This window comes from Molossus molossus, unplaced genomic scaffold, assembly GCF_014108415.1.
Source record: "Molossus molossus isolate mMolMol1 unplaced genomic scaffold, mMolMol1.p scaffold_m16_p_9, whole genome shotgun sequence".
Classification (NCBI taxonomy): Eukaryota; Metazoa; Chordata; class Mammalia; order Chiroptera; family Molossidae; genus Molossus; species Molossus molossus.
In genome coordinates, this window is record NW_023425403.1 from 29,874,161 (window position 1) to 30,137,559 (window position 263,399).

General features: G+C 39.8%; 3 protein-coding genes and 1 long non-coding RNA gene across 10 annotated transcripts; 2 read left to right on the forward strand and 2 right to left on the reverse strand.

Moving 5' to 3' along the window:
- Positions 1–29,512: 29,512 nt before the first annotated feature.
- On the reverse strand, positions 29,513–146,912 carry KAT6A (lysine acetyltransferase 6A). Of its 6 annotated transcripts, none has more exons than XM_036250222.1 (17): positions 146,821–146,912; positions 143,376–144,289; positions 82,114–82,222; positions 77,880–77,995; positions 76,628–76,709; positions 72,652–72,766; positions 70,790–71,106; positions 67,461–67,579; positions 57,237–57,352; positions 48,875–49,016; positions 47,158–47,319; positions 45,825–45,918; positions 43,589–43,820; positions 42,680–42,887; positions 40,905–41,507; positions 37,330–37,642; positions 29,513–34,875 (listed from the first exon to the last, which is right to left on the reverse strand). In XM_036250222.1, exons 2-17 carry the CDS (start codon positions 143,973–143,975, stop codon positions 32,207–32,209), a joined length of 5,997 nt encoding a protein of 1,998 aa, XP_036106115.1. In that variant the 5' UTR covers positions 143,976–144,289; positions 146,821–146,912; the 3' UTR covers positions 29,513–32,206. The 6 variants fall into 6 exon arrangements, with proteins under 6 accessions (XP_036106115.1, XP_036106116.1, XP_036106113.1 ...); XM_036250223.1 differs by having other exon boundaries at positions 43,589–43,757; positions 72,631–72,766; XM_036250220.1 differs by having other exon boundaries at positions 72,631–72,766.
- Positions 33,802–41,449, forward strand: LOC118622748. Its single transcript, XR_004958123.1, has 3 exons — positions 33,802–33,898; positions 40,833–40,939; positions 41,341–41,449. It is a non-coding gene; the product is annotated as an uncharacterized LOC118622748 (long non-coding RNA).
- A 50,480-nt stretch (positions 146,913–197,392) lies between the features above and the next one.
- Positions 197,393–220,915, forward strand: AP3M2 (adaptor related protein complex 3 subunit mu 2). Of its 2 annotated transcripts, none has more exons than XM_036250096.1 (9): positions 197,393–197,409; positions 199,084–199,428; positions 205,132–205,303; positions 209,882–210,019; positions 215,821–215,906; positions 216,159–216,292; positions 218,217–218,424; positions 218,695–218,839; positions 220,432–220,915. In XM_036250096.1, the coding sequence occupies exons 2-9, from the start codon at positions 199,156–199,158 to the stop codon at positions 220,530–220,532; spliced, it is 1,257 nt and encodes a 418-aa protein (XP_036105989.1). In that variant the 5' UTR covers positions 197,393–197,409; positions 199,084–199,155; the 3' UTR covers positions 220,533–220,915. The 2 variants fall into 2 exon arrangements, with proteins under 2 accessions (XP_036105989.1, XP_036105990.1); XM_036250097.1 differs by lacking the exon at positions 197,393–197,409 and adding an exon at positions 198,036–198,078.
- Positions 220,916–227,886: 6,971 nt separating this feature from the next.
- Positions 227,887–250,068, reverse strand: PLAT (plasminogen activator, tissue type). The gene is made up of 14 exons (XM_036249935.1): positions 249,964–250,068; positions 239,353–239,448; positions 238,411–238,453; positions 236,828–236,965; positions 236,330–236,440; positions 235,821–235,995; positions 234,768–234,859; positions 233,218–233,392; positions 232,631–232,716; positions 231,667–231,862; positions 231,419–231,555; positions 231,107–231,247; positions 230,081–230,247; positions 227,887–228,545 (listed from the first exon to the last, which is right to left on the reverse strand). Exons 2-14 carry the CDS (start codon positions 239,425–239,427, stop codon positions 228,387–228,389), a joined length of 1,695 nt encoding a protein of 564 aa, XP_036105828.1. The 5' UTR covers positions 239,428–239,448; positions 249,964–250,068; the 3' UTR covers positions 227,887–228,386.
- Between the last annotated feature and the right edge of the window lie 13,331 nt (positions 250,069–263,399).

The following is a 263,399-nucleotide window of genomic DNA, read 5'->3' on the forward strand; positions in this document are numbered from 1 at the left end:
AGGATGTAGTTGCTTGCACTCCTAAGGTGCAAAGATCCTCCCTGGAGGCGCATGACTGCCCTCCGTGTGTTCTGTTACCTGTGATAGTCCACACCCCAGATTTGTCGGCCATGGCCCTCATAGTGATGGTGTTCTCAGAAAACTTAGGAACCGTTATTTATTTTTTATTTTTTTATTGATTTTGAGAGAGAGAGACTGATTTGTTGTTTCACTTATTTATGCACTCGTTGGCTGCTGCTTCTATATGTCCTGAATGGAGATCAAACCCACAACCTTAGCATATGGGGATGACACTCTAACCCACTGAACTAACTAACCAGGGCTAGGAACCACTTTTATGTCCCCTTTTGATATGCAGTACAATTGACAGGCAGGACTTTAATAAAGCCCATCTCAAAGTTATAGACTGGCCCCATGTAGATAACTAAGTCTACGATAATAAATCTTATCAAAATAGAAATTCATTCCTTTCCTGAAAATAAAATGAAGGTGTGATTTAAAGTACACTATTCTCATTTACCAGCACTGCAATAATAATGTGCTGGCCTTCCCAGGCAAATACCAAGATCTCACGCTACCACTGGAAGGCTAGGCATGAGCTTTGGCACTACATTTATTAGGAAGAATAGTAAATTCATAATCGTGTTATTACTATAAGCTTTAAATATATGGGAGTTTAAAATTTGCCCTGGCCAGTTTGGCTCAGCAGTTAGAGCAATGGTCCGAGGACCGAAGGGTCTCGGGGTCGATTCTGGTCAAGGACATGTACCCGGGTTGCAGGTTTGAGCTCCAACCCTGTTCAGGGTTGCTCGGAAGGCAACCAATCAATATCTCTCTCTCTCTCTCTCTCTCTCTCTCTCTCTCTCTCCTTCCCTAATATCCTTGGGTGAGGATTAACAAAAGAAAAAATATTTTTACAAAGCATACCATCATTTGATCTTCATCCCTATTTTACAGATGAGAAAACTGAGGCTCAGAAAAATTCAGAGGCTTGTTCACTACATGCAGCTGATAAATGCAAGAGCTGAAACTGAAATCCAGGCATCTGATTCCTAGCCTAACACTCTGTAAGAAGTAGAATTTTGAGCTGCTTTTCTTTACTTTTTTTTTTTAAAGTTTGTGTGTTTTTTTTAAGGGAGAGGGAGGAGAAACATTGATGCGGGATCGAAACATCAATCAGCTGCCTCCTGCACGCCCCCTACTGGGGATAGAGCAGGCAACCAGGGTATGTGCCCTGACTGGGAATGGAACCAGCAATCTCAGTGCACAGGGCGAGGCCCAACCAAGGGAGCCACACCAGCCAGGGCTGAGCTGCTTTTCAAGAACCAAAATGGAGGTATGGAGCCAAGCAAAGCTTATTTGCCTTTTTACAAAAACTTAACATTGATGACAACAGACTGCTTTGGTCAGAATAATTCTGGGGGTGAGGGGAGACTACGCTCTGGGGGGTGTTGCCCAGTGGTTAGAGTGTCGAACCTCGAACCAAAGGGTCTCGGGTTCAATTTCTGGTCAAGGGCACGTGCCTGGGTTGCAGGTTCAATCCCCAGCCCCGGTCAGGGCACGTGCAGAAGGCAATCAATTGATGTATCTCTCTCACATCGGTTTCTCTTTTTTTCTCTCCCCCTCCCTCCCTTCCACCTTTTCTGAAAATCAATGGAAAAAATATCTTTGGGTGAAGATTACCAAAGAAAAAAAAGAAAGAAAGAAACTTACTTGGTTCCAATTCTGTAGAGCTAAGTCTTCCAAAATCAAATAGAAAGACCAAGAAAAAAGTCTGAACCTATTAAATGTAGCTGCTGAATCAATTCAAGCCATAAATATTTACTTAGTGGTTCTGCACAAAGACTTAGACTTTGGCTTCTGGGAGCTTACAATCTAGTAGACGGGATGAAACAAGAACGAGTGTGACACACACACACGCACACACACTCGCCCTGGAAAATGACAGGTCTACACAAATCAGAGTGTAGAGTAAGATGGTGGGGTGGACGTGAGGAGGGGCATTCAGGAAGGGTTTCTTGAAGAAGAGAGTGCTGGGCTTTGACACTGATGGAGGAAGAAATGGATAGCAGACCAGCCTGACAAAGGCATGATGAAGGCAAAGCATGGGAATGAGTTAATATACATGAAAAGTGCCTGGCACACAACAGCCATTCCCCAATGCTTGCTCATTTTTATTGGAAGAAGGGGGAAGGAGGCCTGAGGCTGAGTTTAAAAAAAAAAAAAGCACTGCTATACTGAGAGGACACAGGGAGAACTGGTGAGCAAGCAGTTTGCTAGTTCGCTGGGGTGAGCAGGAGAAGAGAGAGGTCCCGGAGGCTGGCTCGAGGTCCCCTTCACAGGGAGGTCACTTGCTTCCGACTGAATTTCAGCTGCTGCCCCACTTTAAACAGTGGCTATGGGAAGCAAATGATGTGCAAACCACATAGTTCTGGACATAATTAGGGGCATAACATCTCTGCCCTCAAAAATCTGCGCTCCTCATCTGGTAGATGGTTGCGGGGGTGACAGGAGCACCCTGGGAATGGCACCCCCCTCAACTGTCCCTGCAGCAGGGAGGGAGGTGCTGGGCTGGAAGATGGACATAGAGCAGGCTCAGAATATTCCCACATCTTCAGCCACTGCAAGCACCTCCCAGAGCTCAAGAAGGGCAGGGCCACTTCCTTTTGTTTTGTTTTGTTTTGTTTTGTTTTGTTTTGTTTTGTTTTGTTTTGTTTTTGTTTTTGGATAGAGTGGAAGATTAGGAGAGAGAAGGAGAGAGAGACATCAATGTGAAAGAGACACATTGATTGGTTGCCTCCCTCTCAGCCCTAGTCAGAGTCCAGGGACTGAACCCGCAACCCCAGTCCACAGGCCAGAGCTTTAACCCTGAGCCAAACCGGCCAGGGCACCACTTTCATTTTTTGAGGCTCCCAAGGTACTAAAATAAGAAAAGAAGCCAAAGCAGGGTTACCAAAGTTGTGGTTTATTTTTAAAGCTTGCAACTAATAAATTAACACGTTTAGTAATGAAAACCCAATGCAACAGAATTATAGTATTCAAAAGCCAAATAGAGACTTTATATACGAACATCAATTCATATTGCAACATATACTAGCGATGTCATTTAGCCACAGCACCTGGGTTTAAAGATGTGTGATGAACGTCACTCTCTTTTGATCTTGTCAGTTATCTCTTGGATTAAATGTATAAATGCATTTGGTGCTAACAGCAGAAGTGTAAATGTGAGGCCCTTTACAAGTGGGCAACATGGGCCCACATGACCCTCCATCTACCGTCCTGGTGATAAGTGATAAGCCTGGCCCATCCATTCCAGTTTCATGCAGGTACCCCCTTATCTCCTCTGTGGTTCCAATCACTGGATCAACCAGACATCTCTGCAGTCCAGGAGCAGAGGCTGATCCAGCTGTGCAAGGAGGCGGAAGGCCCTTCTGGAAGGGCTGCACAGAAAGGAAAGACTGCCGGTGCTGCCTGCACAGCACGGTGGTGATGGTCACTCTCCACTCCTGGGCTTGCTTTTTTCTTTCTCTGTCCTCCTGGGCTTGGCTCCCTGGGCCCTGTGCAAACACTGCTGTTGTTCCAAATGGCTAAAATCATTTGACATTTAACGCAGCAGAGACCCTGCAAGTAACTAACTACATGCTCAGTGGTAGAATTCACTGCACCAAAAAATTAGACAGTTCTACTGCCTGCCTACAAATTTCTATTGCATTGCAAATGATGAGAAAAGAAGGCAATATCAGGCTTTCTTTGGTTGCCCCCCAAATACAGCCAATCGTAGAGTGTATTGTTCACCTGAACACATGTCTATGATGAAGACAGCATTCAGGCAGAGACAAATATATGGATCCACTCATTCAACCACTCATTCCACACATGTTTATTTATTGCATGCCTACTGTTTGTCAGGTACTGAGCTAGGTATTGGGTACACAGCTATGAATAGGACATGCTCTTTTCCTTCACCAACATCAGAAGATGAAGTACGTGGAGAGAGTGAGAGACAAACAGAGAGCCCAGTAAAAACTATCCCAGGGTACTTGACAGGTACCGCAAGGAGCAGGTTTATTATAACCCCTTAATGTGGAGCTGAGCCCTGGCTGGTGTGGCTCAGTTGGTTGGGCGTTGTCCTGTGCACCAAAAGGTTGCTGGTTCAATTCCCAGTCAGGGCACATACCCAGGTCGTGGGTTCCATCCCCGGTCAGGGCCTGTGTGGGCAACCAATCAATGTTTCTCTCCCCCTCTCCCACTCTCTCTAAAAAAATAAATAAAAAACATATTTTTAAATATTTAAAAATATAATAAAGTAGTGCTGAGAGGTCAGCCCCCTTCCTTCCCTCTCTGTCTCTCTGACTTCTTCATCCTCTCTTCTTTTCTTTAATTCTGCCCCTCTTTCTCCCATCTACTTTCTCCCCCGCCTCCCTGTCCTCCTCTCCTAACCTCAAGCTCTGGGTAAACATAAAAAGCTCACACTTTCTTATGCCCAAGGCTTCCTCAGCCCTAGAAAGCTGTAGTTCTTAATGCAAATGCCTGCTTTCTTCATGTTTCCCAATTTATTTATTTCCATCCAAACCTTCAGAAGCAGGGGACTTATCAGTAAATGTCATAAATACTGGATTTTATTCCTTTTTTTTTTTTTTTAGCTGCAGCTCCCCCAGCAAGCATCGGATGAGGAGGTGTCCTGTACAAACAGAAAACTGAATGAAGCCCCAGAAGAATGCAGGCGTTTTTAGAGCTCCAGAGTTTTAGCTCAGCTCCTGTGTCAAGGTGGTTTCTATCTGTGTCAGTCAGTGCGTCACAACATCAGCCTCCATCCCCTGTTGCACAGCACCCCTTAGCAAGCACCTTCCTACACAATATCATCAACTGTAAAACTGCAACCATCGTTGAAGTTACAACCGTGATTATTTCTACAAACGAGAAGGGATGTGGTTCTGCTCAGTCAGTCCCCATTAAGCAGGCTACTCATGGGACAAACACCTTTCCTTTTAGCAAATTCAGAATGCTCATTGCTTAGCTATGTATTCATATGAATTACTAATTCACTGAAACAAAATGTTTATTTGCATGTATCAAGTTTTTTTCTTCATGCTGATGTAAGGATAGTTCCACAGCATCCCCGTAGTCTGTGACCAACTGTAAAGTCCTCAGCTGCTTGATTTTAATATACTTTGCCTTGAAAAATTATTTCATTTGTGAAAAATGGGTCTTAGACTTCACCTTATATGAACCTTCAATTTTGCCCCCCCCCATCTGCTTAACCAGCCCCTATATGCATCTTCCACCTGCTCTAAATATTCTTCTCTGCATTTCTCTGCCTCCCTCACCTTTCTCTCTAGGGCCTTCCACCTTCTTGTGATTTTGTATTTTGCTAAAAATTTTAACTCTATTCTCTGAGGTGGCTCTCAAGGCCATGCCAATGGCTAAAATAACTCACATTCATCATGAAATACAAATGTACCTTATCCCCCCCTTACCCAAAGAATAAGCTTTAAGAGTTTACGACATCACTATTACTTTGAATTAAGATTTCCTTATTATTGTTGTATCAATCATAGCACCCAGGATACTGCATAAAATAATGAAAATCTGTATGGAAGATTTTTGAATGCTCACTGACGCAATATGCTGTGACCAGCTAGTAAAACAACATAGCACAACTCAGGGGAAGAGGAATATGTCATAATGTAGCACTGAAAATGGAAATAAAGTTGACTAACAATGTAAAGATTAAGACCAAAGGAGGAAAGAGAATATTGAAATTGCTCTTTCACATGCGTGTATTATATGCAGTCAGGATTTGGAGTTACATTCAAGGGTGTTCCATAGAATGAAAAGAAATCAAAGCAGAGAAGAAAGGTGAGGTTTTTCTTTGTTGTTGTTGTTTGTTTTGATTTTTACTAATGCTCAAAAAAATATTTATGGTACCAGGAGCATCAGGGAAGAAGCCTGAGAGCAAGAAGCGAGATAAAAACACTGAGTGAGCAGTTTGGTAGAGAGGATCGGCTTAGCTTCTAAAGCGACAGGCAGGAATGGAAATAGAGAGCATGCCTTCCCAGCAAGAAATTTACATTCATGCCAAGAAAGTGGGTGATCACCATCAGATAGAACCAGACTTCCCCCTGCCTGACTCACAGGATGGGCTCTGGTATTTCAGACCCCAGCAGCAGGACTTGATGAGATTCTCTCTCTAAGTGGCACCAACCCAAACTCTGATTCACCATCGGTTTGCGGAAGGCCTCTTTTTTTGGTCCTGCTAAAGGGGTGGTACTTCTGTGAAACTACTATTTACACACATGATGGCAATCCCTTGAGGGAGGAGGGGCTGTCTTTTGAAGGGGTACAAAAAAGTCTAGAGCCCGTTGGTTACTTCGGTTACAATCAGAGAATATCTCTGCCCCTGTGTCTCATCTCTAGGAAAAGGCTGGATGTTGGTCCTGCTGACCAACTGGTGAGTGGTGTGTGGGACCCACAGGCAGCCTGTTCCCCACACTCTGCTGTCAATCACAGGCTCCCAACTTCTTTCTCAGGGTGAGACAATTTCAGAAAAAAAGTATTTTCTTCTCAACAAAGACCAATGCCTCTGCCCTGAAATCCTGAGAGGCCCTAGTCCTGGCAAGGAGGTTCGCAGGCCATGATCCACATCGACTTCTTCGTGTTAAAATGGCTCTCCTGAAGCTGAAGTTCACCCCATCTCCAATTCTCAGAACCGCATCCACATATTCCTGGCCTCCTCCATAGGGTGGGGGTGGGGGGGTGTTTAAAACACCTCTTGTCTGGAGCCCTCTGCCCAGTTAACTGCCCATTCCATTCAAAATCAAAGGTGTTTCTAACCAAAGAGTTTTTCTCACCAAAAGTGTTTCTAAAGGTGCTTTGAGTTACGGGTAGGAAGGCCTCAGATTCAAAAAATAAGTGCTGAACACAACAGTTATGCTAAGAGGTCTGGGTCATTGCTGGGGCATAGCTGGTCTCGGTACTCCACTAAAAGGCAGACCTGTTCTCTGACCAGGCCTTGGGCCAGGCCGGACAGCACCCGTGTCTGGCTTCCAAAGGAATTTCCCCTCCAGGCCATAGGTTACTCATCTTAAGTGACCCGAACAGAATACATTGCCAAATGCCTTTCTGCTGCTATCCCGGAGGGTTAGGAAAGGCGCTTCCTGGGCTCGAGAAGGGACAGAGAAGGGCAGGAGCCCCACTTGTTCAGAGACCTGGGAACGACTGTCTCCACACCGGGAGAGTGGGTCACCGAGGGAGGCGCCAGGTAGAGAAGCCCGCGGAGCCTAGAGCCGCGTTTACCCAAATAGCTTCCTTGGAAAGCCAGAGAGGCGAGGAGCCTGAGCGGCGCAAGCCCACCATACCCCACCGCCTCCCGGAAAAGTTCCTCCCACACAACGTGGGCCTGCCGGCGTCTGTCCAAGGTGCTGAAAGGTCTCCGCGGGCCACAAGCGGGCCAGCTTCTGCGCGCCTTCAGCCTCCTGGCCGCCCGCTCTGCCCTTCCAGCCTCCTGCCCTGTCCTCTTCCCCGCCGCACCTAAGCCTTTTCCTCTTCCCTCCCTTCCTCCCGCCCCGCGCCCTCCACTCTTAGGCGGGATCAACTCCGCCGGCGTCCGGGCCGCGCGCCCCACCTCGCTCCCGGGTCTGAGGAGCCCCTTCCCCCAGCAGCCACCTCCAGAGCGCCTCTGACGCTGGACTGTCGCCGCCGCCCCCTCTCACCTTCTTCTTTCGGTCACGGGAGCGGTTCCTCCGTTTCCTGTTGGATTCCTCCCTCTCCTTCTGCTCCTGGAGGGCCTGCGCCTCGATGTCTTTGATTTTCTTCAGCTGTTTGGCCGCTTGAGCCATGGCGGGTCACTGTGCTCCGGTCCCCGCCTCCTGGACCCCTCACACTCGGCAATCCAGGTGGCGACACCCTCCCCAGGAGGAAAAAAAGAGGAGTCTCCGCTCCGCGAGGGGGGAGCGTCTTTCCCCGCCGCGGAAAGGATGCGGCCGGGTCGGCGGGGGAGGCGGCTGCTAGCCGCGCGGAGGGCTAGGTGCGCCGCGGCTGCCGGCGATCCCCGGATGGCGCCTCCCGCCGCGGCCGGAGCTCGCTCGCCAGCGCCCGGGACGGGCTCTGGGCTCGGCCCCGCCACCTCCCTCTCTCCGTCCCTCCCTCCCTCCCTCTCTCTCCTGCGGCGACGGCGGCGGCGCGGGGGGCGGGGGCGGGGGCGGGGAGGCGGCTCGTACTGCGGCGAGCGGCGAGCGGGCTGGGGAGGAGACGGACTCCAGCAGTTAACGCAGGAGGGCGCGGGGACAGCCCGCGGCCCGGGGGCCCGGGCGGCCCGACGAGGCTCGGCGCGCTCGGCGCCCGCGCTGGTGCATTGCGAGCGCCAGGCTGCAGGCGGGCGGGCCAGCGGGCTTCCACCACTGCAGAGCCGCCGCCGCCGCCGCCAGACGCACGGGCTCTGCGCCGTCGGGTCGCGGGGAACAAAGCCGGCCGCTCTACCCGGAGCCACTGGGGCGCCGCGGAGGACCCTGACGCGGGCGGCCTCGCCGCGCGGGGGGCGAGGGGAGGATGCGGCGGGCCCCTTGCCGAGGCTACCCGGCGGACCAGCGCGCCTGGAGGCGGCGGCGGAAGCAACAGCAACGCGGGGCGCAGAGGCCGGGCCCGCATGGCTCGGGTGGGGGCGGGGGCCAGCCTGGGGCTCCCCTGGGCGGCGGCCGCTGTGGGGCAGAGACAAGCCAAACCTGAGTCTCCGCTGCCTTCCCGCCAAGGGCGCTCGCGGGGAGGCGCGAAGGGTGCCAGGGCTCCCCGGGGAAGAGCCAGGTCCCTGTCGTTCGCCTAGAGCTTGATTTGCCCCTTTCAGACCATGTGGGCCTTTGATTTGCATATTTACCAATTATAGATAGAAAACGTGTCCAACATGAAGTGAGCAGTTTCCTTTAGATTCTCTGACTGTAGGTTTCTGCACCGCGGAACGCCCACCTCCCATTCCCAACAGTCTCACACCCTCACTCGACAACGCCGCCTGCACCCGTGTTCAGCTGTAAAGAGCTAGCGCACACCTGACTGTTCGGGTCGCGCAGGGGCAAATCCAAGCCGCCTGACCGGAACCGGGCTCTAAGGTCATCTAACCACCTTCTCGCGTAACAGGAGGGAAAACTGAGGCCGGGACTTGGGAACCACAGCCCCTTCAGTCTGGTGCCGCTCCCAACCCACTCCTTACCAACCCGACGGGACGGAGCTCTTCGACCACGTAGGGCTAGAGAGGGGTTTGTGGGAAATAACATTTAAGAATCGGTGAAACTTTAAGAAACAGCCCTCTTCCTTCTGCCCTCCTAAGTTAAGGGCCCAATGCATATATTAAACCTGCCACAGGCTGGAGCCTAAAAACATCTCCACTATACTATGGGGAACTAATTCTCCAAGGTCTCTGAGCTGGGCAACCCCTCCCATACAGTACAAACTTGGGGAGTAGTTGAATCACCCACCTCCTCTCTTTCCTGCTTTACTCTTCCTGGAACCGTCCCTCTGCCCCCGTGTCCCTATCCTGTACAATCCTCTCCACCTAGATGCTTGCCAGTAATTAAGATGCTGGCTGAAACCTTGCCTTGAACAGTCTCCTTTCCCAGGGCTGGGTCTCCACCCTCTCCTCTTCCCATTCTAGATCAGCATTGTCCCACTGCAACAATGAGAGCCACAAATGCTAATTCAACTTTCAAGTAGCCACATTTTTTAAAATTAAAAGAAATTGGTAAAATTAATGTTAATAATTTTTTATTTAATTCAACATATTCAAAATATTTCAGCATGTAATATGATAAAAAATTACTAGTGAGAGCCTTCAGTTGCTTAAGAGCCACGTGTGACTTGTGGTTACTACATTGGACAGCACAGTTCTAGACTCTCCCAGGTCAGCTCAGCATGACCCTGGCTGTCATCAGCCTGCGCACACACAAGACACACATTTTATTTCAGCACAGACCCCTCCTCTGAGCTCCAGGCCCTTTCACCTGTGCTCCTCAGCCTCCTACCCCTCATGTCTGAATCCCTTTGCCACTCACCAATCTATTCCAGACACTGCAGTCACACTAGTCTTTTCCAAACACAGATCTAATCATGTCACTTCTCAGTTCACCATCCGTTTTGCTTCTGGATGAAGATCAAACTCTGTTATGACCGTGAATGATCAAGCTCTTCCTACCACCATTGGTCTTGCTCACCCTGTGTCTTCAGTAACTTGTATTGTGCCTAGCACATAGTTGGGGCTCCATACATATGTGTTGAAGAAATCAACAAGTCTACTGTGCTCTAGCTGAAGGAATAACAATAAAACTAGCTGACACTTATTCAGCGCTTCCATTGCCCCAGGCATTGCTAACCTTTTACAAATAGGGGAGTGGGGCACAAGGGGGTGAAGTAACTTGCTCAAGATCACACAGCTAGTCAATAGTGAGCCAGAATTTGAACCCTAGCAGTCTGTCTCCAAAGTGTTTACTCTTAACCATCACACTGCACTAAATTAGTCAATTTCCATACCTCCCTTAAAGGACTATCAGGAAGACCAGGGGAGCGTAAATGTAGAATAATTCAGTAAAACAAAGAGCTTCAGTTTCTTGATCTAAAGAGTGAAGAGGTTAGACAAGTTGGTGTTTAAGACTTCTTTCAGCTTCAGAATCCTGATTTCTTATCCTTCTAGGAGCCTTTTGAAGATAAACAAAATCTCGTAAACGCGAAGGGGAAACATTACCATTAATGAACAGTTGAGCAGTGGGTGCAGAGGTCCTGCCTTGTTCTTACCAAATCATATCTAATTAATGGTGGCAACTCTAGCCCTGGATTTCCCAAAGCTCAATAGAGGACAAATGGAAAGTTCTGTCCATGTCCAGGGTTCACTTGTAAGGTAGTTCTTTTGGATTCTATCATATGTCAGGAAGATTGCAAGTTGAGAAAGAGGAAATGGAATTGTGCTGTCTGAAGGCATTTGCTCCAACAGGCTGATCTGGACACAGGAGCGGGTGATGAAGGATGGCGGCTAGCTGCGTTCCTATGCAGATGACCAGCCAGCAGGAAACAGACACCAGTCATCATAGCAGCTAGAGGGGCTTCCTCCCTCTCCAGTAAAGGACAGACAATGCTGGGCATCTATGGGGTTCAGAAGATAATGCTTCTAGACACTGTTCATGTCAACAGACAATAATAATAATCACCATTTATAGTATTGACAGTTTGCTATGCCCCAGGCACTGCTAATCGTTTAGGTAACATTTATTTCTCACAACAAAAGCCTTGTTATCCTTGTTTGCACATGAGGAAGCTGAGTGTGTTTACCTGACTTCCCTGAGGTTACATATGTAATGGGATGGAGTCAGAATTCAGATCTAAACTGCCTAACTCCAAGCCTAGCCTAAAGGAAACCATCAGGTGACCGGTTCTGCCCATGACTCAGAGGGATCTCCTGCAGTGCAGAAGTAATAGTAATTACTTGAGTTAAATGTGTAAAATAACACCCCCAGGCAGGCAACAAAAGGGCCCATTTATTTCTCTGAAATTGTATAAACAGAACTCAAAGTGCTCTGCAGCACCAAGGTTGAAGAGGCTGCCCCTCAGTGGTCACCAGGGGCCACCTCTGCCCCTGCCACAGCCACTTGACCAGGTGGAGGTGTCAGGGCTGTGATCTCTCTTCAGAAAAAGGCTTTTCTTGCCTTTTTTATTTTTTTATTTGTGTGTGTGTGTGAGAGAGAGAGAGAGAGAGAGAGAGAGAGAGAGAGAGAGAGAAACATCCACCTTTGTTCCACTTACTTATGCATTCACTGGTTGCTTCTTGCATGTGCCCTGACTAAAGATCAAATCCACAACCCTAGCACATCAGGACAACACTCCAACCAACTGAATTACCTGGCCAGGGCTTGCCTTTCATTCTTGCACCCCAAAGTCCTGTGTGCACCCATGATGAGGATGAGCTGCCCACTCAGGCATACAGGAAGTGGCCGTGAGATGCAAGCTAAAACTCCTCCACCCCCACCCCGACAGGAGACATTCCTTAGAAGCCCCTCCACTTTCTTTCTACCCATGGAGTGATTCTTACTCAAGTAAATTCTGTATTTCAGTGGAGTCGCTTTTATTTAGCTGTTAAATAAAGGGAAGGGGATTCATTTTTATATTTTTGCTTTCTTCCCTAAAATTTCCAACTGATTACCCCAACCTCATTCTGTTATCACGTGTTTATGCAACTAGACCAATTTGTGTTCTTAACAGAAACATGATTAATTATTAATAAAGCTTCCCAAGATAAGAGCTGCTTCCTGCACTAAATAATATAAATAGCTAAAATACATTGAATGTATCAGACATTCTTCTAAACATATTTAACCCTAATAACAGCTCCATGAGGTAGGTGCCATTATCATTATCATCATTTTACAGATGAGGAAACTGAAGCACAGAGAGAATGGATAACTTGGCCAGGTCAGTGGCTAGTAAGTCATGGGATATACAATTTCAAACAAGAAGTCATTGTTTAGAATCTGTGCTTTCATTACAATCCTAGAGCTAATGCCCTAAATTGAGGTTGGGCTGCCCCTGCACCCTTGATCTCTTTTAGAAAAGAAATGACCAATGACTAGTTACCAAGACCTAAGCTCTATGAGAACAGAAGGGATCCCACTCACCTGTGGCTCCCAACCAACCAGCCCAGTGCTACACCCTGCAGGTATTCAGTTCACATCTGAGCCAGGAAAGGTCATTACAAGGCATGAATGTGGAGGGTGGAACAGGAAAGCAAATGGAAAAGCAGAGAATCTCAGAATCCAAACAAAGTGCCTTTCTATTTCCAAGCCAATGGAAGACAGATTCCTCTGCTAACTCTCACATTCCCAGGTCAATCACATCCCAGACAGCCTGCCCAAGAGGGTGGATGCTCTGCTCCACATGGAGTCCACACCACCTCCCGGGAGTGTGCACACATCAGCCCCTGCTCCGCCCTGTGGTGAGACTCATAAATTATTCAAACTCTTTCTGGTGAAATATTTTCAAATATTTGAGGACAGCTTTCACTTCTCCCCTATATTTGTCCAAAATAATGTCAGGAGTTCATAGCAAAGTAGAATATTGAATTCAAGAATTCCTCATTTCCTGTTCAAGGTTTACAAAGGAAAGCAATGTGTCATTTTAATCATTGCGGGGTTAGGGTTAGGGTTAGGGTTAGGGTTAGGGTTAGGGTTAGGGTGGAATTTGAAGAGGTAAAACAGTACATATGCCAAAGTGTTCAGAGGAAACAGAAAAACAAGAAGATGCTTTATTTTTACATTAATTGTTGTGTATTCATACCATGGAATGTTACACAGCAATGGGAAGGAACAACCTGCTAATAAATGCAACAGACATAATGTTGAGTGAAAGAAGTCCTGTACAAAGGGTTACATATTGTATGATTCATCTACATGAAGTTTAAACCTAGGCAAAATTAATCTGAGGTGATCGGTCAGAAGAGTGCTGAACTTTGGGGAGGGGCACTGGTAGGGAGGAGGCAAGAAGGAGCATGCTGCTGTACTAAAAACCTTCCCTATGTGATCCGTGGTGTTACACATGGTGTACATATTTAAATCATTGTGTATCGGGAGGGGTGGAGAATAGAGGTCATTGTCGCAATCCATCCATATCTACTGAATCAGATCTATGTTTTTAATAAGATCCCTAGGTGATTTGAATGCACATTCAAATTTGAGAGCTAGCTTTGAAGAAAGACTCTGGAATCTAGTGGGACTGGGGGTGTAAAAGAGGAAGTGGGAAGCTTCCTGGACACGAGGTTTCTGGCTCTGGTGAACGGGTGAACGGTAGTGCCATTGAGTGGGGAAGTGAGATGCCAGGAGAGGCGATGATGCCCGTGACTTCTGATGGTGCTGTCCAGGAGGCCTTGGGTTCACCACTTGTCTCGGTCTTAGGAGAGAAGTCCAAGCTGCAGTTACAGGTTTAGTGCCATTGGCATATGGGTGCTAGTTGTAGCCAAGGCTCAGATCATGGAGGGAGAAGAGATAAACTGAGAAAGAGCCAGGGCAAACGTTTTTATTTATTAACCCCAAAAAGAACCTTCAGGAGATAGGAAGACAAGGAGAGAGTGAGGTATCAAACACTAGGACAATATGCAACCAGGTAAAATGCCCCAGAGAGTCAAATTCAAAATGCAAATGTAACTATGGGTTGTGTGGGGTGGGGACATTCAGGGTGAGAAATGGGGTTGCTGAGAAAGCATTGACCACTCTTTCTGGAAGCTTGGCTGTGGAGGGGAGAGGGGCTCATTGCACAGTCATTGCTTGTGGAGAGTCTAGGCTGAGTAGAAGGAGCTGGCGGAGGGCCATGCCGTGGAGATCTGGGAGGGAGAGAGAATGACGTAGACAAGACTGAATGGTGAGGCTGAGGAGGAAGTTGAGGACATTTGACCTGGTGGCCTCCATTTCTCCTATGAAGTGAAAGAAAATGCGCCTGTTGACAATGACAAAGGAGAGAGGGGAGGGGAGGGGAGGGCTTAAGGTTTCCAAGAACAGATAGGAGAGCAGCAGATGGAGTTACTGGGGGGCTCTGAGGGCCCAGTCAGGTATGGATACACAACAATTAATGTTTCCAGTCTCATGTTGATGGACATAGGTTGTTTCCAGTTTGGGGCTGCTCTGAATAAAGCTGCTATGGACATAGTGTTCATGTACACTTCTTTTGGTAGGGGCTTCTAACATGCCCAAAGCTGAGTTCCTGATGTTTCCCCCCACACGCCGCTCCTCCCACAGTTTTAGCCATCCTGCATAATGTTAACTCCACTTCCCCAGTCACTCAGAAAACATTGGCGTTCTCTTGACTCTTTTCTTTCTAGCACATTCCACATGCCAATCCTACTGGCTCTGCCTTCAAAATATATCCAGAATTCAACCACATCTTACCAACCCTTCTGCCTCACCCTTGTCTGAGACACCATCATCTGTGTTCCAGCCACATGGAGCATATCTGTCTCAGGGCCTCTGCGCCTGCCATACACCTCACCCCCTTAACACCCATCAGCTTGGCTCATCCCTTCACTTTCTTCTCATCTCTACTCAAAAATTACTTTCTTAAGTGAGGTGTTTGCATTAGTTTGCTAGGCTGTCATAACCAGATACCTCAGACTGAGTGGCTTACACAACAGAGATATATCGTCTCACAGTTCCGGAGGTTCGAAGTCCAGGATCAAGGTGCTGGCAATGCTGGTTTCTTCTGAGACCTGTCTCCTGGCCTTGCAGATGGACGACCTTTTTCGGGGCCCTCACACAACCTCCCCTCTGCCTGTGTCCTAATCTCTCCTTGTCAAGTTACAGAGTCATAGTGGATTAGAACCCACTCAAATCATCTCATTTTAACTTAATTACCTCTTTAAAGACTCTGTCTCCGATTACAGTCTCTTTTCTGAGGTACTAGGGGAGAGGACTTTAATATATGAATGGGGGGGGGCACACAATTCAGCCCAGAACAGTCTCCCTTAACACTTTATATAAAATAGCATCTCCCTCCACCCCAAAGACCTCATGTCTACCTTTCCTGCTGCATTTAGCTCCTTAGCACTTCTCATTATCTGTCACACTCTGTGTTGTAGAAATGTATTTCTCCCTGTCTCCCTCACCAGAATGCAAGCCCTGTGAGAGCAGCGATTTTTGTCTGTTGTGTTCACTGTACTATCCCCAGTGCATCTAACCAAGCCTGGAACAGAGCAGGCACTATGCTGATATAATTAACATAGATAATTAATATATTTAACTAATTAAGTAAAGCCACAACTGTTTTTGCAAGGAATCCAGAGCATTCTGGTGCTCATATTTTTTTCTTTCATTATTTTTATTAAAGATTTTTAAACAAGCTTTGAAAACGGACTCACCATTTAAAACATTTGCCATCATTATTAATGGCAGGCTTCTGCTCATTTATTAGTTTTCTCCCTGGTACCTTTTCTCTGAATCCAACTGTAAAAAGCCTTTTTGTTTCTTGACCTCTTTTTTTGGCACCAGAAGGCATGTAATTTTTTTCCCTCCCGCCCTTCTGTTTGGTATTTAAAAACACACCCTGCAGAGCATAAATGCAGCTTTTCCCCCACCCTCTGGCGAATTTTCTGTAATTGTGGACTTTGCTTTAAGAAGATTCAATATGTAAAATATTTAAAACGCCAAAAACTTTAATGAAGGAAGGGGGCAAAAGGGAAGGGTAATTGCTTTGCTAAAAGATCCTTTTTAAAAATATTTTATTTTTAAGGATTCAGTGTGCCTTTCCTTTATAGTGGTTTTCCTCTGGTGCTCCAATTTTTTAATTTTTTAGAAAAATTTATTTTATAGATTTTGAGAGAGAGAGGATCAGGAATGGAACCGAAGACCTTTCGGTGCACAGGGTAACACCCGACCAACTGAGCCACACCAGCCAGGCCCTTCAGTGTTTTTAAAACGTGGGTAGACTTACACATTTTCATTCATAGAATAGTAGTTAGAGCACTTGTATTGCATCGAGTTAGACAGAGCTGTTCTGGCATTTCTTTGGTGAAAGAGCTTTTCCTGATATTTTCATCCCCCCCCCCCCCCCCCCCCCCCCCAGAATTTCTAAATGCTGCTCTGGACTCCAATTTTGGAATCAAGAGCGTACATGAGAGCGGGGTGGTGATTTGAGATAAAGTGGAGGAGTTAGGGGAGGGAGGCCTGTCCACGCACATACCTCTGCTCCCTAGCACAGAATATGCCTTAAAAGATTGCAGACAGTCTCCCTCATTCCTCAGGATTTTGTTCAAGTCGTGAAGGCGGGCTGCCACCAGAACCCCAGGCTGGCTGATGGAATCTCTGGATGTCAGAGCCAAAAGTCACATTCAAGATGCTCCCATCCCCATTTTGCGAAGGAGAAAACTAAGGTGCAGGGAGGGGATGTGACCTCCCTGAGGCCACCAGGGTTGCCTGAAGGGGCCAGTAGAGAGGGCCAGGTTTTCCTAGAAATCATGGAAGGGTGGCTCCAGGGAATGTGGAGCTGAAGGGAAGAGACAGAATTCTGCAGGGCAGTGGAGGGAGGGGGGTGTTTGAGGGCCAACAGGCACTTTTAGCTCATCCAAGATGCACATTGCCAAGTGTAGTGACAACTCAAGGTCTCACCTCAGAGAGAACAATGCAGGTTGCAAGAGGGGCTAGTAGAAGGCACCGTCAGCACTCCACAGGTGGCTGGGAGATGGCCCTGACACAGGGGTGGGTACACACTACTTAGTGAACAGGCAGGTGTGGCCATGCCCAAGCTGTCCAGAGCAGAGTCTGCAGCAGGAGAAGGCAGTGTGGTCTCTCCCTATCAGTGACAGCCCAGGGATCTACACTGTGACTTGGACAAGTGACTCACTGAGCCTCAACCAGTGGAGATGCTGCTCCTCTGGTCTCTCTTGTCCCCTCGCTGCTGTATCATCAGCCTAGACCAGTGTTTGGCATAGTAAACTCAGTAAATGTCTGCTGACTGACTGAATGAATGAAACATATTTCTATATATGCAATCGTGGGCAGCCTCAAAGTGACAATCCAGACCATAGGCAAGCCACCTAAACTCCCTGGGCTCCAGCTCCCTCATCACTAAAACGAGCTGCTCTGTAAGGTCCCTTCCACTTAGAACATTCTATGAAGTTCTCCAAATTAAAAGTCAACTTCTCATCTACTAAGATGAAACATAATCACCCAATACTTTTTTTTTTCTTTTACTTTTTTTTATCCTCACCTGAGAACATTTTTGCATTTATCTTGAGATAGCGTGGGAAGGACAGAGGGAGGAAGAGAGAGAGAGAAACATCGATGTGAGAGAGACACATCAAGTGGTTGCCTCCCACACGACCCCAACCAGGGCTGGGGACAAACTTCAACGGAGGTACGTGCCCTTAGTGGGAACCGAACCTGGGTCTCTCTGGTCCACAGGCCAACACTCTAACTGCTGAGCCAAACCGGCCAGGGCCATTGCCCAATACTTTAAATGAAGACATCTATAGGAATGTATCAACATGAAGACTTTAAAAGGCATCTAAAAGTAAGCTGTTTAACTAAGTACTGTGTTGAACTTTAAATGTGGGTTGGGTTTGATTTCTAAAAAAGCAGAAGGAAAAAGGCCCTCGGGGTGAACAGGCAGCCCCAGTGAGAAAAGATGTCAAGGCCAGTGAAGGTGTGAGGAGTCAGCCATCACCTTGAAGTCATTTCAGAGGAAAGGAAGTAGAAAGCTGAATAGAGTGGAAGAAAGAGAAAATGAACAAGAAGAAAAAGTAGGGAAAAAGCAGAATGAAAGCAAACGTGAAGGGAAGGGAGATTTAGGGCCAGAGGATTCAGATTTCACAGGTAGAGGTCACTTCATTCCTTCAAGTGCTGACTGAGCATGTCTGTTGCATAGCCCCACACAGAGGACATATTGTGGCATTTAGCACCTGTCCTCCAGCTAGCAACAGAGCAGGAAAAAAACCTAGTGGACACAGAAGAAAGTAAAAAAGGGTCTGAGTTAGCCAATAAGCATAATGGACACATGCCCATTTAATGTAAAACTGTGCAGCCTTTAAAAAGAAATAAAATAAAGTAAAATAAAAAGAACAAGGCAATCCCCATATCTATACATGGAACTGATAGCCAACCCAGGTTCTGCTGCCTGCTACTCAAAAGCCAGTAATGGAAAGACAGGGGCCAGTGGAAAGAAAGTAGGTTTATTCCAGAGCCAGCAGCTAGAGAAGATGGCTGACTCACAACACAAAGACCATCTTAACAACTGGACATGGGCGGGGGTTTTTGTTAAGGAAGGAGATGGAAGGAAGGAAAAAAAACAAAACAAAAACAGAACAGATGAATCAAGAGGAGGGGTTGAGAGCTCTCCGTTGAGGGACTATGTGCAAGCCAACACACTTTGCTCAGAAAAGTGGCTGAAGGTCAGCAAATCTCCTGGAGCTGGAATGTCTGAAGATCGGGATCTGCTTCTTTTGAAGTTAGTTCCTAGAATTAAGCAAATGGGCTGTTTATCTGCAGTCACATATTAGCTAACAGGTCATCATTTACAGAAATAATGTAAAAAGAATGGTGGGGTGGGTTACAGAACCCCGCCATGATGAAATAAATCAATGATAAAAAAGGATGAAGAACAGTATTGATGGTAGGCTTGCAACAGGCTAATAAAGCAAAAGAGCAGAACTAGATGAGAACACGTTTGTAGACAAAAGTTATCTATCTATGCCTAGCTATACACAGAGAATGTCCAGAAAGATACAAGGAAAATTCTTTTTTTTTTTTTAATCCTCACCCAAGGATATTTTTCCATTTATCTTCAGATAGCGTGGGAGGGAAAGAGGGAGAAAAAGAAACATCAGTGTGAGAGGGACACATCGACTGGTTGACTCCTGCAAGACCCTGACCAGGCCAGGGACAAACCGCAATTGAGGTATGTGCCCTTGGCCAGAATCAAACCCGAGACTCACTGGTCCTCGGGCCGATGCTCTACCGCTGAGCCAAACCACCGGCCAGAGCCAAAGAAAATTCTTAACCAGGTTACCCTCGGAAAAGGGAAGGGAGGAGGAGAAGAAAATAAAAATTTAACTTTTTATTGCATTCACACCCTTCTACAAAGTTTTCTTTCTTTCATGTGTGGATGTCTTACTTTACTTACTATTAATTACTAGTTAAAAAATTACTACTAAAAAACACTGTAAGACTCTTTGGTTGCTCTGGGTTTTTCCAGCATCTCTCTCCTGGAGGGTCTCCGTTAAAACAAGTGATCTAGTGAAGACGGTTCTATTTCTTTCCTGTTGCTCCATATGTACCTTCACGTGAGCGCTGTCAGCAGCCTGCAGGCTCTTCTCGCACCAGCCAGTGCCCCTGCTGCCAGGCCGCCCCACCTTCCTGTGGGCACATGGGCCTTGAGCCCTCCCAGACCTGTAATCACCGTGATCTCTCAGAAGACTTATGAAGAAAAAAATTGGTCCTTAGCTCTCTTGTGTTGTCTTTCCCATCTCTCTCTCTTTTTAATTACAGAACATATAAATTGTACCATTTTAAGTATTTTCAAGTGTACAGGGGAATTAAGTACAGTCACATTGTTGTGAAATCATCACCACCATCCATCTCCAAAACTTTTTCATCTTCCCAAACTGAAACTCTGCATCCATTAAACATTAACTCCCCCTTCGCCCCTCCACCCAGCCCCTGGTAATCATCACTCTACTTTCTGTCTCAATGAATTTGATGACTCTAGGTACCTCATATAAGTAGTATCATACAGTTTTTGTCCTTTTGTGTCTGGCTTATTTCTTTTAGCCTAATATCCTCAAGTTTCATCTGTATGGGTACAGCATGCCACAATTTCCTTTCTTTTTAGTGCTGGCTGAGTAATATTCCATTAAATGTATATAACATACATCGTTTGTCCATTCCTCCATCAAGATATTTGGGTTGCTTCCACTCTCTGGCTCTTGTAAATAATATTGCTATGAATATGGGTATACTACTATCTCATTTGGTTTTTAAATCAAATTTAGTGAGGTATAATTTACATACAACAAAATGTACCCATCTTATGTGTGCAGATTGATTAGTGTTAATCAGATATATTGAACATTCCCATCACCTCAAGTCCCTTGTACCTCTTTGCAGTCAATCCCTCCCCCAACCCCTAGGCAACCACTGATCTGCTTTTTGGTCTCTATAGCTTAGTTTTGCCTTTTCTAGAATTTTATACAAACAGAATAATAGAGAAAGTACCCTTTTGAACGTGGTTTCTTTTGCTCAGCATAGTATTTCTGAGATTCATCTACATTGTCGTATATCAGTAGTTTTTCCTTTATTGCAAAGTACCCTAAGTACCCCATTGTATGGCTAAACTACATTTGTTCTTCCATTCAACAGCTGAACATTGGTTTCTTTCCAGTGTTGGGCAATTGTGAATCAAGCTGCTATGAATATTTGTGTGTAACTCTTTAGATAGACAAATGCTTTCATTTCTCTTGGGTAAATACCTAGGAGTGGACTTGCAGAGAAGTGTCTGGTAAGTTTGTTTAACTTTCTAAGAAACTGCCAAACTGTTTTTCAAAGTGGTTGTATCATTTTACATTCCCACTAGCACTATGTAAGAGTTCAAACTGCTCCACATCCTTATCAACATACAATAAGTTCAATCTTTTTCATTCTGTCATGTGAAGTGGTATCCTATTGTGGTTTTAATTCATGTCTCCTTGATGGCTAATGATATTGAATATATTCTCATATACTTATTGGTCATCTCTTATATCTTCTTTGGTGAAGTGTCTGCTCAAGACTCTTGTCTATGATTTAAAAATTGTGTTGTCTGTCTTATTTTTGAGTTGTAAGGGCTCTCCATATATTCTGATTACAAGCCCTTTGTCAGATATATCTATTGCAAATATGTGTATCTCCCAGCCTGTGGGAAAACTTTTCATTTTTAATGGTGTTTTTTTGTTTGTTTGTTTTATCTTCACCCAAGGACATTTTTGCATTTATCTTCAGATACAGCGGGAGGGAGGGAGAGAGGAAGAGAGAAACATCGACGTGAGAGAGACACATCGAGTGGTCGCGACCCACACGACCCCAACCGGGGCAGGGGCAAACTGCAACCGAGGTACGTGCCCCTAGTGGGAACCAAACCCAGGACTCTTGGGTCCGCATGTTGACACTCTAACCACTGAGCCAAACCGGCCAGGGCTTTAATGGTGTTTTTTGAAGAAAAGATTTTATTTTAATAAAATCCAAATGATCATTTTATGGTTCATGTATTTAGTGTCCTATATATTCTTTTATACTTGCCTTCTTTTGCTCATCATTCCTAAAATTCATTCACTGCATGTAACTGTAGTTCTTTCATTTTCATTGGTGTAAACTATTTATCCATTTTATTGATGACATGTAGGTTGTTTGGGGCCATTACAGATTTTACTGCTATGAGCATTCTCGTACATGTTTCCTTGGGCATAGGTGCATGCATTTTTCTAGGTTTGTAACAGAGTGGACTTGCTGGGTGATAGGATATATGTAAATAACTGCAACTGTACTAGATAACACCCAGAAGTTTCCAAATGCAGTTGAGCTAATTTATACTCTACCAGAAGTTTATAGGAGTTCCAATTGCTTCACATTCTCATCTACGGTTTGTATTTTTTACCCTTTTCATTTTTACTAATCTGTGGTTCATAGTGGCCATTAATTTTTCAGCTCTTCTTTTCAAATATATGTATTTTAATTAAGGGCATGAATATAATGATATAATATAGTGATATAATCTGTATTAAATATAATTTCATTGACCAATGATTTTTTTAAATATTCTTATCATGAAAAAGTTTAAATGTGAAGAGAATAGTATAATTAACTCCCATGTACTCACTAGCCAGTTCCAATAATTATCAGCTCATTGCTAGTATTATTCCATTTACACCCGTGCTGGATTATTTGAAGCAAATCTCAGACAGCATATCCTTTTACCTATACACACGTTTATTTAATGCTAAAAGAGAAAGATCTTTTAAAAAAGAAACACAAGCCCAGCCCATGTGGCTCACTGGTTGAGCATTGACCCATGCCCCAAGAGGTCACCGGCTCCATTCCCAGTCAGGGCACATGCCCAGGTTGTGGGCCCGATCCCTAGAGGGAGGCATGCAAGAGGCACCCAATTGATGTTCTCTCTCATCGATATTTCTCTCTCTCCCTAACATCAATGAAGAAAAAATATTTTTAAAAAAACACAATATCATTATATCAAAGTACAAAATAACACAAATAATAACAAATCCCTGATATCAAATATGCAGTCTTCAAATTTCCCTATATCATAAACATTTCTAAGTTAATTTCTTAGAATCAGGATTAAACAAGGTTCATAGTTGCATTTCATTTACATGCCTCTTAAATCTCTTAATATGTAAAAATCTCACCACATTGCTGTTCTTCCTCTGCCTCCTATCATTTAATATTCCTTGTAAATTATCTGTTGAGGAAATTGGGTCATTTATCCTGTAAAGTTTCTCATATCCTTGACTTCATTGATTGCATCCCTGTGGCGGTGTTTAACACATTCTTTTGTCTCTTGTATTTGCTTTAAACTGATAGATTGAGGTTTATTCAAAATCAGGTTGATTTTCTTGCAAGAATGTTTTCATAGGTACTGTGAAAAGCATGTTGTCTCTCTTTTTGTGATGCTGGCTGTATTTGATGATCTTCATTTAGATTCACTGTTTCATATGAGTTGCAAATAATTCAACTCAAAATTTTATTCTTCTTTGACCCATGAATTATATAAAAGCATATATTTCTTGGTTTCTAAACACATGGGGATTTTCTAGTTATCTCTGTTACAAAATTCTAGCATAATCACATAGTACTCAGGAGATTTGCTCTGTGTGATTTCAGTCCTTTGTTTGGTAATTGTTGAAACGTGCTTTCCTGCTTAGTATATGACCAATTTTAAGGAGAATGCATAGTTTGCTATTCTTGCATGCTGTGTTTTATATGTGTCCATTAGGGCAATTTTGATAATCATGTTCAATTATCGTATATCATGACTGATTTCTGTCTGCTAGTTCTATATTTACTTAGAAAAGTCTTCCAAAATCTTCTACTCTGCGTTTTCCTATATACTGGCAACAAATAAGTGAAATTTGAAATTAAAAACACATTACCATATCTCTGGCCAGCATGGCTCAGTGGTTAGACAGAGTGTCAGCCCAAGCACTGAAGGGTTTGGAGTTTGAGCCCTGGTCAAGGGCATGTACTTGGGTTGCAGGTTTGATCCCCAGCCCCAGCTGGGGTGTGTGGAAGAGGCAACCAATCAATGTGTCACTCTCACATTGATGTTTCCCTCTCTCTCCCTCCCTCCCTCTCTTCCACTCTCTTTAAATGTCAATGGTGTGGGGATGGGGGGGTTTGTGGATGAAAGATTTGTAACCTTGTGATATGCATTCTCAAAAGTGTGTGTGTGAACAGACAGGTTTGACTGATAGGCAGGAAGACTGTCTTGGGTGCAAATTAATGCTTCGTTTGCATGTGAATAAGATAAGGTTTGCATGACAAAGGATTGGAAGATCACTCGGCAAGGATAATGGGCCATAGGCCCAGACTTGTCTGGGTTTGTTGTTTTTTAGCTTTAAAGTCTCTTTCTGCCATAAAAAAGTGAGAGACAAGGCTAGGCTGTATGGTTTGCAGAAATGCCATCTCAAGGAAATAATTTACATAAATCCACTTGTAACCTGGGGGAACCAATGTGCAAATAAATGGAACTGCATCCAAAGATCTATAGCATTTGCTCCCTTGCAAAGCTCCCTCTCACTCCAACCAGCATGTGCTTGTAGTTCATTGCATTGCACCGATCCTGACAGACCAAGACAATGGAAAAAAATATCTTTAGGTGAGGATTAATAAAAAAACAAACAAAAAACCATATTACCATTTATATTAGCACCCAACAAATTAAATAATTAGGTGTAAATCCAGCAAAATATGCACAAGATCTATATGAGGAAAACTATAAAACTCTGATGAATAATGTCAAAGAAGAATGAAATAAATGAAGAGATATTCCAGGTTTATAAATAGGAATTCTGGAAAAGGCAAAACTATACAGACATAAAAAACCCCAAAACACTCTGCTTGGCTGGTGTGGCTCAGTGGTTGAGCATCGACCCATGCACCAAGAGGGCACCAGTTCGATTCCAGGTCGGGACACATGCCCAGGTTGTGACTGATCTCAGTAGGGAGCATGCAGGAGGCAGCCAATTGATGTTCTCTCTCATCAATGTCATCTCTGTCTCTCTCTCCCTCTCCTTTCCTCTCTCTCTCTAAAATCAATTTAAAACTTATTTAAAAAAATTTTAACTATGTAGCAAAATAACAAAGCTGTTACAAATTACTCTTACAGAGAATCCTATTATTATCTCAGGGTAGAAAAATATTTCTTAATCTGGGCAGAAAAAGAACAACCCATAAGGAAATTATTGAACTGGATTACATTAAGAATTCTGTTCACCAAGACACCATTAAGAGAGTGAAAGAGCAAGTTACAGAATGGGAGAAGACATGTGTGACATATAACTCACAGAAAACTCCTCCAAAGTGTATAAAATATTCCTGCAAATCAAATAGAAAAAAGACAACTTAATAGTAATACAGGCAAAAGATTTGGACACTTTATAAAAGAATAATTTTAAATAGCCAATAAACATATGAAAAGGGGCTCAAACGTATTAGTAATCAGGAAAACACAAAACATAACCACAAGGAGTTTCTACTACACATCCACAGGATTGACTAAAATTAAAATGATTGAAAATATCAATTATTGAAGAGAATGACAAGAGCAAAAAAAAAGTGGTATGGTTACTTCTGAAGCTCTTTGACATTATCTAGTACAGTTGAAGTTACACCTACCCTATCACCCAGCAAATCCCCTTCTAGGAATATGCTAAGAGAAATGTCTGCAAATGTGCACAGGAGACCCAGACAGGATTAAATATAGTATCATTGTAACAGACCAAACTGGAAACAGCCTTAATCTATGTCAACTTTAGAATGTATAAATACATTTTAGTATAGTCCTATAACAGAGTATTATACAGCATGAAAATAAATGAACTATAGCAAAGACAACATCATGAACAAATCTCACCATCAAGTTGAAGGAAGTCAAAGGCAAAATGAACTATTCCATTTCTGTAAATTTCAAAACCAGGCAAAATGAAACTATGGTGTTTAAGTACACACACCTAGGGAGTAAAACATTTTTTTAAAAACTAAAGAAAGTATTTACTACATAAGTCTATCTGTTAATCTTCAGTTGGGAGAAAAAATTGTGATCATGGTACAGGATTTCTGGACTGCTGTCCTGTTTTTTTTTAACTGATTTATTTCTACAGAGATATTAACTTTATACAGATTTCATTAAGCTGTACATGTTTTGTGTACTCTGTATGTAGTCTATTTTTACAATAAAAATGAACATAAAAAAGATGTTGGGGAATAAAGTCCCTCTTCTCCGGGCATATTCACATCTTCTTACGATGCCTGAACCTGCTGAGAAAGGCAGCTTGGGCAGGAGTCTGCTACAGACAAAGTCGATACATCAAGAAGGGTGGAGCAGGTTGATGAGAGATGTTCATAGCCTGGGAGCCCCAGTGAAATAACTCAACAAGGATGCTGTAGTGGCTGATCTGGGTCTGTTTTGCTTTGTAAAAAATTACAAAGCAATTAGAATTAGAATTATTTCCTTGGCTCTCTAAAGTTGTTCTTGCAGCATTGCAAGTTACTCAGTTTTCAGATTACAACTTTCAATCAAGAAAACTTTGGAGATGTCAAGTTAGGAGTTCGAGTCAATTCTAGTTATCCTCCTTAAACAGGAGTTAAACAGACTTTAAAAAAAAAAAAAGGGTGTAGCCCTGGCCGGTTTGGCTCAGCGGTTAGAGCGTTGGCCTGCGGTCCAGAGACCCAGGTTCAGTTCCCGCTAAGGGCACGTACCTCGGTTGCAGTATGTCCCTGGCCCTGGTTGGGTCGTGCAGGTGGCAGTCACTCAATGTGTCCCTTTCACGTTGATGTCTCTCTCTCCCTCCCACTGTAGCTGAACAAAAAATGGAAAATGTCCTCGGGTGAGGATAAAAAAAAAATCGTGTAGCCCTGGTTCAGTGGCTGGAGAATCATCCCATAGACCAAAGAGTCACGGGTTCGATTCCAGTCAAGGGTACAAACCTCAGTTACAGTTCAGTCCCTGGCCCTGGTCGGGGTCATTTGAGAGGCAAACCAGTCAATGCATCTCTCTCACATCAATGTTTCTCTTTCTCACTGCCTGAAGATAAATGGAAAAATATCCTTGGGTGAGGATTTTGTAAAAAATCGTGTAATTCTTCTATTTTGCAAGAGGTCCTTCCCTTTAGTAAAGCAGTCATTGTCTCCTAGTCAATCTATAACTGTTTTCATTTTCTTTGGAAAACTATGATCAAAAACAATCATTTTTGACATAACTGACAACTGCTTTTTAAAGCCTTCTTTTAAAAAGAAATTTAAATCAACCATTTTTTAAAAATGTAATACATCAATTAAACAGTAGACCTTGTTTGTACATGGGGCAGAGCCTCAGTTCTAGCAAAGAAGCTTTATGTATGAATATTTTTCTTTACTTTGTTCACAAGAGACTTTAAACTTAGGACTTCAATTAAAATGTTTTAAAATGAACATTCAAAAATAAAAGATTCTAGGGCCCCAAAATGCTCATTTAAGGTCAATTATAAAATAACTTGATAGGCCATCTGAATGGCTTGTCTCCTAACATTAACAAAATATCAATTTTTCAATGCATATTTATAGAAATCTCAGTGAGTTATACCAGCACTATAGTTCTATCCGTTAAGCACAGGCAATTAGCTTATCTCTCAGTTCATCTGCTTGTCTTTGCTTGCTCATTTTGTGCACGTATTAACTAAAAATGGTTAAAAATGAACACATCATCCCAGAGAACGTTTAATATTTTTCTTAAATGTTGCTTAAATGTGGCTTTCAGAAATATCTATTTAGTACAGAGTTAAATGTTAGAACTTTTTTTTTCTTGCTAATAATAATGTATACCTCACACTCAAGTTTATTCACAAGTTGCAGGAAAACAATTCCCTATTACTGTCTAGTGTTTTAAACGCTCTCAAAAAAACCAAAGTCCATCATATCCCAGGGCTTTCCTTATTTCAGGCAAAAATTATACATGCCACATTTTTTTAGGTTTTATGTAATCTGTATACCAATATTTAGGCTCCTATTGATATAGCAAGGAATGTCAATTAAGCCCAAATTGTAGCTGTCACTCCGGAAAGAAAATCCATGGCTCTGTGCTGCATTATGTAACCACACCAACTTACATAACAAACCCATCCTGTCCCTTAACAGGGATTTATTAAGAAATGATTTGGATTTTGTTCTGGGGATTGTTAGCCTTTAATTAGACGCCAAGCTCAAGAATTCCAGAGATTAGCCAACACTGGGTGGGGTCAGTTACTCTACATGATCTTGTGAGTTCAATTACAGAAACGTGTCACTTGAATTTTTAGATTTCTTGAAAGTCACATCGAGGATATGGGGCTTTCCTCCCACACACACTTGTCACAATAACCCTGCTTACTCTATTCTGCCAACAAGGGCAGTTATCTTTTGTTTCTCTTTTTATGATGCCTTTCCATTTTCATCACTGACCCACATCTTGTACATTGTGAAAAGACAAGAGGAAGGACAAAAACCACCACACACTGCCCAGGCTGTACCTGAAACATTAATTCTCACCTAAAGAGCTAGAATTGTTGACCTGACAGACACTGGCTTTCAATGAATACATACTTGTCATCATACTACAAAGAAAGCCATGCTCAGGGAGGCCTTGTAGGAATATAATTCCTGGAACCGCAGTTACTAAATGCATGGCAAGAGAGTCCCAGCAATATACACATTCATCAAGTGCATTGCCACTTTCCTCCCACACCTACACCTGAGGCAGAGTGAAAAGGCCAGAGTATACAACAAAGAAATGAGAGCTCCTTCTCTACTCACATCATTCATGAGGTGGCTATAAATGGAATTATATTCTTCAAATTATATTTTAAATGTAATATAAATATAGTGGGGGTGTTAACACTTAAAAGAAACCTATAATATATTCTTTGTCACATTATCTCCTTTGTAGAAAAATAAAAATTGCTCTATGTTGAATTCACTTAAAGCAGGTAGTTTACAGTAGCAAAGGCAAGAAGTATGTTTTCAAAACAATCTACTAATAATTGCATCATTCCACAACAGAGTCTTGGGTCCAAATCATGATTACTTAAGCAAGCAAAGAAATCAAGGGAAACAAACTTTTACTCAGTGATAACTTTGTGGTCTAAAACTTCAATGGCATGAGGTTTAGAATAAATGTCTGCTATAGGTACTATTCACGTACACTTCTGAAAGAGCAGCAGGTCAAGTTTGGAGGGGCCACACAAACTTGCAGCTGCTTCACCTCTCGACCCCAGGGTTGTTAGCTTTCCAAAGTTAAATCTACTTTTCTGGAACCTGCCTTATATCCCAAATTCTAAATGATGAGAGAGGTAAGTACAATAACTCAGAAAACAAACCAAAAATATATGCAGTGTTTAGAACCTTGATATGTGGCCAATCTTCCTAGATTACATAATCAGGTAAAATGAAATGAGAAAAAAACCACTTTGTTTCAAGTCTAAGAGGTACCTGTCACTGCGACTGTATTTCTTTTCTATGGTTGGGTGAATCACAACCCCTTTACAAGGTTTTCAAATGGACTTCCCTAAAAAATCCAAAATGAAGTTATAATACAATTTTCTTTGGAAAAAAAAAAAATCTGTATTATTGGCATTTAAACACATATATATTTGAAAACTGGATTCCAAAGCAAAGATCATGAACTGATACTTGCTATATAGAGAGGTACATGAACAGGCTCTGTGTGTGGAAAAAGAATGAGTTTGAAATACTTGGAAGAGACAAAAATCCCACATGCAAGACAGACATCCAAAATGGCTCAACATAATTTATTTTTTTTTTATGTTAAAATGTACAGAGTTCTTTTGAAAGTACTTGCTAGAAAGGGGAAAAAAAAGTGATATTACATACAAGGAGAGGAAGGGAGACCAACTGGCCCAGGAGCGCATGACATGGAGAAATACAAAGGCATCTAGGCATCCCTTCCCCTTAGCTTACAAGTCACCATGAACAAAGTACAAAGAGGTTACAAAACAGGAAAAGCAAATATAAACAGACAGGAATAGACTTAGTTAGCTTCATTTGTACATGCGGCTTTTAGAGGCATCTGGAGCTCTATTCACACACTCTAGAGATCTCTTTAAAGAGAATTTTTATCTTTCTTAAAATACTTTTTAATATTCTACAACAAAGATAAAAAATTTTAAAGATGGAATGAAATGAAAAAGCTCTTATTTTAAAAGGCATCAAAGTCACTAACAGTGAGTTTTTAAATTTCTTTTTTAGAAGATTACCCAAGTTATTTTGCTAAAAATACATTTTTTTTTTAAAACAGAAGTGAAAAAATGACAGGTACCAATATCACTGTGTTGGATAATTTCTTTTATAATATAGAAAAGAACATTTTCTCTACAATAGTTCTAGTCACAAAAAGGCTTGTGGAAAAAGGGAGCTGCCTGATTGAATTTTTTTTTTTAAAGAAACAAAACCAAACACAATTGCAAACCAACGGAAACTGAATTCACGGCCCTCATTTCAACAGCTTCTCCTTCTGCCTTGACCCACCCTCCTCCCAATATACTTCCCTCCCAACCCACCCCACCCCCACCCCAATCAGGAAGCAATGACATAGCTGAAGATGTAGGGAGAGGGCAGCACAGTGCACTTTCTACATAGATGATTGAGAACTGGAATAGTATATACAGAGAAACTGGGTCCTACACAGCCTTGCACATGCTTAGAATTGATAGCAGTTAAAATGTGGAATTCTGCTTTTTTTCTACCTAACACATTTAATTGAGAAAGTCAATTAAAGTGTATTAAAAAAACCAACAAACCCTGTGCATTTGAAAAATTTAATGCCTAATTAGTACTTCAAAAATTTATCTATATAAAATGTACAAATAAAGGAGAGAATTTAATGCTTACAGGTAATTCTTAAGCAGTACTTCCCCCTTTTGGATATCTGACTGCACATACCAAGTGGTATAATAGTTTCCATCTTCTAATGATGGTATATATATATATATAGGTTTTTTCTTTTTCTTTTTACCTATCCCTGGAGCAAGTAACAGGAAGAGAATGGGCAAACTGGCTGCACAAGAGAAAAGAGAATGGAATTGGGAACAACATAGGAGCCTGCCAAAACCCTGCTGTCTAGATTTGCCCTACTTTGCTGGTGGTTGGTTGATCCCTCTTCTCTTTAGCCACTCACAGGTGAGCAGCCAGTGCACTCTGATTCACAGGGGATGAACTCAGGATCTCAAAAGACAAATGAAGACTAGAGGTATGTATCATTAAAGTAGCTATAAAATTCACACCATGATCTCGCTTACGAGGGGACACATTCTGTGTCATCTCTTCCAACATAAACAGTGTCAAAGGTTTGTCAGATATTTTCAAATCACTGAAACAGTCATCCACCAACATTGTAAGAATGTAAGAGGCTAATCACTGGGGACTATTTATTGAGTTTAATCAGAGTCAAAGGCTCAAGAATCAAGACCCTTAGCATCTCAAAGTACATACTAAAAACAAGAGGCTGTGTGGAGTATGGGCATTATGGCTGATTCACCAGGTGGTAAAAAACAAGAGGTTAATTTCCTCTTTTTGATTGTTAACTGACCAATCTCTATTCCTCCAAGGCTAAATCAGGATTGCAAACAGCTTTCCTCTGAGATTCTGCTGTTTAATTGAGACTTACAGTATTTGTGTGTCTCTGAGTGCTGAGTGGGAATAGTAGAAAAAATTATATTACACTTGATTTAAGAAAGACAAACATTTCAATAAAGTCCATTTATAAAGAAACATTTTGGGGGAGAGGTTTCAAGAGGGGTGTGTGTGTGTGTGTGTGTGTTTGTGTAGGGAGTGGAGGGGATTTTAAAAGGAGAAGCATTTTCCTGCCTCATTTTATTAATAATAATAATAATAATATTAACAATAATAATAAGTTTAAGGAGCTTGGGTTGTTCTCCATGTCCCCATCCGAGTCTCCCATAAGTGCCTCCTGCTGGAATGAAGTAGGAAATGAAAGGTTGGGTTTGGAGGAGAGGGTCTGGTTAACCCTCGAGATGTATATATAACATTTAAAAATGACAACACTGGGAGCTGCAAACAGTGAGGGGAAACATACATCTTCAAATAAAATAAGGATATTTCACTTTTACACAAATTCTGTCCATGTGGTGTGTAAAGAAAGTAAGGCTCTTTTTAATTATGAAAAGATTTTTGTGCATGTTTCCCCCATCCCCAAATCCATTTTTTAGATGAGTTCTATTGTAAAATGTTCAAGATTATGAAGAAAACCAAAACCCAGAACAAAATGAACCCCCAAAAAAGAGAAGACCAGGTTTTCTAAAAAATAAAATAAACCAAAGAAAAATTCCTCTAAATCTACAGCAATATTTTAACTGGAAAAAAAGGTCCATTTTTCTCTGGTTTGTCAGTATAAAAGGTTCCTTTATTTATATATATTTAAGTTTTTAACTGCAAGTTCATCTTGCTCATCTTCTCATATAAGGTCCATTGAGTGACTGCTTGGGCACACCAGCAGCATTCATGTAGCTATGATGGGAGGGGCCAGTGTACATCATGTTTCCATGAGGGTTTGGCTGCATAGGCTGCTGGGTATAGGCCTGGCTCCCCATCATTCCCATCTGCATCTGCATAGGATACTGTGCTGTCTGGTTCATGTAGGCAGGGTTACTATGGTAACTGCTGTTCATCATGGGTTGTGTCATTCGATAGCTGTTCATGGCATTCAAGGTGTTCATATTCATGGAATTGACATTATAGGTAGGGGTTGGCATTAAATTAACCCCCATGTTCATGCCACGTTGAACAGCCAATGCACGAGGGCCAGCCTGCATGGCAACCGCTGGTGGGCTGCGGCCATACAGCTGCTGCTGGTGAGCAGCTGCAGAGGGCAATGGTGCAGATTTAGAGCGGATAGAAATGTGCCCCTTGACTGGCATTTGCCCTTGCAACCTCTGAGTGTGAGGAATGCCAATGTTGGTAGCAGACATGTTGCACTGTAGCAGAGGTGACGTGAGGTTCATAGTGGTAGATGCCAAGTTTGGGGGCGGTGTCATGGTGGCTTGTGCTTGAGGGGTCCCAGCTAATGGATGAGATGGAGCTAGCTGAGCCAGTCCTGTATTAGACAAAGAAACACTGGTTGCATAGGAAGTCACAGCAGGAGAATGGCTATAAGGCATGGCATGAGGGTCCATAATGGTGTTAGTCAGCTGCTGCAACTTGGCTAAACTGAAGGTGGCTGACGGTTGAGAGTAGCTGCCGGCACCAAAATCCCCTGGAATCCTCTCATAGATACTGATGTTCCCAGTGCTTCCAGATTCTGGTATCTCCATGATCATAGGTGCTGGAGTGAAACTGTTATTCATACTACACTGTGACAGGGGTGGTTGCTGTTGAGGTGGGGGTGGGGGTTGAGGTTGCTGGGGCTGAGGTGGTGGTGGCTGCTGCTGTTGCTGCTGCTGCTGGGGTGGTGGAGGCTGAGGTGCTGGTTGTTGCTGCTGCTGCTGCTGCTGCTGCTGTTGCTGCGGTTGTGGTGGCGGCGGCTGCTGCTGGTTACTGGGAGGCCGCTCCACCACACAACTCTGAGGTGACTTGATGTTGCAATTGGCAGCAGGCTGGACATTGTTCTGCTGCATCATGCTGCAGCTGTTGCCCATGTTTGCCATTTGCTGAGTGACAACACAACTGTTCTGGGTGAGGCTGCTGGAGGATGATAACCCACCATAGGAGCAGCTGCTCTGGGAAGAGTTATTCCCACAAATGCTGCTGCCCATTGTGGAATCATAACTGCTAGGGTTCTCATAGTTTTCTGTGGTGCTCTCAATGCTTCCCAGATCACTGAAGCCACTGTCCACCACCTGCTGAGAGTGGTCGGATACGGAAGGCACATCCATCATGGGGCTGGTCTCCATGTTCTGCATAGAAGGTGCGGACAGGGATCCTTGTTCTGGGCTGATCTGGGTGTAACCACTTTCAAGGGCAGGCACATTGGGACTGCTGACTGAACGGACTGACTGGCTGGGATGAGACTGAACAGAAGATATTGGACTGTTATGTTCAGAAGCATGACAGTCTTCAACCATCGACATCTGAGGGTCTTCATCAGCCTGGGTGTAACTCTGCAGGGTCTGACAAGCAGCAAGCGTCTCTTCACAGTCCTGGTAGGCGCCCTCATGCTCATTGCTTTCTTCTTGAGTCAAAGACTGCACTGCTTGCACAGTTTCCAGATCCAGTTCACTATGGGGAATCTCATCTTCCTCTTTTAACTCAATTAGTTCTTCTTTAGAGTTTGAATCTTCTTCATGATCATCCTCAGACCCTGGCATATGCTCTGATACCACGGATGTTTCATGGGAAGTCTGTTCCTCTTCAGAATCTGGTTCTGTTTCATCTTTATCCTTTATATTCTCCCTACTGTTCTGCATATTCGTATCTAAAAAAGACTCCTGACCTCCAGGATCCTCCTTGACATCTTCTCTAACAGGCTGCTCCTCTAGCTCTTTTTTCTTTGTAGATTCTAGATGACCGTCATCTTCATCATCTGCATCATGGTCTTCATTCTGGTTTGTCTCTACAGCTATTTCATCCTCTTCCTCTTGCTCCTGCTCTTCCAGTTCTTGTTGCTCTTCCTCAGATTGCCTCTGCTCGTCTGAGACACAAGGTTTCTCTTCTTCCTCCTCTATCTCAGGTTCTTTCATTTCCATCTCGGGACTGTTGCTGCTATCCACTGGAGAAGCTGCTCTAACTTCACTGCTGGTTGTATCTTCTTCTTCTCCCTCTTCAACCTCTTCTGCTTCCACATGCATCTCCTCTTCTTCCTTCCTTTCTTCGGGTAAAGGCAAGTCTTCTTTTGATTCAACAGTTTCTTCATTCTCTTGAATTTTGAGTTTACGTCCAGGTTTAGGAATGGGGATAATGGGCTCAACAATGTGATCTTGAGTAGAAACGGGTATGATTTCCCGATTCAACTTAAATCCTGGTTTGCGGCCAGGTCTTTTCTTCCAGTGGATTGGTTTGCGGCTCTTGCCTTTGGGCCATCCCTTTTTCTTTTTCATAGGTGTGGATGTATCTGGCTCATGTGAAGAATTCTTCACATCACATTTTCTCAAGACAGGTACTGGCTTTAGGATAGGAGTGTCTGTAAAGGAGGGATAAAAGATAAAAATAAAAATAGGTATAAGATCTTGTATTTTCTAAATGCCTTTTTCTGAGACCAGCATGTACAACAGAAATAATTTCATTAATTACCACAAACTCTTGATTATCTTCATTTTCAAGTTATTAATCTAAAGAAGAAACCTAATTAGTGACATCGTCTGAAGTCAAAGGTAAAATGGCAAAACAGTGAAAGAATGCTGGTCAACATTCTGTTACTATCATTAGTTAAAACCAGTTCAAGTTTATCACTGCCAACTGTATAGCTTTGAAAATGTCCTCTAATATTCAGTTTTATCACCTATAAAATGGAGATGAGCTTTATAAAGATGTAAACACTAAGCAGTCATCACTACTTTAGTCAAGCTGTCTTTATTGTATAAGTTATAAATCAGCTCGTATCTTCTTCTTTTTAAAATCCTCACCCAAGGACATGTTTTCCTTGATTTTAGGGCTGGGGAGGGAAGAGAAACATGGATCGTTGCCTCCTGCACGTGCCCCGACCCACAACCTAGGTATGTGTCCTGAACAGAAATCAGACCCAAAACCCTTTGGTGTACAGGAAGATGCTCCAACCAACTGACCCATCCAGCCAGGGCTATTTTTCTGATTGCAATTTATATTATCTCTCTGGTTTTCTTATTTTCCACAAAATCATTACTTCAGGTAATTTCAAGAGCCAATTACTTCAGACCATGATTGACCAATCCTTTAAAATAAATGTCAATGTTGTGTTTATACGGTAATAGCTGCAAGGCATTTAGTGCTAGACAAATACTGACCTGAAGAATAAGCTGAAGCACCAATGACAATGGTTTATCAGATATGCATTTTATTTTAGCATTATTTTCTCCCAATTAATTTTTTTCTTTTTAAAAATTATAGTAAAAGCCCTAGTCAGTGTATCTCAGTGGTTAGAGCATCCACCCATGCACCAAAGGGTTGCAGGTTCAATTCCTGGTCAAGGGCACATATCTGAGTTACAGGTGGCCTCCTGCATGTGCCCCAGTTTCTCTCTCACATTGATGTTTCTCTTTCTCTCTCTCGCCCCCTTTCCACTATCTCTAAAAATCAATGGAAAAATATCCTTGGGTGAAGATTAACAAACAAACAAACAAAATGTAGTAAAATATACATAGCATAAAAGTCATCACTGTAACACTTTTGGTGTGGCATTAAGTAAATTCACATTTCTCATTAATTTTTAAAGGAAAGAAAACCAAAGCAAGAACAAGATTTTGGGTGGTAGAGCTAAAAAGGTATAGTTAGTAATAATAATTTGAGACTAAACAGAGAAAATGTGTCCAACTCAACAGAAACTTAGAAGATAATATTTTAGTTTATAATGACACAAGTCAGAATTTTACTAGTGTGCCAAATTTAAAGGATAAAATTTTAGTTTCCTACTTATTATATATCTCAAAATAGAACTCTGAAAATCATTCCCAATAACCAAAGAATTCAGTCACTTATCACTTTATTAAAATTATTTATTATGTAAATATGAAAGAATGAAGAAAATGAAAGTTATATACTAGATATAAAACTGGATTTATTTTTAAAAGAATAAAAAGTTCAACTAGTTAATACATAAAATCTATATGTTTATACATATATACAACTAGATTCCTTCAAATTCAAAGAGCTCAGTTTGACCCCATGCAAGGTAAACACTACAGATGTAGGCAGAATACACTAGCAAAAACTGAGGCAAGGATGCAAATGACTAGTGTGTGACCCAACTCATATATGAGCCCCCATTTCTTCATTTCTAAAGAGGAAGTGACAATAAGGGTATCTGAAAAGTAAATCACTGAATGTTTAGGTAAGCTATAAAGTTTAACCTATTTTAAAATATTGTTACTATTTTTATTAGAAATTTACTACTAATTGAGTAAGAAATACACGTAGAGATATGATTCAAGTAGGATTCCTGAACAGATCTGAAACAAGTCAATTTACATGAATCTGATCTTATTTAAGAATCATCTTAACATCTATTCATTTCACTATTTATTGAGTACCTGTATTAAGTACTAGTATACTACAATAAGCAAAACAGACTAAATCTATAGAATGTACATTCTGGTAAAGTTTATTATCACTTAAATATCTTCCTGGTGCTAAGTGTAGTATATCTATTAACTAAAGTTTCATATAATGAACAAAAAAGGCATTAGGCAGAAAAAGAATTGTCTGCAAAACAAAAATAGGTCCTGGGTTGAAGGGGAAACTAGAAAAAAGCACTTTAAAAGGACAGAGGACTAAATCAGGGTGAATACACTTGACACAACTTTTTTAGAGATTACCAAGTCATCCTTTGTTTAGTAGGCTATGTTAATTTTTCAGCCTTTTTATTGAAGTGTTTATGGTTACCACTGCTGTATCTTTAAAGACAATAAAACTACAATAAGCAAAAGTTCTCTGTAAAACATACCATCAGCATCATCTGACTCTTCGTCATCATCGTCATCTTCATCTTTAGACTTCCTCTGAGAAGAAGATCGACACCTGAGAACATCCTGTGAGGACAACCGATGGAAGTATCCTCTAGAGAAGAGTTCATCTTCTTCCTCTTCTTCTTCATCAATCTCAAACGTGGGCTCTAATCTTGGCATTGGCCTCTCAGAGTCAGAGTCTTCAAAAGGTTCATCTAAGACTTCTGTAGTCTCAGAAATAGTTTCTGTGACCACACTGCTATTGTGGTGTTTGCGCTTTCGGACTCTCCTTCTTCGGTGGAGAATTGGTTTCTATTTAAAAGAGAAAGAATTTTATTAACAGTAATGAACACTATCATTTCTACTAATAATATGATTAATAGTTTTTAAACCTAATATAATTAGCACAAATAAAATGAGGATGTTGTTTACCAAAATACATTAAAAAAATTTTTTTTTAAATATTTTTACTAAGTTTTAAAGAGAGAGGAAGGGGTAAGGAGATAATAGAAAAAAACATCAATGTGAGAGGGAAACATTGATCGGCTGTCTTCTGCACATCCCCTACTGGGGATGGAGCCCAGAACCTGGGCATGTGCCCTGACTGGGAATTGAACCAGCAAACTTTTGGTGCATAAGACATCACCCAACCAACTGAGCCCCACTGGCCAGGGCCCAAAACACATTCTAAATATTACCTTAAAATACTATAGTAAGATACATACATGTTGGATAACAAAATACAACTTTATAAAAGAATAGGCAGGCATGCGCAAAAAGCAGATATTATAATTAACTTATTAACAGTTCAGTTAAATTAAACATCCTAGGGAGTTGTCTATTTCAATACTAAAATGACAAATAGGCTAGTTCCTTAACTTCTCTTTTCCTCAAAAGAAAAAAAAGGATTAAAACACGTTGTTTGTCTCATTGCTCTACTATGCAGGTAAGCAGAACTATCAGTGAAGCTGTATGCCATTTTCATGGGTTATCCGTAGTTATATTGGAATGCAGAAACATGGAGCTGACAGGTGTTTACTTGATGTTAGTGAAGCATTTCAAAAGTCATAAAATAAATCTGTTATTGGAATTTGGCATATTAGGCACAATTTTGTACTAGGGTTGATTTATTACCTTAAATCACACAAAAGCACAAAACAAAGATGATGCACCAGAAATTATCTTAGCCAATTCCCTCATTCTATAGAGGCCAGAAAGGTTACAGAACTTGTTTAAGGTCACACATTCAGTCAGTATAGGAATGGTTGTAAAAAATAGTCTCACTCCAGTCAAATGAATTTCTTTAAGAACTTCACAAGCACTTTGTACATGATCTCACTGCCTATTATAATACTCCTTTAAAAAAAAACAAAACACAAATAGCATAATTTTATTTTATAAACAGGCAATACAAGCCTAGGATAGCAAAGATATATTCTTTACGGTCACATAATGAATAGCTGAGTTAGTCAAGAATTCACTTTTTCTCCACTTCAAATTTACTAATCCTTCTAGTTAAGAATATAATTTTCAGCCCTGGGTGGTTTGGCTCAGCAGTTATCGAGCGTTGGCCTGCAGACTGAATGAAGGGTCTCAGGTTCGATTCCCAGTCAAGGGCACATATCTAGGTTGCAGGTTCGATCCTGGGCCCTGGTCGGGGAGGCAACTAATCAATGTGTCTCTTTCACATTAATGTTTCTTTTTCTCTCTCTCCCTCCCTCCCTCTCCCTTATAATACTCTTATGTTTTGTTTTGTTTTTTTCCACTCTATGTTAAAAAAAAAAATCAATGGAGCCCTGGCCAGTTTGGCTCAGCAGTTAGAGCGTCAGCCCGCAGACCGAAGAATTGCAGGTTCAATTCTGGTCAAGGGCACGTGGTTGTGGTTTGGTCCCCAGTCCTGGTCGAGGTCGTGTGGGAGGCAACCAGTTGATGTCTCTCTCTCTCACATCGATGTTTCTCTCTCTCCCCTTCCTATTCTATCTGAAAAAATAAAAATGGAAAAATATCCTCGGATGAGGATTAAAAAAAATCAGTGGAAAAATATCCTCACCTGAGGATCCCCCTCCCCCTGCCCCCACCCCCACCAAATAATACAATTTCCTAATTAGGTTAAACATGGCCTTACTCTTTAGAAAAATAATAAATTCTAGGATTGGGGCATGAAATGTACAAGTTAAACCTAGAACATCCTGTAGTACCAGGAATTATGAAGTGTTCAAACCAAAACAAACAAAAACTTCGCAATGATGAGGGCATGTATGTTAAAGGGACACAGGAGCAAAACTGAAAGAGGTCCTATATATCCAAAGCAAGAAGAATTTGAGCAACAAATTAAATAAAGTGGTACTGGATTATAACTTAAAGTATAAAGTAAATATCTATGAGTTCACAGCAATATAAATAAAAGCTTAAATAAATTAATAAATGGCAGAGAATGGATAAATATCCCAGGCAGATTTCTAAATAAACATAGGTATTCAGCTCTTATGGAGTAGTGTATTACTCCCCATACCTTAAACATGGATAGTGGACAGAGACTTCCTTCCAAAGAGTACAGTATGAAAAAGGCAGGGGAAGGGGGGAATACCTTTATAGTGGAGAAACTGACAAACACAACCTCAAGCCAGGTGATGGAGATTAACAACAGTGAAAAGTCATATTGATAGTAAATACCCTTGTATATATACTGATAGTAGATACCCTTTATATGATGTGATGAGAATGACACTTTATCTCTGTGGTGTTCTTAAAAACACATTACCTCATTCTAATACCATGAGGAGCATTCTCAAAACTTTCAAGGTCACCAAAAACAAGGAGTCTGAGAAACCATTATAACCAAACTTTGCTCAATGACGAAATATATAGCTTAGAAAATATTTTTACTTATTTTAAAGATACGTTTTTACTGAGTTTAGAGGGAGAGGGAGACAGAGATAGGAACATCCATCGGCTGCCTCCTGCACACCCCCTGCTGGGGATTGAGCCCGCAACCAGAGCATGTACCCTGATCGGAATCGAACCAGTGACCTCATGCATGGGTCGATGCTCAACCACTGAGCCACACCAGCCTGGCTTAGAAAATACTTTTAAAACAAGGTTAAGAAAAATAACTGGAGGAGTGTAGGGGAGAGGGAGAAGGGAGGTGAGAGAACAGGGAAAATAGTACTGCTCAAGGTAAGATAAATGACTTCATTCTAAGCACCCCAATATACATCCACTTTCTATGAAACTGCATAATACTACTTTCCTTTTCTAATATAATCATTTCTAATCCATGCACACTTTTAAAATATTTTAAAAATCCCTATAAGTCACGATTTAAACATCAAAACAGCAAGCTGAAAAACAGTCTGTCAGCCCTTAAATAAGCTATGACTTCTAAGTTAATTACCATGAACCATAGAAGTCATACATACATTTCAAATAGTCACAGGGAACAGTATACTGAGGCTTAAAGGTTATAAAATAATACTAAGAATTTCTATCTTTACTCTTTCAGAACTCTAGGAAAGAACACTGTACACAATAAGCTACAACTGGAGGAAGAAAAGACGTCAAAGAAATGCCTTACCTTTCGCTTCAATGTGGGCTTTGTAAGAATTGGTGGTGAGTTGGACCGAGGACTTTCTGGCTCCTCTTCCTCCTCACTACTCTCACTGAAGCCCCTGAGGAGAGCCCTGTCACCATCACTATAGCGACGGGACAGTCTATCATTGCCTTCTGGTAACCTACACTTCAGAGCCTCAGGGCTTTTCTTTAGGTGTCCTCGCCACAGCTCAATCCCCTCACTTAGTCTTCTTCTGGGAATGTCTGGCTTCCCATCCTGGCTTGGCTGCTCCTGAGAGGCTGCCAACTGTTCCTCACTTTCAGTATATTGTTCTTGGGAGGTTTCTGATTTTTCCTCACATTCTCCATATTGTTCCTGAGGAGTTGTTGACTCTTCCAAGAGCAGTTTAGAATCTTTATTGCCAAATCGTTCCTGGGTTTTTTTGTTCTTCCTCCCACAGCGGCCTTTCCGAGATGGCTGATTATTTGCAGGAAGACTATCACGAGAAAGGACTTGTTTGTTCAAACGTGCAGAACTGGCGGGTGCCATAACTTCTGGTTTCTTTTCACCTTCTATTGAAGAATAAGAATCTTGTTCTTTGTTCTCCCGAGATGCAGACTTTCCCACCTGATTTTAGAAAATAAAACCGTGCTGGTTAATTTTCCAGTCTTATCTGGTTATATCTCCTATTATAATCTTTCAGATACTAAGATAACAAAACAGAGTTTTAAAAAATAAAATTATTATTTAATAGCTAAAATTAATATTTCTTGTGTGTCAGACACTGTCTTAAATGCTTTAAAGGTATTAATATAACCTTCATAACAACTGTATAAAGCATAATTATATGCCTATTTTACAAAAGTAGGTAACTGAGGCACAGAAAGTTTAAGCAACTTGTCCCAGGTCATTCATGCAACAGCAAGTGAAGAAGTTGGGACATAAACCCAGGCAGTCTGACGCAAGAGCTTGTGCTCTCAGACACTATACAATATTGTCTTCAATAAACAAAGTGGATATTATTGTTCTTATAAATGTTACATAAAATAGTTTATGAAACTTCTCAGAAATAAAAATTTATAAAGAGAGAGGAGATGGGCTCTGGGGTATTTGAGCAAGAAAAAAGGGGTGTTTGAAGAAAAATGAAAGAAAATTTCTGTAATTATTTTGATCTCGTTTTATTCTGAATATTTGATTTCATTTTTTAAAAATACATTAAACAGGGGCATGAATTTGTTTACGTTTATCAAAGACATAGATTTTTAAAGGATGAAAGAACTGTGTTTTTTTTAAAAAAAAAGAGGTACGCATCACATGAAGAAAAATATTGAAAACTATACCGCCTCTCCCTTTAATGGCTTTAACCCTTTAATGGCTAAAGACATCTGTATACCTACTGAACTACTGAGTGCTGTCTTAGAAAACATACACATTTATATTATTCCATAATGTTTTAAGAAAAATGGATCTTCATTTCATTTTTAACAAGTCAGATTTATATTCAATTAAGATCCCTTAATTACTATATAGCTTAAAATTTAGTTGCTTAAAAAAATTAGCTGCTTATTGGACTCTGGTAAGAAATAGTCATAAGTAGCACATAACAAATTTGAAGGTCTCCTAATGATCCAAGGCATAAAACCCAGTTTTCCTGACATTATCATTAAAATAAACTCTGAAATTTTAATGTGAATTTATTGTATTGGTTTATTTTATGTATTTATATAAATCACAGGTATTCATGAAAACCCAAAATATATCCTTCTGTCATCAAAAACAGAGACTGCTCATGTCCTTACACTTGTCTCTAATTCTCTTTCCGGGCATTGCGGCTCTTCATTTTCCCCCTCCTCAGCCTCCTCTTCTTCCTCCTCTGAGACAACAGAATTGGAAACTATGACAGGAGTCCAGCGCAAGCATTCTGGATCTACATCTACGGGTCGCAAATTTAGCTGAAGCTTTGTCATGTGATCCTGAATAAGTTTTTCCCGGCGGATAATCACAAATCTGGAACCAAAGAAAAGTTTATAGCAATCAACAATGTACAAAAAGTACCTAACACTGAATATGGAGCTATAATGCCCAGAAAACCCTGGAAATGATGATAAATGCTTCAATAATAGCAAGCCTGGGAAGCTGAAATACAGAAACATTGCTATCACATGAGATAGCTAAAAACTATGAAATTAGATAAATACTTCACACTCAACTACAGCAATGGATGAAGTTATGTTAACCATTTATTGTCTCATACTTTCCACCTCTGAATTTATGATACTTTCCTGAATTCTATCCCCTATTCTCCATATTTCTAGCTCAAATGCCTCCTCTCTTTGTGACCTTTCCCCAGGCACTCTAGATAGGGTGAGCTCTTCTCTTTGACCTATATTTCATTTTGTACCATGTTATGTGGAAATAAATTATGGGTATAAACTTATTTGACATCGCTTCTAGGGTTGAAGGAACTCCCAATTCTAGAAAATAAGATTCAGGAGCCTTGGTTCAAAAGTTAGAGGAAGGCCAAAAAAACAAGTTCAGAAAAATATAGTCAATAGTATCAAATATCATAGAAAGGAAAATGATGTCTGAGGATCACCAAGTATATCATTTATATCAGTTTATGTTCTTCCATTAATAATTTGGCTGCCTGATCCAAAAGCTTCCACCTAATTATTCTTCAAAGGTACACAAAGGGATGTAATACTCACTGGTCACTACGAAAGTCCAGCATTCTTAGGTGGTGGAGTGTGGAAGTAATGTCTTGAGGACAGATTCCAGTCAACTTACTTAACTTCTTAATGCTGATTTGCTTGTCATTTTGGTGATAAAGGCACTCCAATATTACACTTTTCCAATAAGCCATGTAGGAAAGACGACCTAGATCAGATAATGGTTTCTCTGGAGACCCTGCTTGGCCTTCGCGCTTTGATAGCAAATAACCTAAAGAAACCCCAAATCACAAATATGACAGAGAGCCTAAATAAGCTAATTCACCAAAATAACAATCCCCTCTTGCACAATCAATCAAATTATTGTAGGTAATAATAATTACAAAAGTAAATTCCTCCAAGAAAAGAATAAAATTGCAAAATTACTTGAAAAACCAATTTGTAGGATGACTACATAATTTGTATACAATTAACATTAGTATACAAAATTGGTATCACTTTGTCTACACTTAATATAAATTGTTAAAATATTCAAACTTAAAAATCAGGACTTCAAATTGATAGTCTGCATTAGTAAGTTTAAGGCAATAATGTTTTTTTATTTAATGTATTATAGTAGAAAACTACCCTTGCATGTTTTACTTGGACCACTAGATGGCAACAGCTATATCTTAACTGAACAATACTGTATAAAAGAATGCCACAGTGTTTATGTAACCCTATCTATTAAGCTTGTGGTTCTTGGAGAGTGAATTAGATGACAATTTCTCACTTCAACCAAAGCTCTCCTCACAATTACCTATCACCCTAATTCTTGGTAAGCAAGAATGTCAGCATGAGGGTGTCACTGTATTACTTCTTCCTCTTGATTAGTGTGTGACTCAAGAATAGGAAAAAGGAGGCATAAATTCTAAGGGAAAGCAATGAAAATGGAGATAGCAGAAGAAATGCTTTTAGTCATTAAAGAAAACATAAAATCAGTCTAAGGATAATAATGCGGGGAACTATATTACATTACAAAAAATAACTGAAGACAAATATTGTAATCATACAGCCTGTTGTTTGTATATCTAAAAAATGCCAAATCAGCATAATCAAGTATTTTCCCTTAACTATGTCACTTAATAGCATAACGTGTTCAGTCATGAGTCCTATTTCAAAACAATATATTAATATTAAAGGAATAATCTGAGTTCTACCCTCTACTATTAATCCAAGAAGACCAAGGAAATGTACAAAATAATCAATTTTATTTCCAATAAAATACAGTCAGGTGTACAGTCTAAGGCCAAGGAGAATAAGCTTTACTGGTCTATAGAAGAATTAACTTCTTAATGCTGACCATATAATCATCTGATATTTAGAAGGACTGCCTGTTACAAAATCCTTAGTTTAAACCAATGTTTCTGAATATATTTTTAAAATACTATTTTTAGCAGTATCTGAGAAAATATTCCCTCAAATATCACTATTTTATAATCAATTTAAAATTTACTGCAGACATACATTTACTTTCTCAGCAAGATTATCAATGTGTGAAAAAAAATTCATGTTCCACAATGACCTTTGTAGAGCCATTAGCTTTCAATAGTTAACTCAGATTTAGTTATTTACTATATCATTTAATTTTAAGATTTTAAAAGGTACATCACATATTTTTAACCACTGGGTAGAGAGCCTATAACTAGAAAAATGCTGCACACATTTTGGATAACAAAAATTGGGCAGGTACTATACTTCTTTTTTTTTAATCCTCACCCGAGGAAATTTTCCCATTTTTTTGTTCAGATACATCGATGTGAAAGGGACACATCGAGTGGCTGCCACCCGCACGACCGACCAGGGCCGGGGACAAACTGCAACCGAGGTACGCGCCCTTAGCGGAAACCGAACCCGGGTCTCTCGGGACCACAGGTCGACGCTCTAACCGCTGAGCCAAACCGGCCAGGGCTACTTCTTTATTAATTTAAGTAGTTATACAATATTTTAGTATTGTTGTGACTTAGAATTACTACATAAAACTAAGTTCCATTGTAATTTAACAGTTGCAAATTCAAGATATTTGTTATCACAGAAAAGTTGGTATTCAATATTAGCTATTTAAAAATATTTAATGTTCAATCAACAGAAAAAAATCATGACTTTAAGTTTTCAAGTTCTATACAGCAAGCAGTATGACAACCAATAAATCATCTGCAAATCTTTGAAATATCACACACACACACACACAGAGTCCATAGGAAGAGATAATAAGAAATTATGTTATAATACTTACTGAAATCAATGAGAAACCTGCCATAGCCCTTACGCTGGTATTGGGGAAGAATCATTATACAGGAAACATTGTATTTCTGTTGGCAGTGCTTTTCCTGGTAGAGAAAATAGAAGCCAAGTTTTAAAACAACAGACTGATAAGACTGAATGGTGAGGCTAATTATTAAGAAACAAACACTAAAAGTCAAAACCACAGCCTTGGTCCTTTGGGAATAACAATACACACCAAAAAAGAAAAAAAAAAAAAAGACCCCACTGGGAGGAGACAGGACAATGTTAAGTCATTGCCATTACCCACAGAGCAACTATCCTAGGAGAATAAAATAATAAAATAAAATGATGCCATCCAGCAACATCTGCAACTCAAAAACAGCATGTCAATGCCTAAGATGAGCAGAGGAATCTAAGTTCCAATCACTTTGCAAAGCTACAAATTATAAATCAATGTGGCTCTCTAGAAGTGGGAAGATTCACCATCAACTATTTCAAAGTTTCTTTTATTTCCTCATCTGGTGCTACACAGTGGAGTCTCCCCTCCCTATAGGCTGTACCTAACTTCACAAAAAATAGTCCCAAAGTGTTCGGTACAAATATATTTTTACAAACCAGGCAATCTATCTTAAGTTATATTTAACTACTGAAATAGCCTATTAACAAAATGCTTATAAAGCTAGCTGTCCTAGTACTTATTTTATACCCTTAGATTTTACCTTGGGCTTGCTCAAATAAAAGGACATCTTTCATGTTGCTTAACCACAAAAGAACATTTTTTCCTCTGAACAGAATGCAAGATTAAAGGAAGAAGAAAAATGTACTGTATTAAAAATCGCCTCTCACTATTATTTCTATGCCAAAAATTCAAATTAGGAAGAGAAGATTTAAACTGTGAAAGAACTTAAACAGGTAATGACTGTGTTTATTTTACAAGTTCTATCTATTATCACCATGGGAATAGAAGTCACTTAAACACTTTTCCTCTTGAGTATAACCAATAGTTCATGTTCCTAGGAGAGTATATACAGTCTGTTGAATGTTACTAGGCACTTTCTAGCACTTGGTATGTTTCTAAATGTTCCTTCTAAGTTTCTTTTCTAAAAAGCTAGATGGCCCTGGCCAGTCTGGCTCAGCGGTTGGAACATCGGCCTGTGGACCAGAGAGTCCCGGTTCGGTTCCCGCTAAGGGCATGTACCAAAATAAATAAATAAAATGAATAAAAAGCTAGATGGCACACAGAAGGACCTGCATGTACCTCGTAGTGTCTCCTAATGAGAACCAGTAAAGATTGTTTCAGATTTACATATGAATTCAAACAAATTTTAAGCCAATATACTTACTTTAGAAAAGTAGCCCACAAGGTGGCAGCCCTTGACATCATTCTGTGTTAGTACATAAAAAAGAAATGGCTCCACATCATAATAAAGTGTTTTGTGATCGAGAAACAACTTTGCCAAGAGACAGAGGTTCTGACAATAAATGGTACTCACATTCCCATCAACCTAGAGGAAAATAATAGAACAAAATGATCAGCAGAGTGTCTCTTTAGTTCCAGAATAATACAAGACAGTTACAAGCACCTCTGAGTATCCATAGTCCAGCCTCAGAGAAGCTGTCAGTGATCAGAGCACACTGGAACCTGGAAGCTATCCCTTGAAACAGCAGGATTACAGTACCTGCTGTTTTAAGACAATTGAGTATGTATATAAAATACTGTATTCAACAAAGCACAAATAGCTAGATAAGAAGGTGATGGCCATTTTTAAAATAGTACTTCTTGCTTTTATAACAAGATTGACTGCAGGAACTATTCAGATGGCAAGCTAATCTGTTTCCTTTAGAAAAAGTATTTAATATAACAGATCTAAACACAACCGCTTCTAAAATACATATGTAAATAAAACACAGTATATCTATAATCTAATCTGTGCTAGCAGTCAGAAGTAATGTTGTCTGACAGCCATGATCAGATTTATCCCCAAATAAAGCTATTGAGGGAGATTTAACTAAGCAGGTTCCCTGGCAACCTGACAAATGAGATATTTCTTGGACTCGGGTTGGTCAAGATCAGGAGCACTAGGCTACGTCACTTCTGACACCCTGTGTTCTTGGAGTTGCTAGAGCTTGCTCTTGTATGAAAGTGCCAACTGATGCCCACATTAAACCGCTAAACCATTGGCATTTAAAGACTAAAACCTCTTCAACAATTTTAGTAATTTAATATTACTTCTTTTAAAAAACACACCAATATATGCTTAAATTCAGAAACAATCTGCTCTTAGGTATTCTGAAACAATACTGTATACCACAGCCTTTCCCCTTCCCCTCTTCCCCCAGAGTGAAGTGCTTCTCTATTCCTCAACTAAAATAAAGGCTTAGGAAAGATCAACAAAGTAAGAGACTAAGTAGATCCTAACAATCTGAAATTTTATCATCTAGAATTCTAGTAATGTAAATTCTAGTAATTAACAGAACTGAGCATATGGCAGATAATACTTGTCAATCAAACCACAAAAGTGAGGATCAAGAAATTAAATACCACTAACAACACAGAATAATAATAAACATAGCATAAGTCATATCATCATGATTAAGTCAGGAAAATATATTAAAATTTACTACTGCTATTTAAATATACCTCTACAAAATACTCCTTTATTTAGAACAAGAGAAATCTTTTAAATACCACAGTTCATAGATTCTGAGACAAAATTTAATCACCTCTAAACATACGTAAAACCAGTTGGCATTCTATAATTAAATGGAGTCTCATAAATCATTAACAGTACTTTTTCCTTCTTAATGGTACATAAAATAGTAAGATTTATAATTGATCATTAATTTAATAAAATACAGAATCATTTATTCTGAGATCAAGCTTGTGAACTTGGTACCATTTGTATTGGCCTAATTCTGTTTCTCATATAGAATTATCAGAATAGTGAGTGAACAACAGTAAAATAACATTTCCCAAAAAAATCAAGTTGCACGATTAGATACGGTACAGGTGGCACTATATTTGAAATAGATAGGACAACTACTAAACATCTACTTTACCTCAAAGACAGATATGTTATTCTTTCTGTAAATCTCATTGGCAGGAGGATGGAACCAACCACATTTCTTCATGTGCTGCTGTAGAATAGTTCTACTTTTCATATATTTTAGACAGAATTCACAAAGATACAACTTAGGTAGCCTATAAACAATAATTAAACAAACAAAAAGAGCTTTATTTTTTATAAGACTTTGAACTTTCACAACAATTCTTTTTTGACTCTCATTACTACACAAGTAAAAAGGTAAAGATTGTATCATTAACCCCATTAATCAAATGAAAAAAAAGATAAAACTAATCTGGGTGACAGTATCCAACCAATTAATAGCAGGGTAGCAAGCATAAGAAATCAAGTCATCAAATTCCATGTTCTTCCTATTACTAAATACTTTTCAGTCTTTTAAAAAGTTACCCCTTTAACAGATACAAAAATATCTCACATTCTCTCCTCCTTGATAATCTCCAATTAGTAGAAAATAAAGTCTATATTCAGAACACACCAATAAGTGAAGATTTTGTCAAGCTATACATTCGCTCCTCCTTCATTTGATCATTCATTCATACACTAATATCAGAAAATAAACATTTGTTGAAATATTTACTGTGTCAGGCCCTGTGCTAAGTACACTAGGTATACAGTGCTGAGTGAAATGGACATACAGTGGATATTACAAAAACAGATTTTATATTTATTTTTAAGTATAAAATTATAATACAGAATATGTTTTTTCAAGTTAGGACACACTACAGTACCTCTTTCTTGCACCCTTGAAATCCTGGCTTTCCCATTGGTTACATATCACATTCAATTCTGTAACTCAAAAGTCTATTACGCAACAAGTGAAATAAAAGTTCAAATTATTCTTCCAGATGTTCTTTGTTATTTCAAATTTATTCAACAGTCTTGCTATTTTAGCAGTAATTTAACAGGACTTCCTTATAATGTCCCTTTAATGAGGAGCTAGGCAATCAAGTTAAGTGATCAGATTGGTTCTTAAAGAAATGGGAGGAACATAACCTAAATTAAAAACCAGCAGTTTTTATACCTATTTTAGTCTGAATCCAGAAGGCCACATGGCTCTTTTATTATAAAATACACAATTCTTGTAACCCCTGCATCCTGAACTGGTCATGCCCTGGTAATCTGAGATCTGATACTATCATTAAAACTGTATATGAAAAATACTGAATGATATGACGACAAAAAATATAATCCAAATAAATTACTGTATCTTCTCTCATATAAATTAGTATTGAGGCTAAAGGAAATTTTAAAAACTCATTAATTTAGTTGCTATCAGTTTGGATAGCTAGCTTTAAAAAGATTATCCTGGAATTAAAGAAAAAGTAGATTAACACACACAAATGTTTGATTTGTTAAAGTGCGAAGGCCATAACTATTTTTTTCAAGTTCTACTTCAGAAGTAGCTTTCAAAGCATAATTATTTTTTTAAAAAACATTTAACATTCAACTAAACCCTCTCCAAAGGTGTATTTATAGAACACCAGTCCTGTATGCACTAAGTGTTTCATGCTAAAATAAGGGTGGGAAAGGGCATGTAATTTTTTTCCTTCTCTTTTGGGGATTCACATTAATTCTTCCTATATAATCTCACATCTTATTTTTAAACTGCCATTCAGCACACTAAAAGCTTCCAAAGAACTGTTGAAGGATAATATTTCCAAATGTCTATAATATGTAATACTGTTTTCCAAAATCTCTAATATTAGCCAAACCAAAACAACATAAAATTATACATTAGTACAAAACTTATTCTAAAATAAAATACTGCGTAAAACAAATGACGGACATTATAAATTAAAGTCAAGAAGCAAGAGCCAAGAACATGGAAAAGAAAGGTTCTCTAGGCTACTTTGTTTAGTTCTTTGCAGGTGGTCTCAAACCCCACTGCTCATAAAGGAATGGCAGCAGGATAAATAGCTTTTTCCTTCTTTACCATCAGAACTAAAAAAAATCTCAAAATGAAATGGCCCCAACTGTAAACAGCATCATCTAATCTGAGCACTAGATGTATTAACTGAGTCTCAAAGGTGGCCCCCAACTGCCATACTGTCTTCCTGAATATCTGGATTTTGAATAATGTCTTCTTAAAAGGAAGGTAGAAGAATGAAGTTCTCCCTACCCAAATGTAATTCATGCCATCCCACCCCACCCCTGCCACTATTCTACTTACCGTTATTTACCTGTGCTAAATTCTCCATGAGCAATTGTTTTAACTTGTTGCAACATGAAGATACAGAAGAATCTTTGGGTACAGTTTTACTTTGAGAGGTAAACATTACAACTAAATATTACCCACAATGTGAATCTGAAAAACCTAAACAAAATTCTGTGCTTTATGAAGGGGGGGGGGGGGGGAGAAATGAAAGGGAAGGAAGGAAATGCTGAAGGAAAGAAAGGAAGAAAAAACCAGTGACAGGCCACTAAACTTTCTCTAGATTATGGTAAAGATAAATGTCAACTTTAAAAGCATCGAATTAAACTTTTAGGTCTCAGTATAGGGGCATGAAAATAAAATAGAATTTATTTCCTAAGGTCTATGGGAGAAGGCATAATTTTTTTAAAAGCTATATTAAGTAAGTACGTTGTTCAAGACAACATCAGAAAAAATGAAATCTCTGAGAAAATTAGTGCCAAGTCTTATCAGGTAAATTATGGTTTCATGTTATTTCTTTGGAATAACAAGATGTAAGCCTTTTATTGATGAGTAAAAACAAAACAAAACTAGCAAATCTTATAATATGAAAAATAATAAAGTAAAAGCAAGCAGCAGCATCTACTTCATTCCAATTCATTCTTGCTGAAAACATTTTAAAAGCCTTTTACTTTATTATAATCAAGCCCAGGGGAATGACCTTGCTAGTATAAAGGGAATCATCTGATAAAACTCTCAAAAAAAAAACCAAAGTGTTTTTCTAGTAATAGTACAAATGGTTATAGTTCTGTCATTGAAAAAAATACATCACCTAGAATGAACCTTAGATCACAGGAAATAAAGTGTAGTTATGGAGACTATGAATACTCCTAGACCTAGAAAATATTGCTGGATGCTGCTTTTTGTCATCTTCCTGGCAGCACCTGGTACTTTATTATCAAATAAGGTTATGGTTCCACTAATCAACTTCATTATGGGGTATAGCCTCCACACTTGAAATTTAATCTAAAGTCAGCCACTATGTTGAAATGACCTCCCCAGCCTGTGAAGTGAAGACTGAGCTGTAGCTGTGCGTTTTGGAAGCACTGCTTCCCTTACTTCTACAATGATGCAAATATTCTCCCCAGAAATTCCTACTTACCCAAGATAATAGCAGTTTATATGGCTTTCATAATAGGTCAACTTAAAGTAAAATTTTAGTACCATAATAAAAATTATAACAAATATCACCTGAGTCAAAGGTAATGGTACAAGCTACATAAGATCAATCTAGAAAGAGATGCTATATGGAATAGTGCAAGAACAGTGGTTAAAGGTTATCGCTATGTGGAAGAGAAAAGTGGTTCTGCCACTTTAAACTGTATGGTCTTAAATAAGTTTGCTGGGCCTTGGTCCATAAAACAAAGATGGCAATATCCACCTCACAGAATTATTCCAGAGATGTTTAGTCCAGTACCCACCTCAACAAATGGTAACTAGAGCTATTATTTATAATTAATACTATGAATACTTTTATTCTCCTTTCATCCATTTTACTCCATCATTTAGTGGTCATCCAAAGACTTTAAGAATGCTGTTCTTCAAAATATGCTGACAGACAAAACAGACCCAGAGACATGGAAGTAGGGAACAGACTGACAAATCTCAGAAGGAAGGGGAGTGGGAGGTGGGAAGAGATAAACCAAAGAACTTACATACATATATGCATAACCAATGGACATAGACAACAGTGCTATGAAAGCATGGGAGTAGGGAGGAGGGTGTCAATGGGGAAACAAGGAGGAACATCTGTAATACTTTCAACAATAAAGATTTAAAAAAGAAAGAAACAAAACAAAAAGAATGCTGTTCTTCAGTAATGGGGCTGTACATAATCTATGCAACGAATCAAGTCAGGAACAGGATAAAAAAGATTGAATAAACTTCCTAAAAGCTACTCAATTATGTGACAATCTGCCTACTTAGGATCTCAATATGATCTGTAGCGAAGATGTTATTATGAAGCTAAGCTCAGGAGCAGAGGATATCCCATGATTACTGTTACTCCTGCCTACAGCCCACCTCCATCATGTTTTTAATGGGAGAGTGAAGCTCACTATAAACCTACCAAATGTGAGCATTTCATGGCCCTGTTATAGATAATTCAGGGTTCAAACTCTGATTTATACTCTTCAATGTCAGATACATATCTCAGTGACAAAAAACAAACAACAAAACAGGAGAAAGCAAAACTAGATGCAAGATTACTTAATATACAATGCACATACAAATGTTTGATATTATGGGAGATAATGCATAATCCCACTTTCCAAAAAAATTTTCCTTTTTTCTTCTTGTGATCTTTTTGTTTGCACCAACTGTCCTCTTTTTACATGCTTTGAGATTTACAAATTTTAAAAAAGTGTTTAAAACTGCCCTGGCCAGTTTGGCTCAGCAGTTCGAGTGTCAGCCTGTAGACCAATGAGTCTCGGGTTCAATTCTGGTCAAGGACATGCACCTCAGTTGTGGTTCTTCCCTGGCCCTGGTTGGGATCCTGCGGGAGGCAGCCAGTCGATGTCTCTGTCTCTGTCTTGGTCTCTCACGTCCCCACCCCCAAGTCTATCTGGAGATAAATAGAAAAATATCCTTGGGTGAGGATTTAAAAATAAATAAATAAATGCCTGGCCAGTGTGGCTCAGTGGTTGAGCATCGACTCATGCACCAAGAGGTCACCAGTTCGATTCTTGGTGAGGGCACATGCGCAGGTTGTGGGCCCAATCCCCAGTGGGGGGCATGCAGGAGGCGGCCAATCAATGTCCTCTCTCATCGATGTTTTTCTCTGCCTCCTTCTCCCTTTCTCTCTCTCTAAAATCAATAAAGGGAAAAAAAAGTGTTTAAAACCTTTAATAAAAAATAATTTGGCACAGAATAATAAAGTCATTAATAAAGTAAGGATACAGAATTATTATTTGGAAAACACAGTATCTCTAAACATTTCAGTCAACTCAAGTTTAAAAGAACTCAAATAATACAAGCCAAAACTCTTTTAAATAGCTATATAATTTTTTTTTTAAATGTAACCAAGAGAATTATGAATACCTAGAAAAAAGTCACAATTACTAAATAACCTATTAAACTGCAGACTATTTTCTGATAAAAATTTCAGGGAAACCTCCACAATAGATAAGAAAATGTATAGAAATGTCTAAAATTCTATTTATAGTTGATGAATTTTTACAGCTCCTGTCCTATTGCTGCTTTCTATTATTCCTATTATATTTTTTTTGTTATTTATATATTCCTTCGCTGATAACCAATTCCCTATCTGATTAGGAAATCAGGTTCAATCAGGCTTTAGCAATAATCTCATCAAAACAAAATGTAACACTCTTTTTTGTTTTTTTAAATCTTCACCCAAGGATATTTTTCCATTTATCTTCAGATATAGTGGGAAGGAGGGAGGAAGAAAAGGGAAAGAAGCATTGATGTGAGACAGACACATTGACTGGTTTGCCTCCTGCATGACCCCGACCAGGGCCGGGGACTGAACCGCAACCAAGGTACCCTTGACCAGAATTGAACCTGAGACTCTGCTCCGCAGGCCAACACTCTAAGCACCGAGCCAAACTGGCAAGGGCAAAATGCAACATTCTTAATGAAGATTTTTAATATCCTAGAAGACAAAGCTTCATGGTTCAATGCTTGTCAATTCTCTTGATAAGGAAATGCTGAGGCTGACTTTATTTCCATTACTGAGTCAAATGATTTCCTCTCTTCCCCTTGACTAGAAGAGACAAGGTGACTATGGCATCAATCTATCTGTACCACAATCCCTGAAACAGTTGATACACACGTCGAACAAGCTTTCTTTTCTAAGTTGAGCACTCTTGTAATGTGCATAGTTTTTGCAAAGAGCTCACTAAAAAATGGTGATATTTGATTTTAAACCTGATGAAGAAATTAATACATTCAGCATATTTCTTGACCATACAGCATCTTGACTTCAGAACTCCCGAGGAGTAAATAAATTGTCTTGAATACCTGAATTCTGTAGGTAGTTAAGAAATGCCCCACCCTCTTCTAACATATATATATATTTAATCTTCTTTTAAAATATATAATCTTCTTTTAACAAACTCAGACTGTTATTATTCCATAATATAAATAGAATGCTGTTTTAAAGGTTTACCACAGTGTTTAGGGCTAACAGACCCTGTAATAAATGGCTCTCAATTGCTATTTTAATGATCTTGTGTGTTAGTTTCCTGGAATTCTGCTTTCTCTTCTGTTTTACGTCTGTTTGTTGTCACTGAGGTCTGTGTCGGTAATAACAACATTCTTACTCCTATTTTTCTACTTCTACTAGACTTGGAAACTAGAGAGCAATTTATATGAAAAGAAAATGTAAAAAAAAAAAAAAAAAAATACTGAGTTTTAGTTTTTTAGCAAATATACTAGCCTATTCCCAGCTTCCTGGAAATAACCCATGTTAAAGCACTCTGTATAATATAAGGCACTAAATGAATAAATGTTGTTATAATTATTTTTGCTAATATTGTGGACAAGCAATGTTACTAGATAGGCAAAAAGTCATACAATAAATACTTTGAATATGTGTTTAACCCACAGAACATCATAAGTTATTATTCCTTACAACAACCTGCTAAAAAGGAAACTGTAATTTACAGATTAAAGAGACCATTAATGTAACTGCTACACTTCAAATGATAAATGTCTTTAGTTTTTTTTTACCAAATCTTATTTTCAACTCTTTTAATTTAAACCATAAAGAAAAAAAATAATAATTATTGAGCACTTACCATTTTCCAAGTGATTTACATGTTTTAACCCTTGCAATGTTCACAACAAACCCTGTTAAGTCAGTACTATTATCCCCATTTTAAAGATTAGGAAACTGAGGTACAAAATTGTTCGGTAACTTCCAAGGGCAGTTTATAAATGTCAGAGTTGAGTTATGAAAAAATTTGGCTTTACTAAGCATATTGCCTCATCCCAAAAAGCTGGAGACTGATCAATTTTTATATCTAGAAACCTAAGCTATTTATATATAATTTAATACCACCTGTCCAATTATTTCTGGGAAAACAAAACATTATGTTTGTTAAATTATAAAAATGTAGATAAAAGGTTCCTCACTGAAACTTTATTTATACATAAGTATAAGCATATTTCTCTTTTAATTCTTCTTTTTCTTTTTTTAAAATCTGCCTTGCCAAAGCAAGGCCACCAAAAATTTGGTTGCCTCCCACACAAAAAAAAATGGGAGAGAGAGAACATAATTCTTAATATAAAGGCAAATTTGTCTTAAAAAAAAAAATGTTCCCCTTTCGTTCAGACCATGTGTCAGGTTTCCAATTTTATCTTACTTTTTTAAATATGTTTTTTTTTTTAAAAAAAAGATAGAAACATTGATGTGAGAAACACTGAATGGCTGCCTTCTGCACGACCCCTATTTGGGAACGAGCCACAACCAGGGCATGTGCCCTGACCTGGAATCAAACCAGGACAAATCTAAAGCCAACTGGGATTAAGTGGCTGCCAAAGTATGCTGCTATTAAGGACATTTAAAAGTCACCAGTTTCGCCTGACCAGTGTGACTCAGTGGTTGAAAGCAGACCCATGCACCAAGAGGTCACTGGTTCAATTCCCTGTCAGGACCATGCCCAGGTTGCGGACTTAATCCCCAATAGGGAGCATGCAGAAAGCAACCAATCGATGGTTCTCTCTCATATCAATGTTTCTATCTCCCCCTCTCTCTAAAAATCAATAAAAATATATTTTTTTAAAAAGCCACCAGTTGCCCTGGCCAGTTTGACTCAGCAGTTAGAGCATCGGCCTGCACTCCAGAGAGATCCTGGTTCGGTTCCTGCTAAGGGCATGTATTTCGGTTGCAGTTTGTCCCAGCCCTAGTTGGGTTGTGCGGGTGGCAGCCACTCGATGTGTCCCTTTCACGTTGATGTTTCTCTCTCTCTCTCTCTCTCTCTCTCTCTCTCTCTCTCTCTCTCCCTGTCCTGCTCTATCTGAATAAAAAATGGAAAAATGTCCTTGGGTGAGAATAAAAAAAAAAGCCACCAGTTTCCCCAAATGTAAAAGATGAAATAGACTAACATGTCCCCAGGATCCCTTCTAGTGCTGAAGTTCTATGAATTTAAAAACAGAAGGTAAACGGTGTCTCAAAACATACCTTGAGTATTCTTGAGGATATGGGGAAGAGTACCAGGTGTGAATTTCATACTTCCCAAACTCAATGACAGAGGGACAGCGGACTTGTGGATCAGGGGGACCAGTCACTCCAACTTTCTGTGCAGGCAAAAAATATATTACAAAATTTAGACAAATTAAGTACAGTGAGATAGATAACAAAACAAATAAAACCTAACCAAAAAAAACCCATTCTGAATCTAAATGTTGTCTTCTTAGAATTCCACAGGTGAACAAACAAAGCCAAGAACAAGCTAACAAGAGTTTTGAAATAAGTTGCATTATTTCTTAAATAGAGCACCCAAATAAAGGGAAAAAAATGCTAATAAACCTTAGAACCTAATACAGTTGGTGTCACTGGATTTCCATGTTGAATAATACTGTGAATACTTGCCTCAACTAAACTTATGCCCTTAATGACTTAGTCGTTAAGAGAAACTGCTGGCATTTGGGGATATAAGATAAAGAATCATTTGTAACAAGTGGGGAGGAGGTGCCCTGGCCGGTTTGGCTGAGTAGTAGCATGTCAGCTCACAGACCAATGAGTCACAGGTTTGATTCCAGCCAAGAGCACGTACCTCAGTTGCAATTTGTTCCTGGCCCTGATTGGGGTCCTGCAGGAGGCAACCAGTCGATGTGTTCCTCTCACATCAATGTTTCTCTCTCTCCCTCTCTTTCCCTTCCACGCTATCTGAAGAAAAATAGAAAAATTTCCTCAGGTGAAGATTAAGAAAAAACAAAAAACAAGTGGGGAGGAGGAATGCTGCACACCTGCCAAGGTCATATAGTGTGTCAACTGACAATAGAAACAACCTACTGAACATAGACACACATACAGACCAAACTGATTTTTGGATTTGGGAAAGTAGATACTTAAGAACCATAGAAAAAGATATGGCAAAACAAGTATCAAAAGGATCTTCAATTCATTTTACACTGTACCTAAAACTCCCTTCATTAGTAACTCTTTACAGATTTGACCAAAGACAAAAAATACTCTGCTATACACATAATGTTATCCATTTTATCTACCTTGTATTTATAATAAAATCAATGTCTATGCTCGCATCCATGCAATAATGTGAATAACTCCACTTTCTAAAAAGAATAACTTGTAAAGCCGTTATGACTTCCACATCAGCAATTCCAATATAAGCCATTGTTAAGAACTACAAAGATCAGGTTTTAAAACCTTAAATTCCAGGTTATTTGCTCTATACCCAATACAGCAACATATTCATATATGCATACAGCCCAAGTGTGTGTATATTATATATATAATACATGTGTATGTATATACATATTTATCATGGACATTCTATAAACATTAACTAACTTAAGAAAAAGACAGGCCCCAGCAAGGTGGCTCAGTTGTTCGGAGCATCAGCCCAGGCACCAAAATGGCTACAGATTCGATTCCCAGTTGAGGCATGTATCTATGTCGCAGGGTGCATACAGAAGGCAACTGATCAATATTTCTCTCTCACACCCCTCTCTCCGCTCCCCCCTCGTCCTCTGTCTCGAAAATCGATAAACAGATCCTCGAGTGAAGATTAAAAATGTAAATAAAAAAAAGAAAAAGACTGTATAAGTCCCTTGTTAGAGCCCATAGACAGACACCCAGATAGACAGGCACGTATACACACAAACACACACACACACACACACACCCCTCTACAAAACTGAAAAGATCAGAGATTTTTTAATTCACTTTTTTAATAGAAATTCACTTATGGAAGATGCCTCTTCACCACAACTCATTTGAACACTCTCCCTGGTCTTTCTAACAGTTTTCTTCTTTTATAAAAAACCAAGGGACTTATCTCAGGTTTCATACTGGAATACAGCCAGGTGAAACCTCAACCTCTTCCTTAGTCACCTCAAAACAAAAGACAAACATCTATTAAGTTGGATGAATTGTGTTATGGTGCAAAGGCATACTGGGGATCTTCCAAAGGCAAAAATTAAATAAAGAAATAGACAAGACAGGGTTAAAATAAGATTTTTTCATTTCTCAAAACCAAAACAGAACTTTGTAGGTTTTAAAAACATTGTTCTTTAAACTACATCACAGAATCAAGTATACTAATTCATAAAGTAGTATCTTTTAACCTATCTTCACAGCTCAAAATAACAAGAACAGTAGTATAAAAAATATCATAATAAACAAAAACTGGAAACTAGATCTAATTTCCTGAGCCAAGGATCATACAGGAAGCACAAAAATAGAAAACATGCACCTGCTGTAGCACTGCCTGTTGTTTGCGATCTTTCCCATCAGCAGCCCATCGCTCTTCCAGGTAGATGCCTGATGTGAAATTGGGTATCCAGTTCCAGTATAATTGCTTGCACATCACCGCAAATAAGAGAGTCTGTGTAAAACTAGACTCACAGCAGATTTCCCCACTCTCTCACCTACCCTCACCTTTGTGCACTGTAAAATGTTCTGGCGCATGCGCTCATCCACCTCTGTCCTTCACCACCTCCAATTCCCTGGTGAAAGTTTCCTGAGCCAGTGTGTTTCCATTTACTAAGGTTTAGAAGTTAACAAAGGCTCTATGCTGTAAGGAAGCAACAGCTGCATCTAAACCAGTCATTAACTCAGTCCTTGCCAAAGTCAAATTGTTAATCTGAATTACAAGGTCACATTTGCTAGGCTATTTTAGTTTTAAATTTCAGCCAAAATACTCTTTCATTAAACATGCAACTTTTTAAAGCAACAGGTATCTGATATAATAGAGAGCACAAAATATTTTTTAAAACTATGATTTTGAGTTCTGCTACTTTGTACCCTCCTCATTTGAATATGCCAAAATCTTTAAAAGACAACACATATTCCAGGCCAGAATGGAATTTTTAAACTAAGAAAGTTAAGGGGGGTACTAAATGCACTAGTAATTGGGCAAAACCAAAAGATAACTTTAAATATGCCTATTCTATATAATGGAACTTTTATTACTAGCAGTTTATAAGAAAAGATTATTATTCTTCTACAAAAACTCCACTTCCAACCTGGCCAGTTTGGCTCAGGGGTTAGAGCATTGGCCCTTGGACCAGAGAGTCCTGGGTTTAGTTCCCACTAAGGGCACGTACCTTAGTTGCAGTTTGTCCCCGGCCCCGGTGAGGGTCGTGTGGGTGGCAGCCACTCAATGTGTACTATCTCACATCGATGTTTCTCTCTCTCTCTCTCTCCCACTCTATCTGAAGATAAATGCAAAAATGTCCTTGGGTAAGGATTAAAAACAAAAACAAAAACCTCCACTTCTATTAAATGACTTATCTAATTCCAATTTGCAATATATAGAGGTCACTCTTGCAGTACCCTCAAATCCAGATCTGGTACAAACATGAAAATTACAATGCATGTAGATACATACAGCCCTGCTACCTTCCCTTCACCCTCCATTAGATAACTCCCCCTTAACCTTCCTTTTCTATCTTCCCTGGGGAAATGACATTTTGAAGTGGGAGTGAAATGCAGGGAGAAAAGGTGTCTTTCTGGTATTTGAACATTCCCATAGAAACACTATAATAAAAAATATAATTCCATTTCTAAAAGTTGAAATATCCCAGGACTCCTCAAAGCTCTTCTTTTCTCTTTTGGTAATCTCATCTAGTCTTTTCTTTTTTTAAAAATAATATTTTTCTTTATTGATTTTAGAGAAAAGGAGAATGAGAGAGAGAAAGAAAAATCAATGACAGAGAACATCAATTGACTGCCTCCTGCACACCACCATTGGGGATCAGCCACAACCTGGACATGTGCCCTGACCAGGAATAGAACTGGTGGTCTCTTGGTACATGGGACAACGTTCAACCACTGAGCAACACTGGCCAGGCAAGTCTCATTCCTTTAAATACCACCAACTTGACGACAAGTTCTAAATTTAAATTTTAAGTCCAGACCTATGCTTTGAATTCCAGACACATACGTCTCACTGTCTACTTGATAGCTCCTCGCTTTAAAAAAAAATTTTTTTAATTCCCACCCAAAGACATTTTTGCATTTATCTTCAGATAGAGTGGGAGGGAGGAGGGAGGAAAAAAGAGAGAAACACTGATGTGAGAGAGACACATCGACCGGTTGCCACCCACACGACCTCAACCGGGGCCGGAGACAAACTGCAACTGAGGTATGTGCCCTTAGTGGGAAATGAACCTGGGACTCTCTGGTCTATGGGCTGACGCTCCAACCACTGAGCCAAACCGGCCAGGGCGATAGCTCCTCTCTTGAATGTGTTACAAGAATCTCAAGTTCAACAGTCCAAAATGAAACTCCAGATGTTCTTTTCCCCAAACTTCTTCCTGTGTTCTCCTCCATCTTAGTAAATGGCGACTCTCTCCTACTGTGCTCTGGCATTACCCTTTTACCCTTGACTCGTTTTCATAACCATCCAATCCAACAGCACATCCTAATGGGCTTACCTTCAAAACGTAATCAATAATTCCAATTGATCACTACCACAATTATCCATATCTCTTACTTAGATAATGCTAATAGCCTCCTAAGTTCTCCCTGCTTTTGTATTTTCTCCCTTCAATCGACACAGAAGCCAGAGTAATTCTGTTATAAACTACATCAGATTGTATTGCTCTTCTGCTCAAAATCCTCCAAGGGTTCCTATCTCACTCAAGAGTAAAAAGCATAGTCTTTATAATGGTCTAGAAGACCCTACAAAATCTGGCCTCCCATTACCTTTCTGTCTTTATCATCTAATTTTCTTCTCAGCTCTAACTATACTGGTCTCCTTGTATTTCCTTGACCAGGCTAAGCACAAAGCATGATTTAGGGCCTTTGCATTTCTGCTCCCCTGCCTGGAATGCTGTTCCCCCTGATAGCCACATGGTTCATTCTCACCTCCTTCAGGTTTCTACTAAATGTCAGGTAGTCCCTAACACAACAATTTAAAACTACACAAATCCATTCTTTTCCTCTGAATTTTCTCTCTCTCTCCCATGACTTTTCTCCATAACAATACCATATGGCATATCATTTACCATCCCCCACCCAAACTATAAGTTCCACAGAATAAGATTTTATTTTATTTTTTTAATCTATTTTGCCAGGCCAGAGGCTCAGTGGTTGAGCATCGACCCATACACCAAGAGGTCACCAGTTCGGTTCCCAGTGAGGGCACATGCCCAGGTTGTGGGCCTAGTCCCCAGTGAGGGGCATGCAGGAGGCGGCCAATCAATGTTCTCTCTCCTCAATGTTTCTATCTCTCTCCCCCCTCCCTTCTTCTCTCTCTAATATCAATAAAGAAAAAAAATCTGTTTTGTTCACCCCTGTATATTCAGTGTCTGGTACATGGTAACGCAGTACTCAGTAATATTTATTGTTAACTGAATGTTATCTATGATAAATTCAGCTATTACCTATGTAGTTTCACTTATCACCTGTTGCTAATAACCTGGCAAAGCTCCTACCCAAAGCCTTCCTGACCTCTATATATAAGTCTACAAAAGTTCTCCATTTTAGATTTTACACAAATCCTCAATCTATGTAAGTATGGTCTCTTCCTCCATCCAAAAAAAGCTCCTCTTACTACTTTTAGTATCATCACGTACACAAAATAGAAGAACACTGGGAGACCTATTTGGTTCCACTTCTCCTTCAACTCTAACTCCCAACCCAAGACTGTATCTTTTCCATTCTATCCTAAATCTTTCTCAAAATATCTGTCTACTACTGTACCTCCTATGCCTTCATTTAGACCCTAGTAACTTCTCATTCTAACTACTGTAATCACTGGACTGATAGATGTCCTTGTGAAAGTACCATTCAATCCATTACACAATGTATCATCAGAAACGAGTTTCTAAATGCAAATAAAAATCAAGTTACCCTCATGATTGTATTTGAAAATTTTTAAATTCTTCAGTAGCCCTTCAAGAGCTATTTGACTACTTTAAAAAGCTACTGCGACTAAAAAATAAAGTACAAACTCAACATGTACCATAGGATCTTTGTAATTTGCTCTATACTTACCTTTCAACCTCATCTCTTACTTGAACACCAGCCAAATTAACTACATCCAGCTTCGGGGGTTCAATAAGCTTTCTTACATCCAAACTGTTCTTTTTGACATGCCTTCCTCTTCTTATTCAATAGTACATTGTTACTCATTCCTTCAACACCCTGCTCAAATATAACCTTTTCTATGAAGACTCCACTAACATCTCTAGACAGATGCCTTCCTGTTCACCCTCACTGCATCATATGCAAATCTCTATGGTAACATTGTAACATTATACCATAAACTAGCAGTTAAGAGTAAAAGATCTGGGATCAGACAGCCTGGGTTCAAATACTAATTCTAAAACTTAACTACAGCCTGGCTGATGTGGCTCAGTGGATTGGGCGTTGTCCCATGGACTGAAAGGTCCTGGTTCAATTCCCGGTCAGGGCACATGCCTGGGTTGCAAGCTCAATCCCCAGTAGGGGGTATGCAGGAGGCCACCGATCAATGTTTCTCTCTCACACTAATATTTCTCTCTCTCTCTCCCTTCCATTCTCTCTAAAAAAAATAAATAAATAAAACTTAACTAGATAAGATAATCCTTCTAAGATTTCAATTTCTTCATCTGCAAATGGGAGCAAGTAATAACAAGGTTGTATTAAAAGCAACGAACTGATATATAATGCTGAATGCAGTATCTGGAATACAGTAAGAGTACCTATTACTAATTACATGGCTTTAATTGTTTGTTTATAAACGTCTCCACAACTGGAAGAAGAGACATACTTTCTACTTATCTATATATTTCTAGCACCTGCCCCTAAGATAGCTAACAGAAGCTCACATTTATCTAGCACTCAAAACACAAATGACACACTAAGCATTTTACAAATATCAACTCATTTAATCCTCTTAACAAACATATTAAGTAACTTGTTCAACCAAGATCACACAGCAGAGATAGTATTTGAACAGTCTATTTCTAGTAGCTAGGCCTTTAACTACTATTAAAATTCTCAATAAAATTGTGCTAAATTGTTAAATAAATGAACTCAAAATACATCTAAATGGCCTTTACTATATCTTATAATTAATGAGTGAATGCCTAAGATATTAAAACAGTCCCTCACTCCCCATCACTAATTTCATCAATACTGAGGAGAAATCACTCCAACAACAAAAAGGCAGTCATGGAGATACCTTAAATTCCTGGTATGCCAAGACTAATGTCCTCTTACTAACATTCAAAACCTGCTAATATCCAGTTCTATGCTAGTAATTCAACATATTTTTTACCATTTCCTAACAAATGTTCTACTGTTTTATCTCACACTGCACTGCAGACAGTCCTAGCTTTGCGTGGTACCATGTTAACTGAAACTTACGCATACCAGAACTGAGATCAAATCTCAGTCACCACAAAAAATGTATAAAGCATGGACACCATTATGATGTGCAGGTTTCCATTAACACAGTGCCATGCAAAGTAAGGACTGCCTGTGTTATAACACTTTTGTGTTTTCTACATCTCCACAGTGTGACTTGCACAAGGTAGGCCCTCAGATATTTGTTGATCTGATGGACCAATAATTGCAATGTCTCTTGTATTTATAGTAGTTATTTATTCCCTAAAGCTGAAGTTGAAGTTTACTCCACCTGGTAAGCCCTCTTTCTATTTACCTAAATCTTAATCATCGTATGAGCCTGCTTCTTCTGTGAACATCTCAGATTGTTAGCATAGGTAGTTAGCAAGATCACACCAATTCTTACTTACTCTTAGTATGCTGTGAACATGTGGAATAATCTGTATCATTTAATACAGCAACAAATTACATAAATTGGTACTCTATGCCACTTTTTGCTTGTTATCTTCTATGTACCTTTTCCTACTTGCATTCAGTACATGCCTTATGATTTTGGTTCCTCCGTAAAAAAAATTTTACAGGTTAATGAAGGATGTTATTGTGATTAAAGGCAAAGGATTTGAAGTCACACATGCCTGAGTTCTAATTCCACCAGAAAAGTCATGCAACAAAAAGTTGCAGTTTCCCCAGAGGGTTAAGAAAGTTATTGAAACTAGCTTACTTCATTTCTAATAACTGTTCAATTCTTTATGCAAAAAAGAAAATTATTTTAATATTCCAGATTTTAAAAATGCTGTAACAGCCCTGGCCGGTTTGGCTCAGCGGTTGGAGCATCGGCCTGCGGTCCGGAGAGACCCGGGTTCGGTTTCCGCTAAGGGCATGTACCTCGGTTGCAGTTTGTCCCCGGCCCTGGTTGGTCGTGCGGGTGGCAGCCACTCGATGTGTCCCTTTCACGTCGATGTTTCTCTCTCTCTCTTCCTCTCTCTCCTTCCCACTCTATCTGTACAAAGAATGGAAAAATGTCCTCGGGTGAGAATAAAAAATAAAATATGCTGTAACAGTCAAATCCTACAAAATTAAAATTAAGTATGGAACTATAATGTGCTATTTGGTAATATTTTATGTAAAAATCATTCCATATATTTCAAAAAGGCTGTTATGTTCCAATGGAATGAGCTGAATATAAATGCTTCTTTCTGGTGATGAATCTTTTAAGAAACACCATTTCCTCCAAGCTCATAAGATGATAGCTGAAATAAAATTCCAGAACAGAAGCCTACACAAGTAATTTTTTATGCTTTTATTTTTCTTTTCAGATGTGGTTCTTTTTTTATAAAAGTGTTCCTTATATAGTTAATGATGGAACTAGTACCAGGAAAACTGTATCCTTATTTCTCCAGAAATTTAAAAAAAAAAAAAATCAATTACTGAATGACCCTTTTTGATAAAAATCTTGCTGCCCTGGATGGTTTGGCTCAGCGATTAGAGCATCGATCCTCAGACCAGAGTCACGGGTTTGATTCTGGTCAAGGGCACGTACCTCGGTTATGGTTCAGTCCCTGGTCTGGTCACGGTCGTGCAGGACGCAACCAGTCAATGTGTCTCTTTTGCATCATGTTTCTTTCTTTCTTTCTCTCCCTACCCTCCCTCTTTCCTTCCCACTCTGTCTGAAATTAAATGGAAAAATATCCTTGGGTGAGGATTAAAAAAAAAAAAGTCTTGCTAAGCATTTCAATAACTCTTGAATTAGAAATACACCACAGCCCGGCCGGTGTGGCTCAGTGGTTGAGCGTCGACCCATGCACCAAGAGGTCACTGGTTCGATTTCCGGTCAGGGCATGTGCCCGGGTTGTGGGCCCAATCTCCAGTGGGGGGCATGCAGGAGGTGGTCAATTGATGTTTCTATCTCTGTCTCTCCCTTCCTCTCTCTCTAAAATCAATAAAGAAAAAAAAAGAAATAAATGAAATTTAATTACTCAAGATAATCACTATGCACAAATACTAGATTTGCTTTTTTGAGTTTCCTACTAAATTGTAAACTCTATGTCTTTCTCATATAGCCCCTATACCTAGCATAGTTTCTTGGACAAAGTAGGCACTCAATAAATGATGAGTTATTGGCTGGATGGGTTCCAATATTAACTCCTTTATCATTTATCTCTTAATGATACAACTGTACAACTACCTAGGGCTCTGTAATACATTTTCCCTGAAAAATTTTTGAAAGAAAGGTTAAAGCAGTTTCTACTAAGCCATATCTAGGCTCTTAAAAATGACTTCTGTTCATTATCTTTATGAATGCTTCATTATTCAAAACATCCTCTAATCTAATCAGCAGTGACTTTCCAATTGGCTTCAATTCACTTTATTACAATAAAGTCAGGGAACCTGGGAGTCATCCTTGATGACTCTTGTTCCTTCAAATTATAGACTCTATCACCGAGTTACCCTGATCCCATCTCTAAAATATATTCTAAATCCATCTACCTCACTCCTATGTCCACTGCAACCTCTCTAGTTTAAGCTGCCAGCTTCTTTCATCTGGATATTGAAAACGCCTCAAAATTAGTTTCCCTGCTTCCATTCTTACCTAATTCTAATCCATTCTTAATATGGTGACCAAGAAAAAAAAATTTTTAAACCAAATCTGATCCTGCTATTTCCTTGCTAAAAAATCTTTCAGTGGTTTCCTACCAAAATTACAATAAACACCAAGTCCTAACTTACAGAAGGAAAATTCTTTTACAGAGAAGAAACAAAGAAGAATATTCCCAGATCAGATGAATAAATTGCTGTTATTGTTTAATCCACAATATAATTAATCCTCTGTTTCTCATCCATGAACAAATTATTTGATTATTCAATCTGAATTTCCAACTTTACCTGCAGTGCTTGTTCTTGGATATCACGAAATAACTCCATATCTTTCTCAGTCATGATTTCCTGGCTCCCAAAAAGCCGTTCCTCACTTTCTTGTTTGCCATCCCAGCCATCTTGATTGTCTGTACATAAAGAAAGTGTGCACACATTATCAATATACTACCCGTAGTTTAATACATTATCTAGAAAAAAATTTCAGAAGTCTTTATTTCAGTTTGAAGACCTCAATATTATTTATTATTTTATAACAAAGAAGAGGATAGCATTAAACTGACTCCTAGAAAGATATTAGTCAATAAAGAATATATATATATCTGCTTTATAATAAAAACCTTGAATTGACTTCTTAAAAATACTACATAATTGAATTTAAATATCATTAAAAGAGATTACATTTTAATGTATTATATAACACATACAAAAGCAGAATAGGAAAAAGGGCTAAGGTGTACAAAATTTATTTTGAAAGAGTATGAATATAACACTTTTAGTGTAAGTTTAACGTAACATTCAAACACTGTTTTTTCATTCCTTAGTAGTATGGAAGAAGTTTGTTATATTAAGACAACTTTCATCACCTGGGAGGAAAACAGGGAGACTTTGCTCTTTCCAAACTTCCCAATGATCCTGTAATCATCATAAAGCCAATACATTCTTATCTTAGCAAAAAGATAACTTTCGAAATAGCTACCTTAACTGATGTCAAGAAGTACCAACTCCCTTCACATTCTGGGTGCCCCCCCCCAATGCTTTTTAATTAATTAATTTATCTTTGTTACACATGTTTCTCACTTTTCCCCAATGATACCCTCCCTCCCCGCTCCCGCCCCCCCCTTCATAGTATTGTTGAATATGTCCATTGGCTATGCATATATGCATATACATTCTTTGGTTTCTCTCTCTCCACCCTCCTTCACTCCCTTTCCTCTGAGGTTTGTCAGTCTGATCTCTACTTTCATGTCTGACTCTATTTTGTTCATCAGCTTATTTTGTTCATTGATATTCCACAAATAAGTGAGATCATATTTGTCTTTCTCTGATTGGCTTATTTTGCTTAGCATAATACTCTCCAGGGTGCGCTTTTAGAGTAAGAACTCCACAAACCTGAGGATTATATATGATAATCCTCTGAATAAGTATGATAAATCATAATAATCCACTAAACAGCCTATTTTCCTCAAATGAACAAAGAAATTCGTGAAGGAGTAATTGGGGGATTACGTGGATCATTTTCCTTTGCATTTGAAAATGACAGTGTTGATATTGTGTCATCAGCATTTCCTCTCTGTATGAGTCTGAAAAGACCAATTAGTGAGGTAGTTCTTTTCATACCAACTGCACATATGTCTGTTATTCATTTAGTATAAGAAAAAAGACAAGGACTCAATGTTCACAGTACAGTCGTCCTTCGTCACTTCACGCTTCGATTTCCGCGGCTTCATTCTATCTCAGTTTTTCCAAATATCAAATATCAAAGTTGATCGAAACAGTGAAAATGATACAGTGCACGCTCGGTTGTCTGAGTCAATTATACACCCCTGTATTACAATTAAAATTAAAATTACTGTACGTATGGACTGTAGGCCTACGTATTCGAGCACCCCAGGAATCCTTCAATGCCCGGTGCAACTGCTAAAGTCTGGAGTGGATTAACAGCAATACACCAGGGACTACTGTATTCCCAAACTGAAAAATACATATATACACTCTAAAGATACTATGTGATTTGAATGCCCCCTAGTGCATGACACAGATAGATGCAGGCACAGAACTAGAATAGCATCAGTAACATTGTTATCAGATGGTGCAAGATTATTCCTTAAACTCTAAAACTCATAAAAGGAAATGACAGAGACAATTAAAACAAAGGCTCACACCAGTGCCTAAAGCTCAATATTGATTCTCCATATACTTTATACATTTGCTCTAATAAATTTCTATTTCTAAAACTTTCCAGTAGATTCTTCTAATAATCCATTTACAGTGAAATGGTTAATTCAAAAATGCCTTTCATTAAGATCTGCTTTATGTGATTCTTTCTAAGTCCAAATTAAATGGCTTACATATCTTCGTAGATAAATATGCACAAAGAAAAGCACTTAAATACTTAAAGAGTAAGTAGTTGACTGCCACTCAGGTGAAATCTGATCAACTGGGGAACCTGACAATGATGAGAATTTTCTCTTTTGCAGTGGACCAATCAACCATTTATATAAGCAAGAATGAGGAAGCAGTAAATACAATCATCAATGGGACATGCAGGGGAAGGAAATCAAAGACGAAATTCTCTTACAGTATATGAGACAAAAGAGACTTTTGATCCAAAAAAGCCCATTCTCATTCTTCTCCTTTCCTCAGAGCCCTTTCAACTTCCTTCTCAGGGTTAGGTTCTCAAAACTCAAAAGACTCAAGCAATAAGGCTAGTTTAAGCTTTAATTATTTGAGCAGTTAATTAAAATTTTATCCTGACTTGACTCTCCTGCTACAATATAAGTATTCTCCACAGGTGTTTTCTACTTTGAGCAGTAGAGAACATGGCCAAATACATAAGCAAATGGTCTGAAGCTACGGTTCTCTCTTTTTTTTTAAGTGTAATCCATGAAAAATTACAACTATATTTGCCAAGATCTGAAGTAGAAAAATCAATGACCTTATATTTGCATATATTTTATCATTTTCCTTATGCTTAAATCAACAGCATTTTATCCACACTTACTCTTTCCAATTTCCTTCCGGGAATAATGTAAGCCTCACAATGCTCATTACATGATTTATTTTGTAATTTATGAAATGTAAAGTTATCCTTGTTTCAAGATTATAGCCCAGCCCAACCGATGTGGCTCAGTGGTTGAGCACTGACCCATGTACCAAGAGGTCACCAGTTCGATTCCCAGTCAGGGCACATGCTCAGGTTGTGGGCTTGATCCCCCGTGGGGGGCATGCAGGAGGCGGCCAATCAATGTTCTCTCTCATTGATGTTTCCCTCTCTCTTCTCCCTCTCCCTTTCTCTCTCTCTAAACTCAATTAAGAAAGAAAGAGAAAAAAAAAAAGATTATAGCACAAATTTCTGTAGGCAGATTCTTGGTGGTTCTACCAAAAGAAGCACCTTCTTTTGTCTAAGAGCTCCTATTTGTCCCTTCTGCAACTTCATGTCTAGCCTCTAAACTCTTGCTGTAGTTATCACCTTATTATCATTAACTATGCATCTTTAATACATTGTTATATTCCATAACTAATTTTTAATAATTAAACATAAGTCTACTCCAGAGAGCTAGTTATTCCAAATAAACACTTTTAGAATACTTTTTGTTTCTAAGTGAACAAACTTTTACCTGTGGGCCAATCTGAAGTGCTTGATTTTCTGTTGCCCTTTTTCCTGATTCTATATTGCTCAGAGTAGTCTACCACTTCCCCTCGTGGTTTCCGCCCATCAGGGGAAGGGGTGAAGAATTTGGTAAGGCCATCAATGAGCCCTTTGGTTTTCTTGTTGAATTTCAAGGAGACACTGCTATCTCTGCAGAAGTCCAAGCCATCTATTCGCTCTAAATATCCTTCTTCTGAAGATGATGCTGATTGGCTAGAGAGAGTGATTTTCCGTTTCCGACCCCTTCCAGGACCAGTTCGAACTTTGCTGAAGGGACCTTTTGATCTAAAGAATCAAATAGGGAAAAGGATAACTATTAAAAAGAATCTGCATAAGATTTCTATTTAATATATAACATAATTAGTAAATAACCTACTGATTTATTTAAAAACCTTTATTATTAAGAATATTTCACAAACTGTAAATATTATATAAATGAGAAGTAATATTTTTTAAAACTCTGTTTCCGAGAAGCCCTAGTTATTTTATAGCGAAACAAATCCTAGGTCAGAAGTTATAAGGCATGTTTGAGTCATTAATTCTGCCACTTACTAGCTGTACATCTTGGACAAATCACTTTCTCTCTAAACATCAGTTTGCTTCTGTAAAATGAGAGTTGGACAAGAAAACAAGTAAGATCCTTCCAGGTATCAAGTCCTATGATCTCTGTATCAACTCAGACTTACTACTTTTACCTTTAAACACAAGAGTTACTCTCTGAAAGTGAGGAATCAAAATATCAATTTATAGGAAAATTACAGCTTGATTTAAGATTTAAAATGTGAACTACAGGCCCTGGCTGGGTAGTTCAGTTGGTTGGAGCTTCATCCCCATATGCTGAGATTTCGGGTTCAATCCCCAGACAAGGCACATAAAATAATCAACCAATGAATGCATAAATAAGTGGAACAACAAATCAATGTTTCTTTCTACCGCCCCCTTCTCTCTCTCTAAAAATAAATCGACTAATAAAAAATATTTCATCTACAATGATGGTTCTGTATATTTCAATCTGCTATTGCCCACCATTTCAAATGTATCACCTTCAAGATACTCTTAAATGTAGAAAAAGTGGATCTAATTTTTGAGAATAAAGAGAGACTTATAGGCTTAGTTATTTTACATATCAAAAGTAAATTACCTTAGAGATACTTAAAAAAAACAAAACACAGAATTAGCTATGAAATCTTGCCCCACCTCCTCCAGACATAACCCAGTTTTCCTAGTCCACAAGGGATAACTATATCCGATTTCTGTTAATAGAGCAAAAACTTGCATTATTTTACCCCAGGACATAAAAATGACACTTAGCTATGACCTTAATAGAAGCTATCCAGTGATTTGTACATCTAATAGACATAAACTACTGAAACTAATTAATATCAGAAGAGAAATCTGTGAAATGCTACAGTAACATTATTTTTTCTTTCTTTTTAGTATAAGGCAATATTTAAGAGCCAGGCATTGTGCCAGGCTACTTGAGTTTTAATCCCAACTCAACATTTACTATAAACTTGGGCAAGTTAATCTCTCTATGCTGTAGTTTCCATCTTTGAAAAATAAGAGAAACAACAGTACCTACTTCATTGGGTTGTTGGGAGTATTCTATGATTTAAAACACATAAAGCACTTAGAAAGTGCTCTGGCACTTTATTAAAAGCTCAATAAATGTTACATTAAAGTGCCAGTTATAACCATTAAAATTGTTTTAATAAGGCAAACAAGGGAATCCTACACTATAGAGAAGGCTCTGTCAATAGAGAAGGCCCTATCCTTTTCTCCCCTCACCTTGCCACAAGTACAACTTACACCGTGTTTTGTTTCTTTAACCTGTTTTTTGGACGTCCTATTGGATTAGCATAGCGCCGTTTTATCTGTGCCGCCTTCTTCTGTAGAAGTTTTCGTCCTTTTTTCCTAGGTCGACATATTTGACATATCCACATGCCTATAGAGAAAGAACATTCCACATAAAAACACAATAGATATAAAAACACTGAAAGAGTTCAGATACTCTAAGTCAGGAGTTCTTAATCTCTTTTAGATCAAGGAAAATCTGATGAAAGCTATCTAGAAAAATAAACATGAAAACATACACACAAAATTCTACAAACAATTGAAAGAGATTTACAAATATCTGAAGCCCACACATGGCTCAAGTCCACTAATCCTCAGTTAAAAATATCTGCTCTATACCTAGCACCCAGATACTGGTTTCTAATTACCATTCTACAAGAAAAGAAGCCAGGATTCCACAGAGTAATGGATAATTCTAGGACTGTCACAGGGAAAATACAAGATAACCTAGACTATCTTGTGGTGCCATATCAAAAGGACAAAGGAACCAACTTGAAGGCGCTCCCAATAGTCAAATCTGGATCAAACTGAGCACAATAAGAAATAACTCCAACAATGAGTTATAACCCATAGAGTAAAATAAATATGGTGAGTTCATAATGACATAAATTAATTAAATAGAAGAATCCCAATTAATAAATGTAAAAGGAATGATGAAAATAGAAAAATCATTATCAAATACCACAGTAAAAATTGGTGCAAGCAAGAATCACTAATGATTGCTAAAGTTAGTGGGCAAAGCAGAAAAAGAATAACTTTAAGGTATCTGTCAAGTTTCTCCACTGTAATCAACTGATCAATGTTAACATTATTAGTAATAAGACATATCGGTATAATATTCCCCTGTTATGATGATAAGGGCACATCATCACTTTTGTGGTACTCATGTCAAACTTCATAACCTCAATCTAATCTAAAGCAAGAGACAAACCCAAATTGAAGGACTTTCTACAAAATAACTAACCAGAACATCCTCTTCAAAGGTCAAGGTCAGAAAAGACAAAGTCTGAGGAATTAACACGGACTGAAAGACACTAAGGAAATATGACAACTAAATGTGAAAGATCCTGGATTGGATTCCAGACCAGAAATTCAAATAAGGTCTGCAGATTAGTTAATCGTATCATAACAATGTTAGTTTCCTGGTTTCAATAACTGTACTATGGTTTTGTACGATGTTAACATTAGGAGAAGCTAGCTAAAGGGTACAATAAGAACTCTGTGCACTATTTTTACCACTTTTCTGTAAGTCTGAAATTATTTCAAAATAAAATGTTTCCTCCTTTAAGCTGCTGTAAAACTTCTTTTGTAGACATTATATACACAGGAATGAAGTCCTAAGAAATCTTTCTTGTCCTGAAGGATTCTCAGAAGGCCTTCTGCCCAGATTTCAAGTAAATTAAAAAGGTCAAAAGGGAGCATTTATTCTTCCAATACATATAAATGTAAGACTTTTCAAAAGGTAACAATCAACAGAGTGGCATTACAGGGACTCAAGTAAGACCCTAAGGTGGAATAACTTGGCTATACCTACGGTTGAGTCCTTTTCCATCAAAAGAAAAACTTTCCCAAACAGATGTTATAAAAATCCTATAAGCATTTTACTAAACCTATAAATCACAAAATCAAAGTTGAAAATGAAATCTGGTAAGACAAAGCAGGGAACACTAACTGGATTTTTAAAAAGAAACTATAAGCATATGATAAGATGGAAGTCTAACCAACAGGCAACTATCCCAACAGCAGTCAAAGAAAGAAAAACATTAAGCTGTGATTTGGGCACTTCTTTGTTTACAAATTATTTTTCAGTTCTGAATAAACAAGAGACTCTAATAACTCTAGGTCCCTCAAAAGTAATGAGCAGTGCCCTGGTCGGTTTGGTTCAGTGGTTTGAGCATCAGTCCGAGGAAAAGGCTTGCAGGTTTGAGCCAGGGTCCCAGTCCAGGTCGTATTGGAGGCAAACAATCGATGTGTCTCTCTCACATCGATGTTCTCATTCTCTCTCTCTGTCTTTCTCTCTCCCTCCCTCCCTCCTTTCCACTCTATCTTTGAAAAAAAAAAAAAAAAAAAAAAAATCAGAGGAGAAATATGGTTGGGTGCGGATTCACAACAGCAAAAAGTGATGAGCAGACTTAAATGTGACTCATGAATCCATAAAAATCCTAGAAGGAAATGTAGGCAACAAAATTTCAGACATCATATGCAGCAGAATTTTCACTGATACATTACCTAAGGCAAGAGAAACAGGAAAAAATGAACACATGGGACTACATCAAGCTACTCAGCTTCTGCACAGCAAAAGTAACAACCATCAGAATGAAAAAGGAACCCACTGTATGGGAAAGTATAATTGCCGATGATACATCAGATAAGGGGTTAATTTCCAAAATATATAGAATGCTCATACAATTCAACAAAAGGAAGACAAAGAACCCAATTAAAAAATGGGCAGAGGACCTAAATAGACACCTCTCAAAAAGGACATACAAATGGCCAAGAAACATGAGGAAATGCTCAACGTCACTAATCATCAGAGAGATGTGACTTCAAACAACTATGAGGTATCACCTCACACCTGCCAGAATAACTACCATCAACAAATCATCAAACAACAAGTGCTGGTGAGGGTATGGAGAAAAGGGGACTCTAGTACACTGCTGGTGGGAATGCAGACTGGTGCAGCCACTATGGGAAACAGTATGGTGTTTCCTCAAAAAATTAAAAATTGATCTGCCATTTGACCCAGTGATCCCACTTCTAGGAATATATCCTAAGAAGCATAAAATACCAATCTGAAAGAATATATGTACCTCTATGTTCATAGCAGCACTATTTACAATTGCTAAGATCTGGAAACAGCCCCAGTGCCCATCAATAGATGAGTAGATAAAAAAGCTGTGGTACACATATACAACAAAATATTGTGCAGCTGTAAGAAAGATCTCTTATCCTTTGAGACGACATGGAGGGACCTCGAGTATTATGCTAAGCGAAATAAGCCAATCAGAGAAAGACAAATACCACATGATCTCACTTATTTGTAGACTATAATGAACAAGGTGGGCTGATGAACGAAATAGACCCAGACACATAGAAAGGAGTATGGTTCAGACTGACAAACCTCAGAGGAGCAGGGTGGGGGGATGGATGAGATGAACCAAAGAACATATATGCATATAACCAATGGACATAGACAACAATGCTGGGGGGTTTAGGGGGTGGGATGGAGAGGAGGGTATCTAGGGGGTAAAAAGGAGAAACATCTGTAACAAAAATAAATAAAAATTGGAAAGAAAAAAAGTGATGAGTAGTGATACAATCAATATCACCTATTAATACAATTTCATTTCTTCCTTTAAAGAAAGAGATATTTCAAAATATTACATAAGGCAAGTATTTTGTCCTCTAGCTACAGGACTGGCAAATATTTATAAATTAACCATTTCATCCTCTATGGATGCGTAAATATTGAAAAGAGAGGAAAATAATAATAAATCCATATCACATAAGAATGTCAGGATTCCTAAACAGAAAGATTTTCCCTCCCGTTCAGGTGATGATTTTCTTCCTACTGTAAACCCCAAATAAAAAGTTACGAATTAGTCCTGGCCGGTTTGGTTCAGAGGTTAGAGCTTCGACCTGTGGTCCAGAGAGACCTGGGTTCGGTTTCCGCTAAGGGCATGTACCTCGGTTGCAGTTTGTCCCCAGCCCTGGTTGGGTCATGCGGGTGACAGCCACTCGATGTGTCCCTTTCACATCGATGTTTCTCTCTTTCTTCCTCTCTCTCCCTCCCACTCTATCAGAATAAAAAATAAAAAAATGTCCTCAGGTGAGGATAAAAAAAATTAAAAAAAGATACAAATTAATTTTTCATTTTAACAAAACAGATAATGGTGCTTTCACTAATATGACCCTTTATATTGCCAGTTTGATTTCAGAAAGTATTTCTCACCTTTTGGCATCCGGGTGAGTGGCGGATCACAGCACTCCATGTGAAAACCTCGGTCACAGGAATCACAAAAGAGCATGTTATCCTAAAAAAGAAAAAAGACAGTTCTCTTTAACCTTATGAAACAGAAACATATCAGGATCGTGACTTCATAAAACTTAGGAAACTTCAATGATCTCAGAAAGGAGATGTGTTATTGAAACAGTAAAAGTTTCCTGCCTAGCCAGTGTGGCTCAGTGGATTGAGTGTCAGTCCCATGGACTGAGAGGTCCTGGTTCGATTCCCAGTCAGGGCATATAGCCGGTTTCAGGTTCAATCCCCACTAGGGGGCGTGAAGGAGGCAGTCAATTGATGTTTCTCTCTCTCCCTTCCTCTCTAAAAAAAACAAAAAACAATTAAAACATATTTTTAAAAAAATCTAGGTCTAGAGATCTTTGGGATGGAGTTTTTAAAAAATGTTTCCCTTATTTGTATTAACTGAGTAAATGGACAGTCTGGGTTAGCAAACAGTTTTGAGTTTTGCTTCACCTGATCTTCAATAAAAACTAGTTTCATTACTTTCAAATGTATCTAGTAATCAGATACAAGCTAACTTTAGTCTATTTTAATAATAAAAAATGGTCAAACTGTAACTAATACACTAACTGACTAGTCCTAAATGAAAGCCTCCATACTATTAAAACAATTTTGAGGTACTATTTTAAAATAGCTTGGCCTCATCCTGGCTGGTTTTGCTCAGCGGTTAGAGCATCTCAGCCCGTGAACCAAAGAGTCGTGGGTTCAACTGCAATCAAGGGCACATACTTCAATCCTTAGCCCTGGTCGGAGTTGTGCGGGAGACAACAAATCAATGTGTCTCTCTCACGTCATTCTCTCTCTCTCTTCTCCCTCCCTCCCTCCCTCCTTCCCACTCAATCTGACAATAAATGGAAAAATATCCTTGAGTGAGGATTAAAAAAAAAAAAAAGACAATACCTGTTGGCTTTCAAAAAAGTTTAAAAAAAGAAAATAAAAAAGGTTGGCCTCTCTACAAATGTATAATTAACGGGCTTTAGAAACTACCTAGAAATCATCCAAGTCTCAATGAGCAAGTATACTAAACTAATACTATGTAATTTAAAGAGGCTACTGTTCTAAATTCTGTTGGACCAAGTGACTAAAAACTAACCAACCTTACATAGAATGTACAACAGAATGCCACTTGTACATTTTATTTCTAAATGAAATATTCACATTGGAAGGTGAAGATACTCACTGCATTTTTGCCTTGATCTCGACAGGAGCTGCAGGTTTTACACTCAATACACTGCCACCGTAAGGCCTTCACTCTAACCGTTAGTTCGGGGGAAAATTTTAAACAGGATGGATGACCTAACAAGAGGAGAAAATTCACAAATGAAACCATCAACTGTTTTGTAATTGTATTAAAGGAATAATGTAAAAAAGTCAGTTATCTTAAATCAAAATACGTATCAAAGGAAACAGGATGGTCCTGGAAGCCTGCCATACCCATCTCATTAGAACTTACATTCCAATTCAGTTTTATTAATGCTAAATAGAATTTAGTACACACCCCACAAATTTGATTATAAAAAACTTGACAAACTCCAAGTTTTTATTAAGCCTGCATTTAAAGCATTATGTATGTACACATGCTGTATGTATACAAATACATAACATGCCTAGGCCATTTCTGGAAGAATATGCAAAAACTTTACAAGTGCAACATACTAGAATATGGAGCTACAAACATTTTGAAGAAGGATATTACACTTCATTTTATAACCTTTTGTGCTCTCAACTTTCTTAACAATGACATGTTACTTTTATAATTAAAAAATATATAATAAAGCCCTGGCCGGTTTGGTTCAGCAGGTAGAGAGTCGGCCTGCGGACCAGAGAGTCCTGGGTTCGGTTCCCACTAGGGACACATACAAAAAAAAAAAAAAAAAGTCTATATATATGTGTATATATATATGGGAATATATAATAAATGGGATATATAATAAAAATCCCACAATTTAAAGTGAGTTATTTGTTCATGATTTAAGGCACTCAAGCTAAAACTAAAATGCAAGCAATATTTCTACTGTGATAAAAAATAACAGTAACAGAAAAACATGTTTCCTCTTCCAAGAATTAGCATCAGTTTGAGTCTCAAAAATTCAGAGTAGCTAATTTACCCTTGACTCTGAAAAGATTTGTCACTTTCCTCTAAAATTTGGTTATTATTGTTACTATTATTATTATTGGTGAGAGAAAGTACTGGCTAAATTACTTTCTCTCCCCCCTTTTCTATTCCTAAATAATAGTCTCTTCTATGAAGTGGTAAGAAGTTTATCATCAAAATATCACTAACATGAAAGGAAAATGGAAGAAGAGGTGTAAAAATTTCATTCATAATCTCAACATCCTAAAATAGCCATTTTCATGTTCTACTTTTCCTTTTAAACTGGCTAAAGGCACTTTCATGTTTTAATTATAGGGTATATACAGCTTTGTTTTTCTTCATTATTTTATTCAAGTAAATTTTATATTTATATTCCTAAAACTGATTATGTTCCACTAAGTTGACACATTATAACCTACCCAACCATGTCCTTATTGTTAAATACTTAGACTATTACCCATAATAGTTAAAACACTAAAATAAATTATTTCATGTCTATAGATTCTTTCCTTTTTTTTAATGAATACCTTACACTAAATTCCTGAAAGTGAGGTTGGTGAGTGAAATGAAATAAACATTTTTAACAGATTGAGAGATAAAAATGCACTGCCAAAACATGTTTCAAACCCTATGATCTATCCAGTGCCACCCGCAAAGTACGAGTGTTTTACCATAATTTCATCAGCTCTGTCTTTCAGATTTTATTATTATAACAGCTATGAATCATTTCTCTGGTGCTTTGGTGCACATTCCTATTATTATGGGTGAAACATTTTTTTATATGCTCAACTATTAAATTTCATATAAACTGCCTGTTCATAGACTCTGTCCCTTGTATTTTATGCTTAGAAATGTAAACATACTCTTTATATTTTATATAGCTTTTGAGCCTTTGTCATATTTAATGCAATTATTTTCCCCAAACAATTCTTGCTTTTTAAAAAAATTTTGGGTAGTTCAGTTCTCGATTTGGAAAATATCAAATTCCATATATTTGACTATGTCCATACTTTTCTTCCTTGGTTAGTGTGATAGCAGCCAGGCTCCAAGCTGCCCTCCAATCATTCTTGCCTCCTGGCAAGAACGTCAATTCACATCCTTTTCTAGTTCACTCTCACAATGAATATGGCTGGTCTGTGTAACCAATAAGATACTGCTGAAATGACAGAGTGTGAGTTCTAGGGCTAGGTTATAAAAGATATTGCAGATTCCACCTTGCTCTCTCTATTAGATACCTGCTAGGGGGAATCCAGTTGCCATGTTGTAGACATACATGCAGTTCTATAAAGAGGTCCACACAACAAAGAACTAAGACCTCCTGTTAACTGGCAACATTAACTTGACAGCCAGTTAAATGATTTATCATGGAAGCCTTCAGATGACTGAAGCACCAGGTGAAATCCTGATTGCCACCTCATGAAAGATCCCAGGTCAAAACCACCCAGGTAAGCCACTCCCAAATTCCTGACCCACAAAAACAACAGGAAAATTTAAAAAAATGTTTATTACTGCTTTTAGCTTCTATGTTTTAAAGTAATTTTTTCTACAGCAATAGATGTTATTTATTCTACTAGTTCTTTAAAAGTTCCCTCTTCGGTGAGTTTTTTAATTAAATTCTTCCCTAACTTTCAGAAAGTTAGAGATCACCTCAAATATAATGCTTCTTAGAAGGCAAGTCTATAACACAACCTTCCCCCGGGGTTCTACTTCATTCCCACCTCACTTACAGTACATTTTCATGTTTCAATATTTAGTTCCCATAAGATGTCTGAAGGGTTCCATTATTAAAATAGTTGGGCAATCACTGCACTGTGTAACATGTCATTATATTTTAACCTTACGTTTTATGGTTTATATTTAACTGTGAAATCCATCCAGACTACACTATGCTGGATATGGTCACCCTACTATGCAAGATTTCTTCCCAATTTCTTCTAATGCCTTCTAGCCATAAAAACTGAAAAGCTAAAAACCAAACTTCCTAGACTCCTTTGCAGCTAGGCTTTAGATACGAGCCATATTCTACCAACTGGCCTTTATGGCTACATAGAGGCAGTTGTGATGATGGCCAAATTCAGCACGTCAGTATCCAACTACAGAACTTAATAGTTCCGCAGTAGCCTCCCACTTAGACCTCTTTCAGATGGAGGCAGATATAGTAATTCCCTTGGTAGGTCAGTTCTGCAATGTCCCAGGAATCAGTCCTTAAAGCCCAGCCTAGAGCTTGCCTCTTATTGTACCATTAAATTCTTTTCTTCTTGAAGTGTCTAGTGTGTTTTCTGATTTCTGAAACAAACATAAAACACTGAAAATTAAGCCAATGATAAAAGATAAAACTGACTGGCTCAGGACTTTCTGCTAAGCCTTGTAAGTTCCTTCTTCCTCCTTAATTGTTATTTTTAGCAAGAGAAAGACAGACAGACATTGATTTGTTATTCCATTTATTTATGCATTCATTGGTTGATTCTTGTATGTGCCCTGACCAGGAATGGAAACTGCAACCGTGACATATCAGGATGATGCTCTAACCAACTGAGCTATCCAGGTAGGGCTAGCCTTGTAAGTTCTTAAAATGTAGATCAAAAATATCTCTGGAATTGAAAAACTAAGAGACTCTTCGCAAAATCCCTTTTTAAAGCCTAAAATTTCACACAGCTCACTAAAATGCAGTATCAACACTTTATTTCCCAATTTGACATATGTAACTTTCTATCAGGAAAAATAAATCTATTACCATCCTGGTTCTATTCGTGAAGCCTGAGGCATAAGTCAAGAATGATTAGCAGTGATTTTTTTTTTAAAGCAATAACTTCCTATTGATTACTATAATTTGAACAGATTCTTGATAGTGAAATATAAACAGGAAAAAATAAGTCTATGGAAAACTTTTTGCAAAACAAAACAACAACAAAACTAAGACCTGATTTAAATTAATTAAAGGAAATATTTCAATCATACATTTAAATCCTTCCCTTGTTTAGAAGCTCATCTAAGTTACTTAAAACCAGAATCAAATTAAAATATTACTTTTGTAAGGATCAAGAATACCAACTCAGCAAAATATACTCCCCTCTTGCCTGATAGCATGTGTCAGAAAAAATATAAAGGGGTCCTGGCCCTTGTGGTTCAGTGGTTGAGCATCGTCCCATGCACAGAAAGGTTGCTGGTTCGATTCCTCATCAGGGCACATGCCTGGGTTTCAGGCTCAATCCCTGGTAGTGAGTGTGCAGGAGGCAGCTAATTGATGTTTCTCTCTCCCTCTCTAAAAATCAATAAACTATTATTAAAAAAAAAAAAAAAATCAAGTGGATCTACATACCACTGTTGCCACAGTCAGCACAGGAGATGAGTTCTTCTGGCTTCTTTTCTCGGTTTTGCTCTTTTGTACCAAGACAGAAACTACAGATGGGGATTGGTTCAGCAACTGGCTGTAAAGAAAAGCACAATCATTCAGGCAATAGTACTTTTGCTTAGTATTAAAGACATTAAAATTATACTTCTAAATTCTTACAAGAGTTACATGTAACTTTAGGACAAAAACATCACTCTCTTAAATTTCCAATTAAGTAGGTGAGTTTTTACTAACTGGTCCTTGTAGTGACAACCTTGATCCAAAAAATCATATCCCAACCAGGCTGGTCATTTAGAAACTAAATGACATGGTTATGGATTAAACAAAGCAAACCCTTTACCTAATGTTGAAAAATTAGACTAAATTAAGTGCAAAAAATCACAATATTAATTCTTTAAAAGACATGTGATATAGGAGAAGAGTGATAAGATATATACAAATAAGCATTACATAAGGCAGAAGACATCAAGTGCTATAAGAGAGAAACTAGTGCTCTGTACAAATGAGAAAGATAAATTCTAAACGTGGTTTGGAGAAGGGTTGAAAGAGGAAGACAACATGTATCAAGTACAAATACTATGTTACCGGATCTTAAGAAGCTTGTCCAAGGACATTACATAACAATTGTTAAAAGCAGGTTTAAACCTAAGTTTCCACATTCCTCTGTCTACAGCACTATCTCCCCATCCCAAGGATGGAGAGAAAGGCAATACAGGTAGCATAAACAAGATGAACTCAGGTGTGCAGTCTGCTAAGGTCAGCGCTTGAAAGATATGGTTTCTATGATAAGCTTGGGGGTTTTGGGGTGGGGAACTAGATCAGTTTGTGAAGACTGCCAATGAATGTTACATAAAGAAGCTGGACTATATCCTGCAGGAAAAGAACATTAAAAGGTTACTGAACCACCTGGCAGGTGTGGCTCAGTGGTTGAGCATCGACCCCTGCATCAAGAGGTTGCCAGTTCGATTCCCAGTCAGGGCACATGCCCAGGTTGTGGGCCCAATCCCCAGTGGGGGGCATGCAGGAAGTGGCCAATCAATATTCTCTCTCATGGGTTTTTCTCTCTCTCACTCCCTCTCTCTCTCTAAAAACCAATAAAGAGTAAATAAGAAAAAAAAAAGGTATTGAACCAAGAGATTATTGTTCACCTGTATTTGAGAAAAATATCATTCTGGTTCTAGTCATGAAGGCTGAGGTACAAATCAAAAAAAATAATTCCAGTAGCAATATCAAAGACATATGGAGGAAGAGCTAAAGATAGGTAGAACATTTACATAGTGATTATAATAGTCTGGTGAAGACAAGACAAAATGAAATAGAAAAAATAGCTATTTACTTAGAAATTAACTACTTGTGGAAGTGACAGAAAAATAAATGAGTTAAACATCACTAACTTAACTAAAAAGATGGTAATACCATCAACTGTGAAAGGTAAGTCATCTTAAAGAAGATAATTAATTAGGCCCTGGCCGGTTTGGCTCAGCAGTTAGAGGGTTAGAGTGTCAGCCTGCAGACCGAAAGAGTTCAATCCCCAGCCCTGGTAGACAAGGGAGGTAACCAATCGATGTGTCTCTCTCACATCAATGTTTCTCTGCCTTTCTCTCCCTTCTTCCCTTTGACACTACCTAACAACAACAACAACAAAATCAATGGAAAAATATCCTCGAGTGAGGATTAACAACAACAACAACAACAAAAAATGAAGACAATTAGGAGGAAAGCAAAGAGATGAGTTTGATTTCAGGTATGTTTAGTTTGGAGGCACCCTCAGGCACAATTTATGCTAGGCATTGTGCAAGACAGCAATATAAAGCCTTCAAAATGTTTTTAGTTGACTGGGGGGAGGGGGGAGATAAAATGTTTGACAGAAGTATTTCATGGTAAACAAAGAAGTGATTGAGTAGAAAAGGGGTGTCAGGGAAAGGCTTTACAGACCTAAGTTGTTCTGGAGGTATTAGGCAGGCCCCACCTGATAGTAGTGTTTAAAAAAATACAGGATTGGGTCTGGGGGTAAAAGCTTGTTTTGGGACTTATTGAGCTTAAAAGGCCTATTAAACATCCATGTAGCAATACCCATGGACATTACAATATAGGGATCTGGAGTCTAAGTGAAAGATTGGTTTGGAAATAAAAATCTAGAAGTCATCAGAGTTGATGAGATCTCCTATGGAGAACAAATGGAAAGAATAGAGTTAAGGTCAGAACACCAATATATAAGTGACCGTCAGAGGGAAAAACCTGAAAAAGAAATAGATCCATGAGATAAATGAATGATACATCAATATAGGAATGTCCAACACATGCAAACTAATAGTACTACTCAGCCAAGAGATTAGAGATAAAGAGTTGGAAGTTGTCTCAGTAATTTTGGCTATGGCCTGGACGGTGTGGCTCAGTAAATTGAGCATTTGTCCCATGGACCGAGAGAAGTCCAGGTTCGATTCCTGGTCAGGGCACATGCCCAGGTTGCAGGCTCAATCCCTAATAGTGGAAGCACAGGAGGCAGCCAATCAATGTTTCTCTCTCATGTCGATGTTTCTCTCTCTCTCTAAAAAAATCAATAAAAACATATTTAAAAATAATAATTATGGCTATGGTAAAAATTACCACATTTCTTTCTTTTAAAAAGAACATGAGCCCTGCCGGTTTGGCTCAGCGGGTAAAGCATCAGCCTGTGGACCAAGGAATTAAGGGTTCAATTTCAGTCAAGGGCATGTACCTTGGTTGCAGTTCCGTCCCTGGCCCTGGTTGGGGTCATGTGGGAGGCAATCAATCAATGTGTCTCTCTCACATTGATATTTCTCTCTTTCTCTCTCTCTCTCTCTCTGTCTCACCCTCCCACTCTATCTGAAGATACATGGAAAAATATCCTCTAGTGAGGATTTAAAAATAAATAAATACAATATGAAAAAGAATCAGAAAATAAAGTCGGGAAAGACTTCATCCAGGAGTAGAAATTTGAAATAAACTCTAAAGAAGGCCTAGAAAGAAGGCAGAAGCAAACTCATGAGGTTTGACCTTTATGCTACAATCTCTAAGTAGCATGAAAAGATTTTAAGCAAAGGAATATGACCAAGATTTAAATTTTATAAAAGCCACTCTATAAAGCAGTTGAAAATGGATTAAAAGAAATATGACCTATAATCCAGGCCATGAATAATGAGGGCTTACATTAAAGCATTGGCCCTAGCCAGTCTGTCTCAGCGGTTAGAACGTCGGTCTGCAGTGTGGAGAGACCCAGGTTTGGTTCCCGCTAAGGGCATGTACCTTGGTTGCAGTTTGTCCCCGGTCCTGGTTGGGTTGTGTGGGTGGCAACCACTCGATGTGTTCTTTTCACGTCGATGTCTCTCCCCCCACCCAATCTGAACAAAAAAAGGAAAAATGTCCTTGGGTGAGGATAAAAAAATAAAATAAAATAAAATAAAATAAAGCATTGACAAAAGGAATGGAGAAGAGAGATAAGCAATATTTAAAAAGAACTGGCAGGATCTGATGGCTAATTGATTTAGGGTGAGATGCACAGTAAGGAAGATGGAAGACTTAGCAAGACATCATTAAAAACGTGAAAAGGCAAGCCACAGAATGAAAAATATTAACAATATATTTAACAAATGTTTGGCATCCAGAACATTTAAAGAACTCTTACAATCAGCAAGGAAAAGACAGACTACAATAGAAAAGTAGGCAAAACACTTAAATTGGTAATTCACAACAGAATAGATGAATAATATATAAATGGCCAATAAACACAAGACAAGATGCTCTGCCTTACTAGCCATTGAGGAAGGAGATCTTCAAGAATGGCTAAACTTGTGAAGATTGGCAATAGTTAAGTATTGATAAGAAAGTGGAACAATAGAAACTCTCTTACAATGTTAACTAGAATATAAATTGAAAAACACCACTCTGAAAACCATTTGACATTATCTACTAGAATTAAACATAGGCATACCATATGATCCAGCACTTCCTCCTAGCTATCAACCCAAATGAAGTGCATATACACATAAACAACAGAACATACATAAAAATTATCAGAGCAGCATTATTCATAACAAAATTTACTGAAAACTTACCAAGTAACTAGCAATGGCTGCACACATAAATAAACTGTGCTATATCCATACAGTAGAATATAACAGTAATAAAAATAAATTAGTCAATAACATGTATGTATATCACAAACAATAGTGAATGGAAGAACAGACAAAAAGAATACACATACTGTATCATCTTAAAGTTCAAAAAACAGTTCTATATTGTTTTAAGTCAGGACAGTGGTTACCTTTATGGAGAAAGCAAGAGGTAGAGTATTACAAAAAGACTTATGAAGTGCTAGTAATGTTCTTTTTCTTGACCTGGATGTTGTTTCATATATGTAATAATTAAGGTACAGGCTTACAATCTGTGTACTTTTCTGTTTGTATATTTTAGTTAGAAAATTAAATTTAAATTAATGAACATCTATAGTGTTGGACTGTGGTACCTTTGGAATATTCTACAAGAAATATCAATGATGATTTAGACATTGGAGTTTGGAACTTAGGATAGAGAATAGGCTAGAGACAGATTTAAAAGACATCAACATGCCCTGGCCAGTATGGCTCAGCGGTTAGAGCATCGGCTGTAGACCAGAGAGTCCCGGGTTTGGTTCCCACTAAGGGCACGTACCTCAGTTGCAGTTTGTCCCCGGCACTGGTGGTGTTGTGTGGGTGGCAACCACTCGATGTGTCTCTCTCACATGGATGTTTCTCACTCTCTCTCTCTTCCTCCCTCTCTCCCTCCCGCTCTATCTAAAGATAAATGCAAAAATGTCCTCGGGTGAGGATAAAAAAATATAAATAAATAAATAACATCAACAATACACAATGGAATACTATGCAGCTGTAAGAAATAAAGATCTCTTATCCTTTGAGACGACATGAAGGGACCTGGAGAATATTATCCCAAGTGAAACAAGCCAAGCAGAGAAAGACAAATATCACATGATCTCATTTACTTGTGTAATATAATTAACAAAACAAACTGATGAACAAAATAGACCCAGAGACATAGAAGTAGGGTACAGACTGACAAACCTCAAAGCAGGGCGGGGAGGGGGGGACGACACCACAGAACTTATATGTATAACCAATGGACATAGACCACAAAGCTGAGGATAGGGTAGGGGGGGATGGGGAGGAGGGTGTCAATGGGGGAAAAAGGAGAAACGTGTAACAAAAATAATTGTAAAAAAAAACAAAGTAACTATCTATTCCTAAGAGGGAAAAAAAAAAGACATCAACATGCAGGTGATAACTGATAAGCACCCAGTGAGAAGGTGCAGTGTGTAGAACATGGTAGACAGTAAGGGGAGGGGAGTGGAGAAGTGAGATGAAGCCTGAGATAGAGGAATATCAACATTTAAAACATCAGAAAGTCCGGCTGGTGTGGCTCGGTGGTTGAGCATTGACCCATGAACCAAGGGCACAACCCAGGTTATGGGCCAAATTCCCAGTGGGGGGCATGCAGAAGACAGCCAATAGATGTTCTCTCTCATCGATGTTTCTATCTCTCTCCCTTTTCCTTCCTCTCTCTCTAAAATCAATAAAGAAAAAAATAATAATTTTAAACATCAGAGAAAAAGAAAAAGTGACCAGAAAGGACCAATGTGAAAGAAAACAGAACTAAGAGAAGTGATAACACAAGAATTTAAAGAAGCAGAGAGCAACCAACAATGTTGGAAAGATAAAGTATCCAATGGATTCTACGACTGAGAAATAGTTGGAGACTTCACTAAGAGAGTACCCTTTGCTGTGACAGAATAAGAACTAAAGTCATAGGAACCAATAAACTGTCATAAAGGAGCAGAGACCAAACAGAAGATAGGGAAAAAAAAATGGCAAAGAGTTTTAATGTGTTTGAGGTATTTAAGATGAGAAAGACTAAACCTATTTAAAATATGGAAGAGAAGACACACAGTCAGATATTCAAGAAACAAGAAATAACAGGAACATATTACGTAGTAAGGTTTAGAACTGCACTGTTCAATACCGTAGGCACTACGACATGTGACCAAATAAACTGAAAATAAAATTAAGTTAAATTAATTCCTCAATCACACTAGCTACATTTCAAGTGCTCGGTAGTCATGTGGCTAGTGGCTAAGGTATTGGACACATAAATACAGAACAATTCCACCATTACAGAAAGATCTATTGGGTAACACTGGTTTAAAGAGGATGAACTTGTTTTTTCCTTTTTCTTTTTTTTAGGGATGATTTTTAAATTAAAGTTTCTGGGGTGACATTGGTTAATAAGAACTATACAGTTTCAAGTATACATCTCTATGATACACAATCTTCACATTGTATTGTGTGCCCACCACTCAAAGTTAAATCATCTTCCCTTACCACATATTTGACCCCCTGTACCTTTTACTATACCCTATCCCCCCTCCCAAAATAGGATAAATTTTAAAGCACAGGTAAAGGAACTGTGGCCTTAGTAGTATAGTGATATAGATACATATTATTTATAAATGGGATAGTGGAAATAGGAAAAAGTTGAGGATGCTAATTTTTGATTTCTGGAAACAAGGAAGTAAAATCACCTGCTAAAAGTGAGGCAGGGCTTGGTTAGATAGAGCATGAGAAAGTGATAGCTGAGAAAATTGTGAGGTGAGATTGGCTGGGTCCAAGAACAGAATTAACAAAAACTACCCTCCTATAAAAATGGAAAATGGATACATATTCCTCAAGCAAGAAAGAATCAGAAAAGTACGTATTAACATAGGGAATACATTCAAAACACAAAAGAGAAAAGTTGATGGAGTCCCTGCAAAATGGCCTCTATCTTTTCACTAAAATAGAAAGTAATGTCTCTACTTAAAGAGAAGTAGATAGGTATGGGTTTGGGCATTTACAGAAAACAGAAAAGGTCTGGAAGCCTCTATATGGAAGGTTATAGGGAATCAATTAGTGACAGAAAATAAAACTAACAATCAACCCTAATAACAAAACCAAGATCAGAAAGAATCAATTTGTAGCATTTCCAATCAAAATGGTTATACAAGTTTCCTTAACACCTCTGAAGCCTTGGACTGACAAAAATCAGAAAACTGTAGACTGCCAAGATAAACCATAGGGTGAGGGTTCACTAGAATGCAAATGCAAATATTTCTAAAATGGCTGGCCACAAAGTTGAGGACATCATAAACAGAAGGGGCTGACAAACTTAAATTATAAGGAGTTAAGATACCATAGAAATCCCGATGAATTGGAAATAAAGGTCCAGCAAGAAATAAAACAAATGAAAAAGTAGAAGGAATGAGGATTGCAATCAGCAAAGGAACTTTTGAGTTCATGATTTTCTTAAGTACAAAGTTTTAGCTGATTTGGGGAAAAAAAACAACACCCAAATGGCAAATGTGCATGAATTCTTCAATATTTAGTAAGCACTATTCTAGATCCTTGAGGGTACACTGGTGAAATAACAGACCAAGCCTCACTTTCATAGTTTACATTCTAGATGAATGCAGAAGAAAGTAAAATTGAAGACAATATAGTTAGGAAGTCAAGAAGCTGGGAAAACATAATTGTTTACAAGAATCATATAAATGTGTTCAAGTGCGCAAAAATAATGATTGTGCCAAAGATGAGAAAGGAAAGTTTTGCAAAAATTTGTCTGAAGTTTTAGAGAAAAGAATATTGGTAAATGACAGCCCCCTACCCGCCCCCCCAAATAGAGCAAAGATTGTGGTTTTAATAAATGAGAAAAACGTATCAGAAGAATTTGCTTAATAAAGGAACGACAATCATCTTAGAGGCTATAAAGATCAAAGAATGCATCAGCTGTTCTTTTTTAGTCTAGGAGTAAGGTCCTGGCCGGTTTGGCTCAGTGGTTAGAGTGTCGGCCTGCAGTCCAGGGATCCGGGTTCAGTTACCGCTAAGGGCATGTACCTCGGTTGCAGTTTGTCCCCGTCCCTGGTTGGGTTGTGCGGGTGGCAACCACTCAATGTGTCCCTTTTACATCAATGTTTCTTTTTCTTTCTCTCTCTCTCCCTCTCTCTCTCTCTCTTTCTCTGTCTCTCTCCCCCCTCCCCTTCCCACTCTATCTGAACAACAACAACAACAAAAATAGGGGTAAGGCCCTAGCCTGTGTGCTCAGTGATTTAAAGCGTTGGCTGCACACAGAAGGGTCAGGCATTTGATTCCTGGTCAAGAGCACATGCCTGGGTTGCAGGTTCAATCTCCGACAGCCAGGTGTGTATGGGAACCAACCAATCAACGTGTCTCTCTCATAGATTTCTCTCTCTCTCTCTCTCTCTCTCTCTCTCTCTCTCTGGGAGGCAACCAATCTATGTATCTCTCTCTCTCCCCCCCTACCCTCTCTAAAAAATAATGGAAAAAATATCCTCGGGTGAAGATTAACAACAACAAAACAAAGGATGGTAGTGGTAAGAGTATAGAAAAGTAGCTCTATTGAGGAGGATATGGACACAATTCAATGTAATGACCTATTAGTGGTAGACTAGTGGTACCACTTTCACAGATAAAGTACATGTTACTTCACTCTGATTGAAAAGGAACAAAGTTAGGTTCGAACAAAAAGGACTATATGTAACCTGCAATCACTGGTTAAATGGAGAAGCCCATGTTATAATAAAGAGCTATAGGGCAGAGGAGAAACAGTATCATAATTCAAACTAAATTACCATAATTAACATACATTAGGTATAGTAAAGTACTTGGTTAATCTCCTACTAATTCGGAGGGATAGATTAGATCATATTTAAGGGAGCAAACATACAAAGATGAAGAAAAGAGAAAGTCTGAAAAAAATTGTTATTGTTCAGCATAGGAAATGTCTTAAGTTAAAACTGTAGTTACCTGTCTTTAAACATGTGCCTTTTTCATCTAGAACTAGACAATAAAATTCCTAATGACAGAAAATCTTAATTAACTTCATACCTAAGAAATCTTTAGCAAAACTGTCCCTGTATGTTCCTGTATGTTTCCTGGACTACTGCTGCTGTTAATATTCTTTATAAATGATCAAGACTTTATTTTGCTTGATACTATCTATCCCAAATCAAAACAACTGAGGTCATTCAAATCTACTCATGAAAGAGGAGGTAGAGATGTAGTGATTTAGACAGACTGGCTGCCTAGTTACTTGGGAATATATAGCCAGTCAGTTTAACTCAATTATTCTGGTACTTATCAATGACCATAGTCTTAGTTAGACTTTGCCTACTCATTACGCAAGCCAACTTGTTGATTATTCCAAGTAACAACAACTTTAAGTTTAAACACTATTGACATTTAAAATGTGAAAATAAAATAGGCGGAAACACAATTTGTTAAGTCAAATACAGACACTGGTCTAAACAGACTCAAATTATATAGAAACAGATAGTTTTCAGTAACACATTGCAGTGAATCCATATTTCCTTAACCTAAACACTTCATAATGAAGATGTTTATTCTTTGATATCACAGGACCAAGCATAAAAATTATCAATTTTTCAGCTACCAAAACAAAATTGAATCCATAAATACTATTCCTGACAATGATCATGATTTTTTTTTTAACTAATTGATAATTTCAGGGTTTGTTTTTTTAAGTGCAATTTGGGAAAGAGTAATGGTCCTTTAAGGATCAGTCATTTTAGCTGATGAGCTACAAGCAAAAAAAAAAGGGGGGGGGGTAGTTTATTTACTTTTTTAATCCTCACCTGAGGACACTTTGCTATTTATATTCAGATGGAGTAGAAGGGAGGGAGGGAGGGAGGGAGGGAGGGAGGGAGAGAGAGAGAGAGAGAGAGAGAGAGAGAGAGAGAGAGAGGGAGAGAGGGAGAGAAACATCAGTGTAAGAAAGACACAATGACTGGTTGCCTCCCACACAACCATGACCAGGGCCGGGGAAAAACCGCAACCAAGGTACATGCTTTTGGTCCATGGGCTTATGCTCTAACTGCTAAGCCAAATCGTCCAGGGCAAAAATAAGTGGTTTAAATAAATCATCTAGGTTACAACATAATCTGTGAAGTTTCCTTTGTTGACCAAATAGCACTGCTAATCAGTAATTATGTAATTTTAATATATGGCTAACTATACTGTTAAGAGCATAAAAAATTACAACTCCAGATCTTTCTCATTCCCAAAATATTAATGAGCATGAAAATCAGAGAGAAAGAGCTAAAACTATATTGGTTCACTGAAAGATGTGAACCTGAAATGTACTGGGATGGTTTTAGGACAGTGAAGAGATCCTTATAAAACTGTCCAAGTAAAACTCTACAAGCTGGTTTCAATTATCTTGTATCACAAAGATAAAATAAGAACAATTGTTAATACAATTTTTAAAAATCTGTGTAGAGATAGGCAATATGCCATATAATCACTGTTTCTATACCTGTCCAAGCTTAGCTCTTATCTTATTGTTCTCATATCTGTATAAAGTAAATCTGTTCCCACAGCTAATAAAACAAAAAGTTTATAGCAAATGACTTTACACACTGTTAAACACAGAAGCCAGAGTTAACCTGTTAAAAGGTCAATCAGAGTATGTCACAGAACTAGCTGCCCTAAACACTCCATCCAGTCCAATGACTTCCATCTCAGATTAAATGCCGAATAACCGACAAGGCCCTATGTGATCTGCACCCCTCTCACATATACATGCAATGACCTCTCTGACCTCATCTCTTATTGCTCTCTCCTTCTTACATTCTACTCCAGCTTCCTTGCCTGCTTTTTCTTTACAAGTCAGATGTTCCAGTCACAGGGCCTTTGCAGCATTTGCTTTCCTTCTATCTGAAGTTCTCTTCCCTAAATCCTTCAGATCTCTACTCAAAAGTCATCTTCTCAGTAAGGCTTTCTTTGACCACTCCATCTAACATTTCAAGACAACTCACCAACCACAATAATTCATATCCGCCCCCTTCCTTGCTTTATCTTTTCCCCTAATCATTTTGATGTAATTAACATATTGTGTGTATATGTATCTTACTATCTGTCCCCCATTAAATGTAGACTCTATAAAGGTTCTGATTTCTATCTGTGTGTTCAGGATTGTATTCCTAGTATTAAGAACAGTGCCTAGTATACAGTATACATTGAGTGTTGTTCAATACATTAAATTATCTTGTAGAATTAGAAATAATAAGAAAAATGGTATCTTAGAAAGATCAATGAGTTGTTATGAGCCTGATGAAGCTATGAGAATCTTAATAATATATAAATGCTGTTTACAAAATAATCTCACAAAATAATTTCACAGCCTCAATAACTAAGACTTCTGCCACAGTAACCCACTTCCATTCCATTTCTCAAAAGTAGGGGGAAATTTGTGGCAGGAGGCACTTAGATTGCACCTTGTGAGATCTGTTGCTCTAGGCTGCCTAAAACATCATGTTGAGATCTCCATTATAATCACCAGATGGCAGCATTGAGGCAAATATATAGTAGATGCTCTGGTAACAAGTAGACAGTTGAGTGCATTCTTAGTTGAACTTTTGGAAATAACTTTTAAAAACAAGAATAGTAAGAATTTTGCCCAGGGATCTCTACTATGTGAAGTTTACACCATAAAAGAAAATACTTTTTAGACACAATCATTTAGAACAAATATAATGACATTTTCTAATTATCTAAATACATCATCTAAAACAGCCCCATCTCAAAGTCCAATTTTCATTTTCCCCCAAGACCTGCCTTGAATTTTTAAAAAATCCATTATACACTTATCACTGCCTCTACTTTCTAGTATCTTCTGAGGAACTCAGATCCACCTTTATATTGTTTGTTCTTAAACGCTGACATAAAAAACAGGCGTAAGAATCAATTTTGCTTATGTAATTATTTCTAGTTATTTCCAGACTAAATTGAATGACAAATTCTAGAATTTGTGACCACCAGAACTTTCAAGGAAAAAAAACTGTATTCGTAAGCTTAGACTTTAGAAACCTTTAGATCATTTCACAGGCTATCTGGCAATAAAGATGTGATTTCTTAAAAGCTACAAATTTCTCAAGTTTTATTGAAGTGAAAATAATTTAGACAAGTTAGTACAGCCAATATTAAGAGTATGAAAGAAGTACATAACTCATATAAGACTACCTGAGATACTCAAACATGCACTAAGCAATAATAAATAGTCACATCAGGCCCTGGCCAGTGTAGCTCAGTGGTTGGAGCATCGGCCTGAGCACAGAAGGTTCACGGGTTCGATTCCCCATCAAAGGCACATACGTGGGTTGCAGGTTTGATCCCTGGCCCCAGTTGGGAGGCAACCAATTGATGTGTCTCTCTCATATCAGTGTCTCTCTCTCTCTCCCCCTTTCCCTTTCTCTCTGATATCAGTAAAAACAAAACATAAAAATGGTCATATCATTCTTCCTTAAGGTTAAATACAAAATATCTATAAAGCATTATAAAAACATTATTTAAAACCAGGTTCAGCCCTGGCCAGTGTGGCTCAGTGGGTTGAATGGCATCCCAGTCAGTGCACATGCAGGGGTTGTGGGTTTGATCACTGGTAGGGGGCAATCAGGAGGGAGCTAGTTGATGTTTCTCTCTCTCCTTCTTCTTTCCTCTCTCTCTTAAAAAAAAAAACAAAAAACCTTAGGTTCAACTATAATTACTGAAACATTTTTTTTAAATCAAGTGTTATATACCACAAAAAGACAAATATTATATGATTTCACTTATATGAGGTACCTAAAGTAGTTAAAATCATATAGACAGAAGTAGATTAGAGGTCACCAGAAGCTGGGAGGAATGGGAGAATGGGGAGTTATTGTTTAAAGAGTACAGACTTTGAATATTGGCAATGGTTTCAAAACACTGTGAAGGTACTTAATGTCACTGAACTGTACACTAAAAAATGTTAAAATGGTAAATTGTATGTTTTGTAAATTTTATCACAATAAAAAAATGAAGAAAAAATTACTAAGAAAGAATTAAAATCTATCAATCGAGCACTACTCACTCTTAAACTAAAACCACTGACTGCTGTGTATCTGATCGAGCCAGGTTTACTCTGCACAAACGAACCACCATCAGCTCCTTTCAAATCTACTCACCTAACTTCATTTCCTCACTTTCAACTTTTCAAGTTATAGCCTTGCCTACTTCTTTGAATTTTTCTAGCGATTCCAAGGTTTTGTTATCTGGCCCCTTTTTTCTGCAAGTATAATCAAGTAAACTTAACTTCAAATTAACTTTCTTCAATGAATATTTATTTCACACAACTTGAAATAAATAATTTTCAGCTGAGATGTCATTTATTAGTTGATAATGCCTACTGCTGAAGTACTATCATATATATAATAAAGTGAAAAGAATGGTTCTATTAGCCCTGGCCTGTTTGGCTCAGCGGTTAGAGCATCGGCCTGTGGACCAGAGAGTCCCGGGTTCGGTTTCCGCTAAGGGCACATACCTCGGTTGCAGTTTGTCCCCAGCCCCAGTTGGGGTGGTGTTGGTGGCAACCACTCGATGTGTCTCTCTCACATTGATGTTTCTCTCTCTCTTCCTCCCTCTATCCCTCCCGCTCTATTTGAAGGTAAATGCAAAAATGTCCTCATGTGAGGATTAAAAATCAACAACAATTCCTTAAAAAAAAAAAAGAAGAATGGTTCTATTATATAGAATAAATAACCAAAGGATAAATAGGAGGTAAGTCTTAGCTTAGAAAAGTGGAAACCTGAACTATGCTTAGTCATGGTATAGTAAAGGAAACCAAAATGGTGCTCAGTGTCTGAGAATGAGGAAAACAAATATTGTTAGGTTTTCAAAATACTACCCAAAGTATATAAGAAGTCTGGCAAATATTACTGTTTGGTAAGCACTATAATATAACAAAAATGTGAGAAGATAAAAAAAAGTACTCATATTTCAAAGCACTTATAAATGTCAGTAAATACAACAAAATCGACACAAACTAATTAGAAAACAAACACTATTCCCCATTATCCACTTACCAAAAAACTAAAAAATAAGTCTTTGGAGAGAATATTTGCATAGTTAGGTTATTTCCAATATAATAAGAGAAACAAACTGGCACATAGAGTTCACTTTAGGAAACTAATACTTTGTTGTGAAAGCCAACAAAATATATCACTCTCTTCCAGTCAGGCAAGCCCTCCTCTGTTTTACCCAGTTCTTCATTCCCTCACTATTAATGATTGCCTTGGGTGAACTCATGCTCCTCTTAAATCCTTTACGACAGTTTAGATTTCAACTTTCTTCATCTTTTCAAGAAAGACAGTGCTAGATAAGCAGAAATCACCCTAGACCTCTTAATTCACCTCTTATGTGTCTTGCATATAGTATGTACTAAATAAGCATATATTGGAATTAATATACAACAAAATCATGCATAGCTTCAAATAGGTTTATTAGTAACTGGCTCAAAGCCTCTCCTCCAAGGTTCAATAATCTCCAGGGGAAGCATACTTGGGTAGGATTTAATCTCTTTAAATTCTTCAGTACCCTATCTGCTATCAAGCAACCTATGGCTCCTTATTAAACCTATTTTTAGGATAATCTTTTTCTCAAAAGTATACCATTACAGCCCTGACATTTTGGCTCAGCAGTTAGAGCATCCGCCTGTGGTCCAGAGAGACCCAGGTTCGCTTCCCACTAAGGGCACGTACTTCAGTTGTGGTTTGTCTCTGGCCCTGGTTGGGTCATGCGGGAGGCAGCCACTCAATGTGTCCCTTTCACGTCGATGTTTCTCTTTCTCTCTCTCTTCCTCTCTCTCCCTCCCACTCTATCTGAACAAAAAAATGGAAAAATGTCCTCAGGTAAGTATTAAAAAAAAATTTTCTTTTAAATAAAAGTAATTAAGCCCTGGCCAGTTTGGCTCAGCGGTTAGAGCGTCGGCCTGCAGTCCAGCAAGACCCAGGTTCAGTTCCCGCTAAGGGCACGTACCTCGGTTGCAGTTTGTCCCCAGCCCTGGTTGGTCATGCGGGTGGCAGCCATTCAATGTGTCCCTTTCGTGTTGATGTTTCTCTCTCTCTCTCTCTCTCTCTCTCTCTCTCTCTTTCTCTCTCCCTCCCACTCTGTCTGAACAAAAAATGGAAAAATGTCCTTGGGTGAGGATTAAATAAATAAATAAATAAAGTAATTTTTAAAAGTATACAATTACAAAATACATAATAAAACAAGAACTGCCTGGAAAATATTCCATTTCCATTATTTATAGTCTACAATAAGGTAACCTTGATAACTGTAACCCGTTCCTACACAACCCATTAGCCATTACAAAGCCTTAATAGGAGTACTAAACTGAATTCAATTTTATTATGATGAGTTCATTCAATGACTTCTACAATTAGATACAATAACAAGATTATTGGTGAAAGAAAGTTAATGGTATAATTAGATCAGTAATGATCAATTTCAATTTACATTTTTACTATGCATATAGATTACTATAATTTAGATGAGAAAGCAATTATCTGTCAAGATACTATAACAATTTTATATTTCCTAATCAGAGGTGACATCAAAAATGATAGTATGCATATTTGCCGAATTTAAATTCTGTGCGAGGAAATTGCAGAGTTAACTTTCACAATATTCATTAGTTATTTGAAAGCTCCACTTTGTTTGTCAGTGATGATCATTTTCTTCATTCATCCAAATATGATACTGACAAGTTATTAGTTTTTCCTTTCCTTTGTGGTCCTCTCCTTTCTATTTTAGTTTCTTTTATATACTTATGGCTCTCCCCTAATTCGGAGTCCTATCACCATATGCAATCTTCTGTATGGACTGACACCCTTTAGTCTTTGTGTTTGTTTTTTTTCTACACATTGCTATCCGATTAATATCCCTTAAATACTATATTTATTATCCAGTTACTTGCCTGGTTCAAAACTTACACAACATATACCAACTGCCAATTCCTATAGGCTATTATTCAATTCCCTCCACCATATACCAAACTACTTTTCTCAGACCATCTACCTCTCTCTACTCCCAATCTATTCATCTTCAGAGATACACTTCATGCTCCTTCTCTAAGTTATTTTACCCCATCCCTCAAAGAGTCCTTTGTATCCCTGTCTCTAAGAATAAGCTCAGCAGAGCTTAGAGACAGGCTGGATTCTGCCACTTATGGCAGCACTTTGGCCAAGTTACTGAATCTCTTTGGTGTGAAATAGTACAACATACCTACTTCTCAAGTTCTCACGAAAATTAGATGGAGTAAAGTTATGGGACTGTAACTCAAAAGAGGCACTTATAAATGCTAATTTCCTGTATCACTTTTCAAAACTATCTTTCAAAGTTTATGTTTGTTAAGTGACCTACTGTCACTTTTAAAGTCAGGGAAAACTTTTGTTTTGTTTTAACATCCAAAATAAAAAGCAATGTGATTAAAATTTTCTGTGAACTATAGATTTTTTCTATATATGTTATTTACACGATTGCATTAAGATTTTTAAAGTATTTTTGTACATGCATATTTACCACACTGCACATTATCCACTTAAAAAAATTATTTAGTGGTACTTGAGTACAAGAGCATTAGCAAAAGAATCTTTTCTGTGCTAAAAATACAGGGTAGAAAATAATACAATAATTAATAAAAATAATACAAGAACAAATTGTTTTGTGTTAAATTTTTCTTTTAAATTTGTTCATAGTGTTAGAGGTACGTCTTCCTCTCCAAGGGTAAGATATAACTTCCCATATACTAAAATCTTTGATGATCCTCAGTATAATATTAAAGTTATATTCATGTAGATCCTATACATTTTTTATGTTTATTTCTGTGAATCTTACCTTTTAAGAAAATTATCACAATTGTGAACAAAATTTTTTTTCCACTAAAATGTTTACCTAGCTTTTAAAAAAAAGAGAATAAACTGTTTTGTGTACTCACAACTGTAAACCTACTTTTGCCCCACCCTGTATATAAGTGATAGTTTAGAAGGAGCAAGATCTTTGAAATGACTTTCAATTCATTACTTTTTTAAGAGAGTGCAATTGTGGGTGTTATTCTGGACACAATCTAAAGTAACACTTGATGGCAAATAACATCATTTTCCTCAAGACCTACCAAAATAATAACTAATATATATATGACAGAGAGTATATTTTTCTGTTATTATCAGAATTATGATGTTTGGAGCTGGAAAGGATCTTTAAAAACCATTATATGGCCCTGGCCGGTTGGGCTCAGCAGTTAGAGTGTTGGCCTGGGTTCGGTTTCCACTAAGGGCACGTACCTAGGTTGCAGTTTGTCCCTGGTCCTGGTTGGGTCGTGGGGGTGGCAGCCACTCGATATGCCCCTTTCACGTCGATGTTTCTCTCTCTCTCTCTCTCCCTCACACTCTATCTGAACAAAACATGGAAAAATGTCCTCGGGTGAGGATAAAAACAAACAAAAATCCATTATATGGCCCTGTCCGGTTTGGCTCAGTGGTTGGAGAGTCACCCTGCGGACCAGAGAGCCCTGGGTTCGGTTCCCACTAGGGGCACATACCAAAATAAAAAATAAATAAATAAATACCATTATATGTTCATTTTACCAAAGATAAAAATGACTGTCGAACGCTATATATGACTAACAAAGTAATTAAAGTTATTCAAAGTCAGGTAGATATTCTGACTGCAAGTCTAATACTCTAAACAGCTTCAATTCAATCATTCAATGAAACAAATTCTAGAATAAAAAAAAATTTTTTTTACGACTTACACATACTTTATTTACTTGATTTTTTTTTTTTTTTTTTTAAATCCTCACCCGAGGACATTTTTCCATTTTTTGTTCAGGTAGAGTGGGAGAAAGAGAGAGAGAAACATCGATGTGAAGGGACACATCGAGTGGCTGCCACCCGCACAACCGACCAGGGCCGGGGACAAACTGCAACCGAGGCACGTGCCCCTAGCGGGAACCGAACCCGGGTCTCTCAGGACCGCAGGCCAACGCTCTAACCGCTGAGCCAAACCGGCCAGGGCTTTTTTTTTTTTTATCCTCATCCGAGGACATTTTTCCATTTTTTGTACAGACAGAGTGGGAAGGAGAGAGAGGAAGACAGGGAAACATCGATGTGAAAGGGACACATCGAGTGGCTGCCACCCGCACGACCAACCAGGGCTGGGGACAAAATGCAACCGAGGTACATGCCCTTGGCGGGAACCGAACCCGGGTCTCTCCGGACCGTAGGTGGACGCTCTAACCGCTGAGCCAAACCGGCCAGGGCTATTTACTTGATTAAAAGCCTCCTTATGGTACATACAATGTTTTACACAGCTGATCTCAACTTTGCTCACACTGGCTTCAGTAAGTTGTATTTGGGTTGCTATACTTGAGACTCTGCTCAATTGCTGCTCAACTGTTGCCATTGGTTTGTTTTCTTTCAGGATCAAGGTGGGTACTTTCATATAAAATCTTCTATTTAATTCCTTCTCTGGCGATTCTTTCCTAGATTCTTAGCTTTGCATAATTATACCTACAATGGAACCAGCATCCTAAAGTCACCAAGATAAATCCTCCTACTCCAACATCACATGATTTTCTAATCCTACTAGTTAACAATAAATATCCAAGGCCAGCCACAACAGATCCTAATGAATCATGTAATACCAAGTCCCATGCACAGGAAATGTTCTTGACATCTAAATTCCTACGAGCTTAAAGGGCTTCCCATTCTTGGGCTTGCTGGACTCCTGAATGACAGCCATGGGGACAAGCCTGACAAAATAATTTTTTGAAAGAAAAAAAAGACTTTACAGATGGAAAATGTTGTAACTATTTACTAACAAAATGGTGTGACTGGATTTAAACTTATACTTACATATTTAAAACTAAAACTGCTCTAGCTGGGTGGCTCAACTGGTTAGAACATTGTCCTGTACACCAAATGGTTGCAGGTTCGATCCCCAGTTGGGGCACATATGGGAGGTAACACATCGATGTTTCTCTCTCACATCGATGTCTCTCTCTCTCAAATCAATATACATATCCTTGGGTAAGGATTTAAAAAAAAAACACTAAAACTGACAAAAGGTTCTCCTGCCTTCGATCACTCACCTCTCTCTCAAATCAATAAACATATCTTCAGGTGAAGATTAAAAAACAACAATAACTAAAACAGACCAGAGGTTCTCCTGCCTACTTCAAAGACTAGCATTACTCATAGCAATAAGAAATCAATTTTGGTGGAAGAGGGTACAGGGGGAATAATTGGTGATGGGGGGAAAAAAGACTAAAATAAAGAAAAATAAAGAAATCAATCTTTTATTAATTTTTCCCCACTATCAAAGAATGATTAGAGGTGAGCGGGAGAAAAAAACAAAAATGCAGAAGCCACAGCAGGTTCCTAAATGTAACTAAAGGGGTAATAAGATCTTTGTTTTAACACATTCTAGTGGCGTCTTTGTAAATGAGTAAAGCCAAACTGTCCTGCCCAAGAAACAGAGAGAGTACTGAGAGAGGGTCAAGAAATGTGAAGAGCCCTGGCCAGTTTGGCTCAGCGGTTGTAGCGTAGGCCTGTGGACCAGAGTCCCAGGTTCAGTTCCCGCTAAAGGCACGTACCAAAAAAAAAAAAAGAAAGAAAGAAAGAAAGAAATGTGGAGAGACCCTGGCCAGTGTTGCTCAGTGGCTGAACATCGTCCCATGCACCAAGACGTCATGGTTCGATTCCCAGTCAGTGCACATGCCTGGATTGCTGACACGAACCCCAGTAGGGGGTGTACAGGAGGCAGCCCATGGATGTTTCGCTCTCATCGACGTTTCAATCTCTCTCTTCCTCTCCCCTCCTCTTTCTCTAAAATCAATAGAGATTTGGCTGGTTTGGCTCAGCGGTTAGAGTGTTGGCCTGTGGTCTGGAGAGACCCGGGTTCAGTTCCCACTAAGGGCACGTACCTCGATTGCAGTTTGTCCCCGGCCCTGGTTGGGTCGTGTAGGTGGCAACCACTCGATGTATCCCTTTCACGTCGATGTTTCTCTCTCTCTCTCTCTCCCTCCCACTCTATCTGAACAAAATATCAAAAAATGTCCTGGGGTAAGGATTAAAAAAAAAACAACAATATATATATATATATTGTTTAAAGCTAGGAGGGAGAGGAGGGGAGGGGAGGGGAGGGGAGGGGAGGGGAGGGGAGGGGAGGGGAGGGGAGGGGAGGGGAGGGGAGGGAGGGGAGGGGAGGGGAGGGGAGGGGCGACAAATTCCTAGAGGCAGGGTGGTTAATACAAAACTTGAAATTTGTAGTCCACATGAAAAACAGAGGTGAGTAATTTTTCAGTAATTAAAAAAAAAAAAGTAAGAGGGCTTAAGTTTGGTTCTATGCAGAGCAGAGTGAAGAGAACCCACCCAGGAAGCTAAGGAAAAAGTAAGATGGAGGCCTCAGGGACCTAGTAAGAAGCACCATAATAATCAAGTCCCTGAGCATTTCCAGAAATCTTGAAAAAGAATGAAATTTCCCCACAAGGAATAAGGAGCGTGTTAAAAAGAGATGCCTCAGTTGTCAGCTGCACCTAGACTATAGTAGGAAATGCTTTTCTACCTACAAAACACCCTGGGAGTTCTAGGACTTTCAGAAGTAAGCAAAGAATATTTTTACATCTTTGTCAGCTTCACCATTTTTAGTTTCAACAAAAAAGCTCTATTATTTATCCTAATTAAAAAATCATGACATTCTCACTTTAAAAATCATATAATAAAGGGAGAAACTATAGTAAAATTCTCTCCCAATCTTTCTCTTCCTACCCTACAATATCTAACATTGACTAAACATTCTAAGGACTGTTAAATATGCTTTACAGGTATTAACACTTCTAGACCTACCAATGACCCTAGGTACTATTAATGCCATTTACCAGAAAGATTAATTTACCCAAGATCAAAAAAAGTGGCAGAATCACCCTGGCCCGTTTTGCTCAGTGGTTAGAGCATCATTATTGGCTCACAGACCAAAGAGTTGCAAATTCGATTACCAAGCAAGGGCGTGTACCTCAGTTGCAGATTTGATCCCTGGTCGGGGTTGCCCAAGAGGCAACCAATCAATGTCTCTCTCATATTGATGTTTCTCTCCCCAACCCCCTAATCTATCTTTAAAAAAAAAAAAAAAAGTCAATGGAAAAATATCCTTGGGTGAAGATTAAAAAAAAAAAGTAGCAGAACCCCAGAACCTATACTCTTCAACATGCCATTGTGCTATCTCTTTTCATGTACCCTGTACTCAGCTTTTCCTAAATATACTTTCTTTAAAAACAAAACACTTGTCTATACTATATATGGTGTATAATCTGTTTTTGTTTAATTTATTTCCACATCAATAATCCAAATCCACATAATCTTTCCAATGACTATGTAACATTTCACTGCATACCATAAGATAATTTACCCAATTTCACATTAATGACATTTAATACTACTAATTTTTTATTATATCAAGATTTTAATCAAACATTCTTATACAAACAACTTTGCTCATTTTTTTGTATTATTTCCTTGGGACTTATTTCTGGACCTGGAATTGCTGGATCAAAAAGTGTGCACATTTCTAAGATTTTTGATACACACTGCCAAACTGAATTTTAGGGAGGCTGTACTTCTGCCAATGATAAGTGCCAGGTATGAAGTTGTTGTCTCACCCTTTGTGATGCTGGGCTCAAAATGCACACTTCATTTCTCCTGTCAGCTGCCTTCATTAGGCTCCACCAATACGGAACACTAAGAGGGAGACTAGAAAGGAAAGGATGACAAACGAATGGACTTGATCCTTCTAATCTGTTTCCTATTCCTGCAAATGTCATCCTAGCATTGATCCTTTTCCCCAGCAGCAGCAATTGTTTGTCAGCTTCTCCCAGCTCTCTCAGAATCAGTCCTCATCATGCTCCCTAAGAAATACCCGCAGCAGCTGGGTTATATATCCTCTTGGGAAGTCTGCATCCCAACTTTGTGGGGCCTCTCTCCAAGCTTTTAAAAACAACCAGGCAGTGAGCCCTCCTCATAGTATTCTAAGCCCCAGCTCTGTGGGATCCCTCTCCACTCTTCGAGGTTCTAATCATCTAAATTTCTTTTGTTCCTGAGCCCTAGGGATGGTAGCTGCTTAAGGAATTTATTACCTCTGTGTCACTTGTGTTCACATTTTGCTTCTCAGTTCTCCAACATCTGCTCTATCAATTCCCTATACATAATTCTCCTGGTTTAACTGTATCCTGACTGATATGTTATCTAATAGCTTAATAAGTTGGCATATCTGTCTATCCTCAGGTCAGTGTTGTGGACTGAAAAGTGATCCCCCCCGCCTGCCCCTAAGAATTTGTATGTTGAAGTCCTAACCCTCTGTGACTGTATTTGGAGAAATGGCTTTTAAGGAGTAAAGTTAAATGAAGTCACAGGATGGGGCCCTAATCATATAGGACTGGTCTGTTATAAAAGGAAGAAGAGATACACCAGCGGGGTGGGTATCCAAAGAAAAAAAAGCATGTGAGACACAGCAAGAAAGCAGCCATCTACAAGACAGGAGAGAGGCCTTTGGAGGAACAAACCTCACTGGCACCTTAATCTTGGCATTCCAGCCTCCAGAACTGTGAGAAAAAATATTTCTTCTTCTAATTCTACCCAGTCTATGATATTCTGTTATGGGAGACCTAGCTGACTAAGACAGTCAGCTTCTGAAATCACCTCACTCTATTCTCATCTTCAGTGTTATCTGCACATACTACTATCCACACTACCTATCATATATAAAGGCATTGAGTAAAATGCTAGAGAAACATGATGTTAAATTAGTTCCCTGCAGCTGGGTCTTAAAATTTAGTTGTAAAAATAGTACACATGTATTAAAAATACATTAAAATACAGAGTAGCATGTGATTTAAAAAAAAAAAATGCAATGAAAATACTATAGCTAATGGTGCCCAAATGAATCTATTCAAAATAATGCTTTCCTAAACTATAAAAAGCCTAAAAGGATTATAAAGAAAAAAGTAGAAGCTCATCTTATTTTTACAGAAAGCTTCAATTAATAGCCAAAATCATGAATTTAAGCAGTCTCACCAAACTGTGGAAAGAATATAAAGCTTTTTTTCCCTCTAAAAATCACTGACACATTTTACAGTCTAGATACTCAACTTTACTAGCAATCTTGAAAATACAAACCCCAAATTTCAAGCTCTCATATTATTTTCTTTAATTCAACAGATAGTAAATCAATGAAATCGCTTCTGTTCTAGAAATGTCTATTTGCAATGCTGATCAACAGTTAAAAATTAGTACTTCTCTAAGCTGTCTTCAAAGTCCTCTGAGAAAATGTCCCCCTTCCTGAAGAATAGAAAGATTTTTTTTAAAAAACAATGTAATAATTTCAGGTAGTTACCAGTGTGTTATCTTCTCTACACTACCCTCATACTGCCCAGAAACACACGAGTGCACCTGTATGCACATAGACCTTAAGTGGATATTGCATTAAAATTTCTGTCCTAGCCAGTGTGGCTCAATGGTTGGAGCATCATCCTGTGCACCGGAGGGTTGTGAGTTTGATTTCTGGTCAGGGCACATACCCAGGTTTTAGGTTTGATCTCAGGCTGGGGCGTGTGTGGGAGGCAACCAAATGATGTTTCTTTTTCACATCAATGTGTGTGTCTGTCTCTCTCCCTCTCTCTCTCTCTCTCTTTCTCTCTCTCTCTCTCTGCCCCCTTCTCTCTTCCTCTGTCTCTAGAATCAATGAAAAACATATCCTTAGGTGAGGGTTTTTAAAAAATGTTTTCAGACTTAAATAAATTTCATCTTCAATATTATCTCCACAACAGTATAAATAAAGCCCTAAGTGTTTAACAAATTTAAAGCTTGAAGACAGAAGCTCTTCTAAAGAAAAGATAGTGTAATGAGAGTGGAGAACATAGTGACGTAATGCTCAAGAAGGAAAGCCCTGACAAGTGCAGACTGCACACACACAATGAGAGATCAGGAAAGCTAGGCTGAAGCACCCAGCCTGGTTTCAATTTACAAATTTTTGGCAGATATTCAATTCCTTCTGATGTTTTTCTAGCTACACGTATCTATGTAATGGCACCAGATTTAGAGACAGAGTGAGGTTGAAAGGAGGGGGAAGAGGAGAAAAACTGTTTTACAGGCTGCCAGCCCCTCCGCACATGCTGTTACTATACAAAGGATGTCTAGAAAGCCAATGTGCTGCACAGATCCAAATGCTGCAAGCAACCACACACACACGCACACGAGTACACACAAGAAGTACAGAAATGGGATGTGCCTTTGGAAAGAAAAAAGCCTATAATTAAAGTCTTGATTCACAAGCAAAGAATCCCTTCTGAAATCTATTTCAATTTTTGGGCGAGGGGGAGGAAAGAGGGGAGTGTATTCTAATCTCATGGGGAAACAACTAGTATTCCACAAAAAAAACCTGAGCCAGTCTGGTCCATGCCAACTACAAGCATATGCTACCACAGAAATCAACCAATAAGATTTCTGAAAAGCAAAGTAGCCTATACTTTCACCTTATAAATAACAATCACCTTATAAAATACCTAGTGTACACTTTGCCAATAACTATAGGGAATAAAAAGAAATTTTAAGGAACAGTTCACGTACCCTAGAAATATCAAGTCTTGTTTGTGCATAGGATGGTTTACTATTCTTAGCACTCCTATGAGTGTCTGTGTACACAGTAGTAATACTGAAACCAAAACTGTAACTAGAATATAAAAGCAGAGATCAAAAATAGCTCATAAAAACAGGACTATTAGGTTTTATAAATGGACACTCTAATCTCATAACACATGACATAATTTATTACTACATAAAAATACCTGGGCAATTATTTAACCTGAGAAACCAGTCAATCTATATTCGTCTAAAACCAAAGATACTTTTTCAAGATAAAAATGCTGTATCTCCAAAACAGCACATAATCTACCCCTAAAAATGTGTCATAAAAAACAAACAGGAAGTATCAAAAGTTCTAAATAACTTTGTTCTACACTGACATAGTTTATACATACAAAATATAGTAGCTTCAACCAAAAGTAGTGCTTAGGACTTTCTTCAGATTAAATTTAACAATCTACTAGTCAAGGGGATAGCTTGATAGAAGGCTATCCAAGTTCTCTAGTCTTGTTTCTCCAAGTATGGGCAAGTAAGTAACTTCACCAGTCATGGTTCTTGTAAAATAAAAAATTTGACATGATTATCTCTAAAGTCTCTTTCAGTTTTTAATTTCTAAAATTATAGGTATTTTAAATACAAAACAGGATTTCCTACTTTCAAGGAGTTCATAATCTAGTTAAGGGTAATCATAAGTGAATTAGAAGAAAATGGTAAGACAGTGACTGCTCCAGAGTAGTTACTTAAATGTGTAAGCTGTTTTTAATGAGACACTAAACTTTAAGGGCTTAGAAACTAAAGAAGGAGAAATAAAGTTAATAAAATAACTTCAAAACAGAGCAGATTTCTGCTGGGACTAGGAGGTTCACTGGGATCTGAATTTCTAACTGCATAACCCCAATCAATTAATTCAAATTCCATGTAGTCATTATCTCATTATCCTCATTCTATGGATAAGGAAAAAGATATTAAGCACTAAGACTTAAAAGATATTAAGCATTAATGACATAAAACACACATTTGCAATTTTTTTATTATTTAGCCCAAAATACCCCTCAGCCTAGTATGACTGATTTACACAGTGCCAGCAAGACTTAATAAAAGATTAGGCTAAGTGTGAACATGACAAGCTTGGTCGATAGATAATAAGTCACAAAGCTCCTCTCATTAGGATAATCTAAAGTTAACATTTTTAACTTCATAAATCCTAAAACCTAATAAACAAAAACAAAACCTGTCCTCAAGTGATATTTTTTCTAATACTGTTCTTTAAAACAATACTGCTTAATAGACCTTTAAGTGATTATGAAAATTTTCTGCATCTGTGCTGTCTAATACAGTTACCACTAACCTGAGGTTACTGGGTACTTGAAATGTGGCTATCATTATTTTAAGCTTTAATTTAAATTTAAATAGCTACCTATGGCTAATAGCAAATGCACTGGTACAGTTCTAGAAAGTCTGTATAGAGTGAAGACATTTTAAAACTGATAAATAGTTTTAACGTTGATGAATAAAGCAATATAAAAAGTGAATACAGCAATGTCTACGTAGCAATTTTTTACCTTGAAAAACAATTTTTAATATAAACTCTACAGCATATGACTGTATGTACATCGCCCTGTGCAAAGATAGCTTTTTTAACAAGTGCCTCACATCCTTCATCTTTAGTACAATTCTCTCAGGGTTGAGTTTAATCAGTTGCTAAAAATACAGCTAGTTAGTTACTGGTTCTCTTTTTTCCTCCACAAAATGGAGATTAACAGTAACTAGATTTGTCTGACGTGATTAAATGAAATAAAATGGAAACCATAAAGTACTCTGAATTAAAACATAAAAAGGTGCTGCTAGTGACCCTGGACGTGTTGCTCAGTTGGTTAGTGTTGTCCCAATACACCAAGGATGTGGGTTTGATCCCCAGTCAGGGCACATATAAGAATCAACCAATGAAATGCATTAATGTTCAGTCCACTAAATAAATAAATAAATAAATAAATAAATAAATAAATGAATGAATGAATGAATGAATGAATGAATGAATAAATAAATAAATGCTGCGCTCTACCTGGCTTCTTCCTATCACTTTCAGGTAAGTCTCCTCCCAATTCAAAGCCCTCAGGCTCAGAGTACCCCATCCTACAAGTGGATTGTCACCTACCTCCCCAGCACTGGATTCATAAGACAGTACAGGTTTATACCCATTTTCCTGGCACTCCCTTTCATCTAAAAAAATAAACTGGTTTGAATGACAAATTATATACTCACCCTAACCTTTACTAACTCAGCAGTCATTCCCAGCCAGGTTTATAAACTCTGTGCTATAATACATGTTCAAACATTCTTTTTTTTTTTTTTTTTAATCCTCACCGGAGGGCATTTTTCCATTTTCTGTTCAGGTAGAGTGGGAGGGAGAGAGAGGAACAGAGAGAGAGAGAAAGACATCGATGTGAAAGGGACACATCGAGTGGCTGCCACCCGCACAACCAACCAGGGCCGGGGACAAACTGCAACCGAGGTACGCACCCTTAGCGGGAACCGAACCTGGGTCTCTCAGGACCGCAGGCCGACGCTCTAACCGCTGAGCCAAACCGGCCAGGGCGTTCAAACATTCTTTATTCCAGACTCCTGTCCTGAATCTCCCACTGCTGGTTAAGAGAGCAACAAATACATGGACAGTCAAAAGGCAAGTATTAGAAAGGGGCAATACAAGAAGCTAAACAGGAGCTCCCAAGGATAAGCATAACAGAGCAATGTGAAGATTAATGTTCTTACTGATGCTTTAAAACATCTAGTTGGCCATGTCACTCAGTCTACTGCACTAAGTAGTTAGAGAAAAGAGTGCTAATCAGACTCTCGTGGCTATTTTTTAAAATATGTTTTTATTGATTTCAGAAAGAGAGACAAGGAGAAAGCGAGAGAAACATCAATGTGAGAAAGAAATGTCAATCAGCTGCATCCTGCACAGCCCCTACTGGGGATTGAGCCTGCAAACCAGGCATGTGCCCTGACCAGGAATCGAACCTGCAACCTTCTAATGCATGGGATGAATGTCATCCAACTGAGCCACATCAGCCAGGACTAGTGGCTATTGTTTTAAATAAAGATTTTAAATTTAGTTTATACCTATGCCTATAGATAATTCTTAGAGATTTATATTCAAATAAAAATATTAATAACCAGAATTAATTACTATTATTTTCAAAATACTAAAAAAAGCACTAAGTGTGGCATCTTAAGGTAGGTTCACTTGGAGCCTTATTGCAGTGGCTATAGCGTTTTTATCCACCAACCACCATCTCACAAGGCACTATACCCAGTTTGGGCCAAATGTAAAAATGCACTCTGATTCATTTTTTCAAAAACCTTTACATGGTTAACGAATGCCCCATACTAGAACTGGACAAAGGTAAATTACGAAAGTAAATAAGATAATGTCCCTAAATTCAAGCAATTTATAGTCTAGTGGTAAAACAGACAAAACCCAAATAAAGAGATGGTTATATGACTCTCAGTTGTAATAAGTGGTACTGTGAAGCAAATAAAGACCTTGAAAAGAGATGGGAGTAAAGGGGGAACTGCATGCTTTAGAAAGAGAATTTCTCTAAGGCAGTGACATTTAAGCAGAGATCTAATGGGAGAGAAGAAGCTTTAACCCTAGAGGGGTAAATCACTGCATGCAGAATAGCTGTGCAAAGAAGAGTAAAAGCTTGGTGTATGAAGAAACTAAAAGATGCCCTGGCCAATGTGGCTCAGTTGGCTGAACATCATCCCATGCATCAAGAGGTCACCAGTTGATTCCTGGTCAAGGCACATGCTCAAGTTGCAGGCTGGATCCCCAGTAGAGAGTGTGCAGGATGCAGCCAATGGGTATTTTCCTTCCTTCCTTCCTTCCTTCCTTCCTTCCTTCCTTCCTTCCTTCCTTCCTTCCTTCCTTCCTTCCTTCCTTCCTTCCTTCTCTCTCTCTCTCTCTCCCCCCTCTCCCTCTCCCCTACCTTTCTCTCTCTAAAATCAATAAGAACACATTTTTAAAAAGAAAAAAGAAACGATGAGAAGAAGAGCAGTGTGGTTACAAAATAGTAAGCAAGGTTGATGGTTTGGACATGAAAGAAAGGGCTATTCCTGAAAGGAAATCAAGGGAGGATCAAGGAGGACTCCTGGTTTTCTAGCTATAAGGGTTGGATTTATTAATATTAAGAAAACCATGAGGGAAAAATAGGGAAGAGGAATCAAGAGTTTGTTTTGTTCACATTATTTGAGTTAAGATGTTCAAGTAGGTCAGACTGAAAACCCCAGAGGTTTTCTGAACAACGTTTGAGAAGATGATTCCTTTTTTCTTCTAAACTCAAAAAGGAAACAAGTTTGCAGCAAGGAAATGTAAGAAGGTGTACTAAAACACCTGCAATGATGTTCCCAACCATTTGAAGAAATGTCTGAGACAAGAGACAATGATACCAACTGAAAGAAACAGAGATGAAAACAGAGAAACCAGGCAATAATCTAAACCATGGGTAAACTGTCCCTAAAGCCAACTCCATCCCTACCCTTCCTTGAAGTTTGATCACATGCACTAATAAATCACTCTTTTCATTCAAGCGTTTCAGTCACTTCCAACACCAGACCTAACACACCCACTACATTATGATTTAGATTCTATTTCCTTTACTGAGTAAATCTATTAGGAGACAGAAATGAACTAATTTATTTAGTTCTAGAAACTCAAAAAGTTTGCAGCAAGGAAATGTAAGAAGCTTCAAGGAGCACAAAAGCACCAACATCTTCCTAATCCCCTGGGGTCCAGGACTAACTTTGAGGAGAACAAGTGTTTAAAAAAAAAGAAGAAACAACGGAAAAGAGAAAATACCTCAATTTTTAAAATGATAAAATAAATGAAGAGACATTTCACCAAAGAAGATATAAATAAGAACATGAAAAGATGCTCAACATGACTAATCATTAAAGAAATACCAATTAATTCACAATGAAATGCCACTATAGACCTATTAGAATAACTTTTTTAAATGACAATTCCAAATGCTAGTAAGGATGCAGAGCAAATGAAACTCTCATATACTGCTGGTAAGAATGCAAAACAGTACAGCTTCTATGGAAACAGTCTGGTAGTTTCTCATAAAGTTAAACATACCCTTACCATACCACCAAGCAATCCCCCTCCTAGGTGTTTACTCAAGTGAAATAAAAACCTGTTCTAGTAGGCTGAAAATAATGGTTTGAAAGACATCAAGTCCTAATCCTTAGAACCTGTAAATGTTAACTTAATTTGGAAAGGAATCTTTGCAGATGTGATTAAATTAAGGACCCTGAGATTGGATATTATCCTGATTACCAAATGGGCCCTAAATACTATCACAAATATCCTTATAAGAGAGAGACAGAGGGAAATTTGAAACACACAGAGAAGGCAGGATGTAAATATGGAGGTAGATATTGGAGTGATACAGCAACAAGCCAAGAAATCCCAGGAGCCACCTGAAGCTGAAGGAGGCTGTAAAGGGAGTGTGCCCCTGTCAACACCTTGATTTTGGCCCCATGATACTGATTTCAGACCTCTGACCTCCAAACGTGTAAGAGAATAAATTTCTGTCTTAAGGCACCCAGTATGGCAACTTGTTACACAGAAAACTAAGATATGTTCACACAAAAACCTATATAGGAATGTTTATAGCAACCTATTCATAATTGCCAAAAATGAAACCAACTCAAATATCTTTCAATAGAGAAATAAACTATGTGGTGCATCCATACAATGGAATACCACTCAGCAATTAAAAGGAACAAAATATTGATACACACAACAATATGAATGAATCTCAAATGCATTATGTTAAATGAAATAAACCAGACTCAAAAGGTTATATGTCATTTTATTTATATGACAGTCTGGAAAACGAAAGACTATAGGGAAAAAGACAGACAGCTGAGTAGTTGCCATTTCAGGGGGGAGCCAGGTTTAACTAAAAAAGGATAGCATCAGGGAAGTTTATTAGAGGGGATACTGGAATTTTTCTGTATACTGGTTGTGGTGGTATTTATACAGCCCTTTGCATTGTCAAAACTCATAAAACTATAAACCAAAAAGAATCCATTGTTGTATATAAATTTATAAATAAATGCAGTATTACAAAGGAGAATAGCTCTGCCATTTATTGTTGGGTTTTTTTTTTCTTTTTATGAATGCTCAAATGCATGCATATACAATCACTGCTTTATTCAGTAAACACTCAAACATCAGATATGTGATTCCTTGATCCTATCTTAACCAAGGCTGCTAGTCCTTCTGTCAAAACTGTCCTAGATATTAATTTATTAACCTATTTCATCTAAGGAGAGGAGACAGTTGAACAGTGTGATGGCCTTCTCATTCTCATAATATACTTACCCCTCACAGACTACAAAATTTTGAAGCAGCACTAATACATGCATAAACGACATTTTGAGCAAGTAAACCTCCCAGCATTTTTGTCAACATGCACTAGAAACAAGACTGGTCTGTAATATTATACTGAATTCCCATAGCTACTCCATTTACTTCTCTCCCTTCCCTCAATCTTTCCCTTTCAGCTCCACACGCCACCCCCCCCCCCCAAAAAAAAACCTTGGTCACTAAAAATGCATAGAACAAAATGACCCGAAATCTCTTTTGCCTAACTTTTTTAGAAAAGTAATCTCAAATCTGCAATCCAATTTTATTCAAGTCTGTTTGTAAATCAATTGTTTACAACTTATAACACAATATTCCATTTAACAACATTCTAAAAGTTGGTTAAGCCCAAACAAATCAATAAAGTACAATGTTACTGAAATAGTTAGATCCCTAACTACTTTTCAAGACGCAAAATTGGTCTGATTAAAACTCTAAAGACAGAAACACATTCCCTCCATGACCCTATCACCTAAAAAATGTGTGTGTGAGGGGAACAGGAGTGATTCCTAGGCACCAGAAATCTATTAACTGTAGTTATAAATAATTCCACCATGACAAAATAAAGTAATTATGATCTGTTAAGCATTTTAAACTATATACTAGTACCTTATGTGCATTACTTCATTTAATCATTACAAAAACCCTGTGCTATCAATTTCTCAGTTTTACAGATAATAAAAAGGCTTAGAGAAGATAGTTTGCCTAAGATATTACAGAAGAGGGGATGCCACTCCTCACTGCTGGGGGGAAAAAGGTACTTAAAAAGTAATGGGCTAGAGACTCAGGGTTTATACCTATAAAGTTGTGTGACACCTCCCACCCTGAATTAATGTAAATTTCTAGATCTCAATACAACCTATAAGTGAGATCGATTACATGTTCCAATTCTAAGTTTCTATTATTTATGAAGAACGCCATAGAGGAGTATCTTTCTGCCCTGGAAGCAATCAAGAAGGTTAACTCAGAGGCTGGCAAACTGTTTCTGCAGAGGGTCAGAAAATAAATATTTTAGGTTTTGCAGACCACATAAGGTCCATACCATCTACAGCATATTATCTGTTCGCTTAACTCTTAACATAAAACTGGCTGAAGGTCCATGTAAAAATAGGTCTTAGGATCTTGCCCACAAGCTGGGGCTAGTTTGCTGACCCTTGCTCTAAACAAATTGTTTTGAGTATATTTTGAATTGGGAAAGAGAAGAGTGATGAACATTTAGGCAGACTCCCTTCTGGGCATTCTTATTTAGAAGCTAGATATATGTGTCACTAATTATTTAAATGTATCACTGAGTACAGCCTATGTTTTTTTCTCTCCCATTCAATCACTTTCCAACATCACTTTTTCTTAATGGCGATCTTCCTAACAACAGACAAATACCTATTTGGTTGGAATAGAACAAAATCATCTTGAAGAGTACTAAATGGTGCTGGTGCTAAACTTCTTCCCTTACTTCCAAACTTATTACCCAATACCCATTTCTCGGTAAGAGGCAATAAATACACGTAATGATAAAGCATGCTATAAATAACATTGGTAAAGAGTAAGTCAAGGGCCCTGGCCAGTTTGCCCAGTGGTTAGAGCGTCGGCCTGCGGTCCAGAGAGACCCGGGGTTAGTTCCCACTAAGGGCACGTACCTCAGTTGCAGTTTGTCCCCCGCCCTAGTTGGGTCATGCAGGTAGCGACAATTAGATGTGTCCCTTTCACATCGTGTTTCTCTCTCTCTCTCCCTCCCACTCTATCTGAACAAAATATGGAAAAATGTCCTGGGCTGAGGATTAAAAAAAAAAAAAGAGTACATCTAGGGATTATCAATTCACTGAGACTGAGTCATTTCATACAATCTGAACACCCTCTTTGTGCCAGAAACTAAAGAAAAAAGTAGGCATCAAAAGAAAGCCCTCTTCGAGCTTATATTCATTCTAGTAGGAGACAAACAGAAATAAATAAAATATAGAGTATGTCAGATGGCAATAAGTGTTACATACAAAAATAACACAAGAAATGGCAATAAGAAGTTCCAGGTGTGGTAGAGACACTGAAATTTTATACAGGGAAAGAGGTGAGGTAAAAAAGCCATGCAAATATTTACTTTGGAAACACCACCACAACCACCACCCCAGCTCTCTGTATAAATGTCATTTTATCCATGAGGCCTCTCTTAGCATGCTCTATTTTTTCCAATACACATATTTTATCCTATGTTTTACTTTTTAATGTTTGCTAATTTTTTTTTACTGTCTACACACATACACAAAGGAATATGAGCTATATATAGTGTGGAAGAGTTGAAGACAGTACCTGGTACATAACAGATACTCAACAGACACTATCTAGGGGGAAAATGTTCCAATAAGGAGAACAGTAAATTCAAAACGCCCTGAGGCAAGATGTACCTAGGAACAATATGAAAGTCAATGTGGCTGTTGGACAGTAAGGAGGGGGAGAATAATAGGAAGTAAAACCAGGAAGTGTGTGTATGTGGGAAAGAAAGGACAAGAGAAAGGAGATAAATAGGAGGTACTAGCAATGGTCTAGTCAAAGAGTTTGAACCAGATGGTAGCAGTACAGGAAGTAAAGAGTAGATGGATTCTGCATTTACTCTAAAGCAGGGTTTGGCAAACTTTTACTGTAAAGGGTCAGGTAGTAAATATTTTAGGTTTGCAGGTCATAAGGCCTCTGTTACAACTACTCAACTCTACCATAAAGCATGAAAGCCACAGAAAGGGTAGCTGTGTTCCAATAAAATTTTATATGGACACTAAAATTTGAAATACATATAATTTCACATGTATGCAATACTATTCTTCTTCTGATTTATTTTTTTCAACCATTTAAAAATGTAAAGAGCACCTGGCCGCTGTGGCTCACTGGTTGCGCGTTGACCCATGCACCAGGAGGCCATTGGTTCGATTCCCGGTCAGGGCACATGCCCAGGCTGTGGGCCCAATCCCCAGTGGAGGGCATGAAGGAGATAGCCAATCGATGTTCTCTCTCATCAATGTTTCTATCTCTCTCCACTCTCCCTTCCTCTCTCTCTAAAATCAATTCTTTTTTTTAATGTAAAGAGCATTCTTAGCTCATCAGCTATACAAAAAGAGGTAGAGTCTAGATTTGGCTAGGAACTGTAAACTGTCAATCCCTGCTCTCAGGGCATAGCCATAAGGATTTGTTAGTGGGTTGCAGGTGATGTGTGAAGAAAAGAGATGTCAGATATGCTATTATAGTCTCTTTTCTCTAAGTACTTTCCCTACCAAACTGTCCCATATACAATACAAAGCAAAACAATTTCTGGGCCATAATTCTGTAATTGACTGTTATAGACCATTCACAATCACCTACACCCATGATACAGCTATCCAAGGCTAAAACCCATAGAAAAAAAATCAATTGAAGGCAATATACCAGTAACTAGAATCACAATTTTGGCTTGATATTTAAGGGCTGTGGTCTTTCTTAAAACATACATAGAGAAATGTCCCAAGTTACTATTTTTTAATATATAAAATTAAATCAATAAATATACCTGCAATCCAGAACATGATCCATTTTTCTTTTGGATTTTTTTTGGGGGGGGGGGGGAGTGGGGTAGAAATCACAGCAATAAGACAAGGACAGATGTAAAGCAAAAGAGAAGCAAAGGAAGTAAAAAAAAAAAAGATAAAGTGGGGCCGGAAGAATAGCAAATTAGCAAATCTATACATACAAATTTTTTAAAAAATCTAGAGATGTCACTCAATTAGGATGAGCAACTTCATATACAATGACGATAGAAACTGAAGCAGAAGTTGGAACAGTGTGTCATCCAACAACATACTTTGGTACATGCAGTGATTAACTTTAGTTACAGTTTCAGAATTAGGTTAGGTTAAATTAGGCTAGATTATAGGTTCAGGTCTCTTTAATTAGTTGAGGAATCACTAACTCTTCAACACTCTTCATCCTTAAGCCTCAAGAGACTATTTCAAATGGTTTAATAGTGTATGAGGGGAGAGATTAAGACAACGAGGAGAATCCTATAATAGAGTAGGCTAGAAAATGTCAAATCAAAGTTACAGGTGCTCCACCAATGTCATCCCCAAAGACATAACAAAGTCTGTTGATACATCACTGGCATATCAAAACCCACAAATAATTTATCCATAGAGACCAGGGTCTTGGCTTTGTGTCCCTTCTGTACTAAGAGTATTCTGACTCAAGCTAACAGCCCCATTCTATGGTAAACAGGACTGCAATCCATAGCCAGGTCCCTTCAGCCCCTGTGAGCTCAGTAAAAAGAAAGCAGTCCTGGGAAGCAAGGAGGCAACTATAACAAACAACTTTGTAGATATCACAATAACATTTAATGGCCAATCCCAGGTGATTAACAATGTCAGACACATAGCAGGCACTTTGTAACTAAATCTAAATTCTTCTTGCCTTAAATTCAAACACAAATAACTGTCATTCATAAAACAATATTTTCCTGTGAGCAATATAAATATGAACACTGTATCTTCAAGATGGTTACAAATTAGTCTATCTAGAAAGCCTTCCATGCCGATCCACAACTTCCTGTAAGTTTCATAGATGCATTTCAACTCCAGGAATATATATTGTCCTTTCCTCTCAGCAGAGAAACAGGTAATAAAAAAGGCTGAGCTAAACATGTATGTTCAAGGGTACTTACCTTTATTTAAGTTTTTCTTTAAAAGAGTATTTTGATTTAATTTGATTTCATTTTAAACATCTTTTTTTGCCCCTTCCAATGCCATGAACAACTGAGTCAAACATCAATCGATCTATTTCTACTTCAATAATTCAAACAGCCAACAAGTCTGATATTCAAATAGAAATCCAAGACAGGAAAGAAGTTTACTCAGAGATATACACAAACCCCGGAGATAAGATTTTCCAACTGAAATAGACTGGCAATTTTTTTCCCCCTTTAAGTAATTCCCACAGATATTTTACTGCAAATGCAGACAATCAAAAGACTTTAAATGTCATTATCAACTAAAAGGCTAACTTCTAAAACATTAGAGCCCCAGAAAAAGCATGATGGCAGTACTTTCTAAACAGGTCTTAAGGGTCGTAAGAGATGGGAGTAGGGGGTTGTTTTCCCTTATAAAATAAGTTCAGTTAGCCCTGGCCGGTTTGGCTCAGCGGTTAGAGGATCAGCCGGTGGTCCAGAGAGACCTGGGTTCAGTTCCCGCTAAGGGCGCATGCCTTGGTTGCAGTTTGTCCCTGGCCCTGGTTGGTTGTGCGGGTGGCAGCCACTCGATGTGTCCCTTTCACGTCGATGTTTCTCTCTCTCTCTCTCTCTCTCTCTCTCTCTCTCTCTCTCTCTGTTCCTCTCTCTACCTCCCACTCTACCTGAACAAAAAATGGAAAAATGTCCTCGGGTGAGGATAAAAAAAAAAATTAAAAAAAAAAAAATTAAATTAAATAAGTTCAGCTAGCAAAATTAAAGAATGTAGAGGTGGGGGTTCTACAATTCCCTTAATATGCTTATGTGAACTACAAATATGCACTGTGTCCTAAACTTATTATGACACAGATTTCTCTGTTTTCTAAACACATATTCAGGAACTGGTATACCAAGGAAGCAATTTGGGAAACATAACTCTCCTACTTACTGTTTTTAAATTACTATTAAAGGTGAGCAATAAAATTGGCCCTGACCTGGTGCTCAATTGGTTAAAGCATCAACCCATTACAACCAAGGTTGTGTGTTAGGGCACATACAAGAATCAACCAATGAATGCATAAATAAGTGGAACAACAAAACAATGTACTACCCCTCACCCCTGCCCCCAGCCCTCTCTAAAATCAATAAATAAAAGTGTGAGCAATAAAAATTAACATAAAGGCTCTGGCCGGTGTGGCTCAGTTGATTGTCATCCCATGCACCAAGAGGTCTCTGGTTCGGTTTGGTCAGGGCACAGCCCTGGTTTTGGGCTTGATCCCCAGTGGAAGACATGCAGGAGGCAGTTAGTCGATGTTTCTATCTCCCCCTCTCCCTTCCTCTCTCTAAAAAATCAATAAAAACATATTTTTCAAAAATTAACATCAAGGCCCTGACCAGTTTGGCTCAAACATGGGCCCATGGATCAAAGAGTCATTAGTTCAATTCCGGTCAAGGGCACATACCTCAGTTGCAGTTCATCCCCAGCCCTGGTCAGGTCGTGCAGAAGGCAACCAGTCAATGTGTCCCTCTCACATCAATGTTTCTCTCTCTCTCCCCCTCTCTCCCTCCCTTCCACTCTATCTGAAGATAAACAGAAAAATATCCTTGGGTGAAGATTTAAAATAAATTATTTAATTAATTAACATCAAGGCTCATTATTCAAAGATTAACTAAAACTTTTCCTTATAACTAACACACACACCATTCAGGATAGGGTAAAAGTAGGTTTATAGTTGTTTGAATGAAAAATACAATAATTAATAACAATACAAGAATAAACTGTTTAGTGTACTCACAACTGTAAACCTACTTTTGCCTCACCCTGTATATTTTAACAATCCTTTTCAAACAGATTTACATATGTGTATCCTTGAATTACAAACACCAGTATAAGCACACAAAACACAACATTTTTTAAACATCTCTATAACCATAAAACAACAACTGAGAGATTAATGGTTACAAATAGAAATGTCAAAGTTTAATACCCATAAAATAAGAGTCAAAGAAAACTACAATATGAAAATGACTAATATACTTTAAAACAGAAGGGTGTTGGTGAAATACAAGTACATAGCTCTACTATAAAGGTAGGGGACAAAGAGAACAAGACATTTTTTTCCAAAGGTAGCATTTAAAGGTCAAAACTTTATTCTTAACTGGAGTGCGGGGGGCGGGGGGGGGGGGAGGACATTTCCAAGCCTTCCTATTTTTAAAGGTAGTAAATACAACAATTTAATTGTTTAAAATATATTTTATATATTACTAACTTATCCAAATGACTTTGGATCTCTGGAGTGTGCAAAAAATATTAGCATTGCATATACTTCCATTTTCCCCCAATATAATTTTGCCAAACTTTTGTTAAATTTTTATTATAAATTTACTGAAAATGCTCTTATTTCAAGATATTTTTATCATATATCAATACAAAAATGTAAGCAAAATTAAGTATCCTTAAACCTTTTTGAATTCAGAATTCATCTCTGAATCACTTTTCTACTCAGTTGCAAGTGCTCATTTTTTGTTGTTGTTGTTGTTGCTTGCTTTTAGGGCATCATTCTTTGAACCACCCAGGGTGCCAGTGATGCAGTAATTCTTAAAAACATTTACTCTGGTCTCCAGAATTTTCTTCCAAGCTATTGACCCCATTCTGCAAGTTTGGATGCTAACATTTTCTTGATCTTACCAGAAGGTGTCCACAGAAAGTTTCTGGGGACAAAGCAGAACTCATATAATCCCAAAATGGTTTGTGGATCCCCACATGTTTAACAGTCTTTCTTCAATAGTTTAAAACACTGCTTCACTAAAAAGATACCATCAGCACTGCTTGGATACTTGATAGAGACTATGAGAGGATATTTACAGAGAGAGAGAGAGAGAGAGAGAATGGATAGTCTGTTGTGAAAATAAGAAAGATGTCAGCCGTACTGTTGACTCATCTAATAGCAATTCTTCTCTATTATCTAGCACATAATAAACATTCCATACATTAAAACCCCAAACATTCTCCAGTCAGCTAGATAGAGCTGAGATAGAAGTTCAGGCACTTCCTTCATTTGTTCAATGAATATTTCAAACTATGAGCCAAGCCCCTTGACAGACACTGAGAAATGAAGTAAAAAGCAGCCCTTGCCTTTAATTCCAGTAGGAGAGGCAGATGAATAGACTATTTTAATACAGGGAGAAAAACATCATAGCATCAGCATGCCTAACACACAATGAGAATGTTATGTTCACACAGAAAGTCATCTCACCAAGTAATGAAAGTGGATAAGGTCAAGGAAGCTTGAAAGATGAGTATTAGCTATCTTTGTTTTTCCCTGGATTAGCGTCTAAAAGAATAACATTCCAAGGAGAGATACAAATAAAAACTGAAAGGCAAGAGAGAGTGGGTAACTACAAGGAACTTCAATATGTTCCTTGGGTTAAAAAGAGTGTGGCAACAAATGAAGTTGCATAAAGGGCGAAAGAGCCAGAACTTGATCCAGAAGGAACAGAAATCCACTAGACTTGAGGATTTTCAACAAGGGGAGGATATGATATTTTAGGGAGGCTGTAATCAGACAAAAGTATACAGATGAGCTCCAAACGTCCAGACTGGAGTCAGCTAAATAGTATAAGCTCCATGAGGGCAGAAAAGTTTATCCATTTGGTTTACTGTTCAATCCCTTTAACTTAGAACAGTATCTACCACATGTCAAATACTATTTTTATTTACTGAATGAATGAAGGGAAACCAGCTGAAAGACAAGTGCAGTAACCCAAGAAAGAAAAGAAATGAAAGAAGCAATGCAAGACAGATATAGGAGGCATGACTAATGCTGCTAAATAGCAATTTATTTTTTCTTGTTACATGTAAAAAAGACAAGTACCATATGATTTCACTCATATGTAGAATCAAATGAACAAAATGAACTAACAAGCAAAATAGAGACAGACTTATAGAGAACAGGCTGACAGCTGGCGGGAGAGCGGTGGGGCCTTGGTGAGAAGAGTAGAGGGATAGAACAAAAAAGGGGAAAAAAAGAGAAAAACTCATGGGCACAGACAACAATGTGGTGATTGGGGGAGAGGGGAACAGAAAAGTATACAAGGGGGAGAAATGGTGATGGATGGAGACTTGGTTTGAGGTGGTGAACACACAATACAGTGTACAGATAATATGTTGTAGAACTGTGCATCTGAAACTTGTATAATTTGTTAATCAGCATTACCCGATAAATTCAATTTAAAAATAAATAAATAATATTTTTTAAAAAATACAAAGAACAAGCTGTTAGGTGCTTAAACTGAAACAAGATGAATTTAGCTTAGAAATAAATTCCTAACCAAAAACCAGTAACACCTGGTTAATCCATAAATGATAGTCTCCTCTGGCCCAGCCGCTGTGGCTTAGTGGAATGAAGCATTGTCCAATCGACTGAGAGGTCCTGGTAAGATTCCTGCTCAGGGCACATGCCAGGGTTGCGGGCTTGATCCCCAGTAGGGGATGTGCAGGAGAGAACCAATCGGTGTTTCTCTCTCTCATCAATGTTTCTATCTCTCTCTCCCTTCCTCTCTCTCTAAAACTAATAAAGAAAAAATATTTTAAAAAAAAGAGTAGACATTTTTTTAAAAAGTTTCTTCTGCATATCTATAAAGACAACATATAGACATTTAGGGCAAGTCATTTAATGTTTTCTCATATGTGAAAATAAGGGTTTGAACTGAAAGAATTCCTAAGACTTTTAGTTCTATAATAAAAAAATATATATATTACTCACCTATTTGAGATAGCCTCTTCATTGAGAGGCCTTACATTTGTTTGCATATTACTTTGAAAGTGCTCCTCTTTTTACCTCCAAGAAAATTTTAAGATTCTTATGTGCAAGGAACATTTTTTTCTTAATTTCCCTCAGTATATAATAAACTGCTTTAGGCAGGTCAGAAGGGAGGGAAAGTAACATCTACCAAGGGTTTACTATTTACCAGTGCTATACTAGGTACTATCATATACAATGTTTCTTATCATCTCCAAAATTGTATGCAGTATTATGACCCCATGAAGAAACTAAGGGACCAAGAGGTTAAATACTTTGACCAAGACTACACAACTAGTTACGTGGTGAAAACAGAAAGCAAAGTCCAGAGCCCACAATGCTAGCCTAAATGATGGTAACTGATCTGAACGCCCAAGGATGCCCATATTGTTTAGAGCAGAGCTGGGCAAACTATGACCTTCAGATCAAAACTAGCCCACCAGCTGTTTTGTAAATAAAATATTATTGGAACTCACACCTGTTTATACATTGCCTATGGCTGCTTTGCACAGAGTTAAGTAGTTAAGTCAGAGACTATATGGCCACAAAGCCTAAAGCATTTACTATCTGGCCCTTTACAGAAAAAGTTTGCCAACATCTGTTTTAGACTAGCAATTCAATTAAAGCTCCACTGCACACCTAATAAGGAACATAGATGTCAACATATCAGACAAATTACTTTCAATATCTTCATAAACATGTTTAAAAAGCAGTTTTTATATTTAGATTCTCAGAGCTCCCTTGACTTACCTATCACCACTTCATATACTTTCTTATTATTTCTGTGACTTCGCCACTTGTCAGAGAGTACTATCTATCTAGCATTCTTTTATAATCCCAATACCTAGCATAGTGACTGGACATAGACACAAGTGGAAATCTGAATGAATGAAAATAGGCACATGATTTAAAACGATCAGTCAAGAGTAAAGAAGAGATTCAGTACTATGGGAACTTGCCAGTCAATGTGTGTTCTGTGCAGCAGCGGAATACTTGGGAGCTTGTTAGAAATGCAGAATCTCAGGCCCCACCAAAGACCTATAACTACATTTTAACAAGATCCTCAGATGAAAATCTGAAAAGCAGTGCTATACAAAATGGCACTTAATTATATTAAAGTCATTAGTTTGACTGCCAATATGGGACAGGTCACTATGCATGGGGGAAAAACAACTAACAAGACTTCATCCTTACCGTAACTTTGAGCTTCAATATACAAAATAAAGACCTATACTGATAACTTTAACATGTTCTTTTATTGAGGGTAGAGAGAGATACTGTCACTAAAACATAGGTCTAAACAGGGGAACTGTTCAAATATTTTGCCTATTCCAAAGAATATGACCAGAGAACAACTATCCTAATTTAAATGGATTATAGAATATGTGAAAAACTATCTAGATGACTGGTTCTATGTCCTGTTAGAACTGATATGTATTCATGAAAACTTCAAGTAGTCATCAAAATATGATGACAATATCTTGTGGGTTAATAAATTGATTTTGGTTTTGTTGTTTTAATGGGAAAAAAAGAGGGAAGTCAGCACTGCTTCCTGCTGTTTATTTTTTAAAACAAAGGTTAAAAAAAAAACATTGGAGCTATGACCTACTCAGACTAAAAACAATCTTTTCAAAGGTAGTTGGCTTGATTAATTTGGTGATTTAGGTATGATTACTATTACTCTTTTACAGAAAAGGAAAGTGAAGCTCATGGAGGATAAAGTAACTTAAAGGTCAAACAACAAGTAAGTGATGAGGCTAAGATCATACTCTTCTACAAACTCTAAACTAGTCAGAATTAGTGTTGTATTAATTCAGGGAGTACTTTAAATTACTGCACCAATTCACCAGGAATTCAGTTTATCTCAACTATGAATTCATAGTATTGTTGTTTTTTTCTTTTGAGCACTCCACTAGCCTCTATATTCTAGCTCATATACTTCAGCTGTATTTACCTTGGGCAAATCACTTGACCTCTATGAGCCTTTGTTTCATCTATAAAATATACAGCCTCTTTAAAGCATTGTTGTGACCTAAATATATTATGTAGCATATATTTATTTAAAATTATATAGGTTTTCAAATACAAATATTACATCACATGCACTTAAAAAGACTAACATACAAGAACATACTAAATCATCTATTAAATAGGGTCTCCCTGCCATCAGTAGAAAAGCAATAGGCTAAGATTTTTATTTGGGATGGGGGGCTGGGGGGCCGGGGGGCCGGGGGACATCCTTCTACAGGACAGAAACCTACTAGTATAGGCCACTGCTTACAAGAGAGACTCAGTAAAAAGACCCAGATATTTTTTTTATTTTTTAATCCTCACCCGAGGACATTTTTGCATTTATCTTCAGATAGAGCGGGAGGGAGAAAGGGAGGAAGAAAGAGAGAAACATCAATGTGAGACAGACACACTGACTGGTTGCCACCCACATAACCCCAACGGGGCCAGGGACGAACCGCAACTGAGGCACATGCCCTTAGCGGGAACCGAACTGAAAACTCTCTGTTTTCGGGCCAATGCTCTAACCACTGAGCAAACTGGCAAGGGCAAGACCTAGATATTTCTTAAAGTAAAATAATAACAATTAAAATAAAATAGCCCTGGCCAGTTTGGCTCAGCGGTTGGTTAGAGCATCCGCCTGCGGTCCGGAGAGACCCGGGTTCGGTGTCCGCTAAGGGCATGTACCTCGGTTGCAGTTTGTCCCCGGCCCTGGTTGGTCATGCGGGTGGCAGCCACTCGATGTGTCCCCTTCACATCGATGTTTCCCTCTCTCTCTCTTCCTCTCTCTCCCTCCCACTCTGTCTGTACAAAAAAATAAAATAAAATAAAATAAAAAAACTAAACAATATTCTGATTACCTCTAAGAACTGCATGCTTTTAAGTAATTGGTTTAAAACAGCCTATCTGTAGAGGTTGTTGCTTGCCACTAAGTTGGAAGAACAAACTCGAATGAGAGTGAAAGAATGAAGTCAAAAATAGATAATGATTCTTCATTTATCAGACTGCCAAAGATCAAAAAATTTGATACCACTACGTTTCCATGGGTGTAGGGAAACAAGTATTCTCATATACTTTCTCTATGGAGAAAAATTTAGAAATACAAAATTAAAAAGACATACATTCTTTGACCCAATTATTCCACTTCTAGGAACTTAAAAGTAGAACAACGTACAAAGGAGGGTATTCAATTGACTATTATTTGTAATCACAGAAAATTAGAAATAAATATCCATCAGCAAGGGACTGGTTTTATAAATTATAGTACACTCATACAGTGGAATATCACCAAGCCTTATGTACTGATATGGAGTACACTTTAAGATATTGTCCTAGCCCGGCAGGTGTGGCTCAGTGGTTGAACATTGAGCCATGCACCAAGAGGTCACCGGTGCCATTCCCAGTCAGGGAATATGCCCAGATTGTGGGCCAAATCCCCAGTGGGGGGCATGCAGGAGGCAGCCAATCGATGTTTCTCTCTCTCTCTCTCTCTCTCTCCCCCCCTCTCCCTTCCTCTCTGTCTAAAAATCAATAAGGAACAAAAAAAGATACTGTCCTACATGGGGAGAAACAATGAAATGCAGAACAATGTATTAAGGTATGTGGGGGGGAAATGAATATATAAAGTGATTGTTTTTATACACACAGAATCTATTTATTTAATTAATTATTTATTTATTTATTTATTCTTACCCAAGGACATTTTTCCATTTTTTGTTCAGATAGAGTGGGAGGGAGAGAGAGAGAGAGAGAGAGAGAGATACATCAACATGAAAGGGACACAATGAATGGTTGCCACCCACACGACCCATCCAGGGCTGGGGACAAACTGTAACTGAGATAGATATGTGCCCTTAGCAGGAACCAAACCCAGGTCTCTCTAGACCGCAGGCTGACGCTCTAACTGCTCAGCCAAACTGGCCAGGGCCACACAGAATCTCTTTAGAAGGTAGAAAAGAAACAAAACTCACTGGCTGCCTCCAAGGAGGGGAACTGGTTAGCAAGGAAATAGGATTTATACTTTTCATGGAATAGTCTCTTGTACTTTTTAATTTTTATGTACTAATAAATACATTATCTATTGGGAAACATATTTCATTAAACTTTTAAAAAATACTATATGATTAACAGAGAACAAATATTACCTTGAAAGAGGTAGCAAATGGTACTTTTCAGCGGAGTAATCAAACATTTGCAGAAAACATCTGAAACTCTCTCCTTTTAATCTGCAGAGGCTATAAATTTTGAGAGGATAAATGGTTCAGCTTCTAAGTTTAAGAGAGTTAATACTTTTTCATTTATTTTTTATTTTTATTTTTTGTTAATCCTCACCCAATGATATTTTTCCATTGATTTTTAGAGAGTGGAAGGAAGGGAGTGGGGGAAGGAGAGGAGAGAGGGGGAGAGAGAGAGAGAAGGAAACATGGATGTGAGAGAGACACACAGATTGGTTACCTCCTGAGGCTGGGGATCGAACCTGCAATCCAGGTGCATGCCCTTGACTGGGAATCGAACTCACAACCCTTCAGTGCACAGGCTGACACTCTAACCATAAGCCGGCGCCTCTAACCACTGAGAACACTGGTCAGGGCAAGAATGTTAATACTTTGGGGGGGGGGGGACATGCCCCTAGCAGGAATCGAACCCAGGACTCTCTGGTCCACAGGCCAACACTCCAACCACTGAGCCAAACTGGCCAGGGCAAAAGTTAATACTTTTTAAAGATCAACCTAATTTCTATCATTCCACCCTCTAGTTTAAACCTGACAGTTTTAATTCAACATTTTCTGAGCATCTTACAAGTGTCAGGTCCTGGATACAAAGATTAATAACACACATGGTTTGATAAATGCTTTAACAGATGTATGTAATAAATGCTCAAGGCGCACCTACTTTTTTTAATACTTGTCATTTACATGAACAAGAGGCAGTCTGATATGGCTAAAGGAGTACTGGACTTGAAAGAGACCTGAGCTCTAGTTCCATTTATTCCCTTAACTAACCATATAATTCTGCATAAATAAAGCTGGCTATCACAGCACCTGGATTGCCTTCCTTACTATAAATATGTTATATAAAATAAATGTGAAAGCTAAATCCTTTATAATCTGTGAGACACTTCAGAAACATGTTATTATCACCCACACGGAGTTTTGGAGAAAAAGACTTTATTTCCCCTTGACATTTTCTGGCTTTCCTGGCTGAAGTTAAGAGTTCTCTGCTTAGCTGAAGTTATCAGAAATAAAATTATTTTTATCATTCTTTCAAAGATAGTAGATGATGGAGCCAACCCACTAGTAAAGCATTCAAAGACAGTGAAAGATAAGTTTTTACTGAAAATTACATATATAAAATCCCAAGCAGACAAAAGCATGTATTCCAGAGCAACTAGAAGTTGGAGCTTACATACAGCACATTTACCAAGGCTTTGATGCTCTTACAAATGAGGGTTAATGAGAGCAACAGGCAGCCTAGGATGGTAGCAAAAAGGGCCAATACAGACTGGGGCTACAAAAGTGACAACAGTTGTGGTTGTCATGCTAGCCACCTTGCAACCTTCTTAATATATGCTTTATTAGTGATCTAAATTTCACTAGTTGTTGTTTCAGAAGTTGTTTATTTAAAATCTTGGCCTCTTCTTATGCAATGAGAAGAATGTGTTTACCTCTGCCACCACTGATGTTACTTACCCGGTAGAATAATTCTTCAGACAAAACACATCCTTTCTTCTACCATTAAAGGAGAAAAAAAGATAAATGTATCCTGATGGCTTAAGAGGTTACTCTTTCACAAACCTTAACCACATAAAATGCTAACCAATGTTTGCTAGGGAGAGTCGTGACTTCAAAACCAAGATCTAAAAGTTAAACAAGTGATTTGGTGTTTTATTCATATTCAATTAAACATGTATTATGAGCCTGCAATGTTTTGCTTCTAGGCCTTTGTACATGCTGTTCCCTTTGCAGGAACCACTCTCTTTCCCACCCCACCCATGTGCTTCCCCACCTCACTAACCCCTCACATGTGACTTCCTCTGAGAAGATGTCCCTTAACTTCCCCCACCCCTGTGCTTCCACTACACTGTTTTATCCCATCAGAGTATTTATCACTGTGTGTGTTAATTACAGATACTGTATCTCCTTACTTATGACCTCATCACTGTGCTGGCACCTGGAAGATGTTCCATAAATACCTATGAAGTATACCAGACATTGTGCTAGATAAATGAATATACAAGATGAAAAGCAAGATCCTAAATTCACTGTCTAGTAGGAGAGAGAGGCTAAAGCAATACAATGTAAAACAAGCTATGATGGAGTTATGTATAGGATATCAGGGGCATAAAGAGAGCTAAGTCAGTCTGGAAGCAGGATAGGTAGAAGGAAGGGAAGAAAGAAGCAGAAAGAGTATATGCCTAAACTAAGTCTGCAAGGTTAAATTAGAGTTAACTGGTGAAGAAGAAGGAAAGAATGAATACAGGAACAAGAGAAAATAAGCTGAATCTGAGGAACTGCAAGTAGTTTGAAATACTCAGTGGTTCCCAAACCTTAGCAAGCATCTGCTTCTCACAGAGGGCTTATTAACATACAAGTTGTGGGACCTTACCCCCAGTTTGTGATTCAGTAGACCAGGAATATGGCCCAAGAATCTGCATTTCAAACAAGTTTTCAGGTGACACTACTACCACTTCTATTCCCAGGAACACACTTGGAGAACCACTGGTATAGTGGAACACAGAGAACATGTGAAAAAGTAGCAGTAGACAAGTTTGGAGCAATACAAGGGTTAAAGAGGCAAGTTAAAAATCACATATACTATGCCATGGAATTTGTTAATGATTTTAAGAAAAGGAGTTAAGTTTAACTTTAGAAAAATGGTAATAATAGCAAACATTTATAGAGCATTGGACTTCATATATCTTGTACTATCCAGTAGCTACTAGCTATATGTGGCTATTTCAATTAAAAAAAATTTAAAATTCAGTTCTTCAGTCAACCAGCTACATTTCAAGAGCTGGCTACTGTATCGAGCACAGAAAAGGACATTCTACTATTGCACAAAGCTCTATTAGACAACACTGATGTGTACTGACTCATTAAATCTTCACAACTTCATTATGAGATAGGCACTACATTATCCCCATTTTACAGAAGAAGATTTTTTCTGCCTTTATTGATTTTAGAGAGAGAGGAGGGGAGAGGTAGAAACATCAATAAGAGAGAACATCGATTGGCCACCTCCTGCATGCCCCACACTGAGGATAGGGCCCACAACCTGGGCATGTGTCCTGACCGGGAATTGAACCCTGCTACCTCTTGGTGCGTGGGTCGACGCTCAACCACTGAGCTACACCGGCTGGATGAGAAGAGGTTAATTAAAAGAGATATTAAAGAAGTAGAAAAAACTGGGATGAACCCTGGCCAGTGTGGCTCGGTGGTTGAGCGTCATCCCATACACCAAAAGGTGGCAGGTTCAATTCCTGGTCAGGACACATACCCAGGTTGCAGATTCAATCCTGGTCAGGGTACACATGGAGGGCAATGGATTGATATTTCTCTCTCACAAAGATGTTTATGTTTCTCTTTCTCTCTCTCCCTCCCTCCATCCCCTCCTCTCCCTAAAATCAATAGAAAACAAACAAATATATCCTCAGGTGAGGATTAAAAAAAAAAAAAAAAAAAAAAGATGGGAATGAACTAGAACTAAATCCAAAACAGGTGCAAATGAGGTGTAGGAGATAGCACCAAAGTTTGTTTCAGTGATCAGAGTCAATGGCAATGCCTCCCACCACAGTAAGAAATCAGAAGAGCAAAATGGAGGAGGGTGATAAATTCCATCTGGGTCATCATGAATTTGAAGTGACTGAGATAAGACACTACCATAGTAGGATTACAAGTCCAGAGTGAAAAAGAGGTTTTGATTCAGATATGAATTTAGTATAGAGTAGATAAGCCTAGATAACTCAGGAAGGTTGAAACAATAATAAGTGGACAAGGAATAGAACCTTAGGGAATCTAACAAGTAAGATTTTTTTAAAAAGCAAAAGATGAAACCCAGCTGGTATGGCTCAGTGGTTGAGCTTCGACCTATGCACCAAGAGGTCACCAGTTCGATTCCTGGTCAGGGCACATGCCCAGGTTGTGGGCCTGATCCCCAGTGGGGAGAGGCATACAGGAGGCAGCCAATCGATGTTCTCTGTCATCGATGTTTCCATCTCCCTGTCCTTCTCCCTTCTTCCCTCTCTCACATCAATAAAGAAAAAAAAATTAAAAAGGGCAAAAGATAAAAAGCCAGTAAACTGAAAATGAATTACCAGAAAGATGGAAGGAGCAGGGGAAGACATCTAGAAAGAAAGACTTATCCCAGAGGTCAAGTGAGTTGAGAATATGGTCAACAAGTACTAAATGCTGCTGATAAATCAGGTAAAATAGAGAATGAAACTGTCCACAAGAGCTCTAAATGGTGCTCTAGGGCCAACAGCCAGATTGCAACAGATTTGGAATAAATATAGACTTTTTTTTTAAAAGAAGCTTCAAAATGAAGGGAAGGAGACAGAAAAGGTATAGATGGAGAGAAGAATCTCACATTTTTTTTGTTCATTTTTATTCTAATTTTATGGGAGAGACTTCCCCATGCTAAGGTGCAAACAGTGATGGAACAAGTTCCCTAAGACAGGAGAGAACAGGATACTGCACATAGAGAAATTAGCTCTTGACAAGACACTTCTTTCACATCCTCTGAAAAAGTAGCAAAAGGGGTAACAATAAGTACAAATGTATTTAGGTTAGTGTGGGAGAGGTATAAGTTGAATGAGCTTATATAGCAAGAAATATTCTACTCAAAGCAGGACATGGCAATGCCTGTTAAAAATGAGAAAGGTTGTCAGCCGTGTGGTTCAGTGGATTGAATATCATCCCATGGACTAAGAGGTGTCCTGATTCTATTCCCAGTCAGGGCACATGCCCAGGTTGTAGGCTTGGTCCCCAGTTGGTGGCATGCTGGAGGCAGCTGATTGATGTTTCTCTCGTGTCAATGTTTCTCTCTCAACCTTCCTCTCTCTCTAAAAAATTAATAAAAACATATTTTTTTAAAAAATGAGTAGGGTAAAAGGGTTGGAGGAACTGCTGCATGAGAATAAGACTACAGACACAGAAATACATCCCCAAGCAGAGAGTAGAACTAAGATTAGAGGTCACAAATTCCTAAGTGGCATCCCCCAATGGTTTGTGCAATTTTTTTCAAAATGATAAACAGCCCTATATAAGGGCAGAGAGAGAAAATGATTGGCTTAATTTCAATGTCTGGGTTTGTGAATTAGACGCAAGAGTAAAGTGATCAACCAGAACACCAAGTAATTCGAAGAAAAGGCAAGCATTGAGTGGTGGGCAGGGGGCACCCAGTGGAATCACATAAGGAATCTTCTCCAAACTATCTACATACTGTCTGAGACCTTGATAAGATAAAAGAGCAAGTGTAGTTGGAGTTAGGAGAGAAAGGTAAAAGTTCAAGGCAGTTATGGTCATGAAGTAGGATAAAACAACATTTAGTTTTCCAGAAATACATGTCCTGGGTTCAAAGTGTGCTCATGAGAGCAGGTGTGATGTTGTTTCCTGTATTTGTCTGAGTTTCAATTATTAGATAAAAAGTAGCTATTCCTTCTGTCCCCTGACTTCCTCAGCCACTTCCTACTACAGAGATGTTGGTTCTGAGAATTATAGTAGTGGTTCTCAAGTCTGACTGTACATTAGAGGCACAGGAAGACATAAAACAAAACTGAAATCTAGGCCCCCCTGACTGCTAGAGTCTAATATAATTGGTTTGGTATTTACTATTTTAAGGCTCCTCTGGCAATTCTAAATGAATTTCGTGTCAAGGCCACTGCTTTAGAAAGAACAGGGCTTTAGATTGATGTTATAAAATTAAAGAAAAACTGACTGGCATGAGAAGAAATGTAATAACTAAAGCATGAAAATGGTGGATAAGGATCTAAACTGTTTACTAAGATATTTAAAGATGTCCTGAACAGAAAAGTTGGGAAACCATCAAAAGCACAGCATCACACTCAACACACAGAAAATATATGTTTCCATGAGTTCTGTTACAGGTTCAAGAAAATTAAGGAGTTAAATGCTTCACTGTAGGTCAATGACTAAGAAAAAAACACCTGCACTCTAAGCAGAAAGAACTGAAAACCAACATGTGGGGGAAAAAGGGGGAACATCTGTAATACTTTCAACAGTAAAGATAAAAAGTAATAATAGAGAGAAAGAAAACCAACACATAACACCAACTCTTCCAGGTCAAGGACAGTTCACAAATCCCTGGAGAACAAAACAGCCCATAGTAAAAGCATAATAACATCCCATATACATGGAATCCAACCTCTTCTGCACAAAAGGTAAACAGCAAAAACTGTCTTTCACACATAGAAAGGTTTTCAGTTTTTAAGCGCCCAGATTTTCTTTCTATGTCATTTCTCCTTAACGAGTTTTACCAATAATCTTAAAACCACCAGTTATTTTATAAATAACTGTCCCCAATCTAACCTTTATTTGCCACTAATCTACTTGCTAAGTTTTATGACAAAGTAATGCAGAGATAAACTGTTACCAAACATGATGTCTGCTGCCTTCCCTATAAAGTTTGTGTACTGGCATTACAAATCACCCAGAATCAAGATATTATATATACATAACAACAGGTGATAGACTGTATATTCTTTTTATAATTTGTATTTATTGATTTGAGAGAGAGAAAAAGAGAGAGAGAGAGATCTGTTGTTTCACTTTTTTATGAATTTATTGGTTGAGTCTTGTATGTGCCCTGACCGGGGATCGAACCCACAACCTTGGTGTATTGGAACAACATTCTAACCAACTGAGCTACCTGGCCAGGGCCTAAAATGTATACTCTGAATCTACCTATACTTAATGCATTTAATAAAAATTACTTTAGCCCTGACCAATTTGGCTCAGTGGGTAGAGCATTAGCCTGAAGACTGGAAGGTCTCAGGTTCAATTCCCAGTCAAGGGCACGTACCTGGGTTGTAGGTTTGATCCCCGGCCCCAGTAGGGGTCATGCAGGAGGCAACCCAATGTGTCTCTCTCACATCGATGTTTGTTTGTCTCTGTCTCTCTCTCTCCCCGTCCTCCCTCCCTTCCACTCTATCTAAAAATGAAGAGCCCTGGCCGGTTTGGCTCAGCAGTTAAGAGCGTCAGCCGGAAGAGCAGAGTAAATGGGTTCAGCTCTGGTCGGGAAGGGGGAGGGGGGTGTGTGCGGGAAACAGCCAATTGATGTGTCTCCCTCACACTAATGTTTCTCTCTCTCTCTCCCCACCCCCCCACCTCTATCTAAAGATATTTGGAAAAATATCCTTAAGTGAGGATTAAAAAAGTAAAAATCAATGAAAAACTATCTTTGGGTGAGGATTAACAAAATAAATAATACATAATTTCATCGATAAACAGAAAGTCTTGTACCTTCTTATCTCAGTCATAAAATTCTTAAGTTCTAACCAATTATCCAAATCACTCAGAGGTTATCTGTGTTGTAGACTTTCTGAAAATCAGACTTAACTGTAAATGGACTTTTTTTTTCAAAACTCAAGGAGTACTTTTTCCTCCGGCATTAAAGTCACTCAACATGTTCTTCTAATATTTAGCTAGGTGTACCCTCCTTGGGACATGACCACTCAAATCTCCTTTTCAGGTGCCCTAAGACTTGCAACCAGGGGAGTAATGGGTAGTGGCTGCTCATCCTGGGCTAAAACCCCATGAACCTGTCACCAAGGACCCATTTCCTCTGACCTTCCAGTGAGCTGACAACAACCCTGCTTTGTTTCACTTCTTTCCCATAACATTTTTAGACAGCCAAAGCAGTCCTGCCTAGGTTCTCCTGTTGCTTCTTCTATCCTAGGCCCTTTCTTGTTTCACTGTCCCTAGCTTTCATAAATGTACTCTCAAAATAAAAATTTTTAATTTAATAATAATATTTCACTAAACACATAAGAAGACTTTCTAATTCTGCTAATTTGGGCAATAAGAAATCAGTCTTTCCCTCCCCTAGCCCCCCAAGAAAAACTTGACTTTTAAAGTATGTAACTATCTTCAAACACTGAAACAACCAGATTTACATATTTGTGGTTTACAAAAACCATCAAAATCCTCTAGACCAGGCCTTTATTTTATGGTTTCCATGAAAGGAAGAGTGTTCTAACTACATTAGCTTATACTCATTGCTATCAAATACTATAAAGAGAGTTCTACAGTCTAATGAAAAAAGCACAAAACCGAGAAGGGCCTGTCCACTTCTCTCAGATGTGATTAACTTGCTGTGTGGCATGCAATAAGACACTTAAATCTCCTTGGCCTTCAGTTTCTCTGTTTGTGAAATAAAATTAGAATCATTGTTATCCAAGATTGCTGTAAAATTCTAGAAAATGCAGGACTCAGTTCTTCTCTTTCTTAATTTACCTATACTTTGTAAACATAATATAATCCAACTATAAATAAACCTTAATCAACACTACACCCTGACTTACTTTTTCTTAGCAAGTCTTTTTTTTTTCATTGTTGGCAGTTAAAAACTATTTTGACTCAGAATGGCATTCTGCAAATCTAAATGCTACACTATTATAAACTCTATGCTTGACCAAGTAGTACCATGCTATGAAGTGTTTCTTCACCTGTTCCCTAATGAAGTTAAAAGTAATTCTTTGAACTTGAATTTAGAGTTATGTTCAGTACTGATGAAAGCCATCTGTTGGGAACTATGACTTTCCTGTCAAAGTAAAAAACAGAAACAGCCTAAATATTCCCGGGAACCAGCTGCAGCTGAAATGAGTCCTAATCCTGCTCCAACTGGGAAAAGCAGGAGAGTGAAGTTGCTACTGGTCTAATTTATTTGTTGCAGATCCTTTGTGAACTAACTCCACCCTGAGCAGCCAATTGGTAAACTACTGTACCAGAAAGAGGCTCTTAATTATTCCTAAACATAACATTTATTTGTTTCTTTAAAAAATTTTAAATCAGAGTATGAAAAGTATTCATTATTGTAATTTTAAGAAACACTTCCCAGTTCACTAGAAAAGACATTTTTAATTTACTTTAACCAACAAACTTAGCACGTAGATTCATTCACTCCTCTCATGTGCTAAGAACCTAGTCAGTGTAAAAAGTATACTATCTCCAATATTCTAAACAGAAAGGGAAAAAAAACCTGTCAAGGAGATTCTTATAACCTCAAGATGCCTGAAATGATGTATCCTCCCGATCCCCCATACGTCAAACAGGTGCTGTTACCTATGCACTTTCATAATATTAAAAGTAAATATTGCACCTGGCTGGCTTGGCTCAGTGGTTGAGCATTGACCCATACACCAAGAGGTCGCTGGTTTGATTCCCAGTCAGGGCACATTCCCAGATTGTGCGTCAAATTCCCAGTGGGGGCCATGCAGAGGTGGCCAATCAATTTTCTCTCTCATTGATGTTTCTCTCTCTCTCTCTCTCTACCTCTCCCTTCCTCCTCTAAAAATCAATAAAGAAAATAAATAAATAAATAAAAAGTAAATGTAGTTCTGGCCAGTTTAGCTCAGCGGTTACAGCATCGGCCTACAGACCAATGAGTCACGGGTTCGATTCCAGTCTAGGGCATGTACCTCAGGTGCAGTTCACCCCCAGCTCTGGTAGGGGTTGTGTGGGAGGCAACCAGTCAATGTGTCTCTTTCACATCGATGTTTCTCTCTCTCTCTCTCTCTCTCTCTCTCCCCTCTAATCCTTCAGCTCTATCTGAAAAAAAAAAAAGTAAATATAATATAAAACAGTGCTGCCCCCTGTGTCAAGATGAACTAAATAAAACAGGTAGCAAGGATGAAGAGAAAGATAATGTATTCTGCATACATTAATTTTCCATTTGGTGGTTTATGAAAAGCAATAATGGAAATTTGTATTATTAAACGCTATTAAAGAGCTATTATATAAATATATTATGCGTATAAAACTTAACCATGTAAAGTTCTTTTGAGACTTCAATAAGAAGTACATGTTAAAGCACTCAGAACAGGGCCCAACACATTACAAGCCTTTAACAAATGTTAGCTATTAATAGGTGTCTATAAGCAACTGCTTACATTCTCTTAACCTACTGATACAGGTCAAAGAAAGAGGTGAAGATGCTTAGATCCTCTAGATCTCTATTCCTAAAGCAATTTGTAATATACAGTATTTTTATTAATTTCTTTTTATTTCATCAATTTATTATTAGAAGTTACTCCACAAAAAAGTGCTAGTAACTCTAAGTATAAGAAACTGTTTAAGTATGTGCATAGATGTTTTGAGTATAGCAATTTGGATTAACAATGACTAAATCAAAGGTTGTTCAGTGGCTCAAGTTTTATTTCAGGGTGTGTTACAGTCTGAATATTACCAAATCACACAGAGGTCACAGGCTAGCTAACAAGGCTAACTAGAAGACCAAAATATATCTGCATAGTTGATCGTATTTACACATATGTTGCAGCCCGGCCGGTATGGCTCAGTGGTTGAGCGTCGACCCATGCACCAAGAGGTCACTGGTTTGATTCCCGGTCAAGACACATGCCCAGGTTGTGGGCCAAATCCCCAGTGGGGGACATGCAGGAGGTGGCCAATCATATGATCTCTCTCATCGATGTTTCTATCTCTCTCTCCCTCTTCCTTCCTCTCTCTCTAAAATCAATAAAGAAAAAATATTTTTAAAAAAATTAAACATATGTTGCATTACAAACATCTCTGAAAGTGTTATTTTTACATGTCTGTATTTGTCTTTTTATATGAACAAGTCTGCTAAGACAGTCAATTCCTAACCATATTTATACTTAACCTACCTCCATTACTTGTTTGTAACAAATTTTTATTTCTAGCTAGTTTCTCATCAGGGCACAGAACATTTCGAGTTACCAAAAAATGGTGTAAGCAATAATTTATAAAAATTGTAATTACTAAAATCAATCAGTTGCAAACTCAATAACATTACAAAAATCTACATTATCTAAGTCACTATGTCCTTGCCATGATGCAAAAAATAAGGCCCACTACATATAATTAGGATAATTTTCCCTAAAATAATCCTTCTTTACTTAAAGACTGAAATGTACTATCATCCTCCTTTCCCTCCTCCATAATGTGAGAATTAAAACTTGTGGCCCTGACCCGTAGGTAGCTCAATTGGTTAAAGTGTCATCCCAATACGCCAAAGTTATGGGTTCAATCCCTGATTAGGGCACATACAAGAAGCAACCAATGAATACATAAATAAGTAGAGCAACAAATTTATGTTTCTCTCTCTTTAAAAATCAATACATTTTTAAAAAGAATTAAAATTTGTAATTTAAAAAGTCTCCTCCAAAAATAGTTTCCCAATAATACAAAATACACTTGCTTACATGCTTTCATTAAAAAAAATCTTAATATAGCCCTGGCCAGTTTGGCTCATCGGTTGAGCTTCGGCCTGCGGACCAGCGAGTCCCGGGTTCAGTTCCCACTAGGGGCACATACCACAAAAAAAAAAAAAAAATCTTAATATATAGCCCTGGCCAGTTTGGCTCAGAGGTTAAAGCATTGGCCTGCGGACCCAAGGGTCATGGGTTCAATTCCCAGTCAAGGGCACATACCTGGGCTGCATGTTTACTCTCCAGCCCTGGTCGGTAGAGATCATGTGGGAGGCAACCAGTTGATGTGTCTCTCTCACATCAACGTTTTCCGCCCACTCCACTTTCACTCCATCAAAAAAAAACCAACAAAAAAAAAACAATGGAAAAATATCCTCAGATGAGGATTAACAACAACAATAACAAATCTTAATATAGCCCAGCCAGTATGGCTCAGTTGGTTAAGCATGCTCCTAACACACCAAGAGGTTGCCAGTGATTCCTGGTCAGGGCACATGCCCAGGTTGCTGGCTCAATCCCCAGTAGGGGGCAGGCAGGAGGCAGCTGACTGTCCTCTCCCTTCCTCTCTCTCTAAAATCAATAAAAACAGCCCAGTTTGGCTCAGTGGTTAGAGCTTCAGCTGGCGGACCAAAGAGTCAAGGGCACATACCTCAGTTTCGGTTTAGACCCTGGCCCTGGTCTGGGTCATGTGGGAGGCAGCCAGTCAATGTGTCTATCGGTCGGTCGGTCTGTCTGTCTCTCTCTCTCTCACCCTCCCTTCCTCCCACTCTATCTGAAGATAAATGGAAAAATATCCTCGGGTGAGGATTTAAAAAATAATAAAGTAAAATCAATAAAAACATATATCTATTTTCTAATCTTAATATATACTTTAAAATTTTTTCCACTTATTTACTACTGAGTTATCTCTTCTCAACATTTTTGTAGCATCTTTTGTTTTCAGATGGTTTGGAGTTTTTGTTTTGTTTTGGTTTGTTTTTTAAGTGAACGATCATTCTGTCAAGCAGTCAACACATCCCTGAATTTAACAGCATGAACAATTACTAAAAAGTATCATAGCAAAAGGATATTTGAATATAAAGTTTATAAATATAAACAATTTTATAATACCACTATTCTAACATATAAAATGTGAAACTTTACTATAAATTATAGGCCATTTCCAAATAGTTGAATCAAAACTGTATCATATTTAACTCTCAATAACTTGAAAAGATATTTCCATTCTAACCAGCACCTCTACACCAAAAATCTAGGTTTCCACTTATTCCATGAATTTAAAAGGTCAAATTCCAGTAACAAAATAATTTAGACTCTATGCTGTCTGCCTTGATCCCCAACAGGACCTAAATCCTAAAGGCACTATTCATGGTAGGCATCTAAATGTTTGCTGAATAAATTATGAATAAATGAAGTAAATGAGCAAATTAACTTATAATGATATCTGTACTTCAAAAAGAAAGAAATTTAGAGGGACATCTGTAATACTTTAAACAACAAAGATAAATTTTTTAAAAAGAAATTTACAAGGAGAAAGATGTCATTTAAGCCAGTTACACACTATCACTCTCACCTAAATCCCTTTTTAAGGGAAAGCTACATTCTGTCCCAAATGAAAGCACTCTATTATATCCATGCATCCAATCCCAAACAGCAAATGATAAAACTTCAGTGACAACTGAAATGAAAATTAATAAGCTTTGAAACTATATTTTAAGAATAAAACAAAATGTTATGTAGACAAACTATTTTTTAATGAATCTCAGGTAAACAAATTTAGACTATTCATAATCTTTGGTTTCTGATACATTCTTACCACTGTTTCAAAGTCAGTTTTAGAATTCATTCTATGACAGAGAAAAAAGGAACACAAACAGTGAATGGGGTGAGGGAGGAATGTGTCCTGTCGCCATTAGAGTATGTGCTATTAAGCTATACCAAGAACATTCAAAATTATGCATATGAGTGCATTGATAGGCATTATACATAACAATTCCCAAGAGGCAGTAGGTATACAGCTATTACAGTAAATCTGGAGCCAGACTGCCCAAGTTCAAATTCTAGTTCTATCACCTACTATATCTCACTTGGACAAGGTACTGACTCTTTTTTTTTTTTTTTAATCCTCACCCGAGGACATTTTTTGATATTTTGTTCAGATAGAGTGGGAGGGAGAGAGAGAGAGAGAGAAACATCGACGTGAAAGGGACACATCGAGTAGTTGCCACCCGCACAACCCAACCAGGGCCGGGGACAAACTACAACTGAGATATGTGCCCTTAGAGGGAACCGAACCTGGGTCTCTCAGGACCGCAGGCTGATGCTCTAACTGCTGAGCCAAACCGGCCAGGGCCTGACTCTCTTTTATGCCTCAGTTTCTTCATCTGTAAAATAATAGTACCTACCCTCATTGAGTTGTATGAGGATTAAATGAGTTAATAAACTTAGCTTTAAAGTAATGCCTGGCACACAGTAAACACATGACTAAGTTAAGGAAATAAATAAACTCACCATTAACTCCTACAACCTAAAGCTAGCTCAGATATTTCTCTTAGAACATGGATAAAACTTCTAAATCACAGTATGCCACAGGGTCTCTCCACTATCTATCAATGTGAAAACTTATTTAAGTCCAAAAGTCTGCACAAAAACTCTTAAAAATATTTCTACACAGCTGATCTCATTGAAAAGAGAAAAAAACCACTCAGCTGCTGAAAATCTAATATACAGGTCTAGAGTTCCTTCCAAAGGTTAAGATCAAAATAAATAAATAAATATTAGAATTAATATAGAAAAAAAGTAAAGAGGAACTTGCTCAAGTAACTCCACAAAGTACCTGAATTTCATCTCTCACCCCATAGCTGACCAGGCCAATAGATATATTTGCATTCCACTGAAGATAACACCCATTTTAGTTCCAAGCCATTTCAGTGCTAAGCAGAGTGCCTGGCCCACAGTTGTTTAATATCTATTAGATGTTTAATATCTATTTGCTGAATTAATGCCTAGATGTGAAGCTATTTCTGGCCTATATTTTCCTTTCTCCGTCACTGTAAAAAATATACTCTGTATAAATTTTTTGAAAATATCTAGGTTCATAACAGCAAGCCAATCAATTCCACATAGGAATCCATTGGCTAGTTTAACAAAGAGGAAGGAAAGTAGTTAGAATAAAATAAAAGAAGATATACACTGTTATCTGTTTAGAGGAGGAATAATTCCTCACCCTAGAGTTCACTGTATTATGATTCTGAATGTGAGTTTTTCATATCTTTGGGGAAAAGTCACTCAGGAAATTCACTACTGAAAATAAGGCTACATTGAAAAATATAAACAGATCCTATGAACTCTAATTTTGTAGATATTATCATGCAACTAGTTTTCCAAGACCAGTACCACATACAAAGTAGTCTACTCAATGAAACTCAACTTTCCCAAATGTATACTCCAAATTTAGTTACTTCGGTTAGTAGCACTATATATTAAAATTATGTAACCAAAAACACATTTCTAACCAAAGCACACCAGCAGATCTCAGCTCAAGCTGCAAACTAAGGTTGGATTACATAGTTCTCAAGATCCCTTTCAAAAGTAAAATCCCAGGGTAACAGGACTCAGATTTGTCCTACACTAACTGCACTGCACTAAACTATCTTTTTAAAATATGCACAACTGACACTTTATGTATGGCTAATATTTTTAAAAATTAAAATGTCTAACTCAAGCAAGGTAAATTATAATACAAGCAAGCATCCAGGTGTTCTAACAAGAATTTATGATACCCAATTCACAGATATGACACTGAATTCATCCTAAACTATAAATTATTCCCTGCTTCCATGCTGTTAACCTGTAGACCATTTAAAAACAGTTGTAGGACTCAGTTGTTATATTTCAATTCATTTCAGCCATACACGATTAAGAAACAGTCCTCACAGATAAGAGTTCTTATAGCACTGAACAGAATAAAGCATTTTAGTTACTTGTCCACCTTAAATATTCAATAACACACTCTTAATAAATGCTTAAATAATACAAAATCATTTAAGGGTAATAATAAGAAGATAATGTTTCTATTTCAAAATTCACAGAGAAAATTTAACCCTAAAATAGATCTCTAAAAATTTCAAAGAAAAATACTGTTAATTTTCCATTATTATTTAAACAAAAACCTATAGATGGGTTATTAACTGCATTACATTTAGATCAGATTGCAAATATTTTTATACAGGATGGGACAAAAGTAGGTTTACATTTGTTCATATGGAAAATAATACAACAATTAATAAATAATATAATAAACTCTGTGTTTCTCATACTCACAACTGTAAAACTACTTTTGGCTCCACCCTGTACTCAATGTTAACTTTACAATCTTCTTATCCTAGAAGGGAACTCCATGATCTTAAGCAAATGAAGATTATTTTACTACTGATCACAAAGTGTACAACTTAAATTACTACCACATTCCACAGAACTACAATTCAGAGCAATTGAAATAAATATACAACTAGGACACTAGGACAATGTAAAAAAACAGCTATTAACAAAATTATCCTCACCCACAAATGTCTACTTAAGGACCAAAAGATAGTATTAAGAAAATATTCTTTTAACTGCACAAAATAAGAGCATAAAACATAGCACAGGAAGGTATATCATCTGTGCATCAAAATACCCAACTGCCCAGACCTTTACTAATATATATAGGATAATGTATTCCTGACCCATGTAGTACACCTGTCAGAAATAACAACATTTAGAACTCATCATATGCAAAGAAATAATATATGACAGATAATTAGAATATAAACAGGAGAAATAAGAATTGCTAAATTTGCTTAGCTATTAGTATAGGTCAGGAGAATCAGTCTCATTCCTGTCTAGTGATCATCTGCAACAAAAAATAGAAAAAGGAAAAGAATACAGGTTCTTAGAGCTACCTGCTGGTATCAAATTCATGTCTCCAGCATTTGGCTGCTCATTAACTTCCAGCAGTACAGTATTATAAAAACTTTTATGCAACAATTTTAAAGTTGCATACTACTTTTTAATTCTAAACTAAACATTTTTTTTCTAGTAGATCAATAGCCTACACTTTGAATCTTAGGCATCAAATATTTCAAAATATCAGAACATTTAGCATCTATTGAGTTCTTACACCTAGAACTCACCAGTAAAAAAACCAGAGCTAATCATTTCACAAGTCTCTAAACACAAAACTTGTGTACCTTCTATATTACTTCCTAGGAACATGACTTTATAGCATGCTACATTAGCTCTGTGAACACTGGTGCATATACCATTCTCACCTTATCCTTTTCATGTGGAAGGAGTGACACTGGAGGTAAAGAGGAAAGAGACTCACAACTCTCTTTCCCATCCACATTGGTTGCTTTAGTGTTGAGCCGATAAAGAGGTCCATCTTTAAGGAGTCTGCCATGGCCAACGGCACGTTTAATAGCCAATCGTAACTGCTGGTGAAAACCAGAGGCAGCACTGCCTCCAAATAATGCAGACACATCCTTCTGACCTTTCAAAAAACGTTCAATGCTTTTCAAAGTTGAGCCACCGGCCTCTGCCAAGCCATCAACCGCCCGCTTGATCAGTTTATTCCAATCTACATTTTGTTTATTGTCCAATTTTCCATGGTTTCGAGGTTTAGGAAGTGCTATTCGCCCAGGGTTATCAGGATCTTTATAGGAATTGAGACCTTTATTTGACACTTTTAAAATTGTTCCATCTTTAACACTCAACTCCAATTGTTCTAAAACAGTTTTACGATCCAAGCCATGGGATGAAGACACTGCATTGCATATCCTTTCTTCCGAAGGACGCTGTTTCTGCTTCTTCACTTTTTTGATGGCTTCCAAAATCCATTCCGTATACAGCGGGTTAGCGAGTTTTACCATGGTGAAGGATTCGTATATCCATAGAGTCGTTATCCCTTATCCTGATGCTGAGTAAGTTTTACACCATGGAAAACAACATTCTCGGAGGCGGGGAACCAGTTAACCATAGCATACAAGTTTTTTGGCCCAAGTCCTTCCTCCTTTGATAAAATAGAATGCCTCCCCACTTTACTTTAGAAACCTAAACATGTTATTTGAAATGTCTTCAAACTTCCCAATAAATTTCTCAATAGCACCACACACGTGGGTCTCTTCATAAAGTTGTAAAAACTCAAGAACATCTCATTCCCAGCAGAAAAATGTGCATCTTATGCCTGAAAAAAATTAAAACAAAGTCAGTTTTCTATCAAGGCCCATTTTGTGAATAAGCTATAGAAACATCCTTGTCTTTAAAAGCAATCAAATAGCAAGTGTATATTCAGCACCTGTAGGAATTTTAACCTGTTTCTATCAACATTTCAAAATAATGTATGTAAACCACTGAGATAAAAAAGAAAAGAGAAAGCTGAATAATTAGGATACAATGACGAAGTAAGATGCACTATGAATGACCTTAGGCTACAAGTAAACAGAGGGTGGGTGGCTATTCTGTACTCCATAATCTCTGCTCACCAGTCTATGAACTGAAACTCTTCCTTGACATCTTTCTCCAAGAAACTATTCAGCATTTCAACAAGTATCTGGACTAGCAGAAAGAATCCTGTAATGAAAGAAAGAGTGAATCTTTCATCCTTTAAAATTCCAGACATTCAGACTGGATAAAAACAGTCAATAAGACAGACAGAAAACCAATTAGAACATTTTAACTATTTCATGTATTAAAGAAATAACTAATACAATTTACACAGGCCAAGTTCATATTTTAAGTACAATATTACCTTAAACATTCCAAATGGAAACAAAACTAATACTGAAAATCATCAAATGTGAAAAGTACTTAAGGAATTTTTAAATAATCCAATATCATTCAAATTTTAAGAATTACATGTCAATACCTTCTCATAGCCAAATATATATTCAATATACTTGGAGGGAGTAACAACTGTCAAAATGTTCATAACCAATCTACAGATAAACTAGAAATGAGAAAGTCCAGAATCACTGTGTTCAAATGCACACCCTACATATGCAATGTACGGTATAGAAAAAACACATGCCCTGTTTGCGGGTTTAAAGAGATCTCACACAGATTCAAGAATGCTGTCCTGAAATAAACATTAATGAACAAAACACAAACATAAATATACTGCCTCTCCAGGATCAAAGTCGATATTATTCTTTCAAACGAAAGAATCTGGCAGATAGAAATCTTTCTTGAAGCACACAAATAATGAATCTAAATAACTCCTTTGCTTCCAAAAATAAATTAACTAACTTAAAGTGTTTTTTAGACCTCTGCTCTGAGCACTTACATTACAACATCAACAATGCTAGAAAAATGGCTCCCACAGCAATTATTCTTAAGACTGACATTAAAATCCAAAGGAAAGCCAACAGATATTAGGAAAGGAATAGTACTATTAACGCTGATAGGAAAGAAATGGCTTAATTAAGCAAACATTCAAACCTGAGCCAAGATTTATTTTTAAAGTATCTGACTAAAAAGAAGCCCCTGAGAGAGTTATGCTTCACTTTGGTGAGTCTTAAGAGACTTGAAATCATAGTATTGTTACTCCACGAAAGTTTATTATGTACTTAACGCTAAACTAAATGAGAAGCTACAACCTGAGTTTCAGCTAAGAACGTTCTAAATGATTAAGCTCGCAGGTAGAAGAATGAATGACAGTTACTCATTGTCTTTGCGGCGGGGATGTTCACCACTCTCCAGGTCTTCCCAAAGTAAAGCGCCTGCAGACTTGAACTTTTAACTCTGAAAGTGCACCAGCCGCTTGAGAGAAAGCACAACTTGCTTCCGACGATCCTTCCCGGTCTCCATTCCCCACCCCCAAACACATCTTCGCGCTCTCTTTTTTAAAAGAGCAAGTAACTTTAAAAACTTCAAACAGCACAACTTGAAGCTTGCCAACGGGTACGCTGTTCCCATTAAATGGAAACAGAACCCGAGTACTAAATTAACAATGAAATCACGTGAAAGAGTTAAGAGCAATGTATCTCCCATTCCCAGCTCCTTCAAATCCTAAACTCCGCAGAGGCCGCTTCCAAGGAGGCTTTGGGGCACGCAGGCTGCCCGGGAAGCCTGACAGGTCAGGCAGCTCCTGTCCAAACCGGCCGACGGTTGACAGGCAGCCCGCCGCCACCCCTCCCGGCTCCCGGGCTGACAGCCCGACAGACACAACACCACACGTGCTGCCTCCTCCGCACCACAACACCCGCCAGCCTGTCACCCCCACTTGCCGCCACAGCCCCGCTGGGATCTCCGCACACCAAGCCCGAGCCGGAGAGCGAGCGCCGGGAAACGCGGGCAGGCGGGGCCGCGGCCGGCTAGGGCGGCGAGCGGCCGGGCGCAGGTGGGGCCAGGGCGGTGGGCGCGCCCCCGAGGGAGAGCGGGCTCGCCGGCACAACCCAGCCCGAGGCTCCGCGGCCTGGGCCGCTCTCCGCCCGCCCACCCGCCGACTCCCCCGGCTGCGCTCGGCCCGCGGGGGCGGGAGTTGGGCCTGCTGCGCGCGGGCCGCGGGGCGGGGGGAGCCCGGCGCCGGCCGGGCGCGAGGGGGCGGCCGCGGCGCCCCAGCCCGAGGCCTGGTGCAGAGCAGCGGGAGGCGGCACAGGCCGCGGCGGGGCCTGCAGAGGCCCGCCGACCCCGCGAGGCCCCTAAGCGGGCCCCGGAACGCATCAGCCCCGGGCTTCACGACCGAGTGCGGTCAGGGGTGGCCCCTCGGCTACTTACCGGGGGGGGAGAGAGCCGGGATCTCGGGGCCCCGGGCCGGACCGCGGAGATGCCCCAAACTGACACGACCGCCATCTTGGAGACAGTGAGCTCCAGTCGGGGGGAGGGGAGGCGAAGCGGCGGAACAGCCGCGGGGGGAGGGGAAGCATCGCGAGGGAACGGCTGTCTTGGGGAGGGAGCGGGAACAGCCTGGGAGAGAGGAGAGGGGGAGGGAGAAGGGGAGGAGGAGGGAACGCGGGAGGGGGACGGCCGAGGAGCGGGAATAGCTGGGCCGAGAGCCGGGAAAGGCCGGAGGGCGGGACGGAGTAAGTGGGAAGAGCCAGCCGGCCGGGTCACGTGGGGCCGGTACAAAAGGCCAAAGCTAAAGTGGGAGGAGGACCTGATGGGGCTGGAGGCCAGCAACTCCGGGCTCCTTCTTGCCTTTCTCGCGATTAGGTCAGGCGAGTACTAGGGAAAGAAGGAGATGATGTATCCCCATTACACAGCTGGGGCAACTGAGGACAGACTCATAGGTAGATTAGTATCAGTGTGGCACGGAAATCCGGTGGCCAGATGGAATCTAAACTCTTGATGGCGTCTGTGTTTACAGTTAGCAGATCCTCCCTGCCCACCTCTGTGCCTCACCCCACTTCCACAGTGACTCCTGGAACCTGAGGTCCGGAGCTAGGTCGGCGGGGAGTGGGCAAGAGCAAGGAGGAAGTTGCCTCCCTTCATCTTTCCCTTTCTGCTCGCATCACTCACCCCACTCATCTCACTGGTACTGTAGGAAAAAGAGGAGGTGTGATGAGTAGGAGAGAGACGGTAGGAACTTTAGACACCCATTTCAACCTCTGTCAAGTCAGCACAATGATTTCAATTCTCCCCACAACTGAGACACTTGTTGGACCTTACTGGAGTCATTTTTATAGCAAACAGCATAGACTGGGGTCCTCAAACTTGCACAAGGTCACTCAGCTGTTTAGTGGCACACATCTGAGTGTGAAGCCTAGATCTGCCTTACTCCAATGCCTGTCTTCTATTCATGCCCTATGAAGAATTGCTTTTGCTGAAATTATGGCTAAACCACAAACTGGCACTTTTCTATGGCCTGTCTGTCCTCTACTGACTGCATATGTTTCTTTGTCTTGTCTCTCATCTAGTTTAAACTGCTTCAGGCAGAGATTGAGTCATACCTTTTTTTTTTTTTTTTTAACTGCATTCACTGGAAAGGCCATAAATGACAAGTGAAAAGACATACTAAATCCTTAATATTTGCGTGTGTTTTCCTGCTACTAGGCCTTTATCTGCTTCCTGACCTCTGCATAAACTGTTTCCCCTAACACCTGATTTTATCCTAATTTTACCTCTTTAAGACCACCTTCTCACTGCTTAACTTCAATATTTACTTTATGATCTTCTGTTGTATTGACCCTTTGCCCTATTTGTTTGGCACTTGATGTGTGGTCCTTATGTATATTTTATTAATATATCCCACATATATGCTCTTCTAGGATGTCTCTCTGCATCTCCATGACAATATTGTACAAGCAGTACAAACTAGTGAATGAACAATTTTAGGCCACTAAGAGCAGTGGAATTTCTACCCCCAACTCAAGCCCTGCCATGTTTATACCTCAACCTGTCCTTTTCTATCTCTATAGCTTTTCTCTACTCTAATTCTTAGACTGTCTAGACTATTCAATAATAGCATTAAAACATATATATTCAGATGATGGTCCAGCCAACTCAATATCCTAGAACTGACGCTGATAACATAAGTGTGGTGTGATGAGATTTACTGAATCACCCTACTTCCCAGCCCCAGCATCAGGTTAGGAGAGAAATTTGGAAATGTAAAATAATCTATTAGAAAGGATATTTTCCATCCTGGATTATTCAGACAAACACATTCTCAGGTAAAATGAGAGCTATTTGTAATGAAAATACATACAGGAATTTTAAAAGGTTTTTATTTCCCAAAGAGAAGGGCTAAAATCATATTACTAGAAGGAAAACTAGTTCTTCATGTGAGACTAGTGTGTGGTCTTCAGAAGAAAAATAATATGTACTGAGATGAGCTGTTTGCCTTTGAATAATTTGGAAGAAAACTAGCCACAGCTATTCCTGTGAAAAGACCAAACTGGAGTTTAAGCACACAGTAGCAAGAATTTAAAACAATTTGCAACAACAAAGCACAGTTTAGTTTTTCAAACAACTTCCCTGGGGAGTCTTCCACGGGGAGTCTTTGCTTTACATTTGCATTACTTAAAGGCACATTGTGGAAGACTCCTCAAAAAAAAAAGGTCTGCAAGGAAGACAGATTAAAGTCCTCATCTTTTGTATGTTAAAACCAAACCAAGGCTCTGAATGGACAGCTTTTCTTGCTTCAAACTTTACTCAGAATTCAGCCCTGCTGGGCTGGCAGCTAAAAGTTACTTCCCTCTTCCACAGTTTGCTGTCAAGAATCCTTGCCTTTTCTGTTGTAGTTGGTAACTATATTTTATGCAGAATCTAGCCACACCCAAAATTGAAAGGTTGCTTTATCTTTGTTTCAACAGGAAAAAATTTTAGTCCATTTACATTTAATATAATTATTGAATTTGGATTTATGCCTGCATCTTACTATTTATTTCCTTTTGTCCACTTACTTTATATCCCTTATTCTTTTGTTTCTTGCCTTATTTTTAATTAGTTAAAATATTTTAATTATACCATTAACCTTCTCTGTTAGCTTATTGATTACACATTTTTTAGAAATCTTAGAGATTACAATATGCCCGTTGACTTATTATACTCTAATATAAATGATTACTTATACCACTTTCCCAAGAACTCTAAGACCTTAGAATACTATGCTTCCAATACCCTTTCCTTTTTGTGTGTTTTGTTGTCATTGATTTAAATTAAAAATATGTAGCGGTTTTTGTTTTTTAATTGACTTTTAGAGAGAGAGGAAGGGAGAAAGAGAAACATGTGAGAGAGAAACATGTGAGAGAAAAACATCACTTGGGGACTGAACCTACAACCTGGGCATGTGCACTGGCCGGGAATCAAATCTGTGACCCCTTGTTATACAGGATCATGCTCAACCAACTGAGCCACACTGGCCAGGGCTGATGTCATAGATTTTAATTATAGTGTTTTTGTTTATTTTTATCCTCACCTGAGGTTATGTTTTTATTGATTTTTAGATAGAGAGGAAGGGAAACGGGGAGAGAGAGAGAGAGACATCAACGTGAGAGAGACATTGATGTGAGAGAGAAGTATCAATTGATTGCCTCCCATACATGCCTCCTCACCAGGGATTGAACTTGCAACCTGGGTATGTGTCCTGACCAGGAATCAAACCTGTGACCCTTTAGTGCATGAGATGATGCTTCAACCAACTGAGCCACACTGGCCAGGGCTAAAATTGTACATATATTTTAAACTACACAAGAGTTTATAATTATTGTTTTTTACAATTAGTACTCATTATGTCTACCTACATATTTATCCTTTATGTTGCTCCTTGTAATATACATTTATGAACTTCTGAGTGGAATTTTTTTCCTTCTGTTTGAGTAATTCCTCTGTAGCATAATTCTGCCAGTGACAAGTTCTCTCCATTTGGTTTCTCTTCATTTTATCTTTCATATTTTTGCTGAATCTAGCATTCTAGTTTGGCAGGGTATTTTTTATCTAGCACTTTAAAGGTGTCCTTTTATTGCCCTGGCCAGTTTGGCTCAGAGGTGAGAGCATAGGCCCACTGACCAAAGAGTTGTGGATTTGATTCCTGGTCCATGGCACATACCTCAGTTTCGGATTCAATCCCGGGCCCAGTAGGTTCGTGCAGGAGGCAACCAATCAATGTGTCTCTCTCACATAAATTTTTCTCCCTTCCTCCCTCCTACTCTATCTAAAAAAATCAATGGAAAAATATCCTCAGGTAAGGATTAAAAAGAAAAAAAAAATGTGCTTTTATTGTATTCTGGTTTCCATCATTCCTTTGTTACTCTTTTGAAAAAATAAAGTATTTTTCCTTCTGGCTCCCTTTATTTTTTTTTTTCTTTAGTTTTTCACAGTTTTCCTATGATATGTCTAGATGTGGATTTTTTTGTATTCATCACACTTGGGTACATGAGTGGGATGAATACAATTCATGGAGTCCCTTGAATTTGTAGCTTGATATCTTTTATCTGTTCTAGAAAATTCTTGGTCACTATCTTTTCTTATCTTTCTTTTCTTTTTAAGACGCCAATTATACATATGTCAGAATTTTTCATTGTTTACCATCTGTGTTTACTATTATCTTTTTGGCTTCTTTGTGCATGAGTCTGTATGTTTTCTATTCCTCTATCCAAATCTTCTCTTAAATTTATTTAGCAAGTTCTTAATATTGGCCATTGTATTTTCAAGTTCTAGAATTATCATATGATTTTTTAAAAATACAATTTATTTGGAGAAATTCTCCAACTTTTTATTTATTTTCTGCACCTTTGCCTATACTTTTTTTAAACATTTGTTTTTTCATTTGTTTTTGTTAATCCTCACCCAAGGATATTTTTCCATTGATTTTTAGATAGAGTTGAAGGGCAGAAGAGAGAGAAAAAACATCTGTGTTAGAGAGACACATCGATTGATTGCCTCCTGTACGACCCCTACCAGGGCTGGGGATCGAACCTGAAACCAAGGTACGTGCCCTTTATCAGGAATTGAACCCGAAACCCTTCAGTCTGAGAGCCAACACTCTAATCGCTGAGCCAAGCCAGCCATGGCTGTCTATACTTTCTTAAACATATCAATCCTGACTATTTTATTAATTTTTTTTTTCAATCCTTACCCGAGGACATTTTTTTTGTTCTGTTTATCTTCAGATAGAGTGAGAGGGAGGAAGGGAGAAAGAGAAACATGAATGTGAGAGGGGCACATCAGCTGGTTGCCTCCCGCACCAACCTGACCAGGGCCGGGACGAACCACAACTGAAGTACATGCCCTTGACCAGACTCGAACCTGTGACTCATTGGTCCACAGGCCAACACTCCAATACTGAACCAAACTGACCAGGACAATCCTGGCTATTTTAAATCTCTTTCTGATTATTACAATAACTATATCTTGTGCGGATCTATTTCTGTGTATATTCTTTCATTGGTTTTTGGTCAACTTAAGCAAATTGAATCTGAGATTATAAGTAATGGGTAATATATTATGATCAACTGGATTTATCCCAGAAATGCAAGACTGGTTTAGCATTTGAAAATCAAATTGATGTAATTCACCACACCAGCAAACTAAAAAAGAAAAAATTATATGGTCAGGTTAGTAGATAGAGAATAAGCATTTGAAAAATCCAACATCGATTTCTGATTAAAATCTTTCAGCAAATTGGGAATAAAAGGAAACCTTCCTACACTGAAAAATGGCATTTATGAAAAATCTATAACGTGATACTTAATGATAAAAAACCAATACTTTTCCTCTGAGACATGATCAAGACAAATGTGTCTGCTTTGTCACCACTTCTATTCAACATTGTGCTTTAGAGTCTAGCCAGATCAATAAGTCAGGAAAATAAAAGGCATCCAAATTGGAAAGAAAGAAAGAGAGAGAGAGAGAAAGAAAGAAAATGCTTTACTCATAGATGACATAATTTTTTATCTAGGAAATCCTACAGAATCTACAAACAACTAGAATTAATGTTTATCAAGGTTGCAGGATATAAGATCAATATACAAAAATCAAGTGTAAACCAATTTGATTTTTTTTAATGCACAAAATACTTGAATTGACATTTTGCCAGAAAAGATATACAAATAGCCAATAAGCCCATGAAAAGGTGCCCAACATCACTAATCATTAGGAAAATGCAAAACCAAAATCACAGTGAGATACTACCTCACACCCATTAGGATATCTATTATAAAAAATAAAATAAAAGCCCTGGCCAGTTTGGCTCAGCGGTTAGAGCGTTGGCCTGCGGTCCGGAGAGACCAGGGTTCGGTTCCCGCTAAGGGCACGTACTTCGGTTGCAGTTTGTCCCCGGCCCTGGTTGGTCGTGCGGGTGGCAGCCACTCGATGTGTCCCTTCACGTCGATGTTTCTCTCTCTCTCCCTTCCTCTCTCTCCCTCCCACACTATCTGTACAAAAAAAATGGACAAATATCCTCGGGTGAGGATAAAAAAATAAATTAAAAAAAATAAAATAAAATAAAAAATTTATAAAAGTGTTTCTCTGGCCAGTGTGCCTCAGTTGGTTGGGCATTACCCCATGCACCAAAAGGTTGCCAGTTCAATTCCTGGTCAGGGCACATGCCCAGGTTTTAAGCTCGATCCCCAGTAAGGGGTGTGCAGGAGGTAGCTAATCAATGTTCTTACAGCAGTATGTCTCTCCCTTTCCCTGCTTCCCTCTCTAAAAGTTGTTAATACTCACCTGAGGATATTTTTCTATTGATCTATATTTTCTAGATAGAGTGGAAGGGAGGGAGAGAGAGAAACATCTATGTGAGAGAGACACATTGATTGGTTGCCTCCCTCATGACCCCAACTGGGTCCGGGGATCGAACCTGCAACTGAGGTACATGCCCTTGACCAGGAATCGAACCTGGGACACTCTGATACTCAGGCTGACGCTCCAACCACTGAGCCAAACCAGCCAGGGCTAAAAATCAATAATAATGTATATTTTAAAAAACAGTGTTAATGAGGATGTGAAGAAATTTGAACCCTTGTGCATTGTGCATTAGTATGATGGTGCCTCAAAAAATTTGAAATAGAAATACCACATGATCCAGCAATCCTACTTCTGGGTATATATCCAAAAGAATTTAAAACAGCCCTGTCCAGTTTGGCTCAGCGGTTAGAGAGTCAGCCTGCGGTCCGGAGAGACCTGGGTTCAGTTCCCGGTAAGGGCATGTACCTTGGTTGCAGTTTGTCCCCGGCCCTGGTTGGGTCGTGTGGGTGGCAACCACTCGATGTGTCCCTTTCACGTCGATGTCTCTCTCTCTCTCTCTCTCCCCCACTCTATCTGAACAAAATATCAAAAAATGTTCTCATGTGAGGACTAAAAAAAAAAAGAATTTAAAACAGAGTCTTGAAAAGATAGGTGCACATCCTTATTCATAGCAGCAGTTCACAAGAACCAAGAGGTAGAAACAACCCAAATGTTCATTGATGGATAAGTGGATAAACAAAATGTGGTATATACAGGTAATGAAATATTATCCAACTTAGAAAGGAAGGAAATTCTGACACATGATACTATTTGGATGAACCTTGAGAATACTATGTGAACTAAGTGAATAAGCCAGTCACAAAAAGACAAAAACTGTATGGTACCACTTATATGAGGTACCTAGAGTAGTAAATTCGGAGACAGAAAGTAGAATGGTGGTTGCCAGTGGGTGGAGGGAGTTATTGTTTATTATTTAATGATTACAGAGTTTCAGTCTTGCAAGATGAAAAGAGTCTGGAAGTGGATGGTGATGATGGTTGCACAACAATGTGAATGTGCTGAACACCACTAAACTATACATTTAAAAATGGCCCAGTTGTTACATTTTATATTGTGTATTTTACTACCGTTTTTAAAATTGTATTTCTCTATACCAGCAATTAAAAATTGAAGATGAAAATGTAAAAAATACATATTTTTACAATATAAAATATTTCAATAACATAAAAATTTTAGGGGTAAGTCTGACAAAAGATGTGTAAGATATGTCCATTGAATGCTACAAAATAGTGCTGAGAGAAATGAAAGAAAATCTAAGAAAATGGAAAGATACCTTGTTCTTGGGTTTGAGAATGCATTATTAAGATGCCAATTATTCCCAAGTTGATTTATAGATTCAATATAATCACAATCATAACCCCAGTAGAATTCATTTATATAAACTGACAAGCAAAATCTAAAATTCTTACAAAAATACAAAAGATGTAGAATTGTCATAAAATTTGAAAAAGAACTAAGTTGAAGGAGTTATGCTGCCTGACTTTAAGACTTGATGAGTTTCCTCCTGCAGGTCATATCAGTTAATAGTACAAATTCCTACCATACTATCTCATGGGATTCTTGTAAAATTTTTATTTTATTTTTATGTATTTATTTTCTTTATTGCTATTAGAGAGAAAGAGAGATAGAAACATCAATGAGAGCCCAGCCAGTGTGGCTCAGTGGTTGAGCATTGACCCATGCACCAAGAGGTTACCAGTTTGATACCCAGTCAGGGCACATGCCCAGGTTGTGGGCCAAATCCCCAGTGGAGGGCATGTAGGAGGCGGCCAATCGATATTCTCTGTCATTGATGTATTTTTTTGTTTAATTTTTTCCCCCTTGTATTGATTTTTAGAGAGAAAGGAAAGGAGAAGGAGAGGGAGATAGGAACATCAATGAGAGAGAGAACATCAACTGGCCTCCTCCTATATGCCCCCCACTGGGAATAAGGCCCACAACCTGGGCATGTGCCCTGACCAGGAATTGAACTGGCGACCTCTTGGTGCATGGGTCAATACTCAACCACTGAGCCACACAGGCCGGACTGTTGTGAGAAATTTTAAACTTACTATAGTTAAAGCACTAAAATAGTCTGTGTTATATGGTAAGCACACCATAATGTTACCTCTTATTAGTATTGTTATTGGAGTATTTTAATTTGTATTTCCCTGATTACCAGTGAGATTGACCTTTTTTTCCATATGTTTGTTGGCAATTTGAGTTTTCTCTGAAGTTCTCATTCTACTCTTGTGCCTATTTTTCTATTGCATTACTTGTATCTCTCTTAGTTCTTTATATATATTCCATGTACTGATACATGTCAGTTATATATGTAGCATATTATTTCCCCTAGTTTTTACCTTGTCATTTCACTTTTCTTTTTTCTTTTTTTAATCCTCACTCGAGGACATTCTTGCATTTATGGTCAGATAGAGCAGGAGGGAGAGAGGAAGGAAGAGAGAGAAACATCGACATGAGAGAGACACATCGAGTGGTCGCCACCCACACAGCCACAACCAGGGCCGGGGACAAACTGCAACCTAAGTACGTGCCCTTAGTGGAACCGAACCCGGGACTCTCCAGTCCATGGGCCAATGCTCTAACCGCTGAGCCAAACCGGCCAGGGCATTTCACTTTTCTTAATGTTGTCTTTTGGTGAACAGAAACTCCTATTATTAACTTACATAAATATATCGATGATCTTTATGATAGTTGGTACCCTTGTCTTCTAATCTTAGAAAAGGAATACTTTCTTTTTTTTTTTTTTTTAATCCTCACCCGAGGACATTTTTCCATTTTTTGTCCAGGTAGAGTGGGAGGGAGAGAGAGGAACAGAGAGAGAGAGAAACATCGATGTGAAAGGGACACATCGAGTGGCTGCCACCCGCACAACCGACCAGGGCCGGGGACAAACTGCAACCGAGGTACATGCCCCTAGCGGGAACCGAACCCGGGTCTCTCAGGACCGCAGGCTGACGCTCTAACCGCTGAGCCGAACAGGCCAGGGCAGAAAAGGAATACAGTGATACCTCAGTTCTCGAATGCCTCGGTTTTTGACCAAATGGAGATTCGAGAAACTTTTGTCTCGGAATCCGAACAAATATTTGGAACTCGAACTTCCGAGATGAGCCGAGTTGAGCCGAATGGCGTTCATTCGGCCCAGCGCGCCTTGCTTGCGTCATCAGTGTGAGTGCAGAGAGAGAGTCACGCTTTGTGGAGTCACGCTTTCCTATTTGGGTTTCATTGCTTCGGTTCTCGAACAATTCGGTTCTCGACCGTCCTCCTGGAACGAATTATGTTCGACAACCGAGGTATCACTGTACTTTCAAATCAAGGATATTTGCTGTCATTTTTAAGGATGCTTTTTATGACGATGAAGACTTTCCCTTCTATGTACACATTGCTAAGAGTTTTGTCAAATGTTTTTCCTGCAACTAATGACATGATTGTTGATTTTCTCCTTTAGTCTCTGAAGATAATGAGCGGCAATGATTGTTTTTCTAATGTTAAATCAAATATGCATTCCTGGGGAACACCTGACTTGGTCATGATATATTATCTTTTTTATAAATAGCAGGATTACATGCATCAATAATTTGTTTAGGACATGGATGATTGTGTCTATGAGTGAATCTGATATATACTTTTCTTGTCTGGAATTATTCTTGCTTGTTTTGTTATCAAAGTTTTTCTGGCCTTGTAAAATATAAAAGGATAGTTTCTTCTTTTTCAAGTCTCTAGATACTTTTTTCTTTATTGATTTTAGAGAAAGGGGAAGGGAGAGGGAGAGAGATAGAAACATCGATGAGAGAGAACATAGATTGGCACCTCCAGCATGCCCCCCACTGGGGATTTGGCCCATTTCCTGTGCATGTACCCTGACTAGGAATTGAACTGGCGACCTCTTGGGTTGACGCTTAACAACTGAGCCATACCAGCAGGGCTCTAGATATTTTTATAAGATAGAATTATTTGTTCTTAAAACATTTGGGAAAATTCACCAATAAAACTATCCAGACCTAGTGTTTTCTTTGTGGGAAAATGTCTGCATACTGACTCAGTTTCCTAATGGTTGTAAATTATTATGGTTTTCTATCTTCTTTAATCAGTTTTGATAAATTTTTCTATTGTCCATTTCATTTTCATTTGCAGGAACTTGTTAGTAATATCTTTTTTTTGTTTCATTTCAAAATTGTTCTTGCCTTCTTTTGTTCTTTATATAATAACATCTTGAGTGAATACTTAGCACATTTACTTTTTTAAAAAATATTTTTCTTTGTTGATTTTAGAGAGAGAGGAAGGGAGAGGGAGAGAGAAAGAGAGAGAGAGAGAAACATCAATGAGAGAGAACATTGGTTGGCTACCTCCCACATGCCCCCTATCGGGTATTGGGCTCGAAACCTGGGCATGTGCCTGGACCCGAAATCAAACCGGTGACCTTTTGATGCACGGGTCAACGCTCAACCATGGAGCCACACTGGCCGGTCAGCACATTTATTTTTGATATTTAACACTTAAGTTTTGCTATATGGCATTTCATCATTTTTGACTTCTAAATATTTTTATGAGTTATTTAGAATTGTACTTGTTAATTTTGAAAGCTAAGGAAATTTTCTGGTTACCTTTTTATTATTCATTCCTAACTTAATTGATCTATAAAGAACATAATTTTCATGATGTTGATACTAAAAAATGTGTTGAGAATTGTTTTATTGCCTAGTGTGTGTGATCAATTCACAAATATTTCACTGTGCTTGGAAAAAAAGTGATATTGGAAAACAGTACTCTATATATGGCTATTAGATCAAGTTTCTTAACTGTGTTGTTCAAATCTTCTGTTTCCTTCTGATGATTTTCTACTGCTTGGTTTATCCATTATCAAGAGTAATGTCATAAAACTACTATGATGATGGATTTGTCTCTTTTTCCTTGAAATTCTTTCCAAGTTTAAAAATATAAATGTGTTTTAAGGTAATATTATTAGGTACAAACATACTTAGTATTGTGATATCATTCTAGGAAATTAAAACTTTTTATCATTATACTGTGATGCATAAAGCTTACTTGGTCTGCCACCAGTTTTCTTTTGGTTAGTATCTGCTTGCTCTATCTTTTTCTACGATTTGACTTTCAGCTTTCCATATCTTTATGTCTTAGAAATGCTTCTTATAAGCCACCTTGTATCTTGACTTTTTTTAAATGTAGTTTAATATTTTTTCATTAAGCAGAGCATTTACTCTGTTTATTTTTATTTGTATTTACTTCAATTATTTTGTTTTTTGGGTTTCTATTCTGTCTTTTCTATATTTATTTGCAGCTACTTTTTTTGCCTTGTTTTGGATTTTTTGAGATTAAAGAATATATATTTACTGATTTGTATGATAAATATCCTTGTTTTAGTGGCAGTGCCAGAAATTTTAATTGTATACTTGTCAGAATCTAAAGTTAATGAATATCTTTATCACCTTCTTGAATGGCACAATAATCCTAAAACACTTAAAATGTGATATCCCCCTCTTGGTATACTTAGTATTGTTTTCATATATATTGTCTCTCATGTTTAAGCCCTCAAAACATTATCAATTGTTTATATAGTTCATGTTTGTTTAGAATTACTCAAATACTTACAATATCTTTGCTCAGCATTCCTTCTTGAATCTCAGACCTTCCATCCTGTAGCATTTCACTGCTTGAAAGGTATCCTTTAAATTTCTCTTTAGTGAGGATCTTTTGGCAGCAAATGTATTACCTCTTTTTTATTTTTTACTTCTTACTTTGAAATGATTGTTTTTAAATTTATTTTGAAATAATTTTCTATTTATAGAAGATCTGCAAAAAGGGAACAGAAAGTTCCTATGTACTTTTCACCCTGTTTTTAGGAAGAATACCACAGAGATGATGTGTCCTTCTCCTTGTATCATATCAGGAGCTACATGATATTACTATGATGTATTTCTGGTGATGGTGACCTTGATGGCTTAGTTAAGGGGATTTCTCTACTGTAAAATTGTTATTGTTCCATTCATTGTTATTGTTCCATTCTATATTTTATTGTTAGAAGCCTGTCACTAAATCAAGACTGCACTTAAGGGGAAGGGGAAGAGAAGGGGAAGCTCCACCTCCTGGAGGGAGGACTATTAAAAATGTGTGGACATAAGCTGAAACCACCAAGCACTCATGCAATGAATTGTCCTCCAGAAGAAGAGGTGCTGGTAGAAAGAAGGTTATGAGAGCTTCCATTCAAACTGTAAATTGCACTGGAATTTGGGCTGGTCCCTGCCACTTTTCTATGGCAACATTCCTTGTCTCCCTGTCACCTATGGAGGAAACCATGCTTCTCAGTGAGACCCATAAAATTGACCTGTTGACCCCATTTTCTTGCCTTCGCCATTCTCTGCCTTCCTCTATTACCTGTGACACCTCAGATATGCTGTGCTTCCTCAAATCTACTTACGTCTGCATATGCAGTTCCATTTGGACTGGAAAGTTCTTTTCCTACATCTTTAAATGGATAGACTCTTTAAGTCTAAGACATATAACATTCATATCATAGAATTTCCTAATATCAGTAACTTCTCTTAAAGAACCTAACAAATGACTGGGTAAATTCTATTTTTTTTTTTGTACGTGCCCCTAGCGGGAACCGAACCCAGGACTCTCTGGTCCGCAGGCCAATGTTCCAACCGCTCAGCCAAACCCGCCAGGGCATAAATCCCATTTTTTTTTAAAAAAGATCCAGTTGGTGTTGCTCAGTGGTTGAGTGTTGACCCATACACCAAGAGGTCTCTGGTTCGATTCCCAGTCAGGGCACATGCCCATGTTGTGGGCCAAATCCCCAGTGGGGGACATGCAGTAGGCAGCCAGTCAATGTTCTCTCTCATTGATGTTTTTATCTCTCTTTCCCTCTCCCTTCCTCTCTCTCTAAAATCAATAAAGAAAAAGAAAAAAAGCGAATGTTTGAGTAGAGGGCCAGTGATCACAATAACTGACCCATGATGCAGTTCAAGGTCACAAAAGTGGTCAGGTATAAAACCCAAAAAAATGTTACTGTCAGCCTGGCACTCTCTGACAAATGACCCTCATCCATGAATGTAGAAAAGTATTTTCATAGTCAGAATTAGGCCTGTACTTTCTAATTTAATTTATAGAAAAAAACAAACAAACACAGAACTTTAGAAGATTTAACAAACATCTACTACTTACTATCCAGAATCAATACCTATTTTTTAATTTCAATAGGGAGACTTTAACAAGACGTCTCAATAGGGAGAATCTATCAAAAACTTAATATTGAGCCCTGGCCAGTTTGGCTCAGTGGTTAGAACATTGGCCTGTGGTCCCTAGAAACCTGGATTTGCTTCCTGCTAAGGGCACGCACCTTGGTTGCAGTTTGTCTCTGTCCCTGGTTGGGTTGTGTGGGTGGCAGCCACTTGATGTGTCCCTTTCACATCGATGTTTCTCTCTCTCTTACTCTCTTTTCCTTCCACTCTATCTGAACAAAAAAAATGGAAAAATGTCCTCAGGTGATTAAAAAACAACAAAAACTTAATATTGTAACCAATGGACATAGACAACAATGCTTGGTGGGGGGGGGTGGATAAGGAGGAGGGTGTCTGCAGGGGGAAAAGGAGAAACATCAGTAACAAAAAATAATTAATTAAATAAAAAACAATATTGATCAAATAAGCAAGTCATAGAAAACATGTGGTTGACTATTCTGGCTTTATTTATTTGTTTTTGTTTTTTACTGTGGTGTAGAACTTTAGATTTATTCCTTTTAAACTTTTTTTTTTTAATCCTCACCCGAGGATATTTTTTCATTTATCTTTAGACAGAGTGGGAGGGAAGAAGAGAGAGAGAGAGAGAGAGAAATATCAATGTGAGAGAGACACATCAACTGGTTGCCTCCCTCACGACCCTGGTCAGGGTAGAGGACCAACCACAACTGAGGTACATGCCCTTGACCAGAATCAAATCCAACACTTTGGTCCATGGACCAATGCTCTAACCGCTAAGTGAAACCAGACAGGGCTAAACTATTTTTTTAATTGTAAAATATAACACAGAAGAGTGTATGAAAAAAATATGTTCATTTTCAAGGACAATAATAATATAAATGTATTCTATCGCCCAGAGGAAGAAATAAAATAGTATTCCCCTCCTTCTTCCTCTTCCTGAAAGGCTCCCCTGTGTCCTTCCCTAATCACATCCCTTCCTTCTGAGTTTTATGATAATTACTTCCTTGCTTTTCTGTTTGTTTGTTTTTTCTCCAGGTCTGGCAATTAAAAATATATTTTTAATTTTTATTGACTTTAGAGAAAGAGGAAGGGAAAAGGGAAGAGAGAGAAACATAAATTTATTGTTTCACTTATTTATGCATTCATTGGTTGAACCCTGAATGTGCCCTGACCAGGAACAGAACCTGAAACCTTGGTGTATGGAAGTGACACTCTAACCAAACTAATTGAGATACCCAGCCAGGGCTCCCTTGCTTTTTTTCATATATATATTTTTTTCACATTGATTTTTAATCTTTTTGTGGGAGAATAGATTGCATACATCATGCCGCATACTTAAGGGTTTTTCCTTATAACAAAGGTATTTTCTTTTTTTTTATTTTTGGTATGTGCCCCTAGCAGGAACTGAACCCAGGACTATCTGGTCCACAGGCCGACACTCTAACTGCTGAGCCAAACCGGCCAGGGCACAAAGGTATTATCTTCTTACCTAGCTATAGTATAGTTATAAAGTTCAGGAAATTAACATTGATAGAATATTGTAATCTACAATTCATATTCTAATTTTGTTAATTGTCCCAAATGTGTTAAGACTTTTCTTTCCTCTAGTTCACGATCCAGACCAAAATGACATATTGTATGTCCCCTTCATCGCTTATGTAGTGAATTCCCTCAGACTTTTTTTTTTTTAATCCTCACCTGAGGACATTTTTCCATTTTTTGTTCAGATAGAGTGGGAGGGAACGAGAGGAAGAGAGAGAGAGAGAGAGAAACATCTACGTTAAAGGAACACATCGAGTGGCTGCCATCCGCACAACCCAACCAGGGCGGGGGACAAACTGCAACTGAGGTACATGCCCTTAGCGGGAACCAAACCCGGGTCTCTCTGGACCACAGGCCGATGCTCTAACTGCTGAGCCAAACTGGCCAGGGCTCCCTCAGCCTTTATTAGTCCTTCATGACACTGACAATTTTGAAAACACTTACTTCACATACTATAAAATTCACCTATTTGAAGTGTGCAATTTAAGAGTTTTGCCCGGCTGGTGTGGCTCAGTGGATTGAGCATTGTCCCATGGACTGAGATGTCCTGGTTCGATTCTCAGTCAGGGCACGTGCCTGGATTGTGGGCTCGATCCCCAGTAGGGGGCAGGCAGGAGCCAGCCGATTGATGTTTCTCTCTCACATCAATGTTTCTCTCTCTCTCTCACTCCCTTCCTCTCTTTCTAAAAAAATCAATAAAAACATATTTTTTTAAAAAGTTTATACTATAGCTAAAGAGTTGTAGAGCTATCATCACAATCTAATTTTAGAACATTTTTATTCTCCCTAAAAAAAACCATAACCATCAGCTATGACTCCACATCTCTCTTCTGGGTGCACCCCCACCTTACCAGCACCCTAAACAACTACTGATCTACTTTCTGTCTCTATAGATTTGCCTGGTCTTAATATTTCATATACATGGAATCATATAGTATGTGGTCTTTTGTGACTGGCTTCTTTCACAAAGCATAATATTTTTTTAGAATATGTTTTTATTGATTTTTTAAAGGGAGAGGAAGGGAAAGAGAGATAGAAACATTGATGTGAGACAGAAACATCGATGGGCTGCCTGCCTCCTGCATGAGCCCTACTGGGGAGCGAGCCCTCAACCTAGGCATGTGCCCTGACTGGGAATTGAACCGGGACCTCTAAGTCCATGGACCGATGCTCAACCCACTGAGCCATACCGACCAGGCACAAAGCATAATATTTTGAGGATTCATTTATGTTATAGCATGTATCAATACTTTATTTCTTTTTATGGCTGAATTCTACTTCATTATATGGATATACCACATTTTATTTATCCATTCATCAGTTGATGGACATTTGGGTTGTTTCTACTTTTGGCTGTTATGAATAATGTTTCTACAAACATTTGTGTACAAGTTTGTGGGTTTTTTAAATTGATTTTAAAGTGAGAGGAAGGGAGAGGGAGAGAGAGATGAAAACATCGATGAGAGAGAACATTGACTGGCTGCCTCCTGCATGCCCCCCCACTGCGGATCAGGCCCACAACCTGAGCATGTGTCCTGGCCAGGAATTGAACCGGTGACCCTTGGTGCATAGGTCGACACTCAACCACTGAGCCACACCAGCTGGACCAAGTTTTTATGTGAACATGTATTTTCATTTCTCTTGGGTATAATATACCTAGGAGTGAAATGCTGGAGTCATATTGTAATTCTATGTTTACATTTTTAAGGAACTGCCAAATTGCTTTTCAAAGTGCCTACACTATTTATATTCCCACCAGTAACCAGTGAAGCTGCAATTTCTCCATATCCTCACCAAAACTTGTTACTGTCCATCTTTTTTATTACAACCATCCTAGTGGGTGTAAAGCAAAACAGTATTGTAGATTTGATTTCTCTAATGGGTAATGATATTGAGTATCTTTCCATATGCTTAAGGGCCATTCATATATCTTTTTTAGAGAAATGTCTATTCAAATCAATTGTGCATTTTTAAGTTTAGTTGTTTGTTTTTCATTATTGAGTTATGAGTGGATTCTTTATTGATTTTTTGAGAGAGAGAGACTTCAATTTGTTGTTCTACTTATTTATGCATTCATTGGTTGATTCTTGCATGTGCCCTGATTTGGAATTGAACTGGCAACTTTGGCATATTGGGAGCACACTCCAACCAACCGAACCACTCTGCCAAGGCAAGTTATAAGAATATTTTATGTGTTCTGGATACAAGTCCATTATCAAATAAACGATTTGCCAGTATTTTCTTCCATTTTGTAGGTTGTCTTTTCATTTCTTTTTCTCCAATTTTATTCAGATATAAGAACCCTGGCTGGGTAGCTCAGTTGGCTGGAGTATTGTCCCAGTATGCCAAGATTGTGGGTTCGAGCTCCAGTCAGGGCATATGCAAGAATCAGCCAATTAATGCATGAATAAGTGGAACAACAAATTTCTCTCTCCTCCTTTCTCTTTCTCTAAAATCAATAAATTAAAAAAAAATTAAAAAGGAAATATATAAGTAACATATAACATTGTATAAGTTTAAGGTGTATAATGTGATAATTTGATATATGTATATATTGTGAAATGATTGCTGCCACAAAAGGTTAATTAACACATTCATCACCTCACATAGTTATCTTTTTTGGTGTGTAGTAAGAACATTTGAGATCTTCTCTAGTAGATTTCAAATGGTCTTTTCACTTTATTTTTTTAAACTTTTTTCTTTATTGATTTTAGAGAGAGAAGAAGGGAGAGGGAGAGAGATGGCAACATCGATGAAAGAGAACATCAATTGGCTGCCTCCTATATGCCCCATACTGGGGATCTGGCCCACAACCTGGGCATGTGCCCTGACCAGGAATTGAACTGGCGACTTCTTGGTGCATGGGTCGACGCTCAACCAGTGAGCCACACCAGCTGGTCTTCACTTCCTTGATGTATCATTTGCAGTACAAAAGTTTTAATTTTTCATGTAGTCCAAATGATCAATTTTTGTTCTTTTATTGCTTGTGCCTTTGATGTTGTATCTAAAAAACCATTGTTCAACCCAAGGTCATTAAGATTTACTCCTATGTTTCATTCTAATAATGTTATAGTATTAGCTCTTACATTTAGGTCATTTATTCATTTTGAGTTGTGTTTTCTTTTTTCATTGATTTTTAAGAGAAAAAGAGGGGGAGGGAGGGAGGGAGGGAGGGAGAGACAGAGAGAGACAGAGAGAAACATTGATTTGTTGTTCCACTTATTTATGTATTCATTGGTTGATTCTTGTATGTGTTCTGCTGGGGGATCGAACACACAATCTTGGCTTATTGGTACAACACTCTAACTAACTGAGCTACCTGGCCAGGGTCTTCCTTTTCAGTTTTTTTTTTGTGTGTATAGTGTAAAATAGGGATCCAGCTTTATTCCTTTGTATGTGAATAACCAGTTTTCCCAGCACCATTTGTTGAAAAGTCTATTCTTTTTCCATTAAATTGTTTTAGCACACCATCTCACTTCAGTTGACCATAAAAGAAAGGGTTTCTTTCTGGACTCTCAAGCCTATTCAACAGATCTATTTGTCTATCTGTATACCAGTACCATACTATCTTGATTACTAAAGCTTTGTAACAACTTTGGAAGTTGAAAGTTATGAGTCTTCCAACTTTTTTCTTCCTTTTGAAGATTATTTTGGCTCTTCTGGGTCTCTTAATCTCCATGTGAATTTTAGGATCAGTTTGTCAGTTTCTGCAAAGAAGCCAGTTGGATTTTGATTGGGATTGAATTGACTCTGTAGAGCAATTTGGTGAGTATTGTCATCTTAATATTAAGTATTTACATCCATGAACAAGGAAGATAATTTCATTTATTGGAATCTTATTAAATTTCTTTCAGCAATATTTTGTAGTTTGCAGCATACATCCTGCACCTCTTTTATTAAATTTATGCCTGAATATTTTATTCTTTGGATGCTATTGTAAATAGAATTGTTTTCCTTAATTTTATTTTTGCAATATTCCTTTCTAATGTTTAAAAACACAATTGAGCCCTGGCCGGTTTGGTTCAGCCGTTGGAGCGTCGGCCTGCGGTCCAGAGAGACCTGGGTTCTGTTCCCGCTAAGGGCACGTACCTCAGTTGCAGTTTGTCCCTGGCCCTGGTTGGGTCGTGCGGGTGGCAGCCACTTGATGTGTCCCTTTCACGTTGATGTTTCTCTATCTCTCTCTCTTCCTCTCTCTCCCTCCCACTCCATCTGAACAAAAAATGGAAAAAGTGTCCTCGGGTGAGGATAAAAAAAAAAATACAATTGATTTTTAAAATATTGATCTTGTATCCTGCAAACTTACTGAATTGATTTATTAGCTCTAGTTGTTTTTAATTAATCTCTTAGGAACACACACACACACACACACACACACACACACACAAGATCATGTCATCTGTTTTAGTTTCTTTTCCAATCTGGGTGACTTTTATTTTCTTTCTTGTCTAATTGCCCTGGCTAGAACCTCCAGTGCAATGTTAAAGAAATGTGATACCAAACATCCTTGTTTTGTTCCTGGTCTTAGGTGGGAAGACATGCAGTTTTTAACCATTAAGTATGATAGCTGTGGGTTTATTTTTTTATAGATGCTGTTTATCAAATTAAGTAAGTTTCTATTCTTATTTTGTTGATCATTTTTATCAGGAAAGGGTATCAGATTTTGTCAAATGTTTTATATGCATTTTTTGGGATGGTCAATGATTTTTGCCCTAAATTCTACTAATTTAGCATATTACATTAATTAATTTTTATATCTTAAGCCAACCTGGAATTCCTAGAATAAATCTCACATGATCATGGAACATAATTTTTTTATATGTTGCTGGATTCAGTTTTATAGTATTTTACTGAGGATTTTTACATCTACATTCCTAAGGGCTATTGGTCTATAAGATTTTGTTTTATTTTTCCTTGTGATATCCTTATCTGGTTTTGGAATTAGGGTAATACTGTCCTTGTTAAATGAGTTAGGAAGTCTTACCTCTACTTCTACATTTTGGAAGAGTTTGTAAAGGACTGGTATAATTCTTTAAATGTTTGGTGGAATTCACCAATGCAGTATTCTGGGCCTGAGTTTTCTTTGTGGAAAGTTTTAAAATTACTAATTTAACCTTTTAACTTGTTAGAGACCTATTTGAATTTTCTGGTTTTTCTTGAATCAGTTTTGGTACTTTTTGTCTTTCTAGGAGTTTGTCCATTTTATCTGCTTATCTAATTTAGGTACATACAGTTGTTCATAGTATTCCCTTTTATTCCTTTTTATTCCCCTGTAAGGTTGCAGTGATTTCCTCTTTTCATTCCTGATTTTAGTAACTTCAGTTCTTTTCTCTTTTTTATTCTTCGATAAAGTCTTTTTTTATTTATCGATAAAGTCTTGTTAAACGTTTATTGATTTTGTTGATCTTTTTTTAAGAAGCAAACTTTGATCTGGTTTATTTCCTCTTTGGTTTTCTACCCTCTATTTCATTTATTTCCACTCTCATTTTTGTTATTTCCCACCTGCTTGCTTTGGGTTTAGTTTTCTTTCCTTTTTCCAGTTTCTTTAGTTAGAATATTAAATGATTAATTTTAGATATTTCTCATTTTTTAATATGGATGTTTAATTGGTGAAGTTAATTTTGATCACCTGGTAAAGTTATTGTCTGTTTTCACCACTATAGATTTAGTATTTTTCTCTTTGCAACTAATAATCAATCTATGGGGAGATCTCTTTAAACTTTCTCTAGAGCAACGGTTCTTAACCTTCCTAATGCCGTGACCGTTTAATACAGTTCCTCATGTTGTGGTGACCCCCCAACCAAAAAATTATTTTTGTTGCTACTTTATAACTGTAATTTTGCTACTGTTATGTCTTAGGCAACCCCTGTAAAATGGTCATTTGATCTCCAAAGTAGTCATGACCCACATGTTGAGAATCGCTGCTCTAGAGGTTTTCTAGTGAGCTAAACAGTTCTAAATTTTTTTAAGGCACAAGCTATCAAGTAGAAGTTTCCATCTGCTTTGGTATCTAGTATTGCTTATGTGAGATGTCTAGTATAGCTCATAAGGCTCCTCATCTTGAAGTAGACTTTTTTCCCTGGAACCAGGAGGTCACCAGTTTGATTCCTGGTTGGGGTATATGCTCTGGTTGTGGGCTCAATCCCTGGTAGGGGGTGTGTGAGGCAGCCAGTCAGTGTTTCTCTCTCATCAATGTTTCTACCTCTTTCTCCCTCTCCCTTCCTTTCTCTGAAATCAATAATCTTTAAAAAAAGGAACAAATCATTTAAGTAGACCTTCTTAATTGTCCTAGGATAAAGATATAGCATGACCATTTGTTAATGACTTGACAAAGGCTACCTCTCCCAATACTCCTTGCTCTGATGCCAAGAGGGAAGGCAATTTTTCACAGAGACTCTGATTCCTCTAGGATATTGACACCACTTGTGCACACATTCCTCCCATGTTGAGGTACAATGTTAGAATATTGAGGTACAATGTGTTGAATCAGGCCTGTCTGAAATCCTTCATCAGAAAAAGATGTTAAGTGTCCCCAGGCAGTTGCTTATTATGAGGAAAGGGGAATGAAAACCCAAACTCAGGCTAGATTATTAGGGCAGCAGTATAACCAGGAGCATTGTCCTATGGGAGAGACTGGACACTCCTGACCCCACCATCCAGGGCTTGTGGGTGAGTTTGAGGAACTAAAGCAGAGTGTTGGAATATGAAATAAAGAGCCTGTACCTGGAGAAACCCAGGCAGGGAATGGGGATCACTAGAGGCCCAATCAGGGCCTCCAGCTCTCTCACCAATAAGTATATTACTATCAATAGTAAAGGGACGTGGTGAATATGTGCACTGAACTGGTAAAGCTGGTCATTCCAGTTGCATTGTTTGTTTTAAATGTGGCTACTTTAAATGATTTACTTTTATATCATGTGCATACCTAGAAGAAGATTATCTTTTTAAAGTAAGACAGAATTGTGAAAAGAATTCTGCTTTTGTTTTACACATATTTCTAATCTGATAGGGTCTGCCTGGTTTAGATCTCCATATTTAACAACACCTGAAGCAACTTTATAAAATCAAAAAATTGTTTGACTTTATAAAATCAAAAAATTGTTTGATGAATAAAGACCACAAGTCTCCAGCAGTAAGGCTAACTGAAGGGTCTACAAAACATCTCAAAGCCAACTAAGCCATGGCCAGTGTGGTTCAGTTGGTTGGGCGTCGTCCTGTGCACCGAGGGGTTGCCAGTTTGATTCTGGGTCAGGACACATCCCTGGATTTTGGGCTGGATCCCCGATAGGGAGTGTACAGGAGGCAGCCAATGGATGTTTTGCTCTCACATTGATGTTTTTCTTTTTCCTTCTCCCTTCCACTCTCTCTCTAAAAAAAATAATAATAATAATGTAAGAGGGGGAGGAGAAACATCTATAACAAAAATTAATAAAAAGCATTTTTAAACAAATAAAAGTTAAAAAAATTAAAAAGCCAACCAAAATATTAAAATTAGTCATTTAAATAAATGGGTAAGTGCATCTGAAGAATTCAGGTGGAATTTTTTTATTTTATTTTTATTTTTTTGGTACGTGCCCCTAGTGGGAAGTGAACCCAGGACTCTCTGGTCCGCAGGCCGACACTCCAACCCCTGAGCCAAACCGGCCAGGGCTTGGGTGGAATTATTTTAATGCCAGGAACAAAACAACACAGAAGTCTATGTGAAGCTGCTGCATAATGATCCAGAGCCTCTTCCTTGGTGCACCAGATACTAGCATTGAGTTTGTGCAGGGTGGGGAGTTCCCAACCCCAGGACTCAGCAATGGTAAGGCTTTGATCTAGGAGAACATACACCTAGGGGAGGCAGATGGCCACAATAATAGTTTGCGCACTATCTTTTGTAGAGCTTTTTTATTTTTATTTTTTAAGAAAGAAAAGTCCTCTGTTGACATTTTGTGGCTACTAGTTTTGTTTGTAGGATTCTTGGACCAATTTTCACTCTTCACATGATCCAGAAAATCAATGGCTGAGGATTTGTTTAAAGCAGACCAGATTTATAGTGGCCCAGGCACCTGGCAGAAGTAAATGTAACATTCCCTGGAAGCGTGTATCCTCAATCTAGGCCTGGGAGAAATCTGACAGAGAAACTTAAACAAAGATGAGCCAACAACCCCAATCACATAATGCACAAGAAAATACACAAGCCATCATGAGGAAGATTCAACAAAACAGATGAACCAGTCCTAGAAAGACTTCAGTATGGCAGTTATCAAATAATAGTCAGATAAATACAGGGTACTTGGTTAAACTTGAATTTCAGGTAAGTACTGAATAAATTTAAAGCATACATATATCCCATGCAATATTTGGGATATACTTATACTAAAACTTTTGGTTTTTATCTGAAATTCAAATTTACCTTGGCATTCTACATTTTTAATTGTTAAATCTGACAACCTTAGATATAGACTATAAAGTAAATATATCAAATATGGAAGAAATAAAAGAAGAAATTGGAAAGATGAGTAATGAGCAAGAAAACATCAGAAATGATCAGATAAATATGAAAATGGACCTTCTAGAAATGGAAAAGAAAAAAGAAAAACTAAATGAGAGAATTGCGGGGGTGGGGGGGTGGGGGGGTGGGGGTGGGGGTCCAGTATACTGATGTTGCAACTTAGTTTGATCTGCACAACAAAAGTTGGATTGATGGATGCATTGAGGAATAGACAGATGGCCAGATATGTGATAAAGCATGTGTAGTAAATGTTAGTTGTAGAATATAGGTGGTGGATACATGGGATTTTAGTGTAAAAATTATTTCAACTTATCTGTATTTTGAAAATAATCATAATAAAATATTGAGAAAAAAAAGACAAAAATTAAGCAGCATAATAGATAAAGTTTAAATACTGAGCTAGGAGATAAATCTGGAGGAAATTCAAAGAATGCAGCCCAGGATCAAAAGAGATAAAGATTACAAGAGGCTAGTTAAGATATGTGTCAGCAAAGTGAGAAATTGCCATCTGTCCTAACAGAGTTCTAAATAGAGATAACACAAAGGGGGGGAGGCAATATTCAAAGTAAAGTGGCTGAGAATTTTTTACAACTGATGAAAGAATCCACAAACTGAGGAATTCCAATAAATTCCAAGAAGGGTAAACTAAAAGAAATTTACTTTACACTGAAGGAATTTCCAAAGAATATACTTCACGAAGAATGAAGATGATCCTAGAAAGAAAATCGAGATGCGGGTAATTCTAAACAAACATTGGTTGCGATAAAGCAGTAATAATAATGTTTAATTTCTGGGAGTTAAAAAAAATACTGAGATAGAACAAACTAGTTGGACCACAATTACAATGTAAGCCCAGAAAAGGGTTATTGAAATTAAACAGTATTTGGAATTAAGATATCAATTATATTCAGATTTTTTTAAAGGTAGGCAGTCAAATTAAAATTCAAAGCATAACTTCCATAAGAAAAAAATTTGTGCCCTGGCCGGTTAGAGCGACGGCCTGCAGTCCATAGAGACCCGGGTTCAGTTCCCGCTAAGGGCATGTACCTCGGTTGCAGTTTGTCCCCGGCTCTGGTTGGGTCGTGCAGGAGGCAGCCACTCGATGTGTCCCTTTCACGTCGATGTTTCTCTCTCTCTCTCTCTTCCTCTTTCTCCCTCCAGCTCTGTCTGAATAAAAAATAAATAAATAAATGGAAAAATGTTTTCGGGTGAGGATAAAAAAAAAAATTTGTAATTCATATCTTTAAAACCAGTAAAGAGCAAAAATGGAAGTTTTTTTAAGCTGAGATTTATTATTTTTGCAGATAAAGAAATAAATCCAAATATATCAGTAATAATAAATGTAAATAAATTGACTAGTACAGTCAGTAATTATAGATTTTCAGACTGGACGTAGCTGCCCAGTTCCTTCTCCCCAATTCACTATTCAGATAAGTCACTTCCACTCCCATAGGAGAAAGTGAGAGACGGGCATGGAGAGAAGGCGGATTGCTCCTCTCTCAGAGGTCCTATATAGTGGAAACGGGAAGCCTCAGAAATTCAACAACTTTTACTGTTTTTACATTCTAGATGTGGTTCTGTTTGTCTATATGTTATTTCATAAAATTCAGTAAGAAGTAAATTTCAAAAATATTTTAACTTCTGTTATAAAGAGTAAGTGCAAACCATATATAAAATCTTCTTAGAAAAATATCAGTATTCCAGTACAGGAGAAAATGAAACTCCTGCCAAATACAATAGTAAGATTCTGAATTTAGGTAGCTCTACTCCTGTCTTCTATTTCTTTTAATTTTCTCATTCATATTTAAAAAATTCAATTTTTACAGTTTCCAAGATAGTGTCCCGTCTGTAAGCAATAAATAGTATTTTCAACCATTAGTCAAAAACATTGTAATACATTGTATTTCATGATAACACCAAAATGCAAAAATATTGTCTGACATGTTTTAGAAAAAAACAACAATCGTAGGCAACATTATGGCTGATGCTCCAATATTTACTCACTTCACCTCGCCCCATCAGCAATGTAGTTGGAGGAATTGAACTCAGTCTAAGGGGTGTGGCCCAGTTACCCAAAAGGTGTTTTTAACCCATTCATGCTTTGTTCAAGAAGGGGCATTTTATCCCATTTTTGCTAGTGAGACATGAGGAGAAGGGCTGAAGATTTCTGGGAAACTTCTTCCTTGACAGCACTGGAAAGCCAGACTCATTGTCTCCCTGCAGATATGACAAAGAAGTGTTTAGTCTCAATATTTACCAGGACCATTCTGCCTGAAACATCTCCAAGGTCCACTCTGCCTCTGGACATCACCAGCTAACCTAGTCAAGATCTTTGTTAGGTAAGCCAGTTTGCACCCAATTTTCTATTACTAGGAGGCAAAAGGTTCCTAACATATAATATTTAAGCCTTAACATTGAGATGTTTTTGAAGTAGTCTACTATAAAGCTACTGCTGAAAGAGGATGCCCACTTCTTAATGAATTTGGAATGCCTGGCAAGAACTACCTAGTTTGCATACTAATGAAGAGAATGTAACTTTTCCCCTACGTTTTCAAGTATATGTGTCAATCATATGAAAAACACTGGTAGTTACCTCCTCAATATCTGCTTTTCCTTCCTTAGTAACATAATTCAATTATAGCCTGGACAGCAGTTCCCTTAAGATGATATATTCCAGTTTTTCTTGAATCTAGGGATACCATCAATGAAGTGCAAGAAGTTATTAGGTAGGACTTGCAAGAAAGCGCTTCAAAAAGATGACAGATTCAGCTTAGCCAGTGTGGGTCAGTGGTTGAGCGTTGACCCATGGACCAAGAGGTCACCAGTTGGATTGCTGGTCAGGGCACATTCTTGGGTTGTGCGCTTGATCCCCAGTAGGGGGCATGCAGGAGGCAGCCAGTTGATTTTTCCCTCTCATTAGTGTTTCTATCACCCTCTCCCTCTCTTTCTAAAAAATCAATAAAAAACATATTAAAAAATTGTTTTTGCTCGCCTTTAAAAAAATGGGGTAGAGATGGGGACAGACTCTGACATGCACCCTTTTATTTCTTGCACCGTCTTGCTTTCTGGAATGCAGACATGAGGGTTGGAACTACAGGAGCCATTTTGGACCACGAAGTAAACGTGAAGATAAAGCTACATGTTAAAGAAAGTGGATCAAAAAGATTGAAAGAGTTTAGGCCCTGGCCGGTTTGGCTCAGCGGTTGGAGTGTTGGCCTGCGGTACAGAGAGACCCGGGTTCGGTTCCCGCTAAGGGCATGTACCTCGGTTGCAGTTTGTCCCCGGCCCTGGTTGGTCGTGCGGGTGGCGGCCACTCGATGTGTCCCTTCACATCGATGTTTCTCTCTCTCTCTCTTCCTCTTTCTCCCTCCCGCTCTATCTGAACAAAAAATGGAAAAATGTCCTCGGGTGAGGATAAAAAAAAAAAAAAAAAAAAAGATTGAAAGAGTTTAGGTACCTGAAAATTGTAGAACTGCCATACTAGCCTAGGGCTGCCTACCTCTGAATTTCCTTTACATGAAAAAGAAATAAACCTGTATCTTGTTTGATCTGCTTATTTGAATGTTTCATTGTATATGCCACCAGAAAATAATCCTAATTAATGAATGGTGTGCCACCACTTAGAACAGAAGCTCTAGGTTTGACAAACCTGAAACTGAGAACCTACTCTGCAATTAATTAGTGGAGTACATTTGGGCAAGTTAGTTAAACCTTTCTAGTCTGAGTTCATCATCTATAAAATGGAAATAAAGGATGGTGCCTACATCATAGGGCTATTGTGAGGATTAAATGAGATATTACATGCAGAATGCTTAGTGCGGTGCCTGGCACAGATTAACAATCAGCAAATGTCAGTAGTATATAATCTAAGGCAAAGAAGAAATCAGTGTTCTCCAACCTGAATTAAGACTGTGGCACTTCTTGTTAATCTTTCTATGTATATTTTGTCTTCTATCTCTAGCATTCCTCAATTATCAACATACTCTTTCCAAACTTGTGCCTCTTCTCAAGAACCCTATCCCTCTCAGGATACGTTATTGCCTCCTACTTCATAAAGACTAAGAGATTATAAAGAATGAAATCCCTGAATGACCTGCCCCCATACCAGTTATCTTCTTTCTAGGGAATTTCTTTTTCCTTCAAGAGCTAATCCTTCCACCTGTGATTTGGAGACAGTTTCTCTCATCAACTCAGAGATCTGGGCTCATTATACCTCACCTCCCTCTCTTGCGTCTCAGTATATATAGATGTGCTCAAATCTCAACCATCTTACAAAAATCAAGACAAAACTAAACACTATCCTTCTTTGACCCTTATGATACCTGTAGCTATTGACTCTTTCCTCCTGCTCCTCAGAGCCAAGCTATTTATTAAGAGAATAGTCTATATTCATTATAGCCACTGCTAGATAGCATTAGCTGCTATTTACTAAACATGTATTATGGCAGGTGTGAGATGATATCTCAGTTGTTTTAATTTGCATCTCTCTGATGATTAGAGATGTTGATCATTTTGTTATATGTCTCCTGGCCATTTGTATGTCCTGTCTGGAGAAGTGTCTATTCAGGTCCTCTGCCCATTTTTTAAATTGAATTGTTTGTCTTCCTTTTGTTGAGTTGTACGAGTAACCTATATATTTTGGATATTAACCCCTTATCCAATGTACCATTGGCAAATATGTTCTCCCAGAGAGTGGATTCCCTTTTCATTTTGATGCTGGTTTCGTTTGCTGTGCAGAAACTTTTTAGTTTGATATAGTCCCATTTATTAATTTTTTCCTTTGTTTTTCTTGCTCTAGGCGATATATCAGTGAAAATTCTGCTATGTATGATGTTTAAGATTTTTTTGCCTACATTTTCTTCTGGGACTGTTGTGGTTTCACAGTTTACATTTAAGTCTTTTACCCATTTTGAGTTTATTCTTGTGGATGGTGTCAGTTGGTGATCTAGTCTCAATTTTTTTTTTTTTTTTTGCATATAGCTGTCCAATTTTCCCAACACCATTTATTGAAGAGATTGTCTTTTCTCCATTGTATGCTTTTGCCTTCTTTGTCGAATATTAATCATGCATACTGTCTTGGGTCGATATCTGGGTTCTCTGTTCTGTTCCATTAATCTATATGCCTGTTCTTGTGCCAGTAACAGGCTGTTTTGATTATGATGGCTTGGTAGTATGACTTAATATCTGGTATTGTGATCCCTCCCACTTTGTTCTTCTTTTTCAAGATTGCTGTGGCTATTTGGGGTCTTTTATGGTTCCATATAAACTTTTGGAGTATTTATTCTAGACCTGTAAAATATGCCATTGGTACTTTAATAGGGATTGCATTGAATCTGTAGATTGCTTTGGGTAGTGTGAACATTTTAATGATGTTGATTTTTCCAATCCATGAACATGGTATATGTTTCCAATTTTTTATATCTTCTTCTATTTCTTTTTTCAATGTCCTGTAGTTTTCTGAGAACAGGTTTTTTACCTCCTTGGTTAAGTTTATTCCTAGGTATTTTGTTGTTGTTGTTGTGATGGTAAGTAGGATTGTTTTTTTAGTTTCCCTTTCTGGGTGTTCATTATTGGCGTATAAGAATGCCATCAATTTCTGGATGTTAATTTTGGATCCTGCTACTTTGCAAAATTCACTTATTAAATCTAGTAGATTTTTGATGGAGTCTTTAAGGTTTTCTATGTACAATATCATGTCATCTGCAAATAATGACAGTTTCACTTCCTCCTTTCCAATTTGGATCCCTTTTATTTTTTCTTCTTGTCTAATTGCTGTGACTTGTCTAATTACTATGTTAAATAAGAGTGGCATAAGTGGGCATCCCTATCTTTTTCCTGTTCTTAAGGGAAATGCTTTTAGTTTTTGCCCATTGAGTTGATGTTGGCTGTAGGTTTTTCATATATGGCCTTTATTATATTGTGATATGATCCCTCTATTCCCACTATGCTGAGTGTTTTTATGAGAAGTGGGTGTTGGGTTTTGTCAAATGCTTTTTCAGAGTCTATTGATATGATCATATAGTTTTATCTTTCATTTTGTTTATGTAGTGTATCACCTTTGCTTGATTTCTTAATAACATTTGACAAGCTGACCAATTTCTAATTTCTCTTCGGTTTCTAGAGTACATGTTCTGCCTTATTTCTGATCCTTCCTTCTCTGTCTCTGTCTTCTCTGTGATCTTCCCACTTCTGGCCACCTCCTAAATGTTGGCACCTCCCACCTTGGTTTCTAACCTCTCCCTCTTCTCAATCTAAACACTGTGTTTGGTTGATCTCATCTACTCCCATGGATCTAATTGCTGTTTATATATAAATGGCACCCAAACAGGTATTTCTGGCCTCACTCTTGGCTGCTTGATCTGTATGTCCATATATGAGATATTGTCAGTTAAACATCACTCAGGTCCCTTAAACTCAACAGGTCCATAACTGAATTAATGATCTTTCTTGGTGCATGGGTCAGTGCTCAACCATGGAGCCACACTGGCCAGGCTTCATGATCTCTCTCAAACAACCTTCTCCAGGTCTAATTATATTTTGCTAATTTAAAAAATAGCATTCCCACCCTGGCCAGTTTGGCTCAGCGGTTGAGCGTCACCCTGCAGATGAGAGAGTCCCAGGTTCAGTTCCCGCTAGGGGCACGTACCACACACACAAAAAATGTACTTCAGAACATGATGGTTGGGTAAATACTAAGGAGGAAGAATATTGAAAATAAATAAATAAAAATAAATAAATAAATAGCATTCCCTAACTTGAAAAATCTAAGTTTTGGAGGGTCAATGACACTTGCTTCCAATGTGAGGGTCTATAGCCTCCTTTCCTTTTCCAAATGGTTGAAGCTCAGTGCTCTAATTGGAGGTGCCAGACCTACTACTCATAGCATGATGATGCGTTTGGTGGCCTGGGTAGCCAGTGGAGAAAAAGAGACCTTCCAGAGCTATATTACAGGTGACCAATGAATTATTCACAGAATTTCACCTTGAGTTAAGCACCAGGCCTACTGCTCCTACAAAAGAATTCTATCAAACAACAAGTGCTGGCAAGGGTGTGGAGAAAAGGGGACTCTAGTACAATGCTGGTGGGAATGCAGAATGGTGCAGCCACTATGGAAAACAATATGGTGTTACCTCAAAAAATTAAAAATTGAACTGCCATTTGACCCAGTGATCCCACTTCTAGGAATATATCCTAAGAAGCCTGAAAAACCTATCAGAAAGAATATATGTACCTCTATGATCATAACAGCACTATTTACAATTGCTAAAATCTGGAAACAGCCCAAATGTCCATCAATAGATGAGTGGATAAAAAAGCTGTGGTACATATACACAATAGAATACTATGCAGCTGTAAGAAAGAAAGATTTCTTATCCTTTGAGACAACATGAAGGGACCTGGAGAGTATTATGCTAAGCAAAATAAGCCAGTCAGAGAAAGACAAGTATCACATGATCTCACTTATTTGTGGAATATAATGAACAAAATAAGGTGATAAACAAAATAAACCCAGAGACATAGAAGTAGGATTCAGACTGACAAACTTCAGAGGAGGGGGTGGGGGCAGGTAAGAGAAAAACCAAAGAACTTATGCATATAAACATAACCAATGGACATAGACAACAATGCTGGGGGGGGGGGGGGCGGGGGCAGGGAGAACGGGAGGAGGGTGTAAATGGGGGGAAAAAGAGAAACATCTGTAACAAAAATAAATTAACTAAATAAAAAAAAATTTTTAAAGAATTCTAATATTTCCTCAATATCAGTCTTGTTTTGTTCCTCAGAAACTTGGAGAATATGGACCTTTCAAATAGTCTAATTTTCCCAACCTCTGATTAGAAAAAATTTCAAGCACAGAGAAAATTTTAAAGAAATGTACAGTGAACATCTATATACACAATCCTAGATTCTACAGTCAGAATTTAATTTTTATTAGCTAGAATTAGTATTTGCCTAACTCTGAGTGATGTTGAATAGTGATAGCTCTGCCATAATTACATGGGAAGTATTCTGTTCCTACTGGTAAATCTAGTGCTTCCTAAGAGTCCTGTACTACAGCCAATTTCATGAGTGTTTTAAACAAGCCAACACAGGCCAGCTGTTAGCTGGGTGGAGAAGCTTCTAGAGAGTTCTTCCCAGCTTAAAAAAACACAAAATTTCAAAGGCATCTGGCTTTCTGCCTAAAGACATCTACAGCTCTTGGCTCTAATAAGCAGGTGTTGTCCAGAGGCATAGCCTAGGACTTTCTGGTTGTGCAATAAGAAAGCAATCGCCACTGCTTTGGGCTAGAAGATGACAGGGACAATGGTAGAGAGGAGGGTGTAACTGGGATTCATATCCCTCCACACTGATTTCCGAAAAGTTCTTCTCTAAGATTAGTGGCACCTATCCCACAGATGGTGTAGTACTCTTTCCCCTCCTGCTCTCTTCTACACATTCATGCAACATTCCCCATGTTTTTCAGAGCCACTGAAGTCTTTAAAGAGAAAAGGGAATATAATTCCTCGAAATCTAAGGAAAGCAGTAGCAATCATCTCTCTAAGCTGGTTCCAACTACTATATGTGATGTCACAAGCTATATATTTCAACTCATAACTCTTTGATTTTGGCAAAATATCCTTGGCTTCTTTCTTTTCCTGGAAGGTCTTCAGTTAAGAACAGACTCCAAAACAAAGGAATGTGTACCCATCAGTAAGCTGGCTTCTCACAGAAAGAAAAAAGAAAAAAAAAAAGCACTGTGGCTGAATGAAACCTTTGACTTTTCATTCTTATCCTGTAAGAACTGATGTTATTTTCTCAATGCTAAAGCCCTTTGAGGCAGCCCTGAATGTACAATTTTGAACAGGAGTGGAGTACTTGAATGACTATAAAAAATAACACTTTGAGAGCAGGAATAATATTTCGTTGTTGTTGTTGTTAATATTCACCCTAGAATACTTTTCCTATTGATTCTTAGAGTAGAAGGGAAGAGGGGGAAGAGAGAGAGAGAGAGAGAGAGAGAGAGAGAGAGAGATATAAAGAAACATCAATGTGAGAGAGACACTTGGACTTGTCACCTCCCACTGGTTAGAGATCGAACCCACAACCCTTTGGTCCACAGGCCAATGCTCTAACCTCTGAGCTAAACTGGCCAGGGTGGAAATAGTATTTTTAAACTATAAAAGTTCTTTCTTCTTTTGTCTTTCTGAGTACATGATCTCAACTCTAGATCTAAACATTTTTTGCAGAGGGCCAAATACTAAACATTGTAGTCTTTGTGGGCTGTGCAGTCTATCTACAAGTACTCAGCTCTGCCATGGTAGCTCAAAAGCAGCCGCTGACAACACATAAACGAATTAGCACAGCTGTGTTTTATTTTCTTTACGGATACCTAGATAAAGACTATGTTGGTTACTCACAAAATGGAGACCTCATATTTACTCTGCACAACCAGGGCATAGCACGAGTTAAAAAATCACAGGCCCACCACTCTGTGTACAATCAATGTTTCTTCAAATACAGTATAATTCTTTTTTTTTTTTATCCTCACCCGAGGACATTTTTTGATATTTTCTTCAGATAGAGTGGGAGGGAGAGAGAGAGAGAGAAACATCGATGTGAAAGGGACACATCGAGTAGTTGCCACCCGCACAACCCAACCAGGGCCGGGGACAAACTGCAACTGAGGTATGTGCCCTTAGCGGGAACCGAACCAGGGTCTCTGGGGACCACAGGCCGATGCTCTAACCGCTGAGCCAAACCGGCCAGGGCTATAATTCTTAATATATGCTTTTTATTTAATTTGTGAAACCACAGGGTTAGAGAGTCAAATTGAGCCTGTACTTTCATCATAATTTAAAAAGAAACATGTAGCCCTGGCCGGTTTGGCTCAGCGGTTAGAGCCTCAGCCTGAGGTCCAGAGAGACCCGGGTTCGGTTCCCGCTAAGGGCATGTACCTCGGTTGCAGTTTGTCTCTGGCCCTGGTTGGTCGTGTGGGTGGCAACCACTTGATGTGTCCCTTTCACATCGATGTTTTTCTCTCTCTCTTCCTTTCTCTCCCTACCACTCTATCTGAACAAAAAATGGAAAAATGTCCTCGGGTGAGGATAGAAAAGGAAAGAAAGAGAGAGAGAGAGAGAGAGAGAGAAAGAGAGAGAGAGAGAGAGAGAGAGAGAAAATAAAAAAATAAAAATAAAAAGTAACATGTAGAGGTTAAGAACACAGGTTTTAGAATCAGTCAGATAAGAATTCAAATCCAGGCTCTGCAGCTTTCTTAGCTGTGTGATAAGAGGTAAATTGAAGAACATTTCTACGTGTTTCCTTGTAAAATAGGCAAGCAATTTGTATGGAAGATTAGAAGAAATAATGCATATCAAACTCTTAACACAGTAAATGCTCAGGAGATATTAATTTATTATTATTCAGTAAGTCATTGCTAAGTAACGATTTTTATTTTTATCTGTGTAAAAACATCATCCATGACATTGGGGTTCAATAGTCCATTTCACTGATTATATACCATTTTGTAATTAGGAAAATCACCCTAATGTAATGTCATTATTTGTTTAATTTGGAAGCCCTGTCATTAATTTGTTATAGTAATAGATGGATTATGCAGTTGACTCCCAGAGGGTATATTTTCATGTTTGACTTGCCATTGTGACTACCTTTACACATCTGTGATGTAATGGTATTTGTTTTACATGTATACTTTGAAAATTAATATTTATTAAAGCATTTTAAAATAAGAATTCAGAAACCTTATGGAGAGTTCTAAATCTCATTAGATAGTGTTTAAGCAAATGCAATTTTAAAGTTCTTTTTAATAGTTATTTATTTTAAAGTAATACATGGTACATAGGACAATATTCAAAAGGTACAAAAAATTTTATGATGAAAAGGAAATTTTCTTCATCTCCCCATTACATCTTCTATCCTGCAGCTGCCCTCCTAATAAGCAACCCCTTCCAGAGAGGTAAACACACATACTCACACACAGATATATGTGTGTATATACATATATATGTATATATATACACACACACATATGTATTTGTGTATATATGTATATACACACTGCTCACACTGTTCTGCAACTTGCTTTATCGCTTAGAATATATTGGAAAATTTCCGTATCTCTGCACATACAGCTATCTTGTTATTTTGTATTTTTAAATGGCAGCTTAATATTTCATCAGAAGGATGTGCTCCACATTATTTAACCAGCTCCCAGGGACAGACGCTTAGGGTGTTTCCAATTGTTTGTTCTTACAAGCAAAACTGCAATGGTGCCTTGTAACTTGAATCATCTTTATACAGTGATTTTCTCCATACTCTTCCGACACGACTGAAAAGTAATTCTGTGGGGCTTTCCCTAGTCCCCTGGCGCCAGATCTTAGCATGTATTTGTGGAGTTACTGAGTCTTCGACCAGCCCTGTTGCTCAAGTCTCCTGTTCATCTGTCTGCCTACGAGGGGCCTGGTGGGAGGGAGCCGGGTGTGTTATTAACCGCGTGTCAGGGTTAGTATGTCTGAGTAGCAGCGAGCGCACGTGTCCTACGCAGATTTCGCAGATTTCTGGGGCATGCTTGCGTGGGAGGGAGCAATTCTGAGTGCAAGTGGCTGCTTGTTCCTTTTGCAGTGTGTGGAGCCAAGGTGGCGTTACGATCTGTAGTATGTGGTCCTGGCGTGAAGCTTGGGATGACACTCTGCCAGCTCTGGTCCACAGTCCTCCCCCAACCAAAGGGAGGTGTTTAAAGGTGTCTCTTAGAAACAGGCACAACCCGGGCAGCCCAACTCCAGAACAATGGGTCTTTTCAGCCACCCCTTTTAGATGTATGGCTCGTCGCCATGACAACCACCCCATTATTGAAAGTCAGAACGGTCCGCCTCAGACACTCTCCTCCTGGGCTCCCCTCCCCCTCCGACCCGCCGTATGGTGTGTGTGGCAGTGGCAGCTGTTGTCAAAAGAAGGCACCTCTTTGTCTCCAAGGGATGAAAGACATTTGGTTTTCATCGCCACCCTTTCTCTCCGCCCAACTTTTTTCTCGACGCACAGCACCCTGTCCCCAAAAGGTGCCCCTGGATGTTTAGAGCCCAGCCTTGCCTATCCACTCGCAGCTTTGGTATCAATTTCTTCTCGAATTTACTCTTCCCAGAGCATTTCTGCCTTGACCTCAACTCTTTGAGTCACTAGAAGTCTCACTCTCAAGTGTAGTGTCCAAACTAGGGGAATTCGCTTGAGAAACCCCGGGTTTCTTTTTTCATCTTTGCTCTAGGAGTTCTAGTCCAAGTCTCTTCTCCCCTCAGACCCAATAGCACCACCTTCTGTAGCCAAGAGCTTATTACCGCATCTATCCCGGTTGTTTGCTCAAAGGTCTTTGCTACGCTAGTTTAAAAGTTGGGCCAGCTCATTAGAATAAGGACTAGATGGTTAACTGTCTTAGGGATGTCGCACTCAAACAGCTGGACACGTTCTGGCTGAAGAAAAGGCGACACGATTATATAAACAAGATGACCTGTATTTTTCTGAGACTTCTGGATGTAAACATTTAAAAAGTTTTGCATTGCTTTGAATGAATACCTAAATGAGAATTACTTTATTTTGTCTGTGGAAGAACTTTCTAAAAATTAAATTTAAAAAATGAGGAAACATCTTTGGCTAATAGTGTGTCTGGGATTTGGGATTCAAAGAATATTGCCCCCTGAGCCTATAATCTGCACTAGGAATCCTAAGATGGGAACAGATGGTGTTTTCCAGACCTATCTGGAAATAAAAAAAGGTTACAGTGGTTAGAGAAAAAACGGGATTAAGGAGGAGGGATGCTGTGGAGAGAAAAATGCAGAAGCTTATAATAACCAGTGGGGACAGAAAGAGAGCAAAACTGGGTATATTGAGCTATTAAGGAGATAAAGACACACCAGGATTCTTTGTGGGTGGGAAAAATAATCAGTATAAAGTGTTATCTAATACTAAAAAGGGTAGATACCAGAGCTAGAAATTTGAGGATAACTGTTTCAAATCTCATTGAGTCTACGTTTAAAAGGACTTTAAAAAATCTTTGGGAATGCTACAAGTAAGAGGGAAAGGAATTTCAGCAGGTACAAGCGGTACATTTTTCTGGTCTTTGCTTCCAATTACTAGCACTTACTTTTGATAAATAGGAAGCATCCAAGTCCGGCACACAGGAAACAAGTATTTGCAAAATTAAGGTTGTTTTTATTTATTTTTTAAATTTGAGGATAATGTTTATCTAAATACCCATCTAGAAAATAAACATGTTACTCTGAAAACATTTCCTTTTTTTACAATCTAAGCTCCTTTGTTCCCCAACATCACTGAATAAATAGTGTAGCAAATTCTATAAAATTTTCTGTGATATTTGATGAATATTTCCACAGTGATTTCAAGTGAGAGTCACAACAGAGTATCACAATTCAAAACTCTGGTTATTTAACTTAATGGTTTAAAAAAGTGTTTAAGATTGCTAATAAGTAAAAGCAATTTTACCTTTCTGATAGTAACACTCATAGTTATATCTGTAGTCTGATTTTTACCAATAAATATATCATTTTATTTTATTAAAGTTACACATGGAACTATGTAGAAGTGTGTTTCATGGAGCTCAGGAGCTACCATGGGGATTAAGATTGAGGCCAAGGAGACAAAACTCTAAAATTCTGATCCCCATGTCATTCAGAGCAGCTCTGCTTTATCTGTTTTATATGTAAGCTCTCATTTCTCTAAAATATTTCACTGCTAAACAAAATTAAGACCATTGTTATAACAGATACTTAGAGTTGGAAAAGAACTTGGAGATAATTTGGTCCAATCTTCTCGTTTCACAGATAAGGACACTGAGATCCAAGGAATTTGTCACACCATCAGTCAGATCACACCCTGTAACCATATGCCATCCCTACAGCCATTTCAGACCAGGGCTGACCACATTATCCCCTCCCTCACCATTACTTGCTGGATCTTCTTTTTACTATGAACATGTTTTTGTTTTATCTTCTTATTGTAATCTATCTTGTGGAGATTAAATAAAAGCTATCTGTAGAGCTTTTCTACTTTTCCAGTCAGTCTTCCCTAAATCCTTGAGTTCCAGACTCTTTAGACTATCCAGTCTATTCATTGATTGCAGCTGCTCCATTTCCTCCTCCTGGCTATGGACAGCTACGTTACCTATCCAATATCCATTCCCCTCTCTTCCTTACTAACAGTTCTATTTTGGCGGTAAGGGTAGTAATGTGCCAAGCTAAAAACATTCCTAGGATCTCTTTTAGCTCAATTCTGAACAATAGAGCACAAGTGGGACTTCAGGAAAGCGCATTAAAAGGAACTGATCTACTGGCTCTTTGTTTTCCTCCTTCTTTCTGTCTGGAATATAGCTTGATGACTGGAGCCATAGCAACAATGTTATAAACATGAGGGTCAAAATGCCACCGTAGGAATGGTGGAATGGCAAGCTAAGAAAAGCCCAACTTCTTGATGTGAAGCTGCCATTCCAGCCCTGGATTTTCTAACTCTTGACTTTTCAAAAGGTGAGAGAAAAATAAATGCCTATCTTGTTTAAGCCAGTTTATTTGTTTAACCGTTTATTTGTTTTTTGTTGTTGCATGCAGTAGAATGTAATTCCCGCAGGCTCCCATTTGGGACAAGAGCAAAGTAGATTAGGAGTTCAATTTTATTGAATGATCTGTTTTTGAATACTTACTGGTTGCTCATATAGTACTTACATATACCATCACAGGGCTCATACCATAATAATAAATACAAAATCCATTCACTTAGTCATGTAATGAAACAATTTCCTCCCCCTCTCCCTCTCTCTGACTATGTATAGACATATGTGTATATCTCTTTTCCAGATGCTAGGTACATGTATTGCAAGACCTAAAATTTCAAGTATTGCCTTGACATCTTTGAGTGACACCGGGCTCAAAGGCCTAACTCTTACCAGATCTACTCCCAACAGAAGGAAACTCTCCCTGCCAGCCTAGTTCCTTTATCAGATGGACCAGTTGTACTCCATGCAGTGCTCAAGGGCTCAAACTAATGAATTTACCTCCCTGTCAGCTCTCAAAATTATTCAAACAAGTCCTGGCCAGGTTGGCTCAGCAGTTAGAGCATTGGCCTGCAGTCCAGAGAGACCAGTTCGGTTCCCACTAAGGGCATGCACCTCCGTTGCAGTTTGTCCCCAGCCCTGGTTGGGTTGCGCAGGAGGCAAGCCACTTGATGTGTCCCTTTCACGTCGATGTTTCTCTCTCTCTCTCTCCTTCCTCTCTCTCCCTCCCACTCTACCTGAACAAAAATGGAAAAATGTCCTCCAGTGAGGATAAAAAAAAAAAAAAAAAGCTTTCCATTAAAAAAAAATATTCAAACAAGCTAATTAAATAGTTTTTGCAGGAACCAAGGATTATCCCACCCTCTGGTCACTATAAAGCTTGCCTCTCACAGCCCCTGCTGGTTTACTCTATCCCAGCTTGCAACCTCCATGAAACCCTGCATGATTTGCAATGTCATCCTCCCTGGCCTGTGAGTATATGTCACCAATAACCTGCTGTCAATTTCACCTGTCCAGTGTTGGGTGTCATGTGTTTGGCCATCCCATACTATTTGAGGCAGGGTTCTTTCCTTCACCAATGGGTTATAAGGAAGTGATTAGAACAGTCTGTTTATTTAACAAACATTCATTGAGGCCTCTTGGGTACCAGGTACTGTGTAAGGCAATGGCTATAAGGGTGAGCAAGACAGATACAGTACCTGCCCTCAAGATGCACATACTCTAGTTGGGAAGACTGACAAAGAAGACACCAGAAAAATAAATACAGTAATTACAAGTAGTGACGGGTGTTAAAAAGCCTAGAGAGTAGCCTAGGGTGGCAGAGGAAGAGGAAGATGGAGGGGAGGAGGAATTTAGATTACGTGGTAATGTGAGACACCCTGAGAAGGTGACATAAGTAAGACTTAAAAGAAGAAAAAGAGTTAGCTGTGTGATTTATTTATTTATTTAATCCTCACCCAAGGACATTTTTGCATTTATCTTCAGAAAGGAAAGAGCCTTTCAAGCAGAGGAAACAACATATTCTAGGGCCTAGAAGCAGGAGTTAGGGGCTGGGTGGCAAGAGATTCACCTGGGAGGGAATAAATAAAAGAGGTATGCTTTAGTCTATGTGGGCTGCTATAACAAAAAATATCATAGATTGGGTGGTTTAAACAACAAATATTTATTTCTCACAATTCTGGAGGCTGGGAACCCAAGATCAAGGTGCCACCAGATTCAGTGTCTGCTTCCTGGTTTACAGACGGCCATCTTCTTGTCGCGCCCATAATATGGTGGAACAGGCAAGGTTGCTCTGTGGGATCTCTTTTATTATAAAGAGATGCATTCATGAAGGGTAATCCCATTGATGAGGGTTCACTCCTCACAACCTGATCACCTCCCAAAGGCCCTGCCTCCAATAGCGTCCCACTGGACATTAGAATTTAATATAAACATATATATTTTGAGGGAACACAAACATTTAGTTTATAACAAGGTGGTAAAGGCATTTGGATTTAATGTTACAGGGAGACACTGAAAGGTTCTGATCTGCAGATACATGTTCATAGTTTTAAAAGCTCACTTTTGCTGCCATATAGAAAATGGATCAAAGGGTTAAGAGGGAATTGGAAGAATCTGTAAATTGCTTTGGGTAGTATGGATTCCAATCCATGACCATGAAATATCTTTCCATTTATTTGTGTCTTTTTCAGTTACTTTCCTTAATGTCTTGCTGTTTTCTGTGTACAAGTCTTTCACCTCCTTGGTTAAATTTATTCCTAGATATTTTATTCTTTTGATAATAAATGGGACTGCTTTCTTAATTTCTCTTTCTGATAGTTTGTTATTAGTGTTTAGAAATGCAACAGTTTTTTGTGTATTGATTTTGTATCCAACAACATTACTGAATTCATTTATTAGTTCTAAGACTTTTTGATGGAGTCTTTCAGGTTTTCTACATATAATATCATGTGATCTGTTAACAGTGAAAGTTTTACTTCTTCCTTTCCAATTTGAATGCCTTTTATTTCTTTTACTTGAAGAATTGCTCTGGCTAGGAATTCCAATGCTACGTTAAATAAAAGTGGCAAGAGTGGGCATCCTTGTCTTGTTCCTGATCTTAGAGGACAATTTTTCAGCTTTTAGCCATTTAGTAGGATGCTAGCTATGGGCTTGACATATGTGGCCTTTATTATGTTGAGGTATGTTCCCTCTATACCTGCTTTGCTGAGAGTTTTTATCATAAGTGGATGTTAAATTTTGTCAAATGCATTTTCCTTAACATAAGTCTTGGCAATATTTTTTAAAATCTGATACCAAAAGTAAAAGCAACAAAAGTAAAAGTAAATAAGTGGGACTACATCAAACTAAAAAGCTTCTGAACAGCAAACGAAACCATGAACACAATGAAAAGACAACCTACTGAATGGAAGAATATATTTGCAAATCATATATCTAATAAGGGATTAAGACCCCCCCCCAAATAAAGAACTCATACAACTCAATAGCAAACACTTTGATTTAAAAAATAGAATATGTAAATAGACATTTCTCTGGAAACACATACAGATGGAAACAGGTACATGAAAAGATGCTCAACATCATTAATCACCTGGAATATGCAAATCAAAACCACAATAAGCTCTGACCGGTGTGCTCAATGGTTAGAGCTTCAGCCCACACATTGAAGGGTTGCAGGTTCAATTTCTGGTCAAGGGCATGTACTTGGGTTGCAGTTGGGGCATGTTTGGCAGGCAACCAATTGATGTGTCTCTCTCATATTGATGTTTCTCTCTCTCTTTCTCTCTCTCCTCTCTCTCTCTTCCTCCCTCCCTCCCTTCTACTTTCTAAAAATCAATGGAAAAAATATCCTCAGGTGAGGATTAACAAAAAGAAAAACTAAAGAAAACTACCACAATGAGATGTTTACCTCATATCTGTTTATTTTATTTATTTATTTTTTTATCCTCACCCGAGGACATTTTTGCATTTATCTTTAGATAGAGCAGAAGGGAGGGAAGGAGGAAGAGAGAGAGAGAAACATTGACATGAGAGAGACACATCGAGTGGTTGCCACCCACACGACCCCAACCAGGGCCAGGGACAAACTGCAACTGAGGTACATGCCCTTAGTGGGAACCGAACCTGGGACGCTCTGGTCTGCAGGCTGACACTCTAACTGCTGAACCAAACTGGCCAGGGCTATTTTATTTATTTATTTATTTATTTATTTATTTATTTATTTATTTATTTAATCCTCACCCAAGGACATTTTTGCATTTATCTTCAGATAGAGCAGAGAGGGAGGAAGAGAGAGAGAGAGACATTGATGTGAGAAGGACACAATAGCCCTGGCCGGTTTGGCTCAGCGGTTAGACCATCGGCCTGTGGTCCAGAGAAGGACACAACAACTGGTTGCCACCCACACAACCCCAACTGGGGCTGGGGATGAACCAAAACTGAGGTATGTGCCCTTAGTGGGAACCGAACCCGGGACTCTCTGGTCTGCAGGCCAATGCTCTAATCGCTGAGCCAAACTGGCCAGGGCACATCATATCTGTTTAAATGGCTACTATCAAAAAGAGAAAATAAAATGTGTTGGTGAGAATGCAGAGGAAAGGGAACCATTGTGGAATGTAAATTGGGCCAGCCAGTATGGAAAACAGTGTGAAGGTTCCTCAAAAATTTTAAAATAGAGCTACTGCCTGGCCATGTGGCTCAGTGGTTGAGCGTGGACCCATGCACCAAGGCAAGGGGTCACTGGTTTGATTCCCGGTCAGGGCACATGCCTAGTTTGTGGGCCCAATTCTCAGTGGGGGACATGTGGGAAGCGGCCAGTGGATGTTCTCTCTCATCGATGTTTCTATGTCTTTCTCCCTCTCCCTCTCTCTCTAAAAAAAAAAAAAAAAAAAGGTCAATGAGAAAATAAAAATAGAGCTACCATATGATCCAACAATTCCACTTCTGGGTATTTATCAGAGGAAAATGAAAATACAAACTCAAAAAAATGTATGCACCCCCATATTTATTACAACACTATTTACAATAGCCAAGATATGGAAGCAACCTAAATCTCCATCAATGGATGAATGGATACACTGTGGTGTATACACACACACACACAATGGAATATTATATATATTCAGCCTTAAAAATAATAAAATCTTGCTATTTGAGACAACATTGCTGGACCTTGAGGGCATTATGCTAATGAAATAAGTCTGACAGAGAGAGACATACTGCATGATCTCTCTTATATATGGAATCAAAAATAAAAAAACAATCACAATCCAAGCTCATATTTACAGAGAATAGGTTGTTGTCAGCAGGGGGTGGGATGGGGAGAAGGTGGAGAAATAGGTCAAGTGGTGAAAATAAATAAATAAGCAAACAAATAAATGCATAGGGATGAATTATAGCCACATTTGCTCTAACTGTTCATCTCAGGATTATAAATACATTTTTTTCTTTTAACATATACCCTAATTCCAAAAACATTGCTCACAATTATCTTTCCTTTCTCCATGTGCTTGTTTACAGTAAAGTCTTCAAAGGGAAATAACCATGGCCATAAAATATTTACTGTCATCGTTTGTATAGTATAGATGTTCAATAAATATTTCTTGTCTAGATAAAATGATATCTTCTCAAAATAAAAAGGAAGGCAGTCATAAAAGTTCACATATTGTATGATTCCATTTATATGAGATATCCCAAATAGGCAAATCGATAGCATCAGAAAGTAAATCAGTTGTTGCCTAGGGCTGGGTGGTTGGGAGGAAATAGAAAGCAACTACTGCCCTGGCCGGTTTGGCTCAGCCGTTGGAGCATCAGCCCCGCAGACCAGAGAGTCCTGAGTTCAGTTCCCTCTAAGTGCATGTACCTCAGTTGCAGTTGGGGTCGTGTGGGTGGCAACCACTCGATGTGTCTCTCTCACATTGATGTTTCTCTCTCTCTCTTCCCCCATCCCTCCCTCCCGCTCGATCTGAAGATAAATGCAAAAATGTCCTTGGGTGAGAATAAAAAAAAAAAGAAAGTGACTGCTAATGGGTACAGGTTTTCTTTTTGGGGTGATAAAAATGTTCGAAAATTAGATTGTGGCAATGGTTGCACAACTCTGTGAGTATACTAAAACCATTTTTAAAAGATGACTGTTATGGTATATACATTATATCTTAATAAAAGTGATTGCCCTGGCCCGTTTGGCTCAGCAGTTGGAGCATCGGTCTGCGGACCAGGGAGTCCTGGGTTCGGTTCCCGCTAGGGGCACGTACCAAAAAAAAAAAAAAAAATTTTTTTAAGTGATTTTAAAAAATAAAATGAGAGCTCACTTTTGCTGCTGTATAGAAAATGGATTGAAAGGGATGAGAGTGGAACTGGGAGGATTCCCAGGCTTTTAGGCAAGAGGTGGCAGTGGCCTGGACTCAGGTGACGCCAGTGGAGTTGGAGAGAGGATGGTTTCCTGATGTACTTTAGAGACAGAATAAACAGGGTTTGCTTCTGATCAGATGAGGGTATGAGGGTAATGGAGGACTTAGGATGATTCATGAATATTGGTTTGAGTAGTTGAATGGATAGTGATGTCATTTACTGAGATGGGGAAAACAAGGTGGTGTAGGGTTGGAGGAAGAAACAGATTTGGGAAGAAAACTCAGGAGTTCTTTTTTTGCTCTGTTAAGGTGTCTGTGAGGCACCGAAGTGGAGTTATCAAGTGAGTAATTGGATATGTGGGTCTGGAGGTCTGTGAAGAGGTTGAGTTGCTGTCATTGAAAGAGTTCTAAGAGACGTGGAAGTGGAGTACAGACCGACTATCCCCAGAAGAGGGGGTAGGGGGGGAGATAAACCACAGAACTTATATGCATGTATGCATGAACAACGGACATGGACAACAAAGCTGGGGAGAGGGCGGGGAGGGAGGGGCAGGGGGGAATCAGTGGGGGGAAAAGGAGAAACATCTGTAACAAAAATAAATTAATTAATTTAAAAAAATAAAGAGTACTTACACCCATGAGGTCATTGAGGCAAATAGTGTAGACAGAATGAAGGAGTGTCTAGTAAGAAGCCATAGAATAATGCCATGCCTCTGAGGTGTGAGTGGGGCCTCATAGTTGGCTGTTTTGGGGGTTCATCATCTAGGGAAGGAGCCATTGGTACGACAATTACTTTCCCCAGGAGATTGAATCAGTAGGCTAGCCTGTGGATGTCAGGACTGGGATGCTGCTGTTTCCTTGTCAGGCAGGGTTTGGATTTCAGGAACTTAAGACGGTTTTGCTAGGCTTCTGAGTAAGAGGAGCTACAGACAACCTCTGCCTCCTGGAGACAGGTATGCATCCCAAGATACCCTGATTACATCACATCTTGTGAACTGTGTTATTACTTACATGTTACTCTTTCTGTTCATTTCCCTTAAAAAATTTTTTTTCTTTATTGATTTTAAAGAGAGAGGAAGGGAGAGAGAGATAGAAACATCGATGAGAGAGAACATCCATTGGCTGACTCCTGCATGCCCCCCACTGGGGATTAGGCCCACAACCTGGGCATGTGCCCTGACCGGGAATCAAACTGGCGACCTCTTGGTGCATGAATTGTCACTCGGCCACTGAGCCACACCAGCTGGGCATTTATTTCCCTTTTAAAAATTAATTAACTAATTTTAAAAAATTGATCTTAGAGAGAAGAAGGGAAGGAAAGAGAGAGAGAGAGAGAGAAAGAGAGAGAGAGAGAAACATCAATGTAAGAGACAAACATCAATTAGTTGCCTCCTGTATGTGCCCCGACTGGGGATCAAACCTAGGTATGTGCCTAGGTATGGCAAACCTAGGTATGGCTAGAATCAAATCCACCACATTTTGGCATATGGATGACAGTGAGCCATACTGGCCAGGGCTTCATTTCCCTTTTATTATCCCAAAGGCTTGAGACAATTTTTGTATAAGTATCCACCCTGGTCTTTGCTCTGCTGTGGAAAATTAAGAACTAGTGTGTCTATGGTGGTGTTGAAGAGTTAAAGGGATACTGAGCCTCCTAAGTCCACCATGGTAGAGGTAGCAGCCAGTAGTGAGAGGTCCCAAAGGCGAAGGTGAGTATCTTTTTCGAGTATGGGTGTCAAGTTCAGGCTCACCCCTCCAGAAGGGCAGGCTCCTTCCATGCCTGCCTTAAAGAAGCTGGTTTTGATTTCTTAGAGGGTTAGATTCCCCCACCCCCCACATTTGATTGTAAGCTCCTTGAAGACATGCTTTAATTGTTTTTGTCCCCTCAGGGTTCAGGGGGTAGTAGGCCCTCCATAAATGTTAGTTTAATAGATGAATGAACGTATATAAGGCACTGTGATAAACACTGGTGTTCAAAGAGTCTACAATCCAGTTATGGTGATCAGATTGCATACATGAATGTGTGGCAGGTGTCAAAGTACTTGTAGGTTACACGAAAGAGCTGTGAAAGGCTAATTAATCACACAGGGGGCAGAAATTACTTCCAGTGGGGGGGGGGGTATGAAGCTTGGGACAGACTTTGTGGAGGAGAAAACATATGGTAGGCCTTGAGGGCTGGAGAGAATTCCACAAATAGAATTAGGAAGAGACAAATGTATGCCAAGTAGAAGGATCAGTGAGGGCAAAGATGTGGAGGGGAGGCATTCCATTTCTTCAATATGTGACCAGTAGTGAGATTTGATACTAGGGTAGCCTGCATGAACAGAGGAGGAAGTGTACAAGCAGAGAGGTGTGCAGAGGCCTACTGCAGAGCCCTTTAAAATGACTTTCTCGCCCTGGCCAGTTTGGCTCAGCGGTTAGAGCATCGGCCCGCGGTCCCGAGAGACCCGGGTTCGGTTCCCGCTAAGGGCACGTACTTCGATTGCACTTTGTCCCCGGCCCTGGTTGGTCGTGCAGGTGGCAGCCACTCGATGTGTCCCTTCACATCGATGTTTCTCTCTCTCTCTCCCTTCCTCTCTCTCCCTCACTCTATCTGTACAAAAAGTGGAAAAATATCCTCGGGTGAGGATAAAATAAATAAATAAATAAATAAATAAATAAATAAATAAATAAATAAATAAAATGACTTTCTCAGTGAGCAGGGCCTCTCTGGTTTCAGACCTACCCTCCCCGCCCCAAATTAATTTAAATAATCATTCCCAGGGAACCCTAATAGCTGGGATTGCCTTTTCATGGTAGAAAAAGTTCTTAGCAGTGAGAGCTGTTACATATTAGTATGGTTTATAAGTGCAGCTTTAGAAAATCCTTTCCTAGAGAGTTTTACACATAAAATAAACTTACCATTTGTCGATGCTTTCCTGTGGCCTCTTTTAAGTCCATGAGAATGTACTATACAAGCTCCCCAATTCTATGTTGTTAGATTGAACTCAACCAAACATTTGAGTGTTGACTTGTACATGATCCTGCGTACTGCTATGCCTGAATTCATACCATCTCTCCCTGCTCTCACCGTGCCTCTCTTCCAGTGGTCCCCGTCTCTACACATGACAGTTCCATCCACACAGTTACCCAAGTTAGAAACCTGTGAATAACATTTGATTCCTCATTCTCCCTTACCATTCACTTTCAATTAATCCCAAGTACCTGTTATTCTACCTCCAAAACACCTCTGGAATTTGTCTACTTCTTTCCAATTCCCCGATCCTGGTTGCAGCCACTAGCATCTCTCATGTGGATTACTGCAGTAGTCTAAATGATATCCCTGCTGCCAAGCTTGGCCTTCTCCAATCCATCCCACATGCATGGTCTGTTTAAAATGTAAAATTCGAAAGCACTTTACTTTCCCACTTAAAATTTCTTCAGTGGGATCCCAGGCTTATGAGGCAGGAGGTGTGCACTGTGAGCCAGACTGCTCCAGTCTTCCTGTGTGCTTAAATTCCAGCTCCGCTACTTACCTACTCACTTGACGTTTGGCATGTTAATTAAGCAACTCAGTGCAGTTTTCTCATTTATAAAAAGGGATCATAATTTGTTTTAGGGTAGTTAGGTGCATTAAATGAATCTGGATCTTCCTCTCCTCTGTGAATTCTTAAATTTGGAGCGTCTGGGAGCTGGTTCTCTTCTCTCTCCATGCTCACTCCCTCAGTAATTTCGGCTGGTCTCATGGCTTTTAATATCCACTTATTGATAATTCCCAAATTTATATCTTTAGCTTAGACCTCTTTCCTGAGACTCATATATATCCAGCTGCCTTCTCAACATTTTCATTTGGATGGCTGATAGAACTACAGATATGTTAAACTTAACATATCCAAAACTGAACTCCTGATTTTTCCCCTTCAAACCTGCTCCATCCATAGTCCTTTTCATCTTAGTTGATGTAACTAGATGGTCATGCTCAGTGGTCCTTCACTCTTCCTTGTTCTCACTCCCCACATCCCATCTTATCAGGAAATCCAACTGGCTCCTCTTTCAGGCTGAATATAGAACATGACTCCTTCTCACTACCTCCCAGGCCACACCCTGGTCCAGGCCCCAGGTCTCTCACCTAGATTATTGCAGTGTACTTCTAACTGGTCTCCTTCCACCTGGCCCATGTACAGTCTCTTCTCAACCCAGCAGATTGATAAATCAGATCCTGTCACTTCTTTGTTCAAACCCTCCACTGGATACCCATTTCAAAAGTACTACAAGCTGCCCTGGCCTGTTTGGCTCAGCGGTTGAGCATCGACCTGCGACCAGAGAGTCCCAGGTTTGTTCCCGCTAGGGGCATATACCACACACACACACACACACACACACACACACACACACACAAATATATATATGTAAAATAAAAACAAAAGTACTACAAGCCAAAATCTTTAATATAGATGTCAAGATCCTGTGAAATCTCATCACTGCTCTCAACCCTTTCATCTCATACTTTACCCCCTCTTCATTCTATTCCAGCTACACTACCATCCTTACTATTTCTGGGATGCCCTAAGCAAGTGGTGGACTTAAGGCTTTTGCACTGCCTATTCCCTTTACTGGAATGCTCTTCCCCCCAGATAACCCCATAGCTAACTCCATCTCCTCCAAGTTTTTGCTCAAATGTCTCTTCTCAATGAGACTCACTCTTACTACCTTTTAAAAAACTATAACTTGTCCTCCAGTCCCATGTTGCTCTGGATCTCCCTTCTGGTACATACTAGGACTCACTAAATATTTATGGAATGAATGGACATGCATGGCCCATAGTGTTTTATAATTGTTAACAATTACTAAAGCTCACAGCCACCTCGCTCCTACTTGTCTTCCTAATCTCATTTTAGGAAAAGAAACAAAAGTCTGCACTCTTTTTCCCATTCTAACTCAGCTATAGTTCACTCTCTCATCTCCTAAGCTTTCCACATATACTCTTCTCTCTGTCTTTCCACGCTAATTGAATCATATTCATCTTTTAGGTTTCCGTTTACAAGGACTTCCTTGACTCTAGGTCAGCCCCCTCTATCAGCATCTCCAACATGTGCTGCTTGCTCATCACACTGTTTTGTAGTTACTTGCTTCTCATTTGTCTTCCTAGCTAGACTCTGTGACAACAGAGACTATGTCTCTGATTTTAGCCATTGCAGCATCCCCAGCACGGGACTTGATACATGGTAGGATCTCAGTAAATGTTAATTTAATGAATGAGAAATGCCCACAGCAGTGACTGCATTTCTGTACCTTAGATACACATTGCTTAGTAACCATGTTTAATTGCAACTTGTGCTGTTTTTTAGGTAGTAAGAAGCTTGATCCCCAGTAGGGTGTGTGCAGGAGTCACTTGATGTTTCTCTCTCATATGGATGTTTCTCTCCATCTCTCTCTAAAAAAAAAAAAATCAATTAAAAAAAAAATCTGCCCTTAGCAAGTATGTCAAAGAACAATCCTCACCACCTGTTCAACAGGCATCACGGTCCTGTGTAAGGAACAGCTGCCACTCATGCTCCATTTTACCAGCGTGAAAAGTAAAGCAGTCATGGTGACATGCTCGTGGTCTAGGTAGACATCATTACCACCATCACCACACTACCATTTAATTAAAAACATACAGTGTGCCAAGCACCCAGGTAAACACTTTCCACACCTCATGACTAATTTTTCGTTTAACTGAAGTCGAACCTTGTCTTGTGACTTCTCCTGTATGCTTTTCTGGACCATAATAAGTTGAATCACTTAAAATAGTAGTATCAAAGTCATCAACGCAATCTGAAGAGATACCTGCCTAGCACCTCACTCCCACCCCTATTTTCACTTTTGGGAACTGAGATGATGAAAGGTTAAGTACCTTGCTCAAAGTCAAGCAGGTGGTGGTCTGGTTGGGGCTGAAAGAAGCCTCCAGTGTCCAGGTCCAGAGCTCTGGATGAGGCTATACTGCACATCACCTTTACCATACCCAATGCACATAAATTAAATCGTGTCTCTTTTTAAACGCACTTCTCTAATGGAGACTATTTATTAGTGCTCACAATTTATTATCCATGATACGCTATTCGATAAATCATGCCCTGGAAAACACACCCTCGAGGTACAGTCCGCGGTTACACAGGTGGCAGCGACTGCTCGCCAGGCTCTTTGTGACTGGCGGCCAGCCGACTGTTCACGACAGCGAATCAGGGTTTGGAGCCACAGAATTGCACCAATTGGAGATGAACGAGACCTCAACAAGAGCCAATTGGGAGCTTGAGCCGAGGAACAGGGTGAACCGCGAACAGCGATCAATCAGAGAGGAGGAGCGGATCACTGACGCCCAATCCGCGGCTTTCAGACCTCGGTCTCTGGCTAGAGGCCCGCAAGCCGGCCAATCAGCGGGCGTACGGTGACTAGTGCGCGCGCGGGGGGGGTGGGGAGGCGGGTGTCTGTCCGCGCAGCCGAAAGGTGGGTGATGCGAAGAGCAAGGCCGGTGAGGAGGTCTGGCGACCTGGGTCCGCGGAGGGGGCGGCGCGTGCTCGCAGCCGACCAGGGTTGGGGCTAGGGCGCACGGGAGGGTGGGGCGGGCGCGCGCGCGCGGGGTGAGCGGGGCAGGGGCAGGGGCAGGGTCACGGGATGCCATCAGACTGAACCTCCGCGCTGCGGGATGCGGCTGGGAGAGGTAAGGGAACGAGTGCGGGGCTGCGGAGGTGGCCCGCTCCGGGCCGGTGGCTGAGGGAGGAGGGGCTGCTGTTGGCATGGCAACTCAAGTGCGCTAACTGGCGACTTTCCTTGCTTTCGAACGTGCCCACACCTTAAATCCTCCCTCTTGTTGACCCTGGTCTCAAACGGTGTCCATCATCTGTTGTTCACAGTCGTCTGGGCTGGGACCAGCGCAAAACTAACCCTCTTTGGCAGCTGTCTCTCCTCCACATCCTAGCTATTCCCAGCTTTCCTTCCTCCTGCTGTCTTGTCCTCCGGCAGAGGGATTAAGCTCGCGATGGGTCACTTGGTACTACAGGCCTTTGCAGTATAACCTCGTGGGCCAGTTTGAGGAATGGACACAGCTGGGGTACGGTGCATCCACCTCATCCTGGGAACTGGTACCTAGAGATGCTGTCGCCTCAGGGACCAGAGGTATCCCCAGAGGAATTTTGTAATAAAGGCATCGAACCAGAGCCTTGTGTATAACAAATACTTAAAGAATGGTGATTGATTGAATGAATAGAGACCACAATGACAGCTTTCCTTTTCATGGATCAGCACTGTCCAATAGAAATATAATGTGAGCCATATAAATATATATATGTATTTTTTCTTTCTAGTAACCACATTAAAAAAATAAAAAACAGGTTAAATTAATTTTAATGTGAATTACTTAACTAAATGTTTCCAAAATATCAATATTAAATATAACCACAATTAAATTAACATTAATTTAATGTATCAGTATTAAATTATTGGTAAGATATCTTCATTCTCATTTTCATACAAAGCCTTCAAATTCTGGTATCTCCCACTTACAGAACATTTCAATTTGAACCAGCCACATTTCAAGTGCTCACTGGTCATACTTAGCTAACGCTTACCATATGAGACTGCACAACCGTAAACATTTCTTATATGTGTAATTTGTGAACCTGTACTTCAAATACATGAAACTCATTAATATTCTTTGAAGCCCTCTTATATGCAGTGAGAAAACATGAAGCACAGGAGGCAGCCAGTTGGTGATCTCTCTTTGATGTTTCTCTCTCTCTCTCCCTCTCCTTTCCACTCTTTCTAAATATCAATAAAGAAAAAATATTTTTTAAAAACAAAAAAAAAACCCAAACATGAAGCATGGTCTTTTTTCTCAAGGAGTTTCCAGTCCAGTTGAGAAAATACACATGCAAAAATTAAGTTGAATTCTAAATGGACATGATTCAGACACTAGTAAGGATAATTGGGCAGTATATGATTGATTGACAAGCAAAATGGCTGATAATAATCCTTAGGAATCTAGGAAGGGATACTTCAAGGTCATGCAGTAAATGAAGACTTGAGTCTAGTCTTGAAAGATGGGTAAGATTTGGACTGAGGGAAAAAATGGGGAAGGTGTTTTGGTTATATGGAACTGATCATAACTTCTTTTGTTTTTAGGGTTGAAAATTTGTAGAATCCTGAGGCATTCAGACTGAAAAAGACTTTCCTGTCTCACTGACAATCTCCATCATGATTCATAGCCTTTTCTTGATCAACTCCTCCGGAGATATTTTCCTGGAGAAACATTGGAAAAGTGTTGTCAGCCGTTCTGTTTGTGATTACTTTTTTGAGGCACAAGAGAGAGCTACTGAGGCAGAAAACGTACCACCAGTTATCCCTACCCCTCACCACTATCTCTTGAGTGTATACCGGCACAAGATCTTTTTTGTGGCTGTGATCCAGACGGAGGTCCCACCTCTATTTGTCATTGAGTTCCTTCACCGGGTAGTAGACACATTTCAGGTGCGTGAATGTGAGGAGGTTCATACATGTAAATGAGAAAGTATCTTTCGTATTCTGTTTCTATTGTATTCAGCCTCAATTTAGGAACTTAAAAAACAAATGGAAACTCGGACATTGCTCACTTCCTCTTCCATCTGATAAGATTCTTGATTCTACTTATTGAATTTGCTGCATCTAGAATGACAAATTGAATACTTTTGAACCTGTTGCATGAGAAAGCCACCCTACTTGGTATGATTGTGTATGGTAATTTTAGTTCTGGAGATTGGAATTGTCTTATGTTTTGTTCACAAATCAGAGGACTTTAGTTTTGTTTTTGTTTTTAATAGTGGACTTGATGCTAACCATTGTTAATTACATTGCTTTGAGTTGCATCAAAAAGTGATGAGTGTGTAAAGATGTATATATATTTTTAAAGTAAAAAAGCTAAGTAATCCTTTTTTCACTTTCCCTGTCAGGGGTAATTTGTGAACCTGTACTTCATCTTGGTTTGGGGGTATTTATCCACAGCATAGGAGTACTAGTGATGAGCTCTTGTTGCAAACTTAAGATTGGAAAATCTTTTGTACCCAAAAGAATTTAAGTAACACATTTTATAAGACACAGTTTTCATATTGAGTTTTTCTTTCAGGAATAGATTTGAAGATCTTGGGCAGTGGGGTGTAGGGGAGGTAAGTTATATATGATGTCAGCACCATTTATAGCGGAAGATTTTAGGCTGCCCGGACTCTGGATTCAGACAGTGGAATCCTCTCCCTAAGAACTTGGCTCAACTTCTTTCTAACTGATGTAGTATTTGCATAACTTAAATGATAAATGAGAAGCAAAGACCCTTTGGTTCAACTTCTCTGTCATGTGAAGTCTGGAATTAGTCACACGAATACAGAAATTGTAGAACTGGAGAAAAAGAGAATGAGGACCCAAATGTTAGGATAAAAATTGAAAAACAAGTCAAAGAGTCCTTTCATTTGGATTTATATCTATATCACATGTCTGGAACAGCTTTCATTCCAAGAGAATTATATTTTACATTTTTTCCCACAGAAGTTTTCTGGTAGCATTATCCTGGGATTCTAGTTCTCACATGGCATACTGGTTCCTGCACACAGTGAAAGCCTGAGGGTTATAAACCCTAGTATGTGGAGGAACTATAAGTGAGAGAACCTAGTCGTTATGACTTTAAACCACTCCGAGTCCTGGTATGATTTCCACATATGATACTTTATCCTATTCCAAGATTAACAGCCCCGTTGGTGAAACTTGACCAGCTTCATACTGCCATAGTGATATTATCTAACTATAAGACAGGAAGCGAGAAAAGTTGTTTAGTTGAAACCACAAAGGAATTTGAGAAAACAGTAAAGTGGCTAGTTTGGAAGTTTGGGACTTCTTAGCTTGTCATTTTTGAAGCTTTTGTTAAAAGAAAATGGATACATCCTGATTTTGGTGTCTTATCTGATATGTGCTCTCTCTAGCTGTATTGTATTTCTAGGACTAGGGTATAATGGAAGAGTTTCAGCTATAGAATTGCAAGCACTTTTGCTATAGCACTTTGTCATACTTATAAGTCTCCTTTCCAGCTGCTGAGTTCACATTCTGCCTGATTTATACAATCTAGTGAGGTGTTTTAATTTTACTTGTTATTATTATTATTTTTAATCCTCACCCGAGGATATTTTTACATTTATCTTCAGATAGAGTAGGAGGAAGACAGAGAGAGAGAGAGAGAGAGAGAGAGAGAGAGAGAGAGAGAGAGAGAGACATCAATGTGAGAGAGACACATTGATTGGTTGTCACCCACACAACCCCAGTCGGGGACAAACCGCAACCGAGGTACGTGCCCTTGGCTGGAATCGAACCTAGACTCTTTGGTCTGTAGGCTGATGCTCTCACTGCTGAGCCATACTGGCCAGGGCTTTATTATTATTTTTTAAAATTTTATTTTGTTTATTAATTCTCACCCAAATTTCAATTGATTTTTTTTTTTTTTTTTTTCCTGATAGAGTGGAAAGGGGGGTGGGAGAGACATCAATTAGTTGTTTCCCACATGACCCCAACAGGGGCAGGGATCAAACCTGCAACCCAGGTGTGTGCCCTTGAATTTGGGCTGATGTCCTAACTGCTGAGCCAAACTGGCCAGGGCTGTTTTATTTATTTTTAAAAATAAATTAAGTCTTTGGAAGGAAATGTGTAACTTTTTTCCTTTTAAATTCTCATTTTTTAAAGAAGTAATCTTTTTGTTTTAGAAACATATTCCTAAGTGCTCCTGGATATTGGAATGGCTTCAATAATTGACATTATCTGTTGTAATTTAGATTAATTCTGGAGTCTGCGGTCAATTTTGGGTATCATAATTAGAGGAGAATATTGGAAAACCAGAGCATATTCAAAGAAATGGCAAGATGGTGAAACAATCTAGAAACCATACCATAGCATGAACAGTGGAAAGATCAAACAGGGAGTTTGGCCCTGAGAAAATATGAAGTGAAATTCTGTAGTTGTCTTCAAATAACTGTAGGTCTGTTCTATAAATTTATTCTGTAAGGAAGATCTAGGAAGCAAATTTTAGTTTAGCAAAAGAACTTTCTAATAATCAGAGGTGTCCATGAATAAAATGGGCTTTCTCAAAAAGGGGCCCATTTCCCTTCCTTGGATGAATTCAAGGAGGTTTGTACGCCCATCTCAGAGGTCCAGTAAAAGACATGACCGACCTTGCTAGAAGGGCGCACCAAATAACCACAGATATTTCTTTCTAAATCATTTCATCATCATGCATTGCATTTTACATAGTGCTTTATAGTTTACAAAGCACTTTCGCATATATTGTCATTTAATCAATCATGCTTAGTTCTTACAACACTTGTGTGTACAGTGGTATTATCCTGATTATACTATTAAAGAACTCAATACCCAAATTAGTTAGCATGACTTAATCTAGTAAGCTAGTAAGTGACAATTAAGGTTGTAATCCAGATCCTCTGATTTGGAATCCAGTGCTTTTTCCACAACCCAGATAATTTAGTATCTACGTTTAGCCTTTGTTAATAAAAGGACAAAGAATTCTTAGACTCCTAGCATCTGAGAGTAGTGATGATCCAAAGTGATTTTCTGGTGTGCTAGTTCATCCCCCTCATTTTATTTTGTTTTCCTTTAAATTCTTATTAAGGAATAGCAGCACACCTCGAGGGTTAAAAAGATTTTCAGGTCCAATCTAGATCATATTAAATATTATCAGAGCTCTTTCAAATTCTTGTTCAGAAGCACATATAATAGTTTAGATTCAGTTTTGTATTCTATATGTTTTAGCTAGTTGAAGAAACTAACCCACAGAGGGTAAATGACTTACCCTCTATGTAGTTTCTTGTTTTTTTTTTTAATCTTTATTGTTGGATGTAAAATGTATTACAGATGTTCCACATTTTTCCCCACTGACCCCCTACTCCCCCCTCCCACCCCCCTCCCGCCTTTTCCCGCACTATTGTCTGTGTCCATTGGTTATGCATATAAGTTCTTTGGTTTATTTCTTCCCACCCCCCCAACCCCTTTCCCTTTGAGGTTTGTCAGTCTAGCAATGAATTTGTAGTTCTTAATCTCTTCACTTTTTTCACCCATTCCCCCAACCCCCCTCCCAACTGGCAACCAACAAAATGTTCTCTGTATCTATGAGAATGTTTCTGTTCTACCTGTTCATTTTGTTTGTAGATTCCATTGTTGATAGATATGTATTCATTGCCATTTTGTTTGTTCATATTTTTTATCTTTTTCTTCAAAAAGACCATCATTTCATATAATAACGGTTTGGTGGTTATGAACGCCTTTAACTTTTTCTTGTCTGGGAAAGTTTTTATATGGCCATCAATTCTAAATGACTGCTTTGCAGGATAGAGTAATCTTGGTTGTAGGTTCTTGCTTTTCATCACTCTGAATATTTCTTGTCCCTCCCTTCTGGCCTGCAAAGTTCCTTTTGAGAAATCAGCTGACAGCCTAATGGGAACTCCCTTGTAGGTAACTAGCTGCCTTTCTCTTGCTGCTTTTAAGATTCTCTCTTTGTCTTGAACCTTTTGCATTTTGATGATGATGTGTCTTGGTGTGGGCCTCTTGGGGTTCATCTTGTTTGGGACTCTTTGTGCTTCCTGGACTTGTATGTCTGTTTCCTTCACCAAGTTAGGAAAGTTTTCTGCCATTATTGTTTCAAACAGGCTTTCGATTTCTTGTTCTCGCTCTTCTCCTTCTGGCACCCCCAAGATGCGAATGTTGGCACGCTTGAAGTTGTCCCAGAGGCTCCTTACATTATCCTCATTTTTTTGGATTCTTTTTTCTTTTTGCTGTTCTGATTGGGCACTTTTTGCTTCCTTATATTCCAAATCGATGGTTTGCTCCTTGGATTTACATACTCTATTATTGAAGCTGTGTAAATTATTCTTTATTTCAGTTAATGACTCCTTCAATTCTAACTGTGCATCCATGATTTCTAACTGGTCCTTTTTTATGCTCTTGAGGCCCTCCTTAAGTTGACTGAGGTTCTCACTAAGTTCATTGAACATCCTTATAAGCAGTATTTTGAACTCAGCATCTGTTAGGTTGCTTATCTCCATTTCACTTAGTTCTTTTATTGGGGTTTTGTTCTGTTCTTTCATTTGGGATCTGTTTGTCTCCTCATTTTGGGTGCCTCCCTGTGTTTATTTCAGTGTATTACTTAATGAGAGGTACGGGGCTCGCTGAGACCAGATGCTGCTCGTTTGAAAGAATTTAGGAAAAACCTGAAGCAGGATCCAAGACAGGCCAATCCTATGGTTAAGCAAGTGGCAACAGCTTGGGTGGGCTTGAAAGTTGGGTGGGGCGGGGCGGGGCCTCAGGGAGTCAGCAGGGCGGGGCTACCAGTGTGAGCCAGGTTGCTGGAGTCCCAGATATGGCGGCTATCTGCCGCCCCAGGGAAGGGCTCACCAAAGGAACAAAGGCCTCTTACAGCACGTTTGTCCCAGAGAAAGCCCCCTCTCCTGCTCTCGCTCCAGTGCCAAACAGCTCAGTTCTTCCCTGTGTGTCTCTGGTGCCCCTCGAGCTGCCTCCCCTCCAAGCTTAGAGGAAGAGAGTCCAATAAGTCTGTGCGCGGGCCCTTTAAGGAGCTGCCTGGGGCTCCAGCCGCTTCAGCTTCCCTGAGCCTCAGTTTCCACTGGTTTTTCCAGCCAGAAGTTATGGGGATTTCTCTTCCTGGCACTGGAACCCTGAGAGGGATGGGGACCCCTCAGTCCTCAGGAAGGACCTTCCCAGCCGAGGTGTCCTCCTCGCGCCTCTGCCCCTCCTACCAGTCTGGATGTGGCTGCTGCTTTGATTCCATAGTTGTAGGACTTCCATTTAGTTTGATTACAGGCGGTTTTGACTGATGGTTGTTCTGTAGTTTAGTTGTAACTTTGATGTGGTTGTGGGAGGACACGATACCGCGTTTACCTACTCCACCATCTTGACCGGAAATCTGTAGTTTCAAGTTTATAAAAGAAGCTGATAATGACACAAGTACTATATAAGCCAGCCAAGTGTTCTTTTTAACTAAGAGTACTATGGTTATACTTCATTCCCTCATTGTAGAATAATATCCCAAATGTTGAGTAAACACAAATGTGTAGGACTAGATCCTTATTCTCTAGGAACATTCTTCCACTTATTACAGTCTCTGAGTGATAAATATATATATTGTATTTTCATCAGGATTATTTTGGAGTCTGTTCAGAGCCAGTGATCAAAGACAATGTGGTTGTGGTTTATGAGGTATTGGAAGAGATGCTTGATAATGGGTTTCCATTAGCTACCGAGTCAAACATCCTCAAAGAACTGATAAAGCCTCCCACTATCCTTCGAACAGTTGTCAACACCATAACAGGTATGGAGAAAGGGGAAACCCACAGAAAGCTGCTGCTGCCATCCTGGGTGTGGCTTAGCCTGGTGTGTGCATTATTTTGAGTGTTTATCTTTGGTGATCTCAGATACTTAAATTTTGTTCTTTAAAAAAATTTTTTTTTCACTGGGCCTGGTATGGCTCAGTGGTTGAACGTCAACCTATGTACCAAGAAGTCGCCAGTTCGATTCTTGGTCAGAGCAAATGCCCAGGCTGTGGGCCTGATCCCCAGTGGGGGGCGTGCAGGAGGCGGCCAATTGATGTTCTCTCTCATCGATGTTTCTATCTCTCTTTCTAAAATCAATAAAGAAAAATATTTAAAAAAAATAGAGAGATAAAACTCTCATTAAAAATATATATATATATATTTGATTATAGAAAAAACACGATTGTAGAAATGTTGGAAATACAGAAAAACACAACGAATGTAAAATTCTTTTTTTTTTTTTAATCCTCACCCGAGGACATTTTTGCATTTATCTTCAGATAGAATGGGAGGGAGAGAGGGGGGAAGAGAGAGAGAGCGAGAGAAACATCGATGTGAGAGAGACACATCAACTGGTTGCTACCCACACAACCCTAACCAGGGCCGGGGACAAACTGCAACCTAGGTACATGCCCTTAGCAGGAACTGAACCTGGGATTCTCTGATCTGCAGGGCATCGTTCTAACTGCTGAGCCAAACCAACCAGGGCAAATTCTTTTATTTTAATCCTCACCTGGGGATATTCTTCCATTTATCTTCAGATAGAGTAGGAGAGTAGGAGGAAGGGAGGGAGGGAGGGAGTTGGGGTGGGGGAGAGAATCATTGATGTGAGAGAGACACTTTTTTTTTTTTAATTCTCGCTCGAGGACATTTTTCGATATTTTGTTCAGATAGAGTGGGAGGGAGTGAGAGAGAGAAACATCGACGTGAAAGGGACACATCGAGTGGTTGCCATCCTCACGACCCAACCAGGGCCGGGGACAAACTACAACTAAGGTACGTGCCCTTAGCGGGAACCGAACCCAGGTCTCTCTGTACCGCAGGCAGATGCTCTAACCGTTGAGCCAAACGGGCAGGGCGAGAGAGAGAGAGAGAGAGAGAGAGAGAGAGAGACACACACACACACACACACACACACACACACACACATCTATTGGCTGCCTCCTGCATGGCCCCAATCAGGGCCAGGGACCGAACTGCAACTGTGCTAGTCCGTTGACCAAAATAGAACCCACAACTCTGGTCTACCGGCTGACGCTGTAACGGCTGAGCCAAAGTGAAATGATAAAATATAATACTAGTGTATATATATTTTTTTCTTTTTTAGACAGATGAATTATGGATGGATGGATAGAATTTTTTAAAACAACTCTTGTGTATATTGTAAAACTTATCTTTTGTCAGTATTTTGTGAACACTGTCCCATTATGATAACTATTCTTCTACATTGTTTTCAGAGACTTTACAATTTTTTACCATATGGAATAGACCCTAAATTATGTACTGAGTCCATGTTTATGATGTTTCTGATTTTTTTGTTCTTTTAAATACAAGGAATTAGCATTCTCATACTTAAATCTTTGTGCACATCTAAAATGATTTCTTTTGCCTAGCCGGTGTGGCTCAGTGGTTGAGTGTTGACCCATGCACCAAGAGGTCACCAGTTCGATTCCTGGTCGGTCAGGGCACATGCCCAGGTTGTGGGCCAAATTCCCAGTGTAGGGCATGCAGTAGGTGGCCAGTTGATGTTCTCTCTCATCAAAGGTTCTATTTCCCTCTCCCTTCCTCTCTCTCTAAAATCAATAAAGAAAAAAATATTAGAATTATTTCTTTCCAGTACTAGAAATAAAAGTGCTGGATCAAACGGTGTGCCCATTTTAAGAACTTGAATGCATTGTGCCAAATTGCCCTCCAGAAAAGTTACACCAATTTATAATTTCTCTGCACTCTAGCAAACCCTATTATTATTATTATTAGTAGTAGTAGTAGTAGTATCATTTAAAAAAAAAACTTTGGACATTTGATAATTTAGTAGTACCTTGTTATTTACACACAAATTTTTTATTACTAGGGAAGTTAAAACCTGTTCAGGTGTTTATTGATTGTTTTTTTTTTTGTTTTTTTTTTTATCCTCACCGGAGGACATTTTTCCATTTTTGGTTCAGATAGAGCGGGAGGGAGAGAGAGGAAGAGAGAGAGAGAGAGAAACATCGAGTGGCTGCCACCCGCACGACCAACCAGGGCTGGGGACAAACTGCAACCGAGGTACGTGGCCTTAGCGGGAACCGAACCCGGGTCTCTCTGGACCGCAGGCCAACGCTCTAACCGCTGAGCAAAACCAGCCAGGGCATGTTTATTGATTGTTTTTCCTCTATTGTGAGTTACTTTTTTGTGTCCTTTGCCCCTCCCCCCCTTTTGTTGATATGCTTTTCTTTTTTTATTCTAATTTAAAATAATTCCTTGAATTTAAGGATATTAAACTACCATATATTTTGGAACTATACGTGATCCTTTGTGGGAGTTCTCTACATATTTTGAATACTCTGTTACAAATAGTTTCTCACAATCTGTCTTGTCATTTGACATTATATATAGTATTGTTTGCTTAGCACATTTAAAAATGTTTGATTTAGTAAAATTAATCATCCTTCACTAAGGTTTTATATTTTGGGTTTTGCTAAACATATAAACAGGGTTTACATGGAATCGACAAGCTGATTGAAAAATACATTTTAAAAGGAATAAATATGCACAAATAGTCAGCATAATTTTAAAAAAGAATTACAAAGGGGTTGGCTTGATTTTCCCTGTCAAATATGAAGATATATTAAGTTCATATGGTACATGAGACAAAAACTCATAGAATACATATGAGTTATAAAAACTAAGAGAGATATAAAAACCAAGACAGTTTTTTTTTTAAAAAATAAATAAATGTGTTTGTGTGTTTTAAAAAGAACAAGAGAGAAAGTGTATCCTATCAGATGTAAGATATATCATGAAGTTTGGTAATTTAAAAAAATATAGTATTGGCCCAGTAACAGGCAAGTAGATGACTGGGATAAAATAGAAAGTCCAGAAACAGACCCTTGCATTTATAGAAATTTGGTGTAGATAGATGTGGTCATATATCAGATCAGTGGGCCAGGGGCCATTTGTTAAATATATTGCATTGGGACAGTCAAGCTTTGATATAGAAATAAAATGAAGCCCCTCTACTCATTCTACACATGAAGTAAGTTCTAGCTAGATTAGAGCTAAACACCAACAAACTATATTCTTTTATGATTTTATATTTGGATTTAATTTTTTTTTTTTTTTGGTATGTGCCTCTAGCAGGAATTGAACCCAGGATTCTCTGGTCCACAGGCCAACGCTCCAACCGCTGAGCCAAACCAGCCAGGGCTTTTTTCTAATTCTTTTATGATTTTATATTTGGATTTAATTCTTTAATCCATTTGGAAATTGTCTTGGTAATCAATAAAATGTAAGGCTCTATGTTTATTTCTCCAAATTGTCAGTCACCTTTCCTAGCACCATTTATTGAATAATTTATCTTTTTCCCCAGTTTTCAAATGATATTTTTATCTTATACTAAGTCATTATGTATTCTTGGTCTTTTTAAAAAATCTTTCCTGCTTTATCATCATGCTGATTTAATTATTATAGCTTGATGACATGTTTTAATATATAGTGCATCTTTTTAAGAAAACACATATTTTGGGATTTTTAATATTTTGGGCTTATTTTAAACCTTAAAAAGCTTTATTAGTACCTGAATCATTTATGAATATTATTAATTCATTCTAGAATCTCACTTAAATCTAGAAAAATGTATCTGAAAACCACTTTTGAAAAGCTGATGTTTTGTATATATACTGAATGTATGTGTGTTTAATGTTTCTTTAGATTAAAAGATCTAGGTTATGAAAAAAAGAATCCAGGTTACAGAAGAAGGAAATAGATTTTGAATTAGTTATAATATTTCATAATCTTAGTATAGAACTTTTGAATTAAAAAAAATATTTTTGATGCCTATGAGGGTAAAACAAGTCAAGAGATTGACTTATAGACAGGGAAAGATCGAATTTATATTCTTTTCCTAAGTTAAACTCTTGGTATGAGAGAGATTATGTTGATGTGTACATTTTGATACCTAGCATAACTGTACCTAAGAACTTACTTCAAACTAGAATACTGTTTTTACCCATGAAAATTTTATATCAATATATAGATTACCATCTCTACTAAAAGCCAATACATTATTTAAGCTGCAAGCTATTGTGGAATTTGAGAGACCAAGTTCAAGTTACTTTCAAAACCAAAATATGATATCTGTTTCTCAGGTAACTTTTTTAACCTTTATTCTGCTTGGGAAGGCAGACCAGGTGGCGACAAGTTTTTCAAGTAGACAGATCACTCATATAGAAGTTGAGAAAACTCTTGTTTTTTTTTTTTTAAAGTTCTTTGAAGAGTGGGAGCATAGAACTTCTAGGGAAGTGTTCTATGATTATTAGATAATTGGTTACATCCAATCATCAAATTGAAATTAAATTACATGATATTCATTGTCTCAGGAAGTACCAATGTGGGTGACCAGCTTCCCACTGGGCAGTTGTCAGTGGTGCCATGGCGACGGACTGGGGTGAAATACACCAACAATGAGGCCTATTTTGATGTGATTGAAGAGATTGATGCCATCATTGATAAATCAGGTAGGTTCTTTTAATCTGTCCTCCAAACTATGAAAATAGAAGGAGGCCCCTTTATATAAAGCTTGCTATAGCAGAATTATCCCCCTTCAAAATCATTGATTTTAACTTAGAGCCTCCTTTGTGTCAGGCACTATACTAAGTACTAGGAATGAACTTAAATATTATGATGCAGATGACATGATCACATATGTAGAAACCCTAAAGATTCAACGAAATCTGCCCGGCAAGTGTGGCTTGGTGGTTGAGCGTCAACCCTTGCACAAGGGGGTCACTGGTTCGATTCCTGGTCTGGGCACATGCCCAGGTTGTAGGCCGAGTCCCTAGTGTGGGGCGTGCTGGAGGCAGCCAGTCGATGTTCTTTCACATCCATGTTTCTCTCTCCCCTCTCCCTTCCTCTTTCTCTCAAAAAAAAAAAAAAAAGATTCACCAAAATCTCCTGGAACTAAGAAACAAATTCAATAAAGCTGTGGATACACAGTCAACATACAAAAACCAGTGGCATTTCTACATGAAAACAAACTATCCTAAAAGGAAATTTTAAAAAAACAGTCCATTTATTGTTGTAACAGAAAGAATAAAATACTTGGGACTAAGGAATAAACTTAACCAAAGAGGTAAAAGATTTGTATATTGGAAATTATAAAACATTGATGAAGAAAAAAGACACACATCGATGGAAAGATATCTGTATTTATGGAGTGGAAGAATTAATATGTATATTTTTATTTTTATTTTTTATTTTTTTTGTGGTACGTGCCCCTAGTGGGAACCGAACCTGGGACTCTCTGGTCCGCAGGCCGATATTCATCTGCTGAGGAAAACTGGCCAGGGCTATGTTTTTATTTTTATTTTTATTTATTAATTATTATTACTTCTTTAAAAAATTTTTTTTTCTTGATTTTAGAGAGTGAGAAAGAGAGGAGAGAGAGATAGAAACATCAATGAGAGATTGATTGGCTGCTTCCTGCATACGCCTCACTGGAGATTGGGCCCACAACCTGGGCATGTACCCTGACCAGGAATTGAACTGGCAACCTCTGGTGCATGGGTCGACACTGAACCACGGAGCCACACCAGCTGGGTGTTATTATTATTTTTAATTTATTTTTATTGTTGATGGAAGAATTAATAATATTATGTCCATAATACCCAAAGCAGTCTACAGATTCAGTGCTATCCTCATCAAAATCTCAGATGGATTCTTTATAGAAATAGAAAAAAAAATTCTAAAATTCATATGGAACCAAAAAGACCCCAACTAGCAAAAGCAGTCTTGAAGTAAAACCACATATTTATAATCAACTGATATTCAACAGGAGTACCAAGAATATACAACGGGGAAGGATAATCTCTTCATTAAATGTGTTGGGGAAACTGAATATCCATGTATAGATCAATAAAATTGAACCCGAACCCTTACCTCACACAGTATATAAAAATCAACTCAAATGGATTAAAGATATAAACATAAGACAGGAAATCATAAAACTACTAGAAGAAAAGATAGAGAAAAAGTTTCTTGACACTGGTCTGGGTAGTGATTTATTTTAGATATGACACCAAAAGCAAAGGCAACAAATGCAAAAATAGACAAATAAGATCGCATCAAACTAAAAAGCTTCTGCACTACAAAGAAACAACAGAGTGAAAAGGCAACCTATAAATGGGAAAAAATACTTGTAAACCATGTATCTGATAAGGGATTGATATTCAAAATATATAAGGAATTCATATAACTCAATAGCAAAACAAAACAACATGATTAAAAAGTGGGCATAGGATATGACTAGACCTTTTTCAAAAGAAGACATACAAATGGCCAGTAAGTATATGAAGAGGTGCTCAACAGTTACTAATCATCAGAGAAATGCAAATCAAAGTATGAGATATTTCCTCATACTGGTTAGAGCAGCCATGATAAAAAAGACAAAAGGTAAGTGTTGATAATGATATGGAGAAAAGGGAACAATTAAACACTGTTGATGGGATGTAAATTGGCACAGCCATTATGGAAAACAAAATGGAGGTTCCTCAAAATATTAAAAGTAGAACTAACTTATGATCCAGCAATCCCACTTCTAGTTATATCCAAAGGGAACAAAATAAGTATCTCAAAGAGATATATGCACTTCCATGTTCATTGCAGCATTGTTCACAGTAGCCAAGATATGGAAACAAACTAAATGTCAGTTGATGGATGAATGGGTAAAGAAAATATGAGGACATTATATACACACACAGTGGAATATTATTCAGCTGTAATAAAGAAGGAATTTCTGCCATTTTCAACAACATGGATGAACTTAGAGGGTATTACACTAAATGAAATAAGCCAGATATAGAAAGACAAATACTATATGATCTCACTTATAGGAACAGAGAGTAGAATGGTGGTTATTACCAGGGGTTCGGAGGAAGGGGCGGGGGAGGGTAAGGAGATGCTGGCCAAAGGGTACAAAGTTCCAGTTATGCAAGGTGAGTAAATTCTAGAGATTTAATGTACAGCACAGTGACTATGATTACATTGTGAAAGGATTCCCCAGTCTAGCTAAATTAACAACATCCTCACCTCACATATGTATTGCATACTTGAAATTTACAGAGAGGGTAGATCTTAAGTGTTCTCAACACACACACACACACACACACACACACACACAGAAAATAACTGAGGTGATGGAAATGTTTGTTTGTTTTTTTTATCCTCACCCGAGGACATTTTTCCATTTTTTGTACAGATAGAGTGGGAGGAAGAGAGAGGAAGAGAGAGAGAGAGAGAGAGAAACATCGATGTGAAAGGGACACATCGAGTGGCTGCCACTCGCATGACCAACCAGGGCCAGGGACAAACTGCAACCGAGGTACATGCCCTTAGTGGGAACCGAACCCGGGTCTCTCCGGACCGCAGGCCAACGCTCTAACCGCTGAGCCAAACTGGCCAGGGCTGGAAATATTAATTAGCTTGATTTTGGTGATCATTTTACAATGTGTATGTGTATCAAAACATCAAGTTGTACACCTTAAATATAAACAATTTTTATTTGTTAATTATACTTTAATAAACCCAAAAAGCAATAAAAATATGATGATGCAGACTAATGCTTATCTCACACTTTTATTGGTTTTATATATTATTTAAAATTTTTTATTTACTTGTTTATCTTTATTGTTGAAAGTATTACAGATGTCTCCCCTTTTTGCCCCCATTGACTTCCTCCTCCCTGCTCCCACCCCCCTCCTGCCTTTCCCACACAATTATCTGTGTCCATTGGTTATGCATATATGCATCTAAGTTCTTTGATTTGTCTCTTTCCATCTCCCACCTCCCTTCCCTTTAAGGTTTGTCACTCTTTCTTTACTTTCATGTCTCTGGTTCTATTTTGATTGTCAGTTTATTTTGTTCATTATATTCCATAAATTAGTGATATCATGTGGTACTTGTCTTTCTTTCTCTGACAGGCTATATCTTATCACTTTGAATAAAAAAGAGAAGCAACAAACGGATCTTTTGTTGATTAGACTTTCTTTTGAAAGTATTTAACTCTCAATTCTCATGGCAGAACTAAAGTTGTAATTACTAAAGTTCAGTAAGCCTTCGTTTCTATCTATTCTGAATTTGATTAATATGAGTAGAAGTCCAAGAGCCTGGAAATTTGTAGAACGTTCTGTTTATATTAGTGAACTCATTTATTCAACAAATGCTTATTGAAAAACCTGTTATATTGTATCACAATGCTGGATAGTGGGTATTTAATATGAATTAGATATAGCCCAGGAGTTTTCCAACTAGGCATGAGTGGAGGATAGGAGAGGTATCCCACCCATTCAGAACAAAGTGTAAAGAGGTGATAGTGTTTATGCTTTATTGGTGGAATGAGTAGAAGTTATAAAAACCTTCATGGATTTTGGAGCAAAGTATATGCAAACACTTTAAGATGAGTAAAATATTGTTGGGAAATAAAGTAATTTAGTATGGCTGGATTGAGGAGCGTACAAAAATAAGAAAAGTAAGTGATGAGGTTTTAAAACTAGGCATAGCAGCTTTTCATATTAGTCTCAAACTGGAAATATTCCAAATGTCTATTAGCAATAGAAAGGATAAATACATTTTGATATGGTCATGGAATACTATACAGTGATGAAAAAGAATGAACCACTGATACACCCAACAAATGAATAAATTTCACAGTGTTGAGTAAGAAACTTAGATGTGTAAGGTTGTATACATTTATATGAAGTTTTGAAAACAGATGCAACTTAATCTAAGGTAATAGAAATCAGAATTTTAAGGACTCAGATTAACTAGGTTAGACAAGAGGAGCATACTGGGATGCTAAAAAGGCTTCATATCTTGATATGGGTGATATTTGCATAGGTGTGTACATATTTAAAAGTTCTTTGAGCTATAATTTAAGATTTTTGCATTTTACTGTAAAATTTGTCTCAATAAAGAATGGATAACTGTGGTGATTGTGGGGTTGGAGTAAGATGGGTGGAGGTGGTAGAGGGCATAGAGGGGATAAAGGGTGATGAAAAAAATTAAATTAAATTAAAAATAATAAAAATATTCATAGAGTGGGAAAAAAAGAAATTAACCCCTCCTCCCCAAACAACAACTAGATCATGAAGAGTCTTGTGTGCCACTTTAAGGAGGATTATTTGGAGCAATTAAAAAGTTTTAAGTTGGGGAATAATTTGAACAGATTTGTAGTTTAGAGCTATCAGTCCAGCTGCAGTGAATGGCTTGAGCCCTGGCCGGTTTGGCTCAGTGGTTGGAGCATTGGCCTGCAGACCAGAGAGTTTTTTTGGGTTCGGTTCCCGCTAGGGGCACGTACCAAAAAAAAAAAAAAAGAATTGTTTGACATGGGGTAAGACTGAAGGGAAACAAGAGGCTGTTTCGGAGTCACAAAATACAGATGTCCACAATGGTAGTGAGAGTGGAGAGGAATGAATAGATTTAAGAGATAGAAGTCATATAAGAGAGGAAATGACTATTGGTTGGATGTGGGCACTGAAGAATTAGAAGTGGTCAAGGATTTTCTGGCTTAGACAGCAGGACAGATGGTATCATCATGAAGATATGGAAAATAGGAGGCAGGTCCAGATAATGAACTCACATTGACATGTAGAGTTTGAAATACCTCTTTGACGTCCAAGTGGAGCTGTCCAGTTGACTAAACTGGCTAAAAGATTAGGAAATAATTGGCCATCAATGAAAATTGAAGCTTGGGATGGTAGGTAAAGAAACCCAAGGGAAGAGTGCTGAGTGAAAGAAAGAGAAGTTTAGAACTGTGAAAAAGCATAGATATTTAAAGGATGTGGAAAGAAAGAAATCTGCAGAAGACACTGAGGAAGAGGAGCTAGAAAACTAGGAGGGGGAGGATTTGGAAAAGGAGGAAGGTGTCAACAGTGACACATGTTACAGAGAGATAAAAACCAAAAGTGTCCCTTCAGTATAGCAGCACAGCTCATTGGTGGCCTTAGGGAGGGCGGTTTCTGATATGAAATTTTCTGAACCATTGGTGAAGATAATGATATTCTGTTTGATTCTGGTACTAGATTGAAAGCTCCTTAAGGCTTATTATCTCATTAATTTATCTAAGTATCTCATATCTGATATGCAGTTGATAAATATTGGCAAGGATGGACGGTGTTAGATGAATTGGATGGGTGGACAGAAGGAAAGAAGAAAGAATGAGAGGGATAGAGGAAGGAAGAGAGGGAAGAAGGAAAATAAGTTGGGAAGAACAGAAAAGAGTTCAGTAATCTCTTACCTTCTTTTTAACTTGTTTCTGTCTCAGGTTCCACAATTACCGCTGAGATCCAGGGGGTGATTGATGCTTGTGTCAAACTGACTGGAATGCCAGACCTTACGCTTTCCTTCATGGTAAAAGCCGGGACCACAGGTTTAGTCCTTGGGATGGGGAATTGGATGCTTTTAGAATGACAGAGTGTTGAGAATGAAATGGAACAATGTATAAGTAAGGACAGCTACACAGCTTGTGTCAGGCCTGAATTTTCTATATGTAACTACAGAATCTGTGTGTGTATGTGTTTTAATATAAACAGCATCTAATTACTCCTGAAAGAAATATGGGTGTTTAATTCCTACCTCTTGCTTTCCTTGCCTGGTAACTAGAACCCCAGGTTGCTGGATGATGTCAGCTTCCATCCTTGTGTTCGTTTTAAGCGCTGGGAATCTGAGCGTATCCTCTCCTTCATCCCTCCTGATGGAAACTTTCGCCTGCTCTCTTACCATGTCAGTGCCCAAAAGTAAGCAACCCTTATAATTAAGAAGAGAGAGAGAGAGAGAGAGACAGACTGTGTGTGTGTGTGTGTAAACCTTATTTGTAGTGACTAAGAACTCTGGCTCTGGAGTTACCTGGGTTCAAATTTGAGCTTCTATACTTACTAATTGGATAGGCTTAGCTGAGTTGCTTAAACTTTCTATGTTTTCTTATCTTCAAGTTGAAAATAATAAAAGTTACCTTTTTATGAGAATTAGATAAGAGAATCTAGCACTTATTACAAGGTAAGTGCTCATTAAGTTTGCTGCTATTATTATTATTTCCTAAAGTATTTTTTTTATTGATTTTTTTTTTAGAGAGAGAGGAAGGGAGAAGGAGAGAGAGATAGAAACATCGATGAGAGAGAACATGGATTGGCCACCTCCTATGTGCCCCTCACTGGAGATCGGGCCCACAACCTGGGCATGTGCCCTGACTGGGAATCCAACCCACGACCTCTTGGTGCATGGCGACCCAACCACTGAACCACACCAGCTGGGCTGCTGCTATTATTTATTTATTTATTTAATCCTTACCTGAGGACATTTTTTTTTGTATTTATCTTCAGATAGAGCAAGAGGGAGAGAGGGAGGAAAAGAGAGAGAGGCACATCGACTGGTTGCCACCCACACAACACCAACCGGGGCCAGGACGAACTGCAACCGAGGTACATGCCCTTAGTGGGAACCGAATTAAGGACTCTCCAGTCCGCAGGCTGACGCTCTAACCGCTGAGCCAAACTGGCCGGGGCTGGTGCTATTATTTTTGTTGTGATTATTAAATATCTAAACAAGAACATTTTTTCCCCTCAAATTGGAATCTGAGTACACCTGTGTTCAATCTCCCCAAACCCAACAGAAGCATTACACTGTACAATGAAAACTATAAAATGCAGTGGTTTTTGGTCTTGAACATTCTTTGTAACATGAGTCTAAGGGTTTTTGGAGCCTTCACTAGGTGTATAGTGGAAGGTATGCAGGCTGAAGAGAGCCATCAGTGCCTTTCTTTGAGATTTGGAATAAATAATTTATAAAAATATCTGAGGGGGGTGGGGAGGGGGGTGCCAATGGGGTACAAAAGGTAAAATATCTGTAACAAAAAAATAAAAATTTTATAAAAAGTAAATAAATAAATAAAATTAAATTAAATTAAATTAATAAAAAAAAATATCTGAGGGCTTGAGAGCAAAGGCTCTGGAATCAGACTGCCTAGACTTAAGCCTTGCCTTTAGTACTTACGATATGTGACCTTGGGCAAGTTACTTAACTGAGATTAAGCATATCAGTATTCATCTAAAAATCAGGATAGTAACAGTAACTACTTCATACTTATTTTGAGGATTAAATGAGGTAATAGGGATGAAGCATTTAGCATAGTGACTGGCACTCAGGAAGTGCTTAATAGATATTAAGAATTGTTATTCTGTGACTTCTTTATTTCCTTTTCTGTCAAATCGTGACAACCTACCCTACTTTTGATCCTTTTGTAAGGATCAAATAAGGTCAAGTAAAAGCTCTCTCAAAAAATCACAAAACTGTCCATGATGTATGAATATTACTCTCCCAAGTACAAATAATTATTGGTCACATGTCACACAATAAAACAGAAATATGGTGACTCCTAGTTTTTGTTCATAATGCCTTTCTCATAGTAGGCTTAGTATACTCTTTGATTTTGTGGATATTATTCAGAGTTATTAGAAGAGTTAGTTTACTTACTAGACAGCATCTTAGCTTTACAAAAAGAAAAATCAAAGATTGCTAGGGTTTTTCTTCCTGTGCTTAATTTTTAAGATACGGAGTAAGGAAGTAGGTAAGGGAGGAAAAGCTGCCAACGGGGCAAAGAAGGAGGAAAGTGTGCCATTTTTCTAGTACATTAATGAAGTGGGCTTTTGTGTGTCCCTTTTCCAGTCTAGTGGCAATTCCAGTGTATGTCAAACATAACATCAGTTTCCGGGACAGTAGTTCACTTGGACGCTTTGAAATAACAGTGGGACCTAAGCAGACTATGGGCAAGACCGTCGAGGGAGTGATTGTCACCAGCCAGATGCCCAAAGGAGTCCTGAATATGAGCCTCACTCCGTCTCAGGGAACACACACATTTGACCCAGTTACGAAGGTAGGAGAATAAGCAGGAGGTTTCGAATTGCTGATATTAAATACAAGTAACTCTGGGGTAGCTCTCCACATAGACTTTATAGCTTGTTGAAAGGGGCGATTAATCACAGGGGCATTGTTTTCTCCTTGAGATAATTTATGGTAAGAAATAGTGTTTCTGTTGAGAAACATCCCAGAAGCAGCTTATAACATTGTTAACAGCTGCCCTGAGGTTACAGCTCAATGACCTCCCATGAATGGTTCCAATGCAACTTTTTTTTTTTCTTTGAAGATGCTGTCTTGGGATGTAGGAAAAATAAATCCCCAGAAGCTACCAAGTTTGAAGGGGACCATGAGTCTTCAGGCTGGAGCTTCCAAACCAGATGAGAACCCCACAATTAACCTGCAGTTTAAGATCCAGCAGCTGGCCATTTCTGGTAAGTGCCCCACAGCTTAGGCGGCTTTGAAGAGAACAAAAACGGCACAGACATTACAAAGCCTTCCCTTGGTTCTCTGCTTATTGAGTTTGGTTTTATTATCTGATAATATAATCTTTAGTGAAATCTTTCCTAGCACATTTCTGGGGAAAGTTTATAATTCTTGCTTTGAAGTTGGCTTACGTGACCTGAATAAGAGTGTCGAAGACACAGATGAGAAAGCAACAATAGGGTAGCCAGAGGTTTCCCGGCTGCTGTTGAGCCATCCCACTGCTGTCAATTCGAGGTCTCCTGGTCCTCAGTGTGGGAATGCTCTACACTCTCAGTGGGTAACTGAAAAGAATAATTTCCCTCAATTCCAGAAAACTTTCACATTTGCCTTCTTTAAATCCTCACCTGAGGATATACTTACTGATTTTAGAAAGGGGAAGGGAGGAAGGGAGGGAGGGGGAGAGAGAGAGAGAGAGAGAGAGAGAGATAGAGAGAGAGAGAAACATTAATGTGAGAAAGAACATCTATTGGTTACCTTCGTATGTGCCCCGACCAGGGATTGAACCCACAGCCTAGGTATGTGCCCTGATTGGGAATCAAACTTACAACTTTTCAGTATAAGGGACAACACTCCAACCAACTGAGCCACACCGGCCAGGGCTACATTTGCTTTTGTTATCATTTAGAACCCTTGGGCCTACCCAAATTGGTTCACTATAGGCTATACCTACCTTAGGATGATAGTAATAATAATAATAGTTACCACTTAGTGTGTCAGGCACTGTTTTAAACTCTTTTTATCTATTATTTAATCTGTTGAACGATTCTATAAGATAGGTTTTAAAAAATATGTTTTTAAAATATATTTTAGAGAGGAAGGGAGAGGGAGAGAAATATAGAAATACTAATGAGAGAAAAACATCAACATCGATTGGCTACTTCCTGCACACCCTCTGCTGAGGATCAGGCCCACAACCGAGGCATGTGCCCTGACCAGGAATCCGGTGACCTCCTCCTGGTGCATTGGTTGACGCTCAACCACTGAGCCACACTGGCTGGGCGAGAGGGGAGATGATTTTACTTTATATGAAGTTCCTATTTTTCTTTACCAATAGGCCTTGTGTAATTTAAGTTATTAGAATTTACTTAAATTATAAACTCTGGCATCTTAAAACACTTAATAACTTTAAAGTTTTATATAATATACATTTGTTTTCCCTAGTGTAGTGAGAACACTTACGAAGCATTAATTATTTTCCATTATTAATACATTCATTTAATGATAATTTATTTCATTATTAATTCCTTGATTTTGTTATCATTATTAATTCATGTATTTAGTACAATGACTAGAGAAAAACATCCAGTGCTTTTATTTTTCCTTTACCCTCATTTCAGTCTGCATATAACTTTCTGCCCTTTCTACTTCAGGAACTGGTCTTCTAGTATTTTTATTTTTTTGGTTCATTCTACTACTTTTTTGTGGTTCATTGCTACTGCTATCTCTATCCCACTATCTCTTTGAATTGAAATGGATTTAAACAGTTATGCCACCTGCTTCTTTTGAATCATGCTTATATCGTATTTTTCCTTCCTTCCAGGACTCAAAGTAAACCGTCTGGATATGTATGGAGAGAAGTACAAACCCTTCAAGGGCATAAAATACATGACCAAAGCTGGAAAGTTCCAAGTTCGAACCTGAAGGGAGTTTGGCAGAGGGAACCATCACAAACACTTTTTCATTTCTTACTTGTCTAAAAGTAAAAAAATATCAACCTGTCTCCTAGGTCAGTCCCCTTCTGGACCCGCCCACTCCCGTTTTTCCTTAGCCTTCAGCGCCATGGAACTACTCAAGGGGAGAAAGGGTCGCGAGGGAGGCTGGGGCAGAATTGAAACACGGTCAGCCCCAGCTCAGTTCTTAGAGCTGGGCGATGGAGGCCAGAGTTACTTGATACCATATTTAACTGTTTTTAATGTGGTTACCATAGGAAAACACTGGCATTTGTACTTGCTTGGCTTTAATTATGTAAAGCCAATGAAAGACTTTTTTGCTATTGTTTTTTAAGGTAGAAGGAAAGAAAGAGAAAGGGAAAGAGGGAGGAGGGGGGAAGGAAGAAAAGAAAATGAAAAAAAGAGGAAGAGAGAAAAATAGGAAAAAGAAAAGAGAGTTTGGAAGAGAACGAACGTTACTGCAGCGAAGGCCAGTGGGGTCGGATCGTGAGGGAGGAGCGTGGGAACAGTGTTAGGGAAGTGAGGACACTGCAGTGAAAGTGGCAAGAAAAGCAAGTCCCACGTGGAGGAGGCTTAGGACAGAGTTGAGTTCGTTTCTTTCTGATTCCTCTTTCATATATTTAACAAAAATTTTGTACTTCTAGAAATGAACTGGAAACTTCTTAAATTCGAGTCCACTATTGATATGGAAAACCCCAGTAGACGCACATCTCCCCTTAAAGACCATGACTCTCTGACCAGTTCTCAGACACTAGCTGCTTGCCTTTAGTACTTGGTCTGTCGTCTTCAGTGAGAAGGTGACTTGCCCTTTTCCTGGTGGTGGTTGCCAGAAATGCCTCTTTCCCTAACCCAAAACAATTCTACTCACGTCACAGAAATCACCAGCTTTTTCTCGTTACCTGAGGAGAGTTTCAGAAAAGCCAGTCCAGGGCAGCCATATTCTGTATGCCACAGTATGGGAGTGTAGGAGGCCAGCTCCATGTTCAGGAAGGTGCACCGGAACTGTAACCCAGTGATCCCTGTTTTCACTTGTCCGTGCTGGACTGGTCCTGGAGTCTGAGCTGTCCTGTCTGAAACATTTCCACCCCTAGCCCTGAGAAAAAAGAATGCTTACCATTGAGGGTGTGGTTCACCCTTGAAGCTACTCAGTGAAGTTATTTCCTCAGTCTTGTTTTGTAGTCTATAATATATTTATTAACAATATCTATCTACCAGTCCATTTTTAAGGCCATAAAAAAAAAGCCCCCCAAATCTTTTAATAAAACGAATGCTGTAGGAAGATGGGCCATGTTGATCATGTGTATACCAGTCTCAGAAACATGGCAACTGAAGGATCACCTCAGGCTTGCCCAGCGGGTACTTTTTATTGTATTTTAGTGTGTCTGTTAACCATTTAAATATTTATGTAAAAGACAAATTTTTCAAAATCATAGTTTAAGTAGTAATATTGTGCTCAGTTTTGTGCATGGAGGAAAATGAAGACCCATCCTCTCCAAACCCTACCATCTTTCTCTGGAAAGCCCTATTTCCAAAATTCTTGTGGTTCTTTTTCTAGTTTTAACTTCCTACCTGCTGGATGTGTTTTTGCTGCAGAATAATGTTACTTTGTGGTTTTTCTCTGGGATAAACTGTGCAGTATACAATGTGTTTCAGATTCCGTCGCTCCAGAATTTTTTGTGATTACTGTCCTCTGTGCACACCTGCCATGGCTGGGGGAACATCTCTGCCTGCAGACTACTTAGAATTACTTCTCTCAAGGGTTCTGGAGGATTTTAAAGTTTCACAGAAAACAACTGGTCTTGGTCTCTGAATATGTTTAGTTTTATACGTCCAGCTATTTTATTTCCTCTGGAGCAGCTCATCCTAATCTCAAGGGAAGAAGTTAAGGAGAAATAAGGTATCTAGGGACCTGAGGCCTCAGCATATGAAGTAACCATCACACCACCTGTGTAGCAGAGCTCGGGAGCCGGGGGATCGGATCGGCATTGCTACCACTCAGTGTGTTAGCATAAGCAGTGCAGGTGATCAGTCAAGCTGTTCAGTTCCCTGTGTTTAACATGTGCAGAAGTATCTTCTCTATTTGTCTTAATAAAGTTGTTTTACCAGTCCTCTATGTCCTAAGTGTTTGTTGTTAGGACTAATGATGATGCTCTGTGCCACGTGTGCCTCAGTAGAAGCAGGAAGAAATAATTCAGGAGGATCTTACTATTGTACTTTTCAACCAACAGACCTATAGCCTAATGTATGGTTTGATTCTGTAGTCACCTCTGGAAGATAGGGATGTTGGTATTAATGTCATGTTTAAGGTTGTAAGAACGAAGGTCCAGATCAATCAAATTATGTTTCCCCAGTGTGTAAAAGACAAAACCATTACAGCTGCTGATGTCTCTTCTAGTGCTCTCCTTATTTTCTTGACCTTCTTCATTGACTAATTTAGACATGAAACAAGGTTCCCAGACATCTTAACTGGTAGAAGAGATTTCTTGGAAGATGAGACATTGGGAGTTTTGGTAAAGTGTAGACACTGGTAGTTATTCTGTATCTGTGCTAATTTCCTTCTGTAAATCCCTCATGGCCATGAAGATTTTAAGACTTATTTCTGTTGACTTACCCCAAGTGTTTAATATCTATTTACTATTCCATGGTAAATATCTTAGTCATTGTTAATATCTTTTCCCTGTGACCAGGTGTATTTTATACTTGTACTTTCTCCTCTGGCCAGTAGGTGGTGACTCAGTGCCAGCAATGAGATTAATATTTTGTTTTGAATTTTAAAAGGGGAATTGAAAATGAAACTCTTAAACTTTCCCCAAGATCCCAAGTACTGGGGATTGTGTGAATCTTTGCTTTTCGAAGTTAAACATGGAACTAAAAGTTTCTGACACTTTTTGAGATTGGGACCATAGAAGAACAGTTGCACTCATCTGAATTCCTCTAGTCTTTACCCTTTAAGACTAATTGCACAATTACTTGAGAATCTTTCTTGTTCTGAGTCTATTAGCAGTGAGGGGAACATTATATTATATTATAATACTATTTAATTCTCCTCGTATGCTCATTTCCTTCCCCTGACCAGTTCTAAACGTTTTATCCTGAATTTCTTAACCCGCACTGGCTAATGATGTGTTGCTCTCTTTGTGTTTTTGTGAAATTCTGTCTTGTTGCTCAGTCAGTGGCCTCTTCTGAGCAATTGTCTTCCTCCAGTCTGCGGTTTCCAGGACTTCACTCAGAGGAATGCTGGGGCCTTTAAACTTCGCATTTCCATCCCGGGAGGCCTGACTGCTTCAGTTCATCTCATTAACCCGCCTATCTGAAGCAAAGCTTCTCATGCAAGGGGGAGGGGACAGAACCAGCTACATCCCTGCAGGAGATTCAGTAGCTGGGAGTCTTGTTCATTGGTGTCCTCTAGCCGTGTTTTTTTCTGAAATCGCTGAAAGGCACACCTATCTAAAATAAAAACCTTTAACGGGCACAGGGAAACGTGTAAGCGACCAGTCTGAAGTCAGGAAATCTGTGACCTGCATTTATTTAACTGGTCCAGGGACTTCAGCATTTCAGGGGAATTGTCCACCTCCCCACCCCACCCCCTTCAGCTCTTGGGCCTTAGAGAGTGCCTTTCTTTCATAAGTTGAAACTACTTTTCCTTCTAAAAGCCTTTAAACTGAGCAGTCGTAACTACAACTACCTTTTTGTCTCCAAGAAACTGTCAGCATATTCGCAACAGTAAGCATTGCATCAGTGGATTTATTTCTGGATCTGGGGTGTCAGTGATGACTGTTGGGCAGCAGCCAGGTATATGGGTTATATCTTAAGAGTAGTTAAGAGATGGCCTAAGAGAAGCAGGAAACAGCATTCCTTAAGTAATATAACCTGTGTGGACTGGTCTGGGAGTTAATTCTTTCTGTTGAACAGGAAAGCAAAATAGAATGGGGGAAAAATGACCCCAATACTAACTTCTAGTCTGAACCAACAATTGGGATGTGGCTATGTTAGCAGGTCATGCTAAGGTTCTTCTTATCCCTTCATTTCTCCTTGATGATTCTGTGGTTGCTGTCCAAGGAGGCTCCCTACCTCCCTTGTCTGCTCTCTCTCTAACCACCACATCCTTAATATGCCTGAGGTATGTTCAGTCCATTACTTTCCTTGAGCAAAGACCTCAGTGGCTCCCTGTTGCCTACAAAATTAAGTCCAAACTCACTTTGGCATTTAAAGTTCCCATAATCTAAATTCCAAACTACATTCTTTATATATATATATATATATATATATATATATATATTTTTTTTTAGAGAGAGAGAGAGAGAAAGGGAGAGAAACATCAACGCAACGATCAAGCCCAAAACCTAGGCATGTATCCCTACTGGGAATCAAACCGTTACCTTCTGGTGCATGGTACAACTCCCAACCAACTGAGCCACACCAGCCAGGGCCCACTCTCCATACATTCTTTATGAACTTCACTTCAAACTGTACTACTCAGTTCCTCCCCCATACTTCCACTGCCTTTTTCCACGATCTTTATAGTTTCATGCATTGATATTCCTTGCCTCAAGAATGCCTTTCCCACACTTCTCTACCAGTCCAAATCTTACCCAATTTTTTGTTTGTTTGAATTTATTTTTTAAAAATCTTTATTGTTGAATATATTACAGATGTTTCTCATTTTCCCCCCATTGACCGCCTCCTCCCCACTCCTGCCCCCCTCCCGCCTTTTCCCACACTGTTGTCTGTGTCCATTGGTTACGCATATAAGTTCTTTGGTTTATTTCTTCCCACCCCTCAACCCCCTTCTCTTTGAGGTTTGTTAGTCTAGCAACCAATTTCTTCTTAATTCCTTCACCTTTTTCACCCATTCCCCCAATCCCCCCTCCCATCTGGCAACCAATAAAATGTTCTCTGTATCTATGAAAATGTTTCTGTTCTGCCTGTTCATTTTGTTTGTAGATTCCATTGTCAATAGATATGTATTCATTGCCATTTTGTCTGTTCATATTTTTTATCGTTTTCTTCAAGAAGACCCTTCAACATTTCATATAATAATGGTTTGGTGGTGATGAACTCCTTTAACTTTTTCTTGTCTGGGAAAGTCTTTATATGACCATCGATTCTAAATGGCTGCTTTGCAGGATAGAGTAATCTTGGTTGTAGGTTCTTGCTTTTCATCACTCTGAATATTTCTTGTCCCTCCCTTCTGGCCTGCAAAGTTCCTTTTGAGAAATCAGCTGACAATCTTATGGAAACTCCCTTGTAGGTAACTAACTGCTTTTCTCTTGCTGCTTTTAAGATTCTCCCTTTGTCTTGAACCTTTTGCATTTTGATGATGATGTGTCTTGGTGTGGGCCTCTTGGGGTTCATCTTGTTTGGGACTCTCTGTGCTTCCTGGACTTGTATGTCTGTTTCCTTCACCAAGTTAGGGAAGTTTTCTGCCATTATTGTTTCAAATAGGTTTTCGATTTCGTGTTCTCTCTCTTCTCCTTCTGGCACCCCCAAGATGCGAATGTTGGCACGCTTGAAGTTGTCCCAGAGGCTCCTTACACTCTCCTTATTTTTTTGGATTCTTTCTTTTTGCTGTTCTGATTGGGTGTTTTTTGCTTCCTTATATTCCAAATCGATGGTTTGCTTCTTGGCTTTACCTACTCTACTATTGAATCTGTGTAAATTATTCTTTATTTCAGTTAATGCCTCCTTCATTTCTGACTGTGCATCCTTCATTTCTGACTGGTCCTTTTTTATGCTCTTGAGGCCCTCACTAAGTTGACTGAGGTTCTCACTAAGTTCATTGAGCATCCTTATAAGCAGTATTTTGAACTCAGCATCTGTTAGGTTGCTTATCTCCATTTTGCTTAGTTTTTTTCTTGGAGATTTTTTCTGTTTTCATTTGGGACCTGTTTCTTTGTCTCCTCATTTTGGCTACCTCCCTGGGTTTGTTTCTGTGTATTACTTAACAAGAGGTATGGGGCTAGCTGAGACCAGATGCTGCTTGTTTGAAAGAATTTAGGAAAACCTGAAGCAGGATCCAATCCTATGGTTAAGCAACTGGCAACAGCTTGGGTGGGCCTGAAAGTTGGGTGGGGCGGGGCCTCAAGGAATCACCAGGGCGGGGCTACCAGTGTGAGCCAGGTTGCTGGAGTCCCAAATATGGCAGCTGTCTGCCGCCCCCGGGAAGGGCTCACCAAAGGAACAAAGGCCTCTGACAGCACATCTGTCCTGGAGAAAGCCCCTTCTCCAGCCCTCGCTCCAGTGCCAAACAGCTCAGTTCTTCCCTGTATGTCTCTGGTGCCCCTCGAGCTGCCTCCCCTCCAAGCTTAGAGGGAGAGAGTCCAATAAGTCCGTGCGCGGGCCCTTTAGGGAGCTGCCTGGGGCTCCAGCCGCCTCAGCCTCACTGAGCCTCAGTTCCCACTGGTTTTTCCAGCCAGAATTTATGGGGACTTCTCTTCCTGGCACTGCAACACTGAGCGGGGTGCCTGGTGTGGGATGGGGACCCCTCAGTCCTCAGGAAGGACCTTCCCAGCCAAGATGTCCTCCTGATTTTTATCCGCCACATGTGGGTGTGGGACCAGCCCGTCAGCCTCCGCCCCTCCTACCAGTCTGGATGTGGCTGCTACTTTAATTCCGTAGTTGTAGGACTTCCATTCAGCTCGATTTCAGGCGGTTTTGAATGATGGTTGTTCTATAGTTTAGTTGTAACTTTGATGTGGTTGTGGGAGGACGTGATACCGCGTTTACCTAGGTCGCCATCTTGACCGGAAGTCAAGATTTGGATCTTACCCAATTTTTAAAGTCCTACTTAATTCTATTTTTTAAGATTCCCTAATCCCTCCTGCAACTAGATTCCAGTAAAAGTTTCCCTTTGCCATTTTGCAGTTCATCTCTGTTCTACCTTGTTATTTCTCAAAATAGCTTATTTGTTCCCTTTTTACTGTCCATAGCCCCTAGTCCATTGGCTTGTGTCCAGCAAGTATTCTGTATTTGTTGAATGAATGAAAGGAAGTATTGCAAATATTTAAAATGTGAACATGAATAAATCAGCTGTGGGATACTGTGTATATAACAACTATTCCACTCTGGGAAAATATGTGAAAAATAAATCTGAATTTATTAGTTTAGTACAGTATAATACAGAATTGTGGCAACAGAAAGTAAACACTACAATGAATTGATATAAATATACTAAAGCCTAGATTGTCAGTTATTAAAATGGTACAATTCTTCCATTATAAAGTTTATAAAGAAAAAACATTTACACTGTACACAAAAGGAATTCCCTCCAAGAGCTACAGAATGGAGAAAGGAGATAGCCAAATATTGATTTAAATGATGTTTTGAGTAACATGATCTGGCCAGCTAGCCCATTCCTTAGTAGGAGGCCCATGTCCCTGTTGGGCTTCCTTGTAACTATAGACACACTCTATTTCTAATGCGATACTTCTTTCTTGAAGGATCTAGTTATTTTTTTCACTACACAGAAATGCTTTTATCCTTGTGATCCTGTTTCCAAAGCTGCTCATGTTGTCAGACTAGGAGGTTAGGCTTTTTCCCCACCTCTTATCTGCCCTAGCTGGTGGTATTCTGGGAGGGGTTAGCATTTATCTGTCTTTCTGTATGAGAGAATCTATTCTGAAATCAGACCTTAACCCCTGAAAACTTCCAAAGTAGGAAGTACCCGTTAAAATATATCCTCACCCCACTCCTACTGATTTCCCCCCAACTGGTACTGTGTGATGGCTCAAGGAGAAATCTGTGTAAAGAAGCACTCTGGTTTGGTGTGTCTTCTGAAGTGTAGGAAGGCAAGGTATGCATGATTTCAAGGAACTGGTGTTCTTGGTCATGGGCGTGCATTGTCTTGAATCCAGTTTAGGTAATTAGTAACTTTGGTATATACACCTGGAACGTCTTTCTGCCCACAGCCAAGACCCCAACTGATGATGCCAACCAAAGTCATGTGGTTGTCCTTCATACACACCAAGGGGCCTCCTGAGTCACCCTGCAAAAGAGAGTACAGGTTAGTTGTTTGCAAAAATTGCAGACTCTTTGGGGGGAAGTTAGGGTTAATATTTGTGGTGTTACTATTGTACTCTTCATAGTACTTAATTCACAGAGGAAAATTTTTATCTCAATGATCTTGATCCTCCAAGAGAATTAGGCTGTATCCACATTGGAAAGTAGAATCGAGATACGTGCTCAGACATTTTAGGCCTCAGCCCTGGTTTTAACTGCACACAGCTGTGTGGCGTTGGGCTATGTTTCAGTATCCTTATTTGTATAAGAGATGATACTACCTACTTGATGAGGTTGTTATAGGAATTAATTGGGAGAAAGCTTGAAAAGCTCTTGAGAACAATGTATGACATTCAGTAAAACTCTTGGTAATTGTTAGCTGTTATTGTCTTACTGAATCAAAATTATTTTTGGTTTTTGTTTTTAACATGAAGCTTGCAAATAATCATGGTTTCACTTTGCATACAACCTTTATATAACTGTTGAGCTAGGTGATACAATGGGGATTTCTGAAGAAACTATTCCAAAGGCGACTAAAGGCTGTCAAGGGACCAAGGGGGTGGGGCTGCTATGATGACTTTATAAGAAGAAAGTCCACCAAGTCTTCAGTGCAAGAGCCTGGCCTACCTTCTTTTTGCACCTCTCTAACCCCAGCACTCATTGGACAGCTGGCACACTGCAGGCATGACCATGTCTATCAATAGCAGATTCTTGGCTACGTTTAGGTCTTAATATCACAGGCTGGTCTGTGTTCCACAGGCTAGTGTCTTGTTATCATAAACAGAAGTACTAACTCTGGCAAAGATGCCAACACAGAGAGCATGAAACGGTTTGCTTTCCCAGGTTATTGGGGCTGAGTGTGAGTTTTTTGTTAGTTTGTTTTTTAGATAGAGTAGAAGGGAGAGAGAAGGAGAGAGCGAGAGAGAGAGAAATATCGATGTGAGAGAGACACACTGATTGGCTGCCTCTTGCATGGCACCGGTAGGGGGGATCGAACCTGTAACCCAGGTATGTGCCCTTGATGGGGAATCAAACCCATGACCCTTTGGTCCTCAGGCTGACACTCTAACCACTGAGCCAAACCTGCCAGGGCTGAGTGTGAGTTTTTAAACCTCATTTCTCACAGATCATCTCTATCCTTCCCAGTGGGTTGCCATTCCTCCTTCCCCCACTACAAAGCAGACAACAATCCCCCGGCACCTACAGAAGTGAAAAATTTCTTAATTTGTGTTGTTTTATCCATCATTTCATAGTGAATTAATTGCTTGGGGCTTACAGGAAATCCTGTACCAGGTGGAGTTTCCTGTGCAGACACTGGGGAAATTTCCTGCAGTTCAGATTTCTTAAATTTGGGTAACTTTGATCTTTCTCCAGTTGCTTCATGCTCAGATGCCCTCATGTAGAATCCCCAGTGCCTCACCAAGATGAAATCACTCTATTCTGGCTAGAGGTTTATTCCTTGGTTAAGAACCTTTTTTACCCTTGGGTGGGCTCAGAGTATGGAGAGACACTCATGTTTACCTGGCAAGCATCATGCAGGTTTGCTTGGTTCCCTCCACTCCGCGTGTCTCCAGCACACAGCATATTGCTCGTGACGGTTCTGTTAGATAAATACTGGGACGTGCAGCGGCTGGACGGGTACAGCCTGACATGCGCCTCCTTCAGCCGCTCAGAATAGGAAAGAGAAGCTGAAAGAGAAGAAGGAAACATCTTATGGTTTTAGGAAAAGTTGTCAACCTTTTGGAAAGAGAAAGCCACATTTTCTAATAATAGCTCACATGTATCAAGCGTTTTACACATATTAGGTTGAGCCCTGTGAAACTGCTAATATTTTATTGTTTGGCCCTATACAAACAATAATTTAATAGAGTTTAACTCAGGGTTTCCTAGTAGCAGCACTACTGATATTCTAGACCTGGTTTGTGTGAGGGGCTGCCCTGTTTATGTAGAGGTCTGGCAGCACCCCTGGCTTCTCCCACCAAATGCCAGGATAAACCTCCATCCTGAGTTGCAACCATTAAAAATGCCACCAGACATGGCCAAATGTCTCCTGGGGGACAAAATCACCCCAGGTGAGAACCAATGGTCTAACCAAATATCTCCTTTAATCCTCATAACCTAAGGAGGTAGCTAATCCTGTTCCCATCTCACCAGTGAGGAAACTGAGGCTTGGGGCAGTGTAACATAAAAATCCAAGCCGGGGTCACACTGCTGGCAAGGAGCAGAGCAAGGATTTGAACCCAGGTCTATGGGACTGTAATCCAAGTATTCACACCCTTGCTTACTGTCTCCACTCTTACCAGAACTTTCTTCAAAGCAGTGGTACTATTTAGACCATTCATGACCTGCACAATGACCCTGTGAGGTAGGGGAGGCCGATGATGGGCTCTCACTATACAGGAAACTTGTCCTCACTGACACAGCTTCAGGGCCTGCCCCTGGGGCTAGAACCACCCTTGTGACCATTTTTCCCTCTGTCTGGTCAACAACTGCATCCCTGCTGTCCTACAGACAGACAGGATGGGTCAGTGACTTCCTTCCACTTACACGCCTCATGCTTGCCGTAGCCAGACAGCTCACATTCCGTCCAGTCGGGCAGCTGCAGGTCAGCTTCGGGGAGACAGACGGTGCGGACAGAGGCACTTTCCTCAGCACATTGCAGCGAATCCGATTTCAGCCGCAGCAGTGCTGGGGGGGGGGGGGGGGGGGGAGAAGCCCTGTGTGAAGAGCTGCTTCTGATTTTAGGGGAAGATGAAGGAGAGGGCGAGGGTTTGGAAGAGGGGTGTGAGTGCACATGTGTGGGTGTGTGTTGCATGATCTGGAGTTTAAACTGGAGCAGGGAGAATAATGACAGCTTACCAATGTCATTGTTGTAAGTGTCACCATCAAATTCCTTATGGAGGATGTATTTTTCCACTTTAAATTGCTGCTCTTCCTCTCCAGCGATCAGCCGGTATGTTCTGCCCAAGACCACCCTAAGGTGGTGGAGAGGATACCTAATGGAGAAACAGACTTAGAAACATCTTCTTGCTGTGAGGTTTCTGCTAACCCGCCTGGCCACAAGGCCTCAGAGAGGAGGCACACCGACTGGGCTTCCAAGTCCCTACCTCTCCTGGAGGCAGTGGGCAGCAGTCAGGACCCAGCAGGAACTGATCAGTATTCCCCCACACAAGAACCTCTCTCCTGGCGACCTCCTGTTCTGGACAAAGATGGCAGCCTGCCACGGATGAGAGGTGATGTCTGAGAAGAGTCCTCCTTTAATGCGAAACTCAGGACGCTTGTACTGTCTCAGGCCGCAGGTGGCTGGGAAAGGAAAGGACAGAGAAGGGAGATGAGATCTGTGGTCCCGAGGTGAAGCCCTTGAGCACCCATCTTCAGTTCTTCTCTTGGAACCCCAGGTTTCCACAGGCTTCCTGCACTTGCACAGGTTGGCAGAGTGATACAACAGTCTCCATGGTGACAAAAACCAGTTTTATTTGTTGAGTACGGAGCACATGCCAACCACTGTATATACACCATCTGTAACCCTCACAACACTGACCTTCAGACATTCCTCCTGGGGAATGTCTACCCCTTTCTTTTCCACCTACTCAACCTTACCCATCCTTCAAGGCCCAATACACCTCCTCACGAAGCTTTGTTCCCAACACTCCAAGCCCACTAGGTTCTGAGCAAGCTTACTGATACCACTCACTGAGGACTCACTCCACACGACCTCGGATGTGAGCCAACTGATAATTTGTGTCTTACCTGCCCCGTTAGCCTGTGTTTCTTGAAGAACATTCTGGCTGATCTGTGTGTTCACAGGAACTGAGTAATAATAACAATCTATTCTCAGACAATGTCCTGTGCATGAGAAGTGAGTATCTGCCCAGAGTGTTACCACCCCACCCTTGCTCAGTCATGGAAGCCCTCTCCCCACTGAGGCCGGATCTCCCTGAAAATCTGGCAGCTACACAGTCTGAGCCAGACGTCTGTGGAGACACAGGAAATGGCGTGGCAGAGGACATGGTCAAGAGGAGCAGGGCAGTGAAGCTGGGCAGAGGGAGGTGGCTGGGGGCCAGCCCTTACAGCATTGGGGAATGTCACAGTATTCCCACGTCAGCTTGCGGTCCTTCAGCACATGGCACCACGGCTTGGCATCCCCATCTGGATTCCTAGATGATAAAGGGAGTTTAAAGTTTTAAATCACATTTCCAATCACATCCCAAGCCATGGAAGAGGGGAAGGGGGCTCAGCGGACCAATGGCAAAAGCATTGAGCTGGGAAGGAGGATCCTGAGTTCTGGACTTGGCTCGGTCACAGACCCACCCTAGGAAAACAACTTTAATTTCAGCAACAGGACATTATCACCTCACAGGGTTGTTGGGAGGGACTGTGAGCTGTGCTGTGAGGGAACTTGCAATTCATTGGAATAACAGTGCCATGTGAGAGTGGAACATGAGGACCAAATGGCTACAGGACAGGACCTCTAACTTGGGATTTGGGTTGAAAAACTGGTGGACTTTGCTTTTCATAATGGGTTTTATTCTAGTCAATGAATAGGTTGGACTAGATAACAGCCATGGGTTCCTCCCACTCACTGGGTCTTCTCCCACCCCATTTCCTAATCCTGTCCTTTGCCCAGACCTGAGCACCTCGGACCCTGTGCTACATACCGGCAGTAATTGTGTTTGCCCAGGCCCAGTGTCTGGGCGTTGGTCTTCCATGCCGTGTTAATCTTGCCTATAAGGATCAAGGAATTCCACTGGAGGCAGGAGGCACCAGACGTGGTAAGGCTGTGGGTACCACGGTATGTTAACCCTTTTCCAAAGTAGCAGTCTTCATTTTTTTCTAGAACAGAAGAAATCTCAAACTGAAACGAAACCAATAAAACGCTAAAGCAGGCAAGGTGGAGTTTGCAACAGGAACTGCAAGGGAGCTGCTGGCCTGGCGTGGAAGGCAGCCAGCCTGCCGGGGAGAAGGTGTGACAGCATCCCGCCTCCCCTCTTTCTTCTTCTTCAAGCCCTTTCACACAGAGATGGCAAATGGCTTTCTTCTGGTGTGCCAACTTCCACCAACTGGATACAGCTTCCTAGATGGCTGTGTTGAAAGAGATTCTGAGGTATATTCAGCTTCAGCAGGAAAGGGTGCTGTGTTCAGTTAGTGCTAATTATTCCTGGAGCTGCCTTGAAAGTAATTATGGGTTTCCTTGTTTATATTTGACAGTGAACCGAGGTACTTCAACGGAGGGGCATGTCAGCAGGCCCTGATTGTGCAGATTTGCCTGCCAGGGCTCTGAAGGCTTTGCTGGGACTGGCAAGGAAAGAGAACGCTGCCTATTCTACCTGTTTGCCCTATTTTACCCTCTTGTCTCCCCATTTGAAATGGACAAAATATACCAGTATAAGAAATAGTATAATTAGAAGTGATCTTAAAGAGCATCGAGACCAGTGAGTCCCAATTTAGACCAGATCCTGGGGAGGATGGTTTAGCATCACTGTGAAGAGTTCTTGACTTCACAGGCGTATCAGCATTTCTTGTAGACTGAATGCACATTATTTTGTATATATATATTTAGAACTTTAAAATATGTTTTTCATACTATTGTGATAAGTAACAATTATTTGTGAATGCACTGCTGAATTTTTGTAACTTAGTATTTTTAATTTTTATTTATTTATTTTTTAATCCTCACTTGAGAATTTTTTTCTATTTATCTTCAGATAGAGTGGGAGGGAGGGAGGGAGAGAGAGAAACATCGCCGTGAGAAGGACACATCGACTGGTTGCCTCCCAAACGACCCCAAACAGGGCCGGGGATGAACCACAACAGAGGTACATACTCTTGACTGAAATCAAACCCTCAACTCGTTGGTCCACAGGCCGATGCTCTAACCACTGAGCAACCGGCCAGGGATAACTCAGTATTTTTTAAATCTGAGAAATTTTCTCACATTAAAAGTCGAGAGAGAGAGAGAGAGAGAGAGAGAGAGAGACTGAGAAATAGCCCCATCAATGAAAAAAGGGAGCGTCCCCATTCATTCTCAAAAGGACTGGAAACCACTGATGTAACCCCACCTTCTCCTCTGTAGATGAGGTAAGAGGTGTGAAGAGATCGGCTCAAGGTCAAACAATAGCTAGAGGCCAAGCCTGGGCAAGGACCCGCCTGTCCTCCTAGACTTTTCTCCCCATGACACCGCAGAGGAAGGTGGGGAGGCTGCACTTACCCTTGGAGCAGACAGGTGTGCTGCAGGACTCCGAGATGTACTTCCCGGCCTTGAAGATATAGCACCAAGGTTTTGCGTCTTTGTCTGGGTTTCTGAAAAATCAGCCAGGGAAAGCCAGAGGGCATTAAAAGAGGAGCTTCTCATCCTCTTCTGGGGAAAGAGTTAGTGAGCTTTGGTTGGCACAGGATAGTAGTATCATGTTAGGTGGAAGTATGACTTAGTAATTGTCTTCATTTGGAGATTGCGGTTTAAGGAGATATGTATGTGTGCCAAATTGATAAGGTGTGGAGTGTGACAGTTTTGTTTCTTTGTTTGTTTTTTGGTTAATCCTTACCCAAGGACATTTTTCCATTGATTTTTAGATAGAGTGGAAGGGAGGGGGAGAGAAAGAGAAAGGAGACACAGCAATGTGAGAAAGATACATGGATTGGTTGTCTCCCACACAACCCCAACCAGGGCGGGGGATCGAACCTGCAACCCAGGTACATGCCTTTGACTGAGACTGGAACCCATGACCCTTTGGTCCATGGGCAGATGCTCTAACTGCTGAGCCAAACTGGCCAGGGCTGTGATGGTTAATTTTGTGTGTCAACTTGGCCAGGCTATTGTGCCTAGTTCTTTAATAAAATACCAATCTAGGTGTTGTTGTGAAGAGAGTTTGTAGATATGGTCAACATCTACATTTAGTTGACTTTAAGTAAAGAAGGTTTTCTTCTATAATGTGGGTGGGCCTCATCTAATCAGTTGAGGGCCCTTAGAGCAAAAGTTGAAAAGAGATTCTGTCTCAAGACTGCTGTATCAACTCCTGAGTTTCCAGCTTGCTGGCCAGCCTACAGATTTTAGACTTGCTATCCTCCACAATTATATGGGTCAATTCTTTAAAATAAGTCATTGTGTGTATATGTGTATGTGTGTGTGTGTGTGTGTGTGTATCCCCTATTGGTTTTTTTTCCCCCTGGAGAACTCCCATCAATCTAATGCAGGTATTTTCCCTAGTGGTGGCAGCTTCTCACCAGAGAAAAAACTACTTGGTAGGGAAGATGGCCCCCTCACCTGCAGTAATTGTGATTCCCGAGGCCCAGCTTGACGGCATCTGGACTCCGCCCATTGTAGGATTTCCGAGCCAGAACGTTGCTGTTCCAGTTGATACACTCAGCCCCACTTTCTGCTGTGCTCCACGTGCCCCTGTAGGTGACACCTTGGTCCTTGTAGCAGGTAGCACTGGCATCTGATTGAAAGCAGGAAACACAGTATCTCACATGTGAATCCCCCCTTTCATTTAGTTTCTCAAAGGGGTCTCACTGGCATCACCCCAAACCAATGAGGCAGGCTGGCTGCTGAAGCTACTGGAACCTAAGAGGCGAGTGGGTGGCTAGGGTCACCCAGCTGACTGGTGGCAGAGCCAGCCTCCAGATTCACACCCAGGGGTCCAGCACTTTGGTTTTCTAACCAGCCCTTGGATGACTGTTCCTGTCCTCACTCCCCACCCATGCCCGTCACCAAGGTAGATTTGGCAGTTTGGATTTCAGTCTCTCTCTCACACCCATCCACCTACCACTCACCTATTTCACAGAGTTTTCCATTAAATCCTTCAGGGCACTGACAGACAAAATCTGAGAAATATACAGCCTGCCGACATGTTCCCCCATTGAAGCACCTCGGTTCATTGCAACCTGTCAAGTAGAAACAAGGAAATTCCTAATTACTTTCAAAGTAGCTCCAAGAATAATATGAGTTAAAATATTAAGAGTGCTCTCTACATGTCAGGCACTATTCTAAGCAGTTCACAAAATTAACTCATTTAATTCTCACAGCAAACCATGAAGTATGTGCTATTATTCTCCCCATTTTACAGAAAAGGAAACTGAGGCTTGGCAAGTGAAGGCATCTGCCCGGGGTCACACAGCTTTGCTCCTTTTTTGCTCAGCACTTTCACATTTGCCTAAGGCAGATCATGCCTGGAATCTTCATGTGAAGATTTGAACGTGTCAGGGACCAATAGAGACAGTGATGAGATGGGAGGCTGAAGCTCAAAGTCTCGGCTTGAGGTCCATACTTACCTTTGACGGGCACAGAGTGGCACTGCGACCGGCCGCTGTTGCACCGACAGTATTCTACTCGGTTGCTTCTGAGCATGGGGCGTAGCCATGACTCATGCTGCCGGTATGTCATCTGGGTTTTTTCATCTCTGCAGGTCACTGTAACAAAAGACAGGCTGACCTCTTGGGGTACAACTCACTAAAAACTGATGGTCCACCTCTGGTCCTACTGAGAAAATTCCTATCTCACTTTCTACATAATCATCCTTTATTCCTTTCTTGCTCTCCACTGGGAGATAACACATACCTAATATTCTGTCTCCAAAGACTCCTTTTATTGTTTTTTCTCTGATGGGCCCTCATTTTGAAAACATTTATCTAGCAAAATACATTTATTAAGTAATAGTCTATTTTTTCATTTTAATTCATCAAAACTATGCACATGTATATACTTGTCTACTAGAGTTTTTGGTCCACTTGAGTATTACCACGTTCAAATGATGCATTTCTGGCCCCAAACAGAGAAAATTGGCATTTTGGTCTGTGCAGAAAATGTGCTACCTCCATTAGTACTTTTGAAAATATAATGAAAGTATATGGAAATAGTTGAAGTACACCCATTAATATTCTTTCCTTCCTTCTCTGTTTGCAAACCAGAATGCCAACCTAAAAAAAAATCTTTAACTTCTCATTAATTAAAAAGTAACTTATGCTCATTGTAAATAGTACTATTGCTTCTTTTGAAGGTCCACTGGGGCCAGGATACCCGTGTCGGAAATGCTGTGCAATCCAACAGCCATGGCAGTAAGAGGTCAAGTGTGACTCACTCTGGGGGCACTTCCACTTTAAAAGGGGTGTTGTAAAGTCTTTCAGACCCAAAGAAACTAGCTCATGAAGGAGGAGAGTTGAGGACCCCAGTTTGGTAGTTTTGGACCTGAAGCCGGGTCTAGAGTTCTTCAAATCAGAGTCAAGACAATCCATCTGGCTGTTAGCAAGTTTCATTCTTGGAATCCTAACGGGAATGTTCCTCAGGTTTCTGGAATTGTCTCTAGACATGGTCTTAGGGACAGAAAGTCTCCCCATACCACTTCTGAGAGGTGACCCAGGCTAGTTATTCCTGCTTTACCAACGGAAAGAACTGAAGACACAGGGTGTTCACTAACAAAGATGCTGAGTGGACTCCAGCAGGATGGGGGTCACAGCCCAGGAAAGACCCTGGAGGACCAGGACAGCTGCGACCTGGCAGCAGCGTAGACTTGGGCCAGTCACTAAATCTCCAGGGCCCATTTTCTCAACTATGTGACAGGGCTTAGGGCCACTGTGCTTGCAGGCTTCCATCAGCTGTGTGACTCCCTGATGGCCTACCTGTCCCTGTCTTCTCAGATCCTGGCTCACTTGCTTCAGCTACCTGGGTGCACGGTGAGTGAGTGATGGGGGCTTGACACAGGCGTCTTTGCAGAATTGTCCTGTATACTTCACCTTCATATACCTTACGTTATCAGGTGATTGGGCAGAAGATAAATCCCATGACAGAGTCTAAAATACCCTGAGCATAACCTGCCTCCTACCTGCATCAACCCCTCTCCATTTCAGCTTCATCTTACCGCTGTATGATCTGGCTCCTCTTCCGAATCGCCTGTGGATTTCCTGCAGAGAAGCCAGGGGTAGAGAAAGGATCAGTACAGGCTAGGAATCTTAAGAATAAAGGTAGCCACTCCAGAAGACCACCCATCAACCTGCCAATAAGATGCCACCTGCCCAGAGAGTTCCCCCCTCAGGTTAACTGGCCCCGTGTAGAATGTCCATTTCTTGCCTTCTTGTCTAATTCTTCCTCCCCTTCTAGACTGGTGCTGTCCAAAAGGACTTTCTGAATGATGGAAATGTTTAATACCTGTGCTTTTCAATATGTAGCCACCAGTCCGTGTGGTGACTGAGCACTTGAAATATGGCTAGTGTGACTGAACTGAATCTTGTATTTTATTTAGTTTTAATTAATTTTAAATTTAAATAGCCACAAGTCATCAGTGGCTACCACACTGAACAGTGGAGCTGTAGTCCCCATCTCCTCCATGTAGCCGTCCCTGACTCCTCTAAACTCTTTTTGCTCAGGTATTGCTCAGTTAGCCTTCTATGGCATCCTCTGTTGCTGGACAGTTTCAGGAAGCATATGTTTTGTACAGCTTCGTCCCAGTGAGATACTAAACAGCACAAGGGCAGCTTGCCTGCTTTATGGCCCATAGCACTTGTATTCTTTTGTAAATACGTTATGGACTAATTCTAACACAGTCTTAAAAAAAAAAAAAAGCTCCAAAGAAGGTATTCAGAGGCAGGGGAGTGAAATTACCAAAATGTTCCCTTGAGATACAATAAGTGCCTAGGGTTCTGCTGCCAGAAGCCTGAATCCCAAGCATCCTATACAGAGGGGATTGTGTACATGTGTGTTTGGCAGCTCTGCTGGCCCTTTGTCCCTTTGCCTCTCCACTGGGGGTGCCTGGAAGGGCCACAGCCCGGAGGGCGAGGCACTCACACGGCACCTGTGCACCCACCTGCCCGGGCAGCGGGAAGACTGCTCCACAAAGCAGCAGTATACACAGCAGCTCTCTCTTCATTTCAGCCAGCATTTCTTCAGTGTCCCTTAGGTTCTGGAAAACAGAGGGGAAAGCTCAATCGTGTGATGTGAGAGGTCAAAGGGTACAACAGAGTTCAAGAACTTGCAATTTTACCATGGCCGGGCCCTCCAGAATCATTTCCCTTGGCAGGAAATGCCATGACAAATGTCTGGATGATGTGGGATTTTATTTTTCTTTGTATAATAAGTATATATCTTTTTATTGTGGTAAAAGACGTATAACATCAACTTTACATCTTAATCATTTTTTTTTTTTTTTAATCTTCACCCGAGGATATTTTTCCATTGATTTTCAGATGACTCTTTGTGCAGCAAAGAGAAGGCTCCTCCGGGCCGGCCCTCCCCCTCCCCACCGCTCCTTTGGAATATCTGTCACCGTCTTTATAGACAGGTCTGACAAAGTGCAGATTTGCAGAAAGGAGCAGAGGCATCTGGCTTTAGTCATTAAACTCAGATCTTCCTGGACCCCAAATTCAGGCTTTCATGTGCCTTTCCCAGAGCTTTTGCTTTTAGCAGCTTCAAGTAGGTTAGTTGGTCGGGGTGTTATTTTGTGGTCTGGCAGGCCCACTGGCTCCTTCATCTTTAAGGATTAAATTAGGGCATTTCTTCCCTTGACTCATTTCCCTTCAGTCACAACAACTTTTGGTCCCACCCCTCCCCCCACCCCAAGGCTCCTAAGTGCCCTGACCCTTTAGAGGCTTCGGGGGCTTTTATTCTAGCCTGGCTCTGGCTCTCGTTCCTTTTTTGTTTATTTGCAAAGAACTTCTCCTATTGGAAATGCCATTCCCTTCACATGGCCCCGAGCTCCCTTCAGAGCAAGGATAAAACGAAAGGGTGAGAGGGGTGATGGGAGACGCTTTAGGCCCCAGTGATTCTTCCTGGGATCCTGGTGACAGGCAGAGGAGGGACACCAGAGCTGGGGGGATTGGGGAGAGTGCAGGAGGGCCTGGCCAACAAAGAGTCCAGCTAGGAAACCCAGACCACAGGCTCAGAGGAAGTCTTGCCAACCAGCACACCCCTCCCCTTGCCCATTGTGAAGAAAACAGAAAGATGCTCAGATCTAGGCCTTTGTTCTGATTTGGCATGCCAAGGCCCCCTTCTCAGGCTGGTGTTGGGGTGTGTGCTCTTTGGGGGCCCTTTTCTTAGAGAAGGTAGCTTGCTACCATTCACTGGTCTCGGTCAGTTTCGGAAGAAAGAAGTAGGCCATCTGAAATAGGAGAGCACAGTGGAGTCTTCCGAACACAGGGAATTGCTCGGGATTTTCTTTCTCAGCTGCCCTTAATTTCCCCCTTTCTCAAAATTCTCCCAAATTCATCTGAAATTTCCCTTCTCATTACTTATAACCTTTAAAAATAGATCTTCTTAAATGTATTCCCCCTCTTTCTTCCTGACACTCATTTTCACATATTTATAGCATCCTTTATTATCTTAGCCAAACCTTGAGGAGAGGGAGACCTCTAAACCCTCGAGACCTCATGAAGAAATTCTGAATGAAATAACGAATGAATGAGTAAATGAGCCACCAGCCAAACAAGGAACTTCACTTGCACGCCAAACCAACCTGTCTTTTCAATATTCTCATTCACCCAAGTCCAGGGATTGGTGTAGTCTTTTCTCTGGATGCCTGCCAAGTTACCGTTTTATTTCAAGAACTCACTGTCCTCCTAAATGGAACACAGTTCTAGATGTTGGAAATTGCAAAGTGGGAAGTGAAGTATGAATATATTTACATTCCCTGGACAAATATGGGGAGGAAGACGAAGTGGGAAGGAGGAACTCGGCTTAGAACTGGGTACGAAGACACCAATAGCTGCATATGCCAAACGCTTTTGCAACTAAAGAATCAGCATAAGGGGGGAAGCGTATTTTTGTCTTCCGCTCCTGGGAGAGTTGGAGGCTGCCTGTCTTCTATCAGGTCTATCTTCCTCTGCCCCTTCTGGGCCTTGCTGGGCCTTGTACTGACACAGTGCAAATGATTCTCATGCAAAAAAACAATGTGATAGCTTCATCCTCTCTGCACAGAGGCAATGAGAGCAGCCGGACAGGCTGGGGGGTAAGAGAATGACAAAGGAATTAGTCACCCCGTCAGCAGACAAGCAGCACAGTCTGAAGATGGGAGAAAGAGAAGAGAGAGGGAAATGTGTCTTTGTTTTTCCTTTGTTAAAGAGCTGGGTGTAGAGGCCTGGACAAAGAAGAAAGTGAGTCCCAGGAATGTGGACTCAGACTCAGGACCCATGGGACCTCTCTAGGACAGACAGTGGACCACAGGCTCCCACCAAAGGGCGAAGCACCAGGTGCTCATGGTGAGGCCAGGGTGGGAGGTAAGATTTGAGGAATAAGTGTAACAAGTCCTTCTGAGGCTCACTTTATAAATAAAAACGACATATATTTTTTAAAAATGTGTCCTCTTCCTTCTGCTATGTTCAACCGTTTCCCAGAATCAAAGAACTAAAAAGGCAAGGAAGCAAGGGCAGGGAAGGAAGGAAGAAAGGGAGGGAGCGAAGGAGGAAGAAAAAGAAAGAAAGAGAAAAGCAAGAAAGAAAGAAGAGAAAAAGAAAAAGAAAAGAAAAGAAAAGAAAAGAAAAAGAGAAAAAGAAAAACCATGAGGATTCTCACTTTTGTTCGATCGGAGTCTCTGAATCACTGAAAGAATCACTGTATGAGAGGAGCGGGAATGGCCATAAAGCCTGCCATTCCCAAGGTCCCAAGGCTCCAGCCCTAGCAGGCCCACCGTGGCACACAAAGTTGATTTTTGCAGATTTGTAAAAGGCATCCTCTCTGGCGAGTGAAGTTCAGCAGACGCAAGGCTTGGCAAGTTGACAAAGACTCCGTGCAAACAGAAGAAAACAGAGCACATGACTTGGCAAATAAAGCATGTCCTGGATTTCAAGGATGCAGGGGCAGGCACCCTTGTGCACGCTACAACCTGCATGGCTGCATGCACAGCCTCCCTTCATCTGCTTCCACAGCATCTCTGACCTTCCTGTCTGGAAGCCCTGTCGGGTCCTGCTGGCTGCAGCAACAGAGGGACTCTATTCACTGGTCCTTCTGAACAAGTGTGATGATGACTGCTCTGGGGAACAACGGGAACAGTGGTCTGGTAACCAGGGAGAAGGTTACTGTCCCCAAGCCCAGGATGTGTGCCATTCTGGCTGAGAAATCATGATCACACCAACCAGAAACTCAGTGTTCATTTCCACAGGGATAATGTGGGGGGATGCTGATTGATGGGCACCAGTTCATAACTGCTGGAGTCTGGACTGGGTGAAGCCACTGAAGTGGAAGCAGGATAGCTAGAGGAAGGACCTGGGGACAGCAGAGGAAGTGTTGTCCTTAGTGCCTTTCCATTTCCGTTGCCTTCCGCTCTCCCTCCATTATCTTCCCACCTTCTCCATCTTCCCCCAGAGAAATCTGCTCTCAGGAAAGGAACTGACACACTTATTCATATAAGGTTAAAGCAACGGAATAAAAACCACCGTGCTGCCCTTCTAAAAGCATTCCCAGGGATGCAAAACCAAGTGGGCTGGACTCTTAGAGTCTCCTCCAGGGCTAACATTCTGTGGTTTCTGTTGCAAGAACAAATGATGTAAGGAGTGTACACATGCTGTGTAAACTATAAAACACTTTTACACTTGATCTTAGCCAAAAGGCCGAGAAGCGATATATAAAACACTTTTAAATGGGTATAAGTACTTTTTTTAAAAATCCTTATCCAAGGACATTTTTTCATTTTTTGTTCAGACGGAGCGGGAGGGTAGAGAGAGAGAGAGAGAGAGAGAGAGAGAGAGAGACATCGATGTGAAAGAGACACATCGAGTGGCCACCACCTGCACAACCCAACCAGGGCCAGGGACAAACTGCAACCGAGGTACGTGCCCTTAGCGGGAACCGAATCTGGGTCTTTCTGGACCTCAGGCTGACACTCTAACCACTGAGCCAAACTGGCCAGGGAGGTATACGTACTTTTATTTAAACACTCAACCACCTGCTATAAGTGATTTGCAATAAAAGAGCTCATTTGCAAATGCAGTCCATCACTCAGTCAGGTTCTACAGTCCTAGGTACAAATAATGCCATTGCCCCAGGTGTTATAGAACTGGAGGCTTTAGTTTCCATTTCTGCCTACAAGAAAAAGGCAGACACGCGAGTAAGGCAGAGGAGGTCGGAAAGTACAAAGGAAAGAGAAAAGTAAATTGATACTATGATCAAATTGAATAACGTGTGCAAGGTTTGCAATCTGAATCTTTGGTAAAGGCACTTTTAGGTTATTATTGTGTTTCTCTCTGGAAATCCGAGTAAGAGAAAGTCAGTCTGCAAGAGTACCAAATACTCTAAAATGACTCATGGCTTTAAAACCAAAAACACCCGCTCTCCCCCCACCCCCAACCACCATGGCCCAGAATGGATGCCAACAAATTAGAAAAGAAGTGGCCAGAACTCCTTGGAAGAGCAAAGGCATGCTACTAGAGTAAGGACAAGAGCCAAGGTGAGATGGGAGGAGGAACCAGGCCTCGGAGAAGGGGGTGAACTCCCACAAAAGCTCACTATTGTCTGAGCCAGAGTCAGAGGCTGGGACAGGAGCCATTAGCCTGGTAGCTCTAGTCCCATTTATACAGGTCCTCCTTTTTATAGAGGCCACGCTCTCAGAATAAAAATTAGTTTCAAAAACTGCCATCACATAAGCAATACTTAACCTTTAAAGAAGGTAATTTTCTATGCGCCAAAGCTTATTTTCTCTCTTCTTAAACAGAACTCTTTATAACTAGGGGCCAAGAGAGGGGGCGTTTGTTTATTATTTAATTTGATCATTTCAATTAGGTGAATAGAATAGAATCCTCTCCTGCTCCCAGCTCCATCTCCACTCAATCACTCAGAGCAGAATTCTCTCCAAAGCATCTTCAAAACACAGGCCTAATGACCCCAGTCTAAGCTAGATGATATTAACCTGGCTACTAAAACAAAACGAGGCTGAGCATGGTTATCCCCTCAACATTCCACCCCCTGCCAGGTAATCATAGTGATTTGGGGAAACCAAGGGAGTGTTGTTTGTGGGTCTAGGAAAACAGAGTCCATTGTGTCTCCTCCTATGAAAACAAACAAAACAACAAAACAACAAAAAAATCTTTCCTAATAAACTTAGATTCCTGTAAAGAAAAACCAAGGTTCAGCTGACAAAAGCTAAGTCACTTAGTCAGTGCAATAAAATGTTAACCCCAAAGCCTGAATCCAAACAACCCCTGCAATCTGTGTTAATCTAAAAGAGCCTCCTGTTAAGCAATGAGGGCAGTTCCTCCTGTTCCTTCCACTCCCTAAAGCAAACATCACTGAGTGGTAAATAAATGCGTAATAATTTGATAATTCTTCAGATAACCTCCAGATGTCCACACATTTGAATCAAGCAAAATGATCAGAAGCTTTCATCGTATTGTTACTGAAATTTGTCCACATTTTACTGGACTCACCCGAAAGGGACCTTAGAGTATATTTTTTGAGAGATGCGTGGATTAATGCCACTTGCTCATCATGTATTTGAGTACCCACTACCTGTCAGAGAGTTTACAAAACCCTTTTACATCCATTGAATCATTTAAGACACTATTATCTTGTGTCTTTGGATAAGAGAGTTGAACTTCAAAAAAGTATAAGGGACTTGGCCCCACGGTGACACACCTTGCTAGAGGTGATATCAGGACGCAAACCCAGGGTACCCAGCTCTAATATCAAAAACCCGACACGCTTTTCACTACTCCTTGCTGTGTCCTGATGTTGGATTGTAATGTTTTTAATGTTCAAAGATGCTAGTTGAGAGGAACAGCATGTCCTAATGCGAGGAGCACAGCCTTTAGCCAGTGGTTCTCAACCTTCCTAATGCCACGACCCTTTAATAGAGTTGCTCATCTTGTGGTGACCCCCGACCATAAAATTATTTTTGTTGCTACTTCATAACTGTAATTTTGCTACTGTTATGTCTTAGGCGACCCCTGTGAAAGGGTCATTCGACCCCCAAAGGGGTCGCGACCCACAGGTTGAGAACCACTGCTCTAGACTCTAGCTAGACTCTAGAGGCTTAACTTCAGACTTCACTTACCACTTTCAGGCTGCATGGGGTTTCCTGGTTTTTCTCCTGGGCTAGTCATTTCCACCTTGCTGCACTGTTACGGCACTATAGAAGAAGAGGTAAAGGGCCTCCTAATGTCTGGTGCACAGTAGGGTTAACTGTACTTACTGTTGTGGGCGCCCTTCAGAAACGGGAACACCAAAGTTTGCAGCTTCTCCCCGCAACAGTAACTAAAAGCTGCCAAGGCAGAAGGGATGCCAAGCTCTATGGGGTCCTGATCAAACTGAAGTGTCATTACTGAATACTGTTTCCTAGATCATTTGGACATCTTGTGATGACCTGTAGCCAGATTCTTTACAATGGATAGAATCATGCCCTTTATGTGCACAGATCAGTATTAGCAGGAGCTATTATTTCCCAGATACAGGTGGTGCTTTTTATCCTGTCTTTAATCTATGTTTTTATTTGCTTTTCCCAGGTCTATTTATACCACACATGCCTAAACTGCTGTGAGAAGTGGGGATTAGTGGCTAAGACAGCTGAAAGATTAGGCTCTTGCTACTGATAAGGCCCACCTGATGCAAAACAGGACTGTTTGACAACCAGAAATATTATGGGAGGAAAATAAGGCAACTGGAGCTTCCCAGAAAAACAAAACAAAAGAGCTTCCCCTTTCTCTTAGTAGCCCAAGTGGCAGACACTGGCCCTTGCTACAATGAGGCAAAATAAAGCAAGTTTCTATTTTTGGGGAACATGACACAATGTGAATAGCCAGCAGAGAAGTTGACTGGTAGTCTTTTCTCTTTTAGACTATTCATAGTAGGCTACTGGGTTTAGCTTCCCCAACCAGCCCTTGTCCCCTAACTTTAAAAAACTCAGCTCACATCAAACTGCTTTTGCAAAGATGTCTAACAAAGGGGCTGGAGAACACCCTTGGGTGCTACCCTCCCAGTGTCTATCAGGTCCCCATTTCATCCACCTTGACCTCAAATCTAATTCCCTCTCTTGAATCCATAGGTGATGACTTACTCACTCTCTGTATTCATCGTCAAACGTCTATTGAGCACCAAGCATGCATTAAGCACTGGCTCATGGTATAAAGACACATATGCTCTATCCTCAAAAACTCATAGCTTGGGAAGGGGACAGACAAGTAACTAGACAGTCATAGTAGAGTGTGGTCAGAGCTGAGATATACAGGGCAGGTGTGGGGGCGATGGAAGGTGGGAATGCAGAAGAAGAAGGGGTCTACTGGAATGTGGAGGAGGGGGATCTAGCTCACTTTTGTTGAGGTGGGGGAGGGGCTGGTCAGGGTAGGCTTTCTGGAATGGATACTATATAAGCTGTTTATTGAACAAAAGTAGGAGTGAACCAGGCAATGCAGTAGGGTGTTTCTGACCGAACATAACCCCAAGATGGGCCCATTGTCTGGGGCCCAGGATAATAGCCACAAGCAATCAGAGCCTCTTTCTTTTTGGCACAAACGCCTTTCTTTGGGCTAAGGAGTATAATTCGCACACCCCAGGATCTCCTTTCCAGGGTGTCCCTAGGAGGAAGGGTGGTTTGGAAAGCCCAAGAGGTCTGAGGATATTGGAGCCTTTGGGGAAGGAGTTCAGTTTGGATTCCCTAATGACTAGGTACAAGTTAATGGAATATTGGTGACTATATAATAAACAGAAAAGCCTCTTAATACAAAGTTCTCCCAGTATCCGGGTTCAACCTGACCTTGAAGTGCTCAGAGGCTCCAGGTAGAATAAGGTCTTGTAGGCCATTTCCCAAACAGACCTCTTCAAGTCACTGGTGTCCAGGTCTGGAGCATTACATAGCCATCCTGTACACCGGGGCCTGTTGGCCAAGAGTTACTTTCCGGATCATGGCCATTGGCATAGAAGGTGCTGGTCAGCTGCAATTGTATTAGTTCTATAGGAAGGACGGTTGGTTAGCATTCTTTGGGAAATCATGGTCAGTACCAGAACTTGCCCGAGTTATCCCTTCAAAAAATGTTTATGAAATGCCTGTTGTGTGCCCAGTACTTGGTTCATTTTGCTTTCTGTCATAGTTCTTTATTTTCAGGTGATCAAGAGATTTATCTGTTTCATTACCATCTTCTACAGAAGTCTATTTCCCAGGCAGGAGAGTAAAACATGAATGCACAAAATATCACTAAGAAAACGTGCTGTCTTTTTATGTAAGTAGACAACTAAGCCAAAGTCAGGAGACCATGTGGCTGGGGTTGGTCTCCTGGGGTTGGTCAACCAGGGTGGATGATCCCTAAGTTTCTTTCTAGCTCTAACTTTCTCTGAGTCTAAATCATCCTCACTTTTTTTTATCTGATTTGATTTGATACCCACCACATAATTTTGTGAGTTGGTTGACTAGGATCAGGTTTACGACCTGAAACCAGAAACAGAATTTTTCTCCATGCAAAGCAAATGGCCCAAAGAAGGAACAGAGTATTCTGCTCACTCATCCTTCATACGAGCCCTCTTATCAGAGCAGAACTGAAAAAACACAGAAAGTAGACATTTTATTCTGATACTGCAGATGCCCAAAGGGCAAAGAACCGAGTGAAACCGAACATTTCAACTCAACACCCAAAGTTTTCCTTGCAACAGATACTCGCATTCTCAGAGCTGTATATGGAATCTGAATTTGACTGGAGCTAAGTCCATTGCTTCGAATGACTGTTGCCTCCGCAGCCGTCTGACCAAAAATAATCTACATGCACCTGGAAGCTTTGGCAGTCCTGAAGCTAGCACTGCTCCTTCTAAACAATGATCCTAGCCAAAGGGCCCCTGGAGTTGCTATAAAATTCCATGACCAGAAAAACTCCTGTTGCAGATTAGGAACAGGCCTCACCTGGACAGTAAGTTTCTCCAGTTGCTTTGTGGCCCCCACCTCTCATTTACAAAAGCCTTAGACAGTCCTGGTAGTTTCAAGTCCCACCACCAAAGTTGTGGCTGTGCTGCCTGTTATAATGGTTTGAAATACACTGATCATCAGCTCTGCTCATCAGCGGGTTAGGCCCTGAGGAAATAGCAGTCCTCAAGTCCTACGTCAATGAGCACAAACTAAGGATAGCGTCACTGCTGTTCCTCAGCTACAACCTGGTGGCATGAACGGTCCCAGCCTGTGATGAAGCAACTGAGAATAGCACAGACATTGGGAGAATCTGATACGAGGCTTCACAAAGTCAACTGAGATGATCTAGGAGAGTCTGGACAGAAACGAAGTCATTTAGACAGAGGATAGCTAGAGATTTGAAGCTGGTGTCTCAGAACATTTAGGTAGAATAAATTGATGGATAGGATGGAGCTCTTTTTGTTTCAGTATTTACCGCATCCCTGCTGGTGCCCTGAGTCTGACTCTGCTGTTACCGGAAGCACTCACTCAGTATTTCACTCTGATCGTCATATATTGATTCTGGACAAGTCAATGTCCAGATCCCAGCATGAGTCTTCCTGCCTACAGACAAAAATGGCTAGGAAGACCTTTTGAGGGAAATCCACTTAATAGCCGTATTTGCAGAATTTCTTCATAGGACTGTAAATGTCCACACACACGTAATTTTTTTCTGACATCAGTTGGCTGCAGAAGACTACCGTCATTATTCCAACTTGGTCACCAAATAAATCATCCTTACCACATTGCTTTGCGCTTGAGATTGTCATGAGTTACCTGGGAGCATGTTTTTCTCCATCCCTCCTTCCCTCAGTCCCTCCCTCCCTCTTAACTGTGAGGTTAAGAAAATAAAGATAATAACAGTGAAAATCTAGAGAGACTTGATATGCTTTCTGCAGAGTGCTTTAGGAATAAAGGACATTGATGTTATTTTTTTTCCCTCTGTAATTGAAAACTCCTTAAAGAGGACCTCGCATCTGCACATTGGCACAAAGCCAGAAGACAAAGCTGTCCAGTGGGGATGGTGAGGGAAGGGGAGCTCAGAGGCCTTTCTCTGAACGCTCCCTCCTTCTCTTTCCCAGCAATTCCCACATAACCATGCTCTGGAAATGCCACTCTCTGCCCCATCCCAGCCTCAGTTTCTCTGTGAGCTCACTGAGGGAGGCTGCTGAGTCAGACACCCCCACCCCACCCCCAAGTGTCCCACTGGCACTGATTTCACATTTCTTGCCTGTTAGTCATGAGGTGCTCCTGTTGTCTATTCAGAGCATTTCTGTATAATTCTTTTCACTTTCCCCTTTACTCCGCAAGCAGAGATTTCTTATTCAAGAAAGAAGCCCTCCTGCGCTCCCTCCTCGCCTGCCCAACTGGCCTGTCCAAAACCCGCCAGCCTATCCCAATTAAATGCAGATTCAATAAGAAGTCTCCTTTGGGTGTGGATTGTAGCTAATCCTCTTTGCCTGGAGTGCAAAGTCAGTCAGTCCCTCATTTAGACACTCCTTTATTGGCTTAGTTTGCCAGAAAGACTTTTAAGAGAGAGAAGAGGAGCAGGCAAAGAATTCAACCTACCACCACTCCTCGGCTTCCTTCCCTCCTGGAAAGACTTTCTCGCAAGCTCGGGGCTCCAGCAGGACCTCAGCGCCAATCTCTGTGCACGGCTCCGGCCTCCTTTAAATTTCAAGGCAGGAGGTGGGGTCGGTGGCCCTGGGTGGGCGGGCTTCTCTGCAGCAGGAGGATGCCTAGTGGACAGGGCCCTGAGGGAGCCAAACGGGGCGGGCCGGTGTGTATAAAGAGGGGGAGGAAGTTCAGGATGGAAGCCGCACAGCCTGTCCTGGCTTTGGGCCAGCCTGATTATTCACAATCCTGATGTCATCAAATAAAATTTGGGAGTTGGGCAGGGATTTGGGAGTCATCTTTTTTAGAATTCGAGTCTCCGTGACGTAAAAGAGATCCTCGGGATCAGCTGGCTCTAAGCCCTTATCACAAAAAGAGATCTTGACAATTCTAAAGAAATGCTCACTGAGGAGACTGAGGGGTTCTTCTGGAATTTCCAGTAATAACTCTGCCCCTCTGGACACAACAGGTCTGAAGGACTGGCCAGGTGGACAAGCTGCCCTCCAGGCAGAGGAAATGCCAGGGTTGGAGCGTTTGGGGGACAGGTGGGGGCAGTTAAGGGTAGGCAGGGCTCCCCTTCGCACCTCCACTGGAAAGTGCCTCCCTCAGCCTGGAATCTGCTTCACTAGGCACCTGCCCTGCTACTCCCAGTCCTGCAATCACTGGGAAGATCATTCCCTTCTCTGCAAAGAGAATCAGTGGTCACTGAGGTCTTTTCAGCCCCAGCACTAACTGAGCAGAATAACCGGGGTGGGGGTGCTGAGCCGACGTTCTGTCACTACCATCAACCCCGTAAACGGATGGAAGCTTTTTAGTGTGCTCGGGTTTGACTTTTACATGTAAATGTTTTTGGAAACAACCTGTTTGACTTGTTAACAGATGACTGATAAAAGCAGCGCAGCGTAGGGGAAAGGTTTGGCCTTGAATCAGCTCTACCAGTAACGAGGGATGTGAGCTCAGTCAAGTTTTGCAGTGATGCTGAGCTTGCACATCTGCAGGTCACGTGTGAGTTAGGAACAATGTGCACAAGGTCCCTCCCTGGCTCATCATAGGGCTCAGTAAATGGCATGTGTTGTTATTGGTTGATGTCTAGCTGAGACAAGGCATTTGAAAGTGAGATAGAAGTAAGAGAAAGGATGCCAGGAGAAGGGACAGGTGGATGGCAGAGGAAATTGTGGGATGAGCAGCTAGTCTAGGAGTGGTATATTCTGATCCTAAATTGCTCATATTTGTCAAGCAATGAGAGCTGATTTTGAGGTTCAAAAATAAGGCAGCTGTTTTTCCATATTTTTTTTTAATCAAGACGTAGCTCTGCCAATGGCCATTATTGGAAGAAGGGAAATAAGGGACCAGTTAGCTACAGAGAATTGGAGATAGGACATCAGATAAATTGCCGCAGAGAGTGGCCCTGTCCCATGGAGACGTGCCTATTTTCCTGTGACATGGTATGCCATGAGGAGGGGCAGGGGCTTTTCTGGCATCTTGGAGGTGGTAATGAGACTTTAACTTGAACTCCTGGAGAAGATGATTTGCTCCTGAACAATCACACTTGAATTCTTAGGTCACATACAGACTGTAGTCTGGGTATTGGCTCCTAAAGCCTGGCAGTGACTATTGGGGGATGGGGGTGCTGGATGGGATCAACGAGAGGGGCTGGGAGAATCCTCCCTACCACTGTCGGGTGACCTACAATTCCACCTTTCCAAATTAGTTTTTTAGCCCCAATTTAAAATGCAAATATGATCAGTTAACCTGGGGTCTTGAGAAAGAGAGGGGGGACCTAGAGCAGGAGATTGAGAGGAAAGGGTTTTCAGGTCACCAAGAGGTGCCCCCAAGCTTTGCTGAAATATTCCCAAATGACTCACACCAGTTAAACCCTGGTCCTACATGCACTGGGGCCTCTGCGTTCCTGCCAAATATGAGATTGTTTTCCTTTCACAGACTCTGGTTTCTGGGTCAGCCTGAGAAGGAGGAGGTGGGTATAGGGAGGTTGATAGGAACACAATGGGAGCCTTGATTTTAGTCAAGGGATTGCTGTAGGGGGAAAAAACGAAAATACATCTTGGTGAAATCACATCCTGGGAAAAGTGTACCAAAGTCATTTGCTTTCAAGGAAGAGAAATAAACCCAGGCCCAGATAACACAGAGACAAAGTGGGCACAGGGAAACTGGAGGAAAGTATTCTTACAGAGCTTTCCCAGCCTGGCACTGTTTCTGAGGTGGGGCCCCTCTCTTGCTAGGATGGGCAGAATGCATGAGTCACCATCTGGGGCACCTTATCACCCAAGTGAGCACAGAAATGGGGCAGAACATAGACCACAGTGAGATCCCATCAGCTAAGTAAGAAATGATGTGATGTCTGTGGAAACTCAAGCAAAGAGAGACGGACAAGAGGCTGTGACAAAGCAATTTGGGACCAGAAGACAGAAAATTTGTGTAGTCTCAGAAGGTTTAATTTTGGTAGCCATCTGTTTTTCCAGAGGCTGGGGTAAATAGCACAGTGGATTTGAAATTGTGTTATTATGACATATACTGTCTCGGCCATCTAGACTAGAGATTCCAAGTTGTACCAGTAACCTGAATTCTATACAAACACCAAGAAACATCATTCCTTGTGTGTTTCAGGCCGAATGCCTGGGAAATGCCCCCAAATATGGTGGCTTTTCTTTTTCATTTTTTATCCTCACCCGTGGACATTTTTCCAGTTTTTGTTCAGATAGAGCGGGAGGGAGAGAGAGGTAGAGAGAGAGAGAGAAACATCAATGTGAAAGGGACACATCGAGTGGCTGCCACCCGCACGACCAACCAGGGGCGGGGACAAACTGCAACCGAGGTACGTGCCCGTAGCGGAAACCGAACCCAGTCTCTGTGCCGCAGGCGGACGCTCCAACCGCTGAGCCAAACTGGCCAGGGCCATGGTGGCTTTTCTTAAGAATCGTTCACCGGGCCCTAAGGGAGTGCTTTGTACTATTCCTGGAACTCGTCTGTAAGTCTGAAATGACTTCAGAATAAAAGGTTAAAACTGGGTTATTCCTTGGAGTAGTAATTCCATTTCTGAATATTTAGCCCAGTGAAATAAAAATTGAAATTCCTATTCAAGGAAAGGATATGTACAAAACATTATTTTGACTGCCTAAAAGCTTAAAATAACATATGTCCCAATAAAGGGGAATAGTACTATATAATGCAATATTGTGTAGCCATTCTGATGATTGATAATGTAATAATATAGAATAACAAAATTGATCACAAATTACATTACCCCAAAGAAATAGAAAACAAATGTGTATATGCACTATGATACGAGTTATGTGATATAAAAACTACACATAAAGAGAAAATCAGGTGTTGTAGTGCTGCAATTTTTGAATTTTTTTCAGTTCTTTTCCCAAAACATCTAAATTGCTTTAATAAAAAGAGACTTATGGACTCCACACTGGATACAGGCTAGTCTGAGAGTTTCCAGCAACTTCTCTTTGACTCAGGCCCTGAAGGGCAGGCGTGTCCATGACAGCGTGTTGGAAGACTGGGGATTTTCCTTCACCTTTTACAGATTTTCATGAATTTATTCAAATTGTTCTTGAACACATCTCATTTTCAATCAGTTCCTTCGTGGAGGGAATCGAGTTTATCAGGGTGGCCTCCCAATTCTCTAAAACAGCACTTCCTACCTTTGATCCCGAAGCTACCCCTTTGAGCTTTGGGGCAGAACGCCTGGTTTCAGTCTAGGAGTAAATAAGCCAGGAGCACCTGTGCTTCCTCCCCGGCCAGCTGTGCGGCTGGCGGGCAGACCCTGCGGCCGGAATCAGGACTATGGGCCCGCGTGCCTTGTGCTTGAGCTTCCTTGTGTTTCAGAGGGTTATTGTTTGGCTGAAAAGGGAAAGAAAAGGCTTTGAGACAAATGACATGCTATTGGTGATTTAATAAGCTGTTTCATAAGTTCTGTTTTTGCAGCTTTCTCCCTTTCCTATAGCTAGTCTCAAAGGAAAGCCCTCCGCGGGGAAAACCTCACTCTTTTTCAGAGTTGCTAAACGGGGACCTTAAAGGGACTCTACCTCAGATTTTTCTCCAACTGTCTTCTGAGCAGTATCAGTTTCACATGTGTGGGGGAAATATAAATGTGAATAATATTTTTTCTTTTAAACACATTACCACACATTTCTTTTACAAATACTATAACACTAAATGCAAGGTAATTATGGGGAAACTGAGGAGGGGAGCAGGGTATATGGGAAACTGTACTTTCTGCTCAATGTTCTCTCAACCTGAAACTTCTCTAAAAATAATGTTTATTAATAAAAAAATATTTATTGAAAATGCAAAATACAGCCATTTCTGATATAAAATTATATTATACATCAGAATCTAACTTTTATGGAGTTTTTTGCAGAGATTAGTTGGTCTGTGAAACCATCTACTGTCATTTACTTATATTCAGGCATATCCTAACTAATCAGTTATCTACAGTATTCTATCAGCATCTTATGGTTTTTTTTTTGGTTTTGTTTTTTTATCCTCACCTGAGGACATTTTTCTATTTTTTGTTCAGGTAGAGTGGGAGGGGGAGAGAGGAAGAGAGAGGGAAACATCGATGTGAAAGGGACACATCGAGTGGCTGCCACCCGCACGACCAACCAGGGCCAGGGACAAACTGCAACCGAGGTACATGCCCTTAGCGGGAACCGAACCCGGGTCTCTCGGGACCGCAGGCCGACGCTCTAACCGCTGAGCCAAACCGGCCAGGGCAGCATCTTATGGTTTTTAAGGGCATCTGTGGTCAGTCAAGTTCAGGAAAATTGAGATCTCCTAGTCCCTGAACTTGAAACTTGAGGACACTGAAAGTCGCAGTGCAAGTACTGCTGGCCAGTGCTGGAACTCTGGTGTCCTCTGCTTTTGTAAGCCCTTGTCCTATTGTACCTAGGGCCACCACACCTGGTAGCCTCAGGTGAGGTATTTGATTGGTTTCCTTTCAGCCTTTCTGGTCTTTCCTTTTTTGTTTTAAAATAACGACCGCAGCAATAACCAAAACCAGGTGGACCCAGACCATCCGATGAGTTCTGCCCTCGTGCTGACCCCAAAGTGACAGGTCCTTGCTGTGTCCAGGGCAGGTTCCCTGGGAGAGCTGCCAAAGCCTCCTCACCGCAGCAGTGACATCAGCCTGATAACCGGGGCGGATCCCCGGTGCGTGGTGACTTACGGAGGGGAGGCTGTCGCATCAGTTCTGGTCAGCAGCTGCGGAGCCGCATGTGTTCAGGGCAGCAGGAACATACTGTTTACATTGGACCCACCTTCCCGTTGCAGCATCATAGAACTCCCTGCTCTGGAGACTTTCATCCTGAGTCAAGCATTTTTGCCCAGTGAATAGAGTCTTGAGGAAGCTTTCCACAGACCCTCCTCCTCCACCCCAGGGAAGTGGTGCATATTTTATGAGATGCTCTTTTATCTCGTCCTGACTGAACTGTACGTGTTTTCCCCTGTGTGGGGTCTGCACCAATCTAAATGAACCTGAGATCATTTTTCTCCTCAGCCTTCCTTTATCTACGGGGCACAGGGTTTCCTGTTTGACTTTAGATTGATGACTTTAATCACATTCCAGGTGCCCCTTGTCCTATCTCACTGTGTTGGTTCAGGAATGGCTCAGTCCACAGCTTTTATTCGAGACCGAGAGAAGCTGCCAGAACACACAGCACTGAAGGAACTCTTATTCTGAGTGATCAGACCTACCCTCCAATGAAAAAGAAAGACCTCTGTGAGCACTGACCTACCTACCTGTCAAGACCATCACACCTTTAACAGGTAAAGGGCACAGACCATTCTCAAATTACTACTTTATGTGTTTGGGCTAATATGGAAATTCCTTTGGAATGAGAAGAAATACATCAGGTTATAAAACACTCTGAAGCCAACTTTTAAAAAACACAAACTCCCCAAAGTGTTAACAGCAAGAAGAGGTTGTAGCTGAAGACTTGGAAAACAGTTGCTGTGAAATGATTTCTGAAACAAGGGAGTAGGGGGGGCCCCCCTGTAGAGAGTGTTGAGAATGCCAAGATTTGAACCTTGGCTTTAGAATGAGGGAGGGAGAGTTTCTAGCATGTTAGTAGGCACTGTGGTGATGGTGGGTGAGTCCAGGCTGGCACAGGGCAAGGGGGTCAGGGATGATAGGAGGAGGGGTGCTGAATTGCAGAGGAGACTGGAGGACCAGGAGGGGAGGAACTGAAAGGGGTACTATGAAGCTGGAAAGGAAGGTGGATTCTAGGGGTAATGGAAGGGAATCTGAGTCTTCAGAGAAGATAGGAATTACTCCTGAAGGGCAGTGCCGATGGCGGGGCCCTCCACATCACTGTACCACAGCTAACACCTGGAGGACAGTGACCATTTGGGGAGAAGATAGTGAGACGAGGGAGACTTCAAACCAGGGGAAGCCAAATGCTTCTTCCAGTGTGAGTCTGCCTTGCAGACACTATGTAGTTGTGGCTAATAACAAATTTTATATGATGCTTGGCCTTTTACAAAGCTCTTTCATGTACATGGTCACATTTATTCTTCACAAATGTGATATCCTATGAGAGGAACAGAGAAGGTATTATACCCAGTTCACAGAGAAGGAAAATTAAGGCCCTGAGAGGATTTGCCTATGGCCACAGAACTGATTACTAGTATGTGAGGGAGCCCAATAAGATCAACAGAAATAATTCTGGGGTCCAGCCAGGACACTACTCGTTAAAATGCTCCCCTCCTTTCAGCCCGCTGTCAGTGGGCAATTAGAGAACCCAACATCAGCTCAAGAAGGCAACTAAAGTGAAGATTAAGTTTGTTGATGTTTTTGTCTGACCTGCCACCAGCAGAACCACACCACATCAGAAACAGACTCTCATGGCTTGTTGGCCAGGAGGGATCCTGTTGTGGTAGGCTCACACGCCAAGTGGCTTCCTGTAGCACATGCCACCCTTGTGTTCTTCATGTCCTTAAGGCAGGACTGTCTAGCCCCGCTCTTGTCTCCACAGAATATTCCTGAGACTGCACGTAGTATTTCTTCCTGCTTGTCTTCCTCATTAATGGGAATAGAGGACCCTTCTCTGAGTCTTGTGACTACCCCCATGTCTCATCCTGGGCTCCTCAGTGGGGAACCCCCAGGAACTGTTGGTCTGAAATGGCCACAGCCTTCCGGTCAGAGAGAGGTCATGGTCACCGAGAAGCTGCAGCTGCAGCGGAGCTTTGCCCCCCCACCTCCCTCCACCCTGCCAGGCCTGAGACAGATCAGTCTTTTTCCATCTCCAGAGATGCCAAAGGCGTGCCCTGCCAGAGTCATTAAAGTTGTCCCTGTAGATGTGACCTCCCACTGGGCCGTGAGCCGCACTGTGGAGGCAGGTCCTTCTGGCCAGTGCTCACCAAGCAGCTAGCGTGTGGGGGCCAGAGGATGCTGGGACCACCTCTGGGAGCAGCCCTACCTACCACGGGCCAGGTAGGTAGGGCTGATTCCCAGCTGAGAAAGGTGCCCAGGAGGCAGGTGGGGTCAGCAGGCTCACATCTGGACCGCAGCAGCCCAAAGGCTCCGACAGCCTGTACTAGCACTGGGCGGTCCAGAGGGCACGTCTCCCAACTCCTCAGGGCCAGTTTCCTCATCAGGAAAATGGAAATGAAATCTGACACTAGCTACTGGCAGAGGGGTTTTGGAGGATTCAGTGATAATTGGTGAGGCATCGCTGTGCAAACGTAAGGTAAGTTTTTCTGTATGAAGCACCTTCATAAAGAGTACAGACCAGAAAGGAGGGTGGGGCAGGGAAGGTGGGGAAGGAAGTCCCCCTGCCTCTGCGAACTCCACCTGGTAACCCAGCTTCCTGGGATTCTCCCTGGGGGTCCGAGGTGCAGGGAGCAGGGGCTACAAAGGCCAACTAACCAGCACCACTTGCTTTCAGCACCCTGCCGAGTCTAAACAGGAAATGGTGCCTGAGTGCTAAATTCCTATAAATGAGTCAAGGTAAGCAATAAACAAAAATATATCTGAAGTGGTTCTATGCGGGTTGGGACCAAGAGTTAAACACAATTGTTTATTAATGTACTCATGCCCTCCCATCACAAAAGGAAACCATGTTTCAACCAGTGGCCTAAATTTCCTCAAATGAGGCAAAGAGGTGAAAGGGCTGAGACTCCCCCCATCAGCACACATCTGTCACCCCACTGGAGGGAACATTTCAGGAACCCGGGAACCATGGGACCCAGCAGTTTGAGGCCCCGGATGGCTCTGCCATTTGCAAACTCACGACCCTGTGATTCCATATTGATCTCTTGTGACTGCACTTGGTAACATGGTGCAGGATGGCTGCCTCTGGCGCCCTGCCGCCTGCTGGCACCAACAGAGTGACTCCTGACATCCAAGGTTTCAAACATTTCACCCCTCTGGCTCCCTTAATCTGATTATAATTTAAAAAACTATTTCTAGAGTTTTATTAAAAAGAGGATTGGGTTACTATGGAGAATCTTCACAGCCACCTCCTACACAGCACATTCCATGGGCAGGCGCTGTGGTCACCCCCTGTTTGCAGAGGTGAAAACGGAGGCACTGAGAGCTGGAGTCACTTGCTCAGTGTGATACGAGTAAGTGACAGCAACAGGATTTAATCCAGCCTGATCCAGGGTCTGCTTGTGTATCCACAGTGCAAGACGGCCTAGTAAAGACATGAGCTCCCAGACAAGACTCTTGGAAAGAACAGAAAGGGCATTAAAAAGGGTTGTATTTTGGGCCCAAGAGAGACAGGTCTTTGAAGTGCTGCGAAAAGGCCAGGACTCTTCCCTGTGCTGCTCAGGTATGGCCCCAGTGAGCAATGGAGCAGGGAAGGGGGTTTGTTGGCTGAGGTAACCAGTGTGCTGGCCTGCGGGTCTTTGCTTGCCCTCCCTCCCCTTCTCCCTGCAGACGGCTCCTCTCAGATTGGTGCTCCGTGCCTCCGGGGCACACAGACAGTACAGCCCCAGACTCACACTCTTACAGCTCATAACCACAGAGAGATTCTGCGGACCTGCCCAGCCTGGTCATGTTTCTATCTCTATGGCTTGGGGGTGGGGTCTGTCACCAGAAGCAGAAAGGGGTGCAAGGAAGATAAAAACAGTAGGCACAACGTACCAGTCTCTCTCTGCACTGAGGTCCTTAAACTTCATTTCATGAATGAGAAGGGAATCTTCTACTTGATTTTCAGAATTATGAACTGGAAGAAGCCTTAGATTTCACTTGGTTTAGCCTACCCTCCCACTTCTCTGGACCCATCGATACTCAGCCAGTTGGTGGTAGAACTGGGAATCCAGGGTCCTTGACCCAGCCCAAGGCTCCTCTAGGACATGATGAAATTAACCTCACTACTCCAAAGAAATAAAATCAGACAAAGTTAGATGGCTACAGGGTAAGAGATGCTGTCTATCAGAAGAAAGGCACAGTTATGATCCTCCACAAAAATAGGTATTATAAAGCCCCAGTTTAATGCATGAAGCCTTTATCACTTCATGAGTGATTAGTTTGATCGCTTGTTTTCCCTCTTTACAAAATCTGACTGCAGAACTGTTCTCAGACAAAAGCAGATGCACACAACTTCTGCTTGTTTTCTTACTATTCTCCGGGCCATGGAGTCTGTTTTCTAGTTCTGGGGTGCCCTAGGAGCCATCTTCAGAAGTACCGCATAGAGATAGAGAATTTCTTGTATACGATCAAGCTTTTTAGGATCTAGATAAACTGCTTTATTTCACTACTTCATTCTGATACACTTATTGAGAGCCAGGAAACCTCATCTCAATCAAACAAATCCTGTACCTCTAAATTCAAGCCCCACAGAGGCTCGTCACTTCCCTAGGGATAAGGAAGACCGAAGAGACATATGCATTTATTTATTTGTCTGCAAGGTCTTCCACTCCTCACACAGTTACTAGATTCTTTGTTCCAGGCAGTGTGCCACATGCTGGAGATATAGAGGCAAATGACAGTCTAGTGAGGAGAGACAAGTGTGTCCTAGAGAAGGCGGCTGGCAAAACTTTTGGTAAAGGGCCAGATGGTAACTATTTTTAGGCTTTACGAACCATACCATCTGTCTCTTGACTACACAGCTCTGTCACTGTAGCATGAAAGCGGCCAAGACGTGTTAGCAAATGAGTGCGGCTATGTAGTGATAAAATTATTTACAAAATTGGGTGGCGAGTTGGATGTGGCCTGAGGGCTGTAATTTGATGATCCCTGCCCTAGAATGTGGGTGTACAGGATGGAAGTGAGCACGTGTACAGCATGATTTGAAGGTAGGAGTTGCCACATTTACTAAGGACACATTAGGATGGAACGGGCTTTGTGAAGACGGCATTGCTGTGCTGAACCAAACAAGAGAAGTAGGAATTTGCCACGTGGGCTGGGGCAAGGGGCAGCTTTGCTGGACAGGGAGGCACATTGTGGAGCAAAGGCCCTGTGGCATGGGCCCCGCACAAGGCAACCACAACCAGTTAGTGTCATGAGACTGAGAAGAAGTAGGGAGCCATAGATGGGACTAGAGAAGGAGGCGGGGCAGCTCAGAGAGGCAATCTGGGCCATAATGAAGACTCTGGGCTTTATCATCAGGACAGAGGGGGAAGAAGAGCAAGCCTGCCCAAAGCGTTGGTGTCCCAGCAGTGATTCCAGGTGGTTTGCATAAATAGTCTCATTTTCATTCTCACAGGACACAGTGGCGTGGGTGTTAGTAATCTCATTCTGGGATGGAAACACTTGTCAGGACCCAACCCCAGATGTGTTCGGTGCCCCACCCTTGGCTCGCTCCACACTGCTGCCCTTGTAGGGCTTGCACTCAGAGGAACCTTTCTTCCTTTGTCCAATGGCCGGTGGCCTATCCCTTCTGGCGGGGAACTTCAGAGAACGCCAGGATTTCTCAGAGTTGGATGGAGACTTCCACAGTTATGGGGAATAAGATTAAAGCTTTGGTGGTGCAGGGAGGGGATCTCAAAGAGAAGAGGTGTTGGCTAGTCACCCCATTAGTCAGGAGGGAGGGCAGCAGGCCCCTCTGGGCACTGGGGTGTTTCCACGAGGCTGGCTGGGAGCCAGAGAGATTCTGGTCCCTGGGGGACATGGGAGTGCCTTGCCGGAGTGTTTGCCTGCTCGGATCCAGTCATCCTGGCCCAGGCCCACCTGGAGCCTTCGCAGGGGCAGCAGCTCCTTTATTCCTTATGCCTGAGGTCATGAGTGAAAGGAATTCCAGAAATTCCAAATGAGGAGTCACTCCAGGCTCCTTTCTTCCCTGTGCCTGGTTACTTGGCTGCTTAGTTGCTAAACATTTTGGTTCTTTGATTCCATTCTCTCAAAGTTAGGGCAATTCTCAAGACCAAATCACTTTTTCCTCTACCATGTATTTCAGGCACAAATACATGTATTTCCTCTACCATGTATTTGTTTAATTTAGTAATTAATATCAAAGTATATAATGAATCCAAATGCCTTTTATTCAGTTCTTCACATTTGCTCCACACCAACACCTCCCAAGCCATTTTAGAGAGGTTTGTCCTTTGTAGAAGTCAGGCTTCTTGCTACTCCAAGTGTGGACTTGGACCAGCAGCTTTGGCCCCAGCTGGGAGAATCTCAGGCCCTTCCCGGACCTGCTAAATCAGAATCTTCTTACAATAAGCTCCCCGGGTGATTTATATGCACACTTGAGTTTGAGAAACACCAGAGACATGATTTTGTAACTATATCCAGAAATGGTTACTAACCCTAATTCCATTCTTTAAATAACCTCTAAAATGATATTCTTAATGCATTCTGAATCCATAAGACATTGTCAACCCCCTACAAATCTCTCCCCCTTCCCAATTCTTTTCCTTTCTTGTATCTGCCCCATTCTTTTTCTCGAGGCAATGGTGTTGGCTAGTAGGCTTCCAATGATGGTGGTAGTTGGCTAGGCAAGAAGGAAGTGAGAGTAGAAAAAAATTTTAATGACACATTTGAGGGTAGGAGCCAAATTACCTCACCCTGAAACTCCCATCTTACATAGGTTATATATATCCTGGGTCCTATTTCTTCATTCTTTGGCCAAGCCTTTAGAGGTTTAGAGTAAAGGTAAAGTGATGTTTTCGAGGTCACACAGCTAGTAAGGTGGCAAGGGATGGGGCAAGGGGAAGAGGGTCCCTAGTTGCACCACTGTCCCTGGAAAGTCAGAAACCCTGTGGTCCCTGGTCCTCAGCTCAGCCAACACTCTCCTTGGCACAGAAGGCAGGGCTTCTACAGCTGCCCACTACGGCATGTGCTTTCCTCGTGGCCACGCCCTGGAGCAGAGGAAAGAATGCCAGCCTCAGAGCTAACACATTTGTCTTGATTCTTAGTTCCATAATTTGCCAGCAGTGTGGCCGTGGGTGAGACACATGCTCTTGAGCCTGCTCCTCATTTGTCAAACAGGGACAATGTTCACTTTGCAGAGTGGCCGTGAGGCCTAGAGAAAGACTATCCACCACGCCTGCACAGAGCCTGGCAGAGAGGATGCACCAAATCAGTCATTATAGTTTCTCAGAGACTTGTTTCCAATCACCTCCCAACCATGCCTTCTTCATAGGGCCACCATGCTAAAAAACATGATTGGGCTCCCCGCTACATATGGGGGAAATGTGCCTCTCCCCTGTCCGGGCCCCATCTCACCTTTTCAGCCATCTAGCCTACTCTTTTAAGTGAAGGTGTGCTAAGAAATTGGATTTTTTTTTTTATCCTCACCTGAGGACATTTTTCTATATTTTGTTCAGATAGAGTGGGAGGGAGGGAGAGAGAGAGAAACATCAACGTGAAAGGGACACATCAAGTGGTTGCCACCCACACGACCCAACCAGGGTTGGGGACAAACTGTAACGGAGGTACATGCCCTTAGCAGGGACCGAACCCAGGTCTCTCTGGACCGCAGGCCGATGCTCTAACTGCTGAGCCAAACCGGCCAGGGCTGGATTTTCTTATTTCTAACTTATTTAAGAATTATTTCTTCTATAAATATGTCCAATAGTTTGTTAAGGTTACTGGTTGATTACTGGAATTAAGCCATTTAATCAATGCCTTTCTTATTAAGAGTTTTGGTATTTTTATTTTTAAACAAAGAGCATTTGCCAGGCCGGTGTGGCTCGGTGGTTGAGCATCGACCCATGCACCAAGAGGTTGCCGCTTGGATTCCCGGTCAGAACACATGTCCAGGTTGTGGGCCCAATCCCCAGTGGGGGCATGCAGGAGGCGGCTGATCAATGTTTTTATCTCTCTCTCCCTCTCCCTTCCTTTCTCTCTAAAATCAATAAAGGAAAAAAAATATTAAAAAATAAAAAATAAACAAAGAGCATTTTCTGTTTCAAAAGACCTGTACCTTTTTTTTGTTAAAGTAATCTTGTGGTTATTGTTACTAAAAGTATAT

What these genes read in the sequence shown, in the direction of transcription:
- KAT6A (XM_036250220.1), bottom strand. Translation starts at nt 143,975, where the DNA reads ATGGTAAAACTCGCTAACCCGCTGTATACGGAATGGATTTTGGAAGCC. An exon ending in TGCTGACTGTGGCAACAGTG is followed by an intron (nt 77,996 to 82,113) that starts GTATGTAGATCC and finishes TCCTCTTGTTAG; the next exon opens with GTCATCCATCCTGTTTAAAA. An exon ending in AAAGAGAATTAGAGACAAGT is followed by an intron (nt 41,508 to 42,679) that starts GTAAGGACATGA and finishes TTCTAAAATCAG; the next exon opens with GTGGGAAAGTCTGCATCTCG.
- AP3M2 (XM_036250096.1), top strand. Translation starts at nt 199,156, where the DNA reads ATGATTCATAGCCTTTTCTTGATCAACTCCTCCGGAGATATTTTCCTG. An exon ending in ACCTTACGCTTTCCTTCATG is followed by an intron (nt 215,907 to 216,158) that starts GTAAAAGCCGGG and finishes CCTGGTAACTAG; the next exon opens with AACCCCAGGTTGCTGGATGA. An exon ending in CCAGCAGCTGGCCATTTCTG is followed by an intron (nt 218,840 to 220,431) that starts GTAAGTGCCCCA and finishes CCTTCCTTCCAG; the next exon opens with GACTCAAAGTAAACCGTCTG.
- PLAT (XM_036249935.1), bottom strand. Translation starts at nt 239,427, where the DNA reads ATGCTGGCTGAAATGAAGAGAGAGCTGCTGTGTATACTGCTGCTTTGT. An exon ending in CCACTCTGTGCCCGTCAAAG is followed by an intron (nt 236,441 to 236,827) that starts GTAAGTATGGAC and finishes TCTACTTGACAG; the next exon opens with GTTGCAATGAACCGAGGTGC. An exon ending in ACCTGCATGATGCTTGCCAG is followed by an intron (nt 228,546 to 230,080) that starts GTAAACATGAGT and finishes TCTCTTTTGCAG; the next exon opens with GGTGACTCAGGAGGCCCCTT.